The 288,358-nt window shown below is 40.4% G+C and overlaps 6 protein-coding genes across 16 annotated transcripts; 3 read left to right on the top strand and 3 right to left on the bottom strand.

Annotated features, from left to right (window-relative positions):
- The first annotated feature begins 46,488 nt into the window (after positions 1 to 46,488).
- Positions 46,489 to 130,810, top strand: ASAP2 (ArfGAP with SH3 domain, ankyrin repeat and PH domain 2). 3 transcript variants are annotated; one of them, XM_059469617.1, is made up of 28 exons: positions 46,489 to 46,796; positions 65,292 to 65,364; positions 69,368 to 69,513; positions 78,132 to 78,206; positions 79,737 to 79,786; positions 89,461 to 89,590; positions 91,730 to 91,815; positions 93,188 to 93,263; positions 93,755 to 93,841; positions 98,957 to 99,060; positions 99,170 to 99,239; positions 104,249 to 104,336; positions 106,129 to 106,177; positions 106,286 to 106,452; positions 107,792 to 107,925; positions 108,653 to 108,747; positions 110,447 to 110,636; positions 111,057 to 111,142; positions 111,342 to 111,457; positions 111,910 to 111,977; positions 112,787 to 112,900; positions 115,667 to 115,922; positions 118,315 to 118,476; positions 119,338 to 119,506; positions 120,819 to 120,886; positions 122,531 to 122,637; positions 126,438 to 126,560; positions 128,168 to 130,810. In XM_059469617.1, exons 1-28 carry the CDS (start codon positions 46,671 to 46,673, stop codon positions 128,240 to 128,242), a joined length of 3,090 nt encoding a protein of 1,029 aa, XP_059325600.1. In that variant the 5' UTR covers positions 46,489 to 46,670; the 3' UTR covers positions 128,243 to 130,810. The 3 variants fall into 3 exon arrangements, with proteins under 3 accessions (XP_059325600.1, XP_059325599.1, XP_059325601.1); XM_059469616.1 differs by having other exon boundaries at positions 122,528 to 122,637; XM_059469618.1 differs by lacking the exon at positions 118,315 to 118,476 and having other exon boundaries at positions 122,528 to 122,637.
- Positions 130,811 to 131,076: 266 nt separating this feature from the next.
- ITGB1BP1 (integrin subunit beta 1 binding protein 1) lies at positions 131,077 to 139,561 on the bottom strand. Of its 4 annotated transcripts, none has more exons than XM_059469623.1 (7): positions 139,371 to 139,561; positions 137,956 to 138,053; positions 137,051 to 137,129; positions 136,208 to 136,344; positions 135,006 to 135,098; positions 132,055 to 132,204; positions 131,077 to 131,435 (listed from the first exon to the last, which is right to left on the bottom strand). In XM_059469623.1, the coding sequence occupies exons 2-7, from the start codon at positions 138,025 to 138,027 to the stop codon at positions 131,364 to 131,366; spliced, it is 603 nt and encodes a 200-aa protein (XP_059325606.1). In that variant the 5' UTR covers positions 138,028 to 138,053; positions 139,371 to 139,561; the 3' UTR covers positions 131,077 to 131,363. The 4 variants fall into 4 exon arrangements, with proteins under 4 accessions (XP_059325606.1, XP_059325605.1, XP_059325607.1 ...); XM_059469622.1 differs by having other exon boundaries at positions 137,956 to 138,056; positions 139,371 to 139,464; XM_059469624.1 differs by having other exon boundaries at positions 132,055 to 132,166; positions 135,006 to 135,094; positions 137,956 to 138,056; positions 139,371 to 139,464.
- CPSF3 (cleavage and polyadenylation specific factor 3) lies at positions 139,509 to 158,694 on the top strand. Of its 3 annotated transcripts, none has more exons than XM_059469620.1 (18): positions 139,509 to 139,620; positions 140,096 to 140,159; positions 140,564 to 140,661; positions 141,624 to 141,752; positions 142,488 to 142,665; positions 144,222 to 144,311; positions 145,343 to 145,493; positions 147,690 to 147,865; positions 148,373 to 148,531; positions 149,274 to 149,420; positions 150,393 to 150,545; positions 150,947 to 151,055; positions 151,788 to 151,886; positions 152,918 to 153,012; positions 153,528 to 153,615; positions 155,671 to 155,740; positions 156,323 to 156,419; positions 158,281 to 158,694. In XM_059469620.1, exons 1-18 carry the CDS (start codon positions 139,550 to 139,552, stop codon positions 158,380 to 158,382), a joined length of 2,076 nt encoding a protein of 691 aa, XP_059325603.1. In that variant the 5' UTR covers positions 139,509 to 139,549; the 3' UTR covers positions 158,383 to 158,694. The 3 variants fall into 3 exon arrangements, with proteins under 3 accessions (XP_059325603.1, XP_059325602.1, XP_059325604.1); XM_059469619.1 differs by lacking the exon at positions 139,509 to 139,620 and adding an exon at positions 139,805 to 139,823; XM_059469621.1 differs by lacking the exons at positions 139,509 to 139,620; positions 140,096 to 140,159; positions 140,564 to 140,661 and having other exon boundaries at positions 141,701 to 141,752; positions 142,616 to 142,665.
- Positions 158,695 to 159,292: 598 nt separating this feature from the next.
- Positions 159,293 to 165,133, top strand: IAH1 (isoamyl acetate hydrolyzing esterase 1 (putative)). Its single transcript, XM_059468742.1, has 6 exons — positions 159,293 to 159,515; positions 160,632 to 160,684; positions 161,132 to 161,280; positions 162,111 to 162,272; positions 164,014 to 164,132; positions 164,803 to 165,133. The coding sequence occupies exons 1-6, from the start codon at positions 159,435 to 159,437 to the stop codon at positions 164,968 to 164,970; spliced, it is 732 nt and encodes a 243-aa protein (XP_059324725.1). The 5' UTR covers positions 159,293 to 159,434; the 3' UTR covers positions 164,971 to 165,133.
- A 1,662-nt stretch (positions 165,134 to 166,795) lies between these two features.
- ADAM17 (ADAM metallopeptidase domain 17) lies at positions 166,796 to 201,865 on the bottom strand. 4 transcript variants are annotated; one of them, XM_059468172.1, is made up of 19 exons: positions 201,660 to 201,865; positions 188,945 to 189,077; positions 187,405 to 187,538; positions 186,406 to 186,494; positions 184,251 to 184,419; positions 183,566 to 183,696; positions 181,820 to 181,909; positions 180,657 to 180,770; positions 179,985 to 180,129; positions 179,350 to 179,438; positions 177,331 to 177,483; positions 176,346 to 176,545; positions 175,205 to 175,308; positions 174,395 to 174,529; positions 173,351 to 173,481; positions 172,278 to 172,356; positions 171,065 to 171,153; positions 170,380 to 170,436; positions 166,796 to 168,793 (listed from the first exon to the last, which is right to left on the bottom strand). In XM_059468172.1, exons 1-19 carry the CDS (start codon positions 201,754 to 201,756, stop codon positions 168,443 to 168,445), a joined length of 2,490 nt encoding a protein of 829 aa, XP_059324155.1. In that variant the 5' UTR covers positions 201,757 to 201,865; the 3' UTR covers positions 166,796 to 168,442. The 4 variants fall into 4 exon arrangements, 3 of the variants coding, with proteins under 3 accessions (XP_059324155.1, XP_059324156.1, XP_059324157.1); XM_059468173.1 differs by having other exon boundaries at positions 187,405 to 187,494; positions 201,660 to 201,683; XR_009418052.1 differs by having other exon boundaries at positions 168,700 to 168,793; positions 174,395 to 174,585.
- Positions 201,866 to 225,886: 24,021 nt separating this feature from the next.
- Positions 225,887 to 247,415, bottom strand: YWHAQ (tyrosine 3-monooxygenase/tryptophan 5-monooxygenase activation protein theta). Its single transcript, XM_059469022.1, has 6 exons — positions 247,233 to 247,415; positions 245,858 to 246,236; positions 230,930 to 231,053; positions 228,403 to 228,566; positions 227,980 to 228,075; positions 225,887 to 226,956 (listed from the first exon to the last, which is right to left on the bottom strand). Exons 2-6 carry the CDS (start codon positions 246,149 to 246,151, stop codon positions 226,897 to 226,899), a joined length of 738 nt encoding a protein of 245 aa, XP_059325005.1. The 5' UTR covers positions 246,152 to 246,236; positions 247,233 to 247,415; the 3' UTR covers positions 225,887 to 226,896.
- Positions 247,416 to 288,358: the final 40,943 nt, after the last annotated feature.

The following is a 288,358-nucleotide window of genomic DNA, read 5'->3' as shown; positions in this document are numbered from 1 at the left end:
CATTTGCTATTACTTTGCTATGTGTGTTTTAAAGGTTTTCTTTAACCATTCCATTCATACATTTCTGTGTTATTTTGAATTAGCCACTCAGCACGCTGGATTGGATTGACAGCCCAGAATTCAGTGTTCACTTGTGCTGCCTGGCATAACAAGATTTTTTTCTTTTCCATTGGCAATGTTCATGGATCCCTAGCAGAAAGAATGGAGATCAAGTTAACAAAGCTGTACACTTCCTTTGCTGGCATTAAATAAATGCTGTACGTTTGGAGTCATTTCAGCTGTTCAATGCACTTTACGTCATTTTCAAACCACTGTCAGACAGTCAGAGGAATCTACTGAGCTCTCCTACACTTAAGAAGAAAAAATTGCTTTTGCATTTAGAAAAACTTATTTATTTTGCTTCTATATACAGCAAAAAAAACAGGAGTAAAATGTGATTGTAAAACAGGCTGTGAGTTTCCAGTGCTACCTGACATAAACCACAACCTGTCACTGAGACAGATGAGTCCTAAGCATAAAGTCCAGTGCATGCCTCATGCAATTCAGATGGGCTTTAAAATTTTCCACTCTTGATATCTTTGAATTTAACTCCAATAGCCATTTTTATTCTAGGATTAAGCAAGAGTTTATGTTGTTCCATAGAGAGTTGGTTGCCCCTTTCTTAGGCTGTTGATATAGTTATGGCAAATTGTTCTGAATGACATGCACCACAGCTCAATACTTAATCTAGTAGCAAAACTGCTTTTTAGCTGCAGTTCCTAAACTTTGTTGTGGAAAAATAAGAAAAGATGATGGAAAGAATTGGCCATAATATTCAATAATTTGTACTTGATAAACACTGAAAATAAAGAACTGTTGGTAAATTGTGATTTTATCAAGACTTTTTTCACAAGTACAGTTAGAGATAACAATTTCAAGCAAAAGAGGTTTGTTATATCAAATAATATATTGCTTGCTATTGCACAACATTGGAGAGAGCAAAGATTACTTCTTGGAGAAGGATAAAAGCAAGATTCAACCACTAAAAAGAATGCAGGAAGTGTATGAAGCAGTAAAGGAAACAAATCCTCCCATTTGTTGGAAAAAGAAAACTATAGTTAAGGACTATGCTGTAAGCAGGGGAACACATTTGCATCTGATTTTATTACAGGTGATTGTATGAACTTTATGTTCTGATGTCCATAGGTATTCAAACTGCATTTGAATAACATTTTCCAGGAAAAAAATAGTAGCAACAAGTTTGAATAAGATAATGAATTTTTTATAGCAATAAAGTTATTACCAAAAGTTGTGATAAAAGACCAAAAATCACAAGGAATGGTCAAAATAAGGTTCTCCTGATACATTGATCCTTTAATTAGACAGAGAGAAATTGTTGTTCCATTAGCAATGGGGGGTTTTATGTCTTGTGAGGGTAGAAGATGGAAGGACAACAGTTCAGTCATCTGGACCAGCGCTTATGTTTGTTGTTTTGGCAGTTCTCTTCCTCCCCAGTTTAGGCTGCTCAGAGACCTGAGCACCACCTCTTTGCTTCAGGTACTGTGGCTAAGATGAATTCTGACTTCACAAACCCCTTTAGCTTTCAGAAATTTGTCAGGTTCTCTGAGAGTAGTAAAGTTCTTTCCCTCATGATTTTAAGTGCTATGGAAAAGCAGAAACTGAGGTTTCAGAAGATAAATAGCCAGGAATATATGAATTCATCAAGATCTCAGCGGCCCAATTAAACCATTGAAGACTCAGCTCATGAAAAACTGAGTATACTAATAAAACCATGAGTCATCATTCCTTTTTTATTGATTCTTGTTATCTTTCTGTATCTGAGGCAACAATAAACATGATTTATATGCACTGCCTTTAATTTCCTGTGGTGTTCTAATCTCACAGTGGTGTAGGGGAAAAGTCAATGAAGACGGATGGTGAGCAAACTGCAAACTGGGAGGCAGGCAGCAAATTTGGTCAGAAACTGGGGTGGGGGAATCATGTTGCAGAAAGAACTTCTAAATCTCTAGAGCTGATGCCATTTAGCATATACTAAAAGAAAAAGAATGATGTGATGGGTAAGGCAGGAAGGTGGTCCTGTCTGTACCCATAAAAAGTGCCCATTTAAATATCCTTTGTGGATGAATCAGAACATAACGCTTAACACTTGTGAGCCTTTCTTCCCTCTGCACACTGCTAAGCAGAGACAATTTCTGTGAAGATGTCTTCCATAAGGTCCAAATAATCTAATTTATATTGGTGAAACCTGCTGCAGCAATTCTCCTTGCTGAGCCACATGGACAGCATAGCACGCATGGCATCACAGGAACTTCCAGTGCCTTCACATATATTTTCTATGTCACATGGGTGTTTGATGGAGAGTTGCCTGGAAATAGGCTGTAGGCTCCCTGGCAGAATCATCCACAAAAAATAAATTCAATCTTCTAAAATATAGGCAGGCTAGAAGAAAATTACTACAGGCTATTTTCCAGTTCCTTCCTTTTGGATGCATTGTTGGGGCCATTTTGAGAAACATTGAATTAGACTGTGAAATCCTCCCCTTTCATTTATTGTCTCTGATAGCATCCTCTTTATAATTGTATTCCATTTACTGCTGAAATGGTGCCATTTCACTATTTATCTTTGCAAAAGGAATGGTTAAGCCTGCAGCTTCAGGCAGAGCCGTGACCCTCATGCCTGCACAAGGGCCTCTGCATATGATACAAAAGAGGCACCACTGGCTGCCTGTGAGAATCTGAATGAAGATGAAATGCCAGAGCACTTGGCTAAAATGGGAATCAGTGCTGAGGACATCTACCAGGAAAGTGCTTAAGGTGCAAGTGCAGATACTTACTGACCTCCTTCTAAAATTACTTACTCTGGCTCAAGAAATCCAGAGCATTAGTGAGCAAACAGGTCAGTCATGGGCACAGAAAATGTAGTAGTAAGCAACTAGACTTCTAGAAATGCTGTATACTTCTGCAGAGAATGCCTCAGGGAGAAAGAAAAAGCCTTTCCAAGGAGCAGCTTCTTGTAGGGCCATTGCAGCAATTGTAGAGGGATATCCCTGGAAGCCCAGCTTTGTCTCCAGTTGTTGTTACTGGAATAAGAAAAAGATCACATTCTAAAGCAACAATGGCTTAAGCCTTTGTAAGCAGCTTCCTCTTTATGGTTCATTTTGTGGTCTCACCAATAAACTATTTTACAGTTTCTTCCAGAGAAAGGCAGCCTTACAGTTAGAGAAAAGCCCTTTGGGTTCTGTTCCTCAGTTCCACTATCCCTCTCTTCTGCAGTGAACACAGAGATCCTTAACCTACTTTTACGTTATTATGAGGCTCAGAGCCTGTGCTGCTCCCTTTGAGGACAACTGGAAAGCTGCCACTGACTTCAAAAAGAGCATGGGCAGGCTTCTCGTTAGTTAACATTCGTAAAGTGCTTGGAGGTGCTTAGACAAGAGATGTTACATAAATGTGATTAATATTGTAACTTGGCTGTCAATACTGCAAGGCCTGCTGCACCTTGCTCAGCAGGGTCTCCATTCACACTCAGCACCACATGGCTGAGGATTAGGGGTTAGTTAAATGCAGATAAATAATCTTCCCAAATTCTGTGCAACTATTCATCTACATAAATAAAGCTTTTACCTTTGTCTAAATAAGGAAATCTCTTGTTTGCATGGAAACCCTTTTAGAAGTATATATTAACACTAGCTCTCATTCCTGGTACAATTATAAAACATAGCTGCTTGTTGAGGTGTTGTATGTTTGAATCACATAGTGGTTCCATACATTAACCTTCAAGTTAACTTTGGGCAGTATTGCTTGATTCTATCATCTTGAGGCCAGTACAGCCAGAATTTTGAAAAAGAAGTTAGAGGCTTGGAAAGAGAGTGCAATGAATGCAATGCCTAGAAATCACCTAACGACATGGCATGGAAGTCAGTGCTGACAGGGAAAGGTGGATGAGCTCCCCTGGAAGGATCCATGGCAGAGGGCTGCGCCAGTGATGGGAATGGGCTAAAAAGTGAAATCCAATGCTGAAAGGCAGTAACAAGCACAAATCTCTGTCCTGTGTAGACAACTCACATTCATACACAGGCTTTATGTTGTATGAGCAGAGCCATCATGCATTATGAGAACTATAATATGTACTAACTGATTGATTTAATTATGTTCCATGAACCATTGTCTTTTGTCCTAAAAATTCAATCCACAAGATAAAATCTTGCATCAAGTCTTTTGATAGGTTTTCTAATATGATGTAAACTTTCTCTTTTGTATCACACCCCTGCAAATCTCCATCAGCATTCTATATGCATTTTCCTTACTGAGAGCCTAAAATTAATATTTTATAGTAGTTCCTTTTCTGTATTGTCAGCATTTTGTTGTCATGTGCGGGAAGTATTAGTCATTTTGGTTAGTCTTACAAGAACAATGGCATGTTAATGATTAATATGACTGTGTATCTACTGTTTCAGATTCTAGTTTACTCATTTGAGGCAATTACCAAAGAAATATGCAGAACATCTGTGGCTAATATACTTAAAGAATGAAGCATTCTTGTAAAAATAAACATTATTCAATTACAAAACTAAGAATATAAAGAGTCGAGAGAAAACCTACTGGGTATTTGAAAGGGCAACCATAATGCACTTTATCAAATCAGACAGCATTTGTATTCCCACATTTCTTTCATGTCCAGCATATAAGGAAAGGAATTCTTGATGAAGACAGCTGGTTTAGTAGTCCTTAAGTGATGGAGAACCTGAGGCCCATGGATAGTTCAGGCAAATATTTGCAAGCAGTGTAACTGAGCTGTGCTTTTCATTTCTCAGACACAGAATGTGAGATACTTGGAGTGTGATGGGAAGAAGTCTTTAGTCCATTTTTCCAGTCATGGCCTGGCAATCATAATGGCAGTTCATGCATCATTGATATATTTGGTATTTGAATACTTTGAGACATAGCCTTTCTACAGCAGAGGATGTTATTCACTGTAATTGCTATTCACTCTAACTGCTGCTTTGCAGCCACTTTTAAGGCTTTTAGTGTTTTCAAAGCTGCTATTCCCTTCTCTACAAATATGACTTTTCATTCTCTTACTTTATTTGTCAATATCAAAATGTGAATACTTCTTTGCACTCTGTTCAGCAAGTGATGCCTATAAAAGCTAGGTTTGCATTTTCAATTTCCACGCCATCAGTCTTTGTGCTGCACAGGAATATCAAAGCCAGCTCAAGAGGAACTCACTACAGACTCGTGTTGCTGAGCAAACCCAGCTGTTTCCAGGCTTCACCAGTTCCCTTTAACTATGTACCAACTCCAAAGCTCAAACAATTCCTCAGCCACTTTGATGACTGATGAGTAGACTGGATAGAGGTTTGGAATTTGTCTGCAATTTGCCAGTGATAACCCAGAAGTGCAATGTTCATGCTGCTCTCTGAGATAGTCAGAGGTAGGAAGCTTCTTACAAAACTTCACTGCACTATGTAGACAAAAAATTTCTTTTCTAATTCTTGAGAGTAGCTATTTTATGCAGTCTTCAGGGTGATGGATTAAAAAATTAATGTATAGCTGCTTAAATAATTTAAAAGCTGAAGTGTGTTAAATCATCAAACTGGGTAATAAGGATGGATATTTTCTCTACCTTACTTCTGTTCAAATTCAGCCAACTCAGTATTTTATGCCTGAAAAAGATTTACACTGACATTTGAAGAGCAACGTTGAATATATGTTCCTTTTAAAAAATGTGTTCATAGATTCACTAGAATATCCTGAGTTGGAAGAAATTTGCAAGGATTATTAGTCCAGCTCCTGGCCCTGCACAAGATAAGCCTGCAACACATCATGTGCCTGAAAGCATCATCCAAATACTTCTTAACTCTGGCAGGCTGGGTGCTGTGACCACTTCCATGGGGAGCCTGTTCAATGCCTGACTACCCTCTGGGTGAAAAATCTCTACCTAATACCCAGCCTAGACCTCTCCTGAGTGAGTATTGATTAACTGATAATGTCAGTGATTGGCAGTGCCTGACAATAATGCATTGAACCTGAAGCTCCTTCAGACTGGCCTTCCATTTTGCAGGGAGAAGGCAAAAAAACCATTTCCCTCAGTTCTGAATATGGAGGGAGCTGGCTCTGTTCTTTCTCTTCACCTCCAGCATCCATCATATATAGGTGTATGGAGTCTCTGCTCACAAGAAGGGTGGAGTTGCAGTCTCACCTCCTCAGCAGTATCATGCTGTCATTGCAGTACCACCTCCTGCATAAAGTGCCACGGGGCTGCCCTGTGCAGTCTGAACTAGAGCACAAATATGATGTCTTGATGTTAAAATTAACAGAAATGAACAAGGAACCTGCAAAAATGTCTGGCTGTTACAATTGCTTTGTGTCTGTAGTGAGACTCATCAATGTCATTTGCAGCTAAGGCAGAGGGTGTTTCTCCTGACCACCTCTTCAGGCAGACCCAGTCCTGCCTAGCAGCAGTCACTCATCCCTTGTGCAGCTTCACAGAAACAGATGGAGTTGGCCTCTGCTAAATGTAATCTACCCTTTAAAATAGCTGTGCAATCATGTCTGGATCTTACACCTAATGTATTTTTCCTCTGTAGTTTTTTAAAAAGACATTTTCAGTTACGTAGCCCCTTTTCCTGTACAGCGCTTCACAACAGTAGACTACTCTTGAATTGTAGTGGTGTGCACCATAGAACACTGACTTCATGCTTGAAAAACTACATGGACTTGTCATTTCCAGCAACTTTATTTTTTCTTTCAATTATTATATTCATATACTGAAGCAAAAGAAGTAGAATATAGACCAGCACAGAGACAAAACCAGCAGCTGATTGCACAATATGGACAGCTGTTTTATGCTTTCACTGAACATTCAGGATATAGTTTGTTTTATTTGGTACTCATACCCTCTTAATTCAAAGAGGATGCAATTTATATCAACTAAATATTGTAGCAGTGAAAATCCTTGTGGCAAACACAAGAAGCTTGTGGTAAACACAAGAGACACAAAAAGCAGTCTGAAATATTGTATGTCAGCTATTTAACTTGTTTGAGCTAGTTTATTACTGACAATGGCTACCTATACAGACTGTTATCCATTTTAATTTTTATAAGGATCTTAAATACACATAAATTCAGTCCAAATGCTGAATATTCTCTTTGTGATCCCAAAGCCCCACTTGCTACTGAACAACAGCTCTGACTTGTTGAGAGAAGCTCTGACTGTGCTGTGACTGCAGTGGGGAGAGAACAAGATGTGGCCATTATGGAGGACATTAAGTTTTTTTCATTTGCCCACCTCTCCCACAGGTGAATTGCACTGTTAGTTTCAACCTCAGGTTTTGTTTCCTTGAGCTTTTAAGAGCACATGACCTGTATCATTCTTGTTAGGGTAGCTAATTTATGATGTGCCTACCAAGACTGTTCATGTGCACCTTTTCCATTCTCTCTTTGCTCATTTCAAACTTAGCTTCAATCCTGGAGAAAAACCATATAGCCATAAGCATGGTTGGAACAATACTTAGCAAAAGTTGTGATTGGTGTGGATATCCATATTCCTTTCAAATCATGCCTAATTTGGCAATCATATGGATGCACTATTTGTAATTCACCAACATCCAGTTGTACACCACATGATGAAGTTTGCTGCTGAACAGTTTCCTATTTCTTAGTTTATTTTTGATCAGTTTACTGTTGTAGTTAAGAAAGGACATACATACATGGACAATGAGAGGAAACTCACTCTGGGCTGTAAAAAGGAGACAGCATTTTCAATTACATGGTCATGTTATTATTTCTGCCCCCTAGCAGAAAGGTAGCACCTAGAATTCAAAGTAAGACACCAAGATTTTATTACTAATGGTGGGCTGACTATAGGTAATTGATATAAACTGTTATAGCTCTAATTACTTCACCACAATAACTTAATTCAGCAAGTGAACCTGACAGGCAGTGCATTGTAGAGGGATTATTGCATGCCTTTAATGAAACATAAAATAAAAAGCAAGGAATTTCAGCTACCAAGAAACCTCTGAAAACAATTCTTCTGTCCACCTTGTTGTAAAAAAAAAAAAAAAAAAAAAGAGAAACCAATGGAATTTTAGGAAAGCAGGAAAGAAAATAGATCAGTCTTGCATTTAGCAGTCTAAGGATATTTATCACCACTCTGAAAACTCTGCCTAGAATACTGTATTTATTTCTCATAACCATTGCAGGGTGACTTTTACCCTGGAACCAAGATTCAAACAATGGTTTCATGTTTAGATACTTTTCCATGTATTCTGACAAAAAGCAAGAAGAATTAGGGAGCCAACATTGAAGTGTTCTTTTGAGGAGCGAGCAGAGATGGGACAATCTCCTCTCATTAGCTTTGTCTGATTTGGTGGAGACAGCTGAAAAGACAATGCAAAGAAATAGTATTAGCAGCTAAGAGTTGGTGGGATAGAGCCCAGTTTACTTGAGCCAAGTCCTCTATTGCTGTCAGAGCTTTGCCAGCTCACAATATGGTTTGAAGTAGATGAATTTTTATTGACTAAAGATTTGGATGTAGAGCCAGTTATGTAATACAGAAATGCCCAAATCATTTATTTCACTAAAACAGCGAGGAGAGCTGGAATTCTGCCATGCTAACAAAAACCTAGGTATTTATGATAACCACTCTACTGGCAGGATCTACTAGCACAGGTGTACTGCACTGCTTTCCAAAACTTTACCTTTCAGTATTTCATATCTAAGTATAATGTGTCAGAAAAGGAATGAGAAGATTAGGCCAGCCAAAGCCAAACCAGGAGTTACTCTCTGTTTTCAAGCTTTTGAGGTTAGCATGCTGCATTCTATATGGAGAAATAATGAAGACTTTGTTTAAACCTCTTTCAATCAGGAGCAATGAAATGAAGAGTAACATGGAGGGTATTCTGTTGCAAAAAGGCTTGGCTTTGTTTTGATCCCTGCTTTTCCATTTGAGCTCTACTATGGTCTTCCTGGTCTATGTTCAGTCTCCAGTACTGAAGGGCACTGTTTGTCCCTGCTGGATGCCTGATCAGTGTCAAGTGTAGAAAATAGTTAGGTACCAACATATTGACTTAGCACAGACTCCTCACTGTGTCAACGTTGTATTGCATTTTGAAGGCTACTAAAAAAACAAACTATTGACTTCATCTTCTGCTTTCTTCCCACATCCCCCTTGGACTTACCAAATATATCAAATATCCCCCTCCCATCTTCTATCTGATGTTAGTGACAGGCTGTCTGCACAGGAGCACGTGCTGCCCATCGAGGGTCAGAAGATGAAACAATGGAGTTGTTTGCCCTATGCTGGAGTTTGCACATAGTCAAATGAAGAAGGTGCCGTTTCTATTTAGTTTACTGGCACCTGAACAACCACTGGTACATGAGTTGATGCTGATGAAGGAGGAAGAGAGCTGTGAAGATGCCTGATGAACTTCTCACGGCAGTCCTTATCTAAATGCCATAGAGGCATTTCTACCACTTTGGCATCAGACTGAGGGCTGACATTCATTTTGCTTCCATTTCCAGTTGTCTCTCTGATATACTTTCTTCTCTAAGCTGAGGATAATCACATTAGGAACATACTGTGCTTCTATGTTTAGATCTCTAATTAGTTTATTCAATAGGGTAAGTATAATTATCCTCATTTTGAACCATTGTATGAAGATGAAGTAATTTGTTCAACATTTTACCTCAAATTCTTTAGATATATGCTTTTATGTCTATGAAAATTCCTCATTGTATTGCTTGTAGTAATAACTTGTTACTTAGTTCCACACCCTGTGTCCTACGTCTCACTTCCAAGCATTTATTTCCAAGTAAACTCCTTCCTAGACTTCTGCCCACTTAGACTGTGATGTGGGTGAGAGGCACAGCCTCACACAGCAGCAGCAGTGAAGGAATCTGCCTTGCAGGGCACCTCATTCTCCCCAAGGTAAGGAATGAAAACTTTGAAGATTTCTCTGTTTACTCTAAAAAACCAGAACAGATGTATGTTGACATTTAATTTCTCCTAGTCAGCTATTTGTAAGCACACCACTTCTTAAAGGAAGTATAAAGTTATGTGTATAGAGGTTCAGTAATTTTTAAAAAGACACTCTGTAGCTGATGAATCCCAACACAGTTTTCTGTTCAGTTACCATCCTTTGCTATAACAGACTGAAAAATTGCACTCATAAGGTGGAGTCATTCAGAAAGTTTTGTTTCTTCAGCTGTATTTTATTTGATTTTTTAAGGAAGGGAAAATTAAAGGAATTTTGAAAAGGTCTTTGGCAATTGCATCCACAGCAGTGCATATATTCTGCTCAGCACAATCATTACACTGGAGCACAAAAACCCCAGTTTTCATTTGTTGGGACTGACTTTTAAGAAGCTTTCTCACCAGTGCATACAATTTGGTCTGTGTGCCCTCTTTTGTGGCCATTATTAACTCACAGTGTGGGCTATAAACCCAGGCTTCCTCATCTGGTGCCAACTGGCATCTGTCACCACTCTCTCCTTATCTGCTACCTCTGCCAGCTCCCAGTGTGAAATGAGGCCACGCCACGCTATCGTTGGGATTAGACCTAATGCACTGAGTTCTGTCTGCCCTGTTTATTTTTACCAACTTATTTAGATTTCCAGTCTGGGCATCTGATGTCCAGAAATACTGGTGTTCTAATAAGCAGTAAATCCACACAGATGCAAAGCCTGACTATTTCCTCTTGCATTTTTTGTGTGTCCTCAGAGGGCATGGAGGAGATGCAAAATCCTACAGCACAGAAAGCCCTGCAGAAGTTGCTTCCATACCACTGCCATGTGTGTCCAGGTGCAGAAGGACCAGAGGACACAAAGAAGGACAATTGCCTGTGATGAGAGGCACCTGGAGCCAATTGAGCTAATGCTCTGCAGGTATTGATCAGATAATTGTTCTGAAACTATTTCCTAAACTAGCCATATCTTTATTAGATATTGGGAGATAAAATGGACAAGCAATAAATGGATTTAAAACTTCCTCCTCTAACATATAATGATGATTATATTATATGATCCATTTAGAACCCTTATCTGAAACTAAAGGAACAAAACCCAAACTAGATCAAATGCCAAGGCACAAAGAGGAGGGACAAACATGAGATGTGCCGTTTGGTTCTCATGTATGGAAGAACATAAAGGAACCCTGAAAAGAGAGAAAGCATCTAGTAGCTATTTAATGCCAATGCAGAAGTATCCTCACCCAGTCTTCCCTAATGATTCCAGTCCAGTCCATTTTTAGACACAGACAATCTTTTACTAGATATTTCAGATAGGAATTCATTGCACTGTTGGACAGCACTTTTCTTCACAACCTAAACAGAGTTCTCATTTTCTCCCCTTCATTTTTTTCTTAGTACTACACAAAATTTTTCAGCATCATGGGTGTTTACACCTTTTTTAATACTTATTTCCCTGTGAAATCCCCCTGTAACTTCTTTACCTTGCTCAAATTATCCACCACAACTCACTAGTCAGAAAGTAGTAAAAACATCAGGCTTTCATTTAATAAAACAAGGTGAGCAAGGTTAAGACAAAAATGGAAATTAAGCAAATCTCCAAAGCAAAAAGCTGCAGAACACTTCCAGAGGGTGTAATGGATTTCAAAATTTTATGCATGTTCCTAAAGCAATGAGATTCATGGAAGAAAACCACCTCTAGTGTAGTGAAAAGAAAGATGTCAACTCTCAGCAAGCCACTTGGCTGCAGGTCACTGAGGAATGGGTGGTGAGCTGGGGAAGAATCACCACATGCTTCCCAAGCACCCTGTGTAAGCCACTTTCAGGGAAGACTAATGAACTAGATGGGCTTCTGGCCTGGTTCAATACATCAGCCCTTACAATTTTTTATTATCCCTATGGGGTGGGCGGATTGCTTGTTTGATTGATGTAATCTATCTACTGTATCACACAAACTCTGCCAAGAAAACAAATTGCTATATTCATCATAATGTTGCTGGGACAGAGGTCAGCAGTGCAAAGCAGCATTTCTGGGCTGATGGAGGTACAGTCTGGGAAAGGGTTTCAGAGAGAGATGCTTGAGGTGTGTGCTGGTGTGGGGCAGAGTCAGACTGGGTAAATGCACAGCAACACGGGCGCCACTCGGGCTGTGCTCCTCACTCCCCTCCCGGGGCAGAGGAAGGTTCCTCTCTGGGCAGCCTCAGTGAGAAGCTGCTGGGTGAGGAGATCCAGATCTACAGACTGTATCACACAGAAATTCTGCCAAGAGCGGGGGCCCGAGCGAGCTCCAGCAGCGCCGGGCTGGGAGCGGCACCGGGCCGGGGCTGGGAGCAGAGGGGGGCTCAGCTCCCTCAGTGCCGCGCTGGCAGCGTGCCCCACTTCACAAAGCCCAGGGTGGTGCTCCTTACGAGCAAACATCAGCACCCTGCCGTGCAACAGCGCTTTAAGCTGCAGAAGAGTCATGTTCTCCCTGTGTGAAGTTCATCAGGAGGGCCTCCAGGACACTGGCTAAGGTTTCACTAACTAAAACTTGCACTTTCAGGCAGCTACAGCCTCAGGATTGTGCTTTCTTATACACAGATTCCTCTTTCCTCACTTCACCTTCTGGCTCAATCAGCAGTGATGGTTGGCTTCTAACACAATGTAAGTGAGAGCAAGTGGCCAGAGCTTAGTGATGGTACTTTGATCAGAAGGTAAAACAGTTGATGGAGACTCATGGACACAAACCAGAACAGGTTTCAGATTTCTGTTTCCTTATCACTTCAAAGAAAACTACATTCATTTAGTCCAAGGAAATTAAATGTAATACTGGCATTCATATTTTTAAGTTTTTTTCAGTTATTAAAGAAATCAGACTAGTGAAGTTTCAAAAATAAGTAACACTTATCTGCTCCTATAAGCTTAAATAAGCTGTGATTTATTTAGAAATAGTAAGCCCAAACTCTTGATATAAAGCACTTGCTACTGGGAGAGGAATTGTCCGAGCCAGTCAACCTTCAGCATGATTCATTAGTACCCAGCAAAACTGACCTCTGCCACAAACAAGGCATTGCAGCCTACAGTCCTGCCAGTCAGCTGTAGCCTCTGACTGTACTTGCCCATAAACAGACCTGATAATCATAGCCCCAATAACTATTAAATCATTGGAGTTTACTGGTTTCATTATTTGAGTTAATTTTTATCTTAAATGAATCATAATTATTATTGTATTTAGCTGACTATCAACATAAAGAAAGAAGGATTCATAGGCCAATTACTGTTTCCTTGATCATTTCATGTATTCTGTGATTGCCTGACCCGGGCTAAGATGGTGACAAACATCTGTGCTTTTCCATTTAGTTCAGCATAGTTTTCTTATTTGTGGAAGCAAGAAAAACATTGCCTCTATCAGTTCAGTTCTCTGCTCCTATCAGTTTCAGTGCTCTGATGCATTTCACTCCCTTTTTTTTTTTCTGTAATTCACTTCCCTCTCCAAGTTATAAAATATTTGGGCCAGGTACTCTGCTCTAAATTGATTTAAACCTGCTGAGGACAGCTTTCAAGAGTTCATGGTAAAAAAAGAACCTTGTTCATCTACTTATTTTCACCTTATTGAACCAAAGCTGGATTGTATTATTTATTCAATTGCATTATAATCATCTTAGTACCTATGTCTGCAGTAGTCACAAAAATGGTTATATGGATAGCTTTATGCCTGAGATACTTCCAGTGGTTTTGGGGGTTATTCCAGTGTCAACATCCTTGTGTGTGTTTCTGTGTGCAGGATCAGGGTCACAGCTTTCAGGCAAGTCATTTCTAAACAGGAACATGACACGCTACGTTTCACACTGTGACAGATCTCATAGTAATACCCAAATCTTCAAGAAATATTCTTACAAGAGTGTGACTCAAACCAGCCTTGACTGTCAGCACACTTAAGGGATCAAATGTTCAGAAAAAAGAAGTTTCAGAGCAAGAAGCCAAAGCAGCATAGCTATTCTTAGGTACTGCTGGGCAAAACCCAGCTGCCAGCTGGCTGACCTAAACATGGTGATTGCCAATTAAAAGGAAAAATGAAGATGATGAAGAATGTTAGACTGAGGGCTAGTTAAAGGGTTTACATAACTTGTCTTTGGCTTTCACCAGCCTGAATTTGAGGTTTTGGGTTTCTACCTCACAAGTGCAGCTGTGATTTTTGTAATCAGCATCAAAAATCTTTTATGGTAAAAACTACTGATAAATATTTTCACAAAGCAGGACTTTGTTAAAACATTTAAAAGTTAATAGTTTATTTATAGTTTATTTATTTATCATAGTTTTGTTTATAGTTAAAATTTATTGTTTATTTTTCTGCTTTCAATCCCAACTTTAGAATTATTTACCAAACTTTACATTCTGTAATTTTTTGTGAATGTAGCAGGTTTTCTACATTATGTTTACTTGATAGCTTAATTCTTTTTCTCTCTGAAGTGTCATGGACTGCCTTATATGTTGATGTACTAAACAACTAGAAAATATTTTTAATTCAATCAGAGTACCCATATGATATCACAAGCTCCTTATGACTGTGCAGTATGTTTCAATAAGGCCTTGTGCTTATGGTCTATGGATAGGCATGGGATTTCACCTGATATTTGTCTCTTTCCTACAGAATTTACCCTTTCATCACACTCCTTATCCTCCTCTCACCAGATGAAACAATACAACTCCTTTAACTTTCCTTTGTAAGTGTAGGTCCTTTACAATCCTGGCATCCTCCCCTCCATTTTCTCTGCATCCATCCTGACTGGACCAAAAAACCCTCCTGAAAGATGTGTTTCAGATGGAGCCTCCCCAACACTGAATAGAGAACAAGGCAGTGGGACAGAGGATGTGAAGCCATGCAATATAAACCTGACAGACTTGGATATTTTCACTTAGGAGTGAAGAGTCTTTAGAAACCTCTAACAAAATTGCAGCAGGGTAAGATCAGCCTCACCTCAGACAGGAGCACAGCATCAGGGCAGAGCCCTTTGGGGCACATGTAGCAAAGGCTTAGCACTTTCTCCATCATGTTCATTTTCTTCAATGCTTTTAGCTGACAAACTTCCACAAGTGCCCCTTTAATGAGCTGGTATGAGCCCTGCACCAGCTGAGCGCTGCTGGCACCTGCAGTCAGGGCAGGTGATCCAGGCAATGCTCCTCACCACTCACTCACCAGCTGCTCCTGGTGGCAAGACTGGGAAAGGGACCCTCAGTCAGGACCAGTAATCCAGATCTAAAGGACCAGATGCAAATAAAGCGATACAAACACCTTACTGGTGGCAATAGCAAACAACTGTCAGACAGATTAAACTAACTCTTTGTCTAGTATACAGTTTATGTTTGCTGGGACTCATCCCCATACAGGCCACCAATTGTTTGCATCAGTGCTTGGCAGCAATCTGACTGTCACCACCAGTTTATCACCTTACTATAAAACTTTCATACCTGCTCTCTGCCAGTTCCCACTAGCAGCTTCTCACAACACAGACTCCTTTTCTCCTCCTTCTGTATACCCAGGTGACTCCTGCCTATCCCTTGCACAACCCCCTAACCCTTTCTGCCCCTCACAGCACAATCCACAAACCCCTGCTCTACTCCTGAGCAGCTAACCCAGTCTTTTATAACACCCATCCTTATTGGACATAGCTGTGCCCTATTGAGGGCAGGCCTGTTCCTACTCTTTGGTAATTAGTGCAGCTGCAACTCCTCAGGGTGAGATTGCCTTCAGCACCATCTCTATTCTCCTACAATCCGTTCTCCCACATATGTTAAGTGTGATCTGATCAGTTCTTACCTATCCCTGAGGAAGTCTGAGCCTCTTCACTTCTGGCACTGCTCTTTGGTATAGAACAGTAGTTTTGGTCATGTTTATTGCCCCCCTTGAGGATTTTTGGTGAGGACCATCTTTTCTGATGTTTTTTGACTGCCGTCGTGACTAAGGTGTTATGCAGAGCTGTGGCTCTGCCCAGTCAGGGGCTTCATCACATCTGCCTTGGACAGCCAACATTCCTCGGTATCCCCTCCTGCTTGTGATCTTCAAACTGCTGCAATTTAAGCACTTGCTAGGCCAGTTCAGTACAAGGAACATTCTGGAAAAGATTTGGTTGTTTACTAGTGCTCATCCCAGGAGAATAGCATCTCAAAACCACTGCTATAACATATTTTCATTTAAATAGAAATAACCACACTCCAGTGAATTGAACTCCCTGAATTGAAAGCACATCTATTTCTGATTTTTGCAGGGATTTGCTTCTGGTTTGAACCAGATTTTAGTGACCACAGCTGTTCCTCCATGTCTGTGTGTGCTTTTTTGAGCTATGTAAAGAACCGCTAACACTCAGTACAGTCCTCATATCCAGACTGATAGTTCAATACCACTTTCTCTAGTGATAAACGATTACAGACCTAATGGTGGGTTCTCCAGATAATGGATTATGGGTTCTGTGAACTCTGGTTTCAGCTTTTCCCCTGACTGGAGGGATTTGGATGTTTTTCCAGGTAAGAGTCTCTCTCGATTTAAAGTGAACTCGTGCTGCAGCTGTTTCTTCAGCCACAGGGTTTCTAGCTTCCCCCTCCACGCCCTGATCATGTTCTTTCATCAAACATTGAGGAATTCCGTGCGGAATCAGACAGCAGGTGGGCGTTCGGGTTGACACGAGCAGGATCTCCCTCTGGAGGCCTCCAGCAGCCACTGCTTCCCTCCCTGGGCCCAGAGACCCGCGGGAGGAGCGCTGGGGCAGAACCGAAACGCTGCTGAAAATCAGCGCGCCTCGGGGACAGGAGGCACTCGCTTTGTGATTTGCCTTACAGCACCAATCCTTCTGGCAAATGCAATTTTCCCAGCAGCTTCAAAAGCTCTCGGAATGGCACCTCTGCCGCTCCATGCCGAGCGAAAAGGAGGGAGCGGCGCTGGGGCGGAACCACGTGAGGGGCGCTAAAACAGCCTGGTGGAAACGAGCCTCACAAAGATGGTGAGGAACCAGAGGAACCACTAAACCAGCCCATAATGAAGCTTCTAATGCTAAGGTTTGAAAAGCCAAGAAGGCCAGAGTGAACTGCTCAGGGCTTTAGGCTCGTTCAGTTTGGCCCCACGTGTGTGGGACTTCAGTGTCACAGTCCCCCATCCGACCATTTGAATCATCACTTTTTCTGACACATACTTGGCGTAAAATGAAGTATTTCTGGGCATAGGAAGGAAGATACGCAGGCTACCGGGTTTTCCCAAAAAAATATTCTGGATTTTATAAAAGGTGTACAATTGTGACTCTAAAAATAACAAATGCAATTTTTTTTTCATTAACTGGAGTAATTTGTATCAGAATCAACCTTTATTGTAGAGACCAGTTGAATTAAATGAGTTTCACTTAGACTCTTCCATTCTTCTTGTACCTTTTTTTTTCACTTTCATGACCTCATTTTTTTTTCACTTTTGAACTCATGTTGGTCAGGTCTCCCAGTAATAAGCTGCTCTCCACCACGCTCATAAAGGATGCTAGCAGACTGAAAGCCAGCAAGAGGCAAAGGTTGCTTGTATTGAAAAGTTGTATTTCAATATCAATATCTGTGTATAAATAAAAGGTTTCCATTGAATTTCAGCTAAGCTGGTAAAAAATTCCTAAAGAAGAACTCAGACTGAAAACTGTTTAGAAATTCTACTGATTAACAAATCAAATACCTTGTAATCAAAAAGCATCCTTAGTAGATTTAAGATGTGAATTTGTTTCAGTAGCAGTTAAAAAAGATGTGTCTCAGATTTTAAAGGTATATCTAAGCTAAAAAAAAAAAAAAAAAAAAAAAGAGAGAGAGAGAGAAACGTCAGCCAATGATCTGAAGGGGAGATTGTGGTGCAAATCCATGCCTATCCACAAAAACAAGAACTGTGTTTTGAATAATAACAATAACACTCAGATATAAGTTGTTGGAAGCTAAAATGTTTGTGTTAGTGACTTGGGAATCAAGAAAACTGAAAGGTAAACACAAATATTCCTTTCCCCTAGTAGCCAAATGCAGAATTGACTTCCATCACTAAGAGGCGCTGCTGCATCAGTGCCACGGGCGACTCCCGCTCGTCACACGGTGAGGTGGAGCCAAGAGCAAATCAGTACCTGCACACGTAGATTTGGGAGGTTTTTAATGCTGGAACGTGTATGTATGATCTATCTATCTATCTATCTATCTATCTATCTATCTATCTATCTATCTATCTATCTATCTATCTATCTATCTATCTATCTATCTATCTATCTATCTATCTATCTTTATCGATCTCTGAATTAATATCCTTCTTTCAGTTTAAAAAAAAATATTTTGGCTTGAAAAATACACTTTACTGAGTGGCTGCTCTATCTCCCATCAGAAATATCCTGTATTTTCATTAAGCTGTGAAAGATTTTGTGCTGCACTTGTGATATTGGAAACCATTCTGAAAGTTATGATGATGCAGGCAGGAAATTCGTGGTGCCCGAGGCTGTGTTAAATCCTCAAGCTGGTAATGAAAATTAAAAGGAATTTTAGATCTATAGAACCAACTTCCCTTTCATGAGAGGATCTAAGAACAGGCTTAAAGAGCTTCTGACTGTGATACGCAGAGCATGTCAAGCAATATTTTGCTCCTTCATTTGCAAAGGTGGACTTTCGGGAGGGGGCACAGCTAAGACAGAAATACACACAAATATTGTTAAAATTGTTCATGCAGCTAAGGTGGCCACTACCAACTGGTTTGACTTGTTCTAATTTGGAAAGGGTTTTTTTTCAGCAGAGTTCACAGCAAGCTGGATTTGGACTGGGATAGAAAAGGGTAGGAATCTCAGAAAGGATTTGCAGTTGATGAGGGTGAATACACCTAAAAACAAAACCTGTGCAAGATGACAATGATCACAGCTCCAGCATGCAGCCGGCCCAGAAAGTACAGGTTGGGCTTAGCAGCTTGTCTTGGGTTTGTTCTTAACATCCTTGCTGTGGACACTGGAAATCCTGGAGATAAAAATAAAATATTACAGGATGATTAGTGGTCCATATGACTCTTCCAAGATAGTTTTAAGGAAGAGAAACACAAACAGTAGTCCACACTTTGAAAAAATGCAGAGAAGAATATCAGTACTGATTAACAAAGAAACTATCACCTCAAAAGAGTGTTTGACATATAAAAATATGACAATTTGAATTAAATTGATCTACATTTGTCACAATTGCTATGTGAACCATTCTCCTCTTAAAAGCTAACTTAAGAGCTTTTGTTCAAAAGAAGACAAACCATTAAAAAGAAAAGGGAGATAAAATACGTTTGTAAAGGCTCTTGCAGCTATAGGCTCTCACATTTTTTGTGTTAGGAAAAAATAAACAAATTAACACAGAGGAAAGTAGTAGTTACAACCACAGCAATGTTTACTGCTTCCCACTCCTCAAAGATTATTTAACAATTAAATTAGAGGAGGAATGTTCTTCTACTGTGATTGGTAATGGTAAAACTATAAACCAAAATACTTTTCAAAGAAATGAGTATAAGGGTATCATTTCAAATACAGCAAAGTTTCCAAAATACAGCCTGTCTCCCCTTACCCACCCTTGGCTTTAGCCCTTGAGCTGGTACTTGTCTGATCAAATCCCAGGCCAGTTAAAAAGCCTAAACTGACAGAAAAACAGAAAACACACTATCCACTGGGAAAATACAAGTCAATGAATTTTTGCCAATTCAGCTCCCTCAGGCACCAGGTCAGACAAGCTCCAGTGCAAGGGACAGTATGGGAAGAGGTGGCATGGGGATGTGTTGGAATAATTACCAATATACCAACGGGGATGGGATCAAGTGTCCACTTGGGCAGCAGTTGCTGCCTCAGCTCATGTGGATCATCAAATTGAAACTTAGCCCTTTTGGCCTTCTCTTTGACATGTGTGAAATCCCACGCGATTTTGGGATAGCCTTCCTCTTGGGGCTGAAGTGTCTTTTAAGTTTTGTCTCTATGATTGATCATAGAGTAGAATCATAGAATCATAAAATCATTAAGGCTGGAAAAGAACCTTGAAGCCAACCTTTGACCAAACACCACCATATCAATGAAGCCACAGCACTAAGTGCCATGTCCAGGCATTTCCTGCACACTTCCAGGGATGGTGACTCAACCACCTCCCAGGACAGCCCAATGCTCAACCAACCTTTCAATAAAGAAATTCTTCCTGATGTCCATCCTGAGCACACTATCCTGGCACAGCTTCAGGCTGTGTCCTCTTGTCCTGTCCCTGTTGCTTGACAGAACAGACCAAGCCCCACCTGGCTGCACCCTCCTTTCACGCAGCTGTAGAGAGGGTAAGGCCACCCCTGAGCCTCCTCTTCTCCAGGCTAAACAACCCAAGAATTAACCCAATATTTAATTCAGACATTAGCTATTATAATATCTTTTTGTCTTCAATTGGAAGACCAGTGTTGTTTCCAATGCAACTTCTGCTGGTTAACTTTTAGAAAAAAAATCAGTTCCAACCCAAAACTAAGAAAACTTGTATATATTCTTCCTATTTCTTTTGCTATGTCAGCATACCAGAAATGGTCAAGGGACATTTTTGACTGCCAAGTTACTCTCTCCAGCTGCTCTTCAGACCTGTAAAGCAGATTACAAAGATGTGCTGCCAAGACATTTGCTCCTTCTCCCCCTGCCACTGCTGGTGATGATGTTATGATGTTGCTCAGAGGAGCCTGACCCAGCAGGCATGGCCAGGTCCTCTCCAAAGGCTCATGGCCTCTGGCAAACTCTGCTTTCCAAAAGGACAAGTTATGAAGGAGGCAAAGGGTGTTGTACCAGAGGTCAAGAAGACACAAGATATGACTCTAATATGGTAGTGATACAGCAGTATGTGATAACAAGGAGCTGAAAAGCACTTCAGCATGTTGCATTCTCTGTAGGTGTCAGGTAATGGGAAGGGTGGTTTGTATCCTCTTAGCATTCACATCCTGTGCCTCAAATTACCCCATGAGAACAGAGATTTGTTTCCTTTTTTAAAATTATACTATTCTTTTGGCATCAGATGTCTGAAAATTACTAACATTATTGAATATGGTGCAAAAGAAAAAACATCTTTTGTGGATTTAAGAGTGATTGTTCCACTGACAATTTGTAAGTAGGAGACAGTGGCAGACTCAAGATGCAAAATTCAGTTCATGCAGACGACAGCAAAACAGGAAAATGGGTCAGCCTCTTCAAGAAGAGGGGGATTAACCGTTATCAATATATAGAACAGGAGCATAGCAAAAATATTCAGTGGAACTTAACATTTTTTAAATTTCAACTACACTTTAGTTATAAAAATACTAAAGGTGTGTGAAGGAAATTCTGCCTGATTTCCAGTACATATTTTATGTAAATCTTTCTCACTGTAGCAAATCATTGAGACATCATCAAAGCAGACCAAATGTAAGTTGTATTTTTGTCTCCAGCAATCATAATAAAGCTACATATCCCCTTAGAAGGAGGGCATAACAGCAGGGATGGCATCAGAATTTGTTTTCATTTGTCAGCATTGAGATTTTGGTGGAAAATATTCTAAATTATAATTAATGGATTATGTGGTGATTGTATTTGTGTGAGTACTTTGCTTTCCCATGAGGTCTGTCTTTACCACATCCCAGTACAGCATTAGCTGTGTCTGTCTTGCTTTATTGTTCAAGCTCAATCATTCTTTCCATCTCCAGAGCCACTACAGAATTCATAATTGAACAATTCCATGTAAAGGAGAAGTGCCTTCTGCCATAATTAAACACTTTCTCTGTGCTGCATACATCACAATAAATCAATCATCATGCTAAAATCTTTCAAATTACTAAAATTCTTGTATCTCAAACTCTTATAATTGTTCTTTAATTTCAAAGCCCATAAACAAGATCAAATAAGAAATAATCTAAAGGAATAGTGAAGACAGGAAAAATATAATTTCTCTGATAGTACAGTGGCCATATTGTATTCCATCCAAAACATCCCACAACAGCAAGGCAATGACTGTATGTCAACCACTGAGCAAACCCCACAGCATTTCTCCTTCACCTTCCCGTGGTGTAAAATTCAGAATAATAATTTTGCTGCATGTTGCAACTTCTACCTAATTTCCACTGCTTTTTAAATTAATTCTGTAAGAATCAAAACACATAAACTCTTCTGCTTTACAAAACTCATTAGGTGAGGAGTAGCATGGAAATATTGTGGAAACTCTAGGCTGATGTTCATTATGCTTATAATTTTTTACTGTAGCAATTGTGATCAGAAATTAAACTTTAACTAAAACAATATCTAAGATTCCTCCTCTATCACTTTTAGAACTGGGCATGATGAAGATAAACACCAGCCCTAAGTCTTGTGCTAAAATCAGGAAAATTAGCTCAGCATGGAAATATAGCATATTAGGAATATCTTATGCATGAAGATGAAAAAATATAGTGCAAGAGGTAAAAGTAAATTGATACACAGAATGACAGTCACTTCAAGACTAAACAATTTTAGGGCCTGGGAATTCTTGTCAGTACAGATTCATCCACACAACACATTATGTCCAATTCTTTTTTCCCAATTAAACAGAATGCAATCTTATTATCTGCTTGTTTTTCTGGCAAAGATACCGTGTCTTCCTCTTGTGCTTCTAAAATAGAGATGCAGATCTAAACAGCTGGACATTCAACAGAAGTGATCTCATTCTTTAAATCTGTAGCGTCAAAACAAGACAGAAATAACCTTTGAGTGCAATGAATATTTTTTACAAGATTAAGGTCCCACGCAGGAAATGGGACACTCAATTGTTCTTAAGATCTTTGATATGTGTCTGTCAGAAGAAATCTAAACTGACTTTTGGAAAGGAAGGATGAAGTGGACTGGGAACTTTCTTGTGGCTGTACCATAATTAAAGTTATTGTTGCCAGGCTCATTTATAATCACTGAAAGCCTCTGCTTTCCCCTTTGACTTCATGAGGAATTTGACTGCCGGAAGGAGTAAGTTTTTCCAGTAGCCTGGGTAATCCCTGTTTTTCCCACCCATCACTAAAACCATTCTTTGCATTAGTGTGGTTTTCAGCTGCACTTCAGATCTGAAAGCAGAACTCTTATCAGTTAATGAAAAAAGATCCAAAGTATTGTGACTAATGCTACTGACAGATCTATAAATCCTCATGGCAGTAAAGGGTAAGGTCCAAAAAAAAGATCTTTGTATTCCTAAGGCACCAGGATTTTAATACAAACCCTGAAGTATCAGGGTTTTTCTGGGTTTGTTGTGGCTCCATGAGTGCCAGAGTCCTCAGGAAGCAATGGAAGCAGACACAAGATATCTGTGCAACTTCCCAAAAGGTCCTCAGCTCCTGCTCCCCACACACCACTGCTTAGGGCCAAAGCACTAGGTGATTTTTGGAAGTGGAATTTTGGAAGTTTGCATCCCTCAGAAGTTTTGTACGAGTGGGGTTTTGCTTTGGTTGCGGTTTTTGGTTTGATTTTTTTAATGGGTCAAGAGTTTGAATAAATTTCCTGGGCAAACTGGGACAGATTAAACCTCCAAGGTGAGGGACAGCTGTCAATGGAAGAAAAACTCCTGCTCACAAAGGCCTGTCTTTCTCACATTTACTTGAAAAGTAGTTCCCTTTCTACACATGTTCAGGATATAATTTATTGTAATAGCAAACAGGATACTCTGGTCTCTGGGAACAGCTGCAAGGGGCTTTGAGCAGTGGTGTGGAAAGAGCCACATCCTTCCTGCAGCAAGAGCCAGAGCAGCAGCCAGCCCAGCACAGAGCCGGGCTGCAGTCAGCACTCTTGGTTAATCTCAACCTAAATCCCCCGGAATCCCTGCAGCAAACAGTGCCTGACAAACTCCTCTGATCAATCTGCCACAAAGGCCACTTATTACCTGAACTTCTGCCCAAAATTTCATCTCTTCCCATCATCCTGGCAGTTACCCAGGCCTGTGAAATGGGGACTAAGTGCACTTTCCTTTTCAGGGGAAGAGGGACTTTAGGAAGGGGCAGGAATTTCAAGCCCAGGAGCTGTGTGAAAAAGACCACTGCTGTGGGGGGCTCATGTGAAACCATAAACAGTCACCTTCTGATGTGCCATGATCTTGAGTGTCAGAACAGGGTGCAGATGGACAGCAACCCAGTTGTCCTGCAGTTCAAGGCCTGGCTGTCCCATGCACTGCTGCCACAAGCTCCAGAGCACTTGGAATTCATGCACACCTCATTCATCTTGCAATTTCCTCAAAGATCTGACAAAATTTTGGACAAAATTGCTTGAAAATAAAGAAGTTTTGCCCATATGTAGGTGCAGAAAATGTCATAAATAATTAGAGCTGACCAGAAACAAAATCACTGAGACCTTTTAATATTTTGCTCTAAATCAGGACATTTCTAAAATCCCAGGATCATAGAATCATAGAATGGTTTGGGGTGGAAGTGACTCTAAAGAACATGTCATTCCAAACCCCTTGCCATGGGCAGGGACACCTCCCACTGTATCAGGTTGCTCAGAGCTCCCTCCAGCCTGGCCTTGAACACTTCCAGGGATGCGACATCTACAACCTCCCTGGGCAACCTGTTTCAGTGCCTCACCACCATCACAGTGAAGAACTTCCTTCTAATATCTAATCTAAACTTACTTTCTTTTACTTTGAGTCTATTCCCCCTTGCCCTGTCACTACAAGTGCCTGTAAAAATGAGAAATTCTCAAATATTTGAATTATAAATGTAAGAATTATAAACAGGCATTTTACATAGAAGTGAAATGCTTCCTTCCTTAACATGTTAACCTTTCAAAGAGGCAGAAAAAACCCCACTATTCACTTGATTTTTTTTTTTTTTTTTTTTTTTAGTTTTTCCACTTATAAATATTCTTTTTAGCCTGACATGCCATTTTAGAGAGAGGGTATTGAAACAAAGCAATCTGTTTCAAACACCATCACCATGCAGCCATCAGGCTAGGGACTGATCAGGCATCTTGTGTTCTGCACCTGCACAAATAGACATGTTCTGGGTTGGGTTTTCGTGGTGGGAAATCAAACCCCTTTAGCTGGTCAAGAAGGGATCATGGAGATATGAAATGGGCAGAGCTATGGCCAAAAGTTGAAAGGGCCTTGCCAGACTTGGTTTGGCAGCCTCACGCTGTCACACAAAGTGTTCTATGAGTGGAGATTTGTCAAATCTTTTGTCATGGGAAAAGCTCTGCAGATGATTTGGGTATTCCAATTTTTTATGCTTTTCTATGAACCAGTGCCTCGGAAAACAGATGTTTTTTCATGTAACTTCTTCAGTGAAGAACTCTCTGAAGAAGAAAATCTAAATGTGAGAAACCCTCAAGGTGCTGCCTCAAGTCCAATCAATTATTCCACCTTTTTAAATTTTCCAGAATTTTTCATCTTCAGCATGGGACCATGAGCCACTACTTCTTAACATAGTCCACATATCATGGGAAATGGTGACTGGCTTCATGAGCAGCTTCTCACTGACCCGAATTCACTACAGGAACACCTCGGGTAGACTGCAAATACCACACAAAACTACCAACACTCTACAATCAGAATAAGTTTCTGCTGCACCACAGAAAAGTGGTTTTGGAAGGCAGCACTTGAACATATTCTTAGATTTTAGAGACTGAAAGATTCTATGTCTGATTTTCTGACTACTCATCCATCACAAGCCTTTAAATGGAAAAGCAAAGTTTACATATTTTGTGAGAGCCCATTTTGCTCAAGTTTTGGGAATTCAAGCCCCTCCTGCAAGACATTCACCCTGGTCCTTGTTCCAAGCTCTCATTTCAAATTTAAAGAGGGATATGAATGCATTTTAAATAACTCCCAACCACTGTCCTGAGCTCAGGAGAAGATGAAGAAGGAAGGAGAAAATTCTTGCCCAAGCAGTTATGAAAAGGAACATTTTGGCTGTTGTTCTCTTCTATGTTTCCAAAGTAAATCTTCTCGTCTCTTGACTGTCTGCTCATACACACCCTGGCAGTTCTACCTGACTGACACCATCTGTTATTCCCATGCTTGGGGAGAGAAATTAGTCTCTTCCATCTCTGTAAGAAACCATATAAAAACAAATGCTAAAAACGTAGTGGCTGTCTCTAATAAACTGCAACAGCTTAAACCAGTGATATTTACATCTTGAGCCGCATTAAATTTAGGCTCTGGGCAAATGAACAAATCCTTTTGCAAGATGTTGCAAATATTTGTTGACAATAAATACATGGCATGAGTATCCAGAATGTCTATGAGGAAGCGGTATTAAAACAATATTTCTGCAGATTACTGTTTATAATAAAGCCTTAGACACATGCAGCTGAAGTATGTTTGCTACCTTGATGTAACTTATAGATTTATCCTAAAGCCTGAAATTCAGGGGGAAAAAGGTATTTAAAAAACCAAAAGCAAACAACAAACCAAGGTCTTCAATGTTTAAGCCAACAGAATAAGTGTTGGTTGTGGAGAGGAACTATGACTCTGAAAATTAACCACACTCCCCCTTATAGGATTCCTTCTCTGCACTTCATCTTGTCATTTGGGATACATCATTGCTGTATTGTGTTGCTTTAGGTCAAACAGGTTTTTAACTAAACTGACAAAGAAGTGCAAATCCTTAAGGTGAACCTCCCAATATTAGTCATTTTATCAGAATTAGCCAGCTGGATTTCATGAACTTGCTGAGAATCTTCAGAGTTTTTAATAAAATGGATACTGTAGTTACTGGGAGCTAAAAAAATTAATGAGTGCTTAAACCTTGAAATCTTAGATCTCATTCATAGAAAGTCTGGAGGGTGGTAACCTACAACAGCAGTTACCAATATTTCTACTTCCCCTGCTTTAAGGAGAAATATCTCCATATCTGTGAAAAAAACTGTTTAGAAAACTCTAAAATTACATCCTACATAGATTTATTTATAGGGTGTTTCATTCTAGCAAGAGTAGGCTGACACTGCAATAGTAATGTCAGATGCTGTTTGCTTAATAAAATGTCTCTCTGATTAGACTGTGGGAAGATATCCTGGCATTAAAACTATTAGACTGTGGTGGATTTCACTTAATTTAGGAATAAATTTCTCATAAGCATCTTATTTCTTCTTTCAGGCAGTAAAATCGGAATTAAACATATACTATTTTTTCTATAATCAAGGCATATTGTAAAAGACATCCCACACAACTCTTACTGTGACTCTGATCTTTTTCTTGCTTGCAGGGAACAATAACCTAATGCTTCTCCAGGAGACATCCTCTTAAAGAGACCTTGAATGTTTTTATGAGAAATCTGTTTCTATTCAGAGCTGTCAGATTAAATTTCTCTGTTTCAAGACAGTGGTCTTCTGTTGGTGACTGGGGCTTTCCTGTTATTTTTTTTCCTATTACTTCCAAATAGTGGGGTAGTGTCAACATCTTTCTGAAAGTTCTCTGGCAAAAGTTTCCAAAATTCTAAATCACAATTCTACATGCAGTATCATGCCCCGTAGATTTTATGCCACAGGGGAAGATCAAGACTTTAGGCCCTTCTGCCTGAAGATGTTTTTCACCTCTTCCGGATGAGGTATTAATTTCTATCCCAGAAACTGACTATAAAATATTAAATATCAGAATTGTGTCATATTTACCTTGATTTTATAGCAATATGTGTTACCTAGCAAGGTGCAGGGCAAAGGGGATTCATGACCCCAGTACCACTGATGTAGGATCAGTGTGCTAAGTGATTACCAGACGTGACATCTAAGTGTAACACAATTTGAAGGTCATTATCATGGTCCGTTACAACAGTGCCAACATAGACTTTAAAAAACACAGAAGTTATGAACAGACACTATGTTATCATTAGCAAGCAGTTTGGCTAAGAGATTTCTGTGAAGACTAAAAGTGGTAAGTACTGTCCAGTCATAATTAACTCCAGTACTGCAGACAGTAAAGGTCAAAACTGAAATATCTGACAGACTTAGACACTGACTGCATGTTGCTGTGACATAATTCTGTCCATCTTACTACAGAGACGTCTTTATCACCACCAACAAAATAATTCAGTTAGAAAGGGAAAAAAAATCTGCTGATTTCTACAATTTCTCTCGTATAAGAAGAGAGAAAATAGCTTCTCTAAGCCTTATACCATCACCACAGTGAACTTGTATCACCATACAAATGCTGTCCCATGACAGCAAACCTAAATTAATTGTTTTATATTCAGATGCTTCTCTGTTTATGTGTACAGGAGATTTTGTGCCTTAAAGATTGGTGGCACACTTCAAACAATACCTTCTCAATAAGCAAAGCCAGCACTGCCTCCAAACACGACCTCCTGCAAGCACTCTGCAAAAGCAGAGATGGCAACTGCTTCATGTATGAAATTGAATCAGTCTTGAGCCTGCAGTTAAGCTTTCCTCTGAATACTGTGGAAGGAAAGACTCTTCCTTTAGCTGTTATTAATTGACATTATTTCTACAGTTCCACTGCCATGCACCTTTTTCTTTGGCTTTCAGTTTACCAGTGAAACTAATGTCTAAACAGAGAGTACACATGAGGCAAGGGTTACCTGCCAGCTCCTTCCCTTTAGTGCCAATTACCTGCAGAAAATAGGGAACTATAAAACAGTGACATAAAAGAACAACAGAGTATTTCAAAGAACAATACTGAAGATGCTATATCATAGCATTAAGATATAAAGGCTTATTGTGGGAGCAGCTGGGTTTGCAACCTCAACTGGTTATCAAAATGTGCAAGGAGCTACTGTTTTAAACAATGTGTGTGCTCCCCTGCCATGCGGATGCCACGTCTATGCCCCACTTCCATAAAGAAAAGCATAAATAGTCTTGCAGGCTGCAAAACTATGGAGAACAGCCACCACTAATGAGGCTCTGCTTCTTTTGCTTTTCTGTGAAAAAAAGTCAGCAGGTATTTTCGTTCACAGGAATGAAAGAAAGGGATGAGGAAGATGCTGACTTCCAGACTCTGCAAATGCTCACAGAAATTATATGTCACTGCAGACCAGTGACAGGTAATTTATTTATTGTCACTCTGTTGTGAAATCACCATATTAATTTCCCATCATTGTGGGAAGATCAGCTACTATGTATTCAGGTGGCCTTAAGTGTAGAAATAAGCTGCCTTTAGAGGTGAAATAAACTGTTCCTGAAAATGCTTATCATCTTGGTATATGAGAATCCATTAATACAGTGAAGGTGACATGAAGCTGGGAGGGATGAATTTCAGAAGACATTTAGTTGAAAGTAATGGAAGGTAGGTACAAAATCTAATTGGACACCAATATGTTAAGAGTAGTTATTAATGGACCCACTTTTTAAATTGAGGGATTGATCAGGAAGCCTATTTTTATCAAGCTTGGGGCTACAGAAATCTGGCCCAGGTCCAGTTTCATTCAAAGTTTCATTTGTAACCTGGATGATGGACTAGGCAACATTTCTATTAAATTTACAGACAACATTAAAATGCAGAAGACTGAAAGGATATTGACTGACAGGATCAGAATTCAAAATGGTTTGGATTTGTAGGAAAAAAAATCAGAAGACATGAGAGGGAATTCAGAGCAAGTGATGGAAACCTGTACACTTAGGCCATGCTTCCACAATCATGTGAGACCTGTGCATTGCTCAGTCACCCCCCTTTACCACCTCACTTAGTGGCAGATACAATGTTTATCTTCTTAATTTCCAGCCTATTGCCCCACGAGCAACATGCCGTGTTCACCTGTACCTTCAGCAGCAGCAGCAGGCTGGATATCTGCCTGGAAGTGGTCAGAGAGCTGTGTGAAGAGGAATGGAGCCACTTAAAGCTCATCACACACATCACAAAGGGACAGTGCAATTGTATGGCTATCAGAGGTACTAAATCTGGGTCGCTGTAGTTCTGCCATCTGCAGGACTTCCCACCTACATTCCCATTCTTTTCTTCTTTTGTTACCGCTGCTTCTAATTCAACCACATGCGGAGACAGTTCAGGGGGCTGACAGCTGGCTGTGCCAAGAAAGTGATTATTTTTTTTGTCAGAGCAGCTCTCAGAGTCAGCTCACCCCATAATTCTGTGAGCTTGGGCAATGTGAGGGATGGTAACTGAGTGGGGCAGCAGGAGCTCAGCAGCTCAGATGTGACAGCTCCAAGGGCCATAGCACTGTAAACAGAAAGAGGCCAACTAAGGCTTTAGGAGGTCACAATGTGAATAAAGGGACTCCCCCTCTGAAATCATCCCATGGGAAAGGAGGTGTCTCATAGCTGTGGGATGAGCATTCATGGGTGGCTGGAGAAAATGTGCTTATTCACCTGAAGGCCAGAGGAATATTCCTTAAAGGAAAGAAAAATCTCAGACTAACTTAAAAAGGATTCTGCTTCTCTGCTGTCTCCTGCATGGAATTTGCAGGAGCAAAGAGGAGCAGATGGCACCAGACAGAGAGCAAGAAGCCCAAATGGAGCTCTGGTCACCACCTGTGCCTGCCACGGCTTGTTCACTCACCCGGGACAAATGGGAGGGGCAAATGGAGGTGAATGCCCTGACCCACTGTGCTGTGCACAATCCCTGACCACTGCTTGCTGGGCTGGGGAATTATACATGTGCTGGAGTGACAGCAGAAACAACTGTGCCCTGCAAATCTTGCTCCCAGTCTTTTCTAAGGTGTTATTCCTGCACCCACCTGGACCCCAGACCTGGCACAGGGCTGGAAAGGCCTACATCCCCCAGGCTGAGGTTCACTGATTATATCCATGACCACGTTAATAATCCTCCAATTTACTCTTGCAACTTTCCTGCTTGGCAGAAGGGCAGACAACCCAGACCTGTTAAAATGTAACAGATTTTTTAAAAAATGTAACAAAGGCTGAACTATGCAAAGACGGGGCAGGTCCGGCAGGCAGAGGGACGGTGGTGAGCTGGAAAGGTCAGAATCCCATCATGCGTCCTTGTTGTCCTTCCCATCTAGCGACTCTTACACTCCACTGCTCCTCAACCAGAAGGATTTTTCAGTGCTAGAAGGAATCTTCTTGTCCTGGGAAATACAACAACTGCCACACGAAGGGCACAGATGCCGTGGTGTGCTGGTGGAGGAAGCCGCAGGAGAGCAGAACGTGGCACAAAGTGCAGAGACCCCTCGGCCACTGGCACCTCCACTCCATCACCTGCTCCCTCTCCAACAAAAACACATCTGAAGGTATCATCACCTGGACAGAAACCATGAGGGAACAATAAAAGCAATTGGAGGTCTAGAAACACATTGAATTGAAGAATAAAGGATATTTATCCTGTGGAGGAAAAACAAAAGGAAGCCTCATAATAGCCTTCAGAACTTGTCAGTGGAGAGGAGCAGAGCAGTAAATTACACTGTTTGCAGCAATCATACTCACTAAGTTTTTAGAATCTGGTCAGATAAGGTTTGTGAGGAAGTTGGTGATACAATCTTGGGATGAGTTGATGACCTGTGCCACCTCTGACTAAATTTTTATGATCTTATAATTTATACACATCATTGCATTTGCATCCTAGGGTAAACAAAGCAATAAAGAGATTTATTAGATATGAAAGAAAATTACCAGAATTTGGTTAAGAATATTGCTGCAATCAGTGTCCCCTCTTAGCACACTGAAAGGATTCTGCTTAGAAATCAGAGGCGCAGATAACTCTGCAATCCACACTCCCAACATCATTCCTCTTCAGTCTTCAAGTTATTATTCAATTTCTCTTTTAATTACCTTTATTATAATTACCTTGAATTAATTTAACTCAAAAATAATTGCTCGTATTTACCAAAATCAGAAGAATTTAATAAGTTGTGCTTTTGTATATATTATATGTTGTCACCTATTTGAGCACTATTCTGTGGATTTAGGACTGCTAAATAATATTAAGTTCTTTATCCAGTTCTCCTTGAGTCCTTCAGTGTGTTGCACTAACAAGTACACTCTGGGAAAATGCTTCTGGAATCACCTCCTCTCTTTTAAGACAACATCAGAATGGTTATAGCAATTATTTTGTCAACCAAACCTATTTTATTGAACTACATGCATGATCTGATTTGAAAGTAATAATAATGAAACAGAGGATCAGCACAGGAATTCTTTCAACTATTTGTACTCCTCAGTTAAATTCCTCCATGAAAATAGTAATTTTGCTGAGCTTTTCCACTTTTTACTGTCCTTTAGCAGCTAGGTTGTCCTTTTACTCATGCATTTGTGTAGCTGAATCTCATTGTTTGTGTCATTTCAGCTGCTTGGATGTGCTCATGCAGTGCTACAAGGAGAGGAAGCCTGGAAGCAGTGCCTGGTGTGTCCCAAAGGACAGGCTGAAATGTCATTTAGTGCTCTGCTATTGCTTACACTCCAGTGCTGAATGACAATGTAAAATACAAGCTGTCATCATCTGATTCCAGATTTTCTGGTGGTAAAATGAGTCCTGGAAGAACAGACATCCTGGTACACTGCAGGTTTATTCTGGATCCTCTTAATAAATCCTATCTCCAGTTTCCTAACACACACTCTTGTTGCCTTGTGATTCAAAAGGTTGACCAGTTTACTGGGTTCTAGGGGGGTTGTGCCAGGGAGAAGGGGGAGCTGATTTGAGAGCAATTGCTCTGATTCTTCCCTTTATTTCCACAGAGATTCTTTTATTCTAAACACAAGAAAAATCAAAACAACTGTACAGTTCTATAGCTCACATCCTCAAATCTTTCCCATTCAAAACCTGATTAAAAATCCCTTCTTCTTTCTCAGTTTTTTCTCAGATCACCAGACTTCTGTGGGTGTGCAATATCTATCCCATATTTATTTATTTATTTATTTGTTTGCTTGTTTGTTTATCTAAGTCATGGTTCTGCCTCCTTTTGTAAAGACAAACCAGAAAGAATGAAACAATACCCAACAAATTCCTCTGTATATAGATGTGCTTTCTTTTGGATGAAGCCAGCTGGTGCTTCAGTTGCTTTTTTGACATGGAAGTGTTTAGTATCTTCTTAATCTCAAATGAGGAATCCTATACATAACTGTATACTCATCCTTGATGAATGCCCTGATAAATCCTGATTTTTTATTGCAATATAGGAATTTGGGCCAAGTGGAGAAAAATATCATAAAGCAATCATTTTATTTTTCATGTGAATTTTGCAGAGGTTTCAAATATGCTTAAATTAGCTTTGTAGACTGTACTTCCTTGGCCTTTGTCTTCTCTTCTGTTTTTTTATGCTATTTTAGCCCCTCCAGCAATATTCAATAAATAACAATTTCCTTTCTGTTAAAACTGCCATTGGATAATGTTTGTTTCAATGCATATTTCCTATAGTTTTAGCTGAAAATCACCATCACCACAAGCCTGAGGAAGCTTAATTCAATAGGTTGATAGTGCAGGCTAGTGCTTAAGAACTGATGTCCCAGAAAATAGGAAAATGAAAGCAAACACGTCTACAGTTTGGCTATGTTTCTATACAATCCTGCATAAAGTGAAAGTCAAAGGATTTATTGTTTCTATTACATGTTACATATCAAAATACACTCGATGTGTTAGCAGTTTTGATAAGCATATGACAGATGGAGCCAAAAGAAGTGTATTTCCCTTTGTTACTGAGTCCATAAGCCTGATTCAGCTTCAGGCTGATTTCCAGTCTCAATAGACATCCAGTGCTAGTGGAAGAAAGGATAACTGCATGCTTTTCCAAGAGAAAACTCGTCAGAAAGGAGAGACATCTCGGGATTTTTGAGATGGAAAAAATTAGTACGTCCTGCCCATTGAAAAGCCAGAAGATTTTTTTAGTATTCACTGTGCAGAATTCTTTTTTTTATTTTCTCAGACTGAAAACAAAAGTGCATTGAGAAATTTTATCCTAGAATGACTGTAGCATGCAATGTCTTGGCTACCTGTGACAAGAGCAGCTTACAAGATGAGCTTCTAGACAGATATTTAGTGTTACTCTGGTACCTTTACTATTCTACTCATGCAGGCATCCCTCCTCATTGCAGTTTTACTGCTGCGTCCCCACAGTCATACCAGCAAGTTCATGTTCTTCCTTTGAAACAACACACTTTGCTGGATGTACTTGTCTCATCTGAAAAGTTTTAAATCATCCTGAGACCTCTTTAACAAGACAAACCCTAAAACATGGTCTTTGTTTAAAGCTTTGCTGGCAAGCTCCTCATGAGACATACAGTAAATTCACTCAAATGAAAACCAGGTCATCCCACTGCACCTTGCCACTGAATCATTGCATACCTCCCTTTCCTGGGCTTCAGATGCAAGTACTGGGTTTTGTCACTCCATTGCATTTTAGCTGTTTTCCTTTAATAAAGGCAGTCCAAAACATCACCAAATCTAAGTTTTCCACTTTTCCTGTTGCTAAGTTTTATAAAATCTCGGCATAAATAAAAACTTTGTAATAAAATGAGGTCAGTGCAGGATTGCTACATGAGGTCACTGAAGAGCTCATAGAGCATGTGTTACACAATGCCAGCAAGTCAAAGTGAGCTATCAGTAACAAACCCTGACAATGGCAACAGAAGTCATAATGATGTGTAGCTGCCTCGCAGTTGCTCGAAGTTTTCCACAAACTTGCACTTGTCATGCAAATAGAAAGTCAGAACCTGCTAACAATAGTGTATGAAAACAACACATTGTTTTGCAACAAACAGGCATTATGTTAATGCACAAAGCCTAAACACTCTTTAGGACTAATAATTATCCCCCTTGTACTTCTGGAAAGGCAGAATTGCACAGGGGAGAACTGCATTAGCTCAGACGTGGTCAAATAGTGGTCTGAGACCTCAGTGCCTCTGGGTATGTTTTATTGTTGCTGTAAAACAATGACAATTTGTGGTAGCTAGAGACAGAACTTTTCTTCTTCAAACTCCTATAACACTGCTTTAATTCTCTTTTCCAGAGTTTTCGGGACAGTGCTTGCAGTCTATAGCAGAGCTGCACTAGCATCACACAGCAGCAGGGAAAAACAGCATTAAAACACGTCATGGATGTGGGCTGTCTCAGGGAACTCCGAATGAGGATACAGGGAGATCAAGCACCAGCAAGAGGTCATTTTATGTAAACAGAAGTGGAGAGCACTAAATTTAGTCAGCTGATTATTTATTTCATATTACTTTTGCTTGAACATTTGCCTGTGGAATAAAAAAATGCTAATGTTCTCCATGGATATTCTTGAGAGCATAATAAATTTGTAGAATAGATAGATAAGCTCATTGAAATCAATACTCTGGACCATGCTGAAAATAGCACTCAGGACAATACCACTTAGACATTAGAGATATTACAATAATTGGTTTCATGTAAAACAGATAGCTAAAGACATTGGATTAGTTCCCAGGAGTGTACTAGACTACATCATTGAAGATAGGTTCTTTAATTGAATGCATATAGGAATAGATATAACAGCTTGAGCCATACACAGTATGTCACAAACCTTAACATTTATGGCTACATTTCATTTTGCGCACCATCCCATCCCCATAAAATAGCTTGTTTCAAATTTAAAGGTACAGAATCCAGTATATTTGCTTAAGAGACATTTTATATTCTTTGAGGAAGCAGACACATCCTCCTGCTTTTTACTGAAAACAATCAAGTACAGTCCTGGAGCAATATAAATAATAAATCTCTCTCTTACACATTTATAAAGGCTCCATCAGTATGATACATATTTAACATACAAGCACTTCATACTTCATTATATATGTATGTGAAAATTAACTCCTCTTTCTAGGTTTCCATAAATTTTCCTGTATAAAATAAAATATGGGCTATGTATTTCTACATTCCTTTTTTTTCTTTACTTTTTTTTTGTTTTGTTTACCTTTTTTGGTACATTTATAGAAGCTGAAAAACAGCTTGCAGCTATGCTTATCCTGTTCCTACATCTTAATTTTTTTTAAAAGGACCTGCCAATATCTAGACTGTTTTTTTGTTTAAGTGCAGGAAACTAAAAATTTTCATTGGTAGGGTGTACCTACACTATTCTGATTTTGCAGTTGTACATGTGAAAAAGTAAAAACAGAACAACTCAAGCCATAAGGATTGCATATCAATCTGGGCAAATAATCAGACATTCTGCATTAAAGAACTTCCTCATTTATATATATATGGTTTTTTTTTTAACATATGTATTGTAAACCAAATCTCTACCTTCGGCCAAAACCAGCTGTGCACTGTAGTGGCTCTCTTATGAGCATTATCACAAGACAATAGCTTTGGAAACAGAGTGTTGTGCTGTCTGTGAGTGTAAAGATAATGAAAATATGTGAATGGAAATCATGTGATTTCCTTGGAATGCTATATCAAACCTCTTGACTGACGGTCATAAATTGCTTTGCAATTACTGCACTAATTCTTTTCCCTGGTTAGAGATGAAACAATGTAGTATTTACTCAACAAGTTTTCTAACACTTAAAAATGTGTCAGAAGAAGTCTGAGCTGCCTTCATAATAACATATGTACTTTGAAGCATATACTGGAATTTTTTATAAGTTTTTGCAGAATTTATTATTCTCCTACAGGACAAAACTAGATTGTAAACCCCTAAATATCAAATTAGGTTGCTTGCAGTTTACACCAGAGCAGCCTCATTTCAGAGATGCTCAGAAACCACAGGAGGGAGTGGATTGCATCAGCTCTCAGGCCCGTGAAGATACTTTCCATAACTTGCCATTCATGCAGGCAGCAATTGTGAAGCAAATCCTCTTCTCAGCTTACTTTGACCCATATGGACAGTCTGGTTCTGTGGAGCCAGATTTCCTTCCTGAGCTGCTACTTGGGATGCTAATGCAGAGGAATTAAGGGGCTGCCTTAAGGCTCCTTACATGCATCACAGTAAGAAAGTGCCCTGCATCCAAGCACTACTGCATTTGAATTCTTAATGGCAAGTCAGTTATTGGTGTTTATTTTTTTGTTTCCTTCATACAATATTGTAAATGTTTATGTTAGCATAAAGGCAGGATTAAAAAAATTATTTTTAATCATCTCCTACACACCAAGCAACACGCTGGCATGTGATTTGTTTCACTTCATTGATAATATGCTCAGAGCCTTTTGTGCTGAGGCATGAAAAGTTAATTACTTGCAGCACAGGGTATTTATTACATATCCTTGGGTTCTAAGTGTTACTATTTTCTGGATGGACTATTTAAATGCATTTTTGAGGTAGCAATATTTTTTGTTATTGTTATTTTAATGCATATCACGATTATGGAAATTTTTCATCCTTTCTGGACTTTACCAAAGGATTATTTTCTCTTTTTCCTTTATGTACCGATGACACATTCTTTTAGCCACTGAGAACTGTGTGCTCATTACTACTTTTCACTATATTTTAAATATTGGATAGTGACACCAGAAGAAAGACTGTCAGATACCTTAAGAGAAGTGAGTGTATCTCAGTTCAATCACAAATAAAGCTGATGTAAAAGGACTGAGCTTTGTGGCATCCAAAAGTCTGTACATTTCTACTGAAGTTCGTCACTGTCTGCCACTAATCCTACAAAGCTCAGTAGGGATCAGCTGCTGATAACACCAATGAAAGGGGGTCTTTGTTACAGCTCTCTGGGTTTTTGTGCATATTGAAGACCTTGTGAGCCTCATTCAGATTGTCTGTTACTTAGCAAACATTAACAGTGTGTATAATGCAGTGCTTCAGACAAATCTGTATTTTCTCAGGCTTTTTTGTGTTATTTCCATTTATCACAAATGTTTTATATACAATTCATGCTTATGATTTAATTCTCTATCCAAAATAAATGCTTCATAAATAAACAGTTGATTTTTTTGGTCTTCTTTTCAGTGGCAAAATAATGATTGCATGGATAAAGTTCAAAGCTAGAATGTTTCGCCTGTGGTGGATTTATTATTACCATCATAAAAGTTGTCTTCAAAGAGTTAAAGCTGGTTAGTTAGTTATCCCAATTCTCCCTGTTTAATGAAATTATTTTGTTTCCTTAAACTGTGTTTAATAAGTAATAAGGAAGACTGGAAAATTAACACACATCTTGCTGTGTTGATTTAGGTTTAGTTCATTCTGTTTTCTCTCTGAAGTCTACAAGCCTTTAGGTGCTAGCTAATCTATTCATTTCTGACATGCACATCTTTCTACTGGCTAAGCGCTTGTGCTGTTCTTGAAGCAGCCTCAGAGATTATTTAAATCCACATGCTTTGCTTTTTCACCAGCTCACCATTTCCCACATTCTTTTCTTGTGTACTTAAAAACACTATGATTGTACTCTAAGAAACCCCATTGCCGTATTAGGTCTAATTTAACATGACCACATTATCCAAGGACAGTCCCTACATCCATTGTCCTGCAACTGCAGGAATACTGCTAGATCTCCCCTCGAGTTCTGAAAGTGCCTGGCAGCAATTCCATACTCAGGACTGCATTTTAAAATGGATAGCTACTAGTGTTGGGGGGCAATGACTCAGGTTGTGCATAAATAGGTAAGATGCAAGCAAAGTTAAGACTATGGTAAGTGTGACGAGAGCAGACTGCAGAGTTATTTTTAGATGGCAGTGCAGGAAATAAAATGATGTGCTTAAAACCCACAAAATGCTAAATTCAAACCTATAAAGTGCAGAGTCATTGTGACTGGAGCAGCCATATTAGCAAAGTGAGGGACCAAGGCTGGTGAAAAGGCAGGAAGGCACGTCCTGCACAGAGTGGCTGAGGACACTGGCTTTGCCTAGTTTGGAGCAAAGGCAGCTGAGGGTGAAGCTTTAAATCTTCCTGAGGAATGAACATGGGGAGAGAGGGAGGTACTGAGCTCTTCTCCCCAGGATGCAGTGACAGGACATATGGGAATGGTTCCAAGCTGCACTAGGGGAGGTTCAGACAAGACATCATGAAGCATTTCTGAGGTTGCTCAGACACTGGAACTGGCTTCCTTAAGGGACAATGCTCTGCACCTGTTGGTGTTTAAGAGGTGTTTGGACACCAACCTTAACAACATCTAATGTTGGTCAGCCCTGGAGCTCGGGCACTTGGAGAGATGGTCACTGTGGGTCCCCTCCAGCTGAAACACTCAATTCCAGTCTATCCATATAGTCACAGTGCCATGCTATACAAATTATATCTTCTCAGTACAACTTCTCCACTGAATCCTTCTGCCTGAGCCTCCTTAGGCAGGGGTTGGCCCAAGCTGTACAGTCTCTGTAGTGTCTTTCCCTACCACTCAGAGCAGCTATGAACAGTTCCCACAGGAGGATGCAGGCCTTTTGTAAGCCTGGAATGCCAAGTAGCTAAGTACAAGTGTCAGTAGTTTCCATAGTCCAGAACACCTCTGGACTATGATCTTCAGGCAAAATTCAAGAGCAGAACCACCACTCCAAAAAGAGTTCCTTTCTGTACTGCCTAGGACCTGCCATGTCCCCTGCCACCAAGAAATTGTCCCTCCAAACTAATTTCTTACCATTGCTATGGATTCCAGGTCATCATATGCAGGCAAGCAAAAAATGTAGCAAAGTATAGCCCCTGAAAGATATCCAAGTTTGTATAATCGTAGAATAGGTTTGGGGCCCCTGACAAGGGCAGGGACACCTCCCACTAGAGCATGTTGCTTTAATTCATCACTGCCAGATATTCCCATTCAAGGCAATTGATCTTGCATATTTTTGAATAAGTGAGGACTTTACCATACAAGGATAGAAGATGCCAGGCTTGCAGGCTTACTTTTGTTTCTAAATGTATTCTTCACTTTAAAGGTCATCATATTTTATTTAGCAGACATTCATGAAGTGCTTGATCTCATATGCTACACTCTTGATGGCAAGCCTGACTCTGGGAAAAAAAATAGATTTATGTTCTTTTGTTTAAATTCTACTTTGTTTTGAGCCATAAGTTTCCCCTTATTACAATGGGGAAACTTTAAATTGCTATGCTTTTTTTCCATGTTAAAGCCAGGTGAACTTCAGTCTTAGTTGTCTTTTTTAGACAGTCTTTGTCTACTGAATTTAATTTCTTAGAATTTTGTAGTATTCTAAGTAGCTTTTTGAAGACAGACCAATTTCAAGATTCTAAATTCCAGTGGGGCAATGGAGCACTGCTGTCTTCTGAACTGAGTTTCAGGAATTGGTCCTTTACAGCAAATTTATGAGAGGAATAAAGGTGCTTTGTGTTTGACAACAATACAGGCTTTTCTTTCTTTCTAAAAATTCTTGAATCTGAGAACATTCCTCATCTTGCCCATTTTGTGCCCATGGGAACTAATGTCTCTTCATTCCTAAACATGATCCCGTTGTCTTCCATGTGAGTGCTGTCACCTGAAACTTTGCTGATTCTGGCACGGAATTGTAATTCTTTAATTTCTCAGAAGAGAAATCACCTTATCTCAAGCTATACATCAGGGATGTGACACAACAGAGCAGTGCATTGAATATGGTCTGGTGAGTGCAAAAGTGGCCCACAGACTTCTGGCCTTGCCTATTTTCATTGGTCTGGAGCTGTAGGATCAGAATAAGATCAAAAGGCCATGTCTGTGTAAGGGTAGCTCCATTGTGTAGTCTTTAGACACAGCTGAGCTACTGACAGGAATGATGACAGGTTCAGCATGACCTGAGGCTTGAGAAGCAACCCTTCCTTCAGCATGTGCTTCTTGTGAACATTGTGACTGCAGGAGAATTTACAACTGCCTGGGTGCTAGAAAGACTGAGTGTCCTCTGCAGATGTTACTCTCCTCCCCTTGTGTCAACAGGCTGGTTTATGGCCCAGCGCAGAGACTGAATGGCTGTGGTGGCTTGGGATGGTGACACAGGGTGAGAGAGCAGCCCAGCCAGGGGAAACACAAGCTCTGCAGATGAATGTCAGAAGAACCTCTCTGGGACTCTAGCAAGGTAACTGCAGGAGTCAGTATCCCTGAGGGCTTCCCCTCTATGTGCATTCCTGAGGTAGCCCAGGGGCCTGAGGCTTCATCCTCAGCACAGCACAGCCTGAGGCTCCATGAGAGGGGCGGCACTGCTCGAGGGCATCCCGAAAGGTAACACTCAGCAGTGCTCACATTCATCCAGGGCATATCTCACAAATACTGTGACCCTAAGATATTAATATTGAATTTAAATTAAAACATGTGGTGTAGCTCTGCCAAATCTCAGTAAGCAAAATTCTGGTTGACTGGAAGATGTTACAGACTCAGTCCTGCCCAGTTTTACCCTTGGAGCAGCATGCTCCCCCACTGCTGGTTTAAATAATATCTTTGGGGAATTTTGAGGGAAATAGAAAAAAATGCCAACACTCTACTCCATGTTTTCCATCTTGCTTTCATCTACACACTACTATTTCAATTACAGGTGAAATCGTTACTATTAGTGCTAGGCAAAATAAATCTTTTAAAATTCTTCACAAAAGTCTGAAAGCAATGCAAAGATACATGATGTAAAATGTAGTAAGGGTGGGAAAAGCATACAATCACATGTGCTTAAACCAGATTTTCAAGTAGGCACTTCCAAATGCAAAAGGACCTGAAAAAAGCATACTTTTCTCAACTAACTTTTTTAATTTGCAGAATTTGCACTGATTTGTAGAAATAAATCTCTGGAAACAGTCCTATGAGGCCAAATAAATTTTCAAATAGGAATTATTTTCTAATTAATTCTAAAAGAGCAGACACACATGCTATTCTAAATCTGCTACATATTGTAATTGTTATCATTAAAACATGAGTTACACCTCCAAAATCATATCAAAGACTTTAAAATAACCAGGTATTTTCTCTTCTGGGAATTAATACATTTAGAAATCACGAGAAATCTTTCTCGTAAACTGTGGTAACAAATTTTCAAAAGTGGAAGCTGTTTTGAAAGTGTTTCTTTGAACAATCAACATCTGGGATTGATACTTCACGGGAAGACTGTAAGAATTGGGATGAAACAGCAGAATCCACTAATAAGGCTCACCACAAAGTGTTTTACTAAGCTGCTATGAATTATATGTACTATAGAAATTTCCTAAGTTTACCATCCACCTGCCTGAAAATTGTCACCCAATAATTAGCAGCTGCCAGACTACATTCATTTGCATGCCTATTTTTAAAGTTCAAAGATAAGTGATGACGCTAGTGAGATTTTCTATGGACCATCTTCTTGTTGTGTTCCCTCAAAACACCCTTCATAGAATTAACAAATATACCTCAGAATCATTGTAAGTACTGAGTGTACACAAAGAAGGCCAAGAAAAAGTATTTCCTCTAACTATCTAAAGCTAACAAAGAAAGAAATTCTGTGAAAAACCATTGACATAAAATAAAGATAGAGCAAACACAAACAATCTGTCATGGAGATGGATAGTGGTTGGCAATAATGACACAACTGCTGTGGGTTAAAAAATAAAAGCCTTACACATTTTGGGTCCTATCCTAGGCACCCTATGCTTGAGGGATCATCATATTCTAACCAGATCATCATGTTCTTTCCCTGCTATTCTCAAAAGTCCATTAGCATGTCCTCTCATTAAACAGACATTAATTTTTCCTCTGATCCATGACATTTACCTCCGACTCTGACATGTTAAATTTCAAGGACACAAAGTCTTTTGTGCTTTCTTTCATGTTGACCCTTATTCTTGCAATAATTCCCCCTTAAACACACCAACCTATCACATAATCCTTCTAGAAAATCCTACTTAAAATGTCTAAAGAAACATTTGGGCAACAGTGTGTGAAGATCATAGACTGTAATACAGACCAATAATGGTCCAGTATTTCCTTATATTAACTCAATTGCCTTTCATTAGCTAATTTTAGATATCAAGATCTCCAGAGGCTGCCTTATTGTTCTGTTTCTATAGCACCTGGTCCTCAGTTTGAGTTCTCACTAGCAGTGAAGCAAATAAAGATTTTGACATAGAGATAAGATTTCTAAAGGCTCAAAACCAACCATACAAATAAACAAAAACATAAGAAAATCAGTTATTTTTAAATCTGTCTTACTATTTTGAAGATGACATGTTTTTAACAACATTGACTGATGTAACCATTAATGCTGTTTTGAAGTCAGTGATGGGAGAAATGTTTGTACAAATCAAGTATTCTGACTAATGGAGCTGTAGTTGGTGTGTATCCAGCAGATTAGAAGCTTTTCAGCAATGTGCAGAACATGAATATTTGGAAAATATTTTTGTTTATTTCTCTTTAGTAGAAGACCTCTGACTGAGTGAGTTGGTCAAAGAGGGTACTGGCATTTTATCAAGGGAGGGAGGGAGGGTCCAAAACCAGAACAGGAGCAGCCATGGTGAGGAAGCAAGCAGGAAAACCTAGAGGCAAAACAGTAGTACCCCATTCTGCACAAGCAAGCTTTGTTCACAGCTGTCTCCTTATCAAGGCATTCCAGTTCAATACTCATTCACAGGTTCAAAGAATGGGGTGTTAAAATTAAGTATCACTCTTAAATACCTAAAGGCCAGACTATAGGGTTAGATGAGCCTGAGCATGACATTGGGACCAGGAAGTCTAATAATACTCTTGAATATAACAATAAAGAAGTAGAGAAGCAGGAGAATAATTTATTGAGGTGTTAGAACGGTAAAAATGATGGAAGGGCTGAGAAAACAGCCTTTCAGTGAGAGACACAGGACTTGCACACACTAATAAAAGTGTTACTGCAGAGTAATGAGGTGCCATGTGTCAGCTGACTCACAGTCACCACCTGGATACTCAGTCTGGGTTTGTGGCCAATGCAAAGCAATTCAAATTAACTCTGCCCTCTTTAAAAGAGGGGAATTGTTCAGTTTGGTTTATCAACAAATAAGCTGGGAAATTATTTCATGCCTGTGTACAAGAATGCTTACAAGTAGAAAAGCCTGAGTAGCAAATAGTTCTTTAACTACTGAAAAATTGGAATAATAGCTGTAGATGCAATTAGCTGATGTCCTAAAACATAATAGAGGCAGGGAATTCTCTGAACTGTTGAGTCTTGATGTCAAGTCTAAACAATTTCTAGAAGGTCTACCCAAGCACAAGTTTTTAGCTTCATAAAGAGAAGAGCTGAGGCAAATGCAAAAGTCTGTCAAGCAAAAAGGCCTTGCAGCTTCATTGAGATGGCAAATTTTTGAATCTGTTTAAGTTAAAGAGAGAAGATCAGATACCACTGCAATCATGTAGCCTAACCTGCTGTAAAAAAGAGAATCTGTAGAACTCAAAGACTCATTGCATGTTGGTACTGTCTGTCCTGTTTTCAGCTGGGAGAGAGTTAATCTCCATCTTCACAGATGGCACAATCCTGTGTTTGGAATTTAGTATGACAATAATGTTGATATCACACCAATCTAGTTGTAGCTAAGTAGTGCTTACTCTAAATCGAGGACTTTCCATGTTCCCGTGCTCTGCCTGCAAGCAGGTACACGAGAAGCCAGGAAAGTGCATAAGTGGGACAGCTGATGTGACCAGGCCAAGGGGACATTCTGGACCATTGAATGTTATATTCAGCACATAAACTGGGGTTGGCTGGGGGCATCAACCATGGCTCGGTGATGGGACAGGTACTGGCCAGCGGCTGGTGAGCATTGTCCCATGTATCGCTTGTTCCTCTTCAGTTTTACTCCTTTCTCTCACTCCTTCCCAATAAAATTACTATTACAATCATTATTATAATATTTTGTTTCCATTATTAAACTGTTCTTACCTCATCCTACAAGTTTTTCCTTTATTTTTTGATTCTCCTTTCCACTGGGCAGAGCAGCAGTCATGAGTGTCTGTGTGTACTTTGTTGCTTTGTACTGGACTGGAGTCAAACCATGACACCATCTCAGTTGCATATACTCCAATATCAAACTGTGGATGCAACCACTAGAGGCTGCATTATTATGTTGCAGATTTGCACACTATATCTGACAGAAGAGCTGCTTCAGAAAGTTAAAGTCTAGGAGTATTTGCTTTTCAGATCCCAAGTTTTTCACCCCCTTCAAAAATAAATATGCTACACTGGAAGATATGGTAGGCAGTTTAAGAATGCTAGTGTTTACTAAGTTTGGGTAAGAGTGTGATAAGTGTTGCTTTAAAGGTACCACCATCAGCTAATGCAAAAATGAAAATTTAAGATCACACATTTTTAGCAAGAATTAATATTTATACTCAACTGTATTTATTTATTATGTGATGTACAAATACAGACAAGAAATTTAATGCATTAGCAGCAGAACAATGTATACCTTTATATGCTGTAGTAATCATACCTGAGTATTAACAAAGAGAGGAGCAATGACAACAGTGGTGACTTTCATTGGAGAAAATAAGGAATGATTAGGATAGAAAAACTACTAAGAGTTAAAAAACTGAAGGAACATGCAGATAGACCCTGCAATTCATTAATCTGATTTACTACGACCAGTAAAATAAATAAATAAATATAAGTTGAAACTGGCTGACAAGCTTTATTATTTATGCTAAAGGATCTAGCAAGGATTGCAAAGGGCAGTAATATCTGGGCAGGCTTACAATTATTTATTTGGACATTTTACAAATGGCAGCAAAAGAGTACCTGCTTACTCATCTGAATTCCCCGAAGAGTTTTAAAACAGAGTAATAAAGAATCACTTATAGAAAGCTAATAACTATCACCAGAGGGGAGTGAAAGAGCCACAGGAGAGTTTCTGGGCCAAAATACAGACTTCTGAAGCTTTCTGCAGGAATCAGCTAGAAGCCCTAAGGGCTTTGAGGCCAAAAGAAACGCCTGCCATGGATCACATCCCTGTATTCCCAATGCAAGCAACACCATGCTCGTTCAGTGACACCTTGCCAGTGTCCCTTCTGCTGCATCAGTCACAAATACCACAGCTCCGGCTGAGTTTCACCCCTTTTTGCCTTGAGTGATCCTTGTGGATTTATACTGAAGAACAAAGCACCTCCTCTGATAGCAACCTTTCCTTGAGTACAGAAAAAGCTTTTTAAGAATTTAGATTGAAACGTTACTTAGCCTAAAATTATTTTTGCACGGACCTCTTGGGAACGACAACATTTCTCTTTAGCTCCCTCTAAACTAGACAACGAATTCGTAAAACAGATTAAACTGTTGAAACACAAATTACGAGCCGTGAGGGAAGAGACTGTCTCTGCACCTGCGAGCAGTCCCGGAGGGGACAGTGCGGAGACCTGTCCTGTGGGCTTCAACCTGTTCCCCCTGCTGCCAGCAGGCACGGCGCCTCACCTTCCCCTGCCCTTGGGTTTTTGTTGTTAAACACTATCCGAACCACACGGCTGGATTCGTCCTGCCTGTCGCTGGGATTACCCAGCCGGCGCCTGCCACCTCCTCTCCCCTCGGGGCTGGGGGAGGACGGACTGAGGGAGGGAAAGAGGGAGGGGGCCGCCATCTTCTCAGGGCGGGCGCCGGTGGCGAGTGCGCGGCGGCAGGTCCGCTCCGAGAGCTGCCGGTCCGCTCCGGGGGCTGCCGGGCGTCCGCGGCCGCGCCCCCACCCCGCGAGCGTGTGAGGGAGCGAGGGAGGAGGAGGAAAGCGAGAGGGAAAAAGCGAACGGGAGGGCGGGGTGTGGAGGCAGCTCCCGCGGCTGGGCGTGTGCCCGGCCTCCGGTGCTGCGTGACCGCGCGGGAGGAGCAGGAGGAGGAGTGTGGGTGCGGGGAATTTCCTTGTGTGGCGGCGGAGGAACAACACCGCTCCAGACAGCGGGGCTGCGAGGAGGGCGCTGCCGCCGCCGCCGGTTGCCGAGCGATGTGAGGGGGAGCCCCCCTCTACGCCCTCCCCTCCCTGCCCCTGGAGCCGCCTGCTTTCCCCCTCCCTCCCCTAGCTCATCCCCGCCCCGCCATGCCGGACCAGATCTCCGTGTCGGAATTCGTGTCCGAGACCAATGAGGATTACAAGTCACCCACCGCCTCCAACTTCACCACCCGGATGGCCCAGTGCAGGAACACGGTGGCGGCCATCGAGGAGGTGAGCCCGGGCGGGGGGCGCGGGGCGCGCAGCCCTCTCTGGCCTGGCTGCAGAGAACAAGGCGCTACCGGCGCTGGCTCCTGCCGCTCCCTCTCCCGCCCGGCCCCGAGCAGCGCCCTCGGCTGCCGCTTCGAGGAAATGGAAACGGGGCTCGCCCGAGTGGAGAGGGGAAAGAAAAGGAGGGGGGAAGGGCCGGGGCGCCGCTCCCCCGGCCCGCGGGGCTCACGCTCCGCCCGCCCCTCAGCGCACGGCGGGGCAGGGTGGTCCGCCGCCCTCAGCTGGGGGAGCCCGAGCCGTCCCTTCTCGGTCCTCCTGACGCTCGAGGAGCCCCGACCTGGGCGGTTCCGGCCGCTTTCCTCGTAAATGGGGGTGGGGGAACTTGAACTCTGCAGTCTCCTCCGTCAGCCCCTTCCTTCACATCGCCACCTGAACCGCCTTGGTCTCTCCAGCTGCCGTGTGGGGTTTCGGCTTTCCCTGTTTGTCCTTTCCCTGAGTGTGTGTCTGCCTGCCTGCCTCCGGGCACAGGTGGGATTTAATCCGCTTTCCGTTTCCCGCACACAGAAATTTAAACGCGCTTCCCCCGGCCATACGGTTTAAGGCAGCTTTCCCTGGGGATCCGCTCCCTCAGGGCCGTGCCCGCTCTTGGGTGTCGGGATCCCGAGCTCCCTCTTCCCTGCCTCCTCCGGGACGGCCGGGCTGCTCGTGCCTGCCGTGAGCCGCTTTTGTCTCGCCCAGAGCCGGGTGTTTTTCTGTCTTTAAAGATACTCGGAACGTGCTGTTGGACCTGATGGTGAGAGCCCACCCTCCCTCCCGCGGGGGATGTCTGCCAGCACTAGGGAAAGGGAGGCTCTTTTCCCTCCTGTTTCAAATCAGAGGGAAATCTGGGACAGGTCTGAACACAGTGAGAGCACATTCCACATCCCAGTCATACACGCACAATGAAATGAGAAGCGTCTGGGTATCTTGACTCCTTTAGCAGCTTTTCTGAAGTAACTTGTAGGAAGGAGGAATTACTTGTGCTGCAGATTAATTTGCTCCATCTACCTGTTACATCAGTTCTTACAGTGTGTGTTTAGTTGATTTGTTTTGCAGTAAGCATGTATTTTAAAAAGAGCCTCTTCAGCAAAAAGAATCTTGTCAGTTGTTGATGTCCCTTCTTTCAAGAGAACTGCCACTAGCAATGGATTATTAACTTGTCTTAAGTGAACAAAACCCAGGTTAGGTGTTTAAACACCCTTTTCAGGATTTTCCTGTTTTGCCAGTTCCCAAAACCACTAAAGCAAGGAGCTGAATTCAAAATAATCTTGCTCCTGAGGTAATTTTCTGCCCTGCAAGCTTGCACTTAAATGCCTGTATTTAATTATGCTTTACTAACCCAATAGTCTTAAGATCAACAATTCTGTAACAAAGACAACCTCTTTCTGAATATTTATAGTAATGAATAATTTTAATTGCAATAATAATTGACTAATACAGGATCAAAGTTGGTATAAGAATTTGTGTCAAAAGCAGTTTTGTGAGATTTAGAGATTTTTATTGCAGTTCTGAAAAAAAATAGTTTTTTTCTCTAAGTCGAATTTAGTGGATTGGTGTTTGATTTTTAATGGAATTCAATCAGAACATTCAATCTTTCTTTGTATCTGCATATTTCTAGTATTTGATGCTGTCTGCTAGGTTAATGCAAAATTATCTTTTGGAATAATGATGGTAAACACTGAGCCTAGTAAAGTTTGCAAGGCAGGAGGTGAGAGATTGCAGAGACTGGCAGCAGTTGTTAATAGTATTGATCTATCTAACACTTCTGGCAAAATATCAGCAGTTCCTGCCTGTTTGTGCTGCTGTCTGAAAGCATATGTGGAAACAACTACTGACTCTTTCTCTGTGATTTGTCAAGAACAGCAAATATATTTTCATAGTTTCAAAACGAGGAAATATTTTTTCAGGCTTAGACTTTGGTTTGGAAATCCTCAGATCCTTTACCATGCCATGCCTGGTTTTTCAGGTTAAATGTGATTCTTGGATAAAAAGCTGTCTGTAAGTTGTGTAATAGAGAAGTCAGGCTCAGCACCTTTTCCCTGGGAGGCTGGGCAAGAAGTAGTTCATCAGCTTGTTATGAACTAAAGCTTATTAAAGAATGCAGCTAAAAACGTTCAGGGAATACAAAGAACCTGGCATTTCCAGTGGCACTGGTGGTGTGAAGCATTGATTTGCAGAGCACACTGCTCTCTTGCAGCAGGCAGGGCAGTTCTGGGACTAGGAAGTCTGGCTGTGCATGATTGAGGGAATGTGGTACTTTAAAGCAGTTAATAGGTAAGGTGAAACTGGCTGACTGCTGACTTTGTGTATGCCCTGCTTTGAACAAGAGACTGTAAGAGCTAGTTTATTAACTGAAGACACGTTTTTTGCTTCCTAGGATATTGTATACACTTATTAAATTAACAAATTAAGTGGTTAATACTGATACTTAGAGGATGTCTCTTTACTGCTGCTCCCAGAAAATATGGTTCTGGAATGGAGTATTTCACCTGCCTGCATGGAGCCAGCTCTGGGCTCCCAGGTCTGGTGCTCCCTTGGGAGCAGGGGAGGCAGGGCAGAAGTACAGGAGGGGAGGCTGCTGTGACTTGTTAGCCTGAGCTCAGCTGCCCACAAACACAGATGTGTTTTCACATCCCATTAGGGTGTCTTTTGTACATTGCTGGCCACTAGTTTTGTCATTCTGTCTTTGTTAATTAGTAGGTATCTAATAGTGTCTTAAGAGTTTAGTTAATGAAGTTTTCCATGGTGGTGTGGAAGAGCCTTGTTAAGTGAGGAATTCAATAAGATGTTGGGCAATTAAGAGTGTATAATTTATCTGTGTATCTTTGTGGGCAGCGGTATTGCCTTAAATCTGAACTTGGATTAAGTGACCTCTGTCAGTTTCACAATATGGTTGATTCTTAGTTGAAAATACTTTCAGTTTTACTGTTTTCTATGATTACATACCCTGATTACAGACCGTGGATCGTAGCTTTTGAGATCACCAGAAACACCTGCATTGCAGTTTGGGAGCTGGTGCCTCTTCAAACACTTGCAGAAAGAGCATCTGATTTGTGCTGAATCTGTTTATTTGCTCTCAGTAGTGGAAAAGGGATTAGGGAAGGCGTGCTTGTGGAGCACAAAGTGATTTCAAAGGAAAAGGAATCATATAATTTCTTCATTGTTCTCAGATTAGGATGTTGCTTAGCAAAACGTTGAGAATATTTAGCGTCTTCTGAAACAAAATTATTAGTGAGCAGTATGTTACAGGCCCTTACAGGTTAGTGTTTAATCTTTACCAGTGTGATAGTGACTAAGATTAAATAAGTTTTAATTGATAGAGTGCAGGACATGGTCACATGACAGGGGGAGGGGTTGCTTGAAATCAGTAAACTGGTCTGAGGACTGCAGTCTTTTTAATTGTCTGTTTCTACTAAAGGTCACAGGATCTAAAAATTTATGCTGACTATTCTTAAACTAAATTGTAATGAAGCCTGCAAAGTGGTTCTAGTAACTGTGATCATTTTAAAGATTTTTAGACATTAGTTTAAAGAGTAATTGAATGACTAGTATCTAATTGTGCCTTTTTTTTTTTTTGAAGCATGAGTTAAGTTTTACAGTAAAGAGTGGAAGTGAAGCCCATATTTCTGTTCTGACTGTTAATTGGGATCCAGTGCTGGACCAAGTAATTAGGGTAGGGAGCAGTTTTGCAGATTAATATGTAAACAGAGAGAGCAGACAGTCCCTGTGCTGAGGACATTTCCATCTACGTCAGGATTGAGGTATTTAACACAAATTAGTACAAAATTTACTCACCTACTGTAACTTCACTGCATGCACAGATTTCCCTATGAAGGGAGGAGAATGAAAATGCTGAGAGGAGTTTAATAGGTTACTGGAACAATCCACATCGCAGTGGCACTTGTCCCTGGAGTAAATGTGTCCTAAAATGTAGGGAGGACAAACGTGGGGGCAATATGAAAAGTGTACAACCAAAAGAAACAGTATAGTGGTACCAAAGGTGGTTTTAGTTCTCTGGATAGAAATAGATTTTAATTGTTTGCAGTCTATTTAAAAACCACTCTCAAGGAATTTTTGTAAAAGCTGAGGAATTAATGTTAAAGGCATAACTTGTAATTTCAGGTCTCTACTTGCCTTTGTTTTGTAGGTCCCATTCCATGATGATTATACCTCAATAATTCTGTTATTTTACAGTTCCAAAATTTTTTTTTCAATTAGCACTCCCACAAATGTGGCATGTCATTTCTGTATCAAAAGCTTTTTTTCCTCACTGTCATTTATAATGCAAATTTCTATCAGAAATGGCAACATCTTGTTGCCACCTAAGGCAATCCACAGTTTTCAGCTGGCTTGGAGTGGTGTAAGGGATCAATGTTTATTGAATTTGATTCCCTCTTGTATGGTACAGTTCTGTAGCATGCTCTTCTGCATTTTGGTTCTGCAAAGCTAACAAGGGGGAGATGTAATAAAGCTTGGTAGGGTGGGAGAGTGTGAGTCTGGATAGATGGATGCATCTGTATACTTGCTTTTTGCTTGCTACATTTATAGGCCTGGATTCTGTTTTCCTGTAGTTGATGATTGTGCCTTGCATTTCAAAGTTACATGAAGAGAGTGATTCTGTGTAGTTTGAAAAGCAGTAGGAAGTGTCATATACTGTAGTTCATTTTGAGAAATTTGCTATGGTTTCTTGTATATTTCTTTTTAATAAAATATATCTTTATGCCCTTTAGTAGAACATATTTGCTTTTTAGTATAACAGCATGCTCTTTAGTAGAACACATTTACACGCTTTTCTTACATCATTACTAAATACATTTCCACAAATACATGTTGTTTTAAATGTTTTTTGTGTTCCTTTCTGGAATCATGATTCTCTGTCATCAGCATCCAGAGGTTTCTGGAAAAGTCATTATAACACAAAAGGCATGATGATTTCAAAAGGAATGTGGGAATTGTTTTCTTTTTGAGAGGAATATAGAGAACAAAAATGGCAGAAATACAGGAGCTAAACTATACAGCTTCAGCTGGAGCTTTGTGCATATTTTCAGGTAGTCAGTTTCAACTTTAAACTTTTAACATCAACATGCAGTCAATTAAAACAACATCAAACCACAAAAAAGATTCTTGTGTGCCTTACCTTAGTGCATTTGGTGATGAATCTGCTTCACATTAGCAAATGCTCCCATTCCTCCTATGAACATGAATGAAAAAATATAGATTTATAAAGAAAGATATGTATCTTTCTGAAGTATTTTACTAATTGGGGGTTTGTGTTTTGAGTTTTCCATAATGTTGGTGTATTTTTCAGAGCCATCTCATTTGAATCTAGTGTACTTAATGCTGATGCTAGAAGATGGTAATGTAGAAAGTGGCTACTTCTGCTTAGGTTTAAGCCACCTTCACTTCCTCTTTATGTTGTTCTCTGTTTACCATAATATGCAGCAGTTTTAGGTAAAGGTGAATAAAGGTGAAGCCTTTATTCTGAAAGGCATTGGAAGGTCACAGGACAAAAGCCTAATCCCTGCTCCAGAGTTCTTACAGTCCACAGGTCAAGTGGATCTGGCTGATGAATACAGGTGGAGAAATGCAAGAAAACTGGGTGTACCTGACTAGTGTAGCGTGTTAGTAGCTGAACCACTGTGAAGTGCTTTCTTTTTATTCCTATGTGTTGGAATAGTGGTTATTAAACACTTTGTTCAGCTCTTAAATCTGTGATTGTTTTATAATTTTCACTTTCCATGTGTGTGAGTACGTGCATGCGTTACATACAGCCATTCTCTGTGTAAGCTCCAGCACTGCCCCTTCTGAGCCTCACTCTAGACTGCCCAGATGATCTGTTTGCTCCAGTTTCCAGAAACAACCTTTCCACTTAAAGCTCCATGAAAGTTGGGTCTGTCCTTGTTTAGGCTGGCTCTTCCTCTCTTGTCTTGGGTATCAAGCTTCCCTATGCTTTCAAAGTGTTTACAGTCTCCTTATCTTACTTAATGTCTTGAACCTCCTTTGCTACAGCAGTTATTGGTGCTTTGTCCCATCTCTGTGGAGGTCCCTGCCTTGGCCCAGCCCTGTCCAAGGTACTGGTGCAATGGCTGCACCTCAGGTGGGCTTCATGCTAAGGTGAAATGACTCTCATGGGTGGGCTGGTGGCAAGAGCCTTCACTTGTTCTCAGCCCTTGCTGTCTCCAAATAAATCTTATTTTCTTTGTGAAGTTGCTAGAGAGGGAAGAAGTCATCTTATAGTCAGGCACCTGTCATGGCAAGCCAAGATGTTGACTTTTATGTAAGGAAACAGATGCTGGATGGGCTAATGTGAGAGTTGCTGGTTTAAAGGAAGGAATCAAGTTGTGGAAACAAGTGAAGTGTTTATTGAATAGTAGGGGCTGAATTCATTATGTACTAAAAGCAAAACAAAGAAATTGAAAGCAAAGCACACACACACACACACACACACACACATATATATACAGGGAAAAAATCATTCAACTGAGAGCTGGTGAGGTTGATAGAACTGAAGAGCGCATGTACTAAAGCCTGAAAAATGTTCATTAAATATTCCTGGAAAGGAGAAAATTTTGGGAAAATCTACAGACTTAGAACACCCCAGGAAGAATGTCACAAATTATCTGAGCCTGTCAGACATGTGAAGAAAAAGCCAGACATTCAGAGGAAGGTTTTGTTTTAAAGAATATGTGTAAAGATAAAAGACAAATTTGCAAAAGTCAAGTTTCTTTAGGAGTGACAGGAGGCAGTAAAGAAAACAAAAATAGTTTTAAGCACATAGAATTGCAAGGAGAAAAAGAAGGCATAATATGCAGTTAGAATGTAGTAGTATTAAAGATAATGTAGGTATTGCCAAATCTAAACAAGTGCTGTGCTGCAATTTTTGAGCTCAAAGTCTGGGAGAAGGTGGAATGGATGGCAGGAATGGAGGTGCAAGTAAGCAAGGCAATAAACAAAATTGTGAGCTTAATGCACTCAGTTTGTTGGAGCTGGTTGACTTATTTCCCAGGATCCTGAAAGAACTAAGATGGTAACTAGCAAATATTTCTGACAAATCCTCTGAAGACTAGCTTGATATCTGAGGTAGCACAGAGGGTTAAAAAGGCAGGGATGGAAAGAAGAGGAGAAATATTTACAATTAAAAAAAAATCGCAAGGAATGCAGAAATGCAGACCATGACTGTTAAATTGAGGAGAGGTGTTCTTACTCAAAGATTGTAAGTGTTCCTGGACAAGTGGCACACAAGTACTGGTTCCCCTCCTGCTTCCAGAAATGCTTGAAAAACATTCTAAACATGCATTTACAGCAATTACCACTGCTATTCAATAGGACTGTGCTTTCACATTTGTATCATAGTCAAATGTGCACGAGAAATTGTGTGTCTCCTTATTTACTCTTTCAGCAGTGCTGGGAGCTGCTAATGGGAAATCAGAATTACTGAGGATCTTACTTGTAAAGCTGTACAAAGTGGTTATACCCAGGTTTCATATAACATTAAGATCTCTCCTTTGGTCCATTTTAACTGAGACAATTTTTTTTTTCTTTAACCCAGCTGGAAAATGTAGTTCTAGTTATGGGACAAGCAGAAGTTTGAAGTTTGTGCTATTAACTTTATTGCAAATTAAGGGCAGGACTTCTCTTTTTGTGGTAGCCTTTTCCCCACAGTCTCACGCTTGTTAGCACGAAACTTAAACTGTTCTGCATGCAAAATGCTTACTGTTTGTGTGGCTGCTCCTAATGGGGACAGAGACATCAGCTCAAAGAGTTTTCGTATTAGAGATGAGATTTTGTGTGATTAAGGTGACCACAAGTTTCTTTTGTTTTGACTAAATCTAGATTTCTTTTCTGAATTTTATATCAATCTGGGGATTAAGTGGTCAAGGAAATTTGGCTGGGAAGCAACAAGAAATGGTAACGCAAGAAAGGGAAGACTCACAAAGTAATGGGCACCTGAAATATTTGAGAGGTAAAATGGACATCAGTCAAATATGAAGAAAAAGAAAAGGAAATTTGAATTAAAAACTAATTGAGAGATTGAGAGAGTTATTCAGAAGCAGAAGTACTGCGATGGCATATGAGGAATTAAAGGGTCAGGAATTGCCACTTGGGGAGAAACGTTAAGGAGGCGATAAGGAAGTGCATAAGAAGTCTGAGGAAATTCAGAGAAATTGGAATTGACGGGAACTGCAGAGGAAGAGGGAGTGTGGCAGTGTTCACACAGGAAGTAGGATGAAAACACAGGCCCTAGGAGGTGGGGGCAGGGCTAGTGTGAAAAGGGTCAGTGTAGCAAGGAAGCAGGCAGGAATATAGGGAAGGGGTAGTGGTGGAGGACAGGGAATAATGGTGATCTCTTAAGTATATCCTGCTGTGTAGTTTAGGAATGGAAGAAGAGTTCTGTAAGTTCCTGAGAAAATGGGATGTAATGAAGAATTATACAGACTTTCTGAGATATTATACATATCTCAATTTATTTGGAAAGAGAAAATAATTTACCTTACAGGGGAGGATTTATTGATGGAGGAACTGAGATACAGCATTGTAACTGAATAGGCTTTTTCTTATGAGCAATGAGGCTTTGCAGGAAATTAGCTTGGGCGGTGTGATTCAATACTTTTCATCTCAAGTAGTAGGCTTTGTTTTCAACTGAGTAGGTGTTGGACAGAATTTGAAAAATGTGCTTCTTTTTGTATGTGAACTCTGCTTCACAAAAATATTTACTATGTAAGTGACATACTGTGCAGTGAAGTGTATTTCTTTGGAGTATATTCTTTAAGAGGTGGCTGTAAAAGTTAACATGAAAGAAGCAATAGTATAAATTCTAGCATCTGACTTGCTAAACCAAGAAGAAATAGAGAACTGAGAGAGAAGGCTGAAACTCTGCTCCTTGTTGTCTTGGAGCAGTGTGGTGTTCAGAACCATCTGCTGTTTGTGGACCCCTCAGCTAGCCCTGATTAAAGATCAGATTATCAATGTAGTTCTAGCCTGAAATCTATAATTCTGTCTAGGCATTATGCTAAGTATGTGTGTAGATACATCGAAACAGCTGAAGTGATTAGAGCTGAACAAACTACTTCCACAGTCCTGAAAGCTTTGTACTACATTTAAAAAGCACATAGGAAGGGGAAAATGGTAGTGAAGGGATGTGGATGTTCTTACAGATTATTTTCTCATGTTTTATTATTTCTCTTCATTGTTAATGAAAGATTTCTTTCCTAGAATATGCAATTTCAAGGAATTTTAGGCTGTATTCTAGGGAAGTCAGCTCAGAAACAAATGCATGAAGTAATCGTTTTAAGCCCCTTCAATCAACCAGGATTACTGTTTGGCTATTGCAATAGGAGTAGAAATTTCCCTTGCATTTGCAAACACAAAGCCCCTGCTCTGTAGTCACATGCAAAACATGCAGTATGGAGTTTTGCAAAGCACATGTTTTTAATTATTTGTTTATTTTCCAGCATTGTAGGTGTATGTTACACAACAATAGAAAAAATGCCAGCAGAGTCCTCCCACACTCTGAGCTCCATGTAGACTAGATGCTGATTGTGCTGATGAGAATAGCATTGAAGAAGTAACAAAGTAGTAAATCTTTCCTAAGCTGCTTTTTGTTTGGTTTCATTCATTCTTCTGCTTAGTTCACTCTCTTCTGTTGCTTAAATGGTCTGGCTATAGATGATAAGCTTTTCATATTAGTATTTCCAGCCCAGTCTGTTTTAGGGATGGAGTCATGGGGCACTGCCTTCCCTGTGCCCCAGGCCATATGGATGTGGCACTGGTGCAAGGACACACCGTGCTTGGTAACATATAGATTCAGGCATTTGTCTCTTTTGCTTCTATCAGTTGATTCAGTAGCTCTTTTCTATTTCATTTCAGAACAACAGAGGTTCTGATAGGCCTGGACATGCTTCTCTGATCTAAATTGCTTCAAATTGAAATGCAGAAATTCTTTGTCTTAGGTAGTGTTTTGTCTTAGGTAACAGTTGTGTATGAATTTACCTTCCTAATCTAAATTGATGATACAGGGAAGCACCGTCTGTTCCATTCTAGAGATACCTTCCATGACATGAACTCTCTCATTATTTTGGCAAAGTCCACTCTAGGGATAAAGCTTTTATTTTTGCATCAATGTTATGTAAATGAGTATTGTATCTCTACTGTTTGGTGCACTAATAATTGCATCACTTAAGATTCACTTATACTTTGAGGCAGCTGTCTCTAGTGACATGAATGTCTGAACTGTTAATTTTAGTTATACTTAAAGCTGCTGAAGTTCCAGTAGAATTTAAGATCATTGCTTTCAGGATTGTAATAGTGTCCTGTGATCTCTGTGTTGAGCGTCTGAAATGAATGGCAGTTCAGATGCATTCTTTCATTTAAGTGTATTGATACTGAGACAATGCAGAGATTTTCAAAGGTATAGTGAATTACACAGAAGTTGGAAATTGATTTCAGCAAATCACAGGCTGAAGTCTGAAAGCCACTATAGAACAGAAATAATTTTATAATGTTTCAAGAGAAAATAAATTATATCATTTGACACTGGGTTTTATGTATAATGAAAATATAGCATTAGTATTATAGGTAGATGCTGTTAATAAATTTCTACCCTGATAATAGACAGATGATGTCCAATGTGCTGGCTTACCTCTGATGAACCTTATTTTGACAGCTGTTTCTGTATGTCCCTAGGAATAGTTAGTTCATTTGAGGTGATTTTTCTTACTCTCCTGAAGTCCCCTCTAGATACCTCTGCCATTCTTTGCTGTGGGAATATGGCAGCCTCAGAGTTCCAGGTGTATCATAAGCTAGATAGAGTTTGTGTGCCTTCTATTCCCTTTCAGAGTGGACACCTTGTATGTGTCTGCCAGAGATGTTTGTGACATCAATTTATTATTTATGTCTGTTAAGAAGCTCTCAGGGGCCTGGTAAGACTGAAGTTCAATTTTGCTGTGTTGCTGTAGACTCTTTTCTAGGCTAGTTGCTTGTCCCTAGAATTATTGGACACCTGAAGAAGAAAAAGTCAAAAGAGTGTTGGATGTGGAAGAATAGATCAGTTTATGGCATCCAGCTGATCTGTGTACACATTGCAAAGGTTCTCATTTTTAGATAAAGTACATCATACGGAGGGGGAAATGTAACTGTTTCCTCTTTCATTGTTTTATGGGGATTGTAACAGCAGTGTCTGCCTGGTTCAAGTAGAGGTTTGGAAGAGTACAAATACCAAATTAGACCACTAATATGGGAACTTTTGAGTATCTGGAAAGTGTTTTGATTTGTTAATTGCTCCCATAAACAACTAAAAATTCTCTTTTCAGAAAGCTTATCACATGCAGAATAAAATGGCATTACGTTCTGCAAAGATTAATTCTTGTTGCCTCTGATGATGATGTCTAAAAAGATTTAATACCAGGGACAAGAGTTCCTGAATTAAAAGATCTGCAAAAGGGAAATCCCATCAGCCAGCTCATCATGATGCTGTTGAATGATACAGTGTGAGGATCAGCCTCTTCCAACAGCTGGACTCCAACCATGAACTGCTGACAGCAGACAGAAATGCAAAAATATGAAGCTAGAAAAAAGAATCTTGCAGGGTGAGGACCAGAGAATTTTGGCATGGGTAAAGGGTTGGTAAGTCTTAGTGGTCCATTTAAGACAATCATCATTGGAACTTTAATCCTGTTGCTTAAGTTACTTTATTTTACATGGTGATATATCTTAGGATGTTGAAGCATGTAATATTAAATAAATGGAGATGGATATCAAGAATTGGCTACTGCAACTGAAAAAATAAACAACAATTAAATATTAAATAAGGGAGTTTATTTTACATCCCCTCTGTTTATAAATGAGCAACTGTAAAGATTAAGTGCATCATCTATTACATTGCTTAGGAGATCTGTATTTAAAGTCCAGTCATCTTGTCTTTGAAAGCAGACAGCTGCAGTGTTGGAGAAGGAAAGTATATTTCTCAGTGTAAAAATTGGTTAATGCAGGAGGTGGATGTGTTCTGGAGAAATAGTTGGCATAAGCAGCTGCCATTCTTTCTCTAAGCATGAGATTTTATTTCACAAAAATACTTGATGTCTGTTTCCTAGTTGAGTATCTGTTGCATTTCTAACTTTTTGTAGTGAGAGAAGCCTGTGGAAATCAATACACAGATACAACACCTGTTAGTGTGAAACAATCTCATTTAGTGACTTGTGTTATTGATGTAACATTTTGTATCTCTGAACTTCTGATTTAGGATTTCTCTTCTGGCAGAAGTAGTCTGTTAGAGAATTCTGGTTTTTAGGCATCCCTTCTTTGTATTAATAAATGCATTGTACAAAGTCATCATGTTCGGGTCTGGTTTTATACACAACATAGAGCAGTGCCAAATTCTCTCATTGTTTACCTTTGCAGCAGAATTACCTTGCACTTTCACGTATTCATTTCCCAAAGCACATTAGTGTTACTTTTTTCCACCGTGCATATCCTTAGCTCAAGAGTTTACTACATTCTTCTGCCAAATACACCAGTGCTTGTTTAAACAGATTGCCTTGGCATTGGGCCCTCAAGAACCATGAACCCAGATGCTGGAGAAATAATGCTTTTGTGGAAAGGGGCCTTTCAGAGATTATTCTGCCATAAACTCTGTCCTTTTTTTTGCAGGTTTGTCTCTGAACCTTCAGTCTCTTTAGCTGACAGGTCTCACAGCAAAGAGCTCATTTATACAAATTAACTGTCATAGCTGCTGCAGTTTTTCACATAGCTACTGCTCCAAGTAAAGTAATTGCCCCAAATTCAAGTGTTTTTAAATTACTGTTGTTCTAGGATCCATTTAGAAGCTACAATGCCTTGCCCCAGATTATGCCTGTGCGGGTTTTTTTCCACCCTTTGTATCAGTCCCTCTGTGAATGTGCAAGGTGATCAGTGGAAGGAAACTGGAGAGGGTTTAGAAAAGAAACTAATACATTGAAGGAGGAAAGACATAAGAGTAGGAGAATGGAAAGAGGCTTCTGGAGAGGGATAACATGATTTAGGAAGTTTTTTACCACCCTCTGTAACAGAGAAGTGGATTGAAGCCGGTGGTGTTGACAGTTAATTTCTAGTAGAAAAAACAACAAGCTGAGACAGAATGTCTGTGGATATCTCTGATCTTTTGAGTCAGCAAGGATTAATTACAGCGAATATCAGATTGCCTGTAAAGATACAGGAGAAAAGCCAAACTATTGTGGTTCCTGGATACAAGTATAAAAAATTTGCTGTTGTTAATTCTTAAACAAGAGCAGTCCGGTGAGGCACAAGAACCCTGTCTTGTTCTGCTGTCTCTACAATAACTACCTGATTGCCTCTCTTTTCCTCAGCTAACCAAGTTTCTTCCTGTGCCCTTTTGTTTTTGGGAAGGATGTTGCTATATGTGTTCAGCCTCTGCAGCAGCCTCTGGCATTATTACTTATTCTGAAATACTGGTATGGATGAAGTGCAGGATTTATGACTGTTGAGTAGACTAATGTTTTAAAGTAAATTGCTAAAATTAAAAGTGAGATCTGATTTTGTTTGAAAGAACTAGTGTTAAGATAACTCTATAATAAATCAAAAATCAGTGTGTTGATATTTTTTTGTGTACTGAGTTAGATGCTCAGTATAGAGAACATGTAGATTCCTGACTCTAGGATAATTTTTCTAATGACACAAGATTTATTTCCCAAAATTTTGTTTCTGCTTTAGCATTTGTTGTTCCAAGCATTTGTTGTTGTTGTTCCAATGGACTCTTTATTTTATGAAATGGTAATCCAGCTCTATGAATACTTTCAGCAAAACCCCATCCAAATAGCTGAAAATGTGAAATAGTTACTTTTACACTTTCCAAAAGGAAACTGCTGTGGGTAAGTAGGAAGGAATGTGTTAGAGATTTTGAACTGTTTTAAATGCAAAATAAAGTAAAGGTGATGGCTGACTCCTCCTTCTTCCTCCGTCCCTATTTCCCATGGTTTAGTTTTTTCCTTTCCCTTGCCTGGAATGAGAAAATTTGGCTTCTCGTTTCTCTTGAGGATAGCCTGTTGGGCTATGTAGGGTTTATGGTTGAGAGTATATCAGTCTTTTGTTTTTAAACTCATGACTGGAAACTGGGAGATTATCCTGGGGAAGGATGTGTACGTGCTTTTCCTTGCTTGCTGCCCCGAACATCTGCTGTTGGCTTCTCCTGCTAGAGGATATCAGGTTAAATGCAGTGCTGATCTGATCCAGTATGGCTGTTTTTCTATTCCTTCACAAATAATTAATTATTTTCTGGGTCACAAAGAAAAAGACACTGGTGTGAGGACACTTGCATAAGATAAAGACCCAGACTTCTGCTGTAAGTTTGGCACAAAAGATGTTTAATGAACCACTAGAGCGTGGGGACTCTCCACTTATGCTGCTCCTGCCCTGGTTTTCCCCGTACCCTTTGGCTCTGTAAAAGGTGCCAAAATCATCTCTGGGATGTTCAGTTTCTGAGTTTCTGTCTTCCTGCTTTTTTTCTTCCCTCAGTTAAATATGCTAATAATAGAACAGTTTCTCCTCTCTCCACTGAAAAGGCAAATAAAACACTCATCTTTTATGCAAGCCATCTATATTGCACAGATCTATTTAGACAATATAGATTTGGGGATTGATACCAATCTTTTTATTTTCTAAGGGTTTTTGGGGGGCAAGCAGCACAATTAAATGTTTGAAAATTGCAAATTCTGGTGGGCTTAAATCTTTCTAGGCAATGTGAAACAGACTTAAGCAGAACTACTACTACTGTTATTATTAATTAGAATGAAGCATACAGAGTAGGATGTAGAATAACATTTCAGGATGTTGCAGTAATCTCAGACTGATTTCTTCATGGTAAGATGGAGTTGGTTCTAATTAGTTGACACATTTTACAGTTCAAAGTAAAAACTTTTGAAGCGGTGAAAATGGAAACTGGCCTTTGGCAAGTGAAACTGGACCTTGTTCCTACATGTGGAAAAAAGTTTTGCCACTTATCACTGGCAGCTTGAGTCCTCTGTGCTGTGTTCCTTTGAAAATCTACATTTGATTGTGATATGCTTGCTCCTCTCCCTAGTATACTTCTGACTGAAAAGTAATTTATCTTAAAAATTGTTTCATCAGATTGCCATCAGAAATCACATGAAACTAAATGAACAAAAGACATAAACACTGTATTTGGAAAAAAGATTGCACAGACAAGGACACACAAGAAGGTCACTTCGAGTTTCTGTTTTAGTTCACGTGCATAGCACCGCTTCCACAATAGTGTGACTCCTTCTCTTATGTACTGTAGAGAATTTCCACCCCCCCTTAAGTCAAAGCTATATTTACTGTTTTTAACAATAGAGCAGTCTGAGTGCTCATCAGTAGAAGCTGAGCAGGACTATGAAAACTATTTATAGGCTTCATAGTCTCAGTTGTACTGAAACAAATGCTAAAATAAGCAGTCTTACCAGTCTTACAAAAGAGGTTTTTGAGGCAAAACTAGAAGCATTGCCTGAGAGGACAAACTGATCCCACCATGTGAAATACATGGTCACTTTTCTTCTTGTTCAGGAGTTTACTGGGCATTTTTAAGTGAATAAAAAGAAATGCTAGTATATGCAACATCCAAAGCCATTTTAAAATGTCCTGCTCATGAAACTACTGGGACTGCACCAGGAAGTTGAATTAGGGTGCATTTTGGTGCATGTGTGTGCATTGGTATAGTATGTGTATATTTATGAAACAAGCAGAAGTTTAGAAATGTGAACTGTAGTGAAGCTACTGAACTGATTTCTCAGTGCTAAGATGTGGACAAAGAAAAGAACAAGGAAATATGAAGAACAACACTAAAGACAAGGAGCTGACATTTTCCAGTTTTATCCTGAAATTACTGCTTTGAAACACTAGATGTGAATAAACACCAATGCTGTTCAATTAAACAAAGGCAAAGTCTTCCTGTCTATTTTTTGGTCTGTAAGCAAGAGTGAAATACAGTATTAAAGATGCAAAGCTTTTCAGTATTTTGTCCATTCGTTGTAGGCACACATAGGTGCTCTTAAATGTCACACACTCTGAGAAGATTGCAGCAAGAAAAGGAGCAACAAGTTTAGTTATATTGCTACAGTTGGAAACATAGTAATTGTATTTCATAAATGTATCCAGGTCCCTCTTCAAAAGGCTAGATATTTGTTTTCCTTTGTTTCCTGTTTGGAAAGCTTTTCAGACTGATTTTCTGCCCCCCAATTTCTACTAGTGGTTTGTTAAAGTTCAGGTACAGCTTTGCACTGACACAGCTGAAAAGGCAGGCAGGGGATGAAGAGAGGACCCAAGAAAGCTTGACCAGTACAGTTTCAACACATTAAGGTTTTGGGTTTTGCTTGTTGTCCTTGGTACTGTGAGTGGGGTATTTTCCCCCTTATCCTTTGTTTTTAATTTTTATGTGGACCAGCTGTCTGAAGTGGGTTGATGCTTGAGTTGTCACTGGTGTATTAGGGGCATTAGCTGCCATTTCTGTTGGACTCTGTCCATGCTGTGCCTTGTGGATTTGTTCCTCTGCTGCCTGATCGTGGTGAAAGTGGAAGTTGGTTGAGAGATGTTTCAAACTAAAATGATGGCTTTAGTTAAGGAAACGGATTTGAGGGTTTTTTCCTTGCTGGGAGTTTGTGCTTTCTCACTGAGGCAGTCTTGGGCCAGAGGATTGTATGAATCCATAGATCTGTCTGGATCCCTGACCATGGTAATACAGTTAATCCCATGCATGTATCCTTCTGACATTTCTCTTCCTTAAGAATTATCTCCCCCCAGCTAAGGTGCAGAGATTTAAATTTTCTCAGATTTTACACACAAATCTAAGACTTGGCTGAAAATTGAATATATAAGTTTTAAGTCCCTGGCTGTCAGCCTTCTCTTTATACTGTTGCTCATGTTGCTTTAAGTTGGAGACATTCCTTTCACTTGTACTCCAAGAGGGTGACTGCTCTTTGATGCAGTCATCAGTGCAATAATTTCTCTGTATTCAGCTGATTGGAGCGTGCTTTTCTGAGGTTATTTTTAGAAATCACCAAATATACAATGAGGGAATTCACTTCATGTACTCCCATCCAAACAGATGACTAATCTAACCTTGGAGATCACACTAGATACAGACTTGTTGTACTAGATGGAATTCAAATTGCTGAAGAGGAATTCAAATTGCTGAACAGATCTGGCATGGCTTTAATGGGCTTGCTTAAATTATTTTATTTTTCCCTTCCTCTGTACTTCAGAATTCCAGGTGAAAAGGCCTGTGCACTTCTCCTGCTGACATGTTTCAGATGTGAACTGTAAAGATGCTGGAGGTAAAGCCTCCAATGGATATAGCAGTACCATGATGCTGATGATGCTGTGAACATTAATGTTAAGGCGTGGTTGGAATTGCTTGTTTTCCATGGAATGCTGTGAAGATTTCGTTCATCTATTTGTGGTCTAAATAGATTCAGTTTAAGAATACTCCCAGAATCAGGGGGCTTAATATTTCTTTGTGCATTCACTGTGTTAAAACAATTGGAACAACTCCTAGGGGCTGACTTTTCTGCATAAAACAATGGTAGGTCAGATGTGCAGCTGCTGCAATTCATTGAAATGTTTTGAATGAAAACTGGAATTAATTTGGTGGGTTTTCTTTGCTCTATCATGTATCATGCCAAACAGCTCTTGGAATAATACAATTTTTAGTGTTCAGTATTGTTTTTCAGTGGGGTCTAGAGATACCCCATCTCTGGAACATACATTTTCTTCAAGTTTCACAACTTTTTAAAAAAATTAATTTGTGTAACCATAGTTCTGCTTCTCCCTTCTGGAACAATTCTACATTTTTGAGTCTGCTCATATTTCACTTCAGTAAGCAAAATGATTACCTGCTTTTACTTCTTTCTTTGAAACAAATTGATTATAAGTGTTTGAGCATTCTGGGCAAGATTTAAACTTGAATTTTATATAGTGTTGGAGAAAGCTTAGCCTAGTGTTAAACTGTGTGAAAGATATTTGAGAGATATGCAATTTATTTTGCTCAGCATAGCAGTTAGAAAGTTCATATAGTTGAGAAAGCAATTAACTGAATTATCCAGGAAAACTGAAATTAAATTCCGTTTTCAATATTCTGCCTAAGGAAGTGATACAGCTCATTTCTTCAGCAACATCAGAATATACAATGGGTGAAAACTGATTTAAGCTTCTTTAATAATTTAGCATGGAAAGATGATACTGTGTAAATTTTTCCTGCAGAGTTTAGATGATGCTGGTCCCCAGCCAAAGATGGAGGAGGTGTTTTTTCAGGCAAGGGGACAGAATAGGTTGTATGGATGGGTGTGGAAGCAAATAGCAAGTAATTTATTAATTATGGAAATGAAGGTAACTATGCAATAGTTGTAAGTACAGCAGGTTTCCAGGGCAGGAATTTGCCAAAGGACAATCCACCCTTACGTTTCTCTCTTGTTTTAGGCTCTGGATGTTGACCGAACTGTTCTCTATAAAATGAAGAAATCTGTCAAAGCCATAAACTTATCTGGTCTGGGTAAGTACATAATTCTAATTAGTTTATATTGGTGAAATTTGAAGATTTAAACAGTCAGATGCCGTACTGAATCAGAAAGAGTTGTATGGGTAACTCTGGGAAGAGAAATATGTGCATTTGAAATGGCAATCATGACCTAGCTGTTTGATCATGACCTCAGTAAGGATGAGGTGTGTGGGGTAGCTAAACCTCTCCTGCTGCCCTACTGGTACAAGTGGTAGAGCTGTGCTCTCCTCCTTCCACTGGGTGTGGGCTCCCTGCTCCTTCTGTCACACCTGCTGCTCGGCAGATCCCCAGATGAGTTTTTAAGCTGGTATAAAGCTGCATATGCAGTGAGATCAACTTAATTGGGATTAGATGAGCACCTGAAGTGGTAGGGCCATGTGTGTGTATCATCAAGAGAGGAGGGTGTGGGGGGTGGAATTACTCTTTGGCAGTAATAAGAAGCTACATTGGCTCTTCTTTGTGAAACCTCAGTCTCCCTGGTGGCTTCCACTTATGTATGTTGAGAACTTCATGACAAGAGGGAGCTGATGAGCTGCAACATTTTATTGTCATCATGTAAAAAATCAGATATTTTTCGTACAATGCTGTATAAAATATAAAGAGCTATTGCTGCATGCATTTTTAAATGTATGCCATTCTCTTAGAATTGTGTATGTTTATCTTCTTTGAAAAAATAACTGAAGCTTTTGTTTTTATGGATCAGCAGCATTTTGTGAATAAGAAACAGCATTTGTTTTTGTGGATAAGAAACAGCATTTGTTTGGCTTTTGTTCTCAGTGTGCTGTTCATAGCAATTAGAGCTAACAAAACCTATATTAAAAGTAAAATAGATAGGCCTGTCAACCTTGGAAAGCCACCAATACCTGACAGAACTTGTGGGCATGTTGGTGTTCAGACAAGGTTAGAACAAGAACTGCTGTTGTGGTGTAATTCATCTCCAGTAATTGAAAGGAAGTTCCTTGTCGAATGTAATAAAGCTGTTATCTTTGGATTGCGGAGCGTTCTGTTTAAGATTTATCAGGAGCTGTTTCATTGATTTGGCATCCTTTCTTCTCTTCTTTCTCTTGCTTGGCTGGGTTTTTTTGGCTGTTGAGTTTTTTTAACATTTTATTCTAGAATGCTAGGCTATGCCTTACAATCAGAGTACCTGTTAGAACATTGTAGCAAATCACTAGTCTTTGCATAAAATCAGTACCTTGCCCATGTTTTAAATTTGTGTTTCCCACCCAATCTTGGCAAGAAAGGTTTGGAGCTTTTGTCTTCCACCGGCAGAAACATCACTAACCAAGCCACTTGTCAGCCCTTGGGGTTTCTTTTAACAAAACAAACCCCATGGTCCTACACTCAGAAAAAGTGACTGGATTTTTACTATAGGTTCCCTAAATAGTTAATAATGTTATAAGAAAATAATGTTTTGTCTTTCTTTTTTAATGTGAGTTTAGAAACTGTTATTAAGGATTACCTAGTGACTCTCAATTTGTACATAGCTTGGGTTCTTACTTAAAGAAAGCCTCTAAATTTCTTTTTTTTATTTCATACCTTTTGTTTGTAGAGAAACTTTTAAAATTTGTCAGGAAAACACCATAGGACAGGTAGAACGTTTTGGAGGGTTCCATCAGAAAAGTAGATTTTTGTGTTCTTCAGAAGCACTTTGGGGGTACTAGCTCAGTTAATAGTACTGCTGCAATAAACTACCATCAGCATTCTGGGCAATGTCTCAGAATCCAGAAGAGCAGTCCCCAGGATGCTGGGGAATAGAAGCCTCCTGGGGATGCCATGTGGAATGGGTGCCATGCTTGTTTCCTAGGTAAAAATTCAGCATGGCTCAGCTACTGGTTGCACATCTAACCATAACACTTAATGGTAGCAGCCTTTTCACCTTGCTTTCATGCAGGGGCACCTTTTTCTTTTTGCTGTAGGAATTGTGGCCTGAGCTCTTCTCTCACCTGGGTTCATGTAAGCTAAGCTGGGTGCAGGAAGCAGCAAAAATGCAGAAAGCAGTGTGGAAATAATTCACTTTACTGGATAGATGTGAGATCTAAAGGAGCCGTGACCTGCCACATCCTCATTTTTGCTGTCTGTGCCAGTTCTCTGAAAGCTTGTTCAGGTGTATATATGTCACACAATAGAATTAGTTGAACATCCTTACTTTATCCTGCAGCAAAAATTTTGCTAAGTGCTCAGCCCTTGCTGTTGATGCTGAGGAAAATAAGTAACTTCCAGTGCTAGCCCTCAGTTTTAAAATTTAATAGCTATCTGCAAACTATCTGTAACAGGCTGCAGATTCAAGTGCTCAAGTTAAAAACTTGTAGAATGAATGCTGTTTGTGTAATTCCCATTCTGCATGTACATGATGTCAGTCTTTAATTACATAGTGTTATACCACTACTGCACAGGCTTTTAGTTTCATATACTGGAAATTAGAGAAAATTTGTAGCTGCTTGAGAAACAAATATCTTGAATGGCATTCCAGATAGGATGCATGAACAGAGGTTTGTTTTTAGTCTGGAGCATGATAATTGAAGAGGTTATACAACCAATTCACTGAAATTTGGGAAAGGATATTGTATCAAAAATACTTTGGATATTAAACATGTTTATGCATAAAAATGGGCTTGAAATGAAACTGAATCATTGCTTGTTTAAACAGATTAATCCTCTCTAAATAATTTAATCTTCAGGGTTTATGCTAGTCTCATGTAATGACCAAGACAGTCTTTGTCCTTATTAATGCATAATTGTTTTCTAGGGTGGGGAGTTTTTTTTTTTTCCCTGACTTGCTTTGAAGCTTTAGAAAATGTCTTCAGCTAGAATAAGAAATAGACAATGTTAGCTTTCTCAGGTGGCAACTTGGTGTGCTTTGTCCACATGCTCAAGCATGACATGGTCACTAAATTTGAGTTCAGAAAAACTTGTTTCTGTTTTATTCCATGGGTCAAGTTGACTTTTGACAAAGGGACTTTTTATGCCTCTCTATATAGGCAAGTAACCTGGTGACCTAGGAGTAAATCACTTGGGCAGAGTAGTTAAGACTCTCAGATTTCCTTTATATTTGAAATTATTTTATGCCTAGATTTCCTCTCATGCCCTGGGCTGAATAACCCCCCCCAACCAGTGCAGCTCAAAGCTTTCTGAACATTGATGTTAGATGTGTGCTGCATGAATTGTCCTGGTGTAGCCCTGGACCACTGGATGATTTCTAGGGCAGAGCTTCTGGTTTTGTTGTCTCAGAAAGGAATCTGGTTGTCATGAACCAGAACTGCTTTCAGAACTGAACTGGCCTGTGGTAAATGCAGATTGCTAGGATTTGTTTCAAATCCCCTCTGCTGCCCTGAATTGGAGAACTAACATAGATATGGTTTTGTCCTCGTCTGTAACATGCTTTATAGTCCTTTTTCCTAGGATATATGACCCAAGGATATTTGATCTATTGCTTTCTGTTGTAGAGATCCAAGACTCTGCCAGCACACTTTAGCTCCTCTGCTTCTTTTTCAGCACACAGTAAAGCATAATAGCACACAGTTAAAATAAGAAAGTAGAAATAAGAAAAATAAAATAAGAAAGTAGAAAACAAGAAAGTAGAATAAATAAGAATAAATAGAATAAATAATAGAATAAATAATGAATAAGGAAGTAGAAAACAAGAAAGTGTTAATAAAAGACTAAAATCTGAAAGTTCATTATAGGAGTTGGGAGTTGTTATGAGGTCTGTGCTATAGTGCAGAAATATGGGTCATTCTAGGGTGTCAGATGTTTGTCTTGTCTTGGCACATTGTCATTTGTACATGTGGATAGGTACTTGCAAACTGGAATTAGTGAGATATGTCATACTTCTGGCATACCAGTGTTAAAGTGTGAATAATGGCTGGGTTTTGTATCAAGTAAACGTTTCTAGCAATAACTCTGGAAAGCTTTTTTTTTAAAAAAACCCCATAAATTGTGATTTCAATAACCTTTTATCTGCTGATGACATCTTCATGTTTTGCTCTTTTTGAAGCTCATGTGGAAAATGAAGAACAGTATACACAAGCACTGGAGAAGTTTGGTGGCAACTGTGTTTGCAGGGATGACCCAGATTTGGGAACAGCGTTTTTAAAATTTTCTGTGTTTACAAAGGAATTAACTGCACTCTTCAAAAATTTGGTAAGAATTACTTAAGAAAAACATGTTGGGATTTTAAAGCCAAAATCTGTATTTTGGTATTATAACAGCTCTTCGTATTGAAGACAATTTGTGTTTTAGCAACCACTGTTCTTACAAAATTTTCAGCTTATGAAAATATCTCATGTCCTAGGTTTTCCCCTTGCAGAAGTCAAAACTCAACCCAAACCAAAGAAACCAGAAAAGCAACCACCACAACATAAAAACACCAGAAACCCCCCTCTTCCAACACTTCTCACGCCTAAAAGCTTCCCACAATAAAGTAGCTATAACATGCATTATAAAACACACACCTCAATTTTCTTTAAAATGTGAAACCAGCAAAACCCAATTTGATTTACTGTGTGATCATGATGTTTTACTTTACTTTTTCCCACTTTCCATTTGTATTTGTAAAGGGAGATTTTAGTGGCCCTGGAAGAGAGCATTTTTACTTCTCAGGGAAATGAGTCAGGGAAACAAAATCAAGCAAAATGCTAAAACAACAGTAGCATCCATTGGGGACCAATCCTACAGCTGAAGCCAGTAAGTCTTAAAAGCCTCTTTGGTGAGCCAAATGGGATGGAGCCAAATGGAAGAACAGGATTTTTCATTATAAATGGAGAATTTTCAGCCTCAATTTCACATTAATCACAGGGTGCAAAAAGAGCAGATTCTGATTACATCCTAGGAGGTAGAGCTATCCCATATCTTAAGTACCAAATTTGCTTGAATTCACAGAACTCTTATACCAGGGGCTAGGAAGGGGAAATGACCCAGATTCCCAGGAGCATTTAAAAGTCTGTGTCTGCTGAAATCAATGGCATGAAGGCACATCAAATGCTTTTGTGAGTCTAGACCAAATGTCTGTAGTTTGCAGCCAGCTGGTCATAATCAGTTCTTTAGGGAATGTTTCCAGCTGATAGGATTTAGGGCAGTGCCATTCACTCCTGATGCTGTCCTGTCTTTTTATCCAACCATGGTATTGATGAATACAGCCACAAATGTATTTATCTGCCATGAAATGTATTGCATATTGGTTATATTGATTTGAACGTCTTTGGATGTACAAATACTATCTGAGATTATGTATCAGAAGAGGCATCCTGATTCAGTGGGAGTCAGTTATCCCAAGTCTCTCATACAGAGGCAGGCAGCTCCTATGGAAAGGAAAATTGAATGGACCTTCTAATTGATACCTTCTGTTGACTAAAATCCCCTCTCTATCATATATTAATTGCAGTATGATGAATTCATTAGGCCAATGGATCTGGGAAATGTGATATTGAAGTGGTTTTAAAAAGCAATCTGCTAAAAGCTACACCCCCTCCCCAGAAAAATCTTTCAATGTATTACATTTCAAGAATACTTCTGAAGGCTAGAAGGTGTTGTTTTTTTACCAAAAATCTTAGCTATTTGTTCTCTTAAGACCAGAAACTACTATCTTTGCAAAATGTTTCTGACAAGAATAAATTTTTTCCATGCTTTGGAAAGGAAAAATAACCAAAATATGTATCTATGGGATGTTAGAATGGATGTTTTTGTTACCTTTTGTTATTTACCTATAAGTGTTTTGTGTGTCTTCTCCAAGGAATATTTGTAGTTCTTTTTGCTGTGTACTGTTTTTTTTTTAGTAACAGTTATGTCCTTTTGCTTCAGTTTGTGTGTATAAGAAGAGGCTATGTCATAAGAGAGTAGCTAAGTCTGTAGTTTTTCCTCAGTTTGTGGTTCTTATTTTCTCTGTTTTTGAAGAGAAGAGTAATTTTGCATGGGCATGAATATAATTTCTTTTTTTTAATGTTGCAGTAGCATAGGCACCTTCTCTCTTTATCACTGTCTGGTGAAAAGCAGATCTCTATAAAGTTCTGCTCCTTCCTGCTAGGCCTCATATTGTTGGGGTTTGAAGTTTTTGTTTTTTCTTGACTAGCAGAGGAGACCTAAAGGTCCTTGAATTTGGTGTCTCAATGAGAAAATAGTTTCCTCCAGAAATTTATACATATGAAAAAAAGATGTGAACTTCATTATTGCTTGTAAATGGCATATTTATGAAAAAGAAATCTAGAATAATGAAAAATTACAGCCTTATATAGCTTTGCCTATTAGAAGTTAATGCCACTAGAAAAAAATTTTAGTAACTGATCACTTTGAAAATCTGTTAATAAATTCAGTGTTTGAGGTCTAGTTTCTAGAAGGTTAAAAGGGTATTGACCAGTATAAAAGTTTCTGTACAGGAATTGGAAATAATTTGGGGTGTATTTTGTTAAAGTCATAGCCATATGTGCATGCTTAAAATGAGGTGATGTATCCAACTCTGAATGCTTTCAACATAATAGTATTAAAAACAGGCCTCTCCTTTGGGGTTTCCTTGTAGCACTCCACATGTTTTGGTTGTAAATATTTTCATGAAAAATGTAGCTGGGGCCATGCAACCTGCTGCTGCTGAAAAAACATTCAGAAAGGTACTTTTTAAATAGACTGTTCTCTGGGGCTTCACAGGGTGCTGAATTTCCACAGAAGATTTTAACTGAAGTGGATGGGGAATGTGCAAGGAAGTGAGAGGACATGTTCAGACTGGAACAGATGCCAAAGCTATTAACACTGGCAAAGCTTTAGGGCTACTGTCAACTTTTGCTTTGTCATATATTTTACTTTTGTTTCTAGAAGCTGATGTGTTCTGTCAGCTCTTGGCCTGTAACTCTAAAGTCCTTCTGCACACAGATTTTCCTTAGACTTGTCCTTTGTAAGGTAGAGGAAACTGTTATAAAGTTGTTCTGCTTTAACTGAAGTTTCAGGTGCTTGTTTTCTCTAATAATTTTTAAAGTTTACCAAAAGACTTTGAAGTTTTTATGGCCTTACAAAGGCATCAGTGTTTTAAAGTTTTTCAATAACAGCTGAAGTGTTTTTGTTTTTAATCCTAAAACCTGTATACTTACTATTCAAGTTAAAATTTAGGTCTTGAGGTTTTTTATAAGTTTGCTCTGCTGCTTTTATGTGTGCACTTTCAAATAGTGCATCAAATTAAAAAAAAAAACCCACGCCAACCTTTGTAGTTTTTCTTCATTTCTGAAGGGATTTATAAATGCATCTTCAAGAAATGAATTTATATTTACTGTGTACAAGATCCTTGTAACCACTCATTTTAGCCATTGTACTTGTTTGCGTTATTTCAATCACTTTGTGATACATGCTGTGCAATTATTTTCTCTTGCCAAAGCTCTGATATCAGCTTAATTTTTTTTTTTTCAACTTCTGTTTTTTAAGAAGATTGAGCAATCAGTTTGTCTTTTTGGTACTGAAAGATCTGAAAGTACTAGAGGCCATTTTCAGAAATAACGTACTACTACGTTGTGTGACAAGCACAATATTGCTGTTGATGGCAACCTTGTTACTAATTTCTAATAGACTGCAGCCACCCGCTAGAGTAGGCAGTGCTCCCAGGTTGGCAAGGTCTGTATGGTACTTGCTTGTAGTGTCAATTATTATTCCTTCTTAAGTGTAGTGCCAAGGGATAAAGGTATGAATCTTAATAAAATGTTAGGACAAGGAAAGGCTTGTTGCATTGTGTTTGCACTTTAAATATTTTCTCCTTTAAATCCTGTTAATTTTTTTCTACACTGAGAAGAAATAAACTCTGGTTGTGCATTTTTGTCAACACTCCTTGAAAAGGGGTTTGATCTGTGAAGATAATGTATCTATTTAACAAATACCATTTTCTGTATTTGTTGGTATATTTACTTTTTTCCTTTATTTTTCATTTATATAAATTTAAAGCTAATGAAACAGTCTGCATTGAGAAGAGTGGATCTGATATTTCCACTCTGTGGAAGATAGCTGGAACTAAGAGATTCTATTTTCTATTAATAATCCTTGGAGTTTTAGTTACAGAAAATGGAAGAACAGCAGTGGTATTTTTCTGACCATATGCTCTTGCTTTACTTACTTTTTTAAATGTAAGAGGAAAGAAAATTTGCTTAACTGTAAAAGGTAACAGCAAAACTGAAGGAATTATCTTTTCTGTATTATGTACTGAACTTGAAAAATTTATGCCCAGAATTTTCTTGGTTTAGACCAAGGTGTTAAAGCACAATGTTTGGTGCCTGAACGTTCACAAACATATTTTTGTTTAGAAGGACTTGCTGAAGTCCATGAGAAAACCCTACAGGTATACATGTTTGAGACTGGAGTATTATATATGGAGCTTAATGATTTAAGTTGTGCCCTTTCAGTGTTTCACCAGTACACTTGAGGAGAACTTAACTAAAAGTGTGAGTTAAAAAAGAGTACTCTTTGATTTATGCTTGTAGAGATATAAACCAAGATATAATAATTCCTCCTGAGAAGCATGGGTTCAGCTCAACCTGGAATCAAATCTTTATTTTTTTGCCAAAGGGTATTGATCCAACTGGAGGAAATTCAGAGGACAGTAATAAAACATGATTAGGCCTTCAATAGGTAGGTTTATGAAGAAAGTTTAAAAGAATGTTCACTTCACAGATAACTGATTGTGGAGGAGGAAAATAATAAATTGTGTATAAATGGAATCTCACTCTGAAAATATTAGGTGAAGTGTCCCAGAGAAAGTGATAGAAGCCTACCACTTAGGGTTTTAACCTAGGTTAGAAAATGTGCGCTCTGGAGTTCTCCACTGGTAAGGAAGAAAGGCTAGAATAACCCCAAGCCTCTTCCTTCCTTTTCTTTTGCAGTTCTTCATTTTATGCTTTTCAGATTTCCCATGAAGTACTTCCTAATAGAGAAGTTCCCAGTTTGTAGTTTGCATGTTGGGGCTAATTCTGAGGAGTCCATGGTGGCAACACTTGGTATCTTGTGTGAAGGCATTTTTGTAGGCAGCTCCTTGTGGACCCTTAGTGGTGCTCAGCTGTTCTGCTGGAGTCATTTTCCCTGTGGCATAATGGGTGGTGGCTGATGTCCCAGCTCAGCCACACCTGTGCTGTGGGGGAAAGGGAGTGAGGACAGGGCAAGGGCAGCACTGTGTCCTTGTTTGGGAGGGGAAGGCACAGTGCAAAGATGAAAGTTTGTGCCACCAGTCTTTGTTACACTTTTTTCTGAAGTCTTGGGGGTAGATGCTAAACCTTAAAGTTTAGACAAACAATGTCTCATCTGTATACCATGCTCGTCAGAGCATCTGTGGATGCTCTGATTTCCACTTTCTCCCTTCTGTGTTGATTGGCCTTGTCCTGCTGAAGCTCATGTCACTAGGAAAATTATTGGAAACTATTAAATCCAATAGCACTTACCTTAAAAAAATAGAAAATAACTTAACTAATGATTTGTCAGCAGACAGTACTGCCGTCACCTGCACACACACAAACTCACTGATGGTTGAGAAGCCCACAGCCAAGTACAGGGACTGCATCAAGGTTTAGTAATGGCAATAGAAGACATATCATACTGCTCAGCTGCCTGAATTTTAGTTTAAACTGAAAAAGTTTTAAGTTCTGCATGTTAAGAAAAGTATTTAACTTCTGAAGTATACTGAAAAGGCTTTTTTTTCCTTTTTGCTTGGATTTAGCAGACAAAATCTACAGAAGTACTGTGGGCACCAGTATACAAAGCTCTTATGGAAAAGAGCTTTACATTAAAATAATCAGGAGGGCTGGCAAACAGTGAATTGAAATGTTTAACTATAGGATCTTAAACCACTTGAACATCTTTCCCCATTAGAAGTGCTGGCTTGCTTGTTGCCTCTGCCAGCACTTCTGGCAGCTATGTGTTTTGTTTATATGTTATCTCCCCTGCCATTTTGTCTTCTCTAAGCCTTCTCCAACTTAGGAAGTTTTAATTTTTTACACTGTCATCTTGTTGGAAACTGTCAGAGGAAAACTGCAAGTGCCAAAGCAGTAAAGTTGGAAGTGGAAACGGGGTCAACTATTTTTTTCCTTTCTTTGTTTTTTAACGATGTGCAATGTGCTAGTGTTCCTCTGAGACAGGATGACATTAATTTCTGTGAAGCTTTCTTGCACCTTTGTATTTTTTAAAGCATATTTTAAAACATCAAGTAGTCAAAATGTAGAGTCCATTGCATATGTTCTAGCTCCTTGTACTCTGCACACAGAGTAGGAGCTGCACATATTAGTGCTTCTGTATGCCAAAAATGGGTCTATATTTTTAGATAGTTCAGCTTATGCTTCTCAATAAAGAAGAGAAAAACATGTAAGATCTTTCATCTGTGTACTGCTTGCTGACTTATAAATATGAGGGAATGTGATTCATCTAACTGGGTTAATAATGACAAGTTCATGCATTATGTATGTTTACTTTTGTTACAAATAGAATAGGAGCATAGGGAATACAATAGACTGATGGTTATGTACAGGTGATAGCACACAGAAGGAATTAATTTGAATAGGCAAACAGTCTCTAAACTTTTACAAAGAATGTAGAGTTTTTCTCTTGGTTTTGGGGTTTTTTGTAAGTTGCTTTGGACTCCAGGCCTCATGGTGTGAAATTCTAGCAAATATCCATAACTATTTTGGAGTCTGATTGATGTTTACTCATGAGTATGTTTGGGATAATACTTCAGATGGTTTGTTTTTTTATGACTTAAAGAAAAATCAGTTGAGTCTACTGTTGAGAAATGCTTTATTCTTTATTCCTGTCTACTGAATTTGGAGAGTAGTTAAATAGAGGCTATGAAAGTATTGATCCTTAAGTTAGATATTTGACTACATCATACTCATAAAATAGACTAACAAAATAGAAAACTTTGCATGGAAAGATATCTTGAAAGGGACCTCTTCTCTTTTCCACATAACTATTCTGGATGTGCACTTGCAGCTTCTAGAAGTTTTGGGTTTTTTTAATGTAGGTGTTGTGAAGTTTAAACCTTTGCACTTTCCCCCTGTATCTGTGACATATAATTTTATGACCTTTGGGAATGGTTGTCCTGGTATATGCATGTGGTAGTACTGCTGAGGACTTAGGAAGTGGATGGTTTCCAGCACTGCCAGCTAAGCATGTGTACATGTTGCTCATTCCATTTTTACAGGAAGTACTTAAAAAAACCAACCCAAATACAGAGCTGAGATAGAACTTGTTGATTCTGAAGGGCTGTGGTTGGGTCCTGCAACTTGTTGGGGAGGAGAAAAAGTAGGATGGAGGAGGGGAAATATGATTTGTGTTAAAGAGTTTGAAAGATCAGATTTTCTGTATTTCTTTAGCTTTTCCATGCAGAGACAATCTGTGTAACCTTTACAGCTGATGAAAGTTCACTTTATTGGCTGAAATTTCAAGCAAATGTAGTAAGGTAGTTTCTTTGAGGAGGAGGGGTAGGGACAGTGGGGCTTTGCTGGTTTGTTTTAACAAGAACTGTTACATAGCACAGAGTCTGTTCTAGTGAGGCCACCAAGTAACAACATGGTGATAATATTTTGTATTTTACAATTCTGGGGAGACTGAAGCATCCATAATTGGAATTATTTTTTCCTTGATATTTTAGTATTCTTTCATCTCTTGATGGGTTACACTGAAGTCCCTGACATTATTCCTGAAGAAATAAAGCATTTGTTTTGATACAAAGTTTTTTTTTCTGTAATTGGAACATTTGAAATCCATCTTCATGTAGGGATTTCAGAGCTTCTTGAAAAAAAAAATCCCATTTTAAAAGAACACCATAAAATATCAAAAAGATGTAACTCATCCAAGGGCAACTTTCACTGAACTGCTGCAAAAGTTATTCTGATTTTTTTTCTCTTTGTTTTATTCAAAAGTATTTTGGGTTTTGCTCCTCAGAGCAATCAATTCTTTTGAATAGTTGCAGTTTAAACTCTCTGCCTAGATATTATGGTCCATACCTTGAATGTTTTCCCTGAATCATAAAGGAGTTGATATGCAATCTTTTCCTAGCTGTCTTATTCCTACAGTCTTTCTTTGTTCTTTTTACTTCTTAAATATTATCATAGAGATATTTAACAAAATCAATATTATTTTACCACTGTCTTAATTTGAAATATTTTTCATCTTCTTGAAGTACTTATTTTCTCTTGAATTACTTGCATACTGAAGCCCTCATTAAAATACTATTTCAAAGTTTGCATGAGATAAATAAGGCAGATGTATTGCTTTTTAAAAACAAATGGAAAATATTGGAATGGTGGCTGTTTTACAGGCCAGCACTGTTTGTCTTTATAACTTCTGTCAGAGTAAGATGCCATGTATTGGGAGAATAGCAGATGTGCTTTATGGAATAGGTCTGAGGAAGCTAGAAAGTAAACAAGGTTAATGTAAAATATGCTCATGAACTTAAAATTATCTGTGCTAAAAAATTGTATGCTTCTGTTCATAGAATTTAAATGGGGAAATAAGGCAATGTAAAAATTAGTGTTCTTATTTTGCAGTCACTGTTGGGTAAGGTATTTATAATCAGCGGTAATTCTGGAGGTTTCCTGCTGGTTTGGGTTATAGTGTTTCCAGAGTCAGTTTTATTAACTTGTGTTGTTTTCATCTTTGGTTACTGCCTGTGCTAATAAACATCTCCATAAGGCAGGGACAGGAAAATAATATGTAAGATTTCCTTGTGAAACTTTCTGAAATGTGTGTATTAAGACAGTTTACGTTCTGTGTCTAAATATATTAACTGATTTGGTGTAATTTTCTTGTTACAGATTCAGAATATGAACAACATAATCACTTTTCCATTGGACAGTTTGCTGAAGGGAGACCTGAAAGGAGTGAAAGGGGTATGTCTTTCCTCCTGTTAATATATAGGATTGTTGTTGGTACAGTAGATACATTTAACAAGTGTATTAATCTTATGTGTTGGAAGGTGTAGGATACTCAAGTCATATATTAGCTCAGTAAACAAGACTTTTTGGACTTTGTTTGTTTTTGGGTTTTTTTGTGAATCAAGTCATCCTTTCTGTTTGTGGATTCACATACCTCATGTTCTTGAGTGTGTATACAAAACAACATTTGAGAAGCTTTAAAAGCAGGCCTGAGATGCAGGAGATAAGCAGAGAAAGAGGTGTAAGATTCAGATATTTACTTAGTTGGGCTAAGGGTAGTACTATATATTTAAGGATTTTTAGCAGTCTAAACTTAACTGGAACTATTAAGAAGCACACATTAGACTGTATGAGCATAGGATTTTTTAAAGAAGCTGAAATCTATTTGTTTATGGCCCAAGGACATTTCCTATTTTGAAATAACAGCAACTTAAGACTCAAATGAGGATATGTTTATGATAAATTTCAGAGCCTATGGCGAGCAAACTTACTTGGCTTTTGCTTTGTTCAGTGACCAAACAGGAAGTGACTGGCAGCTATTGTTCTAGGACATGGAAGGAAGGAGAAAAATATGTACATAGACTAAAAATGGTTTCTGTAAATTACTGGAGCATAAATAGATTATTAAATAAGATAGACATTATTTTTGTGTTGTTTGCTTACCACATTTCACTCATATTTTTCTCTATGTCAGAATAAATACATTTATTACAATACAGTGTTTCCCCACTGCCTTGAGAATATAATCAAATGCTGCTTCAGTAAATTTAATAATTGTCTCAATAATTAATTAAAATGTAAGAATTAGTTTGTAATCTGTAGTTGCAAAGATTTTCCAGTGTCTGACAGTTGTAGTTGTCTGCTCTCTTGAACTTCATCAAAATTTCAGCTCTTGCATTTTTAGACATCAGTGAAATAACTTTACAACTTCTTAAGATCATTTTATCCAAATTACCTTATTTAGAGGAAAGAAGATAAAGGAATTTGGAATGTAAGTAATTCAGAATTCTCACAGAATTAGCTATGCTGAGCCATAAGGTCTATACTGTTCCCATTAAGTCTGGAAATTTGAGTTTTTTAAACTTTAGTGTGATGAATCGAGTTCTTAGCCAAGGCTATACCACAGCCTGGGGACAGGGACTTTTTTCCAGTACAGGCAGAGATTGAATGATGAGAAAGCAGTTCCTTTGTTTAATTGCATAGTGTGGTCTTGGGATAACATGTTGTTATACCTTTTAAGGAGTAAAATGGAGCTGTGAAAATCATAGTAAACAGCACCCTACAGATGCTTTAAAAAACATGGGTGTATTAATTCTCTTTACAAGATTAGTTTTCCTTTGTGCAAGATTGCACAACCCTTAGAAGAGAGAGTGAAGTCCCTCATTCTAGTGGGCACTGCAAGGGGCCAAGGTGTGTCTTCATTGTTAGAGCCACAGTGTTTTTCATGTAAATAGCTGGCTGTTATTTTTTCTCTTTTCTTGACAGGACCTGAAAAAACCCTTTGATAAAGCTTGGAAGGACTATGAAACAAAAGTGTATGTATTTTTTAACTTTTATTTAAGAGGGAAATGTAACTGAAATCTGTGGAGCTTATTACTTAATGCTGAGGTTGAATGTTCTCAGCAGGTGCAGCATGTATTAGAAGTGGATGTACACCTATCTGAGGCTTGTGAGTTGTGTCTTATGTTGTGGATCTAACCCTACTGAGCATAAGCCACTTGTTTGAAGTTACCAGATACACTGTTTAAACAAACAGCTATAAAATAAGTTTATAAAAACTGGAATTTTATATCTAGCTAAATAAATTCAATGAGTCAACAAAGCTCAACACCTAACATCAAACACAATTTATTCTGGTTCCTAGTAAATCTGAAGTGGTTCAGTGTCCTGCATCGGAGACAGCTGTTTCCAGGGTTGGCCAGGTGAATTGTATCAGTACAGCTGACAGTTTCTGAAGTAGAATTTTTGTAGTGAGTTTTATTCCACATTACAGTATTTCCTAGACTGACTATCAGTTTTGTGTCACATGTCCAGTGTCTTTGTTCTTCTGAAATAATGCTGCTTTGCATCAGACCATCTCTGATGATACAGGTCCAGAAGAATCATGTATGATGACACTATTTAACATAAATAACTTGCAGATCCACAGCCAACTAGACTGGCTGAAAATCCAGCACCATTTATGTATTTTTTAAATTACACAAAGTTATAGTGCAGTAGATATAGACTTAGTCTGTCTGAAGTCTTCAGAAATTATTCCTGTAGCTGGTTTACTCACAAAAGCAACCAGGTAGCTAAATTTCCTTATTCCTTTTGTGAATAACAATGAGAATGGTCTAGTTATTGCTTTCTAGGATCAAATTGTGAGGAAGACCTGTGTGGCTTTTGGTTTTGGAAACTGCCTAGCTATAGGTGGATTTTCATAAAAGGACATTCTGAAATACTGAGAGAAACCTCTGGTCTGATACCAAATCCACAGAAGATTGTGTTGGCTCCAGTGTTTTATGTTCCTGACACCTGTGAGCAGTCTCATTTGGTGCCATTCCAGTTATTGACTGTTGAGATAATTAAGATTTCTAATCATTGCCTATGGCAGTAGTTGATCTCTGAGGATGGGCCTTAAAGAATAATCCTATAATTTAGTCTGCTGTTGTCTAGCACTGCTTGATTGCTGGATTTGAAAGCTTGTTTACTTGTGTGTGGGTATTCATACTGACAACCCACAAAGTTTATGTGCCAACTTTAAAATAAATTTGTGCACTGCTGGGACATACACCAAGAGCAATGTTACTACTGGACCAAGACCTCTAGTGCTTTTAGGATTTCTGATCTAATATTCACTAGGATGAGTGTGTTGAAGTGATGTAAGGATTTGTGCTTGATCATCAGTTTGTTCAGAGCTGGCATTTCAGAGTCAGATATACCAGAAATATTTTCAGTTGTTATTTAATTTAATTAAGTAATTGCGGAGTAAGAAGTCCCCTGAGAAAATGCATTTGTATATTTGGGGATTTTCATTTGAGGTTATGGACATGTTGGAAATGTTATTTTGTGTGCTGTGTCATTCAGGATCTGAAAATGTGATGCTGACAGTGTGTTTTCTGTCTGTGGCATTGAATCCATTGCTGCTTGTGTGATACAATGAGATTTTTTCTTTTTCTTTCAACTGGCAATCCTTTAGAAAACCTTTTTTATGGCTTTGCTTTCAAGTAAGACACTTGGGTTTTGATCTGAAGCGGGTTTCCTTTTTCCAGTTGCAGTTACCTCTACTTTCTGCAAGATTTTTTAACAAATGAAGCAGACCTACCTGACAATGCTCTTTTCTAAGCCATTTACATGTCAGGTTATTAAACAGGCAGAAGTTGAAGGTAGCACACATTTATCAGAAATTTTTTTCAGATCCATGAACCAATTTTGTGGTATTTCTAAGTGGTGGACTGGTACAATTACTGAGTGCTGCATTTTTTAAAGTGGTTACATGAAAGCTCCACATCAATATTTTGAATTAGTCCAGTCTGTTGGACTCCTTGACTTTGATATAGACCAAAGGATCATCAGCTTGAGGCTTAGGATAGAGAGCCTGGGAATTCTGTGTCAATTCTTTCAAATAATGGGCTGCTTTTGGGTTTTTTTTGGTAAGCTGTTCTACAACAGTGAAAATTACTTTTCATGGCATAAAGTTGGCAGTCGGGGAGTATTGTTTTTCAGTGCAAGCTATGTTGCTTATACCAAGGAGCAGACCAGTTTTCCATGATTTTGTTGAGTTAAAGTCAGTCCTGGAACTTCCCTGAGACCCCTGCCTGTAGGACTGTGGGATTTGTCAGACCTCTTGTACATAAGATCAGTTCCCAGATAAATTGAGATGTTACAACCTGTCATTATGGAGCATTTGTCTTTAAAAACTAGAGATGGGAATTTTAATGATGTGATTTTCAACTTAGGATGAGAATATTAATTTGAGCTTGAATTTGTTCAGGTCATCTTTTTTCTCATACTAATTTTTTTACATAGAAAAACAGTGAGGTTTCTCTGGGTGGCTATTATACATGCTGCTGAGGTTTGTTAAGAAAACAACTCTTTTCATTCTGTGGCCATCCTGAATGGATCTAGACTTCCTTATAGCTGCGTGTTTTGATTGTCTGTAGCAGTGGGTATATGCAGAATCACCTCAAGAAGTCTTAATTGAAATTTTTGGGGGTTTTGTTGTTGTATCTTCATGCTCTCTGCTTTAATAAAAAGGACAAAGGAAGCAGGAGAGGTAACCTCAGTCTCACCTACAGCTTGTGTTGCCAGAGCTGAGTGGTAGATGTAGGTGCTGATAGCCAGCCAGAGGTTTGCTCAGCCCTCTTCAATCTGTTACTTTAGATAACTCCTTGTTTGGATTGTGCCTAAAACCAATTCTAGGTGTGTGCTTAGTGAGCTGTCTTTTCCAGTGATATTTCTTCAAACATGTGAATAGCTCTTTTGAAAATTCTTCCCCTCCTTTTTTTTTTTCTTTTCTTTTCCATTTTGTTTAACAAACTATTCAAGGCTGCTAGGCTGCTCTTTTTCTGCACATGCCTCTGTATCATGTGCTTAACATCATATTGTTCATCTGCATTTCCTAGTCACAAGTTCAGACCTGTGAAGCTACGTGCCAGATAATGAAGTGGTATTTTTGTAGTCTGTTTAGAAGTGACAGTTTTCATATTGATTGCTGCCTTTGAGCTTATTTATCACACTATCTCATCTCTCTTCCTTGCACCTTTGTGATAACCTTTTGGGTGCAAATACACCCAAGTGTGACATATTTGAAAAGAAAGAAAGTTAATTTAAAAATAGCATCTGCGTTGCTTTATTCCCGTAACAATTTTTGAGGTTCAACCTCTCCATGTAATTAGGTGTGCTTAAAAATTCCTATGTATCTAGTTCTTGTTTGAGAGAGAGATGTTTAAGATCCATTCTGATGATCTTGGATCACCATCCATCATTTTTGATTACTAATGCACCTCCTTTGCCCTGTAGCCACCTAACTTCTCAGACTATTTTCCTCAGGATCGCCTTAGCTGAAGTAATGGAGGGAAGCTGGAGCCCTATTTCTCTGTACCCTGGGGCTGCTCTTGAGTAAGGTAGTATGAGGAGCAAGCAACCTATAGCTTCATACAAACCTACTTCAGTCAAAAATTGGGACTATCCTGAGGTGGCATTCATGAATAATTTATATTTTCTCACATTATTATTCCAGCAATCATTAACATGACTCAGTTGGAGCCATGAAGATTTTAAAATGTTTTTAAAGCCTTAAAGCAGTGCATTTCTGGTGGGACCTCAGTTGCAGTTGTTGTTTCCCACACAAGAGCTGGGAGATGCTGCCGGCCAGCAGAGCAGCGCAGCAGGACTGCTCTGTGTCCTTTGGGAGAGCTGTGTCAGACTGGGCTCCTCTTGTGCCGAGGCAGTTGCTTTCCCCTGTGTACTCAAACACTAATGGCAGGCGTGCCCAGGGACCATATGGGGAAGGAGTACACATGTCATAAAAACTGCTCATTCTCCCAGCAGACAGATCGCATTGAGCAAGGCGCTGAGCCAGATATCACCCACACGCTTCAGTTTGATCAGTCCTGTTGTGGTACATTCTGAGGTAAAGACTATGTGTCAATTTTACACAGGAAATAGAAGGGTAAACTTACTGAAGCATATTATTCACAATATTTTTTTTTTTTTTTGCTGAATATGTCTGTATTCTGGATATCAACCTGATTTTCTTGAAAAGAAGAAAATGTTAATTTTTAAAATAGAAATGTCTTATTTTGGTGCCTGTAAATGCCTATTATCTTCAGAAGTCTTCTTTAACTAGTGTTGTGCTCATGCTACGAAATGTAAAGGTTTAATGGAGACTAATGAGCTGTTTCTGGGAAGGCTGATTACCTCTCCTTTGCCATTCTCCTTTTAAAAACTGGGCATGAGGTCTCTTGCACAACTGAGTGAAGAGAACAAGTTGTTTGAATGTGCTTATGGCATTTTAAGATCCAGGCATTAACAATACATTACTGTGAAGAAATGCAAGTGTTCATATCTAGAAATAACTATCATTGATTTGTTTCTGAACTTTTTGAAATCAATGGAAATATGAACAAAGTCAAATAAAGTAATCTGTTAAGATGTCTGCACAACTATTTAAGTGATGCTATTTCCAGTTTAGTAAACTCATGTTTTGCACAATATAAAACAAATTTATCTGAAAATTCTGCAAGCATTTCTCAATTTACTTCTTCAGAGCTCTAACTTGACACAGAAGACCATTGATATTCATAGCTCCTAGGTATTTCTGCCATGTTTCCTTTTAATGCAAGTACATAAGATAAGGTGGAGGTCACAGCTCGTAAGTAGTGATATAGAGTGAAAGTGCTAAACAAGATTGCTTAAATATAAAATCATAGAATTGAATAATACAATGATTTAAGCTTGAAAATACCTTTAAGATGATCAAGTTCAACCATAAATCTAAGTCCACATCTAAAGCATGTCCCTAACTGTTACATCTACACATCTAAATACCTGCAGGGATAGCAGCTCAACCACTCCCTTGGGCAGCCTGTTCCAATGTTTGGCAACCCTTTCCAGAATATTTTTTTTCCTAATATCCAATAAAAACTTCCCCTGGTGTAACTTGAGGCAGTTTCTTTTTGTGCTATTGCTTGTTACCTATGAGAGGAAACTGAAATTCCACTGCTAAAACCTCCTTTCAGGTAGGTGTAAAGAGGGTCCCCTCAAACCTCATTTTCAACAGCCTAAAGAATCCCAACTCCCTCATCAGATTTGTGCTCCAGACCCTTCACCAGCTCTGTTGCTCTTCTCTGGACTTGCTCCAGCACCTCAGCATCTTTGAGGGCCCCAGAACTGGATATAGCACTTCTGTGGTGAGGTGTGGACTCATTGGTGCAGAGTACAGGGGGATCATCACTGCCCTGGTCCTGTTAACCACTCTATTACTGATACAGGCCAGAATGCCATTGGCCTCCTTGGCCAGCTGGGCACATGCTGGCTTGTGCCCAGCTGGCTTCTGACCAGAACTCCAGGATGTTTTCTGACAGGCAGCTTTCAGCCACTCTGTTCCCAGCCTGTAGCGCTGCTGTTGTGATCCAGGTGTGAGACCTGGCACTTGGCCTTATTGAACTTCATACCTCTGGCCTTTCCCAATCGATCCAGCCTGTCCAGATCCCTCAGCAGAGTCTTCCTACCCTCCAGCAGATCCACATATCCCCCCAGCTTAGTGTCATCTGAAGGCTTACTTGGAATGCACTCAGTCCCCTTTTCCAGGTGATTCACAGAGATGCTAATCAGGAGTGGCCCCAACACCAAGCCTGGGGAATATTGCTAGTGACCAGTCACCAGCTGGAGTAACTCCATTCACCATCATCCTCCAGGCCTGGCTCTCCAGGAAGTTTTTTTGCCCAGTGAAGAGTGTGCCTGTTCAAGCCACAAGCAGCCAGTTTCTCCAGGAGAATCCTGTGGGAAAGGCTTAAAGTGTCAAAGGCATTTCTGAAGTGCAGGTAACCACTGGTAATATACTGTTTCAAGTCTAAGATTTCATATTAAGTATTTTTATTTTGAAATAGATTGCCTATGAATTAAATGGGAAAAGTCTTTTAATGAATCTGCAGATGTTATGGATGAAATGATGAAAATATCCTAGCACATTTTGCTTCTTCTGTCCTCTTCCTCTTTATCATTCAGAGCGGCATGTATGGAAGGGAAAACCTTTCAAGCATTTCCAAAAGGAAAAGATGACTTCTTCATTGAGGACTTGAGTGTTAGGAGAGACATACTTTACTGTGAGCATTGGCAGACAGTAGGGTGAAATGAAATGGAGGCTCTTTCACCAAAAAGCTGGAGGTCCCAAGCCTGGAGAGTCAGACTGAAAAGGAAGACTAGACAAAGAAAGGATATTTGAAATGAAAATGTCTAATATTATTTTGTCAAACAAAATAGCCTTCAGAAGCACTACTTTTTCCAGAGGGCTACCAATAAGGTGTGTTCCTTCCAGGTGCTATTCTCAGTCTCTGCACCTTCTTGTGTATGTGCCCAGACTCAGCCTAGCTGACTGCTGTATGGACAAGGAGAGGAAGAATGACAGCTGCTTCCCTCCCAGCCAGTTCACTACTGCTGCATGTACACAGGGTGCTCTAATTTTTTTACCCTTACTGACTGACAGAAAATAAATACAAGTTTTTGGTGCTTATTTATACCACAAGCTGTATGACAAAATTGATTTATTTGAAATGAAAATTGTAATTTATATTGAAAGATATTTTACCACTTCTTTCCAAATTGAAGTGGTAAAAATAGTCTTATATTGGAAAATGAATGGGTGAGACTATTGACTTTGTATCTCTTTGACTTTACTGTTGTAATTCTTCATCCTGTATTTCAGCTTTGCTTGTCTGTTACACACATCTGACCTCACTGTATATTAGTTATGTGCAGCTGTCTTGTAAATGGACTGACGTGTGCTCACATTTGAATCTTAGTCAGCAAAGTGTATATATGAGATATGTGCTGCATGAGCTCCAAGAATAGCAGCATTACAAAACATTTTCTGCTTTCTTATTGCTTCTAGGGTATTTTTTAGAGTTTTCACAATTGTCTTAAAATTTGGGTTAATTGATCTGCCTGGAAAACCTTAATACCCTGCAACATTTGGAAATCTCACAGTGTAGTCTTACAGGAGTGTCTTTGCCAAAAGGATTTGGTTAATGTTACAATAGACTGACACTTGAAGCTGAGTTGATCCTTGCGTTTGGATAGGACACTCAGCCAGCCTTTAGCACTCAGAAGATTTGCATGAAGAAGGGCTGTGAGGGGTTTCTTTGTTTCCCTAGAAACAAAGTGTCCTGTAGTGTCAGTCAGACAGGAGGTAGCCTATAATTGTGGCAAAACAACAGGGTAAATTCTGAATTACAATGATGAAGATGTAGTTAGTTATTAAAAGTAAAATAATGAGGAAATGTAAATGTGAAATGCACAAGGCATGTATCTCTGATACTTGTCATTGAGAGGTGATTTGGAGTTTTTGGTAAAGTATCTTTTTGAGTTTTTGAAAACAGGTAGCCTGAAGCTCCACCAAAGGGTTTCAAGGGTATCTTTGTCTGAATTGCTTGATAGAGGTCAGTATATTTTCATCTTAATTTAACTATTGTTTTGCCTGTGGAGTATGATTTATCCTTTAAAGAGCAGAAAGCACTCTTTTTCACCAAAATCTAGCTTTCTTTAAGAGGAGTATAATGTATGCCGTGGTATTGTGCATAATGTTTGACTGTTTGGCAGTGTTAGCTGTCTTTTGGTTTAACTAGCATTGAGAGATACTTTATGGCATGCTAATAAACTCCTAAGATTTTGGACTTGGTTTCATTTTCTTATGCTTGAGTATTGCTCTCTGTAAAAAATGAAAATACTATACAATGGTAATTGGTAGTTATTAGCCTTCTCACACCTGGTCACGTGTTAGTGAGTTCTCTGGCCTCAAGAACTGTTAGGTTAATTTGGAAATTGAGAGAACAAAAACATCCTGGATCTTTCCTCTGAGGTTGACTGTTTTAGAACTATCAAATATGATGTAATGTAAACTCTTCTACAGTGTGTGCTAGAAATGAGCTGCATATTGATAATTTTCTGTGAATCCTTTTTCTAGTGGTTTATCTTTCTTGTTCAGGATTGTCTGGTTAATTCTTGTATCTGGACTCCTGTTTTCTGTAGCACCTTCAAAATAGCATAACTGGTAGTAATTGGATAAGAGTGAGGACTTATTCTTCATGAAAACAGAACATTCTGGAACTGAGTTTTAATTCAGGCAACTGGAGGTTTTCAGAACATTTATTTCAAAGGAGAGGATCTTCCTTCCAAATGTCTGCTTCTGGCGGGATGTGATGGGCTGAGGAGGAGCACAGTGCTGGCTGGATGTGCTGGCTGCTGCAGTACTGCACAGGGCTGCCTCTGCTGTGCCTGCCTGTGCTGAGAGCACAGTGGGGCTTCTTGAATTGCTGCTCAAAATGCTTCCCAGTGGGATTGCTGAAGGGAAGGATTCATGGAATTAATTCTTGTTTTCCCTTGCTGCTTGAGGTGTAATAGGAGGCAGTTCCTTATTTATGAGAAGTGTAAGTACAGAATATTTTGTTGTCTGGAAGTCCTTAGATCTTCTAGACATTTTTCCATTAGCTGTTAGGGTAATGTTAACATCAGGTTAAGAGAGTACTTGAGACATGTCACCTTTTCAGAGAGAGCTAAGAGACACTTGACTACCCAAGAGGAGGTAGGACAGTTGTCTGTGTTATTTGTTCCTCTGATCTCCTTCCTGTATTCCTTGTTCAAAAAGAGTGTAGCATTTCCTCAGGAAGCTCTTTTCAGAATTTGAGGTTCTAAACAATACGAGTGACAAACTAAAAGTCTTCAAAAAGTAAACACCCTCATGTATCTTCTTTCCTTAATATGTATATGTATTTATGTTAGACTTATCTGAGTTGTCAAATTATGCTACTGCATTTAGGAATAATGTGGAGAATAGCTGTAACAAATGCAGAAGTGAGTTTATGGGAATAGACCAGGCATTAGTTATTCATTTATATTCTGCAGGAGAACCTGTTTTATTCAGAGCTCTTGGAAAATGTTCATGGAAACTTTTAGGGAATTAGGACAGCTGGTCTAGCAGACTTTGAAGTCAGCAACACAGCCGGCTGGTCGGCATTCCCAGTGCCAGCTGGCTCAGCAGCAAGTAGAGACGGCAACTGTGATTTTGGCTTTGGAAACCCTGTATATATAGAAGATGACTTGATGACAGGCAAGACTCAATAAATCTGGTGACATAACTGAACTTTGTTAACCAGTGTTTGCTCTGTTGGGATTAAACATCCCCCTATGTTTTCAATTAAAACTCATTATTTTTTCCTGTATTTTCTTTCTTTGGAGCAGGAACTTAGTATGTACTTCTCGTTGACTGTCTCTTGGAATATTTGACAGAACATTACTTTAACAGATGATTAATTAGATTTCAGCTACTGTATGTCATTGCTGATCTTTAGTCATTGTCAAATTTCAAGTGAAATGTCATCTGGAAGTAAGTCATATGCAAAGCTACAGTAGTTTGGCTCTGAATCCATCAGTAGACTTTGTGAATAATCTGATTTCCTGAGAGGCTTTGGATTTCTCACTTCACTGGCTGATTCTTTTTGCCTTATAGTACAAAAATAGAGAAGGAGAAAAAAGAGCATGCTAAGCTTCATGGAATGATTCGTACAGAAATAAGTGGAGCTGAAATTGCAGAAGAGATGGAGAAAGAAAGAAGGTTCTTCCAGTTACAGATGTGTGAGGTAAGATTCAGTGTGAAATTATTATTATCATTATTATTAATATTATTATTGTGCTGTTTGTAGGAAATTTTTGAAAAATGCAATTGTTTAAGAGTAGCTGTGATATTAAAGGGAAATGCCAAGTTATTTGTTGACTCCATTTGTGAAAAAAACATTTTTTTTATTATCCTGATGGGCACACTTTGCAGGAAATTTAGATATTTTCTAATTTCACTAAACAGCTAAATTAATGCAAATAAAACACTAAGAGATTATAATAAATCAGTCTTTACACCTCTACTTTGCTGTAAGTTATTTTAAGCCCTTGCTCTTTCTCTGAATTGTTCCCTGTCCTGACAGCTGTTGCGTTATTAGGAGGAGAGACTCTAGTCTAGCACACTGCTGGGTTGGTACAGGAAAAAAGTGCTAGGGATGGAATCTTATTGTCTTTCAAGTTGTTTCAGAATGTTTCTACTTCAAAATCTCTGTGATTTTGCAGTATGTTAAATCTGATGTGAATATTTTTGGTTCGAATCATTTAAGGATATGTCTGGTTCTGTGGTTGGGAATTCAAGTTGCTGTGTTCTTTTTTAGTACACATTAGCCCAAAAATACACCATGAGTGTTTCTACTGCCTTTCCTGTGATGATGATAGCTAATTTGACTCATATGCCAGCATAGCATAACTGCAGTTGTCCTGGATATTACTTTTAGTAACTATATGCCCTCATACATAAGAGAAAAGCTTCACATTCCTCTACAGAATCAGACTAAAATGTTCAAAACTGATTAAGGGATTTGAGTAACAAATAAACATATGGATGTTGTCAGCTAATTGCCCATTCTATATCTTTCCTAAGAAACAGCTAGGAACACATGCTTCTCTCTTGCTGTGTCACAATAAAGGAAGAGTTCACTTTAGTCAGTTGTAGTGATAATGAAGGGTGAAGTTTGTGAATTTAGATTAAATTACCTTAAATGTGGAACAGCTGAAGTGTATCCTGTATTTCTTCTGATTTTGAGGAAAATAAGTTTATACTCGGTTACCTCTGAATAGTTGTAAAAGAGAACTTTGACTTTGTTTTGATAGTAAGTCAGAAGGGTGACATATTGAAGTTTTATCATAAGTACAGACTAGTTCTATATAAATTATGAAAGTGAACTGAATACCAAATGCTTAGAGATCCATTTTAAATTAACAGACAGCTGGAGAGGTGATTATTGTAATGAAATACTGTCCAGTGCACATGACTACGTTTAGGCTCATCATTTGTTCACCTGAACCAGCATAAGAAGCTGCAATATTGAAAGCTGGCACTTAAAGACTGCTTTACTTGAGCTGATTTAAAACATTTAGGGTGTATGGTGAGAAGCGGAAACCCAGATGCATTAGAGCATCATTAAGAAGACATTCACTCCTTCGCTTGGAGGTCACTGGCTAAGTTGGGGTTAAAATTTATTGTCTTTTAATGGACAGTTAAGTACTATGATATTTGATCAATCATACTTCTGCTTGCATGGCTGACATTTTATGTTATGATATTCAGGGGAGGAGCTGCCACTTAATGTGGACTTTGATTGTGCCTTATGCAAAAGGACAGTAATTACACTTCTTTTGCACTTGACATTAGATTCATTGAAAAATCTCTTGCTAAACTGTAATTTGTTGTAATTACCATGTGTAAGGATTTGATAAAGACAACTACAAAATCAACAGGCAGATTTCAAAACTTGTTAAAATAATCCCTCACTTTTATTTTAGCAAACTGCTTTCCTCCTTAATGACATCTGTTTGGTAATGAATTAACAACTAGTGAGATAAATTTTTAGATGTGCTACTAGGTATAAGAATGGGTTCCTAAATGTACTCCACAAACCCTTTCATGTTTTTTTAAACACTGGCTTTCCTTAGGAGCCCCAAAGCATATTCTAATAATTTGAACAAATCATAATGAAATGTCCTCACAGGATATCAAAAGTCAGCAGTGACAAGACTTCTTTTTGTGTGACTTAAATAATGAAGCCACTTTTTGCAGCATTTTCTTTTACGTTTTGTAAATCTTCAACTGTAAAAACTTGTTGAAATAGAAATGAAAATAAAGTAGAAAAAAACCCTGTAGCAGTAAAAAATAATTTGTTTTGTAAATTACTGTTTTGCAGTACTTGCTGAAAGTCAATGAAATCAAGATTAAAAAAGGAGTGGACTTGCTTCAGAACTTGATCAAGTATTTTCATGCTCAGTGCAAGTATGTTTTATTTTCATAATCTCTACACTAACTGAAACAACATTTTATTTTCAAATTTTTACATCATCATAACACTTTTCTAGAATTTCTAAAATCTTAAGTTTCAGCTCTTCTTGCTGATGTCTTTTGACAGATTGCTTTTGTCAGATTAGTTATAGGTATTACTATAACTAATCTGACAAAACTATATTCTGAAACATGTAATGAGATTGAGCTTGTTACATTGAATATAATTGTATGTTCCAAAGGAATACTGAACAATAATTTGCCATGTTTATAAACTACTCTTCAAACAGGGCTTTTAGTTTGATCTATTAGTTTTGATGGACTTCTTTGAGTGTACCTAGCAACGATCTAAATTAATTATGCACTCAAGAAAAATAAGTTGCGTAAGCAGTGGAATAAAAATATATTGAAAGAGTCATTCTTTTTCCAGTTAATTGGAGGAGGACTCAGTAATAAAACGCAGAGTTCTCATTGGAATTATGTGCTTTTGCTATGATACTGTTACAAATCTGTCATGTAGCAATGAAGTTACAGCTATAAACTTGAAGGAGCCACTAGCTAACCTGTTGAAATCAGTTAAGTTTTCCTCTTAAAACACCAGTTTGCATCTATGTATTTTTTCCTTAATACCTTTTGCTTTTAAAATCAGTTTCACTTGTAGTGTGTCATTAATCTGCTCTATTTAATAATATTTTAGCAATGTAGGTGCTGTGTTGCATTGTCACTTTCATGACTGCTTCCCAGAGTGAAAATATTTTATGTTGCAAACAGTGCAGCAATATTTAATCAAATATGCATGTAACTGTGATTTCTTATAATTTATTTTTTAAATCTCAAATTATTTTTTTAAAGAACTAGAATACTTGGCATAGATGGCATTACTCTCCCAATTCAAAATGCATGTACTACAGAAAGATGTAGCAAATTCTAGAAGCTCACTTATGGAGCATAATTAATGCTTGGGAAACAGAAGGGTTTTCCTTTAGTCAAAAGATTGTTTCAGACATAAAATTATGTGGCTTCAAGAAATCACAGTTATTTTATATCAAGCTTTTGCTGTTCTTCAAGTGAATCTCACTTGTTCTGGGACTTCACAAAGTGCGATGAGAACTTGTATTTGAGGTGAGAATGAGGAAAATTTATGTGGCAATGGATTGTGGCAGTTCTGAATCTAATTGGGGATTTTGCATGTTAGAATAAGCTATGATGGAAATAAAGAGGTGGATGAGTCAAAGATTAATTTTAAAAAGTTTACTATTTTGAAGTTTATGGCGTGGCATACTAATATGCATGTCTTACTTTGGCAACTTTTAAAGCAGAAAATTCAAAGTAAAATTTCATAACAGCTGGATTTTTGCTTTTTAAGTTTCTTTCAGGATGGGTTAAAAGCAGTTGAAAGTCTCAAACCTTCAATTGAGACGCTCTCGACAGATCTTTATACAGTGAGTAGCAACATTTCATGTTTGTGTGGTAAATTTAGTTTTCTACAGTAGAAGCATTATCATTTTGGTTCAGGTTGCCTGGCTGCTTTAATAGTCAGCATTTAAGGTAGAGAGTAGATTGTTGGTAAAGTCTTGTTTTAATATGACATTCAGAAGTCTTAGTTTCAATTCAGGACCCCACTATGTAAAATGTTATGAGAACAGCCTTTGCTCAAAAGTGTCTATTAAGTGGAAAATAACATGTGGTTTCAAATGGAACACAAGGAAGCAAGAGCATTGTAAGGCAATATCAAAGCCTTAACCCAGCAATATCCTAACCATTTTCAAGTTTTCTGAAAACACAACGGAAAATAAACTGATCACATTATCTTTTCACTTTCATTCTCACTGAATATTTCTCAAAAAATGAACCAATTAAGCAGCAAATTTGAAAGACCTGCATCAAAAGTTAAAAAAATGTTATTTTTAACCTGTGTTTTTCTTCATTCAAGATCAAACAAGCACAAGACGAAGAACGAAGACAATTAACACAGCTCAGAGATATTTTAAAATCAGCACTCCAAGTTGATCAGAAAGAGGTAAGCATATAAGGTGGTTTAACTTTGGAATACCTATTTTAATTACTTGTAATGTAATCTTAATATCAAAATAAGGTTATTTTAACTTTTATCAGACATTTAATTCCTTTTGTTAATTCATTTTTGTTGCTCAAACTGAGAATGAAAAAACTTGGGCAGTATCAAGAAGACCATATAGAACCTTATCTCACAATATTATTCCAAACTCTATAATGATTATGTAAAACTGAACTTCAAATCCCAAAACACCTCTGTCATCATCTGCAAAAAATGACAATCAGGTTTGGTACTCAGCTGCAAAATGCCAGTGTTCAGATGTGCAAGGGCTGGGTCAGTTTGGCAATCCAGTAAGTATTTTTTGAGTTCCAATTATGATTTCTATTAGACTTAATGAATTCTGGAGTAGTCTCAAACTCTGATCTGGAAGTAAGCATCTTTTGTATAATGTAATCCTAAATACTGGGTCTACTTTTGTTGCAGATTGCTAGTGTTTCCTCTTCATATAAATAAAAGCCAGCCAGCTTCCTTTGTGTGGCTGCTGGGCCATGAGTGAGTGATGAATGAACCACCCCCCTGCTTTTCAGATTCTCTTTCTGAGTGAGATCACAATGAAATAGTTTAGTCTGCAGAGCTCACACTTCCTTGATCTTTTCCGGTCTTGCTTTGATCCTCCCCTGAAAGTTATGGTGCCTCCTAGCTCTTATTGGTGACAGATGATGGTTGTTGAGCAGTGTAGTCTAGCAAAAGGTGTCCTTGCCCACTGCTGGGGGCTGGACTTGATGATATTTAAAGGCCACTCCCAACCCAATCCATGTGATTCTGTGACTTGCAGAGAGGCTTTTGGGACGGTCTCAAACACTCCTCACTTTGTCACCTTGGGAAGTTTGTGATAATGACCATTGTATACAAAGTCCCACAAGATCAGCAGGCACTTCCTTAGATTCTGCCTGGCATTCAGGACTCACTGAAGATGGAAGTTGTCAAAAACTTCCAAATTTGAGCTTGGTAGAATGAGACACTAGGGAACATTGTGGAAGTGGTGGATGCTTTGGGTTAGCCATTGGTTGCCCGCTCCCAAGAAGGAGCTTTTACTGGTTGGGGTGTGTTAGCAGGTGTCCTCTTTTAGTTGGGTCTGTGGCTTTCTTGGTAGCTGGGAATGTCTATCAGTAATACTGATATTAAATATATATGGAAGATGTGACAAATACACATTTTTTCACATGCTCAGAAATTAATAATACACATACATTTATTATTTATACTGAGTTTGTGACATTTAAAAATACAAGTATAAAAAGTGTTTTATGCTGTAGTCATTATTTAGTAATTCTTCAAATTTAGATATAAATGCTTACCTGCAGAGCATGAGAATTACTATAATTATTTTTAAAGCTTTTTGCAAACATCAATTAATCAGTGGGATGCCAAAGAGTTCCAGTGGGAAGCCAGAGAGTTCTTATATAATTTACTGTACAACCCACTAATATTATTCTTGTTGCACTGTAATTTTCTTTACTATAACTGATTTCTTTTTCCTTCCTGAAATGCATTTACATTTTGTGACCGAAGTCTAGGAGAGTAAGTGTTACTATGTTTTAATGAAAATAGTGGCATGATTTGCATTCAGATTTCAAGAAACTGGATTTTTCCTCTGAGCTTTTTTCTGTTGGCATGAAAAGACTGGTTCTTTCTCCTTTTTGGTGTATTTTATTACCCTCCCCAAAAAAAAAAAAATTATCAAAAAATTTATCAGACTCTTCTTGGGAAAGAAAATTGTTGTAAGACAAATTGGTGATTACCTTTGTACTTTCTTTTGGAAATTAAATCCAGTTGCTTGTTTAGATGTTCTTGCAAGATTTTTAAGATATATATATTTTTAATTAAAATGGACTTAATGTATGAAATGACAGAATGTTGACAAACATTGTTCCTGTTATGTTAAAGAAATTTAACATGCACAAGCACTCTTAGTGAACCTTTTTTTTTGTTGTGCCTATAGTTTTGTTGTGTATATTTTCTTCCTGCACACAACTTCATCAAACCTAGTTTGTATGGAAACTTTATTTTTAAATGTTATTTTGTGTATACCTTCATAATTTTTAATTTTTAAACTTTTATTTTTCAAATGTAGAAGTTCTACAAGTTTCAGAGTCAACCTTAGAGTTGTATTACCTTAACTGTTCTTGTTCCCATGACCTTGGGTGAGGTCACCTCCTGTGACTATAGTGTTTAGATTCATTTCTGCTTCTTTGTTAGAACCTGTAATCTATTTAGACCACTGCAAAATAGGATGAATGCTGTATTTCTTGACAAAAATTACAGTAGTTTTGCTATAAGAGAGGCTGCCTGCAGGGGGTTCTGATAGATATGTCTTTTGGAGACTTTGTGGGGCTGTAATAGGGGTAGGGATGGATCTCTGGAACATCCTCCTGGCAATTATCCTGCAAATGTCAGAGACGCTCAGGCTCTGGAAAAGCTATAAGAGCTTTTTTTTGGCAGCTTTGCACACAGGAATGATCTGAACAGTCTAAAATCCCACTCCCTGGGAGCTGTGGAATGGCTAGCCAAAACTTGTTGTGTATAGGTTGAAGCACCTTGTAGGAAAAGTTCTGTTATGTTGACATAGTGGAGCTGACAAACAGGATTCAGAATATCTCTTATCAGTAGTCACAGACCATCTTTAGAGAATACTGTTTTCACATTTCTTTCATTTTTGGCTCTGCTGTTCAGCTTGACTTAAAAGTTAGTATATCTTCATAGACTTTGGAAGAAAGAATTTCAGAACTTTCTATGGTCAGTGAAGTGATTCACTAAGAACATGCTGCAAATTTTAAGTGACTCACTTATTTTTATATGCCTGTCTACATTTCAAAGTTGATAAAGTGGTCAAAGTTTAGTTACTTAGGCTTGTGTACTTCAGCCTGTTCTGATTTTGTTGTGTTAAGATATACTTAAAATGACAATACTCTGCACTAGGTGTGTGTCCTCTAGCCTGCAGTATTCCATTTCCTCCCATAGGTAATGTACATTGTTTCTGCTTCTCCAATGAGGCTACTGGGTCTGACCCTGTTATCTGTGATTTTTATCTCTGTTTTGTGTAGTATTAAAACCAGAAATAAGGGGAGATCCTTGGAGTGCCTTCTTATGGAAAAGGCATGCTGAAAGGAAGGATATTAATTGTGGTGGTGATTTGTGGGGTGGCTACCATCTCTTAGGAGCTGGATCAAAATCATGAACTTCTTGTGAGACAGCTGTGGAAAACCATCATTTGGCAATCACATTGGACAGTATTGGTCTGGACATGACCTGAACTGAGAATTTAAAATGAACAATATGTTTATCCTTAAGATCTTTTAATGAAATAGTATTAAATTTTTTAGATCCTGTTCAGAGTCATGAATGTGTGGAAATACACGTCAGCTGCCGCAGCTTCCCCTCCTGCTGAAATGAGGCAGGAAGCTTGTATTATTGGTTTGCCAGTTTGGCCAAACACAGCAGCTGAGCATAAACAAATGAAGGGAGGTAGCTGAAATGAGGCAGAAAATAATGCACAAAAAGTAGCAGCACAGACTAATGGGAATGGTACTATGAGCAGGTGTTGGAGGTCATCAGTAATCTTCACATAATTGAGGATGGGGAGAACTGAAATTAATTTCCTGTCAGGCCTCTAATCTTGCGAATGGAGTTCCTTTGCTGGCTAATGGGAGGCAGAGATCAAGGCATTGGTAGGGCACAATAGGCAGTGTCAGATCAGATTTTCTTCAAAAGTCAGTAAATGTATGCATGCAGCAGTTCTTAGTGAGTGACAGGAATATTTAAAAAATGTTGTTCTGGCTTTATGCCGTGCAGAGTGCAAAACCAAATAATTATATGTAAACCAACTAGAAAGTAACGATAAACAGACTGGTTTAAATCTAGAGATGCTTTGTCAGGCACAGACAGCTAAGTGGTAGTTCTTTAGGCCTTTTAAAAGCTCAGATAGTGTTGTAGCTATGTGGTATGGCTTCCTGGATCATGTGCTGAGAGGCAGGAAGGGGGCACAGGTTGCTTCTCTTGAAAAGGAGCACCAAGGAGTGCTGCAGCCTATGCAGAGCTCAGCTCATGGCTCTCAGGACCACTGAACTCCTGCAGTGTATTCAGGATGAGCCTGAAATCCTGCAGCTTGGAGGTGAGGAGTCCTAACCACTCTGAACTGAGGTGTAGGTGGGAGCTCTGTCCCTACCATCATGTTTAGAATTGTTCATGGTCATATGAGTGAGCTGCTTTGTGTCTTTTTTCCTTTCTATAATTGCATTGTATGCCATATATAGCACCAGAGTAATTATGTCCATAGAGCAATGACAGTAGAAAAGAAAAAAAAAAAGAAAATCTGAAGTAATAGTCACTGTTACTGTGTGCATTTAAAAGCCCATTCTGTCACTTTACAGCTGTTAATATGGTGTGACACATCAGATTCCTCATTTTCAGGCTCTTATTTTTTAAGAAATTGGATTCTTGCAGCAGTGGGTCCTACCTCTGGGTAGTTGTGAGAGCAGTGAGAAGGGTTCAATTAATCCTCGTCTCTTCCTGTCTCAGAATTCTACTTTCTTCCAGATATTTTGCTTTAAATTATTCTTTTTTGGAAATGACTTTTCAGTTTTCCTGTATGACTCCTGAACTATGTTTCCAGGAGGACTCTTCTGCCTTTCAAATTGATGTATGCAATTATCACTTCTTCAAATTGATGTATGTAATTATTTTTTCAGTTGAAGAGTACACTAGGAATTGCAGGTAATAATAGTCTTTAGTGTTTGTATCTTGCTGTGTTTACATGAGTTGGAAAGGCCACTGCTCAGTTAAGTTTTGGGTTAAAACCCCTATATATTAAGGCCAAAAATAAATATAAATAAAGGCAAGTAAAAAGATTTTGGCAGGTGCTGATAATGGATGCTTCTCAATTTTTTTGTGCCCTCTGAAAAAATAAATGTATCATGTTCTATTTTATTGAGGAGGAAAATTGTGCTTCATTTGGCCTGTTGGATTAGAGCAGGAAGGAAAAGCTGTGAAAGTCATTAATGGGGAAGTAGTTTGGTTGAAAGTGTGGAATGCATCACAAATTGCTGTTGATTATTTCAGGATTCTCAGATTCGCCAGAGTACAGCGTACAGTTTACATCAGCCTCAGGGAAACAAGGAGCATGGCACTGAGCGCAGTGGCAATCTGTACAAGAAAAGTGATGGGTAAGTACTGCTGCAGTTTGCTGGGAGAAATATTAGGTCCTAAGAGCTCAAGAAATGTAATACAAAATATGTTTAAAACTGTCACCTTTCTTTTTTCTTCTTAAACTAGAATCAGAAAAGTGTGGCAGAAAAGGAAGTGCTCAGTTAAAAATGGTTTTCTTACGATTTCCCATGGTACAGTAAGTATTTGTTTACAGTATTTTATGTACATGGTTGCTAATACAGAAAGGCAAGCTATGCTGGTCTATATTTGTGATTTGGAATTAGCTAGATTCCTGATGCAGTGTTTTGAATATGAGGGAAATATTTTTTAAGGCAGCCTTTTAGAAATATATCAAGACATACACAGTATCTAAAAATACAACTGTTTTAATGTTCATGACTGTTAATGGGGAAAAAGGGCTTTTTTTAGTGACACAGTTCTTGTAAATGTACATATTTTACCAGGCTATCTAAAAATACAAAATCTAACTTTTTTTTTTAAGGTATGGTTGGGCATTAAGCCATTTTTTAGATATGAATTAAACAGCTTTTTATATTTGCAAGATAAACTGAGAGTATCCTGAATTGCATTCCTCCCCCAGATTTGCTGCTGTATGGTAGTCTGTTAGCTCCTTAGGATCCTAGGAGTAGCTGTTGGGAAAATCAAGTCTACAAACAACTTCTTCCAGAATGACAAGAAATAGAGAATTACAAATTAATCTTTATTACTGCTACCAATATTTGAACATATTAGCTATAACTATTAAACATTTATTAAAATTTGAAAACTTTATGCTTTCATGGTTTGAACTTTTTGCACTTTGCCTTCAAGTTGGTAGTTCTTTCCTGTAGCATTTTTTATATTATTTTCTCTAAACTTTTAAGAAAGTTTCTTGAGGCAAAAAATAACTCAGTGTCAGTATTTCCCATTCTTGGTCTAATAAACAGCCCTGGTTCTTGTTCCTGTTATGAACTGTTCTGTTCTTCATCCTGTTATGCCTGTTGCTATGACTACAAGTTGACCCTGGCAGCAAAAATGAATCAATCTCTCATTTGTGCATCTAAGCACAAGCTGCTGCCTTCAGAATTGATAATCAGGAGTTGAGGAGTGTAAAGTCAGGCCAGCAAAGCAGAGTCCTTACTATGGCTTTGGAATTGTCCACTTGTTTATGCCCCTTCTCATTTGGGTGTGTAGGAGTGTGTCTTTCTCAGAGGGAAGTCTGTTGGTGTGTTCTATGCTGGTGTCTCCATGTGCTGTGATTGTGCCTGATGTTGGACATGCTGTACTGGTACCAGTAGGAATGTAGCTGGGAGAGCTCAGAGCTGGCAGAGGCTACAAAATCCACTTGTGGAGCAGAATTTGAAAACTTTCACTTGCAAGTACAGTCACTGAGTCCATCAAGATACTCTTTTCTTCTCTTTTTATAAGCTGTCTACTGGATGGTCTGACATTTTTAGAAGCAGTATGTTCCCACTGAAATCAGTAGAGCTGTAGCTGAAAATCATTCCTAAGGGAAATATTCAAATGTGGATTTAGATGGGTGCATTTCACAGGTTTGGTCTCAATGTTTTTCTATTACAACATTAGAAAAGTCCCTTCTTGTTTCAAAATATACTCCTAAAAGGTATTTTCACATATTTGCTCACTTCCCCCTTATATATTGATGACAGTTTTATGTAAAAAATTAATTATTGTTTCGCAGACACTTAAACAGGAAGAAGTCATTTTTGTTTGTTAAAATTTTTATAGGCTGCTCTGAATGTCTTCTGAGAATTTCCAAGCTTCTCAGGGTCAATATCTCCTAGTCTCTGAAATATGATGTATTGTTCTCTCATCCCAGCAGTTCATCAAAATCTCAGAAATTCAGTTGTCAGTTTTGCTTTCTTTATCAAATACAAATTTGTAAATACTTCTTCTTTAAGGTCTAAGTGTTCTTCATAGCTTTCTCTTCTTTGATCGTGTAGTCTGTCTTTATGAGAGACTACTTTGGCAGTCTCTAGAACAGCTACCTTCAAGCAATTGCAGGTTCTTAAACTGGCCTGTCAAGTGCTTTCCTGATGGATGGAGAGAATATGTTTGGTTCTCTGTCAGTCACCCAGCTGTGACCCTGTATGTGCCTGCCCTGCATTGGCATGTGTGCAGAAGTTATACTTTTAGACAACTAAAAGCTTCAAAGAAATCAGCATTTGTACATTTAACATACATGGATGAAAAAACAATGATAGAAGAAGATTGAAACATGTAATTAGGAATTCCTAAGGCCTTTCCAGATCAAGAAGTCCCAAGGCAAAAAGATTTCAGAAACATCAGACTCCTCAAAGCTGCATTTGTGTTTAAAGAAGTTTTGCTAGTTGTTTGCAAAAGAAAGAATATAAGAGACTCCTTATCAAAACTTTTTTTTTGGTCTTTCTTTACTGCTGAAAACCTTACCCTGATGATTAAAGGCAAATATGAAGGCAAAACAATCAGAGTTCATCTTTTTATTTTGAAGTTGATCACTGATATCCAGAAGAAATGCATGATGAAATCAGCCAGCCGGTCTGTTAGTGGACATATTTGCTCGTGCCTTTTGTAAAATCAGCTCTATGTCTCCTGTATTGTTTCAGAGGCCTAATATTTTGATTCCTTCACCTCTGTTTGTTGCTAGAACAGCTTATAAGTCGGTTTTGATGGATAAAGAGTTGCCATTTTGCCGTTTTGCAGGAAGGAAATGCATGAGTTGATGATCAGGTCTGTGTATGGCATGAAAAGTGGCAGCACTTTTCAGGGTGTTGGCATGTTAATATGGGTGTCCAAAAACTCAGCAGTAGTCTCAAGTATCAAGTAGAGACTCAATCAGGAAAGTAAATCTCAGAAGTTTCAAACAAGTAGTGTAATATTAGTTACATTTGCTAGTCTTTTCCATGTCTAGTGTCTCCTAATCCTGCCAAGGGTCTGAATCAGTGTGGCTAAGGAGCTCACACTGCCTTACCTCCCTTTGTCTTTAAGCTTCAACTTCTCCCCAGGCAGCACCTGCCATGTGATGGAAGAGTGGTGGGCACAGGCCAGGGAGGCTGCTGGAGAAAAACTGTTAGTCAGCTGCAGGATGGAAGCATGAACGAGGTGCTATCAGCCACGTGCACAGGGGTTTTAATGCCCTTGTTGATGCTGACTTCGAGTTAGGAGTTCTTCAGATAAAAGCTCAAGAATATGTATGGATTCCAAGATTAGCATATTTGCCCAGGATATGTTGGTGTTGCAGCCGTTTCTTTGGGTTGCCAGATAGTGATACTGAGTTTTTCTGCTGCATTCTTCTCTCCCAAGGGACAAGTCCTGTGGGCATTGCTCCTTCAGACCCCTCTAAAACATTTTACTGCATTCATTTACAGCTTCATAAGTTAGAGAAAACTAATTAGGTCCCAAATGTGCTTCAGATACAAAGTCTTGGGGCAAGGGAATTTTCTCTTAAACATGAATTGCATTTTTACATTCTGAGAGAGCCTGTGAGAAAGGTATATATGAGTTGTCCAGTGTCTATATAATTAATAATTTAGAAATATTTTTATATATTTATGTATAATTTATAACTAAATAATTAAAAATGTATGCACTTTTACAACTAAAACGAAGGCTGCAATAGTTGGAAAAACTATTTATTAGGCAGAGAATACGATGCAATTGTCAATAAATTGTCATCTTGCTGCCTCCAAAACCTCTCTTGGGTATAATTTGTTTTACATTGCCCAGCAAGTGACCTGCACATTTATTGTTTCAAAGCTTGCACGACTTTGTTTTGTCTGCAGCTTATGCTGGGCAAAGCATGAGCATACTATTTTTCAAGGACACCATGCTTTTTTTTTCCCTAACAGGAAAAAAATACCTAATTGTTTCCTTTTTTATGTTGGTCCATGCTTTTGATTTTTTTTTTAAAACTGGTCTGCAGATATAATGGTACTGTTCTTTTTTTGGCCAGCTATATTGTTTTATCAGATTGTTTCAAGGGAATCTGTAATCTTTTGACTTCTTGTTCCTTGTTTTTTTGAATTAGATGTTTTCATCAAGAAATTTAGATGAGATTATGAGAATATCTACATTTCTTATGATTCATTGCAAGTTAATAACATTATGTGATAGTAGTAGCTTCGTTTGGTAATAGTTTTGTTTAGATATTTAAATCTTATTTTAGCAACTTAGTTTATAAATATTGTTAGAATGCAGCAATAAGTGTGGTAATGAGTTTGTGAATATTGCTATCCTTATAATAGTTCTTTCCTAATGGTTTAATGATGGTTTAATGATTTTTAGATATTATTGTCTAGAGCAAAGGTTGACTAGTTAAAGCTGCTTTCTAATTTAATTATTCTAAAAAAAGAGTGAAACTAGTTATCAATTGTAGGGAGTGAAAGCCATTCCTCAAATCAAGGTTGCAAACAAATCTTTCTAGGTACTACCCCAAGTCTGTAGCACAGGTAAGTTAAGGGAAAGAAGAGTGCAGAGGTGCTGTTTGAAAAGTTCTTTGTAGCCTTTATGAGTCTTTCAAAATGCAGGTTCCTTGTGAGTCTTGCTCTTAGTAGAACACTGTGACTTTCTGTTCAAAAAGAAACTGAAATAGCTGAGAGGATCTCGACTAGAAAATGTATGTCATTATAAAATATACGTTATTTCACTAGATTTTTTAGTAATCAGCTAGCTCAGTTTACTTTTTTATGTTTGCTGCAAGACTCCTCTGTGAAAACTTACTTTCCTTCACTAAGTTCCCTTTAGTGACTTAAAAATTGGGCGTTTCTTCTTAACTGGCTATTTGGGGACCCCTTAAAGGCATTAGCAGAAGTCAAAATAATTATTGAAAACTAAACAAGTAATTTTTTAAAACTTAATGTCTGAGTTTTAGGGGAATAAATATAAGGATGAACCTGTCTCTTTTTTGTCTCTTTTACCCAGTTCCTTCAGGTAAGTTTTCTTGGTTAGTTGTAATTAAAGAGATTCTACCCTTTTTCCTTTCAAAATTCTAGTGTCTATCCAGTTACCAGTAAACAAAATCATTAAATTAAAGTTGCTTATGAACCATGATGTGGAAGAAAACATGAATGAAAACCTGGGGACCTTAAAAATTTAACAGCCATTTGTCAAGTCTTTTTGGCCAGTGGGACATTACCCTGTGCTTTCAATCTGCACCTTTCAGTCAGTGTGGGTGTACTAAAATGTGTATGTTTTATCTTCAAATAGGCTAACCGACCTCCAGCAAAGCTCAATCTGTTAACCTGCCAAGTGAAAACAAACCCTGAGGAGAAAAAGTGTTTTGACCTCATATCACGTAGGTTTGTTGTTCAGGTCTTTTTATTTGCAGCTCATAGCAGAATTTTGCATTATTTCTGTAGATGTGTCAGTAATCCACTTGAACATTTTTGCCATTGTAGAATGCTTCCCTTTATAAAATGCCCTTCCTATGACAATTTGATCTTTCAGTTATTTTAGCATAATGCAACTAACTGTGCCAGTTTCTTTGGAAAACCATTTGTATTTAAAAGCTGTCTTCACTTCTTTTTTTCTATTTAATTTTTTGCTGTCTTACAGCACAGTAACTGCTTTTGCTATGACATCACTCTTCATGCTAAAAATATCCTAGCTCATCATCTTGAAAAGTTAAAACTTGTGCACAAGATCAAAAGGTGCTTGTTAAACCTTTAAAATTTAAGTCTGGTGGTTGCTATGCAACTATGAGCAAAATACTAAACACATTTTTTGGTTTTATTATTTCATAATAGATAGAACGGTGAGATCAAGAATCTACGTGTTAAAGCCACCAAAACAGAATAATTTTTGGATCAGAATGGGATGATATGAAATTGTGTAGTAGAATGTTTCCTTTGTTTTCTAACTGGGATATTTTTACTGAAATATGTATCTCAAATTAGCTGGGGAGAAGAATATCAATGTATTCCTCATTTGTTCCTTTATTGAAGCATAAAATTCTTTTGCATTTGGAAATGTAAGCTGTGCTGCTTATGTGCATGGACTCGAATGCTGTGTGCAACATACAGCTGATTCATTTCTGCTCAAGCAGCTCGGCTTCCCTGTTTGCTTTTGCACTTTCTTTCTTTGTTGATGACTGTGTCATGTTTTGCCCAGTGTCAGCTTACTGCAATGCTACTACACACTTGAAAAGGCATAACTGGCCTCTCAGATTTCTCCAGATTACTTTTTCACTTTTTTTTACTGTAGAGTAAAAAAAAAATCCTTGTTTTTTACAAAATGGAAATTGCTGTATCATGGCAAGATAAAAATCTGTTAATGTAGCACTTTCCTTTCTGTTCTTTCATATATCTTCACTGTCTTAATATTTTCTATGCTTGTAGCTATCTTTTAATACCTTTTAGCCTGAATATTTTTCAAACCTTAGAAATTTTCATCTTAGAATATATTTGCCTGTAGCTCTGTTGTTCTCATCAACTATTCTCACTCCAGCTCAGTCATTAAACTGTATCTTATCTTATTCTTCATAGACTTACAATGTATTATACTTTTTTCTTTAGTAGTGCACTATAATAACAATGCTTAGAATTAGAAAAGTAGTAGTAAATTAAAAATTATGAGCTTGTTTAATTGAAACAGATTGGGGCTCATGCTGGTTGTAGTTTGGACTTTGTGTCTGGCTGATATTTTTTGAAGTTTGTGATTATTGGGTTTTAAGAGCTCATTTGAACTCTTTAAGTCTTTTTTACATACACAAATAAACTCAAATATGGGCTCTATATTTTACTCCCCTCCCAGCAGAACTCTTTATTTGTGATGATGGAGGTTATATCCAGAACATGGAACATTTCCTTTGCTCTCCTGCTGCTTATGTGATAAAAGCACAGGACTGAAGAAAGCAGCTTCTGTTTAAAATGCAGGAAGCCACCTTATGTAAACACAGATGTAATCATACAGGAACTGTAGGTAGTAAGGTGAAACTTCTTAAATGGACTTTTTGTCTGTTAACACACTCCAGTGATGAGAATACAGACCTTAGGAATCAATTAATTTTAGATTTCATTGAGAGATTTCTGCAAGATGAGTTTTTCAATAACTTTTTTTAATCAGTATGTGAATTATTTATTGTGCAGACGACAGGACATACCACTTTCAAGCAGAGGATGAACAGGAATGTCAAATGTGAGTTACTTTGCTAACGTTATTGTTGACACTGGTGATCTACTGAGACTTACTTTGAACTTCAGAAGTGCCATAACACTTAATAGCAAAATATTGCTGCCATTTTAGATGGACATCTGTGCTACAAAACAGCAAAGAGGAAGCTTTAAATAATGCATTCAAAGGAGATGATAACACAGGAGAAAATAATATTGTCCAAGAACTGACAAAAGAAATTATATCTGAAGTCCAGAGGATGACTGGAAATGATGTTTGTTGTGACTGTGGAGCACAAGGTGACTCAATTAAGCATATTTTTAATTGGTAAAAATTCTTTGTCTCATGAGAATCTTTAAGCTAATGTTTTATACTTTCACTTTTACTCATTATTTCACAAAAATTATACACTTAGTAGAATATGCTAACAATTTAATGGAACTACTTTAATAAGATTGATTTGCTATGTGCTTATTATCAGAGGGGAAAAAAGTTGCTAAGAAGCTTGTTTTTCTCCCATGTATTTTGCTAATTGTAGCTTTTGCTTACATAAATCAAATGAACTTACATAAAATATGGGTTAATAATGTAAGATTTAAGTAAAACTGAACAGCCATAAGTTACTTGAACATTTTTTTAATACACCTTTTTTCTTTCTATTTTAATCATGTTTGACTAAGTGAGACAGGGAATATGTCTAAGGCTATACCCATTTTGAAAAGAATGCTCCTGCTGACTGTGGTTTGCAGTGTTGGTTTTCTTCATCAATGAATTTCTGCTTTAACCCTCTTCAAATTATTTTTAAGATGCTGCTGTTTCTTGTGTTCTTTTATGTTGCAGGGGCACTGCAGGACTTAGGGGTTTTTAATGTAAAAGTGTAGCTGCAAACATCTGCTGGGGTGCTGTGTGCACTTGACAAATTGATAGTTACTTCCAGCAATAAGTACTGTATGGGGCTATGGGAAGAGTCAAGCCTGCTGTCTTACAAAGGGCAGTGTAAATGGCAACTGACAAACCTTTGTCAAACAAATTACTTGCTAAGCTGTCTAAATCTTCAAAAATGAGTTATTTGGCTGGAAGATGAGGGAATGATGTAGTAAATGCAAAATACCAGGAGAAAAGACTTTCAAGGGCTATGAAGGGAGAGGGATGAGCCTTAATGTCTTTGAAGTAGTTGAGTGAGAATCTTGTAGTGTGGGCTGTGTGTGCACTTCTGAATCACTTCTGCTTCACATGGTTGAAAGTCTATATTTGAAGTACAAAAGAACCCCAACCTGTAAATGTTGTTATTTCAGTTTAAACTGCACCTGTATTCCCAGTTGAGAGTATGACACCCTTATATTGGTGGTGGGAAAATGCAGTTCCTGAAAGTTGTTTGAAGAATGACAAACTGGAGTGGTTAACGGGCTCCCTTGGGTAGCAATGTCCTTCACAAAAATAAAAATTCTCTTCACTTCTCTCAGCATTAAAAAAGTCCTGGATTTTTTTCCTGGTAGAGTAAATGTAAAAACATAAATTAACAAAAAAAAAAAAATCTACAAGAATCTTATTTTACAGAATTTCATTTGTGTATTCTACATTTTCTAGATAAATAATTGCATGAATAAATTTTAATTCTGTGGGTACCTTCTGTTACAGATCCTACCTGGCTTTCAACAAATTTGGGAATTTTAACTTGCATTGAATGCTCAGGAATCCATAGAGAACTTGGTGTTCATTATTCCAGAATGCAGTCACTTACATTAGATGTGCTGGGAACATCTGAACTTCTGGTAATCAAATTGCTTTTATTAACTTAAAAATAGTACTGTCAAATACTTCTAACACAAGTATATTTTTTGTCACTTTAGCAAGCTGTTCTCATCCTGAAGTTGTCTCTGGATAAACACAATTTAAGAAAGCTTAATTTTTTAAGTTTATTGGAACCTTGTGGAACATAGTGTCCTACTGTAAACTTTTTCTTACCTTAGAACTCAAATTAGTAGAGGCTTAATTTTTTTTTGTATTTTCAAATCTTTTTATCCTGAGTTGCTTTTTAGAAGAACACAGCTGTTTGGCATATTAATGTGCTTCAGATTAAAAATTGGAGGACTTCACAAATACTTAACCCATTAATTATTTGGCAGTATTTTAGAAGACCACTTTTAATCCCCAAAGGAAAAAAATGTATTCAGCTTTGCTGCACAAAGAAGTTACCACTTATCAGCTGCTTTATGACAGTTCATATGTGTGTTCTTACCCAGCACAGAGTATTTGCATTTATTGTAAGAACTGGTGTCTTAATGGATTATTCTGCAGTTCATGTACTAAATCCCAGTTGAAAATTCACATCCAAAAAAAGTCCCCAATCTTTTTGTTGTTGCTGACATAGCAGCAGGCCAAGGAACCAGAAATAAGAGGTCCCAACTCTCATTTTCCCTTGTTCTCCCCTTGTTGTGTCTGTGGCTAATAACTGAACACATTTATTAATTGAACTGTGGGATTTTGTTTTTTTAACAGCTTGCAAAGAATATTGGGAATGCTGGATTTAATGAGATTATGGAATTCTGTCTTCCAGTTGATGAGGTGGTCAAACCTAATCCAAGCAGTGATATGTAAGTAAAGAACTACTACTTCTGACAAAGGCAGGCATTCAATTTAATATTGCTAAGGGGCTGTGCCATTATGGTTTGCACTGGCAGGCCATGGAAGATGTGTACTATCGTATTTATGATCTTATAGCTGAGGAGTAAACCTTTCTTCTGATGCTTTGCATGTCTGTTTTATTGAGGTTTATCTGGCTGTAGCTACTCTAATAGTAGATATTAGAGTAGCTAGATATTCCTTACTATCTTACCAACTCTTTGAATCATGGTTTATGGGAAAGAAACAAATTAACTGTGACTTGTTGGGAACCTTAAAGTCATACAAGGATAGGGATTAAAACCAAAGCAATTAATTTTGTGCTATTTGAAAACAAAATAAATATTGTAAAGAAGTGCACATTTACTTGAAAGATACAGAACAGCATTTAGAAACTACACCTAGGACCGAAGTCCGTGTGGAATGGAGACAGAACATTTAACTGAATTCCTCGAAAGCACTGAACAGGGATGGCAGAGATACAGCAAGGACAGCTGCCTACTTGGCTGGATACTACTCATCATGAAAGAGCCAGTAAACAATGCAGAAACAAACGCAGAAGAATTGGCTCTGGATGAAGCTAATTTTACATTAGGTGTATTTTTAGCTTTCTGACAAAACCAGTGTTAAACAAGGCAGTTTAGATAATTTTGGACTACTGCTATTAATAATAATGCAGAGTATTAGTATTAATAATTTAAATTACTAAAAATTTTACCATATGCTGAATCAATATAATAAGAACACTTCTAAAAATTTGTATTTAAAAAGATAATTTCATTTGATACCTCAAAAATTATCAAAATTTGGGCTATTTTGTTGAAACGAGAACCTGATTACTATCAAATGCTTTATGAACAAGAGTTATTCATTGATTCAATTTGTTATTATTTATTGGGTTTTTTTTTTACTTGTTGCCCATTACATAGTATCTAGATGATGTGGTATGACTTTGTCAATTGTCTTCTGTGCAATGCTGTGTTCATCCCAAGAGCTGCTAAGAGCTGTCTTTGGGAGGCAAGCAAACTCCTGTCTTGGAGTGATGGGAAGAGGAGTAGATGTGTTACTGGGCATCTGCAGCAGAAGTGATAACTTGTGCTGAGTCAGGTGGACTAAATTTTCATCTTGGTTTAGAAATGTTGCTAAAAGTTGTGGTGAGGAGTTTAAAACACATCCTCCCTGTTACAGTTGTGGTGAAGAGTTTAAAAAACATACTCAATCCTGTGAATTCAAATTCAAGGCATGGATAGTGGTGTGCAGAGGTATAAGATAGATTTTTATTTTTTTTTTTTGGTATCCCATGCCTTCCATCCCTTTCCATCCCCTCCTTGTGTAGGAGTACCAAGTCAGGTAAACATAAACCTGCAAGGCAGCATAAACCAACATTATGAAGCTTTGATGTATCTTCTGTACATAGAGCTGGATAGTCTTGATCTCAACACCATTGCAGAGTTTGGAGGGAGAAATTTGTGGTCCATCTTCATACTGGATATTTGATTCATTTTCTCTAACTACATTTCATACTTGAAATATGAGACTGCATGGTTACATGCATATTTAAAAAGAAAAATTATCATAATGAAGGATTTCAAATGACTTGCATGTATTTATGGAAATGATAATATATATCTTCAGCTGAAAGTTATAGAAGTAAATCACATTCAATTTCAGGAATGCAAGAAAAGATTACATTACTGCCAAGTATATTGAGAGAAAATATGCAAGGAAGAAGCATGCAGACAATGCAGCTAAATTGCACGCTCTTTGTGAAGCAGTGAAATCAAGAGACATTCTTGGATTAGTTCAAGTGTATGCTGACGGGGTGGATCTCACAGAAAAAATTCCACTGGCCAATGGTCATGTAAGTGTTGTAAATTTTATTAAACAAGTTGTTGTAAGTGCAATATGCATTCATTAATTAAAAATTATTTTAAATAATATCGGAAACACTGTTCTGAATGTATGTAATTTTAATGATGTAATTTAACAATAAAAAGAGACTAAATAGTTTAATCTAAAATTGTTTCCAAGTACTGTCTTATTTTAAATGTATTAAAACATTAAATATTAAAGCATTCAATAATCCATTAGTTTTCAACCCATTTATTTATTTATTTACTTTAAAGGAACAAAAGGGACACAGTAAGTCTTCACAGATGTTTTAATGGTAGCACGTTTGAATATTTTGAAGTTACATGTTTATTTGATTTAATTAATGTCTTACTAAAATTTCTTATTCAGAAGAAGAAGAAACAAATATCATTTTTAATTTTATTCTTAGGAGCAAGATGAAACAGCACTGCACCTTGCTGTTAGATCAGTTGATCGAACATCCCTTCATATAGTTGACTTTTTAGTGCAGAACAGGTAAGTATGGAAAGCTAAATATTGACATTGCTTTTATGTAAAGTAATATAAATGCTAAATAAATACAATTACTAAAGTACTAAAGCTGTATTTGTAAATGTAATTTTATTCTTTGAAAATCTTCTGATAAGAGTGACTTAATAATATAGATGAGGAAACTTATGTTTAATTACCTTTCTTCTTTCTTGTACTCCAAAAGTGGCAATCTAGATAAGCAAACCTGTAAAGGTAGCACAGCCCTGCATTACTGCTGTCTAACAGACAACGTTGAGTGCCTCAAACTGCTGCTGAGAGGGAAGGCTTCTATTGAAATAGGTAAAAGGGTAATGTGTACTTCAATTTCCTATTTGTCATTGCTTCAGATAACAAACAGTGAAGTTGGAATAAGTGCATTTTCTCCTCCATTGTTTTTCATAATTCTGTAAATCTTCATTATTAGAGAATCAGTATTCACTGTTTATTTCAAGTATAAAATGGACCTATATATTACACTTAGTTTTTAAACAGGTTTAGATTTTTAATTGCTATTTTGTTGTCAAGTTATATACTGCCATTTCATGGCTATCATTCATATGTATATATGGCATCTTGAATTGCTACTGCTTGTCGTGTTCTGAGGGTTGATATGAGCTGGACCTACCTATAAAAGAAAGAGATGAGTTTTCAAGTGTGTTGCTCTGGTACTTTATTATGCAGATTTGTCTTTAATAATGGATATGTTATAGTGACATCTCTCATCATGCATTTCTTTTTTTGCTGTAATATAGCAAATGAAGCAGGAGAGACACCACTTGATATAGCTAAACGTTTAAAACATACTCACTGTGAAGAATTGGTGAGTATTGTGTCATTCTGTGTGTGCATTTCATGTCTGATCATTTAACAGTTTGCAGCTGAATATTCAGTGAATCTATTCCAGATGCAATAGTGATGTAGTAGAAACAGTTATGTCCTCAGAAATGGTCATATGCTTATATAAAGTTATATGCTTTTAAGAAGAAAACAATATTTTTCTTCAGATGCAAGGGAGTGGTAGAGTCACCTTTCTTGGAGGTATTCAGAAATGGTATTCAGAAATATTCATAGATAGGGCTATGGTTTAGTGGCGGATGTGGCAGTTCTGGGTTCATGGCTGGATATTAAAGGTCTTTTCCAATGTAAATGATTCTATGAATTGAAGTGTCTGACATCTCCTTTAAATCTAATTACTAAAGTACTTTTTATGAGTGAAGGCCTTGATGAAGGCAATTGTCTTGTTGCCCAGAGAAGTTGTGGATGCCCCATCGTATTAGGGGGATCAAAGCTTCTTAATAAGTCACTCGGATTCAAGGAAGCTGCCATTGCAGTTAATTTCTTTGAATTGCAATTTTTAAATCAGAGCAAATACAATGTGGTGCTTCTTATCACAAAATGGAGAATAGATCTACAATTGTTAATGAAATGTCTAGTTACTTTTGGTTTATTTGTGTTGTATTTGGTAACACAGCATAATTTCAATTTACTTCAGTGCAATTCAATTTACTTTCCAGATTACTGAAATCAAGATTCTTCCTATTTGTGGACTTGGTTTGCTTTTAAATATGTTGTTTTAAAATAAGTACTGCCCATAATATAAGTGTCAATGGTCATCTTTTTTTTCCTTAGCTTACTCAAGCACTGTCTGGAAGATTTAATTCTCATGTTCATGTAGAATATGAATGGCGGTTACTTCATGAAGATCTGGATGAAAGTGATGATGATGTGGATGAAAAGCTACAGGTTTGTATCAATATTATTTTTCTGTGCACATGCATGTGTAAGTGTGATGTTCATAATTATTTCAATAACTTAGCTTTTACTATAGGTGTGATGACACTGTGAAATAAATCTCTGTAGTAAAATGCAGTAGCTTAAATTTGTGTTTCTGGAATTATAGTTGGTCTTCTTTTTCCTCTTAAAAAATGACCATATGGTCCCAAATTATTAGCCATGTGTTATATATTCTTTTCAATCAAGTTAATAGTTGGTTTCAATGTATCAGGACTATTTAGATCTGCTGATTGTGAAGCAGATCCAACATGAACTGGGAAAATTGCCTTTACAATGGAAGGCACATCACGCTATCTCCTCATGTTTGTAAAATATCTCCAGTCAATGGCTCTAACTTTAAAACAGTTTATGCAGTGTTTTGTCTTCAACTGAACCTGTACATTAAATAAGCTGCATCCATTAACAGCAGGGTAGGGTCTTAATTCTGAATCTTCACATATAAAATAATTTTTCATTTTCATGCTTTTCAAACGTGAAATGTCTAGTGGAGTTGTGGCACTTTCAGGTCTAGAATCACAGAATGGTTGGGGTTGGAAGTCTAACCTCCCTGTTACACCAGGATACCTGGAGCCAGTTGCCCAGGACCATATCCAGATGGCTGAAATGATGGTCATGTTGCAAAACATTTCAATAGCACAGAAAGTTCATTGCATTTTCAAAATTTAATTTCTGAAATCTGTGAGCTGCTAGATCCACTTCTTCTGCATGAGTATACTCTATCCTCATATTTATGTACTCCTATATATTTTATCACCCTCCAGATAATAACAATAGTAATGATGATCATTTTGATAAAACAAATTGAAACCTTTAGAGGTCTCGTGTTTTCCAAGTGTAAAAGTTTTTGGTTATTTACAAATGCTGATCCATTTCTGTCATGATCTAGATTTGTTTTTTGATCTGTTCTTGTCCTTCACTTTCTTCATTGTTGCCAGTTGCCTTCTGCAGTAAGTGCGGTTTTTTTTTGGCTAGTACCTGAGCTCCGTCTCATATAGGAAGATGTCTGCTACTCAACAGTGTGGCTAAAATTATGAAGCTCCTATTTCACTGCCCACTCTTAGTAAGTTTATACTCCAAGGACTTGTGAAAGGAGATTAAAGACTGTTAATCACAGAGTCCCAGTGTCTGTGACTACTTTGTTCACATGGGTGAATACTGTTCTTGCTTAGGATCACATCAGAGTTTTGTTTTTAAATGTCAAGTTATTGGATGTATTTTGCTGGTAAGACAACTGAATAGATTTTGTAATCTATGTCAGAAGACGTCATGTCTGAAATTTAAGTTATTTTAGTCCAGAATATTTAATATATGAGAGACTCTAACCTAAAAGAAGGTTAAGATAATTCAACTGGTTTCTGCTGTTGTTGTACACCGTGGCTGCCTGGTCCTGCCTCAGCTTTTGCCTCCACTCTGGCACACATTTGTCCCTGTACTGAACTGCTTCAGTTTGGTGAAGTTTGAGCCAGTGAAAAGCTGAATCATAAACATGAAAAAGAACTTCTGCTGGTTTAGAAAGCGGAAGAAGGTGTGGGCTGAAACAAGTCCCAGAACTAGGACAGTGGAGAAGTCAGGGAAGGGAGAGTGTCAGCCAATGAGGAGTGAGGCTGCTAAGCCAAAGCAAGGGTAGGGACTATAATGTACATAATTCTGATAAATCTTGGAGTTATAATGCTGTGCTATAACAGATCAAAAGGCCCTACATGATGAATCCAGAAGTAATCACTGAATGTATTCAGAGGAAAATCAATTGCTTGTTAGTGATACTGTTGATGTAAATCTTTATTCTGTCTAAATGCTATTACTATAAATTGTTATTTTAATTTCATACAGACAATATGTCAGTATGGCATGTTTATCTAGCACTGTTTCTGAAGGTATATTTATGCTGTCTGGGCTGTGAATTGTTAAAGTCCATTGCTGTACTAGCCATATGAATTTGTAACTCCAGCTATTTTAATTATCATTTGATAATAGTAATGACTATGCTTGCTGTTGAAACAGGAGGAATAATGCTAAGTGCAGAGGATTGCTGTAAATCTCAAAACCAGCTAATCAGATAGAATTTCATAATGTGTGTAGGATGAGCAATGTTCCATCCCAGCTGCCAATTAAAGAAATCTCCCAAACTTATCCAGTGATCCTAGTGAGATAAAAAGAGTTTAAGAGAAGTTTTGGCTACTCATTTGTTGTAGGCTGAGCTACAGGTAGAATACTTAGATGAAATCTTGTCTGGGTCATGGGATCATGATCATCCATTTGGGATTTAGCTCTGCTGAACTTCAGATGAGGCTTAGGACCTACAGTTATTTATTTAGTTTTGAAAATACTGCTGGATGTTTTGATGCAGGAAAACTTTATTTGATCCAGCTTGAAAATCTATTCTGGTTATCTGTAGAAGTATAGTCTTGTGTGTATAGGGATACAGTGGTATCCTGTAGCAGTGTACTACAGAAGAAATGAAAATATATTAATAGTTTTGAAGTGCAATTCACCTTAAATCTTTTGTTGTTGTTGTTAGGGTTCATTGTTAGGGTGCACAGTTTTTTTGCCTTGAAGAGGGCAGAATGTAGGTTTTAGGTTATGTATTAAAAGCAACAGAAATGCATTTTAGACACCATTTTTTCTTTCTAGAAATGAATAACTTTCTATTAACTAATACATAAAATAAATGCAAGTAATGTGATATCAATGAGTACTTTTTTTATTGTGTTAAAGCAACCCAGTCCCAACCGGAGAGAGGACAGGCCTGTCAGCTTCTACCAGCTTGGATCAAACCAACTTCAGCCTAATGTAGCATCCTTGGCAAGAGATGCAGCAAACATTGCTAAGGACAAGCAAAGAGGATTTATGCCAAGTATATTACAGAATGAAACATACGGAGCAATACTCAGTGGCAGTCCACCTCCCATTCAGCCTGCAGTACCTGTTACAAGTAGTGCACCTCCTCTACCTCCAAGGAATATTGGCAAAGGTACTAGAAAATATAATTGTACATTAGAAGAATACCATCATAACTTTTAAAAAAAGAGAAAAAAATAGGTTTTCTCTTATTTAGCACAGGTAAGTATTGGCCTCATTTTACATCTTTGATGTGAATCTACATAATGTCTTCTGAGTTTGATTATTGGTATACCTGCAAGGCAGTACACAGTTTTGTTTGGGAAAACAATACTCAGATAACCTCACCAGAGTTAAACCATTTAATAAAAGGATGGCTGCAGTCAATGTAGCTCATCAAATTTTTTGTTATATTCAGTCTTTTCATACTTCTGTTTCTTGAAGGCGTCATTGTCAGGGTTCACTGTAAAGATAAAATTTCAATAGTATTTGTCTGCCATGAAGCTTTGTTTCAGACCTCAGAAAATGGAGAGTGTATGCAGAGCATGAGATTTTAACCTTGCAAATTCTTCTCTTAATAAATACATGCTTCAGGGTTGTTGAAATAGAAGTGTAAGTGTCATGATGTGGAAAACTGGATGATTTTAGTGATCTGATAGCTGACTGAAAACACAGCTGCCAATTAATGGTTGTCCCTAGATCATTAGAACAGTGTAAAAGTATGTGTCTCATCCTGATTCAGAGGATTGTGTGCTTGCAAAATCTACCATTAAAGCTGGTGCTGTGAACTTCATTCTTATCTTCATATGTAATCTGTTTGCATCACAGTAAAGAAACACAGAGAAATCTGAATAGGTCCTCTTAGTACAGGTCATATTCAATGTGTTTCATTGTTGTAATACCTTTATTATCCACCATCTTTCATGGAGGCTAAATTTATGTATTCAATTCAAGAAAAGTTACTATTAAACAGATGGTTTTTTATGTGCTGTATTTGGGCTCCCTAAGAGGAGATATGATCAGGAAATGTTCTGGGCACACATGGGTGACTTCTGCCTTTGGGAGCACTGTGCAGAGGTCAGAATGCAGGACTCCATGCACCAGTGATTGTGCCTGAGATGGCAAACTGATCTTCTGTGTAATATGAAAAGTCAGTTATGGAATGGCTGCATAAAACGGGCAGAAAAACTGAGAACAGAAAAGTCTGGTTTTGGGTTACTTGGAAAGAGTAGAATGGGACTGGGGGAACTTTAGTTACATGTAAAACCTAACCAAGGCAGGATTACTTTGACATTTCACATGAAGTCTAAGCTTAATATCAACAATAGACAACATTTTTTGGTGGAAAGTAATATTTTCCCCACCAAACAGGAAAATTGACTCAAGGAGCTTGCCTGATTTGTTTAACTGTTAGATTCTATCTCTGAATTAGTAAAAAATTGAATAGTTAAAGAGACTGTTTTATCCTTTGATATTATTTTAATCATGGCCAACCATACAGTTTGCCCTTGATTAAATGACACATTTCAAGAAGTGTCATTTTAATTTCATTCCCAACCCCAAACTTCTTGGCATCACTGTAATACAACTCATGCCATGAAGACAATGCTGCCTGCCTATGATTATTAGCTCATATTCTTTATTCTAGCACTGTATTAGCCTATTAATTTATATACTTAGTTAAAAGCTATAATAGTATCATTGACCATAGTTTCTTGTCAATTGCTGATGTTGGTAATGTTTTACTTATGGTGTATTATTGCTCTTTTGTCCTCATAGCTTTAGGCTGTTTTCCAAATCTTCTGAGCCTTTTATGCTTTTCCCTGCAACCTAGTATTTGTTCATACCTTACTCTGTTTCATCTTTTCTTAATATGATATTCATGTGCTGAGTAGGGAGAAATGGTATAATATGTGCAAAATACCTGCTTTATAAAGAAAGCCTGTAGACTGTTTTATGAAAAGAGGAGGCAGCTCTTCAGAATGAAGTAATTTAAGAGGCTCTGAAGAAGTACTTTGTGACTGTTTCACAACTAGTTATTACAGCTTCTTGCTTGAGTGAAATTCAGGTTTACAGTTTTATTTCTAAGTCAAAACTGATGTTTCACTTTGAGTCAGCAATGTGCTCATGCTTGTGGAAGAGTGAGGTCCTTTTCTTGCAGTATCTGAGAAAATTACAGTTATCAGTCAGGGATTAAAGAAGATAGCAAGATGTGCCTTCTGCCTTCTTACTGAGAAGGTATTGATATATTTCAAGTATTGATACATTTTAAAGTAATGACTGGAGACAATTTTTGTTTAGGTAAAGTGTTAGAAGTTTCTGGGTGATTTTTTTCTGTAATTTTTAACACCAGACTGATTTCTGCTCTGGCATTCCATCAGGATGCAGTGACTATAGTTGATGCATATAGTGTTGCTGAATATAGTGGTCTATCCACACCATTTCTGAAAGCACAGGTGTGAATATTAACACTTTGTGCTTAGGGTAAGTAATAATAATAATGCAGTATTTTCCTCTCTTTTTAGTTCAGCCTTCAGTTCTTGGCAGTGGTATTCAGACAATTTCTTCATCTAATGCAATGTGGAAGACAAATTCTTTAGGAGTGGAAAGTATAAGCAGGCAGAGGTCTTCATCAGATCCACCAGCTATTCATCCCCCTGTGCCGCCATTGCGTGTAACATCTACAAGTATGTTTCCACTTTCCTCTGTTCTCCCTTCTACTGTATCTAATCACAGTTGGCTTATTTTTCCATTTCCACAACTCATATTTCCTCTTTTGGTGACTGTAGCTTTGGCCTATCGTTCCCATCCAGTAACAAACTATCTTCTCTGATGCTCCAGTGAGTACTGTATGGTGTAGTGCAGGGTCAGCAGGAAACACCATCTATTACTACAGCTAAAGAGCTCATAATTTTATGTGTATATATATATACTTTTTGTGATGCATTTCTCACCAGTTGTGAAGGTGAGTATTACATGTAGGCTTGGGGCTGTGTCTCCACGTTGTGCTCGATTCTTGCAGACCACTGGAATGCAAAAGGATGTTTTAATTCATTGCCAGCTGCTGTTTGGGTGGTTTTAAGAATTCAGTAACAATTTTAATTAATTGCTAAACCTAGTCTGCTGTTAGTTGTGAATCACAACAAGATTTTAAGAAAAGATGTTCCTCTAAATAAAATTTGTCAGATATTACTCACTTGGTTATTTTTCCATAAAACACAGACTGAAGGCATTGACTGGACAAATAATATTAGCACTTTAAAACAATGTATTCTGATCTACTGTTTTCAAGAATGTGACTGACTTTAGTAAGAATTTTCTTTGCTTGCACTTTAATGCTTGAATAAATTTAAGTGCTTGTGAGGTCTCCAGCTTTGACTAGGTGAAACAAAAGGTAAACCATTTTCCAGAGGTCCTCCTTTCATTACATGTAGTAAAGCATTTTTCTTACATACGTCCTGTAACAGGGTAACCTGTAATGAGAACCCAAGAAATGAAAAGGTAAATAGAAATTTAATTCCATGTTTCTGTCTAACTTTCCTATATAGATGTACTTTCTCCAGCACCACCACCTCCAGTGGCAAAGACAGCCAGCATTATGGAAGCTCTGAACCAGCAATCAAAACAGCAGCCAGCTCCTCCACAAAACAAGCCAACCCCACCACCACTGCCTCCACAACCTCCTAGCAGAATCTCTCAGAGAAAGCCTATTTCTGGGTAACTGATGTCATTTTAATCTTTAATATACTTCATCATTTTTAGTAACTTTAAATATCTATAACATGCAATCATCAATTAAGCATGCATGTTTTTGCCAATGATGTGTTCATGTGGGAATGAACAGAAGGCAGATGCTAAGGATGTAGATGATTACTACAGTAAAAACAAGACAGCCTAGTGATTTAAGGTTATCCGAATATCTCCAGAACACCTTGCTATGATGGAGATAAAAAACCATAAAAGATATTCAATTCCTTATTCTCATCTAGTAACAAATAGGAGATAATGGGACCTAATGTCTGATTGTGCCATTTACTGTTCACGTGCTTTGTATAAGTTCTGTTCCATTGAATCTTTCCATTTGTGGCAGAAGTAGAGAGACCCGGAAAAGAAAAAAAAAAAACAACTTTTAAATTTGCAGAAAAAGAAGTTAGGAAGCACATATGCATTAGAAAACAGGATCATATCCAAACCATCCTTGACAAACTGAAGGAGTAGTCAAGGGAAAAGAAGGGTGTCATTCTTAGTAATTAAGAACAATCAACTACAGGGATGAAGCATGGAGAACAGCAGAGTGTGGGTAAGCAAAAGTCCTCAGAAGAAGGATATGTAAGGACATTGTAAGTAAGGCAGATGACCTAGTGCTGTTGTGGAAGAGTTAAAGAATATAGTTTTCCTTAGCCTGCAAACTATAGGAATTAATTCTCTCAACTGTCTCAACACTAGTGGTGCCTCAGCAGGACTGCTGTGTTTAACTTGGGGCATTGCAGTAAAATGAAATACTGAGGTGGGAGCCAGGGGAGATCAATAAGGTAATGAGAAGTCTGGAAAATAGGGCTTTTGAGCAAATTTTGGAAGAAATAAGGTTCCATTTCCAAATTGGGACTGAAAGATGAAAGCAGCCTTGACCCTTAAGCTCCTTTCTAGCCCTTTTTTTTCCATGTGCCATACCTAAAAGGTAGACACAAATTGTGGAAGCTTTCTATAATGTACAGACTAATATGGATGCATAATTTTAAGAAAAAAATAAAATAACAGTGAAAGGAACTTCAAATCTCAGAAAAAGACATGAATTGCAGTAATCAAACCTGTATTATTTTTCTGCCTTACCTTTTAAAAATTAGGTGCAACTTTCAATTCACTTAATCAGAAATACAGAAGAAAATAGTACTTTTAAAAGCAAAATAGCTGTCACCAGATTTTACTGAAGACAGGCCAAGACTTTTATAATTTGGAAAGTACTCTGTATTATTGCTTTTCAAGTTCTTGTTTGTTTCTGAAATAGACCAATTTCTTACTTTCTGCATAGGACTGAGAAGTCATCTGGCTTAACTAACAAAGGGCAGACCAGAGGACTTGGGTCTCTACAACAACCTGGTAATTGTGGTTTAGAGATTTATTTTATTATAATTAAGCTATCATAACAATCAAAGGGAGAGTGTGGGTTTGTTGAGGTTTTCTTTCATCTGTTCATTTACCCTACACATTTAAATATAATCAGTGCCAACATTCCTCTTGTTTCTCTTTGTGATTGTGTAGGCCCTGATGCCTCAAGTTCTTTAGTGTGAGCAGAGCTATGGGCCACATAAAGTCAATAATGGGACTATGTAATAAATATAATCACAGAATGGTTGGTGTTGGGAGGGACCTCCGCAGGGTATCAGGTCTAACCCCTTCCTCAAGAAGGGTCAGCAAAAGTGGATCGCCCAGGACTGTGCCCAGAGGATTGGAGACACCTCTCTGGGCAGCGTGTCCCCGTGCTGTCACCCTCACACTGACAAAGTGTTTCCTGATGTTCAGACAGAGGCTCCTGTGTTTCAGTTTGTGTCCACTACCTTTGGTCCTGCTTTTCAGCCAGGTGGCCACCAACATATATTGGTGTGTGGCCTGTTTGTCCCCAGGTGCAGAACTTTGTACTTCATTGCTCCAGATTCTCCCCTGGTGTCTGGACCAGGTTTCCTGAAGACCTGTCTTGCTAGTAAAGGCTAAGGCCAAGAGGGCATTCAGTAGCTCAGCCTTTTCCTTGTACTTTGTAACCAGTATCTCATCTTCAACAATGGGTCCACATATTCTCTAATTTTCCTTTTGTTACCTATGGATTTATAGAAGCCCTTCTTGTTATCTTTGAATTCCTTGCCAGATTCAATTCCAGCTAGGCTTTAGCTTTCCTAACCTTACCTCGAAACCCACTCAAACAAAGGATGCATTTTGAATATTTTTGTTTGCACTATTATTTGCATATGTCATAAACAAGGTGTCAGATACACATTTTAGAATAGAAAAATGTGTTTCTGGCTAGAAAATCCAGAGCTTACGTAGTGCCACTTTTAATTATATTGCAGATTGGTATTGCTCTTTTCATGTTAATAAACAGAGTACATTTTTCAGAGTTCATTATTCATTTTGTGGTTTTTGCTGTTCAAAGTAACTACTACTTTGGGGCATGAGAATAATGCAATCTCCATAAAATCTCTACAGTGAAATTTGTGCAGATTCTGTGGTGGTTGTAGTAGAATTTCTCCTACCTTGTTTGCCTTTCTACTGTATATTTTATATTCATTTGTTATTACTATGATTCTTTTTCATTTTCTCTTGAAATGTCCCAGAAGAATTTGATAATGGCTATCTGCCATCTGTGGCAGGAGTCTCCTGTGAAGGATAAAGCACCCTGATAATGATGGTCTTTACTAGGAAGGAAAGGTTATAACAGCATGCAGTCTGTAGTGAAGGAAAGGGGGACCAGGTTATTTGGTTCTGCCCTCATCTATTTTATCTGTCTTAGCATATCTGCACTGTTTAATGTCTTAGGTAGTTGTCTTTGGGAAAAGTGGCCTTTTTGGTGAGGAAAAGGATAGAATTCTGTTCCATTATTTAGAAAGAACCAGTAAAAATTAAATACTCATGGGATATAAAATTATTTATATACTTTTAAGAATAATTGGTTTGGTTTCAATTGGTACCATCATTCTTCCTTTTTTTGGAAGCATGCCTAGTATTTACTTGGTTTATTTACCTTAGCAGGAGAGTCATCTTCTGTATGTGACATTCCAGGAACACAGACTGGTTCTACAGCAAATACTTTGGCACAAATCCAGCCACCAGCACCAATGCCAAGGAAATCACAAATAGTAAGTACAAAATGTGGCATTTGATTTTATACATCTGCATTCTATCAAACACACTGTAGACATGGTAGTGTGTCCTGCCATGGTAAAAGTGTGAGAGCCATGAAACATAAAAGGCCTGTATCCTGTGTTAAAGTATCTGTGTGACTTGTACTAAATAGTCACAAAAACTTTTTTTTCCTTGCATTTCCAATAGGATAGTATGTGATTTTAAGTTTAAAGAAGCAAACCAAACCAGTTGGATTCTTCGTTCATGTCCAGATGTGACCAACACAATCCACGGAATTATGGTTGACCTACTGGAGATAGATAAGCTTTAGGAGTTAGTGACTTGTAGATGAGCTTGGTGAGTCACTTGTAACATGTGGCTTCATTCCCAGTCTTCAGTGAAGTAGGTTATAAGGGAACTCTTGTGCTTTTATAATGGACAGTTGTTCATGTAGGTAGGTGAAATGACTTCAAACAAGACTAGCAGGAGTCAAGCTCAAAACAAAAGAAACTGTTCCTTTGTGCTGTCAATTCTCAGCATTCACCTGGTGACAGGAGAGAAATCTCTTGATAAGCATTTCCCCAGCAGAAGATGGTTAATTCTATATTTTTCTTCTCCACCCTCCCTCAGCCTTACAGTGACTATTAGAAAAGAGATACTGGATTTAGATGGACTCTTGATCTGATTGTGTGGCCTTTTTATACTCTTACTTTTTATTTTTAATCTAGAGCCATGAATGGTAACACATATTAGTGTCAGTACCTGTAATCTTATACTGGTGTAGATAAAGGGATGTATTTCCAGATGTCAGTGGAGCTGTACATTATGTGTAGTTAACTTGGTCTTTAGTTTTGCTTCAATTTTATGTTGCTTTCTTGTGTGATAGATGTAAAAGATCCATATGCTTGATCCTGACAGTACATCTCTGCAGGAAGCAAATCACAATATGTGGAGCCCATACATTTCTGAGGTGTTGTGTGTGACTGGGTCTGGGCAGTGTCACGCATTGTGTGCAGGAGTGTGCTTCAGTAGTAAATAATGAGCAGAGAGGTAGGAGATGTGCTGTTCCAGGCTCTGCAATGATCTTGTTAATGGCTTGTAATGAAAACACCTGCTTCCTTCACTCCCTGGTGTGTCTCCCTTCAACCATTTTTCCTTAACCATGTCCACTGAAATAGCAGCTCTCCAGGACAGAGTTGGGTGTGTTTGTGTGCATAGCCTGGCCATTGGTCTTGGGCACACAGAGCCCCTGTTACCTGTTTCTGATCTGATAATGATGAGAAGCCTCAGAGGCATCACCTTGCATTAGTTGGGAGTATAAAATTTTCTGGTTTCTTGCTTCCCCCACTCTTGTTCAACTAAGTTACTGTCTGCTGTCTGTCTTGCATTAAAATAACTTTCATTTTTTAGGCCACAAAAAATTAAATGGTCTAAGGAGTGTAAATTGCTTATGTTGTCATATTAAGTTTGTGAAGCTACTGGACTCTGATCTTAATTTCTGTTGTGTGTGCTGGGATTCAAGGGTAAGCACTGGTTACATCCTTCCAGCATATCTGAAACAGCTCCTAACGTGACTTTCTGTAGAAATTGAAGTTGTAGCTTTTTTGTTTGTTTGTTTGTTTTTTTAATAGGACAGATTGATTTAGCTATGAAGGAATGGGCTGTGCTGGCTAGTTTTGGGGTCAGTGTCTTCAATGTTTAATATTAATTGCACATAATATGAAGAACATATCTGACTCTCCAGCTCTCTCTAGGTTTTCGTTAAGGTGGATTCTGTCACTGAGCAAATCAGCTGGGTGATTTTCTTCTGTCATAGGACTGAGAACTAAGGGAAAACCTGGCTCAGGAGTGTGTGCTAGTTAAGATGCTTTAGCTAAATTAATCTAGCTAAAGCATCTTAGCTGAGATTTAGTCAAGGGCCCCTCAGCTAAAGAGCTTTAGCTAGATCAGTCTAGCTAAAGTTCTTTGGCTAAATTGCTCCATTTAGCCTTATACTCCTGGCTTTTTTGCTATGTCTTTACCCTGCCAGGGAATCCAGAGGCCAGCCCAAGTTTAGAAAACGAATGCAGAAATGCTCCTTGAGTAAAGAAAAGACAGGTCTAGGTGTACATGCACATTTAGCCAGTGGCTTATCTCCTACACAGTGCATTTACCCAATAGCCTGTTTATCAGGTCAAAATTCCTGATTCACCTTTTGATTTCTTTTTTTCCCCTCAATGTGATGTTTAGATTTTTGAAACCATTTTGTAGATACATGGGAAATTTCCCTAGAAGATTTTATTCCTCTGGGAATGAGATCTATTTTAATTTCCTTGCCTTCTAAAGAACAAGAAATACCTGTAATTACTGCATTTTGAAGTTAGTCATTATATCACTGTTGTACTGATGTGAAGCTTTTCCCTTTTGACCTAAAAGGTGGTTGTGGTTCAGACTGTCATTTGTCTGAGAGGGAGCGTCTGGAAAAATTGCTGTGCTGCAGTGCCAGGCTGGCAGCTCCCAGGGATGAGAGAGCCTCAGGCTGGGTCTGCCCTGGGCAGGCCACAGCTTTATTTCTATTAGAATTTATACTAGACAATTTATGCTAGAATGCAAATGAATGCTTCTAGAGGAACATAAAAATAATGCTGCCTCCATCCTGCCCCATCCACATTCCCTCTTTTCTCTGCATAGTGCTCAGCTCTAGCACAATGGCACAGTAAGAGACTGTTGGGCAGTTCTGTCCTCAGCAGAGCATTTTGCTGGTGGAGAAAATGAGAGCTGTAAATGAGGAGTCTTGTTCCTTTTCATCTGTCTGCTCCAAGGCTGACCTAACTAGAGACTGGGACCAGGCGACCAGGCACTGGGGGAACGCCAGTATGGTGATGAGGCCATCTTTTCCTTATGCCATGTGGAACTTCTGTCCCTAACAGCACTGCATTAACAGCCATCTCTGACCTAAATGGCACTCACCCCTCTGCTCTGACACTTTGGGGTAGAAAGGGGAGATTTTTGTTCCCTGTGGCTGGGAAAAGGGTGGACTCATGGAGGAAAGCTTTACACTCTGCCTCCAGCCCTTGAGCCTCTTCACTTGTTGGGTTGTTCTGCACGGAAATGCTGTGTAGGCAGCTTTATTGTTGGTCTGCAACAGAGAATGAGGAGGCTGAAAAGAAATGCAGCAGCAGACTGGCTTGCACTGGAAAAGGTGTGAGATGAAGAAAACCAGAGTGAAACAATTTTGATATCACTTTGCTCAGAACATAGCTAGGACTGAGTCCCACTGCCATACTGGAATATTGCCTCTCCTTACTAAACTCTACCTTTGAAAGAGCTGCCAAAAGACTCTGTGGCTGGCAGTCCTCAGAGCACTGCTGGGAGGCAGAGTATATTTTGGTGACTTCTTACACTACTGAAATGGGTTTAACAAATTAAGAAGGAACATACTGGCAGGTGGCTCAGGCCTCCCTCTGATAATGCTGCTGCTGTTACATTTGCATAGATTTTGATCACCCCGTCTTCTGAACAAAATCATGCTCACTGCAGTGATGTAAAGCTCTGAAGATAGAGGGTGACTCTTCTGTAGGTTTGGGTGAGCCAAAATGGAGAATTTCGTAGGGAAACATGGCCTGTGTTATTGGCACAGTGGTTCCAAAAAGCTTTGGGTGGTGCCAGATTCAGCCTGAAGCATAAGCACCCAGCATAAAAGGTATAGCTGAACTCTAACCTATGAAAAACAGCAGTTGGAAGCAGTTATGAAACTTTCTTTAAAAAACTCCAAGTCTACTCTATTTTGTGCTGTATTATTTACCTTCAGGGTTGGTTTTTTTTTTCATTTCAGTCCAAAACTAAACCCAAGAGAGTAAAAGCAATTTACAACTGTGTAGCAGATAACCCAGATGAGCTGACTTTTGCAGAGGGAGATATTATTGTAGTTGATGGTGAAGAAGATCAGGAGTGGTGGGTGAGTATTTTGCATTTTTTGTCAACACACTTTGAAAGCAAGAAATTAAATCTTAGAGGTTGGTACTCACTTCGGAAGATCTCCTGCTGGGTTTCCAAATAATGAGAATAGTTTCATCTCATGGAAACTGGAGATGAAATTTCAAAAGTCAAACTTCAGACAAGCTTTTAGCTTTTCTCATTCACAGAAAAAGAAAAAAATAAAAAGAAATCTGATTAGTAGGGCTCACAATACACTGGGGACATGGTCTCCATGATCCAGAAAATTTTTGGCAGAGTTCCAGTAATTTAAGAATCTGCTATTGCAGGTGCTATGTAGTGGGTTTCTGTCCTGGTTTGGGACAAACTTGGAAGGGAACTTCCAAAGGGATGTTCCCTAGAGGGCAGAATTCAGTGGCCTTTCCCCCCACCTGTTTGGGAGCTAAACCTCCTTCAAGAAAAGTGGAAAAAACTGTTTATTTAACAAGCAAAGTACTCACAGACATGAAAAAATGAATAATATTAAACAATGGAACCTGTCATTGTTCTGAAGAGATGGCAAATTCAGGGTCCTTTTTGTGGGGTGTGACTCTGCTCACTCAGTCTCTCATCAGTCCCTCCTGCACTGTAAATGCAGCATCCCAGGCCCTGGGTGGGCCACAGGCGTAAGCTCCCCGTGTTTTTCTGGGTTTTTGGTCCGAAGCAGGGCTGAACAGTTCCAAGAAAAAGAAAAGCCACAGTCCAGGGAACTTGTCTTCCTCAGCTAGCTAAAAACTAACTACAAGCAAAGGAGAGCTCTGTCCCACTCACTGTCTGTGCTGCAAACAGCAAGCACTGAGAGAGAGAGAGCTGAAGCTCTTATCTCTGTGTTTTGAATACAGTCTCCTTTGACATTCCACCAATTCTTCTTCTGCCTTCCTTAGCACTCAGATCTAGTTGTAAAGGTGCAGAACTTATTTCTGGGCTAAACAGATGGATGGGGGTACAAATACAATACAGCATCCTAAAGTCACCCCAGGACAGCATCAGAGAGCTTTGTATTGTCCTCAGTCTTCAGATGACTAGGACTGAGTCTATTTGAGCTGGGAAACCATCTCAAGTTTTTACATTTCAGAGTCTTATTGGCTCCAGCAAAATCTTGGAAATTATTGTGCATGAAAACACTTGCCTTAATCTGTTAGCTAGTGAAGAACAGAGCTTCAGATTACATCTAAATTGACAATAATGCTGTATAAATAGAAATAAGTTAATCTAAAACCTGAAACTGTTGAAGCTTGATTCATCCTTTTGCCTCACAGTGATGGTTAGAGGAGCAACACAACAGAGGCCAAACGTGGGCTGCCAGGCATTACAGATTGCACTGGAATTATGCAGCAGTGGTACTGCAGTAAGATGATGTATATTCAAAGAACTGGATAAAACTTGCATTTAACAAAAACCCAACGTACAGCTGAAAAATAGGCACTCTGTAGGACTGAATTTTCCTATTGGCAGAAGAAAACTAGCACTACTGCAGAAAAGATTTGGTGGGAGGCTTATGCTACAGGCAGGAAGGTCAGTGGTATTCATTTTGGTGATACTGAAATGTCATTACAAGATTTAACTTGAAAAATATCTGGACTCTTTCAGATTGGTCATATTGATGGAGATCCCAGTCGGAAAGGAGCTTTCCCTGTATCATTTGTGCACTTTATTGTTGACTAAATTGCTACTGATAAGTGGAGACATTTCTCATTTCCAGCAGTCACAGAAATAAGTTTTGTTGTATTTCATTTCACCTACCTATCCGCAGCCACCTTGCCAGAGCACTGCCCAAGTCCTAGGTACTGTAGCTTACTTTTTTATTGCCATTGTTCTGGTTTGGGGACTTCTAAACTTTTTTCTACGTGAAAATTTCTCATAAGCAGTTTACACTTTTAAATAAAAACAATTCTTCCTGTATTTTTCAAGGTGAACTGAAAAGCTTTAACAATCAAAATCCACGTGTCTGAATATCACAACATTATGAATGTTCTTATTGATCAATTCACTGTAATTTTAATCTCCCTTTTGTAACATGACAGTACAACAGTTCAGTGTTGCTTCCCCAGTTAAAGAAATTGTGTGTGCATCTACCAGGGCAGTGAACTTATCTAGTTCTTGACACCATTTGAAGTGCTGGAACCAAAACATGCAAGCTGCTCTGTAGTTCTGAAATGGACTCATTTCGTAGCTTGCCATACTGGCTGTCATCAAGGATGCCAACAGTTGCAGAAGAAATTGTTTTAATTATGTGTCTTTGGCCAGATGAAAGTGAAAAAGTACTTCAGTTTACCACAGGAGAAACTTCTTTCTTTCAGAATGGATGTAGATACTTGCTTAAAGTTATCTGAAATCTGTGTTAGTCGTTGAACTTTCTAGTTCTAATTTTGTGAGCTTGAGATTGTTTTGTTTTTCTATGCTGCATGTGTGTAGAACCTGTTTTTTGAATGTTCTTTATGTATGTTACATCCATTTTGGTCATTTAATGTGACTACTGCTGGTTAACTAAACTATGGCAATATTAATGAGTTACTACATTAACTCAAGGATTTGAAAACTGCACTTCCTGAAATGTACTTAACTAAGATGATGGATTGCAGAACATTTCTTACACTTGTCTCATTATAGCATTAAGACTTTTTTTAAAAATTCTTGAATTTTCTTTAAATCATCCAGCAATGTGTTCACAGAGAGAACATATTTGGTGGAACATGTAGGTAATTATCCTTGGTCATAAGATGCCTGACACCTCACGAGTTCACTACGTTATGTTCTGGTTTATGAAATTTGCGTGCCACTACCTTGCAAACAATGATAGTTTGCCAACTCACTCTGTATTTATATAGAATACCCACATATATGGTAGCTACACTGTTGTTAAACTTGTTTTGCTGATTTGTGAACAAAAGCTAGGCCATGGATAGTTCCCAGGTGGTTGATGGAATTTAAAACACCAATACAGATCTGACATCATTTTGATGTTTGTGTATTGTGAAATTGTACCAGGTTTTGCTTATGCTACAGGAAACAACTGAGGCATAGGATACAGAAAATCAATGTCTAGGTCACATTGGCTTTGATCACATTATGTGAACATTGTATCTCTAGATTTATCAAGAGAGCTTTGAATTTCTGGTAAATGGTGCTTAAATTGGCCATTTCACATTGGAAGGAATGGAAAACAGGCCACCACCACATCTGTGCTTATTTGGATGAGAACCGCGTTGCAGAAATGCTGGAAGAGCAACACTGATCTCAGCCTGTATCACCCTTCCTGAATGGTACCGTTGGTTGATGCCTCGGGCGCGTGGGTACAGCCACGTAGATGTGTAACTTTCACTTCCTAGATGCTGTTGCTGCAGTATAAATGGGGAACAAACTGGAATGTTTCAAGATATTTTTATTGCAAGTTGAAGCAAATTAGTCTGTATTTTCAAAGTTCCCAGTAAAATGATAGAGTAATAGTTTAGCACTACAGTTTTATTCACTTACTGATGCATTCAGTTTGCAACACTATTTTGTATGTTTCTATCCCTGATAGAGTCTAGAGAGTAAATGGGCATATTATTTTGCACAGATCTCCTAATGTACAGTATTTTTAACACAGAATCTTATAGTGTATGTAACAATTCGTAACATTAAAAAATGATACAAATTTCCCTTGAGTTCTGCTAGAAGAGGAATAGAGTAAAATGTCTCAACTTTGTTCATCGGTCACTTAAAGACCAGGAAACTTATAGACTACAATTTAATAGCACTAACAGTGCAGACAGGTAAAATCCCAAGGACCAATAAAGAGCAGCTAAGCAAAATTTATCCCTTGATTTTCTGAGTTTCTCAAAAGCTTTTCTCCTCTGGCAGAGAAAAATGAAATTCTAGAGCCTGTAGATATCTATTTATAATATAAAATTAAGAATTTTAAGTCCAAAATGTTGGCATATTTCATACAACTTTTCAAATCTGATTCAAAAAATCTGTTAATAGACAGACTATTAGGTTGCTGTGTTAACTGTTTAAAAAGGAGCAAGTGACACTTAAAATGCAGCTTAGAATGCTATGAGATGTATAATATTCAATTCAGTTGTTTTTATTTTGTTTAGTTGCAGAGCAACTGTATATATTGTATAACCTAAAATCAACTCTTATTTTCAATGTCCTGGATGCAGTGATTTATAATTAGAGCATGATTAATAAATTTTACTCTTGTTAACCAGTCAAATGTCTGGAAAAATAAAACTACTTTTAAAATCACTTTTTCTGCTTCTCTTCTGTTCCTTTGTATTGCTTATGCAATATTGTTCTTTTTAATGTATAAAAATGACAAATACAAACAAGTATCACTTGAGGAAAAAATGTATTTCTTATGAACTTTAGTTGAACAGAAAAACTGTAGATGGCACACCTGAGATTAAATTAGAGGGGTAAAGCACCAAATAATTCCACCTTACCATTTTGCTTTTCTGGGTTAAGCAGAATCAAAGTCTGTATATTAACAAATTATTTCTCAGACAACGAGGTAGAAGCAAGTGTCAGTTTTATTTTACATTTCTGCAATATTGACATTAACATACAAAACATGATTTAGGAAAAAGAGAAATTGTGTTAAATATAAAATTCTGTAATGTCCTGGACACTGAAGATGGACTCTTCAAGTCATGTTTGGGGAATGCCAAGTACCATGTGCAAGGTTGTGAGGGTCTCCTTTACACAGTAAGTCTCTCCTAGGACAGTGTGTGGCTCCAAGCTGTCCCTGGTGTCACGAGGAGCCCGGTGCCTCCCGCACCAACGCTGCTGCCAAAGGAAATCAGGACTTCTCCGACATCAAAACTGAGTCAAAGGCTGTAGACAACACTTTGCAAATGGCTTGTGCTTGTTCCTAAAAAACCCAAGCACTCACGTTAACACCTTCTGAAGAACTCCTAAACTTCTCAAAACTCATTTAAAGCAGAGTGTGTCCTTCATTTTGTTCTGTGAGATACAGAAAACAATGCTGTGCATAGCACAGCACCAACATTCAGAACCTCATTTTTTGTGTTCCCCCAGCGCTGCCAGCCAAGGGTCAGTGTCATCAGAGCATCCTGACAGTGAATTCTCCTACTCAGAAGGAGGGATCACCTCCCTTGCTTACAAATATGGTTGCATGCTCTATTACCAGAATTGTTACCACATCCCTTCCTCCTCCACATCTTCAAAGATTTTTGTTTTGTTTGGAAATAGGTGCTGCCATAGCACCCTTTAGACTGGACAGAGCTTTCTCAGGTGAGTACAGTCACTGGCAATTTTAGGGAATGTAGGTGTTTTCCTCAAAACTGATCTAATGTAGGAGCAGGGCTGTTTTCCCCTCCTCAGCCAGCACAAATTTATACTTTTTTTTTAGATTAAGCAATCCTCCTTCTACCAAAAAGCCTTCACAAGGGCCTTCGGTTTTAGAATCTCCCTTTACTGGAATCAGAATGCCAATACCTAATTTAAACACTGAAAGCATAAACTCTTACCAAACTACTGCACTGATATACCCAGAGGCTACATTCTTCAGAGGCTGCATCTGTTGTCTTCAAAGCCAGTAAACTTTTTCCTGCTCCCAGACCATCGTCATAGCACACCATCCTTACAATCAAATAGAGAGCATGCCTATGTAACACATCCTGAAAGCACATGGCAAATAAAAGTTACTCTGGAACAGCAAGAGATATTTCAGTTTTCCATGTTTTATTCTTATTTACAAAAGAATACTTTAGATTTATTTAAAGGAGAAAAGTTTTCCTTGGGAAATTTGTTTTTTTACTTGAGAGTTTAGTCAAGATTTTAAAAAGTGGTGGTTAAGCACAAGTTTAGCTTTAACTTTTGCTTCTACTTTAGAAGTGCATTCCCATGTGGACTATGAAGATAAGCTGACAGAGTTGTTCAGCTGGGAGTAGAGAAAGTTCCTGGGGAGACTTTGGGCACCTCTCAGTACCTGAAGGGGGTCTACAAGAGAGCAGCAAAGGGACTTCTTACAGGGGTATGCAGTGACTAAAAGGGGATTTGAATCACTTTAAACTGAAAGACCATGTTTATAGTAAGTTACTGAATTTAAGGTAAGAAATTCTTTACAGTGGGAGTGCTGAGGCCCTGGAACACATTGCTCAGAGAAGGTGTGGCTGTCCAATCCCTGCAAGGGTTCAAGGTCAGGTTAGAGGGGGCTTTGAGCAACCTGGTCTAGCAGGTGTCCCTGCCCATGGCAAGGGAGGTGGAACTAGAGGATCTTTCAGATCCCTTCCAACTCAGCCCCTCCCATGATTCTATGGAGACATTCCTGGCCATAATCTGGAAGTGCACATTCACTTTCTAACTCAGCCTCTGTGACAGGTGGGACACTCTGTCCTTCTGGCACAGAGGTAACTTCAAACAACTTCTTACTTTCCCAGTATTTTTCCCCTGTCCAGTCTTGGGAAGGATACACACAAGAAACTTCCCAGAAAAGAGCACAGACAAGGCCAGTTGCTTTGGGGGGCAGTAGCCATGTGGCTTAGCCAGGCTATTGGTGACCTAAACCACAGGATGTGTCCTGACTCTTCCACGAATCTCATCTGGGAGAAATCTACTCTCCATCAGAGCTGCAGGATTTCCACCATAGTCCCAATACTTCTGATTTTGGCCATGCCAGAGAGGGATTGGTAGAAGACATTCAGTACAAGGTCTCTGCAGCTGCACCTACACAAGCCTTTCTTCTCCAGCCATCCTGCCCTCTGATCATACTCATCTGGTCTATTCCAGACATACCATCTCCAGGGTCTTAGGAATTCTAGACAGCTTTGTTTTTGTGTTCATGGCATCAAACAGATGTCTCTGTCAGCTGAAGGGTCTAAAGCAATGCCCACTTTGATACAGAAGCTGTAAAAAGGGGCAGTGAGCTTGCTGCCTACCTTGGAACCCTGGAGGGAGAGACCTCCACCAGAGCCCTAAGGTCACCTTGCTGAAAAACATCTCCATCCTGAAGCTCCTCAGCTCATTGCTGTCACCATCAGCAATCTCCCACCATGCTCAGGGCAGCTGGAGCCTGCCTGGAGCTTCCTGCACCCACCCTCCCATCTCTGTAAGACAGATGCCAGGACTGCTCACCAAATTCCTACTAACTCTCAAGGGTTGCTTGCTTGGCACTTGCTACAGTACTAATGTGTATGTAGATTATCACTCAAAGAGGGATGATAGAATTCTTTTGAGTACAGCCTCCTTGTAAATTAATTTCTTCCCATCCTTTCAGTATCTTGGAACTCTGTGAATAGAATTTGGTGAACTAACACACTGAAGGACAAATGAAATGCCTACAGTGACACAGATACAAAAAGCCAGAATTTGAGGAACAATGCAATGCAACAAATTGTCAGTGCAAGGTAGCTTAACCACAAAAGGCTTTATCTGCTTGTGCAAGCTTGCAATTTGAAGACAGAAAAGCGATGGATGAAAGTCTTAAATTAGCTATTTGATCTTTATCAAAGCACAAAGGAATTTAAATAATAGTGTAACCTATGTTCTCAATGAGAATTAAGAATTTAGGAGAGCAAAAACAGAATTCAAAAGAATTCAAAGTCTGAGTAACAAGTACTACCCTTCCTCCCAGGCACTAGAAACAAGTGTTTGATTTTCTGAAGGGACCAAAGGAAACTTTTTGGCTCTCTTCAGAGCATTCAACCATTAAGCAATGCTATTCTCCATGCTCATACTTGAGGCTTTCATGAACAGGCATCGCTGGGTTGTTGATGGGTCAAGGCTTCCTAAGGCCAAGTATTTATGGCATCTGGGGCTCTGAGGGCAACCAGAAGGAAACCACATGGCTGCAACTCAAAGCTACACAAGGGCAACTGGAGGGCCCTAGGGAAGAGACCGGATTTTTATTTTTAGCAAAGAAGCTACTTGAAGTGCACTAAAGGAAAAGAAACTACATGTAGGAAATGATGCAAAGAAAAAGTAGGCTTGATCAATAAAGTGGAATCATGAGGTTTTAATGCTGGAGTGAACTCTAACTCTTGGATTAGGAGTGCAGGATGGAACTTAAAAGAGCTGGCAACTTGGGTATTCTTAGAAAAACCCCATCCTTTGTTTTTCCCTCTACACAGAAACACCTAGAGGAACTGCCCTGCTAACTTGGGCTGAGGAACCTATGGTCTTGGCCACCACAGTCACACTACTTTAGCCCTAGAAATAATGATACCCAAAGAGTGTTACTGAAGACTTGCTTGTCTTTTGTGTGGTGCTCTATCTCAAAAGGAACAGCTTTTTGTCATAAATCCAGGAAAACACAGCCTGTGGAGATATGACACGAAGCAGTGCTGCTGGGAGAGCTTGTTTGTTTTGCTTTTGCTTAAAGGCAGAAATGACATTTTGGTCACACAGATCATCTACCAGAGAAATAAATGAAAGCACTTATCAACTCTCATCAGAAAGACAAGTTGGGTGAAGCACTTACATACTGATCAGATGTGGAAACTTTAATGCCATACTTGGAAACTCCCATAATAAACTCCTCTTCACCTGGAACAAAAGGTAACTTTCCATCTTGCTTTGGAGGGAAACAAACAAAATCCTTTAGTGCAGACAGAAGAACATGAACAAGGAAGATACATAACAGAAAACTTATTTATGTGTACTTGGGTCCACTGGGTCAGCACCAGCACAAACCCTGCTCAGATCCTGCTTTGTGGGACTGCCCAGGTCTCTTAAGGTTATGTGAAATACATTCAGGGGAGACTGGACATTAGGAGGCATTTCTTTACTGAGAGGGTGACCAGACACTTGAACAGGTTTCCTAGAAAGGTGGTTGATGCCCCAAACCTGTCAAGTGTTTAAGAGGCACTTAGACAATGCCCTTTACAGCACATTTCACTTTTGTCAGCCCCAAAGTGGTCAGGCAGTTTGGACTGGTGGTCACCATGGGTGCCTTCCAGCAGGAACACTCTATTCCATTCTGCTCTATTCTACTCTAAATATCACATGGTTCCAGAAAGGAATTTGTCATCTCAGGGGAGAGTTTGGCCCTGTGGTCAAATCAGGTTGGCTGAAAAATCATGCTTGGCCTATCATGCTGCACTGACCCAAGGTGATCCATGTTCCACTGGCAGCACTTTCACTGTCTGGCTGCAAAAACAATTTTAGCAAATATTCAGAAATGACAAGTTGCTGCACAATAAACAGATATTCTGTGCTTTTAAATATATATAATCAGCCACCTAATGAGAACAACCAGTTATGGCTTTCGACCCAAATATTATTCAGGTTCTTTGGTCACAGGTTCATGAGTGATGAAACTTGCAGAAACTTGACATCCTGCTCTATGGGAAAACTTTTACAATACTAAAGAATCTGGGGAGATATTCCTTCCTGGTTACTAATCCTAATCAATGTGGAGGCAACGTAACAACTTTCAGCTGGTACTTGATCAATAAGGACTCGTGAAAAGGGCCTTGGTTCTCTGGGTGCACCTTCTCCAGTCACCTAAAATTACAGAACTGTGATGGCTTTTGAGATTCATAGGTTAATAGTTAAGTATGCCACTTTATTCAAGTAAGTCTAAAATTTACAGATGTCAAACCACAGGATAAATAAAAAAAACCCACACCTAAGTTTAAGATGCTTTGACTTCGTTGGTATTGCCTTTTGTAACCCACTTACCTGTGCAACATCTATGTAATTTATCAAGTCCAGTGGCCCTTCAAGGCTTTTGCTCTCATTGTATTTCAATTTTTCAATGGCACCAACATATTTAACTCTGAATTCTGCACATGTATCAGAATTACTATTGCTTTGTCCTGCAACAAAGTAAAACAAAGCCATTCTGAAGACTTCCAGAACTGTAATGCTATTCTAATTGCTGTTGACAGGGCTAACATAATAAATTCCCTAATTCTGCAGACTTTCATCAAACACTTGTCACAGTATATTAACTCCTCTTTAATGAACTGTACTGGATTGATTTAGAGCAGACCCTTGGTAAAGGCAACAGTTTTATATGCATACATGATATTGGTATAAACAGCACTGTTTACACCAATTCAAATTTGGAGTTAACAACCTTGAATCAGAAAACATTAAAAAGCTGGTTCTACTTTTTGAGGTCTATTTGTTTCAAATTAATTGTTTGGTCCAACAGTGATACACTGGTGACTAAAACCAAGTAGAATCAAATCTTATTTCCATTATTTTGGTGCGAATGTAAACTTAGAAAAGCAGAAAACAGCAATCCAAAAAGCTGTACAAGATTTGTGCTGATAAGAGACTGGTAGCACAGCGAAGTTTTTCTTCCTCAGACACTTTACTTTGAAAACAGTGAATCCTAGATGAATTGTAAATAATAGAAGCCTAGGGCTGTGCCTGCAACAGTCACAAGGCTACCTAACAGATTCACTCATATTACTGAAAATACCTATCTTAAGCTTTTCCATTTTCTGCTGTCTTATATAAAGACAGAAAGTTAATCCTGTTCCATCCATACCTGCTCAAGCTCTGATTACATACCTGAACTTTTTGTGGAGTCTGTATCGAGGCTGGCCACAGTACTAGACCTGGAAAGTCCCCCAAGACTGGAATCTACAGACTAAAAAAAAAATCATCATCAGAAAGTTACTGAGATTGTGTTAACAATGTTAGAAAATGGGGAAGAAAAAACAGTACCACCTGTTTCTTTCCTGAAGTTATCTTTCTGCCTCAGTGCAGACTGGACTGATAAAAGTTCATCAGGAACCTTTGAGAAGTCCACAGATATTTTGAAATAAGGAGGAAATGACAGAAGAAGAGAAAATGAACCTTAAGGTTAAGTCCAGAGAAAAAGGAAAAATAAACCTTAGGGTTATGACCAAATTTTTCTGGTACTACAATTTTACCTGAAGAAATTGGCAACTACGTGCTTGTCACCAATACTTAACACAGCAGTGCAGGGGAAAACAAACAGCACCTTGGAAAACCCAGAATATTCAAGTGATCATTCTAAAACTGATCAGACAAAATGAACACATTATTCAAAATTAAGAATACTTTTAGAGATACTGAGAAACCAAGAAGTACTGAAGAATAAACTCATTCATGGTACCTAGCAGCAGGCACTGTCCTTAAAGGAAAAAAATAGAAGAAATGTAGTAATTTTTTCTTGAAACCTTCCTATGTGCTGTGAGAAAATCTTGTGTTTGTGCAACTCAGTGTGGAAGTGACTGAGTATTCATCTCAGAATACATGGGCTTTATGACTGATAGGTATTTTTAACTCTCATAACACAATCTGAGGAATGGAAGTAGAAAGTTCTCTTTGTGGAACATGAAATTTTATGGAAATCACATCCTACCATCAGTGCAAGTGAACCACTGAACTGTTAACTTGGAGCAAACCCAAGTGCTCCACAAAGAGAGTAAACACCACATCCAGCTTACCTTGCTTTTAGTGCTGATTTCACTGCTTTGTGAGCTGCTGCTGCTGTGTCGCTTCTTTCCTTTTCTAAACATCTTTTCATAATTGGATCAAAGAAGATCTTCTAAGTAGAAAAAGTTAAAATTAAAGCCTGTCATATCAAGGGAAGGAGGTCCAGGCAAATACCAGTGACTGTGTCCAAAGTGGACCAAAACTGGAAATTTGCTCAGGACTCTGTGAATGGAGGTAGGAATTTTACTCTAGTGCTCTTCACGCGTGACTGGGGAAAGTTCCTCAAGCTCTCTGCTAAAACTTCCCTATTCTTCTGAATTGCCAAAAAAGGCTACTACTTGGTTTACAGAGTGTTGCAAAGGTCAGTTTCTAATGCATAGATAGAGTTAGAAACAAGGCAAAATTTAAAATTTACTCCCACCTAAACATCAGGTGATTTTTACTCGTGAGTACTATCTAAGTGCCCTATAAAGTGCACAGAACACATTCCCTGCTCCTATTACAGTGTTTCCACTAAAACAAAACAAAAAGCAAAATCTATCCCCCATCCGACTAAACACCTCCCTACAACAACAACAAAAAAACACAAAAAACCAACCCCAACCTATTTCTGAAGAACTACTGACTGGAATACTCCTAGGAGCAGCCACTACCACTTCACATATTCCTGAAAATGAAGCAAAATGCGTGGTACATTTACTGCACTAGAACTGAGCTCCTGGAAGTTCTGAGAGGATTCCAGAACCCTATTTCTTATGTGCCTGCCCTACCAACACCTTGCTTCACTTCAACTTTGGCTGGCCAGTGTCAAGCAAAGGATGCTGGCTCCCTGTTTCTCTGAAACCCTATTTCTCAGCTTCAGAGACGAATTACTGTCATTACAAAACTTCAGAAACTTTGAGCAGGCGGAAGAAAGAGGACAATGGATGATGACAACCTACGGAAGATGGCTCACACTGCAGAAAATAATGAAAGAAGCCCAAGGCGGAGCTTGGATGCGCGATGCCGGGATGGGTCACAGTCCCTCGGCCGCCGCTGAGCAAACACTGGGTGCCTGGCGGACTAAGAGCCACTGAGGGCAAGCAGCGGTGTGGGAGCAGGGCGGTGTCCAGCACACCCCGAGCCCCGGTTTCCAGCGCGGATGTGCCGGCGGCTCCGCACAGCCCTGCGGCCGCTCCAGAGGCGCCTCTGCCGCTCCGCAGCGGCCTCCGAGGCCCTCAGCGGCTCCCGGGCGGTCCGGGTGCATCCACAGGCCCGCAGCAGCTCCCGGGCTTTCCGCGGAGCATCCCTGCCCCAGCGGGAGCAGGGGGCGGCCCGGGAAGCCGGGCAGGGCAGCACCGCATCCCGCTTGGCTTCTCTCCCCGTCCCTCCCTCCGTCCCCGGCCGATAACCCGAAAAGGGACAGAGCGATGCGGCCGCTGCTCACCGGGCGCGCCGGGCCCCGCTGGCTCCCGCTGCCGCTGCCGATCCCGCTGCCGATCCCGCTGCCGATCCCGATCCCGCTGCCGATCCCGATGCCGCCGCTGCCGCTGATGCCGTTCCGGGTCGCGCGGGGCGGCGCAGGCGCGGCGGGGCGGCGGAAGGCGGCGGGAGGAGCGCGGTGCGATGGCGGCCAAGCGCAAAGCCGAGGCGCTGATCCCGGCCGAGGAGAGCGACCAGCTGCTCATCCGGCCCCTGTGAGCGCCCGGGGCAGCCGCGGGGCGCGGGGGGCCGGGCCGGGCCGCGGCAGCGCCGCTGGGGCCGCCTCTTGCCATGCTGAAGGGGCCGCTGCGGCTGAGGGGGTTTGTGGTGGCGTTCCCACGAGCGTTGGTTTGGGGACAGCTTCAGGATGCTACTCCAGGCTTATTGGGCCCGATTTGTTACTTAGGTGAACTTAATTGTACGTGTCAGTAGTTTGAGACTCGAGTGCTCAGTAAAAAAAAAAAAAAAGGCCAAAATAATTTCCTCAAATGGGTTGTTTTTATTTCTGCCGCGTTAGGTAGGGCCTCATTTCCTTTGGGATAAGTACAGCTGCTCAGGTACTTTGGATAGCTGGGCCTAAAAGGGCCGTGCAGTTGTTATTTCTGCACAGAAAAATAACCAGGGGGCATCCAATGTGGTTACATCGGTGTGCGTTGTTCCAGTCCTCATGACTTTCATATCCCTTTGCAGAGGTGCTGGTCAAGAAGTAGGAAGGTCATGCATCATTCTGGAGTTTAAAGGAAGAAAAATAATGGTAATTATTGCATGGATATCTTTGTATGCTCTCTCAGTGTGCTGCTTCAGATCACTGAAATGATCTGAAATGCTGCAGGTTAAATTCAGCCTCTGCTCTGCAGTCAGACACAGTGCTGGAAAAGGCACATTGTGTAGCCTTCTGGAGCAGTATAGCACGTATGGCATTAGGCATCCCAGAGGCTGTGCTGTAAAATAAAACCCTCTCCCCATATAGAATGTATGTGCTTCCAACCCAGACTGTTCTGCTTGAAATCCAATGCTAAAAATAATGTTTAATGAAGAAAAAACTTTTCTTGTGTGATGCTAAAAGTTACCAGTCACTAATAACTATGTCATAGACCAAGATGGAAGAGGGGTTTTTATACCTTCTGCTAGGAGCCTTAACTTTGTTTCATTTTTCAGCTTGATTGTGGAATCCATCCTGGGCTGGAAGGAATGGATGCTCTTCCTTACATTGATTTGATAGATCCAGCTGAGATTGATCTCCTCCTTATTAGTCAGTAAGTGGCACCTAAAAGCACAAATAACTTGAGGTCATGGTCTGAGCTGTGTTCACTTGTAGGTTATCAAGAGAGGCTGAAAAATAGGTGTTATTTAGATGGTAGGAGAAAATTCTAGTTTCTGGGTTTTAAAAAAAAGTTTGAAGGATCTCCATTTAGAATTAAGGACTGAATATTGAGGATGTTCATCCACTTTTGACATTACAGCTCTTCTCTGAGGTCACTCTGATTTCTGACTGTTTTACAGCCTGGTCTGCTTTAACACCATTGTGAGAGCTTGTGGAGTGAGTTTTCTACATAAAGACTCCAGAAGAATATTGGTTATGTTTCTTGCTTTGTTGGCTTTGAATTAAAAAGGTTCTTGGAGGCTTGCACAAGCTTTGAATGTGGTTTATGTATTGCTTAGTGGCTGAGAGACAAGGAGAGCCATTTCTAAATGACGTAATCAGTAATAAAAAGTTCTCCATAAAATCCTGAGCTTTTGTAGTATGTGTTTGTTCTACATGTATTTCAAAAGTAGTTTCTTAAGATGGGTCAAACTAGAAGTGTGAACAAATAATTTAATTTTCAGAGATTGTGTTTTATTCTTCAGTGTGCAACTTGCAAAATTAGGATTGTGTTTTTAGCTTTCATGTCTTTGATGTTTAGTGTCCCTGGTTCCTGTTCCTTTTCTCCCTCTAAATTTATATGGAAATTATAGAAAGAAGGTAACTCTAATACTATACATGTAAAACCTTGGCAGTTAATGGAGAATTTCCTGTATTAGTTTTACCTTTTCTTGGTCATGTTTCTAGTCACTAGTCTGCAGAATGTAGACCAGCACAGTTAACAACAAGGTTGAAAATTCTGTTTCTGGATTTTTATGACACCATGTTAGTCCAGTGAAGTAGTGAATTATGGATGTTATATATTAGTGTTGTGTAATATGAATGTATTAATTGGATTTGTGTGTCTGTTTTAAGCTTCCATTTAGATCACTGTGGGGCTTTGCCATGGTTTTTACAGAAAACAAGTTTTAAGGGAAGGACATTTATGACTCATGCTACAAAAGCTATTTACAGATGGCTTCTTTCAGACTATGTTAAAGTCAGGTAAGCTAACCTGTGGGCTGTCTCTTCCTGAATTATTTTACCTATTATTTCCCTTTCCAATGGGAAATTCAAGGTGAAGCTACCAAAAGTAGCTGGATGAACCTGGATGTTGTCATAAGTAGCAACATTACATATAACCAGATTAGAGGTAATGAATCATTTTACTACCTCATGGATAGTTTGTAGTGAATTTTAAGCTCCTAAAGTTACAATTCACTCTTCAGCACAAGGACAGATCAAATATTAAATATACCAAGAGGCTCTGTTACTTACATGTTGGGGTATTTTTCTCTTATGCTTTTTTTTCTTGTATTTCACGCCTTGACACGTTATTTCCATGTGACTGCAGTGGTCCTGAGTGAATCTCAACTCAGCTGTTTTGAGCTTGGATCAGAACAGTCCTCTTTTAACTTGTTTGTTCTGGGCTGGTAGGAAGAGCATGGATCCATGTGGTTTTTGAGGACTGTTACAAGCTAAGTTGCAGATCCCTGCCCAGGGCTAGGAACTTGTTGAGAAACACAGAGCAGATTTTAACTGAAAAGACTCTTCTTGCATGGCCTTTCAAAAGAAAAGTACTTTAACTCTCCTTAAGGAGCTCCATTAGAGTAGCTGGCCTTGATTTCTGACATGGGGGACGTGGTGTTACTGAATGGAAATCTGTCAGTGGGGAAAAGCCAGGAAGTTTTTTCCAGCTGTTCAGATGAGCTGATGTTCAGCCATTTCACTTGTATGCAGTAACATCTCAGCAGATGACATGCTGTACACAGAAACAGACCTGGAAGAAAGCATGGACAAGATTGAGACCATCAACTTCCATGAAGTGAAGGAGGTGGCAGGAATCAAATTCTGGTGCTACCACGCAGGCCATGTTCTGGGAGCAGCCATGTTTATGATTGAAATAGCTGGTGTGAAGGTATTTTCTCTTTCTTATAAGTTGAAATCCAGTCTGAGTACTAATGTAGTCATTAATTATTATTGTCTCTTATGCCCCACCACTGTGGCTGGAGATGTCCAATAGGCTTGGACTCAGGTCAGGGGCAGAGGACATGTGTTTTCTCATTGATTAACACTGGCAAGTGACACAAATCAGGTAAGATGTTTGGATTGTGTGGGAGTCTGAGACATGACTCAGATTTAGAACCACTAAACTTATAGTTTCCCTTGCTGGGCTGATCAGAGGCAGGTGGTAGCTGAGGCAGTTTGTGGAAGCTGCATTTTATTAAATCTGTGAACAGATGTTTGTTTCTGTAATTCTGACGTCTCTGCCTGTCTCAAGTTCGTATATGGCATTTGTCAGTGTATGTGAGTTACATTTTTATCATAACACTCCTGTGCTAAAGTACCTAAAGAAATAAGATTATTATTAATTTTAGGCACAGAGGGATTAAGTAAATCATGTAATCACAGGCAGCACTGTGCCAAAACCAGATACTTGAAACATATCTCATGAATTGGAGTTCAGCAGGATAATCACTGTCCAAGGAAAGTTTCACACAGTCCAGAAGAGGGAAGAGAGAAGGTGGTTCTGAGGCTTGCTGCCCAGTAGGAGTTTTTCATGATTTATAATGATTGAGAAGTACAAGAGTATTAACTTTAAAAAAATCCTAGAAATAGAACTGAGTTTACAGTGATCACAATAAAATTTAGATTTCTTAGTGTTGCTTTTTGGGGTTTTTTTCTGATTGAGGCATGACGAAGAAGATTTCCCTCTCACTATGCATGACTGAAATAGATTGGGTTTTAATTAATTGCCTGTGATAGTAGGTTACCTGGCAGACCAGGTGTCTGCTGTCACTGACTGTATGTTATGTATTATTCACATTTTCATCAATGGAATTATTGTTAAATCAAAAAATATCAGTTTTGAAACCATCAGCTGGTGCAGAGAGTTGCATTCCACCCTGCAGTTAAGAATTCATTAAAAATAAATAATTAAAAATTACATCTTGGTGTATTGGGGAAAGTGATTATTCTATTTGGAAAATCAATGAGATAACAGGATTTTTAGTATAAAAATATTAGAAGAACTTTTAATAAATAATTTTATTGTATTATTCGTTATATTTGCATTCTGGTGTGTAAATACAGTTTGATCTTTGATTTACTTCCTTGTAGGAGTTGCTGTGTTTTATGTTATGTCTATTTTTACTTCTTTGTGGTCAATGCAAGTGTGCAGAAAGCTGAAAATGGTACCTTGATATCTGAAATGAAAAATAAGAGCCTAATATTTGTTTACGTGGTTTTGTTGGAATGATGTTACTGCTTGAAAAACATTTACTATAGAAGTTTAAATACTTGTAGTGCTGTTGACCTAAAATTGTAAGCACTGCTCACATAAGAGGAGTCTTATTTAAAGTACAGCTGACCTTTTTATCAGGAATTCATTAAAACCATCTTTGCACAGCCTTTTAAAGGCTGCTGACTGGTAGAACCTGTAACCAGAGCAGTGCTTCTCTTTGTCTCCAACAGCTCTTATATACAGGTGATTTCTCAAGGCAGGAGGACAGACACCTGATGGCAGCTGAGATTCCCAATATTAAACCTGACATTCTTATAATTGTAAGTTTTGCAAAATGATTTCTTTCTGTTAGGGATTAATTATGGACTAGGGGTATGACTTGACTAAAGCCAAAACAGAATGACAAAGACAGTGGAGATTTAGAGGGAGGGATTTGTGTTAAATATCCAAAATACTTGGGTGCTCAGAACTCTGACATTGCTTCCCATTGTGTTGAAAAGTCTAATTACTATTTTATAATTCTGATGAAGCTCCTTAAGACTCTAGACAGACCTTTCTGAGAGGGGAGATTTATTTGATTTTGACTTGTGTTACGCCAACCTAAATTTAACCAGACATCTCTTTTAGTGGATCCTAACCTAGTTCCAGATATGTTAAGAATTTGTCCTCGGTGGAGGGGCCCTGAGTGTTATTCCATAGTTTTGTTTTGTTTTGTTTTGTTTTGTTTTGTTTTGTTTTGTTTTGTTTTCTGAGTGAAATTATTTTATTCTGAACCCATGTTTGGAAAACAGCAGCTCAAGGGAAACTTTGTAAGTAACAGTTTTAATTTGGAAACAAACGCTAGGAACTTATAGAATTATTTCATTTACTGTGTCCCTTCTGGCTGTTCTCTGTAACTGATAATCTAATTTCAAGTCACATCAAAATCTTGTGTTTTGTGTAATTCCTATTTTTGAAGTCTGGGGTTAAACCGTGGCACATGTACCATTCTAGGCCCTGTCAGTGTGATCATCAAAGCTCTGGCAGCATTTGCAGTTAGGAAAATAAGTGTGTTACATTTGAAACCTCTTTAAAGAAGCATTGAAATTAATAGCTCTAACTTTTTTAGTGCCAACAGGATCTGTCTGTCTAAATTGCTTGGAGGGATTTGGGAGCAGGGAAGTTTTGGTTATTTGCCTTGGCAGGGTGGTTTTGGGAACTTGGGGGAACATTTCCCTCTCTTTGACCCCTCCTTCCTCTCCCCAACATGTTAACACCTGTATGTTTATCTGCTTGTTTCGGTTGGGTTCAGAGAAGATGAGGAATGACTCTGTGTGTCAGCCCTTTCAGTGCTGTGTCTGTCTGTCTGCAGGAATCCACCTATGGCACGCACATTCACGAGAAGAGGGAGGAGCGGGAGGCGCGGTTCTGCAACACCGTTCACGACATCGTCAACAGAGGGGGCCGAGGCCTCATCCCCGTGTTTGCCCTGGGCCGAGCTCAGGAACTGCTCCTCATCTTAGGTATGGACCTTCCCAGCTGCACAGAAAGGGATTTAGAATGTTTTCTGGTATCATAATTCCTTGAACAACTCTTCAGACATTTTACAGTGTTATTTACCTGATAATTTAATATATAAGGCATGTTTGTTCAAATGCAAAAGGTCCTGTAAACCAACCAGCAGTTCTGCTTTGTGAAGTAGGATGGGAGACCTAGAAAGGAGATGATGGTGTGATAATAATGTGCTTGGCTTTTGAATCTTTTTGAATCAGGATTTCAGCAATTAGGGACAGTTATTACAAACAGAAAAATAACAACAACAAGTTACAACAGCAGCTGTTTTACTTAAACTGTACTGCTAAAAAAAGGGGTATGATTTCTTCTGAAGTTCTGCTATTTTTGCACTTTTAATTTACAAACTTGAATGAAAAGCTCTTTATAGGAAAAGCTTAGAAGACACTTCTAACACTTCTGAAGTCCTAATAATAATGAAAAGTAAATTAGGCTTTTGAACAAAAGTGAGAACTACCCATGAACACAACAAGCTACTTCACATAAAATGTGTAGATAGTTACAAGGTACTTAAGAAAAAACAGCTTTTAAGTAAATTATTTCCAGGCCTCTCTTCCTTTTAGCACATTTAATTTGTACTATGTTATGTCATTTTTTTCACTAGTCTTTCTGCTCATTCAAAGGCTGGCAAGATCAAAAGAAAATAATCTCAAGCTTAAAATGCTTATATTTAGGGGTGTTGAATATGAAGTGATCCCTAAACTACTTGAAATCTTTCTCACTTTTCATTTCAGTTTAGCTCAGTATTAGAAGCTAGTTTGTTTTCAAAATGTCTTACTAGTCTATTCAAGTGTAAACAAATTCAGATCTAGGCATGGGGTAGTATTTGATGTTGTAGAATTATTTACTACTTGTCATTGATTGTGAAGGGTTTTTTTAATTTATAGAGAACATAACATAAAAACTGAACATTTTCAACCTTGTGAGGCCATTAGGTTGTACTTTGTTTGCCTCTCTTTGCTGTGTGTAGTTATTAAACTGAGTTTCTAAAGATAAACTTGAAAATATATCTAGGAAAGCTGGACATGCAATTGGATGCTTAATTAGGTAGAAAATGCAATTGCATGTCACATGCCTACTCAGCTGAGCCTGTAGGCTTCTGTGTTTATTTCTCTTCTTTCTGTAACTGTATGACAAAAATAAAATACTGGGTTATGGTGTAGAAAATGATGATAGTGAATTCAGTTTGTGACTGGTTATCTTTCACTGGCTGTTTCCATCTTACACCTGAGCTAATTAAGGTAGCCATGGCATTGAGCCTTTCTGAAATGTTGTGAGAAGCTTTGCCTGCAAATCAGAAATGTTAGGTAAGAGCACATTGTAGTGTCATTGTAAATGCACAAATACAGCCAAAAGAGTGTACCTCTATTTTTGGACTATTGTGTCTCAATTGTGCAACATAACTATCATTCAGACTAGCAGAAATGTATCCAACTGTGAGAGTACAGCTGTATTCAGATCTCTTCTTTGTGTTTAGGAAGGGTCAAGGCTACTGTCATCAATGATAAAATAAGTTGTGGTTAACAGAGGCTCTTTCCTTGTTTTTGTTCCAGTTGGGCTTGTAAAGTGTAACTGTTGGTGCTATACATAAAGCCAGGCTTGATAATGGAGTGATTCCTTCTCACCTTGAACTCCATGGATTTATTTCACAGGATGTTCATACAGCGAATTCTCACAAACAAATCTGTGTGCAGATGTCCCTGGCTCTTAGATGTGGAATTAATATTTGACAGGGACATAAAGCTTTATTTTATTGTCACAAACATAGACTTATTGCAGTGTAGTCTCATGTGTACTTTATAGCTTGTAGCTGAAGGTGGTGGTAGATTGAAGTTTGACCTGCTGAAAGGATCTGAAGTTCACCTTTGTCGTGTTTGTTTGCATGATTGTTTGTACTATTTGTATATAGTTCTAGCTGGTGATTGTTTTAGAAAAGCAGATGAAAGCAGAGAGGCTGTGATGGTGATTTTCTGTACTAAAATTGAAAAAGCCCACAGATAAATCTGTTTTACAGGAACTACTGATGCTTTTGAGAAGCACACGCTTTACAAATAATCCTGTGGACAGAATTTTGTGTTTTGTTGTTTGGTGGCTGGGGTTTTTTTGTTTTGTTCTTTTTTATTATTTTGTTTGTTTTGTGGTTTTAGATGAATACTGGCAGAATCATCCTGAACTGCATGATATCCCCATATACTATGCCTCCTCTTTGGCCAAGAAATGTATGGCAGTTTATCAGACATACGTCAATGCCATGAATGACAAAATCCGCAAGCAAATTAACATCAACAATCCTTTTGTTTTCAAGCATATTAGTAATCTGAAGGTAAGGCTTGACATTCTCACAAAAAGGTGAATGTGACAGAAGAGTTCATATTTGCTCAATAGTTTGCATGTTTAATATCCTGATACCAGAGAATATCCTGAGTTGGAAGGTTATGCAGGGATCATGGAGTCCAGCTGTGAAGTGAGTGGCCCCTCAAGGGATTGAACCCACAACCTTGGTGTGCTTTAGCACCAATCAGCTGAGCCAATCAATATCCTTAATATCCTAATAGATTGATAAGATGCTGGTTTATATCTGAGTTATCAGCTGTCCAGTGCTCAGAGGGCTGTTTGAGGCAGTCTTATGCCCCAACATTTTTTCCACTTCAGATCCCTGTGCTTGCAGTGGGTATCAGTAAGAGGAATTTTCCTGCAAAGGGCACTTTTTATGAGGATGGGGTCTAATCTGTGAACACAGGGCCCTTCTTGTATGTTTGTAAGGGTGCAGCTGAGCTGTGCTTTGTGTAAGTGAGCTGTGGTAACTGATATTCCCATCGTGTCTTTCTAGAGTATGGATCACTTTGATGACATTGGCCCCAGTGTTGTGATGGCTTCCCCAGGTATGATGCAGAGTGGCTTATCCAGGGAGTTGTTTGAGAGCTGGTGCACAGATAAGAGAAATGGAGTCATTATTGCAGGGTACTGCGTTGAAGGAACTCTTGCTAAGGTGAGTGGCTAATGCACCACAACCTCTTAATTACAGATAGCATTCATGTTAGCTTTTGAAAGAATTGGTCAATAGGAAGTGCCTTTATGTGATTTACTGAGATTGTTGTTGGGTATGTATGAGTATGTAGTCAAAACTGGTTGCTTTTGGCTAATGTTAATGAAAAGTACAGGTGGTTTGCATATGGCCATTTCCAGTGATGTTATATAGAATAGTCATTTCTAGGGGCAAGATATGAGAAGGAATGATTGGTACTTTAGACCTCTCCACTGCTTAATTTTTCAAGAAGGTAGCCCTAATCCTAATTCTAGAGAAGCTGATATTAAGTCTAACACTACTTATGTGTCAGAGACGAGAGTGCCTTGTGCACCTTGTGCCATTGACCATCTGTAGGGAATTAAATCCTTCCAAATTTAAGCAGGTAAGGGCAACCACAGCATCTAATTTTGCCTTTAGAGATAGAAATCACACACTTGTTACTGTTTTGATACAAGTCAGAGAGATTTATCTGGAAGAAGCATGAGCCACCAGAACAGCTGAGGATGCACAAGATGAAATGGTATGTTGTGCATGTGTTTTTCATGTCTGAGTGTGTGTTCTGGGAAATTTGAGAGATTTTTTTTCACTGCTTCACATTTAACGTGGCTGCCACTATTATTTCATTGATTTTTGAAATGTAAAGCATTAGTTATATGGTGTCTATAGGAGGCTTTTTTAAATTAAGGTGCTTTTTATTTTCTAGCACATCATGTCTGAACCTGAAGAGATCACAACTATGTCAGGGCAAAAACTCCCACTGAAGATGTCTGTGGATTACATTTCTTTCTCTGCTCACACAGATTATCAACAAACCAGTGAATTTATCCGGGCCCTGAAACCTCCACATGTGGTCAGTATCCATGCTGCCCTTTTCTCCAGAGTGGGATTCATCAAACCAGCTCACAGCCTTGAGTCAAGGCAGGGAGTGGTGTCTAGCAGTAGCCAGCATCCCTGTGCTTTGAATAATTGAAGGTGGAGATTTTGATAATTTTTTGTGAAGTTATCTTAGCAAAGTAAAAATCAACTTGTTCTTGAGTGTGTGCATGTGGGATCTCTGGGGATGACTTTGCAGATAATGGTGTAGGCCACAATCTGTTTCAGCAGTGTTTTGGGAAGTAAGATGCAGTATGGAAGTTGGAGATGCTGGTATTGGAATAATTCACTAGTATTAGCTCTGAAATATAGAGGAAAACATCAGTTTAAGATATGTGCAGACAGCAAAAGACAGAGGCAGCACTTGGAGGGAAAAGCATGAGCAAATCCAGGGAAGAAGAAGGTGTGAAGGACCAGAATGTGAAAATAGCAACTATGATCTGAAACTGGTGGTGAAACAGTGTGCAAACACAGATAAGAAAGAAAAAAATCACAGAAGAGAAGAGAATTAACTTGGCAAAGAAAATTGTGAACTGTGAAGCATCCTCTTTGAATTGCATGTTTATTATGTTTATATCTACATACAGACAAAATATGCAAAAATATAAAGCTAAGTGACTTCTGCTGAACTTAAATTAATACTTCCCTTTCATAATACAACAATGTATTTGTGTTATATCCTTAAATAGGATCTCTGTAATGCAATTTGCTTGGTAGCATGGATTTTTCAGCTACAACTCAGGGCTGTGAAGTCCCACCCTTCAAATAATGCAGAGAATTCACAGACACAACTGTAACTGAGCTCATGTTTCCTACACTGTGACCTCATGGAATTGCATTTTTATAAAGATGAGATAGAATGTGGCAATTTTTTTTTGATAACTTGCTTACTAAACTTGTCTGGTTGGACAAATAATTTCTGCTAAGAGGAAAACTGTCTTTTTTATAGATTTTAGTTCATGGTGAGCAGAATGAAATGGCCAGATTGAAAGCAGCATTGATACGGGAGTATGAGGATAATGATGAAGTTCATATAGAAGTTCATAATCCTAGGAATACTGAAGCTGTGACATTAAACTTCAGAGGAGAAAAACTTGCCAAGGTATGAAATCAATGTTTTCTTATATGTAGAACAGTATTTCCTACTGGTGTAAAAATTGCACATTATCTTGTAGCCTCTATTTTTAATTGATTGATTTCAAATTGCATGTTGTCCAAGTATGTGAATGATTTGTGTTTAGTTGTATTTGGTGTTTGGTTCAGGGTTTTTTATTTGGATGTTGGTTTTTTGTTGTTGTTTTGGGGATTTTTTTTGGTTCTTCACTCTTACAAACTTTTCTTGTGTTATGTCTCAGAAAGTTTTTAGGTTACTCCTTCTTTTGTTTTCAGAGTTAATTTTATACTCTGATTTTTCTGAGAGAACGATATTTCATCTCCATAATTACTTGAAGCTGTGAATGCTTCAGATTGCTTTGATGCACTGTATATGTTTTTTCTCTCCAGGTGATGGGATCTTTAGCAGATAAGAAACCAGAGCAAGGACAGAGAATTTCTGGAATCCTAGTTAAAAGAAATTTTAACTATCACATCCTTTCTCCATGTGACCTCTCCAGTAAGTACAGACAGTTGTATTATCAGTGGGTAATTGAAACTTCCTGTGTCATTAAAACACTTATAATTCTGGGTTTTTTCCCTGCAGTTTTGTGTTTCATAAGCATTAGTGAACATCTTAGTTTTATTTCTTATTTGCCAGAAGTTCTGAACTATCGTAGTGAGACAAAAAATGCGTTTAACTAGTTCACTCAAAATCTTTCCTTTCTCTAACAGAAAAGAAGAAAAATTCCATTTCCCTTCTGGTTACTTAAAACCTTTTCCTCTGAAAGAATATGCATAAAACATTCCAGTGAGAACCAAAAAACCACTTCAATCAATAGTCCTACTATTTTCTAAAATGTCATTAGTTTTTAGTGTAAAAAGCTACAGAACACAGAAAATATTTGCGTAGTCCTCCTATGCTTTTTTACTACTCAGGGAATTGATCTGTTCTCAGAATAGAAGAGGAATTAAATCTGAGGTCAGAAGAGCTGGGGGGAAAGCAGTTCTGCTGCCCTAGTTCATTGTTTGTCTCTAATAGGCAGGATAATAAAACAAGCTGGTTTCCTAACCACAAATACATTATTTATCTTATAACAGGTGTTCCACCCTCCTCTTTACAAATTATCCTTTTCAGCCCCCTTGTCTTAAATGTATCAAAGCTATTATTTATCTATAATGACAACTCTGTTTATTAGACAGTGAATTCAGAGGGGTAGTTTTTAACATGCACTCTCTCAAATGGTTTCAGATTACACGGACTTGGCCATGAGCACGGTGACCCAGACCCAAGCCATCCCCTACACGGGCCCTTTCAGTCTGCTCTCGTACCAGCTGCAGAAACTCACCGGTGCGTGCTGGGCAGCACACGGCCAGCACTCACACTGGCCAGCCTTTGCAGCAACTTCCAGTCTTCAGAGGTCTTCTGAGTGGAGATGGCTTTGTATTTTACAGCTTTCATTAGACTATGCAGCTTCTGCCAGCCAGATGCAGTTCATGAGTGTGACACAGCTTTGGGGGGGATTCTACTGCATTCATATTACAAAGTGATGAGCATATAGCAATATAGAGCATAGCTGATTTCTGTCTCTGTTAGCCCCAAAGTGAGTGCTCTGGCCACTCTGATGGAAACTTTTATTAACTGGTCTGGTATCTCTAGCCCCAAATGAAATGGCTAATGCCATCCAGTTAATCAAAACAAGAGCCCTGCCCTCCTTTGGGACAGACAGCCTGGAATTGGCTGTTCCTGGATGAGAAGCCATTTAAACCTGACACTGGGATGATCCCCTGTGCCTCTCTCTGGCTTTCTCAAGGGTTAGGGGCAGCTCCTATGCTAAGTACACACACCTTGCAGATTCCTTTCCCAGATTTAAAGCTCAGAATTTTTTTAAGTCTCTAGTGTCAGAATCTAATTCATGTCACTAGTGAAGAGAACACCTATATTCATTTGGGGTTCAGGTCCTCATAACCCAAGTGCTAGCAGGCACAAGTGCTTTTCATTTAAGCTCTGTGCTTATGTGAGCAATGGATTATCCTTTAAGGGGTAAGAGCTGGTTACTTCTGCAAATGGAGCAGAATTAACTAAATTCCTTATGTCTTTTCTTTTTTGTTGGTGTACTCACTCAGTGTACTAAGTTAGTCAAATAAAAGAATTCAAACCAAGTAAAGTGGCCAAAATTACCTAATAAAAAAACCCTAAACAATCCAGAACAATGAATATTGTCAGGTAAGAAAAGAGAGTATAGGGTTCCATTTTGTGAGCTACTCTGAGCAGCTGTGATAACAGACAGCCCCTCTTATTCTTATTTTCGTAGGCAAATAAAGTTAGTCTTGCTTCCAGTATAATTTCATTATTGCTAACCATTTGTTGTCACTTCTTAGGTGATGTAGAAGAAATAGAAATCCAGCAAAAACCAGCCCTGAAGGTTTTCAAAAATATTACTGTCATCCAGGAACCAGGCATGGTAGTCCTTGAGGTGGGCATTGGTGAGGGAGAAAGAAGTATTTTGTTCTCCACTTTCTTCAAAATAATACCATAGAGATGCCATGCAGAATTCAATGTTTCAAGTTTTCTGTTGTATGACAAGTACAGCAAAGGCTAGAACAAAGTTCCCCTTGTGCTGTGGTCCTGTGTGCATGTGTGTTATTTGATTTATCCAGTGCCTGTTGGGGTTTTTTGCTGTATCTCATGAGTAAAATGGCAGATTTGGTGCCCTTTTTTCATTTGGCAGATAGTAATTGGAAATAACATCAAATGGTGTTTCTTCCTCCCCCGAAGAGTTGTGGTAATTAATTATTTTGTAAAATATGCTCAGAAACATACTGGAGTACACCCAGTTAAAAGTAGTTGATTTGGTGTGAAATGTGTGACAGTCATTTGAAGCTGGAATTCAGAGAAAAGCAAAAAGGAGAATGCGATTAATGTTACATTGTCTCTATGCTGCATTATTCACTCAGTCTAAATCATGATTTTTTTTTTTTTGTCTTCTAGTGGGTGGCAAATCCTGCTAATGATATGTATGCAGACACTGTGACAACAGTGATACTGGAAGTTCAGTCAAACCCCAAAATACAGAAAGGTATGAGTTTAGTGTATGTTTATTTAACTGAGGCATTTCTTCCTGTAATTTTTTTTACATCAAGCTTAGAGGGAAAGCTTGCAATCCCCTTATTGTATTTCCTTGCCTTATGGAACTCACTAGGAAGTAAAATTTGCTACCTAAAACAGAATTACAGGTTGGTCTTCATTATTTGTGCCATATTCATTTGTTGAAACTTTCTCTTACATGGCAACCAATGACTGCCTGTGGAAAACATGGCCTTATTTAAAATAAGTTTGAAACCTTGTACAAAAAACCTGAAGTGATTAAGTTTTGTATGGCCCAGTCCAGGCCATTTTTTGATTCTATGATTTGATATGGACAGATATTTTCACTGGATTACCCCTCTTGTCTTTTATTATATATTTTAATAATTTTGTATAATAGCAGTCAGTGCTCCTTAGGGGTTTAGTCCCATACCTGACTCAACACATTTGTTAAAAATCCTTTCACCTGAGTTTATAGATTCCCATAATAGTTCTTACTTTGTTTGGGGGTAAAGATTTTCCAGTCACCTTGACCTGAACAAATTCAGAGTGTAATGTTCTGATCTTGGTTGTGTTAATTTTCTCTATATAAGTCCTTCTAGCCATGTCCTCATGTTCTGCTCTATGAGACTAACCAAAACTAGAAATTTTATTTTTGAATGATACTTTAGCCTCCTCTTTTTTTCCCTTTTTTATGCAGATGAAAAAAACCATTTTACTGTTTTGCCAGATTTTTAAAATTTCTTATTGTAGTATCTGTCCTACCTTGTTTATTCACACTTTCTCTGTGTGATTTGTTAGTGACAGTATCTAGATTCTCCACCCTCCACCACCCTGAAATTAATTTGTATTTTTATGGGCCTTTTAGCATCATCTCTCATGTTTTTTTATGGTGCTGATTTTGTCTGCTCATCTCAGGTGTGGCTTCTTTCAGTTTTTGGGGGTTTTTTGTTTTGTTTTTTGTTTTGTTTTTTGTTTGGTTTTTTTTCTTATTTGGGGTAAAAACATTTGAAAGAGTTCTTGCAGTTGTGTATTTTAGGGTATATACACAGGATCAAAAGAGATCAAATTAAAATATCTTAAGTTATTGTTGCTTAGCTGACCATGTTCCTGTGTTTACCTCATTCCCAGGATGAAATTATATCTTGCTTAGTACATTCAGTTGCTGCATCTTGTCTAAGGAATGGTAAATTTTAATATATTTATTCAGGGGTTTTTATTATTATTAAGATTTAAGCTCGGTCACTTGCAGTTATAAAATTTTTCAAAGAGTTACTCAGAAATTTACTACCACTGTGTTCTGAACTCTTCAGCTGATTTAGAAGTACTGAAAAACAGTGTTTCAAAAGACTTAAAGTTTTTGTATCCATCAATGAAAAAGGTAGCAATTTTCACAACTACCCTTTCCTCCAGACTTCTGGCTCTTTAACAATCAAATACTTAAATATTTATGTTCAAAAGAAAAATCACTTGTTTTACACTACCTCTTAATTTTGAAACCAGGTCTAAAAAAAGGTATTGTTTTTATTTCAACTTCTCTTTGCTGAAATATATTCCAGAAATATCTATGCTTATTACTACTACTCACATTCAGTATAAAACAAAACAAAACCATCCAGTTTTATTTTATGTTATTTTATGTTATTTTATTCTCTGCATGCTCCCAGCCTCCATGATGTGGTAGTTTTGTGTAATAAGAGAAAATGGAGGGATTATAAACAACTGACAAAAGTAAATTATTTTCTCTATTAAGTAAAGGATATGTGAGATGTAATGAGTGTTAGTAATAAGCAGGAGCAGTAAAAAGTCAGATTGTGAATTGTGAAATATTTGACTTTAAAATATGATGAGAACAGGAATATATAATGGAAATGTATGCATTTCCTTGACTCATTTTTTTAAATATGTTTTTTAATAAATTGTTTAAACATACTTTTTTTTTTTTTATTGTTTTTCAGGAAAGTCAGTTTGTGAATAGTATTTATCAATTAACCATTTTTCCCTCCCAGTAAATGTCTGTAAAAGTTTGTTTTTTTTTTCTTTTCAGCTGCAGTAAATAAGATTTCCAAAAAAATAGATATGGATGTATATAGGAAGAGAATGGAGATCATGCTTCAGTAAGTTGATGTGTATTTTTCTAAAGGAAAGTGAGCAATGTTAACCACATAAATAGAATAGCCTTAGTATAAAGGGGTTTTAAGATAGTTATATAAAAATACTTCATGCAAATTTACTTCAGTCTAATTTCTGTGAAGGCCAGGAATTAAGTAAAGAAAAAGGTACAGTAAAAAGTTCTCAGCACCATTAAAATTTTGAATACAGGGCCCAGTTATGTCTTCCAGAAGCAGATTTTTAAGTTGCCTCCAAAAGTTATGCTACAAATGGTTAATGAAAACAACTTTGGATCACATCTCTTTTAAAACTTACTCTGAGTGTATTCTTCTATTTATGTAGAAATCTTGCCTCTTTGAAGCCAAAGGAAACCTGCCCTTTGTTTATGACGAGATTATTTTGGTAAAATTCTTACTGTTATTTGATACCCACTGTCATAATAAAGATTGATCTTCTTAATTACATCAGAGTGAGTTAAATAATTGTTGCTGCAAGGTGATACTCACCTGCCCAAGTGACCCCAGGGTTAGTAGAAAAACCTAGTTTGCTGTTTGACCACACCTTACACTCCTGGCTGTTTGCTTTAGGGATATGTTTGGAGAGGACTGTGTGAGTTCCAAAGATGAGTCTGTGCTGTGCATCACAGTGGATGGAAAGACTGCCAACATTTCCCTGGACACTCGGGTATGTAAAGCAAAGCCCTTCTGTGCGTGCTGTGTTCAGCAGTCTCCTGCTGCACACAGTGCTGCCTACACTGCCAGGTACTCACTTGCTAAGGAAATGTACTTGTATCAAAACAGAGCATTCTTAACTGAAAAATGTTTATGCAACAAATGCAGTACATTCAGAAAAAAACCCAGTATTTTTCAGCAGCTCAGTTGTATGAAAAAAAAATAATAAAGATTGTAGAAGAGAAATTGTGAATTAACCCACAATTTGTTTTTAATGCTTTTAAAGCATGGCTCTGGTCTGAATAACTGAACAGTTACAGGGTAGGAATGTTGTTAATAATTTTTTTTGTCATCTTCATCCTTTTGGAGCTAAATTGAAAGCCTGAAATACCAAAATAAACACTTTATTAATTTAATAGCTTACAGAAATGGATGTCATGCATGTTAGAAGGGTGCTTTAAGAAGCTGTCACACCTACTAATTTGAATAATTTAAAACTGTAAAGAATGGTTAAAGCCATGTCCTTCATGTTTTTAAGCATTTTAACATACTGACTTTGTCATTGCTAATAACATATTAAACATAGCTTGTGTATTGCTTCTATTCATAGTAATAATATAATGAAAATTCATTCTATGGAGCACCTCTCACATGCTCTCCTTAAGGGGTCACAACAAATGTTTTAAGTGTTCTACAAACCCAGAAGAAAAGGTTGGCCCCTGCCAAAAATTTGTTACCTATTGAAACAAAACAAGTGAATGTTAATTCTCTTAAGAAAATAGTGAATTACAGATGGTGCCATCTCTTTTCAATTCTTTAACAAAAAATCCTACATTTCAGTCAGTACATAGTACAGAAAAATACAGGACTGGTGAAAGAACTCTTGAAATAAAGAAAAAAGTAACTAGACTGGAAAAGGATGCAACTGTTTAATCAAGGAGTTTGATTTCGTTTTTGTAATACGTCATTATTGTTCAAAGATTTGAGTACTGACAGAAAGGCCAGTGGCAGTTCAGTTACAGCAGGGTGTATCTTTGCAGTACTTACTGTGCAGTCTGTGGCAATGGCAAACTTGTGCCATTGTGAACCAGGTTTTACAAGGCAGACCTGTCTTTTTTCACGTGTGTATGTATCTTATAAAACTTTATTTGCTTTAATATAAAAAGCTGTTTAGTGTACATCTGACTGGTGGGACACATGGATTTTTCCCCATGTTAATACATTGCTAGATAACATTAAATCCATGTTTGCTGTTTTAAGTGCCCTTTTTCCTTCCCCCAAACCTTTATGGTTGGAAAAATCATAGGAGAGTAGCAAGTTAATACTGAATTAAAGGAGGTGAAGTCTTAGAGTTTAGAAAGGCCACAGGACCAAGAACAGTATTACTACTCAAATGCTGTCCTTTGTTTCTGATCAAGAGTGTAGATCAAGTTTCATGTTTGGGGTGGGCGTCTTTATCTAGGAAAATTTATTTTAGTAAAAACTTAATTTACTTGTATTATTTTTGTGTAAATGTAATCATGTGTGTGGGAACATCTGTGTGGTGCCTGTACCTCTAGTGACTGCATGTGTTCTGCATTGTTAACCTAATACAGTGTCAGTGAATTCACAGATAAAACAAAATCTCCAGGAACTGAATCTTGTGTGATTTTATTTGATTTTGAATCCAGTGTAATCCACAAAACTTAGTGCATTTTACACCGCAGTTTTGAGCATAAGACTCGCTTGAGTCTTTTCTGAACTCCTCTACATGGTGGCTGCTGCTCTTGATAATTTCATGGGTGCTTTTTGCTTCCCCTTGGGAGCATTCCTTGGGTGCTGACAGGGAGCATGAAGTGCCCACTGTTGTAACATCCTTCTCTTTCTGTTCCCAGACAGTTGACTGTGAGCTGGGGAGCGAAGATGATGAATCCCTTCGTGAAATGGTGGAACTGGCAGCACAGAGGCTTTATGATGCCCTCAGCCCTGTATACTGACCTCTGTAGATACTTAGGATGCCTAAAAAAATCTTTTAAATTTTCAATTTATTTGAGCTATTTTTTACAAGTAAATAGATTTTTTTCTTGAATAAGTCAAACGTTTCAATGCTGTGAATGTGAAAGTGATGAGTTATTTTACATAGTGGATCAGCAACCTCATAACAACTGTATTTGTGCATATAGATGCAATCAAATCAGGCAAAGTGTGCATATGTTCTCTTACGTGCACATAATTCTTAACCTGATACAGAATTTTAAAAAATAAATAGAGTTTTGTATTTTTGAATATTAAAACTGGTTGGAGGATAAGTTGTATGTATTGAGTTTGCATACATAGTTTTGTTCCTGTTGAGGCAGTGATTGTCTGCATGCTTGGATCTACTTGAACTCAGAAGAGTCTTGAACACAACTGAAAATGGAATCCATGTTTGCATGGTGGGATTAGTTGGAGCTTTAAAACTCCACCACCTGCAAGAGAAGGGAGCACTTATGATCTGTCACAGCCTTGGTGCCCCAAGTCAGTGACCACCCCGGCCTGGGAGAAGGGACACGGAGTATCAGTCACTGCGGGACACAGCAGAATTCCAAATACAGCATGGTTGATGCTCTGAGGCAGCTGCAGTTGTTGTCAAACGATGATCTTCATAGTAGTAGTAATGTTAGACGATTAGCAAAATTAACGACACTTTCCTTCTCAAACTGTGTCATTAGCAGGCTAAACAGCATGAAGCCTTTTAAATGAGGTACTCGCATTTTGCTAAGAAGGAAGTCTCTCTTGAAGCAGATAAAGAGCATGAAGCTGCGCGCGTTCTGCCGGGAGCGCTTGCAGCCAGCACGGGGGTGTGTGAGGGGTGTGTGAGGGGTGGGGCCGCGGCTGCCCCGGGCGCGCCCTCCCTGCGCCCCCGAGCCTTTTAAAGAGGCCGTAAAAGATTGAGTGGGGCTGGAACCTGAACCCGGTTCGTAACCGCGGCCTTCCACCGGTCCGCCCCGTTCCCCGCTGCAGAGGAAGCGGTGAGGCCGCCGCTCCCGGCGGATGTCCGGCCGCGGCCATGGCGCTGGCAGAGGCGGGCGCCCGCGGGCGGCTCTTGCGCTGGCCCCGCGTCCTGCTCTTCGGAGACTCCATCACTGAGGTAATGCCCGCCCGCCCGCACCTGGCCCCGCAGTTACCGTGTGGAGCTCCCAGGCCAGCCCGGCTCCCCGCACCGGGGCCGGCGGCCCAGCAGCCTGCCGGCGTTGGTCTGAGCTGCGGTGCCCAGCGGCGGGATAGGGACGGTCCGGCTGCCCAGCCGGGAGCGCGCTCGGCCCCGGTCACAGCCCCGGACCCGCCGTGAGGCTGCGCCGGGGCCTTCGGCCTGATGTCGAGTGTGGGATTCGGGGCCGCCTCCCAGAAATTCTAGAGGCGCGAAGGTGAAGGGGTAGCTGGGATGCTGCGGTGTCCGGGGCATTTTCCATGCGGGAGGCCCAGCGTGCTGCCCGTGCCGCCTGCAGGGACCTGTACCTGCCCTCCCGGCTCCTGGGGCAGCCCTGCCTGCTCCCCGTGTCTGGCTCCCTGCTCCCCGTGTCTGGCTCGCCCAGGCCGGACACAGCTCCTCACTGAGGTGACTGCCCCTGGTGAACATCTCTGAGGCAGCAGCAGCTTTTTGGCGTTGATTTTGGGTCCCTGCCTTCTGCTGCATGGGTTGTGTGGTATGTCACAGAGCCGCTCTAATGAAAAACTAACCTGAGACCAGGTTTATCTTTAATGGGAGATGGGTGTCTAAGCCGACTCGCTGCATAATTGTAGCAGAGAGGATGGTGCAGCAGTGGGAATAAGGAGAAGGAATTAATTTTTCTCTTTCTGGAAGAGGTAGGTATTAAACTGAACTCTATGAAGAGGGAGGATTTTTGAGAGATGCTCTTCAGAATGAAAGGCTCTTAGAAATGAAGTAGAAAAATATTCCAAACACAGCAAACCCTCACTGGCCAAGATGAAACTACAGTCCAACAGCAGTCAGTTTTTGAAGGGACCACAGGGTCCATCCCTCCAGAGACACCAGCCCTGTGTGGCCTCAGAGGCCAGCGGTGTGCCTGGGTAAAACCAGGAGTGTTTGACCTCAGAGGGACAGGGCAGGCAGGGAGGAGATGCACCAGCAGCAGTGCCAGAGGCCAGGCACAAAAGCTTTTCAGGTGGGAAGGTGCCAGTGCTGGGGCTAAGCTCTGGGGAACAAGTTCTTCCAGTGAGCATCTAACATTTTCCTTGTTTTCAGTACTCCTTCCAGGAAAATGGCTGGGGGGCATACCTTGCTGAGAGACTGGTCAGGTAAGAGCTTACATTTCAGAAGTAAGTTCTAGCTTGCAGAAAGTCATGGAGCTTTTCTAAGTGAAAACCAACAGTGGTTAATACTTAATACATGTTTATTTATTGACATTTATTTATTTAGTGAAGGGTAGCTACCTTCTGGGCAGCATGCCTAGAACTGGTGAAAATATTCATTGGGTGTTTCCACTCAAAGCTTGAGTGGAAATTAAAAATCCCTTAGTGATTGTCACGATTGTTGTCCTGGTTCCATGGTGTAACAGGTAAACAGTACATGTGCAGCCTGTGTGTGCACTTTCAAAGCATGATCCCATTGAAAACTCACATGACATCTCGTTTTTCCTGAGAGGGATGGAGGCAGATGGCCTGACAGAATGGGTCAAACCTTCCAAAGTTTTGTTTTGGTGGGCAGAGAAGAGATGTTCTTTTTGATTTGTGTCTTTGTTTCAGAAAATGTGATGTTGTGAACCGTGGGATCTCGGGGTACAACACCAGATGGGCTAAGTTGATTCTTCCAAGACTGATCACTGAAAGTACTGGTGCTGACAGTATTGCTGCAGTTACTATTTTCTTTGGAGCTAATGACAGTGCTTTGAAAGGTAGAGTAGCTTGCTTTCTGTATTTTTTTTTCCTGTGACCTGTTCTCTTACAACAGTTTTACAGTTTAGCAGAATAGGCAGAACATTTCAGAATAGGCTTTTCCTGCTACTTCTCTAGCAACTGATTACTCTGTCTCCATTTGTACAGAGGTTTGTTTTCTGTCATTTCATTTGTATTTAAGCCATGCAGTGCCTTCCATTTCTCTGCCTGTCACCAAGTTTTAATACTAGAAAAATAAATTTCAGGGTGCTCAAGACTTAGTTGCCTAAAATTGGAGTTGGGCATCCAGTTGTTTCTTCTGTCTTTAAAGGAGACTGATGAGTTCTCAGCAGATGGGCTGAGGAAAGGAGGGAAGGGAGCATTTGGATTCTCTTTCAGATGAGCATAGCAGGATGCAGAGTCTAATCAAAATGATACCATCAGTGCCTGAAGGACTGACTGTATGTCCATGGGACTTGCCAGAATTTTCTCTGCACACAAGAATATTGGAAATCGTGGGTTTTGGTTCAGGCAAGGTTTGAGGTGATTATGTTTTCTGATACTAAGATACAAAGTTGTGAAAAACGCATCTTAAAAAACTCCAGCTGTTGGGGTTTTTTTTTCCCTGTGCATTATTTGCCTGTTGGAAATGCTGTGTTTAAACTCTTGGTTTGTCTGCTTTGGGTATCGAGGAGCAGAATTTTCCTACCACAGCTCCCGAATCCCTGACTGGGGGGAACTGCATACTGGATGTGAGTGTCCATGGCCATGCTGTGTGAAAATGCTGTAATGCTGTGCAGGAACCTGCAGGGAGCTCAGCCCCACTGATGCCTGTGCTCACCCCTGGCAGAGCTGAACCCCAAGCAGCACGTTCCTCTGGAGGAGTACGCCGCCAACCTGAAGGGCATGGTGCAGTACCTGAAGTCAGTAGACATTACTGCAGACAAGATCATTTTGATAACACCCCCACCTCTTCAGGAATCAGCTTGGGAAAAGGCATGTCTTGCCAAAGGTAAAGGAGTGATGGGGATGGGTGGAATTCCTGCATTTTACCAGTGGAGTGTGAGTGACAGATCCCAGGTTGTCAGGTGGTTTCCTTCTTGTGTGTGCCAGATTGCAGTCGTGTTTATGATTTGTTGGAAAAGAGCTGCTGTTTCGCTAAACAACTCCTGGATAAGCTCATGGAGTAACTACCAAGTAATTACAAACATCTTTTCCAAAGTGTTGATTGATGTGTTAATGCATAGAACTGACAGAAATGGCTGCCCTCTAAGAATATGGGGTTTGTCAGCATGTCCTAGGCAGATTCCATTGTGTCCCAGCAGCTTCCAGAATAATGGAAGAAATGTTGGCATTGTGGGCCTTAGAAAAGTTTTTACTGGGTACAGCAGATTTCACATCTGTTTGGATAAGCAGTAATATTCCAGGTTTATTTTAAAGTTAAAAAAAACAATACCAGAGAATATCATATTCTAAGGATGCTAATAAAAGTGCCTGAAAAAGAAGAAGGAGGTAGTTAAATTATTTCCCATTATGTTATTTAAGCTAATTCTAAAATTAGAGACATAATAGCACCACTTATTCATGTTACTGAGCTGGAAATTGCCACAATCTCATTGACTCCAGCAGTGACAGATTTTACTTCCTGAGAGCATCTACTTTTTTCTGTTGGGACACCTTGTCCAGTTCTTGCACATTTATAAAAAACTTCTGAGTTATGTCAGGTACAAATACATAGTACATAGATATACTGAGCTGGCACTGTTTCTGGCACAGTTTTCTGTGATTTAAGTGGTGTTGCATATCCTGACTCATGTTTTCAATCAAAGTAGTAAAACTTTGAAGATGACCCTAAGTTTAAACTGCATTAAATTAGACAACATTATTGTATGATTTTGCATTAGGAGGCTTTGATGTGATGTCATGTGAGCACACCTCAAATGCTGCTTATCTGGCTCCCAGCTGTCAAGGGGCACTTGTAATGTTAACCCATTTTCCTCTTAAAACTGTCCTTTTTATGGGGTAGGGATGGAGGAAACTTGAATTTACAGCATTGAATCTGCCAGCTTATGTCTAAAAGAGAGTACTGTCTAGGGATGGAACAAAAGACAGGCTGATCTGAGACCATGGACCACAAATGAAGTGTTGTGGGCACAGTAAGCAGCAATATCAGACCATCTGCCCTCCAGAATCAAGAAGTTTTCTGCCTGTTTCTGGTTTTGTCAGATATCAGAGCAAAGGAGAGATGGGAAGCAGGAGGATGATGATGTTCACAGGAGCATTCATCCAGGTGTGAAAAGTAGCAAGAGGGCTGCTGCAAGGAGCAGCTGCATGTGGAGTCAGACAAAAAGCAGAAGGCAACTTGTAAATACATTTCCACTTACTTAACTCTGTTTTACCTGCCTTAGCAGGCATATGAAGTGTTTAAATCTAAGCATTGCTTTCACCTGAAGCTTGCCAGAAGGTGAGAGCTGTGAGCAGCAGAATTATACTGTCTGCTTGTTGCTGTTGCTTCTCTCTCAAGCCTGATGCATTTCTTCAAGAGACATTTTCAAGTGACTCAGAGCCAAAGGGTGCCCTGAAAAAGACCACACAAGCTGTAGCTTCCAGCCGCTTACATTGCTGTGGATTTAGTTTGTGATTGGTTGTGGCTGCTGGTTTGACACCTGATGCAGGTGCTGTGTGCCACAGCAGACTGAGATCGTGCTCATCGGTGGCGGGTGCTGCATGTTGTCCCTGTTTGTGCCTGGCAGGTGACAAGCTGAACCGCTGCAATGCCACCACGGGGCAGTACGCCCAGGCCTGCGTCCGGGTGGCCAAGGAGTGCGGCACGGACGTGCTCGACCTCTGGAGCCTGATGCAGAAGAACCAGGTACGGTGGAATCAGAAATACCTGAAACTGTCCCGAGTTGTGAAATGCATCACTTAGCACAGAGGAACCGGTGGTGCTGCATTATCACTGAAATGCTGCAAAATACATCCAAATTACACTTTAGGGAAGGAAGAAAATAATCCAGAGTGCTTCATAGTTGGCAATGAGAAATAAAGCTGTATGTAACCTGGCCATGGTGCTTGGTTAGCATGTATCCCGAGTACATCATATCTAAATAGCCTTTTCCTTGAACTTGAGCCATGGAATAGGTTGGAAGGGGCCTCTGGATGTTTCTTGTCTGACCCACTGTGCAGTGTTGGGCTAATTTCAAGGTCAGATCTGGCTGCACAAGGGTGTTGTTGATGCTTCTGACCAAATACCCAAACTCATGCATGGGAGACTGCAGACTTTCCCTGTGAGCAGATAATTCTAGTTTGGACCCTGAACATTTTCTCTGCTCTCCCTGATGCAGTTGACTTTTGATTGCATCACTTAATCCTATGATCTTTTACTGATAAATAGCAGCAATTTTGGCCATCAGAACATTCTCTTAACATTTTAACAAAAACAGTGAAAAATAAAACCAGTTTACCAGCTGGCTTTGAAGAATTACTAAAGGCACTTTGCAGCTAGCAAGTCCGCTAATACCTGGTTTTAACCTCTCTTGTAGGATTTCTCTTCCTATTTGTCTGATGGCCTTCATTTATCAGCGAAAGGCAACAGCTTTGTAGCAGCCCAGCTTTGGTCACGTCTGGAAAACAAACTGTCTGCCCTTCCTTCTCTGCTTCCTTACTGGCGTGACGTGGACCACACGAACCCCGAGGCCAGTCTGCTGTGACAGCCGTGCAGGGGGAGGCGGGGCAGCCACGCCAGGCAGAGCTGGCTCATTGTGCTGCAGACTGTGTCCTCAGGGAACGCGGCACGGGGAGGCCCCAGCAACGCTCTTCTCTGTCCCCTTCTCTTGGGCTGTGGGAGAATAAAGGTGAGACCACTTGGCTGTGTCCTGAGGTGGTTTTTCTTCATGCTGCTGTTGCCAGGATAGCTGTGGGGATGAGTAGCTCTTTCCTTGGAGGACTCAGAGGAAAATGAGTCTCAGATGTTCTGTGGCCAAGGGATAGAGGCTGCCCTGAGCAGTTCCTGGCCTTGCTGACCTTTGGGGACTGCACTATGACTAATACCATCTACTTGCTTTGAACACAGAGGAGTTTGTAAGAGGCAGTAGGGTGGAGTTTGCCAAGAGCCATTAGTGTCAGTCCAAATTCATTTATTTGGATGTAATACAGCAGGAGCAGCAGTTCCCTAAGTTTTACTGTGGCTTTGATATTGATAGAGAGTAGTTTAGAGCAGGGCTTTTAAAATTTAACTTACTCTGGCACACCAGCAGCAGCTTCTTTATACCCAGCTCTTCTGTATAGGCCCAGGTTTCAGACCAGTGCATGTTTTTGGGCATTATAAAACTGTTGATATATGACCTTGGAGAAACTACCAGAGGTCTGCGTCTCTTCTGACAAAGCTGCATCCTATGTCATTTGCCATCAAGTTAAGATGACCTTTTAAGTGAGTTGTTAAAATAATTTTATCTGATACGTAAATACTGCAGACTATGCAGGTTTTGGCCAAGAGAACACAAACTACAACACTGCCTTTACAAACAAAAAAACCCCATTGTCTGCAACCTAAATGAAATTCAACAAGTATGGAAAAAAATTGTTTGGGAAATGATTGAGTAGCAAGCCAGATAGCAGCAAAAATGAGGATACATCTAATGTGCATAAAAATCAAATGGTGTATCACTGCAAGTGTAACCCCTCCATAGTTCTGGGCTGTATTAACAGTTCAGTTGACATGGAGCAGGTGTGCTTAATATGTGAGGGGTGAGAGAGTAATGAGAGGCTCTCATGCGGTCCTGCACTGTCAGTGCCATTAGACTGCCTTTGCTTCATTAAATAATCAAGACAAGCTGGCCAAGACCTGTCAGCTACTATGTAACAGTGTTATAAACTGAACCATAAGTATTTTTCATGTGCCTGGGGCCAGAGCAGAAGCAAGTTTGATATATAAATATTTATGAGTATTAAACTGGACTATCCTTTCTGTAATAAATGCTTACAGTAAATACTGGCTGAACAGCAGAAAGGGTTCCTAGTGGGAAGCTGTGGATCTTCCTGCCTTAGATGTTACAAACAAACCATGCAAGTACTGCTTTCAGTTTCTGGACTACAGCTCAGGATGGGGGATGGATTCAGTGATTTCCAAGGCCTGCTCCAAATATCTGTTTCCATGCTCCCAAACACCTGCCAAGCATTGGTTTTCACCTGGGATGTAAAGACCTTTGTGCTGAGAACATGTGCTCACAGATTTGGTAGCTGGACAGGCATTTGAGCATGCCCTCATCCCTCAGGCATTTACTGTCACCATCTGAACTGATGACGATCTGCAGCACATGGCATTCCAGCTCCAGGAAGCAGGCAGCCCTCACAGTGCAGGTCTGCACCCTCATAGTCCAGGTCTGGCCTCTGCAGTGTCTGAGCTCAGAAAGGAGCAGTCAGAAATCCCAGCTCCTGCCTGGCTGCATGCCAGACTTTTAACCCAGGCTTTGACAACCAGAGAATGGAGATCTTTTATAAAAAAGGGCTGCATAGAAACAACTCTTGTTTAACTGATTTTTTTTAATATAAAAAGCTTTTATTTTATTGGGAATTAAATTAACTCCTCACATGTGTACTTTGCACTGAATCAAAAAAAGAAAACCTGAACAAAAAACAAACAACCCCAAACAAAGTTCAAAACCAGCATATAAAACATAACAGCTAGTCAGATAGGAATACCATAAGGCACACATTCAAGTAACTAGTGTAACAAGTATCCTTGGGTGTGGAGGAGAGGGAGCACTCACACAACTGTGCAGCACAGGTCCTGTTCCTTTCCCTCACATTTAAAAACATGGGCCCACCACAGCCCCACATCCCTGTGTCTGAGTCCTGGCTTGGAAGAGTTAAATGGTTCTGCCCTTGGCCAAGCTCTGTCAGTTTTATCAACAGATTACTGTGGGGGAAAACAGCTGCAGAATGAAGGTGCTGCTGTACTACCAGGACAGTTGCTCTGTGACTCTGCTGTGTCAGTCCATCTGCTACTAGGCTAAAACAATGCTCATGTGCCAGTCTGAGCTCACCTGACAGATCTCCAGGTGTACAGAAGACACCATCCAATTCTCAGCTTTTTACATCATGTTTTACTACCTGTGTGACTATCTGTATTCACAAAATCTCCTCCTTATACTTACCCTGCAAGTTTTAACAAAGGTTTATTTCTTTATTAAATTCACAATTGTTTTTAAACAAATGCCTCCCCTGCAGTGGAGCGATTTTTTTTCCTGTCATTCATGCAGTAGGAGCTTCCAAAGGCCACAGAGACCACAGAAAACTGAGCTCAGTAATTTGAAAATTTCAACTATGGTGCTGCCTGTTTTAAAATAACATTTGGAGAAACATTTCTGCACCAAAACTGCTGTAAACAGCATCTGCATGAATGATTTCTTCCTTTACACTTCTTTCTCCACACAGACACCTGTGGCACACAAACCTCAGTGCAGAGAGGGAAGCGCCCAACAAAAGCCACCAAGACAAGACAGTCTCACCACTAAGGCAGAAGAGTTTCATGCTAAAGGAGCATTTCTCATGCACTGTGTACAGTGTAACAGCTTCTGTGATCCTTTGATTTACACAGAAGCTGGGCATTTTAAGTTTCTTTATTCTGATTATGCATTTTACTGAATGCTGAAAGACTGTATTTTTATCTGTTTCATTACTCTTTCTGTTCTCAAGGCATTTGCTTAGGCTTTTGGTTACATATACCTTAAACTGCTAAATTATCTACTCTATTATGGGACATACTGCAGAGTTCATTTTGGTTTTAAAAGCCCCTTAATTTTGTCTATCAGTGCTGTTAGACTACAAAATATTAAATTATAAAAAAAGGCCGATATACACAATCCAATATCCATCAGGACATTTGGTTTTGCACCACAGGTCGAAGGAAATGTTAAAGGTCAAGGAAGTAGAAAAACAAATCCAAAAAGCTTCAAAAACAAGCCAGTTCTAGTTTGGATTTTCCTTTTAAAAAGATATAATGCTCTAATAAATGTAGTTTAAGGAAGGTCATACACATGACCAGCATCTGCAGTAGGTCACTTCCTTATTCTCCCACTCCCTCACAAAAATATATATACATATATTTATATTTGTAGAAATGAAATGGTTTCAGATCCTTGTTTTGCAGACGGAGTCACACGCTGAGAAGGCAGCAGGACACTAGCACTCTGTTTCTTTGCTGTCCACACGGTTCTGGCGCTGCAGTTTGAAGGACGAGGCTTTCTCACTCCTGATGACGGGGTGCTCTGTCAAGTCCTCGAAGGATTTGGCGGCGGAGCTGCTGTTTGGGAAGGGGTCCTTCTCGAAGGCGTCCTCGTCGATGTGCGAGTCGGTGCTGGGGTCCTCCTGGATGGTGTCCATGCGCTGGTGCTCCTGCTTGGGCGGCGCGGGCGCGGCGGGCGCGGGCGCCAGCGGCTGCAGCGGCTGGTGGCGGCTGGCGGCCGGCGCCACGGGGAACGGCTTGATGATGCGCACGGAGGCCGAGTCCAGGCTGCTGAGCATCTCCACGTTCTGCAAGACACAAGAGGCCGCGTCACCGGCAAAGCAACCGGCAGCCAGCCCAGGGTTGGGTTTCCGCAGCGTTTTTCAGTTCTGAGGAGCGGCTGCACTCCTGTGAGAACAGCCTAAAGGCTGCCGTGTCCTCTGTGCCACTCCCTAAAGGCAGAAACGCTTTTCTGTCTCTGCTTCCTCCTCCTCTGTGTAAAGCACCACAGGTGACAGCCTCACTGGGAAGAGCTGATGAGTCGGCCCTTCCTTCTGGCCCCAAACTGCTTTGGCAAAGCCTAGCACTGGAAATGCAGGGTCAAACCACATGGCACAGAGCTCAGTGTAGGTGAACAGTCCAAGGTACAGCTTATTCCAGTCCTCCAACTTGGAGAGTTCATGGTTTCATGTACAAGAACTGCACTGAACACAGGGTCAAACACTGCAGGGATCAGTGTCATCATAACTCAACCCAGATTAAGTTCAAGTCCATTGATGTCTGCAACTATTTCAGCATGGTTTGGAAAATATCCAGATATCTCTAAGTATAAAAATTCCCCAAGAACCTCAGCAAATGCTAATACTGGGAAGGAGATATTTACCTGCTACCATTTCCCAACTCTCCATCCTCACAGATTCAAAAGACATAAAATCTGTTTATTAAACTGTTGCTGGTGCAAGGAGGCCATTGGCTATTCCTGTGCTCTCTCTCCTGCCTCTGGGATTTTCTCAATTGAATGCAGGTAAGAAGCACTAAGATAACTTTTCTCATGTTAGCTAGGGGCACAACTATGGGGCACTCAAACTAAGATCACCCTCAGTTCTGTCACAGTAGATGACAGGCACTCTGCCTCAGTAGTCTCTGACTTCAGTATGCTTCTTCCAATGGTTGCACAAGGAAGAGCTCCACAAGGCTTTTTTTCTCCTCCCCTAACAGAACAACTTTTCCTTAACTGAATATTTTAGTTCTTAATAGGAACTGGATTGTCAAAGCACAGGAAAGGATACCCAAACCTCTATGCCACAAGGTGCCCCGTGCTGGACTATAATTAAAATTTATCTTGGCACTATTTTGCTCTTCCCCTCTCCCAGCTCATTATCTGCAAGCTGAGAAGTGCTGCTGATGTGACCCTTGAGCAACTGGAAAGCTGTAGCACATCTGGATGCTAGAAGCCACCTCCTGCAAACAGCCATTTTGCAGCAAAGACACTGCATTTTGCAGAGATTTTTAGCCTCATGCTTCAGTGACTCCACTTGGCTGGGAGCTAGCAGCCTGTGGCTGGTGCTGCCCAGGGGGATGCTGGACACAGGTGAAGCCATGCTCTGCAGAGCAGAGTGGCTTCCTGCCCTCTCTGCTGCACCACAGGGGCTCTGCCAACAAGGCTCAGGTCTTGCAGGAAGGAAGGAGCAGACCTTGCCATGCTGCAGTGCTTGGTAAGAGTGAACAGAGGCTTGTTCAGAAACCAGCTTCCCCTCTCATGGATTCACCCCTCTGCAACATGGGGCTCTCTCTCACTACTCTTTTGAAAAATATTCTGCAGACACCCAAGGTTCAGGTTTTCCAATACACATGGGACAGCATTCTGCCAATTCAGACACAGACAGCAACTTACACTGGGGCAAAACAGGGACTTTGTGTTCTCCTCATACTGCTTGTCCAATTTCTTGTCCTATTGAAAAACACACAACAAAATAAGAAAGTTAATTTCCCTATGGCAAAGACACCTTTTTCCTGCAAGGACTCAGCATGGGGTCCCCTGCTTCCCATGCCTTCCCATTCATCCCAGGAGTGCTTGTGGACACAGCACCCCTTTGCTCTGCCCCACACTGATGTTGGCAGCACACCACATGTGCACACTCCCTGTGGCCATGGCTCACTGACTCTCTTTATCCATCCACCCAAAATCAACTAAGATCACTTCCCACTCTGGGTTTTCTCTCAAAATGTGGGTGTCTTTTCTTCACAGGGCTTTAGAAGACTTTGTTTTTAATGATAAAAATACTAAAATTATACTTGGGTGGAACTCAGAAGGCAGAGAAAGAAAATCTGCCTGGGAAAGAATGGGAAAGGCTCCAGGGAATAGTCATGGGAGCACTGGGTCTGCCAGGCCTGGCAGAGTTTAGCAATAGTTTTGCCTACTGAAGGAGCAGTAAAAGCCTTACATATGCTGGATTTCCCCCCAGGGTTTGCTAAAAACTTCCCATCACTTCTCCCACAGCCATCTGCTACTTCACATATGAAGGGTGTTCTCACAGCAAAACCCAACAGAGCAGTTATCTCAAAGACAGCTTACTCACCACACAGTGCACAAGGATGCTGAGAGGAATCCAGAACAGTAAGGAGAAGACAAGCACAGAGCCCACTATATTATCTGCTAGGAACTTCCCTGTGGAACCAAGTTCAAATCTGTCAGTCACCCACCAAATACTCTTTGAACACACACATCTATCCCCCCTTCTGCAGCCACTGCCCAGGCAACTGAAGCCTCAGCATTGCTTAGAGAAGCACAGGCTGCCTACTTTGAGCTAGGCAAAGCTAAAATTACACAATTTTAAAAAATTGTATCCAGTACGTTAACAGTAACAGGTTTTACTCTGTTCTCCGAAGTGAAACGCTGTGAGGCTGTAACATTGAATATGGGTTGTTTTGGAACAGCCTATACTGAGCCAGGCCAGGCTGCCCCTCTCACACAAAACACACTGCAAGTCCATCACCCCATTCTGATGTAACAGCCACGTGATCTCTACCTGCCTCCACCAACAAAATATTTGGATGCCAAAGATTCAAAAACTGCCTCCATCCAAGCAGGCTAAATAGCTTTATCAGTTACCTAAGAAACAATTTTTTGTCCCTAAAACTTGGGATTGAAAGCTCAGGTAATTGCACTGTGCAGGCAGTGGTGCCATGAGCACACACAGTTAACAGCACCAGCTTAACCAGGGTTTTGTCTGGTGCCAATAACACAGTGAGACACTGGGGGTGACACCGGGGCTGAGGTGACACCTGCTTGGGTTGCACACTTGGGATGAAGACCAAGGAGGCCCACTCAGTCACAGGGAGTGACTCAGCACAGGCACAGCTTGAGGTGTGTGACCTCTGGCTTTCTTAAAGGTGTTCCCCTCCCTTTCTGTTGACATTTAAATCCCACTGAGAGGCCCACTTTATACCCTGCTGAATCTAGCTGACCTCTAAAGAGACTGATTGTTATTTGCTTTTCTCTAATTGACCTAGTTCCTGGTATTCAGACAAGAAGCTATCATCTCTTTCACAAGCTTAGAAGATGCCTAGAAAAAAATGGAGTACAAAAATGCAAAACAATCTCCCATCCTTTCAGCTTTAAAAGGTGAGATCAGTAGTCTCAAACTTCAGGCAAAAATATACTTTGATATATCACAAGCACAGCTACCCTTGCACATGGTGAATAAATCCAGCCAGCTAACTCCCCCTGAGGCTTTAGATGTTCATGTCATGAACTCAAAAATCCCCAAAGGACACGGTTATTTATCTTACCAAAAGTATTGATGCTGAGTTGGTCTATGAAATCCCAAAACCGTTCAATCACATCCTGGACTTGCTTCTCGCATTTGCCCTACAAAAGTAACAAAATCATTTTCTACCACCCAAGTATTAAGTTCTGCCTTCTTGGAGAGGGAGGGACAATGACAGTAATGAAATGAGAACTACAGACACAGCATGGCTTAATCTACATTCTGAATACAGAATTACACTCATGCCCAATAGCAGCAATCCATTTTTACTGCCTTGATTTTTATCAAGCCAGTTTCACTTGAATTGTGGCCTGAATCAGATCATTTTTGTTCGAAATGTAAAAAATTCCCTCCACCTTTGGTCCATGTTAGGGGACATAAAACTGATGTTTCAGTAGAGATTTAAACACTGGAAGCCTCAGTTCCCATTATCCAAAAAGAAGGCTGCAGCTCTCAGGAGCCCAAGGTTACAGACAAACTCACTCCCAGATTTGGCTGTGCTGGTTTAACACAGCAGAACCTTGATCTTCCAGTTCTGCCAGCAGAAGGACTGGGGCATGCCCTCCCAAATTCACTTCTGCTGACACCCAGGGGGTGTCACTGGGGTCTGCAGCTATCTGTACAGCTGAACCATGGAAAAGGCCACAGAATGCCAACAACCCACCAGTGTCCCCGCCACAGGCTCACTGCCCCTTTTAGATACTGCTGGCTGGATTTCCATGTGATTGCTCCCTGACCTGAATTACTGGAATAAAAACTGATTGAGCTAACGGGAACAATGGGAAAAGACAAGTGCTGCAAACCCAATCGAGCTTGGGCAGCACTCGGTCCCCTCCTTTGTGCAGGCTGCCAGGCTGCTGAGCTGAGCAGGGTCCCTGGCTGGGCTGTGGGGAGCAGCAGAGGGGACAATGAGCAGCTCCAGAAGGTAACAGCTTCCCCTTGCATGGGTGTCTGCAGAACTCCAACACCCACAGCCTCCAACACCCTTTAGTATTTACCCTGTGAAGAGGTACTTAAAACCCATTACCCTGCTCAAGCTCTGGCTTCTCCTCCCCAAGGACTCAGAGCCGAGCAGGCGGAGCTGGGCACACTTACATTTGTGTCACAGAAGCCCACAGTGCACGGCTTGCCCTTGCGCAGGAACAGGAACTGGTCGTTGGCATCCACGTACGGCGTGCACCTGTCGTGCTCGTCCCGGCAGCACACCTTGCAGGAGTTATCTGTCTCTGAAATGGAGCAGCAAACTCATGCCTTGGGAGCACCAAGAGTCACCTGCAACCCACACCCCCGTGTGTCTCCTGGCTGAGCACAGTCCTGACCAGCTGCCCCACAGGGAAAGCAGGGCCAAGCCACCCAATTTTGGGCACTCTGACAATCAAGCCTAAAACTCAATCACTGCCTGTGCAACATATTAAGGGGTACAGTGGGACCAAGTTCTCCAATAGTATCTTTTGATACCCCAAAACTGCACAAATCCACAGGCCAATGAAGAGGTTCTAAGCACATCCAAAAAGATAGATTTAAATATTTCTTGGGCTCTGAGTCCTCTAGGTACCCGTCTCCTCAGCTATGCCCTCCATCTCAAATGGTGGAGCTCACAACAGTTCCTAGTGTTACCCCTGTGAAGTTTTCATCCCACTCCCAAGCTGTTTTCCCACTTTTAGGGGATAAAATGGACAGCAAAGGAGCAAGAAAAGTCACTGGCAGAAGCGCATAGCAGTCAAGTTAGCAGGGGAATTAAGCTGGGCATTCTATATTCTCAAGACACTTTAATCTCTCTGAAATCTTTCTTTAACCCCTTGCTGGAGGCCACCACTCTGTCAGATGCTGGATCCAGAGGTTGGTTGGAATCTCCTTACAATCCCTTCTTGTCCATCTGTGGTAGGGCTGGAAGGCAGGAGAGTGTCCTCTCCTTTAGCTGGAGTGCCAGAGCCTAAGTCTCATCTTAATTGTCTTCAACCCAACCACCAGAAGACAGAGGACATTCACATTCCCTTTTTAAACTGAGAACAGCTGACAAAACCCAACAGTTTAAACTTTTCCAGAAAGCACAAACTCAGCCCACAGCGAAGCCAGCACTCTCCAAGGAGCAGGGCTGAAACACAAACTTCAGCCCCAGTCCATTTCAGCGTCACGCACCATTGCAGGCACACGAGCGCAGGTTCCGCTCCCTCTCGCAGAAGGGGACGCACTCCCCGTCCTTGCACTTGCCCATGTCCACGCACACGGTGTCATCCGGAGCGTTCCCCGGCGGGGGACACTCGCTGCTGTTCCCTGCAGATGGAAGTCAGCACAGTGGGAGGGCTGTGTTAGAGCAAAGGGCAGAGAACCTAAGTGTGCAGAAGAAAGAAGGAAAATAATGGAAATACAGACTTATCCCAGGAAAAGCCCAATAATAGCTTGTTCTTGGCTTTCAGCTGCAGGCTGCCTGCCAGCTGCTCTGAGAGGCAGCAGAAGCTCTGGAGGCTTTCAACAGCTCGGGCATTGTGGCACTGGCAACCAAGCAGTAGGTGCAGACCCTGGAGCCCCCCTCGGCAAAGCACACGCTGACTTGACTCCCTGCCTCCAAGAAAAACTATGAGGAGGAAGTAAAACAAGTGGGGAATTGAAGAAAAGCTGCAGTAATTCCACCTTTTCTATGCAAAATTCATTCTTGTTTCCCCCCAGGGACACACTCTGTTTTGCTTTTTTTTTTCCTTTCTTTTAAGGGAAAGAAACAAGAAAAAAATTTATAAACAACGTTTTTTATGTTCTTCTGGGCAATAAATCACAAAGTGACTCTTGAACTACAATGAAACTCATTATAGGAGCATACTGTGATGCTTAGCTGGTCTCTAAAATTGCATGTACCAGATGACTAAAGGGCACTGGACTGAAAGTGGGTAGAACAGGACACTGAGCCTGAAGCACTTGGCTAGCTGACATACAGGGGACAGAACCACATCCTACCAGTGCAAAAAGACTCTCCTTTGCAAGTGGCATTTATGGCTTCCTGGCATTTCTTTTGTGCACTTTCAAACTGGCAGCCTTTACAGCAAGGACTGTTTCGGTCACTGGGGAAAGATCAAAATGAAAGAAATAAATATTAACCAATTTTTAAAAAATAAGTACAAGTGTGACAAAGCCAGAGAAAAAATATGTTTAGGAAATAAAAAGCTACTTCTTGGAGACCGACTCATTGATTCAACCTTTGTCCTCTCTGCCCCCCTCCTACAATCACCTTTCTACATACATAGTCACTCTTCATGCACTGAAGGCCAAATCACATATAAAGTACAATATATTGAGAGACAACAAAGGGACCCTTGGATCAACAAAGGCACTTGGATCAACCTCTGGTAACCTGCTGTGCAACTTAGGACAAGATGTTTCACCCTTTCCTTCCCCAAACATTTCTCCCCCTTGTGTCTGTCCTGAAGGTTTCCTACTGTCTATTCTGCATTGTCTTTACTTTCATTTTCTCACCTAATACATGAAGGCCCTTAGTACAAAAACACTCACTAAAATGCGTGGATTTTCTTGCTAAACAACAGGAATTGCACAAGCTCTCTAATGTTACATGGTGTAGAGCTGAACTATGAAAAAAAAAGATTGGACACTGCAGTGCAACAAGGCCATGAACATCCCAAAAAGCAAAAACAGAAAGAGGAGTCACTTAGTGCAGTCACTGTGTTGTCTGCTCAAACACATTTTGCAGCACTCTGGAATTACCAGCATGTACCAGTGTAAAAAGCCTCCTTCCAACACAAACAAAACTTGTATTTGCACAGAAAGTGTGCACAGGAAATTTTTTAATGCTTTTTGATTGCCTAAGTTTGCTTAATAATAATGGTAGTAATAACAATGACAGCACAATAATAATTTGCAAGACTGTGGCTCTTGACACTTCTCGGGAAAACAAACAGAATGCTATAAAAATTAATGTATGCACACAGAAGCCTTTCATGAAATCTTTCACTGTTGTGAGCTCACTCATTCAGCCTTAGAGCCAGGAAAGGGGCCTGTGACACTGCAGGTGGCTTTAGGATTTTTTATCCCAACCTAGCGTTCTCTCCTGCGTAAAGAGAAGCTGCAGCTCATTTCCCCTTACCTGCACTTGGCACCCTCTTTCAGTTTGCAGTCTGCAGAGCAGCAGGGATCAGCCAGCTGGTACAGGAGGCCAGGGTCACATTCCTCGCCTTCATCCACTCTGGAGTTCCCACACACTTTGTTGTTGCGCTCTTTGAAGCACTCCTGGGCCTTGACCTCTATGGTCCTGTGGATGGATTTTTTGCTGCAGCTTGAGAACATCTAGAGAGTCACAGAGGAAAAAAGCAGCACTGAGTGTACCTTTCTGTCAACAACTGGCATCCAAGACAGCCACAGCCTCCCCATATCTCTGAGCCCTGGCATTCCAGAAGGCAGTTCTTCCCTTTGTACTGCCAGTTTGACACCTTGGAAGAACTTTAAGCTGGGTCAGTAACAGACACTGCTGCACACTGCAGGGCTGCCCCACGCAGCCTGGCCCAGAGCCAGCTCCAGCTCCCCCACGGCTTCGGCCCCAGGACAGGATGTGAGGCTGCACAGGAGGCACAGACTGTGCTGCCTCTGGCCAGAGGGGCTGGGCACAGGCACAGGGCACACTGCAGGCCAAGCATCCCCTGCTCATCTGGGTTTCATCTGTACAACAGGCACAATGCCAAGCCCACAGTGCCAGGGCAAGCTTCCACCACGGCTGTGGCACCTGGCAGCCCCTCTCCAACAGCAGCCATGGAGCACCCCAAGGCTGTGTGGGACTGAAGGTGCTGGATTTGACCCTTGCTGGGACTTGCTTGTAGCAGCATATGGCCACAGCTAATTACAAACAACTAATTAAAATGGACCTTGACATGCTATGAACTCCAGTGAAACCCAGCTTACAAAGATGAGCTTATTTTACAGAGAACCCAACTGCATGCAAATGTTTTCTTATGGCTAATCCATTACATTCTGGTGGTTTCAAACTACAGGAATCATTAACTAAATAGATTTGCCATGCAAAGGGTCACTGACCATAGCAGAAATTTTTGTGTTGATGCAAAACTAAATAACCATACCTTGTTGTTTTCATGATCTCCACTGACAGCAATAGGATACATGACATATTTCCCACCCTGGTCTTCAGTGGGGGCACACTCTGGCAGACTGTCAGGATCATGCTCTGCTCCAAAGTTATGTCCAAGTTCATGTGTTGTAACCAGGTCAGCCTCCTTTTTTGAACATGAAAAAAACAATGTTGGAAAAAATTAGTCTGACCAGTAAAGGACAGAAGATCCCAGCTACTTCTAGGCCACCAAATACTAAAATACACCAAGATGATAGGGAATTGTCTATGAACATTTTTCTGGTTTTCTAGAGAAATTAAGGTAAATAAAATTGTGGTCCTTTTCAAAGTTAAGTTCAAGGACTAGATTTGAACATTGAATCACTGTTAAAGGCAAAATACTGTCCTAGAATACCAATTCAAACTTGTTTTCAAGGCAATGCAGATGCTTAAATATGAAAATTTCCTTCTATGTAGCTGGAAGGCATAAAAAGTTAAACCAAAACCCAATCCAAACAAACACCAGCTACTCCAATTAGTCAATCTCTTGTTTAACAGATCTTGCCATTAGAATTATTTCTTCTAAATGGACGATGACATTAGGAGTGCTGAATAAACTCCACTACTGCATGATTTCTAGGAAAGACACCTACAATTGTGGCCCAACAGGGATGGATTTCCAGCATCATTTATGTGAGGCACACCTGCCTGTGCTGAGGATCCCAAACCGGCTCTGCTCGCTGCACACCTCCCACGCTGCCCTCCCCAGCAGATGGTGTCACGCTCACAAGGTGACAACCACAAATTAAACTCACACAGAAATAAAGATAACCACAAGGAGACTGGGCAGCTCTGGAGAGGAACTGTCACTGCAGCTGCTGTGTGGGCACGAGAAGGACCAAGAGCTGCCATGACCTGCCCCAGTCCGTGTCTAAGCATGGCCAATGTGGGAGCCAGAGACAGGAGAGTTGCCCAGGCATCCCTCCTGGCCTTCACTGTGTTTCATTTGGAGAAGAGTTTTAAGGAGGCTGTTTTGGTTTTGGTATTTTTAAATCAAAGTGGAAACCATGCAGCTCTTTCCCTGTGAAATCAATGTGAACCATCATCCCAAGCCCTAAGCCTGCCACTGGGAAGACAGAAAACTAAACCTCCTTTGTAATCTAAGGCAGAAACCCAGTCTGGAGATTGAACAAATGCAAATAGCATGGCAACAGCTATTGCTAGAGCTCTCTGTCAACATCCCTCTAACACAAAGCTTTACTGTCTTTTTTCCTTATCTTCTTGACAGTTTCTGTGCCAAGTTTTAGCCCACACATCAATTATAAATTCCTATTATTATAATCATGCTACAGAAAAGCACAGCTGAGAAGCCAGCAGAAGTCATCAAAAGTGAAATATGCCCAACTTCAACAGAGGCAGACATAGGCGCTGCTCTGGTTCTTTACAAGTGAGACAATGCTCATATTTAGGCCTTTGTGCATTTACTATCTCATAAAGTATGGAAAAAATCCAGGAAGCATCAACTTACATTAAACTTAGTATTAGCACTAATAAGCTGTGTCTACCATACTGTTCTCTGCTCTAGTTACTCAGGACACACAAAAATCAGGTGGAGGAATTTCATTAAAAGGCTCAAACTAAACCTCCTACTTTGCCTGCTTGCTGTTTGAGGGTTTGTTTTATTAAGAGTTTTGTTGTTTGTTTGGGGATTTTTTGTTAAAACAAAACACATTTAAATTCATCTTCAGATATCAAAAGCCTGTTTATATCTAGGAAACTATAGGTCCTATGAGACACTAGCTGTTTCTGTTCCTGCTTCACAGTGAGTTCAATTTTCAGTTCCATTCAGGCTTGTCTCCCCTTGTCAGCTACAACAAAAAAGATGATTTTTGTTTTATGATCTATATCCTTGTCCTCAGAGATCTCACTCAAATGGAAAGCCAGCAGCTCTTTTCTGAGAGAGCACAGGAGTTTGTCACAATCCCATGGCACACATCACCAGCACACACATATGAGGAGGATCCTCTTCTACCTTTGTGAGGATGGTCTTCCCATAGTTCTTGGTGCTGGTCAAGCCACTGTTCAGATAGATATCCTTCTTTACAATTTGACTGTAATAAGCTGAAAGAGTGAGAAATAAACAAATTAAAATTGAGAAACATTTTTCTTGAGTTTCAGGGTACTTTTGGGAAGAGAGGGATACTTGTCTGGGGAAATGAACAGCTTTACAGCTTTGTTGTTCTCACAGGCTCACTAGTGAGACCCTGCCAATTTTTGGAGCTGGGAATCTTTCAAGCACAGCTCCAACAGCTCATGTATTGCAGTAAAGACAAAACCAGCAGAAATTTCCAAGACAACAGCATCTGCCATTCCAGAACCGCTGCAGGATGTGCCCACACAAAGCAGCCCTTAGAACAGGGGTTTTTCTATACAGCCTGCTCACACCAGATAGCTTAGCAACTTTGTTTAGTGACTTTTATCCTTCCCCCTTTTTCCAGCTCCAGCCAAAAAAAAAACAGCCATCCCTTCTATGTAAAAAACCAGCTCCTAGAGTGTGTGCAAATAACACAACACACTCCATGAAAGTTGGAGATATGAATTAAACATGAATAACAAAAACTAGCTTCCAACCCAGAACTAGGAGAGAAGAAGAAGAAGAAGCCTTGCCTTTAGGACAAATGCCACCATGGCTGTTAGGTCTGGGAGAGCCAACATAAGCCAGTCCAAGCGTTCCCATGTCAAAATCTTGGTACGTGAAGAGATGAGCAAGGCACACGTGAGCTGCTTTCTCTGCAATATCAAAGCTAAATTGCTTTAAAAGAAAAAAAAAGTCAAATCCCAGTTAGCTTACAGTGCTTGTTAGAAGTCTATAGATAATAATATTTATTTGATGTGCCAGACAAGTACCCCCCAGATCTGGTTAAGTCAAAAAACAGCAGCTGCTTAGCAGTCCTGCAGAGCTGCAGGAAATTAAACTCATGCCCAAGTACACTGTACACATTCATTTACATAACTTGTCTATTCATTCTCCCTTTCCACAGGGAGGACAAAGCCAAGCACAATAACTTGATGAAGGTCACAAGGCAGCCAGTCTCAGGGCCAGACACATCAGGAGTGCCTGACTCAGACCACATTAATAAGACTAATTGATGTCTGCTCTGTAATTATGCAAGGGAGCCCTTTACCAAGGGCTACAGGGCACAGCAGCTGGTTTGACTTTGTGTGACATCTACACATCATGCAGAGGGAGCAGAGGACTTTCACCCATTACTACAGAGCAGCCATATGAATGAGCAATTTTCTGTTAAGAGCCACGATTTTTCAAGGGTTACAACCTACCTCTAGCAGCATTTTCACATCCCAGGCATCTTTCTTATCATCTGGGTAACTTCTTGCCATATTATAATGTTTTTCTCCAGGTTTTACAGGATTTGGCTCATTGTGGATAATAATCTACATGTCAAAAAGGGCAACAACAATGAACAGGAATTTTTGTCAATTTTATAGCTACAGAAAAGGTTTCAATGTATTTTAAATATCCTAATAGATCTGTAAGGAGAAAAATTCAGACTCAGCATGATTCTAATATTAACTTTCCAGTCTCTGCTAGTTAAATAAACCAACTAAATCATAACTACATTGTAAGTAACCATTTTACAGGATAACATCAGAAGTTTTCACTGTAAAATTCTGCTTTGAGATGCCTTTTACTTTTAGAAAAACCCCAAACAAATAAAACCAGTATAAATAACCCCAAATAATTTCAGAGCTCTAGCTAACCAAAATGCATGTTAAAAGACTGCCACTTTCCCAGTAATCCAGAATTAGTTCATCATGTTTCTCCACCCCCTCCCTGCCCAAGTAATGCTCCTTCTTTATGCCTGCAGACCTTTTCCCAGCAAAGGGGCAGCTGGCTTGTACCATGAGTCTCCATGTCCCACACCACAGCTCTTGCAGTATGCTGAGCTGATGGCCTCCTGTTTTTAATGCTGTTTTCCAGATTTCTGTGCATTTCAAGACACCATAATAAAAATTGAAGTCACAACATTCCCTGTGTCCATATACAAGCCCAGCATGTTGTCTAAGGGAGTCATTAAAGCTCTTCAGGCAAGACTGTTTTCACCTGGGTTTGAGGCCCACTCAGGCTTTGAAAGCCAAGCACTAGCAACAGGTATATGAGATAAATGCATGAGTATGTCTGAATGAAACAAAATTTGCTCACATTCAGGTGAAAAATGCACTTTTGAATCAGGAATAAATATGGAAATTCACATCTCAAACACTGCAAGGAACTGAAAATGGGCATCATGTCAGATCATTAACACTGGCAAGATGCAATTTCAGAGTGCTCCTGGCTGGAGTTAATAATGTAGGATTTTACTATTTTATTTTTTTTAACGTAGGATTTTATTATTTTACTATTTTTACAAAATAATCAGAAGCACTGCTGGTTAAAGCATGCTCCTTGAAGCTGGAAGGCCTCTGCAGAGTGCAGTGAATACCTGCTCTATCTGTATGCCGTACCCATTGAAGGTTCCATCGTCCCAGGAAGTGTTTCGGTAGATGTCATCCACTCTGTCTATCAGCTCAATCTGTGTGGAAGAGAAAACAAGTTACCCAAGTGAGCTTTCAGGGAGCAAAAGACACTCAGAGAAACTGCTACATACTTACCTAGAAACAGTCACTTGAATTAAAATTGAATCTCGTGTAAGGTAACAAGACCAACTCCCTGGATCCAAGTACTGTTGCTTTTGGATCAGAATTATCCAATATACTTGAAAATTTTCCATCATAAAAAAGTAGCACAAACTTTTCCATTTATCACTTTTGTTTGTGTAGTGGAATAACAATAATATTAAGAACAAGACATTTTGAGAAACACTTTGTTCAAACACTAATTTTCCAGATTTCTTTGAGGGGAAGGGCAGAGGAGGGAGCTGTTTTTACTGCTTTGTTTCAGCATAGTGCTTAACTAGTTTAACTGACCCCCCAGGCTTGCTTCTCTCACCCAGCCAAAAACCTATTATTTTCCTCATTATGGTTCAAGCACAAAGTTCCAGAAAGTCTCTTGTCAGTGCTCACAATCAATACCTCCCTTTTCAAGCTGTTCTCTTAAAAAAAACACCTTCTACTAAATATAAACCACCAAACTTGCTGAGAAGGAGAAGTTCCAACCACTGTGTTGTTAACAGTACCCATCTACCCAGGAAACACAACAGGGGTCAGCCTCAGCACATGTCAGATGCTGAGATAAGAGCACTTCTGCAAACACACCAAATGAGGCCCCCTCACCTGGAGAATGTGAAAGCATTTCTGGGAACAGAAAGGTCAAAACGCCAGCAAAAGTGGAACAGAGTGATTAGCATTTCAAAGAGTAAAGCTCAGAAAGAGACTTTAGATGAACAACAGGCCTCCAAACCTGTTTTAATTTGTTTTGTCTTCAGTCCCTAAACCCCCATACTCTCCCCTTCTGCTGAAAGGGAGAAGGGCCTTGTTCTAGTTCACAAAAACCTGTCAGACAGACAACCCCAGTGTTTCAGCTGGGTCACTCAGTAACTGGTACACATGATGGAGCCCTGCTTCCATGAGGATGGCTGAACACCTGCCTGCTGATGAGAAGCAGTAAATTAATTCCCTTGTTTTGCTTTGCTGCTGTGAGCAACTTTTGCTATTAAACTGCTTCTATCTCAATCTACAAGTTATCTCACCTTTACTCTTCTGATTCTCTCCCTATTCCATCTGGGAGGGGAGAGCAAGTGGCTGCCTGTGGCTGAGCTGCCTGCTGGGGTTAATCCACACCACCTGTGTACAACCAAACAACTTGTTTACTGGGCTTGCCTCTAATTTATTGTTCTGGACAGAGAATCCTGAAAGAATCTGGGAAAGAAGATCTATATGAGTTGCTTTAACTTCTCATTAAACATGCTAGAACTTTAAAGATGCTCAGATCATTTGCAGTGGATTTCAAAACCCAGGAGACTCTAGAGCTCTGACTGAGAAAAGAGAAGTTCCTGGGCAGAAAACAGCATAGCTAACAGAAGTATATGACAGGAAGGAATTTGCTTTTAAGTGAAATTTGAAGACTACTGAACTACACTAGCTTCACTGTAGAATATCTTTAAAGCACAATTTAGCACTTTCCCAGGTAAAAACCATGTGTACAAAAGCAGTATAAGCTGTATGGTGTTTGAACTACTGCATTTTCCTGCATCTATTCCAGCAAATGCTAACAGGGTACAATTACTCACCAAGTAGTTGATAGTGGTGCTCTCTTCCCCACGGCCCATGTACTTGAAGAAACGATGGTCTGCCACTACCAACATCTTGCACGTGTTCTTGGAGTTCTCTGCAACAGCTCTTTTCTTCCGATGGGTGCTTTCTAGAGTAAATATTTTTTAAAAAATCACTCAATACTACTACCCCTGCTGATCTACTGTCCTTATTCAAGACCTGAATTTGAGCGTGGGTGGGCTCCTGGAGGAGAATGGGGATGTTTAGTTTTAGTTTGTGGTTTTTTTTTTAATAGCTATTCTTGTACTTTGTCTTCCTAACAGTCCTCAAACTTACTATAAGGAAAAGAACGCATGGCAGTGAAACTGAGTTATTCATCAGATTTACCTATAGAGCTTTTAAGGTCATCACCACAGCCTTAACTCCTCTCCTCCTCCTGTTCCTAGTCATTACCCCAACTTCTGCTAAGACAGCAAAGAACAGAGGAAACTGGGACCAAAACTCTCAAAACTTTATCACAGCTCAAGATGGATTCCTTGAGTGATCGTAGAGGCCAAACAGGTCCTGCTGCACAGTGCACAGAAGTACAAAGTTGTTTAAAGAGGCATGAGGAGTGCTGCTTCTTCCCCCTCCATGCCCACAAAGAATTGAAAGAGCTAATTTGTTTCAAAGATGCTGCTCTCCCAAGGTATGGACACTCACCTTCATTTTGTTTCCTGTCTTCCAGTCCTTTTGGCAGCAGTTCATCTTCACTCAGCTTTAAATAACCACATACTTTGGGGGACTGCAACCTTGAGAAATCTTTGATATCTTCAGATCTGTAGACCAGCAGTCTTTCATCTTCCACATCATCTACAAATCTCCACAGTGGCTGACAGCACAGGGAGAAGTTAGAAATACAATGAACCCAAAGTCTAGATAAGTAAAAAACTTTATGTATGCACCATTGTATCTCCACAGTTTTCTGTCTACACACACAAATGCACTTCACCCACAGCAACAAATCTACTGATAAAATGACATCCACAAGACAGCCAACAGAAGCCAACTCTCTTATGCTACATGGGAATGAAAAGTCTGAGAGCATCTTAACAAAGTAGTAGCAGCTACCTGATAAAGCCATAGGAGAGAATTTTTCTTCTCCTCAGAATCTGAGCAAGCTGAAGAGGCTCCTCAGGTTCCTCTGCTCCCCTCTGTAAGAGCATGGAGCCAGAAGGATATCTTTAACTGCTAACCCATGCACTGACCAGAAGCACAGGAGGAGGCAGGTAACAGAGAGCCTTTAAGCACACAGCAGAATGTGAGCTCTTCAATGTTCAACAGCTACCTAAGTCACTCACAAGCATATAAATTTCTCCAAAACCAAAGAAGACCATGAAATCTGAAGGAAAGACACCAATTCCCATAGCAGATGCATAAAAATAATCTTTTTACTTTACTGACAAGTCCTATTTTTATCTGAATGTTAAAGCTAAAGCCACACACTGCATATGACACAGACAGGGTCAGTTCTTTGGCCAGAGGCAAGCAGCACAGACTGCCTGCACCTGCAGCATAGTGCACCTGGCTCTGGGCCTCCTCTGGCCCCTACGCAGGGTTCTTCCAACTTCAGGCAGCCATCATTTAGCACACTGTGCTTTCACTTCACAGCAAAAAGGTCCCAGAATGTGAAGGCTGTGCCATGTCAGCAGCCATGTCTGCAGCACAAAACTGAAGGTTTCACACACTAAGGCAAGGTGTGAGAGCACCAGTGGTTTACACAAAGGCCCACAGCCTTTCCAAACCATACACAAATACCCTGAAATCAAAAGCAGGAAATGGCAGAGCAGCTTTGCCCATGCTGCCTTTGGGGAACAGACTCAGGCCAGCTCCCTCTGCACAAGGCAATCATCTCACCCAGGGCTGGTAGTGGCCGAAGCTGACCTGGGGACACCCCAGCAAGGCAGAGGCTGCACTCACTGCCTGCCCCAGCTACACAGACACAGCCAGCCAGGAACAGGGGCTTGGCTGCACCCCTGTGAGAGACAAGGCACACCCACAACTGCTCTGGAGCACAAACACAAAAATGCTTTACATCACAAGCAAACAGATACTGTATGTTCTCAATGTAAAACACAACTACAGTGATTTGGACATTTTGATCACATTTTTATACTTTCACAGGACTAGATTTCTCAGGTTTACCCATAATTCTGTGTATCTTTGGGTTTGGAGACAATTACAATATCCATATAACACTCAGCCATAATTACTGTTATTCAGCCATTCAAATACTGCTTGTGTCTGGGAATATACTGCATTGAACATCTCATTATGACAGTCTCTAATTATATATTTGTTGAATATTTTTTTTAACCAAGAGTTCAAAATAGCATAAGCAAGTAAAATGGTGAAAAACAAAGGAGTAGGGAAAAATAACCAATTTTCAGATAAAATATCAGATTTTTAATGAAGCTCTAAGAACGGGAAAACTTCCCAAGATGTAACAAAGCCAGTTTTAAAAAGCTTCACAGACATTGACTCTGTTTAGACTGCCACAGTTTGTTAGGGGCCATGATCACCACTAATTTCTGACATTATCTATTTCTGTTTCTGAAACCCCTTCCTGTTTAAAATATACCTTCTCCCTGATGCACCTAAAACATGCAACTGTCAGAGAATGCCACTCACTAAGAAAAGTCAACACTTGCAAGCCAAATTGGTTTCTTATTTATCTCCTTCCTCACCCCAAAACAAACACTACCACCAAATCTAGTTTGAGCTACAGAAGTGTCAACATAACTAACAAGGCAGAGGAACACCCAGAGGAAAAGAAGGTGATTGTCTGGATACAGTTTTCCATCACAGCAAAGCATACCTCGATATTGTATTCTTCTCCATCAGTATTGATTCGCACTGTAAAGTCTTCATCTCCAATATGTGCCACAACCTTGGAATTATGCTCTCCTTTAACATAAGCATGGAAGCATTAAATTATTTCAGCTGTTTGCATGTGCTCCTGCACAGACACTGTTTGTTGGGGGTTTCTAATTGTTTCTAAACTTCATGACAAATTACCTTCCTCAGTCTCTGTACTGTTCCATTTAAAGAAAAAAACAACATTAATCAGCACTTCCCCCAAGTCTTAACTTCCCAATAGTCACAGTAAACGAGACTCAGACTTAACAGAAAAATTTGCAGAAAGTGTTGAGATGGCTCTGGGGATTAGTAATGGGGGACACAATATTACTGCCAACAAAAGCAGCGTGCATCTAACTACTATCAGACAGCAATTTCACAGCGTCAGCCTGCATTCCAGTGGGAAAGTCTCACCACATCACAAAGGCAACAAAGAAATCAAAACAACTTAGCAGAAGCATTAGTACTGCATGAAAGTGGAGCGTGGCATCTTTCTTTACAGAGAAGTAATCTACAAAGAACTATCTTTAAGTCTTTTAATTGAACAGTCTGGGCATTACAGCATCATCTCTACCTTGGCTTTGTGTTCTGGGGCAAGGAACATTCAAGTCCTACATTCCAACTGGAATTAAAGCTACCATCAGCATTTTAAAAAAATAATAATTTGCAAGCTGCTGCTTAAGTAAATTATACCTTTGTGTCCTGCCAAACTCAACACAAGTGTCCTGTCTTAGGAGCTTGATGCAATACACTCCACCACCCACCAAACCTAAAAAATCCCCAAACACACCACAAAAACAAAACCAGAAAACCCAACAGGATAAGAATTACGTTTATTTCTTCATCCTAACCACATCTGATGAAAATGAGGGAAATACACCATTAATTAACCCTGCCCAAGAGACCCAAGCAAAGCTGTGGTTTCTCAACACTGACCCATAGTCTACTTCATACTGACCAACGACATGTCCGGTGAAAAAGTCTCGCCACTGAACACGATACTCCTTTTCCTTGCCTTCACCATCCACAATTAAAGCTTGAAATTTTTCTGAAAAGTGTTCAGCAGTTGCAGTTAAGTACAATTTAAAGTGCCTGTAAAAGAATTTACTTACATTTATTTTTAAGCAAAGTATACACAGAACAGATACATTCAATCTCCATTTTACTGAGGGTCCAAAAGAAGTTAAAAAGCATTAATTCTGATAAGCAGGCTACAAAAACATATACTGCGTAATTGATAACTGTAAATATTTTAGAGTCACAGATGTTTAATTAAAAAAAAGTTTAAAAATAACCCCCCAAATCCAAAACAGTAAGAGTTTGCTCATGATGTGCCTTCTCCATTTGCAGCTAAGGAAAACCAGTTACTGGTAACTATTAAAAAAAAAAAAAATCAGACCAAGAAATTTCTCCATCTATTTGAAATTAAATTATCTTGAAGTTCTTACTTTCTGACATAATACAGGCAGAAGACCATTAACAGAAATCTGAACTCCCTACATTTTTCTACATTTTTTTACAATATATTGTCACAAAAACTACAAACTATCCCAAGAAATATTCCTTCTCTAGAAGAAGCCTTGTGGGCTCTTGGTTTATGTGGGCTTTGGGTCAAGGATTCTTGGCATGCTCCTCTGCAATTATTCTGTAATTGTCAATGGCAACCTCACCCTAAAGCCAGCGTGCATGAGGCAGTGCAAAACAGGGACAGTCAGACATCTGATCCCATCAACCTTTCATAATTGCCCCTCCAAACTCAAAAAAAAACACCCTTTCAAACATTCTGAGATTCAACAATTATGCATTACTTGCATGACAGCTGAAGATGACACGGGAAAGCACATGAATACACAGAGGACAAGATGTCAGACAAACAAAAATGAATCTACATTTGTTAATACAAAGTGTTATTCTGACCCTGCTCCCCATTTCAGATTCAGTTTCAGCACTAAAATACCTGCAGGGCATTTTTCTGACTCTCAGAATAAAATCGCTGCAATCTTAATGCCTGCTCCCTTCTACTTCTCCTCCCCCTTTCACCTGACCTTTGTTTCCCATCTTATAACAAAAACCAAAACCAAACCAAACAAACAAAAGATGAAATACAATAAATCTCTTGGGCAGCACACCACACGCACATCCCAAACTGAAGGCTGAGATTTTCAAGAACCAGAGGACAGGCAAGTACTGACAACATTGCCAGAAGAGGTATAAGTGAGATTCAACCCTATCAGTGGAAGTAATCTACATGAAACTAAACCTAAAAATAAAGCAAAAGAAATCCTAAATTACTGTCACTTCAGCCACCAGAGAAATAAAACAGAACTTACTTTCCCCTTTCCTCTGAGCCTCTCTGAAGTCATGGAGATCACTAACCTAGAAGAACTGGCCAGTCATGACAGAAAACAAGACAACAATTTCTGGGTTTGAAACTGCACATTACTCATCAGAAACTGGAGGAAAATATTATGCTATTTCATCACTGATTATTTAATTACCTTTGCAGGGCTGAAAAACTTAAGAGCCTCTCCACATGTGTCTCAGGCTGGAGGTCCCTCTTCTTCAGTGAGTGCTGCTGGATGCTAGACAGGGAGAGGATGTCGTAGTCTGAAAGCATGGACTCAACTGTGTCTGAAAGACCAACAAGGAAAGTTTTACTTTCAAAAGACTTTCTTACCAAATGCACACATAAAAAAAGAGCAAACCAGAGACTCCCATTTCAACAGTGAGACCACAGTTTGCTCTAATTTTAGGATAACTACTGTACATTTCTGTAATGGCCTATTTTGTGTACACAAGTAGAAATCACAGAGTGAGACAAGACAATCTGAGAGAGACAGAGTTTGCTTCACTTTTTCTACAACTTCTGAGCAACCAACTCATCATTTTTATTGCCACAGCAATGCAGAACTAAGCCCTCCCTGGCTGCCTCCAGAAACTACATGGGGGCACTGGTGAGGCCTCACTTGGAGTACTGTATCCAGTTCTGGGCCCCTCACTTTAAGAGGGACGTTGAGTTACTTGAGCGTGTCCAGAGGAGAGCAACGAAACTAATAAGGGGCTTGGAACACAAGCCATATGAAGAGCGACTGAGGGAGCTGGGGTTGTTCAGCCTGGAGAAAAGGAGACTAAGGGGTGACCTCATCACTCTCTACAACTTCCTGAAGGGTGGCTGTGGTGAGCTGGGGGTCGGCCTCTTTCTCCGGGCGACAACGGATAGAACAAGAGGACACAGTCTCAAGTTGCGTCAAGCTAGATGTAAGTTAGAAGTAAGAAGGAAATACTTCACAGAAAGAGTGGTCAGAAACTGGAATCATTTACCCAGTGAGGTGGTAGAGGCATCATCCCTTGAAGAATTTAAAAAAAGAGTGGATGTGGCACTTGCTGCCATGATCTAGCTGAACAGTTAGAACATCGGCTGGACTAGATGATCTTATAGGTCTCTTCCAGTCTTGAAAATTCTGTGAAAATTCTGATTCTGAGAATGTCCCCATTTCTCTGGAGTGAATTACTCTCCTCACCTGCTGGTCCCCACATTAGTCTGAGGAAGAAAATAGTTTAACCTAGGAGGCTTAAACCAAGTTAATTGCAGACTGGACTGTATTGGGCCTTTCTGCCCAACAGTAGCCAGAAAGCAGGTATCTGGATAGCACAATCAATCAGAACTAACTAACAAGACTATCCAGGTGAGATACCCTGGTTTCCCAATACCTTACCATCATGCAAAACTCCTTTTCCTACTCAGAACATGAAAACTTGTTCAGAGAAAGAAGACCAAGTGCCTGAATTCTTAAGGGAGCAGTACACAAATTACAAATTTACATCAATATTCTGCAGATGTTTCCACCATTAACAAGCGCAGGAGAGCTGCAAACAGTTCTTGGCTCTTGCTGATAAAGCCTCCTGCTACTTTGTAAGGCATTTCTTCATCCAAACACCCATCCACACTCTTGCTTCTCTGGAGCACCCACCACCCAGAGAGACACCCAACAACCACCCTGGCTTCCACTAGCACTGATAGGTTCAGTTGCTATTTAAAGCCTTAACCACAGGTTTTTATTCCCACATTGCCATTTTCCTTCTCAGCCAGAGGTGTTCACTCTTCACTGCACTAAATGAGGACTCAGATGTGCTTTCCAAGAGAGAAGTGCTCATCCAGACATTCTTTTTTTAAAAAATTTCCTGTTTCCTTCCCCTCCATTTCCAACTATGCTTCTAAACCAGACCTGATAGCTACCAAAGAGGTTTTCTGTTAAGGAAGATGGCATTTCTTCAGAGTCCCTAGCTAGTGGGGTCACTAGCTTGCCCCACTCAGCAACAGCACCTCATGTGTTTTAGTGGCCTTTAAAGTAAGCAGCACCACTAATAAGCTGTTTTACCAACTATTGTGCAACAAACCAAGATTGGCAACTTAAAATCTAGATGCCCATAGCTCTTGAAATAATATGGGTTTTTTAAACCTGTCACTCAGTACCATAATTTATGCCCAAATCCATGCCTCCAAAGCCCAGGAAAGCTTTAGGAATGCATGCACTGATGAGGGCAAGGGAAGCACCTTGCTTTTCCTTTTGCAAGGGGGTGGGTGGGTGGGGAGAATTAGCCAGCCCTGTACAGCCACAGGTGTGCTTGTGTACACTGAAGTGAGGAAGGCACAGAAGCAAGGATGACCCTCACAGCCCTCCTGGCCCTGCACCAGACCCACTCACAAGCGAGGCACAGCGACAGGGCTCCTTTCTTGGGCAGCAGGCACCACTGAGCAGTGGTTCCCAGGCTTCTCCCTCCCCGGCCTTGAGCAACACAGGAAGGGCAGTGCAGTTGCAATTTCCTGATTTCTGTTTACAAGCCTCAGGTTGAGAGCACCTGCACATGATTACCATGTGTTTCGGGTTATATGCAAAGACAAGTTTCTATCACCGTGTTTGGTGTCCTTGGGATTTTCCCCACACGTGCCCCACCGCTGCATGTCAGGCAGGGCCTTCATTTTAAGTTGCCAAATGCTGCAGAGCTGATTCACTAGAGCCAAGCAGTGAGTAAATGCCTAACTTCCCCCTCCAAACAGCTCTTTTTTTGTTAAAAAGCCTGTTCTAATTAATTGCTTTTTATCTGGCATCCGCCCTCATCCAGAACCACCTAGGAAGAGGTAGGAACAGGCAAGGAAATCAATTCTGGGAAAAAAACCTCATTAAACTGCTTAGTTCTGAATTCTTTTAATCAAACTCGAGATTCTGTCACTACACTCAGGCTAGAGCTGACCCCTCAATTAAAGTGAATGCCAATACACAGGATATCCAACATTGGTTTATGATACAGACCAAGTGTGTGGGACATGGGGCATGAAACAAGAGGTGTGGTACCACTGCCGTGCTGTTCAGGGACTTGCCAAGCACAAGCTCTGCCCAAGAGGCACAACCCCAGCTACAAAACATTACTGTCCTTTTCCACCTCTGCCTTTGAAGCACAGACCAGAACCAAGAGAAAGCCGTGCCAAAAAGCAAGACGCAGTTGCCACTATGGCCAGACAAAATGTCTCAGTTTCATGGCAAGAGAACTGAGAAGTCTGCTAAAAAAAAAAAATCAGGCTTTTTTATTTGGTAAGTAAGTCCTACTCCACCTTAATATACACAAACACCCTTCTGGAAATGTCTCAGAGAGACACAGGAAGGGTAGTAAGAACAAGACCTAAGAAGTTCATGAAGATGAGTAAGATGATTCTAGTGAAGTAACAAATGAAACACACGGCACTCCCAGTTCCTGTAACCCTGAAACAAGAGTGCACTTGTTCATATTTCCTCTTACCCTTCCTAAATTTGTTTGCTTTTAATTTTACTTACAACATAAGTAGAGGCTTAAGATACACTGCTCCCAGACATAATCTGTTAACAAATTATGGTATCAGACACATGTGAAACAAATATATTGGTAATACACTCAAAACAAAAATTTCCTGTAAAATGTTCATAATGCGAAATGAATCCATGTTCATCGCTTACTGAAAATAAAAGATGAAGTGTCATTATTGTAAAGAAAACACAGAACTGTACAGAATCCAACTGTACAGCAGACTGTGGATGGGAGCCACAGAAAGCATATACTTGACTTTTTATTCAAGTTTAAAAATCTTTCTGGTATTCCTTCCCCATTATCTTCATTATGGTCCAAGAGTCATTTCCCATGGGCTTCAACAGATCTGAGCTTCAGTTTCCCAAACCATTTTTTTGTGGTTAGTTCCCATCCACACCCTCCTAGATTTCTGCATTCCTGTCATTTCAGGGAACATCTTAATTGCATCCTGATATGGCAAGTATTTATTTATTGCCACCAGCCTTCACCTCATGGCACCTTCCTTCCCGGAGAGAAACCTCCTAAGAACATACAGAAATCGGGTTTGTAAGACAGACAGAGAAGGAACATCAGTGACAAAGACAATATCCCAAAGCTCTCAAGAAGAAATCCACAGCAGTGATCCACCTCTGCCCTCAGCTTTGACCTCACCAACTCCTGCCTCTTTGTTTTCACTTTGTTTCTGGTGGCACTAGACTTCCAGACTTAACACAGAAAGTATCTTTTATTAAACTCTGCTCTAGCACCAAAGAGCTCAAGAATGCACGGGAGAACAGCTTAACTCCCTGAGCTGGAGGACACTGCATGTATTTCAAAAGCAGAAGTGTCTCTTTCAGTGCTCAGCTAGCAATTCAAATACCAATGTCAGCCTTCTCCAAGCAGCTTGGCTTTCCTAAGTACAACAGTAAATTCCCATGATCTCATGCCCCATCTATTGTCGAGAACCCAACAAGTAAATGTGGCAAGTCAGCCATTTCATAAGCATTCTTTTGCACTGCATCATTTCTGGAAAGGTTAAGCTTATCTGGAAGCGTGAAGTTTTAACTCAGAAGATATAATTAATATTTTTTAGAACTCTCTTCAAAATCATCCCATGACAGAAAGTGTTCCTATCTAAAACTCAAGATCCAAAATTTAAAAAAAAATTACTTTTGGGATTTAAAAAAGAACACTAGATAATCAGTGGGCCTTGCAGGAATCATTGCAGTTATTTCTCCAATCATCCCAAGGGAATAAAAGCAGAAATAATTTTTCAGTCAAAGGCACTGGAATGGGATGACAAGCCTACAGACAGCAGTACCCCAACAGGCACTGCAAACACATTCAGGAAGGATTTTGCAGTGGGACTGTTAAATCAGTGCCATCTCCAAGACTGAAGGGGCTCCAGGCTGTATTTCATGTGGTGCTCATCGACTACATCTGGGTTCTGATCTCAAGCTGATTTCCAATCTACCTATCAAAAGCTTATGAACAGCTGACTAGTAACAATTTTTCTGATACAGCTCAGGAGTGACTGAATAGAAGGGCTCCATATTCTTAATTGTTACTATTTAATTTGGTATGCTCTTCTTGTACATTAAAATACATTAATTAAAGTAACCAAACACAGTAATTGGAAATATAATTCAGAGTCTCAGAATTTAGACTAGGAAACACAGCCTGGAGTCTTTCCAGCTTGAAGCACAAGAGCTAAAGCAGGTGTCCATCACCCTACATAAAACAGCTGCCCCTGTCTTTGCAGTAACAGCCACTCACTGGCTGCAGCACCATTCCAGGGAGAGCTATTGGAGAAGGCAAATATATTCACATTTCAACTGGGCACACAAACAGTTTGTGCCAGGCAGGAGGTGATGCAGCCCTGCATAAATGTTTGTGGGTACCCTCTCTGAACAGCTTATGCTGCTTTTAGGAGACTGTTGATGAAGAGGACACATTGAGCAGGTTAATCGTGGGAAAGCTATTCTGTAACAACTCCTTGCACGTGCTGTTACATCTTTCTCCAGCACATCTGGTACAGAGACATTGCCAGAGACACAATACAAAGTGAACTGAAACACTTATCCCACACAAAACAGTTTAGATAAATCATGTTTACTTGTTTCCACTGAAGAGTGGTTGCTGTTTTGCTCATCAAGAACATGTAAACAGAAGAACTTTTATCAGAAACCAGTTCAAAGCAAGAACCAAATACATGGCAGTGTTCTAATAAACCATAACAAGATAAAAGTTTACACTCTGAGCACATTTCTGGACAAACCTGTTAGTAAGAATGGTGAGCCACATCAGCACTGCTGAATGTTTTAGAAGGCATGTTTTTAACTCGATCCCAGCTGCACCAAACTAGTCAAACCACGTGAGAAAACAAGGTGCCTGCACTCACTCACTCTCAGCAGCACAGGAAGCCTCCGGGTAGGGTTAATCAGCTCTCATGCTGGGAGGGCAGGGATGCTGCTGCTTTACTGTCCACCTCTCCACAGAGCACTTCTCCTGCAGTTACACTGGGCAACTACTCCCTCCTTATCACACACTCAGACATGCCAGTGATGGGTATCATGGAAAAGCTAACAGCTTGCTAAATACCCTTTAGCTCATCTCAGGAAAAACTTGTTCATGTAGCAGCACCTTTATACTACCCCAACGTTTTTCCCCACAGTAAAATAAACATCTGTTTCTAGGCAGTGGGAATATTTCCTTAAGGCTGCAAATTCTGTTTAGCAGAAGCTGTATAGATAATTAAGCTGCTGTTTCTGGTGGTTTTGAATACAGCTGAATACCCACAATGGCTCCCACACATTACCTCACACACTTCCAACCTTGCAAATTATCTCCTTCACTAATCACATCTTAAATAAGGATCAGTGAGGAACAAAACTTACACTGTTGGATCTACTTGATTTAATAACAATTTGTCCTATTAATGACAATAGACCACTTTCCAAAGGGAAAAAAAGCAATATACTGCCAAACACTGACATTATAAAAATTGAGGAAGTCTACTGAATGAACATCCTCATAATCAAAGTGAAGCAAGGGCAATACAGCCATCCCATCTTACAACAGAACAGTATCATATGACCTGATGCTCAAAAACCCCCAGCACAACCCACCCCCAAATCACATGCTTTCATACATCCTGCAGAGAGGAACTGCCCAGCCACCAGGATGCAGTGTTCTCTGGAAACAGACCATTTGTCTGGCTATCAAAAAACTACAAGCCTCACTGCTGTACAAAGATACCACATCACAAAATCCTGCTGGGTCACAAAATCAGATCAAGTGGAGCTGATTCTAGGTAGACACTAATTACTGTCTAGACTACACTTGTGACACCAACCCCTTCACTTCTGACTGCATTTCTTTTCCTTGTGGATACAACTATAGACTCATTCACACATGAACTTCCGAAATTTGAGGCACCTCACAGGTATTGAGGGGCAGAATCTCACTATTCTAGTGAAAACCTGAAAATGTGAGAAAGGAAACCAAGGGATATCATGTTCTTGTTCAACACCTCAGTAATTATGGATCAGCAGCTGTAGGTGCCTCCCTTCATAACAGAGTCCTCTTGCCTTCCCACTTCCCAGTCCATTTGCCCACAAAGGTTAAAAATGCAAATATCAAGAAGGGAAAAAAGTACAAATAATGCACATTAGGGCAGCACAGGAAGACAGGGATGGATATTGTGAAGAGATGCAGGCCACAAGTGACAAAGATGGGCAGTACTATCACATGTATCTATAAGAATGAAAGACATCGGGAAAACCATTAGAACCACTTAGAGGGCCGCTGGACATCCCAAAAACAGGGATGCACATGAAGATCACAGAAAAGGACAGCAGGATAAACTGCTCTTTGTTGAAGAAACCCAGCTCTTGGGTTCACAGCAAAGCACATGCCATCATCAGTCTGGCAAACAGGCAAACTCTGACTCCTACAGTTTATAAAAAAGCTGGGGTGGGGGAATCAACCTGTTCATAACAGAAACTAAATATAAACTTCTATCCCAAAGACAAATCTCTGCTGACTACTAAACACACAATTGCATCTGAATGTAAAGTCAGAGTGCCAGTGTTAGAGTATGGCTGGCTGGGCTTCCTCGCTCAGCCCTTCCAGCCACAGAGCAGAAATCCATGCTGGGGCTTCTGCACATGCACACAAAAATTCCAGAGTGGCAGAAGCATGAAACTGAGATGAGTCACTGCTGCTATCAGCAGTGCTATCTGCTGCTATCTACAGCAGCAGGGAAGCTGTCAGTTTTTACTGGGGAGAAAATTAAACCACCCCAAATCTTGAAAGCAAACAGGAATTTTACTTTTTGTCTGCTTAAAGGTCAGAACAAATTGGCACTACTGAAAATCAAACCCATGCTGAGCACTGGATTAGGCTTCCATTATCAGAATTCTTGCAACAGTTAAAGGCAATTCACATTAATTAGAATTTATTGTAGCATTGACATTCTTCTTTTTGTTGACCTTGAGTAGTTTTTGCAGAAATTACACTTCAATCACTTTTTTCAGCTGGAAATGGAAACATTGACCTATTCATATGAACAAATGAAAACAAACCCAAGAAAAGTACTTGAAAACTTTGATATTAAGTAACTTCATGGAAAAGCTTGCTAATCCACAACACAAAAATAATAGTGGTAATTTGCATTCAATAGGGCCATGTCTACACCAAGCATTTGCTGTTTATACAGAGACAGACACTGCATCAGTTCCTGCAATGATTTTGAAATAATCCCACCACATCCTGGGCAGGGACCACATGCTGTGGGATTGTGTGTCCTTGAATTCTGCACCACGTGATGCATGGTGAGAAACCTACTCAACCTTCAGCTTTTGGGGACAAACTGCAAAACCAGCTCCATCTCCAACAGTAATCTTGCTTCAAAGGATGTCCAAATGGGGTAAGAAACTGTAACCAAAAAGGCAGATCATGGTAGAGAAATTAATAATTTGACTCTCACCTAGGTATTGCCTTAGTCTCCAACAGAAGCTTCAGTCCAGCAGGATAAAATTTAATCTTGCATTAAGATTTTTGTCACTAATTATCTCACTGCACGTTCTTGACACTGAGCTAAACTTCCAATCCCTAAATTCTCTGGCAGCAAGTTACATTCCTGGCCTTTGGACTTCCTGCATTTTGTCACACCAAGTGTGAAGAATTCAAAACTGACTGTAAATCCATTTATTTCTGCCCTCTGTATCACTTGGCTCCCCTGGTTTATTCATCAACACCACTACCATTTGCTTTTTTCACTCAACAAATCTAAATCCGAGTCTTCTGATGTGCATCAGGTAAGTTTATACTGAACCATTTGTACCAGGGCACTTCTCCAGCTCATGCAGCTGTTCCAAGTTCTGCGTGGTACATCTGCAGTGTGGAGAAAAAACTGGTGAAAATCAGGGTACTTGCCTCAGATTTTATTAGTGCAATTTGGCAGGCAGAAAAAGATACCCAGTGAGTGATTTAAAGAATATCATCAGCCCAGCAAAGGAAGAAATATCTTATTTTAGTTCCCTGCCCAGCTTGTGACAAAGTTCTCACTCAAAAAGAGCAACAGTTGAGTAAAACACATTTTACACCCAGAGTCTGTTGGGGGTAACCTGCACACTTGCTGCTTAGTTACTGTACTGTAACACAGATTCAGGCAGTTCTTTAGATAGACTCAGTGACCTACTCACCTATTCAGCACCAAGCTGGACATTTGCACTGTTACTCTTTTCAAGTGCATTAATGGTACTCTGTTACCATTCAGATATGTCTGAACTTGAGGACAAACAGCATAAATATTTTGTAAGTATAAAGGTTATCTTCAGAGATAAATTACAACAAAGAGTAAAATCTTGAAAGAGGTGCCATTAATTTTTATGGGGCCAAACTATAGTATCAGTCACTGTATTGAGTACTGGAGTCCCACTTCTCTAGAAACTGATCCCTGATGTCAACATTACTAAAAAGAGAACACCTTGAAGACAAACTGAGGTGGATACCATTCTGCCTTCATCCCTCACCTGGAACACAACCCTCTCCACCCCCCAAAAACAATGGGGCAGGTGCTTGGACAGTCACACTGGGAGCTGCTCCACAATAATGGAGTTCACAGAGAGAAACTACACCCTTTACTGAAAATAAACCAAAACCAAGCAAATAAAGACCCCAAACCACTCAAAAAAAAAAAAAAAAAAAAAAAAAAAAAAAAAAAAAAAAGAGAAAAAGAGCAAGGAAAAAAACAAACAAAAAAAAGAGATTAGCTTCCAGACAGCTCACATTCCATGAATGTGCTCACAGGAATGGGGAAGGGATTGGAAAGCTGAGGTCAGGTTGTGGCAGTCCCATTTTAGATCAGTTTAGACTCCTGGAGCACCACACCCTAAGATTACTTCAGCCAAAATAAGCTGGAAAATGACCCATGTCATTTTATCACTTATTCTATTCTTTGTCAAATTCTTTTTTTCGCTGTATAATTTTTTTCCTCCTTGAAAAACTGAACTCAGAGTAATAAGCAAGAAGTTCTCAAGAGAAATCACAAAATGTTAATTCATGAAACTTCCTTACAGATACTTCTCATCAGAAATTCTGATTTCAGTTCCCAAAAATTAAGCTGTGGAAAAACAAAGCTTTCAAAAGAATAATATTGAAATTATTAGAAGGAAAAGATGATACTTAGAAAACCAAGCTGTAAGATGAGGACAACAGAACTCCAACCAAAGAGGAACATAAAACCACAATAAAATAGGCAAAGGTATTTTTAAAAGCAGCTTGTAAAAGGCAGAAAGCTAATACTTGAAATGTTTTTTATTTTATGAGAAGAAACCACACAGCTAAATAACCAAAAGGGCTAGCAAAACAAGTAAGCTGCAAATACTGCCCTAAGAATGGATGCTAAAGCTAAAGGCCAGTAGCTGACCTTAGTATTCACTGCAGTGGAGATTAAAAAGTTCCCCAAAAGGACCTTTTTGTCATGACAGGATATATGTAAAGACCTGTGTTGAGACTCAGGAAAAGAGGCTTTACAACAAGTCAAGAAAATGACCAATAAATCAGCAGGATATGAATGTATTATCCCAAGAGTTACAAAACACTGCAAAAATAGAACTGGTCAGCTCCTAACTGTGGTATGGGACTCAAGAGCCACTGGTGAAGTGCAGGGGGTCTGAACAGACCAATTTCCACTCCAGGTACCATCCAAGGGCCTAATCAACAACACATTCAGTGTCCTGACCTGGCAAACAGGTAACAATAACAACAACATCTAAGTTACTAGAGCTGGGGCTAAATAAGGTACTGGGAAAGCAGTGCCTCCTATACATGTATATGTATCTGGCAGTAGTGTGTGGATAAAAGTAACAGCTAATGTAGCACACATGGATTTCTCCAGTTCCCTCACAAAATACTTTTGTAAATTTAGTTTACTGGACAACAAAACGAAATGTGATGAAATTCAAGGTGTGAATGTGTGAAATAACATGTGAGGAAAAGAAGTGTATCAGTACAATTATTACCACTCAAAGCAAAACAAAAAAAAACTCCAAAAAACCCTCCCACAAAAACCTCAAAAAACCAAAAGAAAAATCACAAAGAAAAGAGAGCTTGGAGTGACTATTAAAGACCAAAAACTATTCAGAAAGGAAAAAAAAAAACATTAATAATTATAAATTTATGCTGCCTTTGTATTATAAATGGTGTCCTGCAGCCCTGACCATACATCTCAAATAAATAAAAATCCAACACAAAATATATATAGAAAAAAGTAACCAATAAAGCCATGATTCTTTCCTCAAACTAAGAATTATTGTACAGACTAATATTTTATCACTTAACAAACAGTAGTACAAATGAGACAAATTGCATAGGTATGTAAGTCACTGCAGGTGTGAAGAAAATGAATAATTTTTCCAACATCTAGAAACAGAAGAAATTAGGTTTTCCCCCATGCAGTATTTCATAAAATTGAAGAGCTCATAGTCCTGGCACGTGGTACGTGGGCCAAGGAGATAAAAGCCATCAGATAAAGACTGCACAAACACATAGCAGACAGATCCTTTAGAAGGCGTGAAGATCTGACAGCCCAAGATGCAACAGCTGTTCAGGACCTCCCTGATGCTGAAAGGACACTCTGTGTTTGTTTTATTTCTATTACACTTCCTGGAGCATCCCCCACTGAGCCCCATCCTTCCCAGGTTCCTACAGCCACAAACTGTACAGCCTACTGCCACCTGAGGTGTGCACAGAACCACAAATCCACCTCAGGTGCAGGAGAGGAGGGCAGAGGTGCAGCCACCTGTCAGAAAAGGCACTGAGAGATCCAAGCCAAGAAAGGAGCCTTGGAGCAGTCCCTGCTGGCCTCAGGGACTGGAGACAGGACAGCTATCTCTGTGGGAATGTACAGCTGATTAATCACTGCAACAGTGTGTCGAGACTGTCTTCAGACAGTTCAGTTGTTCATTTGAATGTCAGCATCACCCCATGTGAATCCCGCCCTGCATAGCAATGGGCTCAAGGAAAGCAACAGAACTTATCACGAAATCATTTTTGTACCTTTGATTTTCAAAACAGGGGTTTTTCATGTGAGGGCCAGATAAAGCTTTTAAAGGAAACAAAAATTTTGCTGCTCAGTAACTATCATACAGAGGAGAGGAGAATGGAGCAAAATCAAGGATCCAAGAAGTATGTAAGACACGGGTCTGGAGGGCAAGACACGGCCACTGCCTCATGCAAGAGCCCATCTGCCATTGCAGTGATAAGCTTTTGCTTATCAAACGAAAGTCTACAACTTGTTCAGTGCAAAGCAGAAGCTTAGACGCAAAACTGTTTACAGAAGTTAAATAAGGCAGCGGTTCTCCTCCGTGTCAAGCTTTTCTAGAGGTCACTTTCAGCTCCCATAGCTTCGGGCTCTCTAGTGACTGTCCACACAGAACTATGAAGGGATGCCATTTATATGATTTTGCCCTGTGCAGCCTCCCTCACTGGAGATATTCCAGAACCGCCTGGGTGCAATCCTGCGGAATGTGATCCAGGATGACCCTGCAGGAGCATGGACACCGGGCCGGATCACCCACCGCGGTCCCGTCCTACCCGACCTACTCTGGGATCAGCCCGCCTTAACAGAACGCAAACTCCTGGGAGGAAAACTCTTCAGCAGACCTCGCGTGTGAACAATGGTTTATCCCTGCAGGGAGCAGTAGCCCCAAACGCTGCCCATCAGCGATGCCCTCAGCACAAGGGCTGCCCTGCCCTGCCCCACACAGCGCCCATCGCCAACCCCGGCAGGCGGGGGTGCCGTGCCTGTCTCCCCCCCAGTGCCGCAGTGGTCTCTCCCTCCTCCTCCCCCCCTCCGGGGTTGCCGTGGTCGCGCCCTGTCCTCACCGAAGCGCTGCGGGCGCTGCGGGTGCCCCAGCGCCTCCAGCCCGCCCGGCCCCCACAGCAGCACCAGGGCCGGGACCAGCCACAGTCGAAGCCTCATGGTCCGGGCGCGGCCTCCTCGGGCACTGCGCGCCCGCTCGTTCGCATCCGCTCGGAGCAGCCTCGCCCTCCGCCCGCCGTGCCGGGCCCGCCGCCCTCCTGGGCCCGCACCCGGAAGCGCGGCAGCTGCGCGCGGGGCATTGTGGGGCGGGCGGGGGCGCCATCTTGGGGGGCGGTGCGGGGGGGGAGGCGCCCGCTCGGCTGTGAGGGCACGGCGAGGAGGCGGCGGCGCTGCCCTCACGGAGGCGCGGCGTGGGGCCGCGGGTGAGGGACCGCAGCGGGGGCGTCTTGGCCAGCCTCGCTGGTCCTGCAGGGTCATCCTAGATCTCGTGGCACAGGATTGCATCCACACGGTTCTTGAGAGTACTCAGGGAGGGAGATAATACAGCCTCTGGACAATCTACTCCAGTGCTTGGTTACACGCACAATAAAGTTCTTCTTCATGTTCAGATGGAACTTCCTAAGCATCCAATTCTGCCTGTTGTATCTTGTCTTATTGCTTGGCACCACCAAGAGGAGTCTGGCTCCATTTTCTTGACACCCTCCCTTGAAATACATTGATGAAGTCCCCTCTCAGTCACCTCTTGTGGCTCAACAGGCCCAGCTCTCTCAGCTTTTCCTCGTAAGAAAGATGCTCCAGTCCTTTCATCATCTTTGTAGCCTCTGCTGGACCCTGTCCAGGAGCTCCATGCCTCTCTTGCACTGGGGAGCCAGAACTGGACTCAACACTCCAGGGGTGCCTCAGCAGGGCTGGGTAGAGGGGCAGGATTGAAATAAAAAGGGTTTACTCCCAACAGGATCACCCCCTTGTACCTGCTGGCAATGTTGTTCCTGCTGAGAGCTCTCACCTTCTTGGGACAGCCTCACCAGAGCCCCCTCACGGCCTCCCCAGGGCAGGAACTGCCCCCTGGGAAGGGAGAAGGCTCTGGGTCCTGCAGCCCCTGTCTGGGGACAGCGTGGGGACCTGGCTGGGCAGGAGCCTGGTGCTCTCAGACCTTGCAGGCTCAGTGATGCCACTCAGATGCGTTTGCTGCTCCTCCCCAGCCCACGTGAGTGACTGTGCTCAGGGACTTTACAAGGTTTTGTGCAGTTTCCTTAGCACAACTGAGGATTGTGGCACTTGGTACAAATAATGAGTGATGGGTCCATGACTCAGCTGTTCCCAAAGAGGACACCTTATTGAGATAAAAGCACAGAAAATGTGTTACAGCTGGGCTGTAGTGCTCTGGTTAATGTTCTCCTGAATTAGGTGATCTCTTACCTTTTTGTAGATGCCTCCAGCAAACATGATTGCAAGTGATGTACTCAGCAAAAATGGAGAAAAAGTGTCCCCATTGCCCATCCTGCTTAAGCTGTGCTGCTCATTAGTTAACCTGAAATATTTTAAAAGCATCAATAAAATTACTCATTTTTCAATTTTTCAGAGCACCATAAAGGCAGATACATAGCTTAAAACAAGAGTGTGTCTCTCAGTTCTTGTCCCCAAACATGAAAGAATTGTAAGAGGTGAAACTTCTGGGGAAACTTCTGCTGGGTCTGCTTTGAACTTCCTACAATTTGCATCCAGTGACTCCTGAAATCAGAGGTTGTGTCTTGCTTAGCAGCCCTCACTGTATCTCCTCCATCCATTTGTTCAGTTGATTTGATGCTCAGGGAGTGCCAGCTGAACATGAGGAGGAATTTCTTTACTGTGTGAGTGACTCAGCACTGGAAGAGATTGTGCAGGGAAGCTGTCCAGTCTCCCTCACTGGAGATGTTCCAGAACCACCAGGATACAATCCTGTGCCATGTGCTCTGGAATGGCCCTGCTTGAGCAGGGAGGTTGGACCAGATGCTCCACTGTGGCCCCTTCCAACTTTATCATCTCTGTGATTTCTGTGACCTACTGCTTGTAAACTTGTAGCATCCATACCATCCTGTGGCAGGAGTTCCACAATGTCACTGTATGCATGAACAGCCACTTTTCTTGCTTTCAACTTGACATTTTGTGGCACCATGTGATGACCTGACCCTGCTTCTTGCTTGGGGAAGGACAGTACATTGAGTTTGCCTTCTCTATGCCAGTCACCACTTCAGAGCCTCCATGAAATCCCCTTGCAGTCTGGTAAGGCTCCTCTTGCAGACAAATCCAAGTGAAATCTCCTTTCCAAGGAGGTGTTTGTTGCTATCCTATAAACTTCACCATTTCTGTTATTTCTGTTTGTGGTGGTGGGACTGGAACTCCATATGGTGCTCATGACAGAGGCATCTAGTGGATTTATAAAGTGGCATAATAATATTCCCTGCCTTGTTTTCAGTATTGCTTCTGAATATTTCTAATATTCAAAGTGCTGTTGATCTCCACTAAGCTGGCATTGTCCTACAAATAACATTAAACTTCCCAGTTCTCACAGCTAACATGTAGGGGTCAGTTCAGAGAGCATTATTCCACATGTGATGTAGGACTGTTTTGTCCCCAAGTGCATGAATTTACATCATCTGTTGTTTTCATGATCATCTGTTGTTTTCCTGCCAGGCACTGAGGTCTCTGTTCAGTTGCCCACAGGGACGTGTCCACTGCCATTCCAGATGACACAGAGGGTCTGAGTGAGGCTTTAGAAGAGTCTGGGGGTCCCTGCTGAGTCCTGTGCCAGAGCATATCTGTCCCCATAGAGTGGATTATCAGTGGGTGTCTATGAGCCCTGAACAGAGGAAGGTCTTTCTGCAGTTATCAGCCACACCTTTTCTCTCCTTTCAGGAATAACATGATATCTTCAGCAATCTTTGTCTTGTCACTCCTTATCTTACTTGGATTATTTATGAGAAAGTGCAGAGATGTGAAGGTGCATTAGTGACTTCTTTCATTGTGAAAACTGACCATATACTTAGTCTTTTAACTGCATTTCAGTCCATGCTGGGATCTTCTCTCTTGTTCTCTGGTTGTTTAGTCTCCTTAAGAACCTTTAGCAAGAAAGTCTTGAAAGTCTTTCAGAAATCTCAGCAAACTGTATGTCTGCAATCCCTCTTATCCAGGTGCTTGCTGACACATTCAATCTGAGTTTACAAAGCAAGACTTCTCTTGGCAAGAACAATGTTGACAAAACCCTTGTTGATCTTTCCTTGGTAAATCACATCTCCCCATATATGCACTAATTATAGTTGTACTAGTCTGTGTGGAATAGGTGTCGCTTTTAATGTCACAATTTAAAAAAAAAATTTGACATTTGATACAATCTACTTCTTAGATGCCAAGAAAGTTTTAAGCAAGAATTGATACCACAGTTAGAATTTGACTGCACTGTACAAAATATTGCATCCTTGAGTTTCCTGGGTGAATACTGTCTCTTGAGAATTTGTCTCAAAGTTGCTTGTTTTGTGCCATGAACTTCTTTTTAGGGTTCAACATCTCCATTTGAAACAGATCAGAGGTAAGGTTAATGATGAAGTGATCCAGCAGAGGAACACACACTCAGGAGTTTCTTTTGGGTTTTCCACCACGGCTTTATCATCTCTCAGTACTGGTTTTGCAGCCAGTTTGGTTGGTGAGTCTCAGCTTCTGGCACCTGGTACACTAAGATTATTGAAATAATCTTAGATTATTTCAGATCTTCTTGAAAATTATTTATTATTGGGTTTTATGCATTTTATGACTCTTTCCTTCTGTATCTTTCATGAACTCTACCATAACCCTCTGAGTTATGGGTTTGATTGGGTTTTTCTCCAAATGAAATGTCTTATTTTGGTTAGCCTTCCTTTGTGTGTGATTAATCCATGTTTGTGCTTAATCTAAACATCTTTCTGGCTTTTGTGTTTTGGTTTTTGGGTTTGTGGGTTTTTTGGTTTTTTTTTTTTATATAGTACAGACATTCTGAAGTATATAATAAATAATTTTTCTCTAACCATGTCTTGATTCTAGTGACTTTCTGTAATTTTTGACCTACACTGAGTACAGAATTAAAGTTTCAGGCAGATGATACTTTCACCAGCTTTCTAAGATGTCTTTTCACATTAATAACATGTAAACAAGTGCTCATCATTGTAAGTATTTGGTGAAGGTTACATATAACATTTATAAGCATCAATTTTCATTTGCCATCTTATCAGATGTGATTTAATATGGCAGGATCTTCCCGCAAGTTTTAGAATAAACTTTAGATTCAGCTTTTTGGAATGCATTGCTCTATCTGTGAACTATTTATCCCAATTTCCAGATCCCATATTGGACTTATAGGTATCAGTACAGATCCATTTTTTTATCAATGGATAGACTATGCTATCTCTCACTATTTTGTAACTTGTGGAGGAAGATAAAGAAAGCCAGATAAAAAGTTTCTTTTTCTATTATTACTTGAATGTTCCCACTGAGTAGGTTTTTTTCTTTCATTTACTTCTTATCTTACAAGGACACTTTAATAATAAAAGTTGATTGCCTGTAAATATTTTTAGGGTTATAGAACTGTGCTTTGGGTTTTCACAGAGTCCATCACAATGGAGTTGTTAAAGTGTTTAGACTATTGCTATTTCATAATACCATAACAGTATATAGTAATTATGAAAATTGTCACTGATTTAGCAATATGGTTTATTCCACATTAATTACAATAATTGATTTGGCATCTGTAGGTTAGTTTAATGGCATGTCGGAGTGTGGGGTTTTTTAAAATCTTAATTTGTTTATATAAATATATCATCCTGTGTCCAGCACAAGACCACTTTTGGAGTGTGCTGATACTCAGTATTAATAGAAATGCATTCTTTCCTCCCCACAGTAAGGAATTTGAGCCATTTTATTAATATGAGTATGGACTAAACAAGGATATGCTAAATAGATAGGATATGATTAGGAATTAATGGGAAACAGCACGTAATGTGTTGGTGAGGAATAGCACAAGTATAACACACTGAATAAAAAGAAAAGAAACAAAAGAATTTTATATATGTAGGCAGTGAATGTGTTTCCCTGTGTCAATAATAAAAGCTGGAGATGTGGAGTGACAGCTAGCTGGGTAACTGACCCTGTTGACAAGAAGGGTTCCTTTAAGAACAACTATTAGGTAAAAGAGGTAAGCCCACTACTCAGAATGATTCATCAAATATACAGTTTAGTAGTTTGTTTGGAAAGGAAGATGGATTTTGTGGCATGCCCTGAAGCATGATGGAGGATTACCTTTGTTTTGTGAATGTTTGAAGAGTAAATGATCCCCTGAGGAAAAAGTCCTGATCTTGGTTCTGAGCTGAAGAGATAAGCAGAGCTCCTCCCCACGCATGTGGGAGATGTAGGCTTCATAAAGCTGCATATTTTCCCATGGGAATTGTTGAAACCTGTATCACGTGTGGCTTTTGAATCTATGTTGGGCAAAGTCCTGGGAAGTGCCGTGACTTATAAGAGGTGTTCATACTTTGGGAGAAGGATGGAATGAACATATTCATAAATCTCTTCCACTTTCATGTTCATCTGCAGAAAGAAAACAAACAAACAGAACTTTAAAAGCACCTGGGAGTTTCTTAAAGTGAAATAACCTCCAAAACATGGGAAAAAACCCCAACAACAAAACATCGTCCATGTTTGTGTTGCACAAGGAGGGTTTTTTGTTTGTTTCATACCACGGAACAGGGAACCTAACAGCAAGAACAGGTCTGCAAGAGTTAACAGGCAGAAGACAGGTACACTTTGGCCTGATTGCTGAGGTTGTCTTCCTCTTGCTGATAAATGAGATCTGGACTCCTGTGGCACGCCAGTTCTGAAATTTCTGTAATTCCTTACCTCTTTTTCCTCCACTCTTCTCTTCCATGTCTGTCTTTCACCAAGTCATTTGACTGAGTCTCCTCCTTTATCTCCATAGATGTTTTTCTTTCCCATACAGTGTTTCATTACTTTGAAGGCCTCACCCCTACTTAGCTCTGTTTGGCCTTTTGTCACTTTCAAAATATGTAAAATAGCACTCCACATAAGTGATCCAGGAGTTTCCAACATTTCAACATTAGTGATCCAGTGATTTCCCAACATTTCCCCTACTTACTCAGAAAGACAGAAATTTGGCTACAACTCTGGAAATATACATATTCCAAGATTTTCTGACTTCGAGGAACTTCTATGGTCTCCTGTGGTCTTCCAGGACTACACAAATATGCTGCAACTGGACTGACTTACCTGCTGTGCTAGTTTTGAAATCTGCTATTCCTGCATCACAAAGGAGAGCAGAGACTAACATGAGAGAGTTTTTAAAGGCAGAAGCAATCTGAATTTGTTCTTTATTATTGTGAGCATATGTTCTCTATAATTATAATAACACATAATGCTTTTCTTCCCTGAAGCATATAAAAGTTAATCTTCTTAGAGAGGGAATATACTCTTGTGAAGTTACTTCCTGCTTCAGCCTTTTTAAAATCCACGAAGAAATTACTTGGGCCCTACCTTCTGATTCAAAGTGGTCCCTATTTCTTTTATCTGCCAGGAGATGGTGCTGCCAGTCTTCCATCTCTTCCTTTCCAGTTTTTAGGAAAGGTGGCACATGTTTATGCATAAATTATGAAGATACTTCTGCCATCTGACTGGTACACTTTTGTCCTAATAGGGATCTTAAGAGAAACAGAAAACACTTTTCCATATTTAAAGCTTACTACTATCTTACAACTGGACATAGATATTTAAGATTCACTAGATATTTAAGATTCACCAGATGTCCTTGGCAAAACTATCCAGAGTTTTTTAGTGTTCCACAGCAAGATGATGAATATAAACCATTTAACTTTATGATTTCCTGGGTAGTTTCACACATGCCTTTCTCACCTTTACAGACATCTGTGGATACATTCTGGCAAGATGGTTCATACTTTCACAGGCATCCCAGCCCTGTTGAGAGAACAAGAGCTGTGACACTGCTTTAAATGGAAGCAGGATGCAGTTTTAAAACTCATCCTAAATCACTACTGGTAATTTAGACAGTTCTGTTAGCATCAATGTTAACAGGTCATGTGGCTTCAGGTTCCACTGAGCACACTTCACAAAATTTGTCCTGAAAAGACCTTGCAATGTATAATGGAGAGACACATTCTCTTCTGCTTGATCACATTTACAAATATGTGTGAATGCCACAGAGCAGCGTACTTCCTTTTAAGCTTGAAGGATCAACTTTTTTGCATTGTTTATTCAGTATCAGATTTTCTTTTCATCAGTGCAATTGTTTGGTAATACTCATGGCTACAGTAAAAAAAGAAAAGAAAAGAAAAGAAAAGAAAAGAAAAGAAAAGAAAAGAAAAGAAAAGAAAAGAAAAGAAAAGAAAAGAAAAGAAAAGAAAAGAAAAGAAAAGAAAAGAAAAGAAAAGAAAAGAAAAGAAAAGAAAAGAAAAGAAAGAAAAGAGAAAAGAGAAGAGAAAAGAAAAATAAAAGAAACCACAAAAAACCCCAAAAAACTAAAAAAAGAGAACTGGACCTATTGTCCAATCCCCAGGTTTTGTTGTGTTCTGGTTCTAAAATACATCCGGATGATTTAACATCTATCCTGGTGATTTCTCTTACCCACCCAACAGCTGGCACAGACACTGGTGGAAGTTAACATCTTTGGTATCAATTCCTGCTCTTCAGAGGACACCAGATATTTTTATTGATTCTCTTTTCTCTCCTAGGAAAAAGCTTCTTTGATGTGAAATTTAATAGAAGAAAAGAGAGTCTAAGCACAAGGTAAAATGTGTTTCTTCTGGGCAGCATTTTTGATCAGACATTAGGACCAGACATTATTCCAGGAGTATTGTTAATATAAAGGCAGCAAATGTGGACCTTGTGGAAGGTAATGAAATGTGGGCCAGTCTCCAGCTGTACTGTTTTGGTGTATGAGATGCAGAGGGAGCTGACTGCCAGTATGGTCCAGCAGCCTAAGCAAAACCTGGCAGCTGGACAACTGGACACCTACCATAGTAAAAAAACCAAAACAAAACACCCCAAAACATTTAGCTGATTCAATTGTTATATGTTTGGGTTTGGAAGGATCTGCTGTTGTTCTACCTTATGCAGTCTGCTTTGCTTCTGCATTTGTGTGTGTGTATATTTACTATGTCTTTAGATACATATGAAGAGTTCCTGTTTAGGCTTAGAATAGTAAGAAAGAGATAAATGAAACTCTTTTGGGCAAACTGAAATCAGTATTTGGTGGCTTCACAAGTGAAATTTATTCTCATGCATAGGAGTTGAAGGGTATTCCTGTTTTTTTTTTTTTTCTCTTGCAAGCTAGGTTGACAATATGGGATTTAAGTGTAAGTGGAGACTTCAACGTGCTATGGAAAATTCATGTATTGAATTCTGTACCATCTGTATTACAAAGAAACAGAAAAAGAGTGGGCTAGAAAAAGACTGTGCTGGAATGGATTTGTGCCTTCTAGGATTTTTTTTTGGCAATACTTAAAATATGGAGAAATTCATGGAATACATGGAATGTAGTGTTAGATTTTGCTTGCTACTCCTAATTAGAGCTGTAGTAGACCACACTTGTGAATGAGGCATCATCAAGAGTTGCTTGAAAAGACATAAATACCTCAGCCAACCAAATAATACCTTGCATTTTCCCTGGGTTCCACAGTGAGAACTGGAGTCCTGAGCCTCTTGCAGAAGCAGATGCCTTTGAAAAAATTGCTGTGATGGGATGTTACAGCAATTCTCCTTCTGTAAAATGAGAAAGTGTGCCTTGTCTTAATGCTCCTCTGGGAACTGTCTGAAAGCCTCAACAGAGGGGAAAGATCAGGACAAGAGGATCTCGTGTAGTGACCTGGGGACTTTGCAGCAGAAGGACAGGGCAGAGTTACCCTAAATTGCACCACTGACTGAATGAACCCATTCACCTCAGAACTGGAGGAATGCAGGCTGGTTTTTCCTGAGCTGCTACAGTCCTTAGTGTCTACAAGCTATCAACAAGTTCAGAGGTTTCATTCTCCTTACTTATTTTTGACCCTGTCAACTCACTGATATCCAAGCAATGTAGGTGTGAAGCATTGCTGCTCCAGGCTAGCAAGTACTTCACACTCTGAATAGGTGTGAGTGCCTGCACTGAGCAGGCAATCTGGATCCCAGTTCTTTCTCAGACAAAATAGTTCTCCTGAGTATGTGAGTGAGACGAAGAGAATTTATTTTTAAATCATTTCTTTACAAAGAAAAGTTCACCAGATGTCTTGGGTCTATGAACACTGTCGAAATCTTCATATGACCAGAATTCACACATACCACCTGTTTCCAGCAAGAAAAGGAAATCTCTATGAGCAGCCTGCATCTGGGACAGCAGTTCACCACTGCAAAATGGGCCTGCACATGTGTTGGACTTGCAGACAGCCTACTGATATCAGGCTCAGGAGCACCACTGGTGTACTTCATCCAACACTCAGGGCCCAGGTGACCCAGGCTGGCCATCCTCATCATGGAACTCTGATGAAGGAGCTGCAATTGAACTGCTTAAGACCTGTGTAAGTGATTCAAGTCACCTGCTCATCAGCTGAGATTTCAACATTTTTTTTAATATGTCTTCCTATTTATATGCCTTTGATGTCTCATTTTCATGGTGCCTCATTTCTCTCCTCTCCAGGGCTTTCAGTTCCGTGTGCTTGAAATGTGACTCATAGAATTGCCACTCCCCAGCCCTGCCCAGTTACACTGCTCTGGGATGTGCTCACCAGCCAGATCTGATACAGGGCACACAGCAGGAAGACAAGAGAGAAGGGCACTTCCAAGAGACACTTCTGCGTCAGGACAGTGCTGCTAGAAGGCATGTTCCCTTCTACACCTGTGCTGGCTCTCTATCCTTCTCCTGGCCTACCTGCAGTGGTTTGGTTGGAAGTATATTCTGTGCAGTGGTGGTGGAGAGCCTTGAGAGACCTGCCCTCAGCAAATATGCTGGCTGTGTTATTCATTGAGCTGCAGCTTAGATTGCCCTGGTAACACAGCTCTGCCAGCATAAGGCAGCTGGGAGCACTTTGGTAATTCTGTAATCACAAATGTCAGACTAGCTCAGGAGTCTCCAAACAGTTTGGACCACTGGAGTGTAGTCAATCTGAAAACTTATTGCACCCTATTATTAAAATTCTCCCTAAAACCATGTTTTATATGATTCTGTAGAGTCCATACCAGTGGCTTATGGGGCACAGTGAGGAAACCACAGGCCAAAATACTTCAACTGTAACTAATTTAAGGTACTATTAAAGAGACTCTAAGTCTCCTCACCTTTCTGTGTGTGAATCAGATTTCAGTGCTAGAGCACAGACAGTGATATATATTAGATATACAATGCAAGAGCCAAGTGTTCTAGGTATTATACACCTGCTGACTTAAAGCACCAATTTAAAAGGACTGGGAAATAACTTGAAAACAAGCACAGTGCTAGACCCATTCTAAAGTGATTATCTTAGGTATTTTTTTTAATGAAAAGTGACACCAAGCTTGTGTTTCTCACACATGAGAAAAGTGTTATTGGTGAAGAACTGGTAGGCAGAAGTTTCCAAGGTCCCTAAAGCAAAAAGCACAAGCACAGAGTTTATTGCAAATCTAGGACACAAACTCATACTTGCTTACTACTCTTTAGATATTTTTGTTCTCAAAAGAATAATGATTTATATATAACCAGGGATGTTAATATGGCTCTTTGTAAAGTTTTTTTTGCACTTGGGGAAAAAGAAAATAAAGGGAGTGTTTGAGAAAATGTCTGTTGTGAGCAAATGTCTGTTAGTTAAGATAGTAGGTAAACAGCACTATAATTAAAGGATGCAAACACTTTTGAAGTTGCTAAGGAAATGTGTGACAAATATCATCAAGAATGTGGTTCAAAGGATGAAGTTCATATCTCTAAGACACACAGGGAAAACCTAATTGTTATCCTGTGCTAGTTGGGTACCAGGCTTCAGCTGTATCAAACTTACTCTGCTGTCAGATGTGCACATTGGGCAACTTTTCTTGTTTTATCTGGGATACTGAGAAAAGATGACCCATGGGATCAGGGCAAAGAAGGAGCCTGAAACAGGTGATAAAAAGGGCCATGAAAGATGAGGAGGTCTAAAAGGTGACCAAGAAAAAGTTTAAGAGAAAAAAAATCAAACTCTGTAGTGCTACCAGAGCTTTTGCTCTTGGTCTTGTCTCCTTTTCCTTTTGCACTTCACAAAAACTGTTCCAGTTTTGCCAGTTAAATGATGCTGAATATGGTTTGTCATTTTTTGTGTTTGTAATTAAATCACACTGAATTCTTTGGTACACTTATAGTTTATTTTGTTGGCTGGTTGGGTTTTTAAAATTTATTTGTGTTTACAAATACAGGTAAAAGAAAGGAGTGGAAGGCATAAATAGTTATGCAGAATCAAGCTCTACAGTTGTTGGATTTGTCTGGAAGACTCCTCCAAGAAAGATAACTGGGAAGACTGAGACACAGGTGAACACCTGTGGTGGGATCCCATGGGCCTCCACTTACATTTTCCATGTAAGGGCAACAGCAGTGTCTGCACAACCTCTGGACTCTTGTAACAGTGGTCATCTTGCTTAGGTGCCTTTGCCAGGTTACAGACTGGGTTAGGTGCCTTTGCCAGGATTACAGGCTGGATTAGGTGCCTTGCCAGGATCACAGAGTAGATTACGTGCCTTTGCCAGGATTACAGGCTGGGTTAGGTGCCTTTGTCAGGATTACAGAGTAGATTAGGTGCCTTTGCCAGGTTACAGACTGGGTTAGGTGTCTTTGCCAGGTTACAGGCTGGATTAGGTGCCTTTGTCAGGATTACAGAGTAGATTAGGTGCCTTTGCCAGGTTACAGACTGGGTTAGGTGCCTTTGCCAGGATTACAGACTGGGTTAGGTGCCTTTGCCAGGATTACAGACTGGATTAGGTGCCTTTGTCAGGATTACAGAGTAGATTAGCTATCTTTGCCAGGATTACAGGCTGGTTAGGTGCCTTTGCCAGTTTACAGACTGGATTAGGTGCCTTTGCCAGGATTACAGAGTAGATTAGGTGCCTTTGCCAGGATTACAGGCTGGATTAGGTACCTTTGCCAGTTTACAGACTGATCAGATATCTGTGCCAGAGCCTTGCTAGAGGAGTCATTTCCCAGTAAGAATCAGTAAAACAAGCAGACTATCCACTGCAAATTGAACCATCCTTTTTGTCAAAAGTCAGTTCTTCTGTGTGTTTTGATGAAAACATTGCTGAAGCCAGTGTAAACAAGCATGCATTGCTGCTGGTTTTGAGGCAATTGTACTGAAATTAATGAAAACATCATTTTCAGGGCCTTTTATGACACTAAAGTGATTAGAACAAAATTAAACCAGTTGAATTTTAGTGTGCTGCTGTTGGACAGGTTTTCTCACTTACCACAGCTGATACAAATCCATGTCTTTTTCCCCTGAGAATACAGATTATTGGCTTTCTGAGTATCTAAGAAATAGTCTAAAGCATAATTCACCAAGCCCCAATCTCCAGAATGCAATGGTAGTTCCCCAAGAATAAAACCACCACTGACTATACAATTATATTTGTACTTAATGACTCTGCAATAAGGGGTCTAAAATAAAAAAAAAAAGATAGTATAAAAATAAAAGAAGTTAGGAACTTGAGAGAAAAAAAACCCTGCAACACTGTTGTTTATGTAAGATTAAATAAGTATAGTGACTAGTTTTAACACAGGGTAACTTTTACGTATTTGTTAGTGGATTACTGAGAACAACTGACTGCATGAATGCATTTAATGCTATGCAGAGTATTGGGATGATTTGGCATTATGTGTGCTTGAAAGACACGCCCCGAGGAACCTGTAACTTTGAAGTTGGACTTGCTCTGAGAGGAGATATTAACCATGTAATTTCCATAGGTCCCTTCCAGCCTTAATGGTTTTATGACTCTAAAGCATTATTGAAACTAAGCTGCTTTTATTAAAATATTCGCCTTGTTAGTAGCTGACAGCATTGTGTAATGATAAGAGCAATGGAGGCATGATGTTAAGCTATAAAAAGTCATAATCAGTAAAGTATGGAGCCATAAACAAACAGCTGCACTTCATAAATGTGTGTGTGTAATTTATGCAATGTAGAAAAACAGTTTAAGTGTGAGATGTTTTGTAAGATCCTCAAATGTATATTACTTATCTTGCTCCTATTAATGCAAAGATACTGCATATATGGTAGTAAGTAAATCTGAGCAGGTTTTTTTATTTTGTATGAGTGATTGCTTTTATATTGCTGTTTTACTGTGCAAGTTTCTAGTATTTCCTATCATAACTTAAACCATATTCAAATGAGCTATTTTAAAAGTTTCATTAATAAGTAAACTGGCTGTTCTTACCTGTATACAAAAACACCCAGAAAAGAGGAGTTTATCTCTAAGGATTTAGATTTTTATTTATGTTTTTTCCAGTCAACATGACCACATAAATTGGTTTCTAAACAGTTTCAACCAAGACACTATAATGAATGTATTTAGTACAAAATTTTAACAACATTTTTATGTCCCCATTTGAGTCCAGAAATCCAAGTAATGCAAAGGCAGGAGTGGCTCACAGGACTGCAAACTCACAGCTAATGTTGTGTGGTTACTGGCGTGGGGTCAGCCTAGGTCCTTAGCAACCAAAAGTTGTTAGCATCTGATTATAACTAATTTCCAACATCAGATGAGTTACTTGTCTGCAAGCAGACATGGTCAAATTGTCAATTCTCATAAATATAAATATATACATAAATACATGTAAATATGTATATATAAATACTTATAAATAAAATATGTATTTCAGTATACACACACTAGCACAACTGAAACTATTTGGTGCATTACTCATTATTTTTCCACCTTTTAATTCTCCTGAATATGGTGTATTTTTTAGGTTATAATTTTAGAGAGAAGATTCCAAATCCACTTCTCAGTTGAAAGAAATAAGAGTCTTGCTCTAGATTGTTTCATTGTAATGAGTTAAACTTCTTTAGTGAACTAATTTTCTGTGGTTAATTATCAGCTCATTTGTTTCTTGCATTAATCCCATATTCTCCTGTTTCCTTGATAACAGGCGTCACTACCAGGACATTTCATTCTGGAACAGTACAGAAACAGCCTCCCACACAATAAAGCAGAGGAGGACTGTAAACAAGGTTTGCCTTTTGATGCTTGAATTTGTTCTTACCCTTAAGCCCAACTTGTGAAGGTAGAAAGAAACTGGATGATGCAGAACACCTGAAATTGCAGTAAAACAGGTTTGCTGACCATGCCTGTGTTCTGCTGGGGTGTCATATGGATTGACACTTCTGCTAATGATACCAAGCTTCTTTCCTAGGTGGAGATCTTAATTTTTGTCATTTATTTAGAACTCTTCTTTTTGTGCAGTTTGAGACTCAGGAGCTTTCATTGCTGGAAGATATTACTCCTAAAGAGACTTTGATCATGCAGCCTAATGAGTGAGAATCTGGCGTCACTCACTTTGAGCCAACCATAAACATTACAAGACCAGACCCAGAATACAGTGCAAAATAGACAAATAAACCTGCCTTGAGTCTGACTAGAGGAGATGATAAACTCCTTGTACCTGTGATTTTTGTTATGTTGCCACGTCATCCATCCTAATTTGCATTGCTATGGGGAGGAGGAGTGCTCCTGGCCTCTCCTCCCGTGCATTTCCCTTCCTGAGGGTCAGCATGTGGGCAGGGGGGAGAAGGGAAAGGTGTCCCTCCCTCCATGTGGTTTGCCATTCAGGCTGTCTGATGCCAGCCTAAGAGGGGCACTAGGGACAAGCAGAGATGAGACACAGAAGATTTCAAAGGCAGTATGGATTTGTGTTGGGCTAAATTGACTGCATAACTGTGACCTCAGAGGGATCCTCCAGAGCACATAGACAGTGCAGCAACTGCTTGTCAGCGCAGGAGACATGGCCCAGGAGGACAGGCTGCCACTGGAGCTGTGTACCCCAGCAACTCCCCTTTAATGAAAATCTTCTTCAGACACCACTGGCAGGGAGTATGAATCAGCACAGCCTTTGGATTGCTGTTATTTGTAAGGGTCAGACTGATACATTTTGTCCCACAACACTGTTTGGAAGCAATATGTAGAGTTTTTAAAGTAAAGATCTTTGAAATTAGGCAAGTAAACAAATTACTAATAGCAAACAGGAGTTTGGGAGTGGGTGGGTGCAAATGGATATGAAAGTTGAGTGACAAGGAAGAAAACCAAACACAAATACATCAAACTGTATCTATCAGTTGCTTTTGTTTCAGTGGAGCAGGTCTCTGAGGCAGTTTCCCTGAACAGCAGCAATCTCTTTATTCCAATTGGAAAAGGAAAACATCAGAAAGCTGCAGAAGTCAAGGGAAAAAACAAGCAGGAACAGACAGGAAATATGCTGTTAAATGTAAGATTTTTTAACTTTTGGTCATTCCTTCCACAAAGGTCTCTCAGTAGTCAGATACTCCTCATTTCTAAATGCTAAAATTTCTTAATTAGCACAGTATTTTTCTTATTAACCAATGATATTTTTATAATACACATGTATTTATTTCTATTTCTTGAGAGGTTGAAGATTTTTTCTCATTGTTTTAGAAATTGGGATTGCTTTGCACAGGAAAATACTTTAGAAGAAGAATGCAGGGCATGGAAAACTATTGATATCCCTGTATCTTGTCCGTATCTCTGGCCCCACAGGTGGCAGGGTGGAGAGAGTGCTCCTTTTGGCTACATGAGTAGGAAAGAACAGATTACCAGGGCCAAAGGAGTACAGGACTTGTCTAATCTTGTACATACAAGTCTGTAATAGACATCTACTTCAGAAGGCCCCATAAAATAGGTAGTCAATAAACCTAAGCTAAAAGACAGGTTTTTAACATCCTCTAACCCAAAATACCTAAAGAAACAGACTGAAAGGCACAACTATTAAAAAAATAAGATACAAGAAGAGGTCAGGAGAGACTGGGCATTGCAGAGGTTCTTGATTTCTGCAGTAATAGAAAGTATGAGACATACAAGAAGCTTCTTCTTTCTTCGTTCCAGCAAGAAGCACTCTACTCTACTTTCTCTTACTGAGGAGAAAATCAACCCTTCCACAGTTCTTCCAAAGTGGTTCTGAGAGGAAAGCTCCTCCTGCATCTCAGCTGGCTAGATGAGCATCCATCTAGTAATTGCAAATCAGAGTTGTGAAGGATCTGAAGGATAAACAGCCTCTTTCAGACAGTACAGGGGTTTTATGTAGCTTGCATCAAAACAGCAAAGTGTTTTATTGGTCTGTGTATTCTGCTTTTTAAAGTTCTTTATCTTGTACACCCTCACTTCTCTGCCCAGATGCAGGTGTTTGTAAGTGCATTCTTGTAATCCATTATCATCTTAATGCTACAGGTCAGGAAGGTCCTTGCCCTTTGTGTTTGGTTCTGTTTGTAGGTATGATGTGAATAATGGAGAACAATTACAGATGGCATGCACCAAGTGGGAATAAGATTCCATGTATAAACTGTGCAGCATGAGGTTATGTTAATAAAATGTATTTCAAAGATTTAACCCTTGATAATAATCTAAATGCTGATTCTAAAATTCTTCATATTGCAGATAAGATCTGGCACTACAAGACCTTGGGCTACCTCACTCAGAGAGAACAGGTAGCCTGTTCAGCCAGCAAGAAGCACCAATTGATGGGAAAGGAAGAAAAAAACAAAGAAGAAAAAGTCTCCTTTTGGATCATGATAACCAGGTCATGGCTGATTTATAAACAGCTGCAAAAAAAGTAATCTTAAGGCCAATCTAACCAACTGCAGGCTTTGGCTCAGCAAGCTCATGTCATATGGATACAAGGTATGATAATAGAGTAGTAGTCAGCACAGTGCTGCACTTCCAAAGTCTTGTAGATGAGTTGTGTGGGGTAACATTAAAACTGGGCAATAGAGTATATTATTCTTGCAACTCCTTTTTTGAGCTCTTGTTCTCAAGCCTTGCTTCTATTCACACATCAACTGCACCAAGCAGATGTCTCATGCAGCTGAGGAAGCAGTGCTGGATTCTAGACAGAGCAGATTGCAAGTCAGGTTTAAGGGTTTCATCTAAAACACCAACATAATCATACAGGACTCTATGGCATTCAATTATCAGTGCTTGCAAGGTGATGGAATCAAGAATAACAGGATTTGTTTCACTGGGAGATGTACTTTCCATATTTTTTTATCCTTGTTGTCAGTCATGTGATTGCATGACTAGCTGAGGAATCAGACAACTCCAATGGAAAAGATAAATTAGGTCATCTGGTCCATCCTTGCTGCCAGGACATGACTGTTCCCTGCAGTGGATCACTTCCCACACAGTTATCTTTCCAACAGTCTTTTTGAGGATGGAAATGCAATTCAGAGTCCCATTGGGCTATGGCTTCCAGAGCTTTTGAGGACTTTTTATTTTGCCAAGAATGCTTAATGAGAGAATCAGATTTAACAACTTTAAATTCATTTCAAAGGGAAAAAAAATAAAAATCTCAGAATTTCATTCTCAATAAAAATTTTTAATAGAAAATTTATGCAATATTTAGGATAATTTGGGACACTGTCTTTATTAGACAGGAAATAGTTTTTGTGACTCAATTCTACCAATTAAACAATAGGATTCCTGCTAAAAAGATCAAGCAACCAATTCAGTAAGTAGTTTAGGAAGCATCCAGTACTTGTGATACTCTGAGCAGACCATCATCAGGATACCCAGCACTAGTGCTAGCTGACTGTAGGCATTTGAGGTTGCCTTGATAAATTACTCCAAGTGTTTGGATCCCCATCCTTCAGCAGAACATCTCAATGGGCAAACAACACTCAGTCTGTACAGAGCAGGACTGGTTATTAAGGGGAAAAAAATAAACACAAATGGAAAAACAATGCTAGAACCTACACATAGGGAAATGGCACACTACTTCCCTTAGGGCAGCTTTAGCATGACTTCCAGGTTGCCTGCAAATGCAAACATTCCCCATCTTTTACCACTACCTCACTGTGCTCATTGAGTAAATCCATTATTTCAATTAGTAAGTGGCAGTCCAAGTATTTCCCTAAGGATTATATCCTTTCCCAAAGGAGCCATGTGCTTCTTTTTAACCCAGAGATGTGACCATGTAGTTTGGCTTAAGGCTTGATTCACTTTCTGAAGTTAGGCAGGGATTCTCTAAACTCTACTCAGCCTCGCTGGATCACTTTGGCTACCAAATTCCCATCCTTCTTTGCCTTCTCACACTTATCTACATCATTTCTTGATGTTTTTAGACCATCATCCTTTACCAGAGAATTTTGTTTGAACTTTACCCTGCAGCAACATTCTCTCCAGAGGATTCAAAAGCATATAAGGAACTTCAGTACAAACTGCAGTTCAGAAACAAGCTCATCATGACAAAATGAGTAATGTCTTCTCTAGATCTTTGAAAAGATCACAGCCACTGCAACCTCAAGTACAAGTGCATGTAGTTGCTTTTTTTCCCACCTGAGAAATAAGATTTTTTTGATAAAAGATGCCTTTTTTTCCTTCTCCAACAGCGGAACAGAGGAAAAGTGCTCTCAGGTGCTCCAGAGTTCAGGAATAAAACAGGCTACTCTCTTCAGTTGCCTTATCAAATCTTGAAATTAATCCACATAGCTTTTCCTTTTGTCCCCAGCAAAACTACAAAGACACTGCAGGGTTATTCCATCCCTGCTATAAACCCTGAATTGATTGTCAAATTCTTATTATTCTACTTGTCTTTTAAAGTACATGAGAACACTGTATTTCACTCCTTTACATAAATAATGCTTGACCTTGTCTTAACTTAAATGGGCTTTTCCCCACAATTTTAGGTAGTCACTGCAGTTACCAAAGGTTGTCCAACATTCATTACTCATGAAAGGGTCAGCATGGCAGGTGGGAGTTCCCAGGGTTTGGATGCTCTCCACAGCAGGGTTGAGAAGCTTTACTGTAGTAACAATAATGATTAGATCCATGGTGACATGACAATTTTCCTTGGGTTTTTTTTGCAGTAACAGGTTTCTAGATTCCACTTGATGAGGAAATATGTGGTTACTAACAGAAGAACACACTAAATTATAGACCTTTTGTGGGTGTAGCAATTTCCTACTGTTGGAGAGAAACAAAACATTCCAGTATTACAAATCCACTGAACAGTCAACTTGTTTTCTTTCTGTTCCTTTTCTTATAGCACCATTTAATCCTAGTGATTTATTAATTAGTAGGAAGGTCTGCCTGGTTTTCTCAGCAAGTGAAATTTAGAAAGTCAAAGAATATGACATTCCAGGATGCTGATATTGATCTCATGTTTGTACCCGGATGGAAAAAAAAAGTTACATCTGGAAAGCTTGAGCACCTTTAAAAAATTAAAGCACCCTTGACAAGAATGATTTGCCCTTCCTCCTCCAGTTCCATTTGGAATATTTGGAATTGACCCATCAACCAAGCCAGACAGATAACCAACATTTCCTTTTTATCTTTTAAGACAACGAACTAACAAGTGAGCCATTTTTATAAAGAGCAGCCATTTGGAAAAAGAAAGTAGGTTTATTTCTTTAAAATGTCAATGCCCATGCTGTTAAAGATCATTCTATTCAGCAACCAAAACAATTCCTTTTTCCTCGGTTGTTTTTTCCTTTTGCAATAGATTCTTTGCAGATGCACTCCAAAGCAAATTGCCTCCCTTACCAGCCAAATTATCACTGAAAAAATACAAATATAACTACTGAAGGCCATTGATGAACTGAATCCTCATTAAAATCAGCAAAACCTTGAGCAAAAGGATGTGCAGCATTAGGACCCACCTCTGAAAACCAATTACTGTTACAGATGTATTGAAGTTCTGCACAATGTACTATCCCTGCATACCACAAAATGTTCCTGGAGCATTCTGTAAATCTAAGATTCCTCTCCATGCAGAGCTGCTGACAGCAAAATGCTTACAAGGTTTAGCTAACAGGCAGCCCTGACACAAAAACAAGTGGGTAGAAACTAGCTAAGAGAAAGCTTTTATTTAGATTTCCAGCTATCAGCAGAAGAACATACAGATATGAGTTTGATAAGTTCTGTACAGAGTGGGATGAGATATCTAGGGGGTCTCCTCCTGACTTAAGTACATAAACCACAGCATAAGTTGTCCCACTTTGAAACAGAAGTCTTCAATTGGTTAGACTGGCAAACTTAAGGCTGTATCCTCCACAGGAACCATTTATATTATTATTTCTCAAAATTTATATTTTTTATTATTTATCAAAGCTACTGGTTTTGAACCATATTCTACACTCACTAGAGGTGACCATGCACACTTGGTACAGAACAGCACGTGACCATCTCGTTGCTTGCAGCATGGAGCAGCGCATGCAGAGATATTAAACATCTTCTCAGCTTTGACCACACACCAGACTTGCATGCATGTCATCCCTCACTTTTAAGTGAAAAAGTATCCTAAGTCCTTTCCATTCTGGAGGCAATAACAAGGGACAGCAGCATTTGCATTCAATACTGACAGATGGGCTCTGGCTTTCCAATTCTCCTGCCTTACAACACTTTCAGTAGTGATCATCTTGCTGTATCTTCTCCCCTCTGGGATCCTACACACCTGACACCTGGGTGCAGACCACCCGCTCGAGGATTTGCAATGTGCAAGAGATGAGAGCAATTTGTGCCTTGAGCATCGCTCCCCCACCATCCTGTGTGCCCAGCCCTCGCCCCAGAGCCTTAGGACAGGGTAGAAAGGAAGAGCAATGCAAGACAGCTGGAGTAAAGCAGAGCAGGAGAGTAACCAGAACATCAGAAACACATTGGTAGCAACGGAAGTTTCACACCAAAGTAGCTTTGAACTTGGTTGCTAAATAATTCAAGCGGGTCTAGCAAAAGCCCCAATTTTATTTCCCACTGAGCATTACTGAAACTGTCCCAGATGGTATAACACTTGAGGGGAGGGACAAAATGGAATATCAAAAATTGGGTCAGTTAAATCGGCTCTAGCTGCAGCTTCACTGTACACAAAATTCTTTGGTGATTCTCTGGTACTCCTTGAGAAGTTCCTCTTGTTCCTCCCACTGATGAAAGTGTCAACCATCTCTCAAACCACAAACCTTAACAGCAATAAGCTGGCATGAGTTTCCACTTGACACAATCCTTACTGAGCACTAATATTTATTTGAAGCATTTTGGAGTAGCTACATATTAACAAATATCTATACTTTGAAGTGTCCAAATAAAAATATATTTTATGTGGATGCTTATCCTATGTTTGCATAAAACCCTACTGAAGACCCAGTGTATGAAAATTGAAAATTACGTTCTCAAGGTCCTGTATTTAAACTGATTAATTCTAACATTAAAGGTGAATTAAGTTATTAGTAAGTTCACCAATTACTGAAACCTTTTAAATCATAGCAGGATCTTGTTCAGACCATTCAGTCTTATCAAATTAGCTCTATAAATGAAGTTTAAGTCACCTATACATTAAAACCAATGAAATTTCACTAACAAAGAACAAAGGCAGGTTTTGTGTCAGCCTGGATTTTTCAGAAGGGATGGGAGTGGCAAAACCCTGGCCCTGCCATTTTATAATAGCCCAAATATTCTGCTGCCTCCTGGTTCACATTGGCATAATTTGTTCTATGAATAGAAACACAAGTATTTTTTAAACTTCACTGGGCTGATTCACATATTCTGCACTACAGAGGTTTCAGTATCACTTAACACATGCACAAAATCTCTTTGGAAGCCTTGAGTTATGTGAAGAATGCTATAATGTACAGTGTTGTTATTGCTGTTACTGCTGAAACCAAACTCTATCACTCCCTGGCTGTCACACACCAGATTTCCCTAGCGATGCAATTTAAGTAATTCATAGCACAGAAACAAAACATCTCTTCTCCCTCTCATTTTCCTCCTTTTTACAGGACTGTAATGACCCTCTTTTATTGTTTCCAACAGATTTACAACAGATTGGAAATACCCAGCATCTGCTCAGCAGCAACAACATGAGCAGCCATATGTGATTTGAAGCCAAGGCTTAAAAAAAAGCCCCAGTCTTCTCCCTCCAAACATATTTTACAAACTGTCCTTTTGCTTCCAAAGCAGAGGGTTTTTACAATGACAGTGACCACAACAAGAATGAGGACTTAACTAAGCAAAGAGGTTGGACAACAAATAATATAGTTTGCAATAAAAAAGCTTATGAGCCACTTCTAATGGCATTTACAGAATCTCTGCTCAGAAATTCTTACACAATATCAATGCACAGATCCTATACCACAGACAAACTGCCTTTAAACTGGTCTGCATACACAGAAATACAAGTTTTAAAATACTTGATGACATAGTTTCAGGCTACACTTTATTGTCAGATGTCCTCATGGCCATGTGGCAGAAGACAACAAAGCATTCCTCTAGGAAGCTGGAGTCTTTGCAGTGGAGCAGAAAACATCGTGGCAGTAGCCCAAAGCTGGTACTAACATTTCACCCTTCCCATTCTAGCATTTCATACAGCTGAATGCTGGCCAAGCTGTCATTGCTGCAGCTTTCAGCAGCCGTGTCATGTAGCCACCCTCACACCAAACAGGGCACTCAGCTCTTGGGACACAAGTCTGGCATTTCAGCTGTAGAACGGCAATCTCAAGTCTGTATGCTTCCAATAATGTCTGGAATAGACCACAGTCTGCCCTTTACCTACACATAATCATTTATTGCCCAGGTTTACCTGGGAGGGAAAGACTCAGCAAAGTCATTTGGGGAATTACAATCCATCCCTTGTATTTGTGGTATCATCCCATTCCCCTACACGTTTCATTCCCTCTCTCCTCCAAAACAATGCAAATACTTGGCCGAATTTTGGAAGTAACAATGAGAGAGGCTGCTGTATTCATTATTATTTAAAATTTAAAGCCAATGCTGTAGTGTCAAGACTTTTTTTCATGTAAAACACAGATGCAAGCAACAAGAGAGAGTCTAGCATTTGCCCAGCTTGATAAAAATCAGAAAGCACATTTAATAAATTAAGCTAGAATGTAGACACAAGGCCCAGCTGCTGTTCCTGTAAGGATAACTGACAACTCTCTCAACAAGGTGCAAAAGAAAGGGAACAAGAGAACAGTGTTAGCTGACAATGCAGTGCAAGCCAAGACAGCAGCCAGAAGACAGCAAAGAAAACAAAAAATGAGCAGATAAAGCTGACTGTTACATGTAGGACCCAAATAGCCTTACTAGAGAATGGCAGCACTTAGGAGCTAAAACCTTTATGAAACAAATAAAGGATCAGTAAGAAATGTGTGGGGGAGGGGAAATTACGAAACCGAAACACCAATTAAGAAGCATATGAGTTTACTATGTAGAGTCCTGCCACACAATACTTTGACAGCAATTCAAAGTGACTGCATGAAGAAAATTGAATTTATACAATTTTTTAGCATGTCAATTGAAGCACAGAATCTGAACAGTTTTATTGTAGAAACACTCATTGTGCACACTCAATGAATAAAAACATGGAAGGTGGAAGATATACCACCAGAAGCCTTCAAGGAGTAGTAATATATATCCTTTTTTGCAATGTGATTTCTTGTCCAGCCATAACACTAACAAGAGTTAAATATTTTCAAAAACCCACCAACATGGGAAAGTAAGAGGTAGAGATTTAGGGAAAAAATTCTTAAGGGATCCAGGGGGAAAAGAAAAAAGGAGAGCAACACATTGTTACAAAAAGCCCCAAAAATGAGGGAAAATAGTAACACTAAATGTAGTCTAAGAACAAGAGAAAGCAGATCATGATGTAGCAGCACACAAACTAACATTCTAGAGCACAACAAAGTCTCTGCATTACTAAAAATGTAGCTGGAACACTGTAATGAGATCCATCAGGAAAAACACAAAGGAACACAGCAGAGAACTCCAATAGATTACAAAAAAATACATCATTTAGATGAGAATATTTGCAAGCCATGAAAGAGTATCAAGAAATTGGCTATCTTTTCGTAGTTCACTACTAAGGTGAATCCATTTCCTCTAGTAAATTTAGTTCTTAAGAAGTCCACATGTCAGATTAACTATGAAAAGTTATCCAGGGTATTTTTTTAAAACAAGTTTCTTTAAAAGCAGACTTTTAAGAAGTATGCAATAAATTTGAGAAAGACATTTCCAGCACAAGATACTTACTTTTTAAGTTCAGCCCTTAAGTTATTATATGGAATTGTTACAAGTCAACAGTAGGTGGTTTATAAAATGTAATTTTATTTAATGTTACTTTGCTGTTACAGAGGGCATAACATTTTCACAAGGCTTTTTTGGGACTACAATCAATGATTAGCAACACACAATAGTGGTCCAAACTCTCTAACAATCACTGGACAAACTTGACACCTTCTCACATGTGCACAAACCTGCATGGAAAAGTACTAAATTTTATACTTGGACATGTGAACTTCAATTGGTTTTCCCATTCCAGTGTATTGAGAAATGACATGCACTTTAGTCTGCCAAAAAGCACTGCCTGTACTCCAGCAGTAACATGCTGCTTCTAATACATAGTAAAGTGAATACCAGAACTACAAAGGCAGGAGTGTAAGTGAACTTTTATTGGGAAGGGATATCAACTGAAACAGCAGCAACTGAAGATTAAGAGAAGCCCCTGGTTTTGAACACACAAGCTTCTGTATTACATGATACGGGAAGCAACTCAATTTGTGGTTTTCCAAACTTTAAATGCTCAACTTGATCTGGCCCAAAACTTCCATATTCCTACTGAAACAGATACACAGTAGCATGTGAAAGTCAATTATGGAAAGGAAACCCTGCAGAATAAGAAGGGAATGTGGAGAATTAAATGCTATGTGGAACACTCTTTAGTTGCAATTAACTACGTTTTCATATCTTACTGTAATACAAAACACAGTCAACTGGCAGGAACTGGTTCAGATTTGTTTTTAAATACCAGGTACACTTTAGTCCGCTACATAAGTGTTTGGAAGTTACTCATGTTTATATGAAATGAAGCTATTAATACTTTTCTACAGCAGTAACCGCACACCAGGAAGGCCAGGACAAACACAAATCAAGGAATGGAGTTTTCCCAAAGCTGCAGTGTGAAAAGACTATAAATTGATTTCCATACACATGGATGGGTTTTCTTTGCTATAGGAAATCCAAGTGGAGCTATAAGGAATGGAGACGTGTAAAAAGGTTTTTTGAGAAGGAAAGGGAGAATGATGCCCCACGTGCAGTTTAGTTTTCTGCACCTTCTGCAGCATCACATTCTTCTCCTGCACTGTCTGATGTCCATAACTAGAAAGAAAAGAAGAACAGTGTCAGCTTTCAGAAGTGCAGCTTGAATTCCAAAAAGAGACAGCTACTGAATGTGAGGAAAAGATAATGACTTAGACTTAAGGATGCCCACAGAGTACCAGTGCCCTGCACAGCCCTGGCTGCCAGCACTTGCTGGGGCAGAGGTAACTGGACAGAGCTCCTCATGCACAGGGCACATGTTCTCAATGGCTCCAGCTCTTGTGCCTAACAGTGAGCTGTGCCATTGATCCCAGGCCATTCAACAGCCTCAACAGCAGCTCCAAGGGCAACTTCCATTTCAAACACAGCAGGCTGAATCCTGCAAGTGTAGATTGCCACTTTGGTTATTGAAACTAAGCACTTCACTCTGCTAACAACAGACACTTCTACTGAAGGACTACTGCAAAATAATAAATGTTGTCATAATTTTAAACACAGTAATTATTCAGAGAGGATATTCCCTGAAAAACTGCCATAGCTGCATATTTTAATACAATTTAGTTGTTCCATAAAGCAGTTTCTTAAATGGTTCATTGTTATAATAACATACTCAAACAAACTGATTTTATTCTTAGTACACTGAAATTTCAGAGCTTTTGAATGAAAATCAGGACAACAAATAAAGCAAGCTACACTGGATGTACACCAGGAGAAACTTTGTTTTGAGGTAGTCATCAAAAAAGTTTGAGTAAAATTCCCTGATAGGTCACAGATGACCTTTTTTAATTCCTTGTCCTATCTTAATATATTAGGTTGGGCTAAATGCCCCTTCTCCCCTCTACCATAAAGGCCATCACACCAGGAAGAATGTGAGCTATCCAGGCTGCTATTCCAGATTACACAGCATGGAGTCGGACATCAACTTACACAACATTCAAACTAAGTTATGAAAAAGTATCATAGGCAAACAGCCCAAGTCAGTGCTGTGCTGTGTGCGAGAGGAAAGTAAAGATTTTTTTCCATAATAAATTCAATCTAAGTGAACACCTGAAGAACCAGATAATACATAAAAAAGCAACTTACTGTTAGGTTGTCTCTAAGCAACTGCATGATGAGAGTACTGTCTTTGTATGAGTCTTCATTCAGTGTATCAAGTTCTGCAATTGCCTCATCAAACGCCTGGAACAATTAAATCATCTTTAGCCTTTCTATTAACTGATCATTAAACACAAGCTAAACCTATCAGAAAAGGTAGCTTAAAAAAAAAAAGCAACATCAGATGTTAAATCACCTGCTCTACTTGAAACAAAACCATACTACGGACATAATAAAAGCTTCCCATGCTGCTGAAAATTTAAGTCACATTGTAAATACAGCCTGCTTGTACCCCTTCAATCCCACTAACAATATGAGCTAGGAAACCAGAAACTTAAAAATTCATAGTTTTAAGCATAAACTCTCTTCTACTTTTCCTGCAGGCAAACTGGAAAAAAAAAAGTTCCTTACCGTCTTTGCCAGTGTGCAGGCAAGCTCAGGATTGTTGAGAATCTCATAATAAAATACAGAGAAGTTAAGAGCTAGACCCAAGCGAATTGGATGTGTTGGCTGCATCTCCTTCTTGCTGATATCAAATGCCTCCTGATAAGCTCCCTGTGAGTTTTCTATTGTTTCTGTAAAAGAATGACAAACAAAGTGCTTTTGGGTTGGCTTAAATTTTTAAATAGATATTCCTACCTAGATCACTCCATTTGTAGGAGACTGTATATAAGCCTGTTCTTAGGAAAACGGTGCACTTACTTTAATCAAAGTAACGATTGTACACCCATGTTAAGTACAGCTGCCACACTGACAAAGCACAAGGAGCAAACTGAGCTACTACAGAGCAAAGGTATTATTCAAGAGAATAAACACACTAAATACACAGAACTTAGTAAACACAAGCATCCAAGACTACTTCAGTCTTCAGTGGCCTTTGATACTTTGGGGGTGGGGAGGGGGGAAATATTTGTTCATTACTTTTTCTACAGAACTTGTACTTCATTCCTTTCTCAGGATGGACATGTTCATGTGAGTTGTGTGCAGAGTAAAGAAGGCCCAATTCCTTGAGGAAGTTTGGAAGGCATGTACAGCATTTTCCTGAAAAACTGAAGGTTTGTCTCCAAAATCTGCGTGTAGACAGGTCAAGATTAAAAGCCTCAATGTTGTGCCCAAAATAACTGGGACAAACACCACAAAGAAAAGAGGTTATCAGGTCAGAGAGTACTTCAGGAGTGCTACCTATAATCTATTCCAGATTCACTTCTGATAGACAACGAAAGGGCCAACAGCTGCCCTAAACATGCTGCAGAATGGAGAAAAAAAAAGGTCATTGCCAGAGCTCAAAATACTCTGTGAGGGAGCTAGCTAGTACTGGTACTGCTCCAACAAATGCTGGTAAAAGAACTTGGTAAGTAAAATATAATAAGTATTGAAAAGAGTCAAGACAGACAGTATTTACATGTAATGAGTACCAAAGGACTATCCATTTGTTGAGAACGGGTGAAAGAAGGCAAAAGGCTAGCAAATCCAGGAGATAAATTAGCTTGTAAGCACATAAAATATATTTGAAGCTGAGAAAATAAGCAGATGTTTTTGAGGTGGAACATCAGAAAAGCTTAAAGTCTTGAAGTCTGTAAGAAGTTAAGCAGAAAAGTCCACATGGTGATACAGAAACTGTAACTTCAGAGCTAAACCCCAGCAGGATCTGCTAACAAGGCTGTATCAATCAACCTCTCCTGCACTGTATCCCCTATCAGCATGTGTGGCATTTAACTGCAGACATTTTAGCAAACAGGAGCCGGTATTTCTACGCTTGGACAAGCCCAGATTTGTAGCTGTTGCTTGAGACAAAGTGTAAATCAGATGATCCTTGGGAAAGCCAAAGGCAAGTTTTCTCTGCTACCCATGGATTTGCTGCTGACACTTGAATCAAATTAAGGGTTAAGAATTTCTGAATACAACACATTAATGCAAAGATTTTTACTCCATTCTCTATATTTTCATCTTTCAATGTGAATGCTCCTACAATAGAGGCAGACTAACAAAGCCTTTACTGAAGGGACAACCAGCCCCAGCCTCTCACAAGCACTGCCATCGGTTTCAGGCAGCCAACAAGGACAGATCCTGCCACACCCAACCCCAGGGGACACCACAGCATCCAGGGGTTCCAGCAGTCCCTCTCCCTGGTGTCACAGCATTACTGCACCACTAATTTTGGTCCGTTATGTAGAGACAGATCACTAGCTTATGCCACACCAAGAGTTTTTAACATCACAACACTATCTGAGCATCTTGCAAGACAGTTTTAATAATTAATTCAATACATCTGCTCAAAACAGAGTTAAAATCTTCCCCAGAAGAGGTTCCCGAGGTACTTACAACTACCCATGCACCTGTTCTAATTCCTAGGAAAGGTCTACAGTCTCAAGATGCCCAGTATCAAGTGGCAGTTTCCAGGCTTTTCCTGCTGAATCCAAAAGGGCAAACTAAAATCCCCATGAAAATCAATCATTTTTGAGTACAGCTCACACTTGCTAGAGTAAAAACCTAGTAATTTTGTGGGTTCTTTATAAACATAGATGACTACAATGAAGTCTGCTTCACAGTGAAATCGTTAAAATTTGAAGACCAACAGGACTCTACCATGGAGCACAAAATGTTACAGAGATTTGTTTACTCTCCTGAGCCAACTTTTAGTAAAGAACTACAAACAAGCAACATGAAATATATTATCATACCTTCACCTACATTGTTTTCCAGAAGATTTGAGTAAGTATTATGGAACAACTCTTCAGGAATTTAGGGTAGATGACAGAACATCAACTAAAATTCCCTGGCATACTTAAAGGTCTAGTCAGATTTTGCTCTCAGTCTGTATGAAAATTGGAGATTTCTGAGTGAAACACAGCTAACTGATGTGAATTTGGAGTCTGTGTATTTCATTTCCTGGCCCCTCACCCACAGAGCAGAGCTGGGAAAGACCCAAGGTACTTACGTTTTCTGTCATCACCACAGGCAACCTCAGCAAGGTATCGGAAGTAGTCTCCCTTCATCTTCAGGTAGAATACCTTGCTCTCTGGATTAGTTGCATTAGCTATTAAATATTTGTCCAAGAGCTCCTGAAACAACAACAAAACACACATTGACACATTGCAAACACCACTGCAACTAAGTTCAATCTACTTCTCTCCCAGATTCGAGTTCATCCAGTTTGGATGGACTCAAACATTTGCTACAAGGGTAAATGGAGTTCTAGGGCGCATTTAGAATTAGAATAGATGCACACTTATTCCAACAAACTGAGCTGGCACACAACCATTAAGATGAACAGACAACTGGCCTATCAGACTGCAAGTAACAAGGAAAGGTTTACTGATGTACAGTTTCAGGACCAAGTTTAGTTTCAGGATATACATTTCTCATTTCAAAAACATTGAAATGAGTAAGCTTTTACTGGAAAAGCAAAACACGACACAAAGTTTCAAAGATACTTTTTTTCCCATCAATTCTGTTTATTAGACTTGTGATAAGCAATCTCCAGCCCACCTACCACATGGAGTCAAGGATTCAAACCCATTCAGTCAGCAGCCAACCTCACCAAACTGCACCAGCTCTTCACAAGGCTCTAAAGGAACACCTGCCTGTAGCACAGCAGGGAGGCATCCTCATATCCACCTTGCTATTCCCAGAATGGAAAGAGCTACACAGCGCTCTCCAGCACACCCTGAGCTGCTGCAAACATCACTCCCCTTGTCCACAGCTCCCCTACCTGATACCAGAAGGACAAGGAAAGGTTTGCAAGCCTCCAGCAAGAGAAGGTAAGTCTCTCTCCAAGGCTGTAAGTCATACTAAGACAGGGGTGAAGAAATGAGAGATGAGGTACAGGACTTTCCCCTAGAGAACAGGGTAGCTCAGAGAACTGACAAGCAGCAGAGCAGCTTCTGGCTGACCTTGCCCCTGAACTCCAGAGATTTTACCCAACTCATTACTACAACCACCCATGCTCTCCAGAGTTGACAAAAGATGCAAGTGAGTTCAGATACACTCAAGGAAACCCTGCAGTACTCAGAGAAACTTCACAGTAGGAATGTAAGTGATAAAGATCTGCATTTACTTGTTTGGAAAGTAAATAGGTCAAAAAAGGAGCAGAAAGTTTCCACAAAGCTTGCAGCTGCTAGTTAAGATTTTTGTTACATGTATTTTTGTTACATGTTAGGACCACGTATCCAAATACATGAAGCAGCTACAAAGGAAATAGTCACAGAACTGTTAGCTTTTTGCACAAAAATCCTTTGCACTTCGACTGACTACCAGAGCACTATAATCAAAACAAGCTAACTTTAGACACAAACCTACTCCCTGTGCACACCACCATGCTACTATTACTTCCTTTAAGGATCAATAGAAGCAGAGCAGTCCTGTTCAAAGTGTTTACTCAATCCAAGTCCATTTGATGTTTTGGCAACTATTTTAAAATGACACTTGTAGAAGGGCACTTCCAATTGGGTTAAAAAAGCATTTTTGCAGCCAAACTGTGTGTGTCCCATGGATGTAACACTGCAGTGCCAGACAGATCCCCACCAAGGCAGTAAGGCAAGAACAGAGTCATACCTGCCCTTGATACCACTCTAGGGAAGGCAGCAGAAGGTAAGATGATACCAAGCCTGACACACCCTTGCACCTACCAAATCACAGATGCTTTTAGGAGTTTCTGTAAGGCTTTTATAAAACCACTGCCAAAGCTTAGACACTGGCTATTTGGCAAAGGCATAAGTGAGGAATCTGTGTAACAGTTTAACACAGCCAAGTATACAGGGGCTTGAGCAAGCATATAGAACAGTGCAGCTCACTGGTGTTATGGAAAAAGCAGCAAAACCTTAGGGCTGTTTCAAAACAAGAGTTAAAATGTAGTAGGCAGCTGAGTAATACAACATTGCATTAATACTGTTATTGTGCATGAATCATTCTATACTAGAATGAGTTATTCCCACTTGACAAATTTCTGCAAAGAAAAGAACATCACATTTTGGTTCAATGTTTTCCTACTGCTTTTCTCCTATGACAATGTCCATGTCAGCCATAGAAATGCAACGCTGCACAAATCAGTTTCAGTCTGAGACAACAATGTGGTAACATCAAGTCTAAAATTTGAGTTTGATTTTCCAAGAAACTGCCCAGAATGATGACATGTGACACATAGTACACCTGTGGTTTAGAAAGGTTCCTTAAATCCACTATGTTTGAAGAGTAACCACCAGCCTCCAAAAGCCATCATATGGGGGACTACTTTAAGTAGCAGAGATGTGACCTATCCATGTGCTCAGATGAGCTGTGCCACAGTCTAAGGAGCACTGACCAGACAAGCAGTGAAGATACTATATAGCATTTTAAATAAGGAATTCTGCAAAACTGTCTTAGTTTCATTTTTCAAATACTGAAATACAACTTTCAAGATGCTACAACTACATCAATAAGGAACAATCAGGCATTTTTCTTTTATGCTTTCCAAAACACAGAAATTTCCTGTATACTTAGCACACAAAAAGTATTACCCATTTTATTACAAAATTTTGTCTTTTTGTAGAAGAGGCAGTTCTAGCTCTAGAGCTGATCTGGCTTGGTTATGGCTGAAAAATACTTAACCCCTGGAACCTAATGCACACTAAAGAATGCTTACAGGAAAGCTTTAGCGTGGCAAATTTAAGCCAAATCTGAAAGCTACACTCCCTAGGGCATCAATGCCCATTTCTTCCTCCCCCCAGATGGGGTAGGCCACACACTTTTTCTGGGAATATGAAAAGATTTTGCTGTGCCAGTCCTCCACAAGCAAGCAGCACTGTGGCCTGTGTGCCAGTGCATCCCTAAAATGCTGCCTTTGTTAGGCACATCTGATAACCAGTGGCTCTGTCCAAACTTCAGAGAAACTTAGAGACAAAAGTGATGCAGAGAATGAGCTGCAGTTTTTCAGACAGCAAAGAGTGGGTTATTTCCTAGGCACTTCTCGGGCAGAGAAGCTCAGCAGCCCAGCAGCTCTCACTCCCAGTTCATCTTAAGGGCCTCCTAATCCTTCCATAACACAAGTGGGGAACAGACCTGTGCCTTTTCCTTCAGCTGGGGTGGTACATTCTCCTTCTGCACTTTACATACTCAGTTTTGTTTTTTTTAATAGCCTTAAATGGAAGAAGATCTCATTTCTGAATCACGCAGTATAGAACAGAATCCAAACAGACTTTGAGTGAAGCTGACTATTTTTCAGGCCAGATGTTAATCTTTCAAATCAATAATTTATTTGCTGTACTTCATGAGCCATTCATCTCAGGATTATCATAACTTCTCAGAAGGCATCTTACCCTCCCTCTCAGAGACAAAATGTTGGTGGAGTAGTGGGAGCACACAGCACAGTAAGCCAAGTTATTTGCTTTACACTGCTTTGAGTTAGTAATAGCAGGAAAACTCACAATTTCCTGCATCTCTTCTCTCATCTTTCCTCACCTGGACATTTTTACCTTTCTAGCAGAGAGAAATTAGCCAAGAATCCTTATTTTCAACATCAGCTGATATTAAGTAAAATGGCTACAGGCAGGCAAAGCAATGAAGCAGACCACAGAGAACATCAAAATTTTTGTGATTTTACCTAGGCAGAGACAAGCACTGCCAGAGGCGTGATTCTGGGATGAAGTAAGGCAATACAACAGACTACCATCCATGCTCACACACAGTCAATGTGCCCATCCCTTTCATGTATTAAAATACAGCTGCCACCATCACTTAAGAATTGCAGCTCTTCCCATCACCTTCTAAAGCAAGCCTTGAAAAACCAGCAACGATGTGCCCTGCACCACAAAACATGCCTCAGAAGCTGCATGAAAGCCACACAACGCCCAGGCTGCTGATCTGCTCTGATGGGGGTGCCTCAGAAGCAGGAGCAGTATGAAGATGCAGGAATCAAAGCTCTATCCTCAGAGCAGACCCTTTGTGTCCCACTGCAGCTGCATTACAATGGGTTTGCAGTGTGACAGGCTGTGGTTGGTAGCTGCTGCCTCCCCCACACTGCCATATTACGTTCAAGTGGCGCGCTGGTCCTCCTAGAGCGTGACAAGATTTCCCACTCCTCTTCTCCTAAGCGTTGCTCATCCATCTCAGTTTATTTCCACCTTCACAGTGTGCAAATACTCTTGTCATCCTAACAGCATCATATTCTCACATATGATATTCTTTTCCCCTCTCATGAAAGGAAGGTTTATTTATCTGCTATAGAGATGCCAGCAACAAAGGGCTGACGCTCCCTGGAACAGGTCTGCAGCTGCCTCAAGAACCATGGGGAGCAGGCTGGGAGCCTGGCAGCTGAATACCTCTTCCCCTAAAAGCTGTGGCTTTTGCCTTTTTCTCTCCATTGGCAAACGTATTCCTCTACATGCAAATGAAACTTACATTTCAACTGCCTTTTTGGATCCTTCTCCACTGTACTCTTGTTCTTTCCCAATGAGGTAAGTACCCTCTCAGTCCCTTTGCCCTTCTGTTTAAGTAGGCTCAGGGGTTGAGCGTGTGGTACTCACTGACCACTGCAATTCACCTGAGCCAGAAACACTAAGTCTATCTGCTCTCACCACTTCCTCATTTTTTCAGCTTTATGAAAAGCAAGCTCTGAAGGAATGTCAGGCATACCTTTACCTGAAGGTATGTCTGACACAGACAAAGCGGCTCCCTGAAGACAGAGCTCCTTAATAATTATTTGTGGTGTGTGCATCCAGCCAACCTCTCCTTACAATGCACTGGCACACATCCCCTGCAATTCATGTTCCAGCCCCACTCCACACATGCTTCCTGTTTTCTCTTTTCAGGGCAACACCTCCTTGAAAAAGTTGACATCATAACAGAAGTCCCACTTTCTCCTCACCTAAGTCTATTTTAAAAGGCAAGACTGATTGAGACACTAGGTTCAGCCATACACTAAAGTACTTTCTATACAGTTTAACTACAGGGTAGGTTCAAGTGGCACAAAAATACCACTGCTATCTGGTCTGTGCTGTTCTCTCTTCCCACATATCCAGCAATAAAAAAATCTCAACAGCAAAGATGAATTTGGAAAAAAACCATCTTGAATACCTAACTGACCTTTTAGCTTCCTTCAGCAGTTGTGCCACTTAGACTTTCTTAAGAGTAGCAAGTACATGAGTGCAAGTCTCCTCATATATTCCAATACCACTAACTAGTGGACATATTCTTCACACTTAGCCATTCAATACCAGAGGATAAAGGTGAACCAGGTCAGCTCCAGAGATTATCTGCTTGTCACAACTAGTTTGAGGCCAATTTTCAAAGGACATTAAAGACAGCACGTGCTTAGGTACAGACAGAAGTTCTCAATGTGGTAAACTCAAGTAACCCAAAACATTTACAATGCCACCATCACTCAGATGTCAACACCTATGACATGTCTGGGTCACAACACCAGCACCAAGTTATTTAATGTTATGCTATTAAAAGACAGATATACATTGTCATTTGCATTCCTCACTGAGTAGTTTAATTTTGTTCCACTAAAAGGAAAAAAAAATCTATGTAAAAGCAACCATCAGAAACAGCAATGCTCTCAAAAAGTTTGTCCCATAAGTTAAGCTGCTGCATGATATTTAGCAAGGAGGAGTGTGCTGATGCTCTAAATGGCTGGCACAAAACTTTCTGAATGAAGTCTATGTTGGATAAAGTTTGATTTTTTCAAGTCATTCTGTTTCAGCAATACTCTTGAGCCTTAAGTCCACGTATCTTACTTCAATATGTTTAAAATACCTTATTTCAGCACCATCTCCATCTTCTGGGAATGTAATTTAAAGGCTATTTTTAAAAGTGAACATCCTAACAGTTTGTGTGAAGCAACTGGCATTACAGGTTTTAGTAATTAAAACAATGTCCTTCACCTGGCTTGAACTCCTATGACACAAAAAGCATCTAGAAAAAACCCCAAATCTTATAGTAATAATTTTTTGACAAAGAACAAACTAGTAAATATCAATGCTTATAAAATCAAAGAAATTATATTCCTCCTTACTGTATAATGAAAAAGTTTAATTATATGGGAAAAAAAGAAAGAAGAAAAAGAAAAAAGAAACCAAGTTGAACTTCTGCTCAGCAGCTCTTAGCTGTCCAAGTGTTCTCAGACCTGCCAGCAGAGGAGGTGCTGCCATTCCACAGAGTACCAATTTTTCACAGGTTTTACAAGAACTAGACTGAGTTCCATTGCTGTTTCCTAGATGTTTCTTTGTTTTCTGAACTGACACTGAATGTTCTCTATTCTGAGCTCTAAGTGCTTTTGGGTTGTTTTGTTTATTAAAGAGCACAGCCTCCAGGAGCACAGATGTTACCTGGTAACAGCAACTAACTGATTACTTAATGTTGTACCATACACTAATTGGCCAAACCCCACAGAACCAAAAAGTCACATGCAAGTGAAGAAACTGTTTCAAAATAAACCTATTTTGAGACAAGGTTCCTAAAAATAATACACAAGGCACAGAGTGCATGTCAACACTTCTACTAAGTTACCTCACCACCCTGAAACATGGATCCAACATCAGAGTCCCATCTAGATGAGCAGCCTGCATCTCTCACAGGAACACCATGAGTGTCTGAAGCTGCACGAATTCAGGGCTGCAGTATGCAAAGTATTTGAAAGAATTATTCTGTCCCAAGTATTTCTGATGGTCCATTCAGATCCAATATGAAACAAAAAGCTCTAGAAGCAGCCTAGACAGAAATGGTTTCCTTCCACCCCAATTGCAGTCAAAAAGCAAAGCTAACATTGGTGAGGCAGCTCAGACCAATGTAATCACCTAATATAACTTAAATGTGAATTTAAACACATCAAATATTCCAAAGTCTCTGACAGCACAGATGATTGGTGTGGGCTCAGACCTTTCAATAAGGCTTCTACTCACAAATGACTGCCTGTTTTAATCGTCTAGCAGAGCAGTATTTAAGACTTCTTGACTATTTTAAGTAAAATCAGTCATTCCAAAGTCCACAGTATGACTCACTGAAACCTAGGTGTTTTTTAACGTTCAGCAGTTGTTTTCTTGACAGGAAAGGGAGAGTCCCGTGCTGCAACAGTAAGATCACTTTACTTTCAACACTGTAATTCAGCAGAACTGAGTTCTTCATCCTTCAGGATTCAAGCTCTATGCATCAACTCCTTTTGGGAGAGCATCAAGTGATTTTCATACACACCTCTCCAGACTAACAGTGTTTCAGTTTATGTATTGAGGAAAATATGTGTGTACCTTTCCAGTAATGGCATGGCCTTAAGATGACCTGACAAAGCACTACTGAAAGCAGAGACAAATGTACCTGACATGAAAACAGAGAGGGTGACCTAATTCATCTTTTCCATTTGGTTCCATGTCTTTGTCTATATAGTTTTAAGAACTGGCAGCCAATACCTAGGATTGGCCCTGAATGAAGTATCTGGAATCTCACTTAGCAAATGCACTGAAAGCCTGAGCTGCAGCACGTCTGCCCACACTATTGCCACCTGGGGTTGAGATTAATTTAATCTAGAATTTACACTCACTGCTTATACTTCTCCTCAAGTTAGAAAGTTCTGTGGTCCCCAGAGAACAATGGAAGCCAGGAACTAGAAATGTATGGAAATACAAGTTCTCCTTTCTACAGATTTTTCAGACAAGATGAACAATACAGTCAAAGTCAGAGAACTATATAAGTTTTTATGGAAGACCCTAAAGTCTTCCAGTTTCCCTCCATCTAATGTAAAAATGACTATTAAAAAAGTAGTCATTCCTCTTTTCAAAAATTATAAATTTTTGATGAATTAATGGCCATACAACACAGCCAAAAGCTTTCAGGAAAAATTCCTTGGTATCTGACATATTTATCTCAAATTGATTCTAACATTCTTCCACGACTGCGTTTTACATATTTCTAATTCCTCAAAATACTTCCAAGTGCTCTTCCCTTCTTAGCAAACACAAATTTTAGACACCAAATTCTTCCCTTCAGAATCCTGGCCATCTAAAAGCATCTTTCAGCATCCATTCACAACATTGAGTAGTATCACGGAATCAAATAAAAAAGTCTAAATTTTCATTTAAAAGCACTTTATGCTCTGCAGCTACAGAAGCCTAAAGGTAAGATTAAATGACTGGCCAAGGTATAGCTAGACTAACAGCATTTAAGAGGAACAACAGCACATGAGAGTTACGTGGTCTTAAGGTACATTGCCCTTACACAAAGCACTAATTTTGACTTGCTTTAGTTCTCATCTCTCTTTGGGAGCTCTTGATCAGAGGCTTGGGATCACTGAAACTCAAAATGGCAACACAACAGATGCACTTTCTTCCCACTGCATAGTGTAGCTTGGAAGAGCCTTTTGCATCATCCAACTTTATCCTGAAGGAAACCCAGCAATGTATTATTTTACTCAATCTATTGGGACTATGATTGGGAGCGTGCCAGTAATTTGTTATTCCCCAAATGAGACAACCTACAACAACTTCCTGAAGAAGTTCTGTCCAGGAATGATGTGGCTGTCAGGCAGGTAAGAATATATATAGTGTATTTAGAAAAGCTATTATTAAAGCAAATGCAAATTCTTCTGTGTTCAGAGCTGAACACTACTCATGTATCAGGCTACTTCAGTGAATGGATCATATAAATCAAAGGAGAGAATAAAGAGCAATAGAGCAAATAATAAACCCTTATCAATATTAGAAACTGCTAAATCAAACCCATGATTACTTACCAAATTTAGAGACAGGTACAAGCAAAATCATAGCTAATTCAGGGCTTCCAGTTCTTAGATCTTGACACCTGATGTTTTGGTGGGTGCACAGACTACAAGATGTGAAACTCAGCACTCAAATTGTTTCGGTGCCTCTCCTAAGTGCCCAGCTCACACAAACTGGGCACTGTTATATATTCAGATATACAGGATGGGTTAGCAAATGACAGGCTTACAAATCCTCAGTATGCACAGCTCAAGTGTTCTCATGTTGGTTCCAGCTTCCTGGGCTGCAGAAAGGATGAGGAGGAACTTATATATCCCTCCAATAAACTTGGTGGAGCTATACTGAGCATCACAAATGCTGTGCTCAAGAACAGTTTTTACTTACCTTATTTTTGTGACAAAATTGGCTTCAAGTTCATTGGCAGTAAGAAAGCACCTGGCCCCTCAGTCTCAAAGGCCAAGAGCATAAAGCTAAATATGAAAACATTGATTAATGAAGCATGCACCTTCACCTACCAAAGTATACCCATGCACTTTTACCAGCCCTTCCTCTGCTGTTTTCTTTGCTACCTTCCTCTGAAAATCAGGCATCCTCCCACTGCTGAAACCAGAATACCAAGTTGCAGTGCCTGTACAGAAACTATACAATCTACTCCTTTAATACTGTACTAAACGACCCCAAATGGCATAATGTCAAAGAAATCAAGTGGAACAACCTTCAAACTCAAGTGTGTTCTTTCCCCATCAAGCTCTCTCTCTCTCTCACATCCAGGCTTCTGTGTTTTTCTTCAGAAAGGCCCCTCATCACATTAGAATCCAAGATAATAGAAGTGCCTGTGAGACAACTGTCTAGCAGGTAAGCATGACAGTGATTTACAAAATCTGTTAAAAGCTTCACTGCATTAGCAGAAAGAGAATTTTTGGTTTTGTTGTCCAGTTCCACCTAGTGAGCACATCCTACTTTCTCAAGGCCACCAAAGCCATAAATGTCCTCCAAGAAATTTAGTAATTCTAGACAGCATTCAGATGTAAGGGAGGGAGCAGCAAGCAATGACTGCATGGGATGGAGGCTGCAGCTCCGACAGAATTCCTTGAACTATTCTCAGCTGGACTCTCTATTCAAGAACCTCAGTGCACTCTAGGCTTTGTTTCTGCAACAATCAGTCCCTTTTCAGAACTGATTAAATTTCCTTTGCACAAGAGTGAAGATTCCAGCAGCAGATTCTATTGAAAGATGACAGAGAAAGTAAGAGAAGGTAAAACTATGAATAAGTCAAGGTCAGATCTAAGTTTCAAGCATATTACACTGAAAAAAATTAAACTATTAAGTTCCACAATGCTTACCACAAATGTGTTGATGGTTGCTAGAGGTTGCACTAAGAATACAAATCATCTCTCTCTCCACAAATTACTTTCCACAAAAAAATATTATTTATTCCAAACTACTCATTCAATTCACATTCACTCCACAATTCTGGACTTCCCAAAAAGTAACATTCCCAACCTAACTTTTATGAAGTAGCCTTTCCCTTTAGTCAGTCACTTAAGAATAGTAGTTCCTTTAACTTTAGAGGTTAAAAGTGTACTTGTAACCCTGTCCCAACTACAACTAGGACAACTAACTCAAGTCCAAATGCAATATTAAGTGATTAGCATGCCTGACCTTCAAAATAAAACGGCATCCTACATGGTTTCCTGTATCAAAAGACTGTATGTAACACCCTTTTATTTATGGGTTTCACCTCTATACCACGTACATTTCTGTACAAACTCTCTTCCCTGACAATAGCAACACAGAGACAAAGAATTCACAAGATATGAAATTTTGGCAATTGTTTAGACAGCATCATGAAGCTGATACCTACTGAATATGACAAATTTCTACATGTGCAAAAAAACCCACAAAGATTTCATTTTTCTGTAGGCCAAAAGTAACAGTAGGGAAGAAATAGGGCTATGGTCAAAGTTATTCATCATCAGACATCATATATTTTAGCTGATATGAGGAATCTATTTGCTGCTGCATGAAAATGCCAACTTCACTTTCAATGGATCTCTTGTGCTGTTGAAACAAACTGCTCTAAACATCACCTTCTAGCATGGGGATTTTTGTTCTACTCATTTTAAGTGACTAACTTTAGAACTAGATCTATAAAATGGGTAATTATCAGAAGTGGACAGGTTTTTTTACTCATTTTCATTCACTTTTATTGTTTCTTAAGTATGTGAAGCAGCAGCAACAACATTGCAACCTCGGGGAGGAGGGAGGGAGGGAGGAAGGAAGGAAAGGGGAGCTGGCAAGAGCAACACACCAATACACACTTTCAACAATTACCAGTAAAATCTCAGAAGATCAAAGCATCCCACCAGCCTTAAGACAGTAAAAATACAGACAATACACACCTATAGCTCAAAACTCCTTCATTGCAGGCACTGCCACAGGGTGGCAAAAAGAACCAAGAGCACAAGTAATGTGACTGCTCCTTCATTTCTCAGTTCACAATGGCATTGCTCATTTCTAGAGAAACAAGCCAACACGGGCCTGACACAATACAATGTAAAAACGTTTCCAGAGGACACTGTGAAAACTGATGTTGAGAAAAAAGCCTCAGGTATGTAACTTCTACACACAGTTTTCTAAGAATATTTAAAAAACACTTTAACACTTCAGCTAGAGACAGAAGAAGCAACAATCAAGACACAGTTGTTTTCAAGCCCTAATGACTTTGCATATTCATCAAAATTAGAACTGTGGGCAAGTAGTTACCAAATCTTATCTCTATTACTCCACGAAGAGCTCCAACACATCGGGACCTAGAAACTGAACACAAACAGGCACAAACCCCCTCAAGCTGTAAGTGGAGAGTGCTCCCAGGCAAGGGCTGCCGTTTTCCTGCCTTCACATTACTGCTCTCTACAGAACAAAGGAGCCTGAATGCAACACAAGTTATAGCCATGCAAAACGACCAAGGCTTTCAGAAAACCCACCAGCTTAATCTACTTTCCCAGAAAGGTTCTAATTCAGAAGTTAACTTTTTTCAAAAAACTACTGTCACTGAACAGTGAAGTGTGCATAAAATTAAGCAGATCTTATACTGTGTGTTCCATCTTCAAAGTTCCCTACATCATTTCACTAATTATAGGAAAGTTGCTGCTGCATCCACCCCTTGTACATTATCTAGTACCTGTCTTGAAATAACTCAGGTCAAGAGAAAGCAACATGAACTTTGTGCTCAGAGTATATGAATCAACATAGTGTAACTTTATCTTGAAAAAAATTGAGTTGCTAACCTGTTTCTTTAGCCAAGGAGAAGAAAGTTTCAAGAACAGTTCTAGCTATGAGTCATAAGGGATGATTCAACATTAACTCTCTACATTACCAAAGAGTCAATCAATACAGGGAGTTCAGCAAAACCTCCTAGTGTACCTTTCAAATAAAACATTTATGCAAGTTGTTTGACAGCCATACCATTTCTCTATTAAAGACCTACTCTCATCTGAAAGACCAGTCATAAAATTAACAGCTAAAAAGCATTCAGATCATGCCTACTTGCAAGATAGGCAGTTAAATAATCAGTAAAAGCTTTATTTTTATGTATATATCTATATACAGCTATCGCAACGTAATTCTGAATGTTTGTATTCTAGTGGTGATTAAATTTAAGTACTTTATAAAACCATGACCTGAAACAATGCCTACTTAACTGGCTTGGGGCATTTTTTTGCAGGAAAAAAAGTAATTACAGATTCCATGTTCCTGCCATTTTAATAGAAAAATTAGCAGCATTTTTAATACTAGAACAAGTACTTATACATGAAGATTTAGAAATATGCCACACCAGTAGTTAAAAAAAAACCTTTTGAAAAAACTGTTAGTAGTATGACTAACAGCAGTCACACTCCACCCAACACACCCACCCCTGCTAAACCCAAATACTCCAGATGACAAGCAACCTTTCCATACTACTTGCCAGCAGTTGTTACAGTTTAGCTGCCTTCCTGGAATTAAAAAAGCATCTCTGAGATTCAGCTGAAGAGATGTGAAAAAGCCACAAGCTGTTACCATAGTACTAGTACAGAAGCAATTATCATTCAAAGGAGGAGCCAAACCCATGGTGTGGCTCAGCTTTAGGAAAGCCATCCTTTGTACCGCCTGCTCCTCCCGAATTCCAGCCTCTCACATGCTGACTCAGGGATCATAGGAGTGGTACATGGAGAGGAAAGGGAGGCAATCAAGAGAACAGAACTGCACATGGCCCTCAAAGGCAGAATAAAAAAAGGAAGGCTTGCAGTAGACAGCCAACACCTCCCACCAAAGGAAGGCACATCTTTGCAGCAGGTCAGGACAGGAAAAGCATGCTCAGCTGCGGCTTTTGGTCTTCACTACTTCCTGCAGCCTCGCAGGGCGGAAGGGGAGAGCTGCCAACAGGCCATTGCTGAGAACAGAGAATGACTGGAGTGCAGGAAAAAATCATCCAGCACAGGAAGAGCTTGCTCTCCCTACACTGCAGGGCTGTGCTAGCACGGCTACCAGAATCCCTGCTGGCCACCATCACATGGGGTGCAGTAACTTCGGGAGGGACACCGTGTGAAGGGGACCACTGCCTCTCCCCATGGAAACACAAGCTCCTTGCCAAAATGGTACAACCAGTATGAGATCTTATGCATCACCTTCTCCAAGGCTCTAGATTTGGTAAAAGGACAAAGGGAAATTAAGAAGTCTGAAGAGTGAGCTTTACATGAAGGTCCTAAGCAATTAGTTCTGAAGTGAGGTACTGAGTAGAGAAAGAAGAGTGACACAAATGCTGGCACTTATCACACAGGGTTCTAGTGAAACTTCTGTCACAGGAAGCAGGAATCCTACAGAAGTCCCATCATTTTCACAAAGGGGAAAGTTTCACAATTTCAATACACCTGTAACTGGAGAAACAATTTTGCTCTTGTGGAAGGCATGGGCTCTTGAATGTGCTAAGGAATTAAATGATTCATAAAGCTAATAAACATGAAAATTATTTTCAAGACAACTAACGTTGATTTAGAAAGAAAGAAAAAACCTAGGTGGCAGCATACAAGGAAGCATACAGGTATTTTCAGCACAATCCAAAGAAGCATTCCCTTATACATGAGTCAGAACACTTAAGAAGAAAAATCTGTTACTTCCAGACTAGTCACCTTTAAATTCACATCTCCTAAGCAAATCTGGAACAAATTTACCTCAAAATTGTCTATTTCCTTATAGACTTGCTTCCTCCTGGTCTCACATTAGCAATACTAGACACCAAAAAAAAAAGTAACTACGAGGAGCAAATCAACCACTGAAGATGATCTGCCACGGAATTACTACTGCATTATGCACAGGCAGTTTCCTGCAGATACAATTCCCTGGTCATGGAGAAGTGGGTCCAGCAGTCTCCACACTGCTGACACACATCTCTTGAGCTCCCACTACAGTTTTCCTATCAATAGCATCTGGAATTCTGCTGCTTCCACAGAAATGTACTTCTGTGCCTGATGCATGCTTAGGGTGTCATTCCAATCTTTACACCTTAGCTTCACATTGCTCCATCATTACTGCAAACTCATCTCAAAGATACCCTGAGAAGTCAGCTTGCATTTAACAAGGAATTTCTACAGGTCACTTTCCCCCTTCAATACAGATGTCCAAGTTTGTAAAGTCAAATTTATAACATTCCTCAAAATGTCTCTTGAAGACCCCTTCAGAGTACTGTTCTTCATGAGGAAGTAAACAAAATGCACACATCGTTTCAATGTTTGAAGTTATTATCTGAGCTCAATAAAGGGGTTTGCACATTTCCAGCTTATCTTAGTAATAGGTTTACTAACCACAGCAGAGGCTAAATTCTCTGTATCTCTGCAACTACGTGGTTAAATACTACATATGGATCACTCCACCCAAAAATGTACCTCACAGACACCCAAAACTGAGTATCTCAAATACCTCTACACATATAGGGCCAACAGCATAGTGCAGCTGATCCTCCTCATCACAGTGACCCATGTAAGGGTTGCAGAAGTTATGGTACTGACCTCACCTACCCCAGCACAAAACTGCATGTTGTACCCCAACCGAGTTCCCAATGCTTCCCCAGTACAGCAGCACACTTAAATACTGCATTTCTTAACCTTTAACCAAATATAAGAAAAAACAAAGTCCCCACTTACCAGCACCGTGGTGCAGATGGACCTGAGCTCAGACTCCACCTTCTCCCGATAGTCCTTGATAAGCTGCATCTTCTTGTCACTGGTGTCCGTCTTCTGCTCGATGCTGGAGATGACCCTCCAGGCCGAGCGCCGCCCCCCCACCACGTTCTTGTAGGCCACGGAGAGCAGGTTGCGCTCCTCGTTGGACAGCTCGGCCCCTTGCTCCGTCACTGCCTTCATGCAGGTGGCCATGTCATCGTAGCGCTCGGCCTGCTCAGCCAGCTTGGCTTTCTGGATCAACTCGGTCTTATCCATGGTGGCTGGCAGTGGGACAAGAGCAGGGCAGTAGCAGAAGAAGCTGGAGATGTCACACTACCAACACGAGAATGCACCTCAAAACCTGACAGAAAGAAGACAGCAACCATGATGCAAAGATAAACACCACCCTACAGCACCCACTGCAACCCAGCAAAAAACGAGAATTACTGTGAGCCTTGCCTTCCCTTCCCCATCTCCAGGTGCTCCTCCTGGAGAGGCGGACTGCAACACCCTGTCCTTCCACGCAAGGCTACGGGGACTCGTCCCAGGGGTCCACCCCTCGGGAAACCACGACCTAGAAACCCAGGCGGAGAAGTCACACTCGGACGGCAGCCAGCCGCCCAAGCAGTAGAAATAGCTGCTTTTCCATCAGAAAAAAAGTCATCACCCCGCTTTTCCTTCGTGCCCTACGTGAGCATATTAATATGCCCTCTAACAGGGACTGTGGAATGATTCCTGGTTACCACCCTACCCAGGGCCCTCGCCCAAATCCCTGCCTCCGTGTGCCAGCAGCCCTGCGGGCGAGCGCCGGAGGCAGGCGGGCATGAATGCCGGGACTGGCGGGAAAAATACATAATAAAAGCGGCAAGGCGAGCTCGGCGCCGGCGAACGCAGCAGGGGTTAAACCCCTCCAGGACCCGCCTCCCTGGGGGCGAGCGAGGCCGGGGCCGCGAGGCCGGGAAGGGGGCCCCGGGCGCTTCTCCTCCCCGCGGCGGGGCGCGGCGGACCCGGCCTCCCGTCTGCCCCGGCGGCCGCCGATCCGGACCTCGGCGCGGCGGGGGCCCCGGGCTGCCGGCGGGGAGCGCGGCGGCTCCCGGCACACGGCAGCGGGTGCGGTCTCGGGCTCAGCGGCCGCGTCTCGTGGGACGGCGAGGGGCGCGGGGGAGGCCGGCGGAGTCCCCGTGGCGACGGGGCGGGAAGAGGAAGCGGCGGCGGGTGCGAAATGGCGGCGCTGGATGCACCTCCCGCTCCCCGGGGCCGCCGAGCTCTCCACGCCGCGATCACAAAATGGAGGACGCGGCGGGAGGAGGCAGCGGAGCGGGGCCCATCCCGCCGCCGGCCGCGGCCCCGCGCTCACCTGGGTCCGCCGGGCTGTGGGGCCGGGCCGCACCCGGTCGGTGCCGCGCTCGGGGCTGTGGCGGAGAGAAAGAACCGCTCCCGTCTCGGCCGAGCCAGCGCTGAAGGGCGTTGGCGCGCGCACCGACCCGCTGCGCGGCCCGCGCCCACGCGGCCAATAGCGGCTCGGCCTGCGCGCCCGGCCCCGCCCCCCCGCGCACTGCCGGCCAATCGGAGAGAAGCGCGCCGCCGCGGGGGCGAGCGCGGGCAGGGCGCGAGCTCGACTGGGCCCGTGGGCTGCGGCTGGGGCCACGGGGTTTCCTCCAATGAGATCCAGGGTGGGGTGACGTCACTGTCGCCATGGTGACGCCGCTACAACCCCCCCCCCCCCTCTTTCCCCCCCCCCCCCCCCCCCCCCCCCCCGCCCTTGCCTCTTCCCCCCCGCCCGGCGCCCGGGACCGGGAAGGGGACCGGGGATGGAGGCGATGGCGGGAGCGGGGCCCGGGGCTCCCTGGGGAAGGGCCCGGCCGAGGCGGTGCCCGTGGCGGCAGCGGGGCGGGAGCGGGGGGGCGAAGCGGTGCCCGGGCCCGCCGCACGGCGGCTGTTGTTCCGCCCGCGGGCGGCCGCGCCCTCGGGCCGCTGCTCCCCGCAGCGCCGGTGGGCGGGAGCTCCCGCAGGAGCGGGCGGCGAGCCCGGCCCTGCCCGGGCGGCCCTGCGGCGGCTCGGGCGCGGCACGGCCGGGAGCGGCCGGGCGGCCCTTCCGGAGCGGGCCGGGCGAAGTCCGGGCGCTGCCGCCGCCCGGTGCCGGGGCTGGCCGGGTCTGGTACAGGCAGTGAGAGGCTTCGCCTTCCCGAGTACGTGTTCCCGGAGCCACACGCGGGAACAGGCAGCATTTCCCATAAGCAGCGATCAGTATAATTGCTTGTTTCCATCCTTTTCATTTCACCTTAATTCTTTAGAGGTCAGAACATGCTATGACGTGCAATAGTAGCGAGTTACCCACCCGTGGCTGGATAAAGGATAAAGGTGAGGCACCTATGGCTATAGGTCCAAAACCTTGGCTGAGTAGGTGCATGGCTTGTGTGCACTCACGCTGCCCGAGCCTCAGAGGATGTGGTAAGGACACGGTGGGTTTGTGTTGTTGGTCTTGCCGTACAAAATCAGGTCAAGTGCATCTGGTGAATCAGGGCTCAGGCGAGGTCAGGCTCTCCAGTGTCTGAGCAGTACCAGGTCTGTGCGTCAAGTGATGAGATTTCTCACCTTTGTTTTCAGCATCACCAAATATAGTCATACTGAGGAACTTCAGCATCCACATGGGATGATGAATTCTCTGAATCAATCTCAGGATGTTACTGTCTCAACTCATAAAGCTCTTGGTCTCTGTTTGGACTAGAACTGGGATTGTGTATGTGGAAATTTGAGCTATACTGTGAACAAGACACTTCTCTTTGTCATTTGAGTTTGGGAAACATTGCTTTATTAGAAAAAAAATAGAACAATAGATAACAACCTTTTCAAGTTTAATGAAACTCAGAAACTGCTCTGGGTCTCCCCCAGAAGTTACCTCTTAGTAACTTGCTACAGTTTTAGGATGCCCATTTATTCTTCCTTGTTGGTAGGATATGTTCTCTTTTCATTAGTCCCTATTAATTATCTTCATTTACATGAAGTAAAGACCAAAATTGACCAATTCTGTAACAAAACCTTTTTTAAAAACACCATGTCTCTATCAACTAACCATTCCACTTATAAGGCGTGGGTGAGTGTGTTTTATTTGAGGAAGGACAGCCGACTTAATTGAGGCTACTTCCTTTGCTGATTCACCTCAGAAATGGGGAAGATATTAAGAATTACCCTCCTAACATTTAGTTCCCATTTCTCTCCCTCCTACTGAGAGGCTACATTGAGAAATACAGACCCAAGTTAAGAGTTGGGAAGAGCTGAGCAGAGCAGTTTGTGTGCACAGAGCAATGTGAGGGATGTAGACTGAACTCCATGCATGATGCAGAGTCTGATGTATGTGTGCAGAGCAGCTGTGTGGCCTTTGTGTCTGGCTTCAAACCCCCTCTGTGCTCCTTGCTTTTCAGCCTTGGGTCTTGTGGGCTAACATGCCCTAAGATTGCCCAGCAATATCAATTTAATCACATAGCCATAAGCTTATTTCCCCAGAAGAATCCTTTTGCTGAGTAGGAATGTTGTCTTTTGGGGAGCTTTTTAGAGAAGGGGCTTGAAGAATTTCTTGTGTTTAGATGAGGAAAATAAATGTTAAGAGGAGATTTGATGTTGTCTCAAAGGAAGAATAAATGGCATGGATATAGAATTGTTGTTTAAATGGAAGACAAATGTGTGTAAAATGGTCAGTAATGAATTTAGACTGTAACTTAGAAGGTTTGGAATTTTCAGTGCAATGAGGCCACGAGACAGTTTCCCTGTGCTGAGGGCAGGAAGCCATCCACTCAGAAAAAAGAGCATGATGAGTTTATAAAAGTGCATGTGTGATGTCGTTGCCTGGGATAGCAGGAGAGGAAGCTCCAGAAGCTTTCCAAATCTGTGTTTCTTTTATTGCTTATTACATATTCTTATACATGCCTAGTCCATGTGTAATTTAATGTACAGTTTACTGCATAACATTATCCTTTATTGAATTAAAAAAACTAATTTCCTGTAGTGCATTTCAGGAGTGCTATAATCTTACTGACCATTAAGGACTTTACCCTTGTCACCACCATGAAATGGTTGGCATAATTTTGTCTTGTGTGCAGGAAATTAAAAATATCAACACTCTGGTTACCTATATGAAGAAATTGAAGCTTTAATTTCCCAAGTGGTAAATACCATATCAAAGACCTTCATTTCCAGGGTGGTAAATGCTTTATGCTACTTTGCAGGTAGACTTCAGATGCTACTTTGCACTGACTTCAGATGCACCTACTCACATTCAGCATCTTAGCAGCTCACACCACAAATTACTCAATTGGAGTGTGGGAGAAAAATGAGGAATATATATAATGCAAATTCCTCAGTCTTACATGTGAACTTTACAACAGAGTTAGAAAACAGTTTTCTAGAGCCTCTGTTATTTGCTATGAGACTTTTCTTGCTTTTTCTCAGCAGAACCAGCCCCCTCCATCAAACGCTCTCCATCTCTACAGCAAAGGAGGTTGAGATGGTACAGGCAGGAGCTGCCTTCTACTGTCTGTACAACAGGTACACAGCAGGTTAAAGTGGCATCTCACCAAGCAAATGTACAGCACTGTGGATGAAGCTAAACACACGAGAACTCCCCAAAGCAGACTTCTGTCATGGGATTTACCCAGACTACCACTGAACAACAGTGTGAGTGAGCTCTTTGGATATGCAGCATGCTCCTGAACTATCCACAATAGTCCTGTCATGGGTAGCAGTAGAAAAACTTGCTCATTTTGTGTCCTGCCTTGAGTAGGATGGAGATTCTTTACAGCTAGTCTTGTGTCTGTTCACTTAATGGCCAGAGTTTATTAAGGTTAATAAGTTTATTAGGGCCCTGTGTTCTGGTGGTTAAGGACTTTTCTCTTTTGCTCCATACTCTTCCTGTAATCTTTTCCTTATTATCAGCCCCCTCATTCACAATCCTATGCCATCTTATCCCCTTCTGATTCCTGCCTTCTGCTCAGCTCCTGCCTGTACACTTGTTCTCCTGCTGTCTTTCTTTCTGTATCTGTACCCTCTGCCCTTCCTTTGTTGTTCCAACTTTTACTAAAACTTCTGAGCAGAGAAGAAGAGGTGCCACTCTGATGGGTGCAGGTGTTGGAATTCTTTGATAATCAAATTGTAATAAAGTGTGTCATCCTGGACACAACTGGAGTTCCCTCTGATTTTCTCTGAAAAACAGCTTAACCATTCTAGCTACAACATGAAAAACATTCTAAGTGTGTTCATATAGACTGATGTGTATTTAAGCCTTTGGAGAGCAACTAAACCAGTGGTCATGACTCTTCTAGATAAAACTTAAATTTACCTAAATTCGTTTATCTTGCACTTGGTTGGGGGACTTAGGAATGAAAGGATAAGATCTCTTGTTACCCTTGTATTTTTTTCTCATTTCTTAAAGGTGCTAGAGGGTGGCATGAGTGCTCTTACATTAAAAATAGAAAGTCACCAATGTAAGAGGCTAAAGCATCATCAAGTCCAGTTAAGTGACAAATAAATGTGAGTCAGTGGGATCAAGCTCTTTAAGCAGTATCCTGATTCCATATTCTGTCTGTACTCTGCTGTGAGGAGGCCACAGGACTTCTCAAATTTTTGAAAATACTTTCATGGCTTGCTCACAGCTAATTGCTAATTGCTCCAGAGGACAAGCCTCTGAAGATGCTGATGAATGTGTAGCTGCTGCTGGGTGCTGTTTTATGCAAATAGTTTTCTTCTGCTGGGAGAAGAGAGATCAAGGAATACTCAGGTTAGGAAGGTGACTGTCAGCGTGGGAGGGTGGTACTGAACCTCAGTTCTGCTGCTGAGTGCCATTTGTCTGGCTTAAGTGGCTTCAGGATACGTGTATCTCCATGCTGGGACTAGTTTGGTCATTGCTTGTAAAGGATGGTATTGATTAATATTGATATCTGCTGCAAGGTAAATGCTGCTGTAGTCTGATGTGCTGAGGCAGCTACTGATCATGGTTGATAGGAGTGTCTCAGCCTTTGTCTGACACTCTTCCCTCCTACCATTTCAGTAATTGATGTTAGATTCCATGCCTGGTTTTGGGAGGTGCAGTATACATAACCTTATTGAACATGACAGGGTTTCTCTGTATCCTTTCCATCTGTGGCATGTGGTACTGGGGAGTGCAATAATGCTCTGGGGAACTGAGTCAAGCCTGTGTTACCTGTTATCTCCCTACCTCAGTTTTCCTTTCCTCCTGATGGGCCTATGAGAGAGGGAAGGAGGATGCTGGCTAAACAGAACTATTCTTTTTTTTGTGCTGGTGGCATTAAAATGCAGGTTTGTCTGTTTTGGTCCTAAGCAGGTCCAGTGAATCTCTTGTGAAGTAGATCCAAAGCCCAGGGACCTCAATGTGCTGCAGCTGTCAAGAGACACATGTGGTGAAGTCCCATATGGGATTCCTCTCCAGGAATTCCCTGCACTGGTCCAGCTGCACATAAAGCTTTCACTGATTTCTGTGGGCTTCTCTTTTACTTTCACTGGCTCTGTCTTACAGGTGGGAGGACAGGAGCCAGCTAGAGTTCATGGTATCCCTCAATGTTGAGGGGTGTCCTTTTTTTTATGGAAATGAAGCAAATAGCCTTTTAATGGCTTTTGTTCAGTTACATGCAACTTACTTGCTAAAGGTTGATAAAAGGTCCCCTTTTGCATGAACAAACACAACTGGGAAAAGTCACTCAGATTGTCAAGTAAATTTTATCCTCCTATCTGGAGGCAACAGGAGGGCCCCTAGAATTAAGACAAATGTAGCTCATGTCCTTTTAATGGTGATTTGATTATTCTTTCATTACAAGTAACTAGTTCCCTTTTCTAATTATATGTCTTGCTTTTATCTAAGAAAAATTACCCACTTTATGGGAGTGGACCATTAAAATTGCTCATCCATTAACAGTTTATTGTAGTGCTATAAGATTGCTGGTTTCAGAAGATGTCTGTATTGCAATAGATTTGTATAGATTTTTGGGTCCTCTGCCCTTTTGCCAATGGTCATCCTTGACAAATGAGAAAGCAGGTAGTGAGGGTGGATGTGCAAGACAAAAATGGTATGGAGAGGTCAGAGAGCACAAGCACTGCACACATTTAGTGTGCCTTTTGGGGAGTGAGAAGTATTGGAAGGGAAAGGGGTACTAGGGAATAAGACCAAAATGCATAAAGATGCACTGGTACTAGGAAAAACTTCAGGTTTCCTAAAGATTCCATTAATTCAGGGAGAGCTCTGTCTATGTTTGACCTCTGCACTTCTGTTTTTTCTCTCTTCTTCTCTTTCCTCTGCAATTGCCATAAGAGCATGCTATTCAAATGGAAGAAGGGGCAGCAGTCAGCCAAGGGACACAGAGGGGACAGGAGAGGGGGCATTGGAGTTGTAGTTGGGAGCATGATTTGAGAAAGCCTTGGGTCCTGGCAGGCAGGTCACTGCAGGCCACTCCTGTTCGTTTTGTGACGGGCTGGGGATGCCAGGAGGCAAAGCTGGTGCAGAGAGGTAACAACTCTTACTGTATCAATAAACAGTTTGAAAAATAAACAAACATTTGATCTGAAAGTACTAGTGTAGTTTCTCTGTATAATCTAAATGTACTTTTTTGTTCTGTGTAATATAATATTAAAACTGATGGATGTCTGAAGATCAAGTGTTCATCTCTTCAGGTAAACTGACTGGTAAAGGAATTGTGAATAGTTTTACCTGTAAACTGTAAGTAAACTGGGTTAATTCCTTACACGGAAACTCCATTCTATAAAGAAATCCACTTTTATTCTGAAATACAGTGCATGCTAGGGGAGCAATAACAACAAACTGTGATTATCAGACTAATCCCAGTGTAGAGCAACTATAAGAATAAAGTAGGGAAAGGGAGAAGACAAAAAAGAGAGATAGGAAGAAGGCAGTCAAGTGGTTAAGTAGAGATACCTGTGGGAAGATGTAGTATAACTATCCTTTCTCATCAATTTGTTCAAAGATGAGATATTTTGGTTTTGAAGAATTCATGCTCTTCCATCAGCTCAATGTGGCAATAGGATGTGTATGCATTGAATTTTTCCATACTATTTCTAATTACAAGGTTGTTGGTTATGAATTTAATTAGTACTCAGCACTGTCTTTCATGTACAAAAATCAGAGGTCTGAGGATTATGATAAACACACATTAAATGTCTCGCTATGATTATATATCTGGTGCACTATTAATAGTGATGTATATGTAGAATAAAATGATTCTTCAGTGGAAGAAGGGTATAGTATATGCGTATATATACATATTTTAGGCTGAAATGCCCTTTGACAAGCCAAGAACAGGGCACTATTAATACATCTTTAGTAAGTGAATTAATTTTGGCAGTTAACATACTGCATCTTTGCTTTACTGAAATATTTTATCACTGTTGTACTTGTCTGCCATCATTATAGGCAAGCTGCTTAATGATGGCCTGTAGTAATGCAAATTATATCACTTAATTACTTCATTAATGTTGTAGGAAGTTTCAGGTACACAGGGTGAGTGTCCATGGAGTTACAAGCAAGGAAAAAAGCTTCAGACGAGGGAAAGAAGTGGCTAAGTGTGGGATTGCCTCCTGCATTGGTGGGTTGATCTTACCAGTGGGAGGTTTTGCCTTTTGGAAAAACCAAATGAGAAAATGCCTTTTGGAAAAACCAAACCCTTTCCCTATTTTCATGTTGTACTGCTTATGAGAGAGCAGAGATTTCTGTTGAGGTGAAAAGCTGTGCTTGCAACATGGAGAGCATGGTAACATGCTGATGTTGGGAGATAAAGCATTTCTGCAGCAGGAGATAATACAGTTCTGAACAGGGAGATTCAGATGTGGTCCTGATCCATGGATGAGTACATGAGGAGTTTAGTCTGAAGGTGCTAGATGTTAAACATCAATGCTGGGAGCAGTTTTCACATCTAATTGCCATGTGTTTGAACACCAGAGACTTCCAGATAGAACACACACAACAGCTGTAAGTAAATGCCAGTATTTATTTCATTCTCCTTCTTTATGGTATTCCTCAAATTGTTGTTGCTTGTGTAACCTTCAGTAAAGTGTATTTGAATGTTCAGATGTTATGTAGTTAGCATTGCTCCCCTTCTTCAGAACAGGCATTTCTATGAATTTGCCTTATTTCCTTTTTAAATACAATGTTTCTCTACATCTTTACCTGAGCTTAAAAATGGCATTAAAATCTATGCATGGATCATTAAAATAATAAGATAATTAAGGTGAAAGTTTTGAAAATATAACATAAAATGTTATATTAAATTTATCAAATATTTCATAGGGTTTTTTTTCTATTGCCACAGATTACCACCTTTGCTAGCTATTTCATTCAAATGTTTTCCAGGAGGGATGGTATCTTACTTTCCTTTTGGAGGAGTACTGGTTGACCAGCTTGCTTTATTGTACCCATGCTACTGTCATCACATCTAGGTAGGAAACAAATGTCCTGCTCTGTCAAACTCTTCAGGAATTCCTACCCTGAAGAAGAAAGTTGCAAAACTTTTCTCATGGAAAAAAAACCCCATGCAGTATGAATGAAAGTACCTCCATGCCATGGGCAGGGACATCTTTCACTAGACCTGGTTGCTTAAAACCCCATCCAACTTGTCCTTCAGCACTTCCATGGGTGGGGCATCCACAGCTTCTCTGGACAACACATACCAATGCTTCAATACCCTCATCATAAAAAATGTCTTCCTTATGTCTGATCTAAGCTCTCAGTTTAAAACTGTTGTCCTGTTACTCAGACCCTGGTAAAAAGTCCTTCTCCATCTTTCTTGTAAGTCCCCTGTATGTACTGAAAGGCTGAAATAAGGTTTCTGTTACAGATAAAGAGAAGTGTGGATCCTGGAAATGTCAGATCTGTTTTCCAAGACATTGTTAGGATGCTCCACAGAAAGACAGACTTGGATTTTCTCTCCAGTAGATGTAGTTCCAAGTTACTGCATTTTTGAGCACAGTAGCCCCAGCATCTCTGTGTAGCATGTGGAAAATATTTCCAGGGAATGATTCTTCCCATCTTACTGAGATTCTGAAAGTGTCTGTTTCCAGATCCTTAAGCAAATACATAAAATTAAATAGGCTGAACATAAGCCAAAGCCTACAAATATGAGAACAACTTGATGAATAATGGCTGAAGATTACCCCTAATGGATCAATACAAATATTACATACTAATTATGAGCAGGTTATTGTTCACTCAGAAAGCACATAAATGATCATCAGGCATGTATGAAGGGCTCAATTTCATACTGTATAAAATGGCATTTGTTGGAGGACTGAATTTTCTACATTTTCCCCTTTTGCATTGTACTTATATACTTTCATTCAAAGTCATATGTTTTTTTCAGGTGGAGAGGAATATTCCTTATTTCTGCTGCAATTGTTTTATTGTTACTCTTGGCACACAGCCATTCAATTTGTTTGAAGGAACAGTAGTTGCAGGGTGTGATAAGTAGAGCGATTGTCATCAAGAGTCATTTAGTGTTTGCTTTCACAGAGCACAAGCTCCTTTTGATTCACTTTAAAAGGATAAGGCCTGGTTTTTGTCTGGTGTTAATCAGAGAAAAATGCTGCCTGTTTTGAATATGTGTCTTTTGTATTTAATTAATTCCTTGAAGATTTTTTATTGTAGGATTTGTACCATCTCATTTAATCTCTCCTTACTTTTGAAATTCTTCAGTTATACCTCTGTGGACTCTTTATTTTCTCATATATCTCTGTGATGGGAGACTTGGTACTGGACACTGCTTGCAAGGTGAGACTATTGATTTAAACAGTGGTTTAGTGCTTTCAGGACTTTTCTCAGTACAATTCTTCCTGATATTCTGTCAGCTTTATAAAATGACACTGAACATGGTGCAAATGTTCTTATTTTGCTGACCACATCAATACTTACATAATTTTGTCCTAGACTATACTTGATAAGGTGGCATTTCTTCTGTTTCATGTTGTCCATTCAACCAATGTTTGTTAGGTCTGTATGAAGGTTTTCCACAACCTTGTCTCAGAGTTCTGTTTTGACTGTCAGATAAAATTTTGTCACTTGTAAACTTGCCCTATTCACACTCTTTTCCAGACCATTAGTCAAGACATTGAGCAGTAGCCTACATCTTTAGGCACCATGCAGTTTATCTTTAGCCGGAGTGAAAAGTAAAACCTGTATTCCCACTTTTTTGCTTGTGTCAGTGACCATAGCACAACTTGATGCACCTGAGAAGGTGGCCAAACAAAACTTGTCCCCGTAGACTTTAGCATTGTTTGAAGCTTGAAGTTTGAACCAGTTTGGATAAAAAAAATATACTGTGAAGCAGCTGTGGTGGCATCAGAGTCTCAGAGTGGTTCCAAGGAAGCTGTGGGAGTAGTAGGAGTGGAGCCCACAGATGAGTGTTTCCTGCAGCCTCAGAGCCAAGCACTTGTTAGCTGGGGTCAAAGCACCCTAGGCTGCCCTGGCTGGCAGCTGAGCCTGTGGCTGCCAGTGAAGGTGGGCAGAGGAAATGGGGGTGTGTGGCTAAGGCTGTGCACCACAGACTCCATTGCACTGGGATCCATGGAGGCACTCTAGGTTTTCTCCTCTTCCTTCCATCAGTCTTTGAGTTGTTACTGCAGAGATGTATTTCTGTGCATAGCTTGTCAGTCAACATGCAGGAGGGAGTGTGGAAGCCCACAATCCCTGGAAACTTTGCTTTCTTTGCTATGTTAGATTCCCAAAGCTTCAACATAGGAATACTTAGTTCCTGGCATCTTTTACATTCCCAAATGATTGCCTGGCTCCAGCTCAGCCATGGGCTTTGCACTTTTCTCATGTTGCTGAATTATTGATGCTGCTTCATTGCAAAAGAGCTCCTTAATGTCCATGTTGCAGCACAGGAGCCTGATGTGAGACATTCCCTTCTGTAGTTCATCTCATCCCTCAGACTCACATGGGCAGCTTGCAGAGGGAGTGGGTTGGGGTGAGGGAGGAGAGAATATATGAGCAGATGGGGAAAAATGGGATCAAATATCAAAACATCAGGATAGGAGACCCAGCTGAGAAAACGGGAACAAAAAGACATGTTTCATTAGTTGGGAGGAGATGGCTATGTCTAGTCCAATTTGGCAAGGAAGATCCACATTAGTTTTCCACATTTTGCTAAGACAGCTTTGGGAGGGAGTTGTTCCTGCAGACCTGTCTCTGCTCTCAGGTTTGCCTTTAATTATGAGCAGCAGAAGTATGCTGGGGGAAGGCAGTACAGAGGATGTTGGAAGGCTCTGTGCTTGTTCACTGAAGCATGAGAACAAATTCTGTGCACATTTCAAGGCAGGAGCATGTCTGGTTGCCTACATCTGCCTCAGATTCTGCAGTCCTACCTTACAATTCACTCATGCTGCCTGTGCAAGTTCAGCCTAAATCTAAATGCTAGCCCCTTTGTATCTGCCTCTTTCCCTCCACCAAAACAACCTCAGAACCTCTGGAGCCTGAATTTGTCTTTGTTCCTTAGAATATCCCAGCAAGATCCCCATAAGACTTTTTGTACTAGCACAATAACTTTTTTACTGGTGAAAATAACTCATACCTCTTGGCATCAAACTTTGTTTTTCAGCCCTGCATCACATTAGCAAGGGATGATTGTGCTTATGTAGAAATATAAGGTGTTCCTGGTGGGCTGCTAAATTACAGGCTTCTAAGTTTTTAGCAGAAATTCTGGTGTTAATCCCTAAATACATGACTCTATACTCCATGATCCTCAGTTTAGTCTGTCTCTTTTACTCTTAGCCTACCTGTGCAATACTCTGATCTTCCTCTGCATTGACCCAGCCTTTGAATCTTGTGATATGCTCTTGTTTCTTTAGCATGTTTTCATTTTCTTGTGCCAAGGTTGTTAATGAAAGTATTAAATAAGATCAGTTCCAAGGTCCCAAGCTTGAAGAAGCTCTAATTGGATGTGCAGGGTACATTTTGTAGATAAACAAAGGACACAGCAGAGATCCTCATGGGAGCAAATCAGCCTAATTCTGATGTCTTCTGTAGAGTTATTCTGCTTATTCAGAGGATGCTGCTTCATTTCAGTCTTTTGTCCTGCACAGATAGCAAAACAGCCCCCTATCCTATGGCCCAGATAGCTTTATAAATGTATATGAAATACAATTTGGATGAATCATGATTTAATGGACAGCACTGATGTTGAGGTGGAAGTAGGACAGAAATAGTCTTGCAGCAACTATGTAAGGGAAGAACGAGCAAGAGGGTATTGTGTAGGTGTGGGAAAAGGTAGAGGATACACAAGCCAAAAGCCCTGAGTAGGCAGAAGAGGAGCCTCACAGAAATGCTGTAACATTCTTGGGGCCATCAAGTCAGAAATGCATTGTGCTCCGGGCGTGGCTCAAACAGCCACTTGTGAACTACAGATAAGTCTTTACATAAACCACCAGTCAAGTATATGGCATATCTTCTTGTGTATGAAATACTATTGTCATGATTCATGTGTACCTTTACCTTATTTTATGTGCAGAATTAATTGCACTTTCTGTGGAAAGGCAATACATTTTCAGTGGGGTTTTTTAAATTAAATAGTGGGGAGCACATAGAGTAAACACTAAGCAAAACCACATTACTAAGCATCTGAAAAGCAATTAAAAGTATTAAAACCATGAGCTTCAGAAAAATTATCTGCCCCTCCAGGGTCCCCTCAAAGCTGTTGTGCTATAGGGTATCAGCCCTTTCCCTCACTCTTCTGTCTCCTCTTTATCACACTTATGATCTAGGGATGTGCAAAGGAGAAAACCAAGAAATTACTTTCCAATTTATAGACATTAACCCAGTGCAGTGGTCCTTTAGCTTTTTCCTCAGGTTTAGGTCTTCTTTCTCACAGACTCTGTCCAGACCTAAACAAATCTGAAGCTACAAGGATTTCATCTTTCCAAATTGTTCCTTGTCCCCTGAGCCTAAAGGCAGTTGTCTAAAGGCAGTGCTTTTCTGGTAACTCAAGGAGAAATTTATTAAACATGGCATGGATTCTTAGATAGCCAGGGAAAGAGCAGAGGGCAGAAGGCTGTTAACTGGGAGAGGCTTCAGAGGTTGTGTGTGTCTCCATTAGGAGGGTTGGTGGCTGCTTTTGGTATGGGGTAGCCAAGTGCATGAGAGACAGATTAGTAAGTGGGCATGTGTAGGGCTGCCCTCAGTTTGAAGGATCTCATTTTCAAACTTGTTGCAAGCAGGCAAAACTGGATTTTTTAAAATGAGGATAAGGAGAAGGAAAAATACATCCTATTCCTCCAGAACATCAGGCCTAGGCACAAGCACACTCCCTCCCAGTCTGAGCACCACCAGAGACCTGTGACAATGAACAATCTTCATGCTAAGGACAGCACTACTTTTGGTATAAGTTAATTTAGTTCCAGCAGGTCAGTGTAAAGTACACTGCAAAACTACAGGAAAGCTGCAAAGAATTCCCTATAGCAACACTCAGAATTGCTTTCCTTTAGCAAGTGTCTGAATAGCCTGACCTCAGCACTTTCCCTCATAATAATGATTTATGCTGGCTCAAAACTGAGGGCACCAATTAAACTGTAAGCCAGCAACACATCTCTAGAAGTTTTCTTCCTCTGTTTACAGTAAGCACTTTTAGAATAGAAGAACTTTACCTTCCAACTGTTGTGGTTTTCCTTTAGCTGTGAATTTTTTTTGACTGATGTCATAGTGCCCTATCACCTGGGCAGTCAGCTCAGTGGAGGAGGAGGCAACACATGTCATCAACAATCTGGACAAGGGGATCGAGTGCATCCTCAGACAGGTCAAAGATGACACCCCGTTGGGTGGGAGTGTGTATCTGCTGCAGGGCAGGAAGAGAGGATCTAGAGGGATCTAGACAGGCTGGATCAATGGGCTGAGGCCAGTGGAATGAGGGTCAACAAGATGAAGTGCTGGCTCCTGCCTGCACTTGGGTCCCAACAACTCTCTGCATTGCTACAGACTGGAGGCAGAGTGGCTGGAAACCTTCTCTAGTGAAAAGGACCTGGGGGTGTTGGTTGGGAGCAGCTGAACACGGAGCCAGAGTGTGCCCAGGTGGCCAAGAACACCAATGGCATCCTGTATCAGGAATAGTGCAATGGGACACCTTCCACTAGACCAGATTCATCAAAGCCCCTTCCAGCCTGGCCTTGAACATCTTCAGGGATGAACAACCTGTTCCAGTGTCCCATCCTTTGGAATGGTACCTTCCCTGTATACAGCATAGAGAGATGTTCAGCTGGGGCTCAGAACCAGAGCACAGTCAGGTCTTGGTAACACTGTACTGTAGTAGGCCCTGGTACCATCCTTGAAGTCTTGCTCTATTTATTTATTTTTGGCACAGTCAGGGTCCTAACTATCCCTCTCTATCACTCATCTGCTTTTTTCTCTGCACTAAGCAGTTGCTAGGGATTTGGCCAAGAGACAGGCTTCTCAAGAGGCCATCAGTTCCAGACTTCACTATGGGATTGTGGTGGTAAATCAGCTTGCCACCAGCTAGAATACTGAAGACCAGCACTTTGCTCTTTGCCAAAATGCAAGAAGGCAGGTAATGGCTGCAGCAAAAACCAGGAATCTAGCAAAATATGTTGGGATATCAGTAAAAGAATATGGGATATTTTCAGAAGAAGAATCCACTTCCTGTGATGCTGAAAGAGTTAGGCTCCTCCAACAGGATTACTGAATCTGCCTTCAAAATAGCTTTAAATCTTTGCCAGTTTGCAGTAAAAAACATGAACTGCAGGAGCAAGCCTAGTTAACACTATTCTACAAGCTGTCCTACAAGGATCCATGGAGAAGGCAAGGATGACATTCTTCCTTCTGTGGCACTGGTCTCCCTCTTGTCTCAGAAGGCCAAAAGGGATGTGGAAAAACTCAGACTCCTTGACTTGAGATACACCTGGCTGTGCAGTGCTGCCCTTTCCATTCCTGTATACTGTTTTAGCTGTAGTTCCACTGTTGTGCCAGTCCTCAGGCTGAAGCAGATCTCTGAGTGCACTGGAGTAGGAGTTGCCATTCCCAGCTATACATGGCTGTCATTGTTTATTGTGTACTGAGTGTTCATCTTGATGCTGTTAAAGCAAGTTTGTGAAATGCACTGTACATAACTCCTGTCTCTGACACCCATCTAGCTGGAGTCAGGCATGGAAAGGAAAAGACAAAAATCACTGTGTTGGGTCATCCCTTACAGTAGGAGATCACTCTTCTTCCATTTTGCCACATTGTTATAGTAGAGTCCTAGTAAAATCTATGTATTGTATAAGTGGCCTTGCCCCAATCCTAGTTGTTCTAAATGGGCTGCAGCTGTGATGTCCTTAATTTGGTGGCAGCTGTGGCTAATGAAGATAACAGGGATAAAAGGGGGTGGGCTGGCTGCTCAGGGAGAGTCTTGGGGGGGCCCTGAAGAAGAAGCAGCAGGAACAACACTGCTGTGAAGAGCTGCTGTGAGAAAACCACTCAGAAGGTATGGGACTCTAGAAATATGATAAGAACAATATGAATACAACACATTGTTTACGTTCTTTCACAGTCAGGGCTGGCTCTGGAGGAGAACTAACCAGATCATGAGCCTCCTGCAAAGCCACCAACTTGAGGCACAGGGATAAATGTTAGTGAATGTTAACCTGTGGGACAACAGGGACTGTGCCTTGTGGAGCATCTTGCTCTTTCCATTGAAGGCTTAGGAATCTATTTCTACAAGGAAAGGGAACAAATACCCTTTGTTCAACTCTATTCCCTTTCAGGGATGGGGAGAGGAAAGGTTTCCTTCCCCTGGTGAAAAAGTCAGGACCAGCAGTAGATTTGGTCCCTGAACTCAGGACATCGCATTGTCTATCTCCCTGGGTGAATTTTACCATTCATGTTTCCCCAAATCTGGACAGACACTTCCTAGCACGCTTCCAGAAAGATGTGACACATGTTAAGGTGCACTAAAGACAGCATGCCTTGTTTGTACAGTAATTAGCTCGTCCCCATTTTGATTGCAAGCTTTCACTGCCAAATATTTGGGAGAAGCTTAGTTCCTATGATATTGCAGGTATACATCTGCCAGGATGGATCTGCTCTGAATGATGTTTGCTTTCTTCAAGCATTTGTCCTTTGAAGCATTGTCCAAAGCAGACGCTTCCTTTGTAATGCCTGGCAAAAAAAGACTTGAGAAACCATCCCAACCTGCTTTAAGCCAGCTTCTGAGCTGAAAGGAGGAATATGGCCACAACAGCGCATCCCATTGTCAGAGAAAATAAAGATGGAATTGTTGCTGTTTTCCTGCTTAAATAAAGTGAAGTGAAACAGGCACCTCACAGTTTTGGGTATCAACCTAACCGAATAGAGAAATTAGGGCCAGAAAGTAATCTGGACTTTATACTGAAATCTGATCTCTGTCAAAGCATTTCAAGGATATGCATCATGCCTGTAAAAGGCATTATAATTATGGCAACAGAATCTGCACTCTAATTTGTGTTGCCCTTGTCATAAAGTACCCTGACAATTCTCCTTCTGTTGTCGTTCTGCATCCTGAGAGATGCTGAGCCCTCATTAAAGCTTGAAATCTGGTAGTGGAAGAGTGCCTGCCTCACCCAGGTGTGTCAGTGAGTTGTTAAGAGGATGTAAACAATTTAAAGGCAATAACCTGGAGTCCTGTGTGTTTTCAAGCAATGCCTGGGCAACAGGCAGTGATGCGCTGCCTGCAGTACCTTTGTGAAGCTCCTATCACTTTGTCATCATGCCTGTACTTGGTGTATCAGAGGCAGTACCCTGTAGGTGTGAGGTTACTGCTGTATTGAGTCCTGCCCATGCCTCCAATATCAGCCCTTTCCAGAGGTACAGAAGCTGGAGAAGACACTGGGATCTTTCTAAGGAAGAAGGATTTGGAGTGCAATGCAGCATTTCACTTGTGCAGCCAGGAAAGCTTTGCTCACCCTTAGTAGCTGCAGATGCAGGAGGGAGGCTGTTGGACACAGCCCCTGCTCCCATCATCTTGCACTGCCTGGATGTCACTTACATGCTAGCAAAACCTTCTGGCCACTCTACTTCTCCCATAGACTTTTTCAGGCTTTGACTGATTCATGAATTAGATCTAATCCCCGCTAATCCCTAATCTAACCTAATCTAATCAAGCACTGCTTAAGAGCTTGTTAAAACTGAGCATTAACATCTAAGTAATATTCCAACACTCCATATAATTTCATTTCTTTTGCACTTAATGCAATTTCTTGCTTTTGTTTAATGCCACTTCCTTGCCTGTTTTGGGTTTTTTTGGTGTATGCCTACACAATACTTAAATTTATAACATATCATTTTAGCTGAAATCATTAGGAAACGTGAAGCACTCATTGAGCCTTAGGACTGAAACGCTTCTCAGCTCAGTTTAGAAGTTCAGCTTTCACCCACAGATCTAAGGTTCCTAAATGTTACAACCACCTCAGTTATTAAAAAAAGGAGATCATACTAACAGATTTCTTGCAGTTTAGAGTATTCATTCTCTGTCAATTTACTCAAAAGCATCATTAAAGGCTGTGGGTCTGGACACTTAGGTGCACTGGCTGATGCCTGGTGGCAAAGCCAAGCCTAGCCAAGCTACAAGAAAAGCACGTTTCACCCTCCAGATCATTTTAGCAGGTCCTTTCCTAGGGCATAACTTGTTGTTTACAACAAAGGAAATACTACAACTAAAACACGGTCCCCAGGGGGCACTTCCCTGTCTCTGTTAACCGGAGGAAACAAGACACACCTTCCATGTGACCTGAGAAACTGCTTTCTATCGTGCCATATGGACCTGAGGTAGGCAGGGATGCCAAAACCATCCCTAGGCTGCTGTCTCATAAAACTCTGCAGCAGTTAATGCATGTCAGCTCTGGCAGATGTAAAATGCATTGCAATGCTTTTGAAGATTGCACCAGAACCCTTGTCTAATCGAAAGGTCATGTATTGCTGTGATGTATCTTGAAATAAGAAAAGTAATCCTTCTTCTTAATGAGTTGAGAGCAGCACTGCATGCTGATAGGGATACACTACCCTGTTTATATTGTGGATTGTTTCCCACCACTTGAAACTGGAGCTCTGCTTCGTGGAAATGCTGCACTCAAAACGAGCACTTAAAATGCTTTGGCTCTTGCTGGCAGCTGGGACTGATATCATCTTGTGAGGGGTTCTCAGAAGTCTGCAGGAGCTGTTTTCAATGGGACAGCAGGTCTCTCTCTTCCTCTGGATTATAAATTGTGTCTTTAGGTTGATCTTCATATTCAGAGTTGTGTTACTGAAAAAGTCAATATTTTATCAGGTAGCTGTCTGCATCTCAATTTTGAGGAGAGTTACTGTCCTCAGAAGTGCTGAGCACTCATGATTCCCAGGCTTCTGGCAGCTCAGGTCTGTTTCAATTTATATATTTAACTATGATATCCTGCATTTGTTATGCAAGCCATGAAATATTTTTAAGACAGGTCTTTTGTTAATAATAGGTCAAGTTAAGTTGCAGTGCTTTTTACAACATATATTTTATTAAGAACTTTTGATAAATGCTAAACAATGGGAAGGAAGGGAATATCTTCCTTACCTTCCATGATCATCACCACACTATCAGGCTTGTGAGTATACTACAGGAGAATTCTCCCTTGACTTCAGGAGGCTGCAGGATCCCACTGCTTGCAGCAAGGCTCTGAGCAAGATCCTCAGGCCAGGCCAAGCCAGGCACAGAACTCTTACCTAAAGAAAACATTAAAAATGTACTAATTAAAACACTCCTGCAGAATGATGCCCAGCTCTAATCAGCAGAGGAGAGCAAAAGAGCAAGAAAAACTGGGAAAACTCTGAGAAGGGTTCTCCAAAGGTGGTGGTTTAAAATCTGCCCTTATATAACTTGTTGAAGTCACCAAATATGAACCCAGGCCAGCAAACTCATTCAATTTTTTATTCTATAAATAGTTTCCTCTCTCCAGTGGCATGAGTCTAAGTGGTTTGGCAGTTTGCAGAGAAAAACCTGAGCAGTGTGCCAGTTTGCTGGGAGGGAGGGGCAGAGGGACGGTGAAACACCCTTCGACTCATTCTCACTGCAGCCAACTGAAGGTTTGGACTTAACTCATTTGTGGAATTCAACCTTCAACATGTCCAGTTATTTGGAAAAGATAGGAAAGCCCAGACCTCGGGGGAGGCACTTCCCCAGCACCCTGCCTGCCTGCTGCAGCACTGGAGCCTCTGCTGCTCCCCCCTGTGCTCCAGCACCCCGACAGGAGAGTCCTGGGCTTCTATGCACATCAATTTCTGCATAGTTCTTAATGTGGGGGAAAAGCACCCAAAATGTTTGGGTTTGTTTGGTTTGGGATGGTTTTTTGGTTTGAGGTTTTTTTAAATTATTATCCCTTACAATTTGCTTTCCCAGCCTGGTTCTGTGTTGCTAACTGGAAATGCAGACTTAAAGGAGGCAGTACTGGAACTAAAGAAACCAGGCAGGAAAGAGAAAACAATGGCTTGGATAAAAATCATTCCCCTGGACAGAACTGGATAACCAGGCTGAGAGGGATGAAAGGGGGATCCCCGAGCTCCAGCTCCTGTCTTTGGGAGGCTGCTTTGGCAAGGATGGGGAGAGGGGGGCAAGCCAAGGAGCCCTGCAGGAAGGGAGGGGCTGCAGGGGTGTGTCAGCTGGAGACTGAGGGAGCTGGCTGCCAGCTCCCAGCCCCAGAGGATGAGCAAATGCAACTTGCTCGGCCTGTGAACAGAGAGGATGCATGTGGGTAAGGGAATGTGCTGGGAGACCTGTGTGTGTGCCTGAGGCATTATACCTTGGCCACTGTCACTTCAGTTTTGTTGGGCATGAATAAAAGGTTTCTGGGGGGAACTTGCAGATTCATAGCATTTGGCTGGTGGAAAGCAAACCTTTTTCTGAGAGAGCTGAAGTAGGTGTAGTTGGTCACAGCTTAGTGTGAGCCTTGGCAGCCCCCCCAGGAGAGGGACAAGTCCCTTTGCCCTCTGAGCATCCTGGCTGAGACCCCAGGAAGGAGGACAGTGTCTGTGGCACAGTAGTTATGACAGGACAAAACTCTCATTTGTTGCTTACTGTTGTTAAACTTCAGTTCAAAAATAACACAAACACATGAGAGTCATTCCTGTCTCTCCTGTGGATCCCCCACTTGAAGGAGGCCTCAGAGGGAGGACCCTGGAGGGCAGCTCAAGCTGCAGACCTGTTTTGTGTCACTGACACAACTGTGTGTGCAAAACAAGTACACCCAGAACTCTGGGCCCCAGCCTGACCCCAAAGCCCCTCTGTGCACACTCTGTGTTCTCCTGTGTGACTGAGGGCTGCTTGCAGGGCTGATGCTCCTTCCCACCACCATCCCAGGCGCAGCTAGCGCTTTCCTTTCAGGAATGTAACCCCCTCAAACAAGAAAGGGAGGAATAACCTGTCCAGGTGGCACCTAAGAGGATCAAATCAGGAGAAAGGAACATCTCCTGCGCTTTTGACCTACTATCGTACCTCTCCTTAATAGTGGCTTCTACTTCAGGGCAGGGCTTCATCATGGTCATTTGGTGCTCAGGCCTCCATCCCTGCTGTGGGCAGCCTGTACAATGCCTGTGGAAGTAGGATTCCTTGGCATCCCAGCTGGCCTAGGTTTTGCCCTGCTGCCCCTTGCCTGCCAAGGATGTTCTGTGTGCCCCAAATAATGTATGAGGCTGGGCAGGGAGAAAGGATCTCCAAAGACAGCATCTTGAAATGCCAGACTGCGCTTCTTGGCCAGGCATTTCCACCTTGCACAGAAAGTAGGAACCAGGTTCTTAAATGCCTTGAATGAGGTGTTTTCAATTCATAAAACTTTGAGATTCTTCACCATTTGCCTTTTTACCTTTTTGTTCATTGTGCAGAAAGGAACATTTAATTTTTAAGCAGACAAGGAGTATGTATGTTGTTAAGTAAAAAATGTATTAAATATTTCATCAAGGGAAATGTTTTAATAGGCACTTAGGGTTTCATGTGCTGTTTACTTTTGATAGGTTAGGTGAAAACTGTTTCTTGAGGGAAATTGTGGTCTTCTTTTGCCAAGACAAAATGTCTCTCAGCCCAAGTTATTACATTTACTTGTTCATGACCCTGATCAGACAGGTAGTGATGCTAGTTCATAAATTGATGTTTATATCAGCAGCCTGATGAAAGACTAGAGCCCACAGGCTTTAAATATTGAGCATGACACAAAATTTCAGAAGTTGTGCTATTAATATCATGGTCATTTTCATATGAAACTAATTAAAAGTCGTTATATGGTCTGTCTCCTGCATGTGGAATGACACTTGGAACAAACAAAGGCAATGCTGAACTTCACAAGCATTTGGAGTTAGATCCTCATTGGAGTAATCTGTGTTTCATACCTTCACCTCATTTTGCCTATTTGATAGATTTCTATGGCAGTTAATGGTGGGCTGTGTTTAGGCATTTGCATGTGACTTCATGTTATGCTATTTCCATACAGTACATGGGAATACAGTCTGCTCTTTGGAGTCTGATAAAGTGCCAGGGAGCTTGTAGGTGTGATGCAATGTACCTGTGATCAGGGATGGCTGAATCAGGGATTGAAAATGAGCTGTCAGGGAAGATGTCACGAAAGCAGGCTCAGCCTACAGTGCCAGCTCATCTAACCTTTGGCTGCAGGGGGAAAAGGGAGGAACACATTCTCCCTTGGTTTAGTATCTAAAATGACTCCATTAGCACCTGCAAAAATGAGAAATAAAAAGCAGTTTGTTTCTGGCATTCCTTTTCCTCCATAAATCAAATGGTATTTTGGGAGGATTGCAATCCTACGGATTATGTGGTTTGACATAAAATAATTTTGTTGCAAGTTGTGAAGTGAGAAGTGCAGAAAGGAAATTTCTGTTTTCTTTACCAAAAATTGTTGTCCTCCTTCTTGGCTGTGCAGAGAGAATAATTCAGACACAATGAGTTTGTTTCCCTCCTAAGGGAAGCAGCACAAATCAATAATTCTACCCGGGTCAGGACTCATCTGCATGGGAAGTCAGACTGCTGTAATTATAACTGTATTGCTGCAGTTATGCCATATAATCTCTTGTGTATCCTCTTATTAAAGAGTGACTTCTTTTCAGCTTAGTTTAAACTACCTCTTCTGATGTTAAGAAACATCAACTGTGTTGAAAATGGCCATGGTTCATGTTGGAAGGGAAATACTCACATGGGGAATTAAGCTGCCAGCATGATTAATTAAATTCACACCTTCTTTATGGTGGTGCAATTCCCCTTTTCTGTGGTTAATGTCAGGTTCAAGGCAGTGTTAATACTTCTTCCAGCCTTTTTAAACTTCTGTGAGCCTGCTTTTTTTGAACTTTAGAGCCTGCTGCTAATGAGCTGCCCAAGCAGAAAAGCTGATTTCTGACATTTTAACAGGAAGGGGCTTTCTGCTGCTATAGCCAGGGCTAGGCAAAGCCAGAAGTCAGTAATGTAACCTGTCCATGAGACCTCAAACCAGTGGAGAGTGTTCCATAAACATTATTGTTCCCACTTTTACATCCTTATTTATTAGCACTTGGTTAAAAAAAAAATCAGATTTTTTTTTTAAATCAGCCCTACTGATGGTGATGGCAGAAATTGGAGAGGGTTGGAGTGACAATGGTTTTGCCCAGAGAGCACAGAGCATTTCTCCAGAGTTGTCTTTGTCTGGTTCCCAGCCCTGTGTTCACTGCATCAAGCACTGGTTTTTGTAGAAAAGAATGAATGAATTCTGTAACTCTTCCCCCATGAGATTGGTTAGTTTTATCATCTCCATATGCACAGAAACTTGCTCAAGTCTCTGCATGAAGGTTCAGCTTGAGCTGGTAATAAGGACTGACTTTTAGCCCCAGGGACATTTCTCCTGGTTGTTTGTCATGAGCTGCTACACCTCAGAAACCAGAATGATCCCCCTTCCATTTCTCAATCAAACTGGGAAAAAGATGCAATATTGTCAAATCTGAGAGTCAGCAGTTTCGGTGCCAGAAGGGCTGTTCCTAAGCAAATTCTCCTTGGCTTGGCAGTGTGCTGTGCACTGTGCCATTGGTGGTGACCTGCCCTGGGGACAGAGTCCACTGCTGGCTGGTGGCAGTGCTTGGATATCAAGTAAGTTGATGCCTTTTTATTCTGTTTAAAGGCAAACTGAAATCAAATGGGTATTCCTTATGTGATTATTAAATATACATGTTACTGGTTTTATTCCATCAAGAAAATTAAACCCTGTGGTTTTGCTTTAGTGTATGCAAACCTTTGAAAACCTAGATTACAAAGAAGTGCAAAATGTCTCTTAGAGCTACTGAAAACACTGTGAATGAAGATGGACCATCAAATAGCTTCTGCCTCTCAACTTGATTATATGAAGATTCCACAGCTAAAATGTCAGGTCAGAAATCTGCCTCCTGCATTGCCGGGTTCTGGTATTAAAATCATTGATAAGTTGATGCCCATCACTGCTAAGAAGAGCTGTATTTTTTACTTGTAATTATTTTTTAAGGAAAGTGTGTTAAAATATCCTGTCACTAAGTCTATTTTGACCAGTGCCTTACTATGTGTTAACAAAATGTTAAAACCTGAATCCTGCTTTTCCAAAACAAAGTGCACCAAAATCCCTTCTGCTTGCTTTGGTGAAGGACACACACATGGTACTTGGGCAGGGAGGATCTCAGCTCACTGGGGGTCTGAACTACAAAGTCAGGGTAGGATCAGGCTTGGGTTTTGTCTCTCTCCTGAAACAGCTTCTTTCACCTGAAGCTGTCAAAGGTGAGACAAGCTGAAGTGTATTCCTTGCATCATTCCCAAAATGCAGCTCCACATTTGTATGTGATGCCTACGGAGTCATTTCCCATGCAAGAGGGCACTATTCCAGCTTCCAGACCAGAATGGTTACAGTGGTCAGACTTAGTCCACTTTCTCAGCCTCTAGCAAGCTTAATAGTCCATGACTCTGCAAAGAGAGCCCAAAGGTCTTGCTGCGTGAGCTGATCTGTAAACTCAATGATGAATATTTTTGGTGCAATATGGACTCTTTCTTTATCTGCCATTTTTCAGGGACTAGCTCAACACTGTGCAACCAGCTCTACCAGTCCCTAGGAGAATGTCCCTTTATGTTCCAAACTCAGGGGAGCTTCTTTGCCCCTGTGTTCACTGGTAACAGGACACAGCAGGGAGGGGGGAGATGCACACCTGAAGCGTGGATATGCTGCATTCTTCCTGGAAAGAGGGAAGAGCATCGCAGCTGATGGAAGTTGATCCCCTCTGCGTGTTGCTGCATGGAGGGATGATGTACAGGCAGGTACAATAACGTGTCTTTCTCTACAGTTTGTGTCCGTTCCTTTTCTCTGGCATGCTAGATCTGTTTCCTCAATACTTTGAATTAATTTTCCTGACCTGATGCACTTGGCATGCAGAGGTGTCACTCCCATGGGATGAGGTAATGCTCCCCTGGCTTCCCCACGCTGGGCGGTGGCTGCTCTCCCCCATGGGAGTGCAGATCCAGAGACAGGGCAGCTAGGCATGGGGGCTGTGCCTGCTCCCAGACCTCACTCCTGCAGGAGCCTACTACATTCTCCTATTCTCCTTTAAATTGGTTAACCCCCTTTATTTAGGCTTTCCTTATGCTTTCTTGTCTGTACATCCTGCAGACAAATGCCACAGCCCAGCTCTGCTGGTTAATGGGGGCTGGATTAGTAAGTAAAGGTTTAGTTCTTGCACTGCATGTGAACATCTGCCCCATACAACAGATCTCCCTGCCCTCCCTCAGGGTTTAAGCTTCCACCACACACTAGGTGCAAGTCTTGGCCTGTGGCAGCTGCAGGTACCAGGTCAAATGGAATGTCCCTTTTCTCTTGGGGGCCAGCCCATGCTGTGTCTGTTTCCTGTGAGCACTTCCCTCCTTCTGCTTATGGCTGCATCTTTCTGTATCACTTTGGATTGCTCTGCATTGTTCTGCATCCCTCTGTTTCCCCTGCATATCTGGCAAAGTGTCAGGCCGGTGAGCAGGCTCCCATTCTGCCTGCTCCTCCCCTTGGGAAGCAGTCAAATCTGAGGGAGCAAGGCTTGCTGGAGGCTGTGTCCACTCTGTTTGCTCAGAGACCATTCACACCATGCGCCCCAATATGTATTTTTTAATTATGTTGCTCCTGGCTCAGGTGCCATTTACTGGGAAGAGGCAGGTTTTCCTCCAGTGCAGCTAGTGCTGGCACAGAGAGGATGCAGCTGGGGACACACCCAGGTGGTCTGACAGTCCACCAAAGTATTGATTTTCATTTGTTTTTTGATTGTACATTCTATATAATATAATATCATATATTTTAAAAGATATCTTTATATTTTATATTACTCCCAGCCCTCCTCCTCTCTTGCTGGGAGCAATCCTCCCTGTCAGGATGGAGCCCTAGCTACAGGAATGTGGGACAGGGTCCACAGTGCACATTGGGGGCCTTGTGGCTAATCAATTCTTATCTGCTCTCCCAAAGCTGACAAAAGCAGGCATAAAGCTATAACAGGAGCATAAACTTGACATTACCAGGTCCTATTTATTGGAATATGAATCCCAATATCACCAGTTAGATTGTGCCTGGGCCAGTCTGACCCTTGCTGCTGGGCTAAAGGTGGCAGCTGTGGCGTATCACCCCAGAGACACCTTTAGCTTGCTGGAGGTTGCAGCTGGGCAGTGAACAAGTCCAGGCTTGGTAGGAACTCCGTTTACCTCAGGAGGGAAGGCTTCAGGCGATGGTGAAGAGAAAGGAGACAGATTATGTCGGAGGGTTGATATCCAGAGCTTTATTCCATGGTCACAGAGGTCTGAATCACAGGTAACAGCTCCAACAGAATCCCGACCGCACGGCTTGATTCGGCTTTTAAGCTCGGGACAGGGGGAGGGGAAGGGGCAGGTGAGCCACCAACCAGGTGGGAGGGGCAGGGTCTCAAGGGAGAGGGACACCCAGACAGGCCAATGACCCCTGGGCCCGAGGGGCATCCTTTGAAAGTGACGAACCACACCACGCCTTGCTGGAATGTTAAAACTGATTGACAGCCCAGCAGGGGGCGAGGGGGGAAGGGGAAGAGGGGTATCGGCACACCTGGGGAAGGGACCCCGAAGTTTAAGACAGGTTATTACAACACACCGCAACACTATTAATTCTATTTAAAAATAATTACATGTTGGTGTCACATCTAGATTTCATACATACCAGGGCTTTATCTCTCACACAGCTCCCTCAGCACTGACGGCTGCAGGAGATGGTGCTCATGCTGTTCTCTGATATGAAGGTAAGCCAAAAGAGGGATGTCACTTTTGGCACCTCAGGGGACCAAAGGAGTTTTCCACTATAATAGAATGGTTTAGGTTGGAAAAGACCTTGAAATCAGATGTTAACTCAGCACTGCCAAGTCCACCACTAAACCATGTCCCCAAGTGTCACATCTATACCTCTTTTAAATCCCTTCCAGGATAGTGACTCAGCCACTTCCCTGAACAGTCTGTTCCAATGCTTGGTCACCCTTTCAATGAAGAAATTTTTACTAATGTCCAATCTAAACCTCCTCTGGCACAATGTGAGGCCATTTCCCCTTTGAAAGTTTCCTATCACTGTGAACAGTAATTATCTTTGTGATCAGTGCCAACATTGCATCCCTCATGTTCAGCTGCTGTTTGCCATCACTGCTTTCAAAAGAGATCAATATGACACCAATCTGTGAGGAGGCATGTTGCCATAGACCTAAATCTTCCAGCACATAAACAACCCAGGAGTTTTCTGAAGTCAGTACATCTTTCAATGAAGTAGGGATGTGTCCTGGGCTCATGGAAGATGCAATGATTGAGGGCATGAGTGATCTACAAAGTCCTGCACCCTTCTCACACTATTCAGAAATCACTGCTAGATTTTATCAAATGGCTAAAGAAGCTGAGGCAACACTCAGTAGCCTTTAAACCACTGATTTAGGTGGAGAAATGTGCTAGAAAGGCTTTGATATTCTACATCTAGCTGTATAATAAAAACTCCCACATCCAGAGGTACTTGCGTGTCGGAAGCCTTCAGATTTCTTATGCGTGCTGTGACAGTTCCCCTCCATTTAATGGCCTTAATCCTATGCTGAGATTGCCTTGGCTTGTTTCTGATGCTCTCCTGCCCAGCCTTTTGCTGCAGTTGAGCAAATGAATACTTTGTGGTGTACAGAACTTGCCATTTGGGTATTATTTTTGCTATGTATTTTTTCTTATACTCCAGCACCACTTCTCTCTCCCTCTCTTTTGTGTGTTACTTTCTGTGTAGTGTGAGCCCATCTGCATTTAGCTGAACGAGTGGGAACTGTGGGCACGCAACAGTACATGATCCCTTCTATTACATAATTAAATTGCCATAATGTATATGACTTAGAAATATGTCTGAACAAGTTGCTATGAATCATGCATTTTTCAGCCTGAAACTGCCCTATTTAGCTTTTGTTAATCATTTCACTGCTCCTACGTTTCAAAATAAAGCTTCCCTTTGCTTCAACTCCAAAGGCAAAAGGATGGGAAGAGTGAAACACATTTCCATCTCAGTTATTGTAGTGCAATATGAACATAAGGTAAATTACAGCACGTGCAGTTGAGATCAGAATCTGGCACGGAGTCTCTGTGCCCCATGATAAGAAGCTTCTGCCATCCTGACCTACTGAACTATCAGTAACAGCAAGCAAGTAGATGGGTAATTGTTGTAGTTCAATACCTCACATAAATTTTGGGCACAGATTTGCAGGGCAAGTTTTAAAAAAATTGAAGTTTAAAAAATTGTTGTTTTCTTTCCCTAACAGTTACTACTTGATCAAAATAAATAAATAAAAAAAACCAAAACCACCAAAACAAAAAACCAACAACAAAGTGTTCTGTCTTTAGTAGGATCCTGCTTTAAGCAAGATTCTTCTTGTCTTTATCAGAAGCTCTGTCTGATCAGAGAGGGGATCCTGCCAAAAACATGGAAGAGATTTGGCTAGAGCTAAATGTAAGAAGTCAGTGATAGAAAGGAAAAAGTCCAACGTCTGCTTATTTACTCTGTGTCAGACTTTGTCTTCACTGGAATTGCTTTCTCTTTCCCCGTGCAGCTCAGAGCAGAGCTTGGCTGGAGTGTTGAGCGTTTGCAGTCTGTGGAGCAGACAGGGAGTGAATCAGCGCGTCTGGGGAGCCCGAGTGTGAGTCAAAAGTGACACATACTCGATTAAAGACATGCACTGGCTTCAGAGAGCTCTGCCGCAGCTCTGGCACTGTCTGGGGAGGCAGTGGGGCTGAAGGGCTGGGGATCTGCCCTGGCCTGGCCATTCCCGGGCAGGGACTCTGTCTGGAGGCTGGCACCAGCCCGTGGGTCCCTCAGTGGGGTCACCCACCCTGCGGGTCTCAGTGGGGTCCCACTGGTACCCCCCACACAAAGCAGTACTCACAGGCAACCCGTGTTTCAGACTGCAGTCTGCTTTACTGTGGGTTTGGGTGATTCACATTCCTTCCTTTCTGCCTTATCTCTTATTTCTGTTGTGTCAACGGCAGCCCAGCAGCTGCAAGCAGGGACATCTCATTACCATGCAGAATTTTATAGTGAATGAGTAATCGAAGCTCTGCAATGTGTTCTGGAGCCAGGCTGGCAGAATCTGCTGCAGGGAAGGCTCTGGCTGCCGCGCACAGGGAGCCCTGCCCTGCTCTCATGGGCTGGGGGAATTGTGTTCTGCCTTCTGCAGGGCGCGCTCATGGCACTGCCCGCACGGGTCCGGCCTCTTTCCACACCCTGGCACGGAGGCTGCATGGATTGAATAGCCTGTGCCATGCTGTGGCTCTTCGGAAGGGGAGGGGGGCCTTTGTCATGCAGATTGGAGCGCTTGAATTCATACAGGCAGAGACTTTCTCGGCGCACTCTAGGATTTTTCTGCAGCTTTTCTTCTTTCATTAGAATATTCACCAATGTTATCCCTATTCCTTGTCAGTATAGGTGTCTAGAATGAGCTTACATTTAATTCAGAGACTATGTTAACTGCACAATGGTTCTATTTATAAAGATTTATAGAGAGCAAGATTAGAAAAATACAGGTGGGGTGGCAAAGAATGGTACCCTTTGCTCTCGGTGGCTATGATGTTTTCCTCTTGCACTGCATAGGAATCCCAGGGTTTCCCAAGGCACTTGTTAATGTTAAATACTCCTGACCTTCAGACTGTCTTTACTGGGTAATAAAACTAGAAAATGTTCTTACTTGGTATAGTGAGCTCAACCTGTCCCTTTTGCACCTGTGTGTTAAATGTTACTGTGATAAGGCAGGATTGTACCCACCCTGAGATAGTGAACAAAAGGAAATCCCTGCTGGAAGCTGGTCAGAGTATGACCCTTCAGGTTGGTGGCACAAGCAGGAGAATAACCCTGGAGTTCTGCTCTTCTTCCCAGTTCCATGATCAGCCCATGTGCCAGCTCTGTTCCTCACTCTCCTGCTGCAATATTGACAGCTTAAACATTTACTCCATATAACAGCATCCCTTGGAAATTGTAACACAATAAAGATATTGGAGGATGGTCTGAGTGGTTTGTGCAGCATTTTCAAGCTGTCTGAAAAACACACATTCTTGATGTAATTTCAATGAACACAAAGCCACACAGACCACTATAATAAAATAATGCCATGGACCTGATATGAATGATGTTCATGTAGCTCAGCAAAGCCCAGGACACCCTGCTTGAACATAAGAATCTGTTACACAGCTATCACTGTGGGTGTAAAAACAAAGAAAATTACTAAAACCAAAGAAAATTACTGATGCTTATTCTTGGAAAATATTATTGAACTATTTTTATTAATATTTTCTGATAACTTCTCCAATGGAAATGATGCAAATGCCTGTCAAGAAGAGCTCTAGGTGTCCTGGTTCATGAACTTAAAAAAAACAAAAGCTGCTTTTCTTTGATTCCCAATGCAGACTTTTCACCCTTATAGGCCAGATAGCAGCATTCTGGATTTTGCTTGAATGCCTTTTTCTTAGAAAATCCACTAATTTCCATCTCATACTAATCACCCTGAATTACCCCTCAGTTTAGAGCCAGAAGTACTGATCAAAGAAGTCATGCTTTGCTTCTTACAGAGATGAAGAACCAGTCAGCAATGTCACAGGTTCTTTATTCCAGTGCAAAACACTATGTAACTCTCTGTAGAGGAGGATACTTCTGGATTTATCAAGATCCTTACAGTGTCTGAGCAGTTGAGGAAGGGAATAAATGAAGAGAAACTTCAGAAACTAAGACCTTTAATTTTTTTCTCCTACATATTTTTCAGGTTTTAGAGCATTTAATTGTGTACTGAAAAAGGATTGTAACACAATGTGCCAGTAAGGGCATGAAAAAATGATGGCATCTCTTTAAATACTACGTTCTAAAGTCAGATAGTTACTCTCAAATGGAGCATGTGACTTCAGTAGTCTGTAAGCAGCCAAGGACCCCTAGATTAGAAATGGTTCCCATCATTGTCAGCTCCAAATCTCTTCTAAGAAAACTGAAGTGAAAATTATTCTCATTCAGAAGGCATTTGTTGTCAACATTTTATTCCAGTTAAATGTTTCTTTAATTATTTCAAAGCATATTTTTCTATTTTTATCACGACTGATCAGCCAAAACAAATCAATTTTTGTGTTAAATTGAAGAACTTCTCATTGAATTGAATTAGTTTTTAGCCAGACTCATTTCTAACTCCAATGCAGCTAGAACACCTGCCTTGTAGTAGATAATAGATTCTTTTGCTTAATATGCACAGGTGTCCTGGACTACAAGAGAATAATGATTTGGAGGGACTTATCTATGTTCAAGTAACAGCTCTTTTGCTGCGTGTTTGTGCTGTTTTTTTTTAAAAATAATGGAAAGAAAAGTAAGCCAAGGGAACATTATTATATATTAAAGGTGGGGAGTCTAATCCAAATGTCATGAAATGCAGAGCTTTTTCCTCTGCATTTGCTGAGCTTTGGACCAAATGCCAGGCTTGCAAACTGCAGCATTTTGTGATGGCAGTCTCAACCCCACTGCCTGATTTGGGGCTGGATCAGCAGCTCAAACTGTGCTGCCAACAGCCTCTCCCTGGGTGGGAACCATGTCTGCCTTTCCAGCTGAAGCTGGGAGCTGCTGGCTTGGGCTGGGAAACCTCTGTTAGGAGTGGGCATCTTCCCCTGGTGGGACAGGAGCCTGCACGGTGATGGTGCAGAGGCTGAGGCAGGCAGGGGAGCCTGCTGGTCCTCCAGGGATGCCACCACAAGGACATGGGCATCCTTGGCAGGAATCATCACACAGCAGGTCTGAGAATGAAAAAAGAGACAGTCATGCCACTTCACCTGGTCTCGAGGCATGTCCTCTCACACAGATTTTTAATAATGTAATTTGCTTATGTGTAACTGGCTTGCTAACAGCCCCAAACATGAGTTCTGTGCTGCTGAAAGACAGCCCTGGTGACTGAAGTTATTGCTTCTGCTTCAGGGGATGATCAGCAAACCCTTCCCCATGCAGTGCTGGCAGCCTGCCTCCTCTCTGGGCAGCAGCATCACTCAAGTCTCTCAGGTGTGAGACTGACTTACTTGGAAAGAGTCTGAGGCTCCTCAGAGTCTCATCTCTCCCCAGCTTTATTGCACAGGTGGTGCTCTGGAAAGATTGTCAGTGTTGACTGAAGGTGCTGGGATTGCTCTGCAGGCTCTGAGGCATGTCTCCACCATGCTGGGATGCTGAGGTCCTTGCTATGCACTCTGCTGCCCTTTCTAAGGTGAAGTTTGTTATCTAGAAAAGGAAATTTATTAAACCTAAAGCTGATCAAGGCTTTCACTCCCCAGATGTGAGGATTTCTCCTATGGCACTCTCAGTCCATGATGGGTTGTCTCCCACAGGCTGCACACTTAAAAGCAAGCATTAGATGCACAGCTTTTACCCAGCTGTGAAGAGCACAACCTAAAAAAGACCTTTGAATAGTTGTGAACCAGCACAGGAATGCCAGGTGTGGGTATGACTGGGTCCTGCCTCTATTCAGACACAGGCACTTCTGGAGAAATGCATTCATGAGCAGAGATCGACAACCTGCAGGCTGCAGCTCTGGGAGTCTCTTGAGGGTGAATGATGGAGTAAATCCCCAGAGGGACCCTTACATGTGGTCCGACCTCTCAACAGAACTCATAAAGCATTAATAAATTCTCTGTGCTGCCTTTCTGAAGGGCCATGATTCCTCTACAGCAGCCCAAAGCCCTTCCCTCTGCATCTTGCCCTCTTGGTTCCCATGCTCCAGCTGGGGCAGTGGGCTCACGGCTCTCTTTAGCATTTCAGTCATTTTATCTGCTCAATGAGCATGTGATGTCTGCCTCTCCTTTCTCATCCAAGCCCATGAAATGTGTGTGAGGATGGAGAGCTGGCCTGAGAGGCTGGACAGCCGGTCTGTCAGCAGGGAGCCTCCAAAACCCACCCTGGAGGAGGTGGCCCTGCCCCACCATGGCCAAGGACACGCGTGAGCCTGCACAGTGATGCTCAAAGGGCTGCATTGCCTTGGTGCTTGTGTTTCAGGACAACTAAGGTAATGCAAGGTGTGATTAAACCTTGTGTTCAACACTGCAAAATAATGTCCTTGTACAAAACCAAAAGCAAAGACAACCTTTATTGAAACTCTCTAGTTGTAATTATCTTTGGAACAGCAGAAAGGGAAGAAAAATCATATTGTTCTTTCCATTAGTGGATGTCCTGCGTTGAAGGACGTTATCACAACAGAGATTTGGCAATGGAGGTGAGCTGAAGCTGAAGGAGCAGATGCTCAGGTGGTGTAAACTGGCTTTAGTTTAGTGGAAGTGAGTGGATTTTCATTGCTTACCCTTTACAACCTGATTCATAAGCCCTGACACCTTGTCTCCTGTTTCTGACTGCTAAAATCACTTTTTCTCTTGAATAACACTTTTAGGGTGCTGTAAAAGATCTTTCACAAAATTTAACAAAGAGAAAATTAAAACCTTGTGAATTAACAGATTTAATGCTCTGGCTTATTCTTATTTAGTCCTTGGGCAGTTTGCTTTGAGAAAATGTTATGACAAAATCTGGGGCAGAGGATTTTAAATAAAAATTCAGCTGGATCACATAACCAGACATTTCTTATATGAAAAAAAAACTCCACCAGTTTTGTTCTTCAAAGTAATTATGTGATACAAACTCTTCACATTTGCCAATATCTCAGAGCCAGCCCTGAGATAAAGTCTTACCTAATGTGTTGGGTTTTTTCCCAGACCACGTCTGTCCCAGCCCATCAGCTCCCTGAGATGCTTCCAGGCCCCTTCCCTGCCTGCTTCAGCTGTGCTTGGTGGCTGAAAGGAGAGGAGGTGGGAGCTCTCCAAGGCTGGCAGTGCTGTGCCTTGCTCATTGCTGGTCCCTTGCCCCATGGCCATGACATCTTCTGCCTTGGTTTTCTCATCCTGGGGTTTGAGTTCCTGTAGGTTACTCCCTTCTGCCTCGTGTTGGGTTGATGTTACATGTTTTTAACTCAATATCTCAGGTGAGGCTGGACTGGCTGTGAGCCCTCAGCACTGTGGGTTGGTGGGTGGAAGATCCCATAACACAGATCTCACACTCTGTGTTTGCACCCCAACACAGCTCTGCTGTCAGCTTGCTTGTATCACCACCTTGCCCCCAGATGATCCTCACCTTCAGTGAAACTTGGCTGAGTATGATGCCAGGCCATCATTTCAAAATGTGCACTTTGCAAAAATGTAAGAGAAGGAGATTAATAGATTTCATAGCCCATTTTTTCCAAGAATCTAACAAAGCTAGACGTGATGGTCTCATCATGCCTCACACAGTTCAGAGAGAATGAAATAAAATAATATTTCCACTGGTGCAGATATCCACTCTTGCACCAGATGACTCCCAGAGGTCCCTTCCAGTCTCCACCCCTCTGTGAACCTGTGGTGGGAATCTGGTGCCATTGGGAGCAGGGATGCAATCACAGGTACCATGTGCTCCCAGAGGGCTTGGCCTTCCATCAGGTGAATGGTGTGGCTGTGCTGAGGAGAGGCACAGCCTCTGCAGCACAACTCTCACCGAGACTCTTATCTCCCTTTCCCCTCCCCCTGGCTGGAGATGTGTGGGACAGCTTTGCCCTCCCAGCATACAGATGCTGTCACTGAATCACCATGACATCCTTCCAGGAGGGGAAAGAGGAGCAAGTCTTGCTCTTGCCACACCTGCCCAGGTGGATTTGCTGCTGGGAAGTCCTGGGAGCTGATGCAGAGTGAAACTGTCAGCAGCCCTCATAAAAATTCTGTACAGCAAAGATCAAAAAGGAATTAAACCCATCAGTGGATGAAATGGTAGGGCTGGAGTAAACTGAATTTGAACAATGTCAGATTTGGTTCAATGGTATTTTTAATTGAAGACTAAGTAAATAAATAAATAAATAAATAAATAAAATTATTTCATGCAATTTCTGGCCAATAGTAAAAAAAAACTTGGTTCTTTGCCATGGGAAACCATCTGTCTTACACCTAGCAGGGGTTTGCACCTAAGTGACAGGTTTTGTTTTTTTTTGTTTTGTTTTTTTTTGTTTGTTTGTTTGGTTGGGTTTTTTTGTTTGTTTTTTTTTTTTTGGTTTTTTTTTCCTCTTGTTCTACTTGTACTATGAGTTATTCCTTCCCCTGGATTTCCTCTCTCTCTGCCTCCTGTGAGGCTGAACCAGTCACATATGTCAGGTTTCAGCAGGCAGCAGCCTGCCTGCCCAGGTACCAAACTTAATGAAAATTGTGTTTTTCCCATCCAAACAAACCAGTTACCATCCTCTGTGTGTGCAGGAAAGGCATGATGGTGTCTCAGGCCAAGAGCTGTCTCATCAGTGACAGACCCCTGGCAAAGGGCTGTCAGGGACAGGGGTGTGTTTGTGAGTGCCCTGCCCTGCCTGGATCCTGAGATTTATGTGCTTGCTGTCATCTTTATGGACATCTTGCTCATTTCTATTTCCTGCCTCAGTATAATATCCTTGTCACACAAATGAGACAAGCTATTAGGACCACAACTGAACTGAAAATGGCACATACATATACATATACATAAATATATATGTGTGTGTGTGTGTACAATTAGAACCACCATAACCCTCTAAAATTTTTTCCTGTTTTTTCTCTTCTCCAGTCCTTAATTAAATGGTTTCTTCCTCAGAAATTTAAGAGGTGAGGTTCAAAATTTGTAGTATTGTGTTGGCCAATTTTAGCATGCCAGGTCTGCATTATTATTATTCATCTTCCTTTTTTTTTTAAGATAGAAGACCAAGAGTTGCTTTAATAAAGGAGATGTCCTTGGCACCATGATAGCCTTTACCACAAGAGACACAGTCCAGCCACAGCAAAACTCAGCCAGCTGCCTCATAAAATATCAGTTCAGAGGTCAGAAAGACCCACAAGAAATAAATTTAGGATACAAGAAGAGCGAGGTAGAGGAGGAGAATGAAACTAAGTAATAAAATTTTGCAAAGTTCAAGAACTTTTCTGTCATTCTCTCACCACAGGCCCCCAGCTGGGTAATAATTAGCATTGACTCCCTGCTTCTCAGAAGGCTGACCTATCACTTTATTATACTATACTAATTCAGAAACCCATCACCCTTACAGAGAGCCATGGTACAGTTTGACCCAGTTGGTCCTTCCATCCAGACACCATCACCACTGGCCAACCAAGAAGCCACCCTCTGGTAAACAAATTTCCATAACACATTCCACATGCTCACAACAACAGGTGCAGCAAGTGAGGATAAGGATTGTTTCTCATTCTTTGCTCTGATCTTCCCACAGCCTTCCCCAGGACAATGCCTGGGAAAGTTGTGTTGCTCTCTGTGGCCAGAGAGCTGCTTCCACAGTTTTCTGCTTTCTACTGGCCTTCAGGTGGGGCAAGGATGCTGAGGTACCAGCAGGAGGGACCTCTGGAGAGCAATGTGTCCAAGCTCTGCTCAGTCAGGGTCATCCACAGCAGGTCACATAGGACTGTGTGCAGTTGGGTTCTGAGTATCCCCAAGGATGGAGATTTCACAATCTGTTCCGGTGTTCAACCACCCTTACAGTAAGAGGAGTATTTCTATTATGTTTAAACCTATTTTCCTGTGTTTCATTCTGTTCCTAATGCCTCTGGTCCTGTCCCTGGGTACCATGGAGAAGAGCCTGGCTGGGTGCTCTTTGCTCCCTCCCCACAGGTAGTTAAACACATTCATAGGATTCTGCTGAGCCTTCTCTTCCCCAGGCTGACCAGTCCCAGCGCTCAGCTTCTGCTCATGTGCCCCTTCATCACCATTGTGGCCCTCACTGGACTTGCTGCAGAATGTCAACATCCTCCTTGTACTGGGGAGATTCCCAGCTTCCAGGCTCTGTAACAGCAGCATAGGTTTTGCCTGCAATTCCCCTATGTGCTGTCAAGGAATAAAAAAGCCATTTCTCAGCAGAGTAATTTTTCAAAGGAATTAGTTCATTGCCATGGCTGTTTTAAGCTTAAAATTAACTTTGGCATGGGAGTGAGTTGAAAGGTGTCTGTGCAATAGCTGCACTGGGATACACAGCTTCACACAGATGCTTCATGGGTTTGTTGATTGTACATCTGCACACAAATAATCAAAGCACTAATAATGTGTGCAAAGGAATGGAGGCCATTTGCAAACGTGTAGAATTTTGAAGGAGCATAGGATGAAGAATATTTTTTCTCTGGTCATGTGCTTCATCAGACTAGTCCATTTTATTCATCTTTGAATGGACTTTAATCTTCTACAAATATACTTGATATTCAAATTATTTTGCCAGCGATTAAGTAAATACATTTCCTCTTAGAATTTGCTTATGTTCCCATGATGTTTTTCATGCTGCAGGAAAAGTCACCCAGCTCATACAATGTGATTTTTGCTTTCTGTGCATCTGACTGACAGTTCTGTCATGCATTTCAGTTTGGCCAAGCGCACATTCCCTGAAAGGCCCACAATTAATGTCTGTCTCCAGAAGTATTTATGATGCTGTTCTGATGGATGCATTAGCAAAAAGTTAGTTAGTAGAAACATTAGTTGAAAGTGAGCAAAGTCTTTAGTGTGTCATCTAAGCATCAAAAAATGGAAATGGGATATGATCCAAGGAATATATACCTGTCACAGCTGTAAGAGCTCCCTTTTATTGCAAAACAAAGCATCAGTGACCATTGTGATTCTCAACTGAGACCTACCAGAGCAGTCCCAGAGCTCTCTCACATCTGTGTTGTCTTTGAACAGCACCACAACTCTTGCACCTGGCTCACCAGCCTGGCCAAAAGTCAGTCTTGCCAGTGGCCAATTGTGACAAAACAGATAGAGTGATGTCCAGATTTACTCAAATTTTTTTTTTGTACAAAAGGTAGATATGCCTGTATCCAGTAAGACTATTAAGATTTAAAGATTAGCCTTGAGGCATTTATGAACATACATGCAAAACCAAGAAGGTTTATTTCTGAAAAAAATCACTGTTACAATATAAAAGAGTGGCACTGTAACATAGTCATCTCCAAAAGAAAATAGATAGTATTTCTCCATTGTCAGGGTTGGGAAGGGGGAAAGGATTTCATTATATGACCTTCTTATATGATTGTATGAATCAGTAATTCACTGTCTTTGTGGACAAAGGTGTCTCTTCTGTGGAAATATGTAAATTCCACTTTTGTAATAGAAAGAAGTATTGAACTGACTTGAGTTTTCCTCTTCTTTAAAACAAGGATATGGTTACTCCATATCAATTAAAAACTTGATCTTCTCCAAATATATTTTGGATATTAAACGCCTAGTATAAAAATATTGGCTTCAGATTTGTATATTCACCTAGCACCCAGTACAGAGTGATGCAGGTGTGTTGTTGTGAGCCTGAGGTGCCACACCACAGAAATAATGATTCCTCATCAGAGTGCTAATGTTGCTTTGCACTGTTTAAATAAACTGCATTGAATTAACAGCTTCTTGGTAGAGCCACTTATTTTAGGGTTGTTTTTTCTTCTGTTGCAATTACATCACTGTAGTTGAAATGACTAAACTCTTTGAGACACGGGCCAGGTTTCAGAGGTGTTGCAAATTCAAGCGACATTTGATGGATGCTTTGATAAGTCAAATGATCAGAAGTTACTGCTATGAATAAAACAAGAATACTTTTTCATATGTATCTTAGTGTAGTATCTAAACAAAGGTTCAGGATTCGGTCTTGGGGACTAAATTCTTATGGAAGGAACCAGTGAAGTTCCTTCCTTGTTTTTCACTCTGCCACACTTCTACTGAGCTGGTTGGGGAACCTAACAATGTCCTTGTGTTATTTTGAACTTTCCAGCTCCCATTGGCACCACTTTATATAGCACAAAGCAATTTGTTTTCATTACAAAGGACATTAAGGTGATGTAGCTGAAATTGTTCTGTGCCCTAAATCTATATAATTTGTTGCTCTTGAGCTATTCAGCTCAGCTTCCATTAGCACAGGCTGACAGCAACAAACCATTTCATCTTCCAGGCCTGTCACATCAGGGTTTTTTTACAGCACTGTTATAACTTCATTTCAGAAACTGACTGTGACAAAGAAGGGGCTGCATTAGACACAGTGTCAATAGCAATCTGATTTGCTTCTCAGAAACTTCATTAGCTAAAAATAAATTAGAAAGTGACATGTGTGCAGCATTGGCAGTTCAAAATAGTGAGAAATGAAGCACTGTGACGAAGCAGTGCATGCCCCAGCAGCAGCACCCTTGGCCATTACCAATTCCTTAGTGGTGCCATGACCATTGCTGGTCCCATTCCCCAGCTGCCAGAACATTTGTTTGCAGACTGGTGTTCTCTAGAGTTGCATTAATGGACAAAAGTTTCAGAGAGGTACCAAGATCCTGCTGGTTTTCATAATATCCAATAGATAACAAATCTCTTTGATGAAGAAAACAGTTTTTTAGCTGTTTATTCGTCACTTCTTTATCCATGTAATGCTTTATAAATATTGTGTATTGACAATTCCTAATCAGAATGCCAATATGGTGCTCAGAAAGAAACCTTGCAAAACTCTATTATGTCTTTGCAGTTATAAATCAAACACATAATCTCCTCAAAGAATGAAATATTCTCTTTGGCAGGTCTTATCTTCCATAATTACATTTCTACTCTTGTCTCTCATCAGTTTTTTACTTTTTTGTCTAATACTCCAATTCCCTGTCCTTCAGTTGCTGAGAGGTGCTAGCCTTCTATTTTTGAATTTGTTGCTACAGCAGCCCTCTCCCAGGCTTTACAACCTGCTCAGGAAGACAAGGTTTGTCCAGTATACAGCACCAGCAAAGTGAACATCCTGTCTTTCCTTGTCCCCTGTCCTCCTACCTATGGCCTTTTCTTCTAGATATTTAGTTTTCTTTATAAATTTCCTCCATTTTATAATATTGGATTTTGATGCCACAGAAGGCATAAAATAGGGCAGGACTTAACTGATGTCTTCCTTACTTTGTTCACTGACATTTAAAGGGCATTTCAGCTGTGCCCATGTAGAGGCACAGTGCTGGCACGAGCACCCATGGGACAGGGGAGTATCCTTGGGGACACTCACCCACAGCAGAGCAAACCCTGCTCACACTGCTTTTACTGTCAGCACAGCCAATTCAAACCAATATTTCTCAAACTTGTTGAAAGTACCCCTTGTTTTGCCTCCTTCACCAAGCCAGCACTCCTCTGAGCTCAGCTTCCCCCCAAATTAGCAGCCACATTTGACATGTTTCTGTTCAGAGCTGCACTAAGCGGATCAATTTAAAATTAATAACCTTACTTAATACATAGCTTGCATTCACACACTGCAGATGCTCTGAAATCATGTCTAACACCTGCTCACCCATTCTCAGATGAGGCAGCAGTACTTTGGAATAAGAAATTTCTCTCATTTCTGTGTGAAGTGTCTGTACTGACAACTACCTTAATCTTCTGGCAGATGCTCAGCACACCCACAGTGAGGATGAAATGTTTGAACCTGCAGAAAGCAAAGGCTGCCTGTATTTTTTCCCAGACTCTGAGAGGTCCAGAGGTTCACTGCCTTTCCCATGTAGAGATTTGTGCTGTGCACCCTGCAGAGGAACCCTGGCAAGTGGAAGGGCTGGCTGACAGTCAGGCTAGTAGCTGTGTCTTGTATCTCCCTTTGCTCCAATCTGGTTATCATGACATATAGGAAGCCTAGAAAAAGGTCTTGCACTGCGCAGCAGCCCTCCGTAAAGATTTTACTGGTTATCCCTAAGTGCACAGAGGCTGCCATGGGGCAGTTTGGCCAAAAGTGAGAAGGAATACAGAGGAGAAAACTGCAAAGTTCTTTACAAGTGTAAGTTCAAATACAAAAATTACCTATTTTCCCCCATTGATAAGAAACAAATCTTGTCTTGTTGTTATCTTCACAATTAATAATCTATACTGTTCTTTCTTGTATTATTTTGTTACCTTAATCCTCCACTTCGTTAGGCACCCTACAAACATTATGTACTCCCAACTGTTTTGTTGGTAGATCTCCACCAGCCAGAAAGCATCAGGACCAAATCTACACTGCTGGGAGCAGATGGTTGCATGGTCAGCAGGTTGTCTCTGCCCATGCTCAGAAAGAGAGTAAAGATCGTGCAAGCCATAGGCTGCTACAGACCAAAAGATGTGAAGAAAAACACGAATATCATAATTTTTCACTGAACATAGAAATTCTTTTTCAAGAAGCACCTACTCTTTCTGTAACCTGGGTTAGCACACTCTGGTGTCATTTAGTCCTTGTGAGCTTGACTTACATTTCTACTGGGTTTCACTGCTGCATTCTCACACCTCTGATGGGACTGCAGAATGATATTTAGAACTGTGAGGAAGTTAATGCCTGTAAAAAATAAGGTGACTGATAGTGGATGCTTAGAAATGTGCACGAAAGTGTGAAAGAAGTAGGAGAACTTCCCCAGGAGGCTTTGCCAAGGAACCCCTAAGTCAAGTGTGATACCTTTGTGATTAATAATACTTGATATATTCTGTCTTCCATGAGCTATTTCCATTCACTGTTTGAGCACATGCAGTTGTGGCATCCACCAGTGTTGTGTCTCAGTGAGCTCTCCAATTTAACAATGCACTGTATGCACCTCTTGTTTTTGAATCTGCCCCTAGAAAATTTTATGTGGGGTTTCCTAACTTATTATTATTACTAGTAGTATGAGAAGTTAAATCATTATTTCCTGTTAATCTACCTATGTGCCTTGAGGTTTTACAAACCCTAACATATTCCCCATGATCCTCTCTCCTTAGGTTGAAGACTTCTTATCTCTGTCAGGTTCTTCCCTGTATCACCCTTGCTTCACATCTTTGTGATTTTTCTGCTGCTACTCTGTTGCTTTGGGAAGAGATACCAATGCTTATTGTACAGATTTATGGTAAGATGCAGGCAATACAATCCTTGCAATATTTATTTCATTTTTTTTCCTCTCAAATTGTTTTCTCTAATTTCCTAATAGTAGTATTAAAATTAGCCTTTTC

This window comes from Ammospiza nelsoni, chromosome 3 (genome assembly GCF_027579445.1).
Source record: "Ammospiza nelsoni isolate bAmmNel1 chromosome 3, bAmmNel1.pri, whole genome shotgun sequence".
Taxonomy (NCBI): Eukaryota; Metazoa; Chordata; class Aves; order Passeriformes; family Passerellidae; genus Ammospiza; species Ammospiza nelsoni.
This window is presented reverse-complemented; position numbering and strand designations above follow the sequence as displayed.

What these genes read in the sequence shown, in the direction of transcription:
- YWHAQ (XM_059469022.1), bottom strand. Translation starts at nt 246,151, where the DNA reads ATGGATAAGACCGAGTTGATCCAGAAAGCCAAGCTGGCTGAGCAGGCC. An exon ending in CCATCTGCACCACGGTGCTG is followed by an intron (nt 231,054 to 245,857) that starts GTAAGTGGGGAC and finishes TTGTTGTTTCAG; the next exon opens with GAGCTCTTGGACAAATATTT. An exon ending in CTGTGGTGATGACAGAAAAC is followed by an intron (nt 228,567 to 230,929) that starts GTAAGTACCTTG and finishes ATTCTTTTACAG; the next exon opens with AAACAATAGAAAACTCACAG.
- ADAM17 (XM_059468172.1), bottom strand. Translation starts at nt 201,756, where the DNA reads ATGAGGCTTCGACTGTGGCTGGTCCCGGCCCTGGTGCTGCTGTGGGGG. An exon ending in GCGCTCGTGTGCCTGCAATG is followed by an intron (nt 173,482 to 174,394) that starts GTGCGTGACGCT and finishes GCTCCATTTCAG; the next exon opens with AGACAGATAACTCCTGCAAG. An exon ending in AGTCCCTGTTTTGCCCCAGT is followed by an intron (nt 168,794 to 170,379) that starts GTAAGTTGCTGT and finishes TGTGTCTTGCAG; the next exon opens with AACGTGGAGATGCTCAGCAG.
- CPSF3 (XM_059469620.1), top strand. Translation starts at nt 139,550, where the DNA reads ATGGCGGCCAAGCGCAAAGCCGAGGCGCTGATCCCGGCCGAGGAGAGC. An exon ending in CAGCTGCTCATCCGGCCCCT is followed by an intron (nt 139,621 to 140,095) that starts GTGAGCGCCCGG and finishes ATCCCTTTGCAG; the next exon opens with AGGTGCTGGTCAAGAAGTAG. An exon ending in GGAACTGCTCCTCATCTTAG is followed by an intron (nt 145,494 to 147,689) that starts GTATGGACCTTC and finishes TTGTGGTTTTAG; the next exon opens with ATGAATACTGGCAGAATCAT.
- ITGB1BP1 (XM_059469623.1), bottom strand. Translation starts at nt 138,027, where the DNA reads ATGTTTAGAAAAGGAAAGAAGCGACACAGCAGCAGCAGCTCACAAAGC. An exon ending in AAATCAGCACTAAAAGCAAG is followed by an intron (nt 137,130 to 137,955) that starts GTAAGCTGGATG and finishes TTTTTTTTTTAG; the next exon opens with TCTGTAGATTCCAGTCTTGG. An exon ending in ATTACATAGATGTTGCACAG is followed by an intron (nt 135,099 to 136,207) that starts GTAAGTGGGTTA and finishes TTCCCTCCAAAG; the next exon opens with CAAGATGGAAAGTTACCTTT.
- IAH1 (XM_059468742.1), top strand. Translation starts at nt 159,435, where the DNA reads ATGGCGCTGGCAGAGGCGGGCGCCCGCGGGCGGCTCTTGCGCTGGCCC. An exon ending in TCGGAGACTCCATCACTGAG is followed by an intron (nt 159,516 to 160,631) that starts GTAATGCCCGCC and finishes CCTTGTTTTCAG; the next exon opens with TACTCCTTCCAGGAAAATGG. An exon ending in AAAGGCATGTCTTGCCAAAG is followed by an intron (nt 162,273 to 164,013) that starts GTAAAGGAGTGA and finishes TGTGCCTGGCAG; the next exon opens with GTGACAAGCTGAACCGCTGC.
- ASAP2 (XM_059469616.1), top strand. Translation starts at nt 46,671, where the DNA reads ATGCCGGACCAGATCTCCGTGTCGGAATTCGTGTCCGAGACCAATGAG. An exon ending in CATAAACTTATCTGGTCTGG is followed by an intron (nt 65,365 to 69,367) that starts GTAAGTACATAA and finishes CTCTTTTTGAAG; the next exon opens with CTCATGTGGAAAATGAAGAA. An exon ending in TTGTGACTGTGGAGCACAAG is followed by an intron (nt 106,453 to 107,791) that starts GTGACTCAATTA and finishes CTTCTGTTACAG; the next exon opens with ATCCTACCTGGCTTTCAACA.